Below are 250,536 nucleotides of genomic sequence, written 5' to 3' on the forward strand. Positions count from 1 at the left end.
CTGGTCCAAAACCAAGAGCGGGGGTGACCCTTCTGCTCACCTCTGTCTGGCCATGTTGGCTCCATCCTTCTGTCTCTCCTCACACCCCGGCCGTGGGGTCGTCCCACCAGGTAACACCCGCGGCCTTCCTCCGCTGAGAAGCAAGCGTTTCGGCTCCATGGGCCCGAGGAGGTCCAGAGACAGTCACATGAGATTCCCTGTCAGGGAGCAAGAGGGCCATGGTGGGGTCCCCCCAACCCCTCACCAGCCGCACCCCCACCAGCCCCCGGTCACCCCCAGGCCAGGCAGAGTGAGGCAGGCCCAGGGCCGCCAGGAGAGGGCAGACCTGTGTGGGCTCGGCCAGCTGGCCAGGCCTCCCCCAGCGGGCAGCCTCAGCGCAGGGTCTAACAGGTGACGATGGACGGCGCCATGACGGCAGCTGAAGAGAACGCAGTGACAGTGTTGGAGAAGCCGGGGTCCCCAGCGGCTCCTGACCTCCTGCCTCTCTCCTTCTGAGGCGGGGTGCCCGCCCGCCCCGCGCGGAGGTGAAGCTCGCTCCCCGGGAACCGAGCCCCCTCTTCCCCCTTCCTTTCTGGGACGGTGCTTTTCTCCGCGAACCCTCTGGCCACGAGGGGCGGGGAGGCAGGGCTTCTCTCAGAAACACGAAGGGCAGTGGCCTCCACCCTTCCCGGAAGGACTCCCCAGAGCACAGCATCCCCAACTGCCTCCTCCTCCGTCCCCCCAAAATTCTAAGCCTGTCTCCACAGGCCTTGGAAATGGCACAACGGCGGTAAGGAGCAAGCAGCCGGCCCCAGGTTCACTTGTAACCTTATAACAAGGTTTATCCACCACCCCCGAGTCCAGAAACTGACTCTGGCCATGACCTCCCCTCAGAGGGATGGTCAGGACGGCGGGAGGTGAGGACCAACACGTCTGAAGCACCTACTCCTTGCCGGGCACGCGGCCGGCACTTGAAGCACATTTTCTTCTGTCACTCCCACCCCCCCCACCAAAAAAAAAACACACCAATACCCCGAAGCAGATGCCGGTTTCAGATGAAGATGCTGAGACGTGTCCACAGGCACAGAGCTGGCGAGCGGCAGAGGCAGCCCGGGCCCCACTCTGTCCCGTCACGAGCACCTGCCTCCGGGCCAGTAACGGGCCTGCGGGTGTGACGGTGTCTCACCGAGCCCGGGGCGAGGCCGGGTCCAGCCCCCAGGGCTGTGGGCTGCCCCTCACCGTCCACAGGGATCCCAGCCCGCAGCTCCCTGGAGCCGGCTGGCGGGCCTGAAGGTGAGCGTGAAAACCGAGCTCGCCTCCCCGGGGCCTGGAGGGGCCGGGCGCCTGCTCCCACTGCAGCTGCCCGCCCCCCACGGGGCGGCTGGCCGTCCTCACCTGCTGGACCCTGCTGGCCGGGCCTGTCACCACCAGGAACCGGGCCCCGGGCGGGCGGCTGGCTGCGCTAGGTTAGGAACAACGTTGTACTGCGTGTATTTATTTGAGGTGACTCTAGTACTTGGCAAAGGGAAGTTTCACTGTGTGATTGTCTTCTTAATATAATTTGTTAAATAAACGTTTGTTTTAACCTTTTCCCGGCTCGCTGCTGTCTCTGAGGCATGGAGACCGGGGTCCCTCCAGCTCATTCCGGATGCTGGCCGGGCTGGCACCACCCTGGCCTTCCAGCCTTCTAGAAAGAGCTGGTGGGTTTCCTTGCCCCGTTTGGATGAGCTGGTGACAAACCAGAAGGATCCAGGAGGAGCAGCAGCCCTCAGGAATGCTCCTGGAGGGAGAAAAATGCCAGTTTCCATAAAAGCATGTGAAGTGCATGTGTATTAATGTGTCTCCAGCAAGGAATGCAGAGGGCGCTTTCATCTCCAGCTCGCCCCGAGCCTTGTCTGTGCCGGGGCGGGGCCGTCTGGCTGCTGGAGCAGGGGTCTTACAACCACACGGCTTCAGCACCACTGGTTTTGTCCTGTCCCCTCGCTCACCTGTTGGCAAGACGCTGCCCCAAATGCCCGGGAGGGGCTGCTAGCCCCAGACATGCACGGGCTCCTTGTGGGACACGACTGGTCAGGTTACACTGTCAGAGCTCTTTGCCTCCTTTATAAAGTGACCTTAGTGGTTCAGAATCTGCCTGCAATGCAGTTCGATCCCTGAGGTCAGGAAAGATCCCCTGGAGAAAGGAATGGCAACCCACTCCAGTGTTCTTGCCTGGGAAATCCCATAGAGGAGTCTAATGGGCTACAGTTCATGGGGTCACAAAGGGTCAGACACGACTGAGCAACTAACACATTTACTTGTGCATTTTGGGGCCAGACACCTGGGTCTGAGCCATCTCCACCTCCAGGCCTGTTAACACCAGGCCTGGGTGACCCTTAGCTGTCATCTCACTAGACCCATGAAAATCCCACAAAGGGTAACGGCCCCTCCAGCGCAGGCCCCCATGTCCAGCACCCCTCAGGTCTTTTTCCCACGGTGGGAAAGGGAGAATAGCCCAGAGAATTCCATGAGAAACCCATGAACTCCACTCGACATGGAGTTCGGAGTTGACTTCAGATTCCAGCGCTGCCCCTTCCTGAGCACGTAGCTCGTAGCACCTGTCTAAAGGGGCTGTGCCGCCCTAGGCGGCCTCCCCTGGGAGGACGGAATGAGGACACTCACGGGGCAGTTAGCGCGGAGACCGAGGGACCTGCCAGAGCGATCTTTGGGGCCTGGTTCTGTGTTGCCGCCCACCGGATGTGCCGGGTCCCTCCCAATGCTGCATCTCCCAGGAAGTTCCAAGTGGTGGCCTTTAACACCCAGGACACAGAACCTGTTTCCGGGCGGGGGCCTCCAGCATGGCTCAGGAGTGCCTTGGGAGAAGGCTCTGGGCAGCAAGAAACTGAAGTCCACACACAACCTGGACCAAGGCGGGCTTTGTGGCCAGACCCGGAGACACTCGGAGCCCAAAGCAGGATGCAGCCGAGCCTCAGAGGGGCCAGAGCCAGGCGGCATCTCTCTGCCCTGTGTCTTGACACCTGCTTGCTTCTCGTTCTCTCACACCCTGGCCCTCCCTCTCACCTGTTCTGTGCACCAGCATACTTGGCACATGCACGCTCCACGGCCCTCCACGTTTCCACATTCTCAGTTCAGCAGACCCAGAGACAAGAGTCCCACGACAGGCGTGATTGGCTGCCTGGGTCAGGTGACTCCTCCTGCTCCTGGCTGCTCTGGCCCTGGTGGGAAGGGGACTTTGTGACCCCAAAGTGCCTGGAACAGGTGTAGGTTTAGACCGTTGAGAAGCATCTGCGACAGAGGGGAGAAGACTGTGGGCAGAGGGGTGGGACGCCTCCCCAGGGTGATGGCGGAGCTCTCCACTGCTGTGACCAGGGGGTGGAGCACCATTCATCCATCCACACGTCTGCCCAGCTGTCCAAGCCATGTTATATATCCACATGCAGGCCCCAAGCTGGGCACTGCGGGCCCAGTGACTGGCACCACGGAGCTCCTTGTCTTGTGGTCTAGCCCATCCCACTCCACCCACCCCCCCCCACTCACACTCACACACACACACACCCACCCCAGCCATGTCTCTCCTACACACACACACACACACACACACACACCCCAGCCGTGTCTCTCCTACACACACACACACACACCCCAGCCATGTCTCTCCTACACACACACACACACACACACACACACACACCCCAGCCATGTCTCTCCTACACACACACACACACACACACACACACACACACACACACACACACACACACACACACACACACACACACACACACACACACCCATGTCTCTCCTACTCCCCGCACTAACTGGCTTGTCGCTAAAACCCAGCTCCCTGAGCCCGACCTCACCTCTCTCCCCCGCTGCTGCCCACTCCTGGCAGCTGGGAGCCGGTGGGTCTTTATGCTTAGGTCTGTCATGGCCAGTCTGCTTGATCTCCAGCCGCATGGCCCCAGCAACAGTCTCCACATGGACATTTCACCTCGACCAAAGCACATCCCGAGCCGAGTGTGCCCCCTTCCCCCAGGCCCCACACTGCCCACCTTCTGCTCACGTCCCCATCTCTGGAGAAGCCCTACCATCTCTCACCAGAGCCACCCACGCCCCCACCTGGAGCCGCCTGTGATCACCCCATTTCCAGCTGGGCAGTTCTCGCATCTAAACCTGCTTTCAAACTCAGCCCCTATATTCCTTGCTGCTCCTTAAGTTCTGGCCTCAACACCTTTGGCCTGGATGACAGCATTGGCCCCTAACCATTCCCCCTGCCCCCGCCTCCCCTGTCTTGCCATCTCTTCCATCGTCCTCACAGCCAGGGCCCAATAGTGCTCCTCCACTCCCCATGCGTCACCCCCCCACACCCCGAGAATGAAATCCGAGTCCCCAGGTCTCCGTAGCCCACTGTTCTAGGTCTGCCCCCACCTCCCACCCCAGCCTCACCAGCCACTAATCCCCCTGCTGAATTACTCCTGCTTCCTCAAACCTTCCTGGTGGCTCAGAGGTAAAGCCTCTGCCTGCAGTGCGGGAGCCCAGGGTTTGATCCCTGGGTCAGGAAGATTCCCTGGAGAAGGAAATGGCAACCCACTCCAGTACTCTTGCCTGGAAAATTCCGCGGCTACAATCCATGGGGTCGCAAAGAGTCAGACACGACTAAGCAACTTCACTTTCGCTTTCCCAAACCTAAGCTCTCCTTCCTTGCCTTTGCATATGCTATTCCCTCTGCCCAGAATGCTTTTTCCGCAATTTCCCCTGCCTGGTAAACTCTGTTCATCCTTCAAGACTTGCTCATATATCTCCTCTCTGATGTCCTTACTTGACCCCCTTCAAAGCACTGAACACCTTTCATTTAAAAGCCACTGATCTATTGGTGGTATTGGAGCCATTTGATCCTCTTATTGGGTTATCTGCTCCTGGAGAAAAGGGTATATGATCTCATTTATTACACTTCCTTCCCAGGTACACATATACTCAGAGCACCTAGTACAAGCCCAGAGGAATAGCAGGCATGAGCAAATGCTCTTTGAATGAGTTTCCTGAAGTGGGTGCAGAGACAGGTGGACTGAACTCAATTGCTGAGGAGCCCAAGAAGAATGGGCCCCAGTGACACTTGCTGGGAGGCTTGTGACCACCCCAGGGACCATGATGAACAGCACTGGGCTTCCACAGACAAGTCTATGCTGGCTTCAAAGACACCAGAGACAAGGGTGAGAGCTGGGCCCTCATCTGGCTCATTGCTGAAGCTACAGCGCCTAACACGATCAATGATGGTGGTGGGGTTGGGGCAGGAAGGTGGACTGCCATGGGCTGCTGTTTCTCTCCCTTGAGCCCAACTCGGGGCGGGTGTCAGAGAAAGAGACAGGAAGACTGGTGGATCACAGGACCCAGCACTAAAACTAGGAGGGGCTTGGTGAACACCAGGCCAGAGGGAAAGACAGCCAGTGCTACAGATGCGAGATGGTGCGGGGAGGCAGTTTTCTGGCTTTGCTCATTCATCTGTCTCCCACCCTCCCACATTGCCCTGGCTGGGTCATTGCCATCCTTTCACTATCCCTTCACTATTTCATCCTTTTGCCATCAAAACAACAGCTGGGCTATTACACCTCTCTTCTCCCCACACCTTGGGCCAGGTAAATGCAAGTAGAGACACAGATCTCAGGAAAGGTGGTTCGGGGGCATAGGTCTTAGACACTGAAGATCTGAATCCCCTGATGGGGGAGGACACACGGGCAGAAGTTGGCACAGGCTGGAACCCCAAAATACATCAATCCCTCTATAAGCCTCTTATCCTTCTCTGGAGGGAGCTCAAGGGTTTGCAAACTTGATTGCTCATTAGAATCAACTGAAGAGTTTTTAAACCTTCTTGTGCCCAGATCATAGTTGCAGGATACAAAAATCAACATACAAAAATCAGTTGTGTTTCAGCACACTAATAATGAATTATCAAAAAGGGAAATTAAGAAAACAATTCAGCCTATAATTGCATCAAAGACAATAAAACATCTAGGAATAAATTTTAACCAAGGAGGTGAAAGGACTGTATTTTGAAAACTGCAAGACACTGGAGAAAGAAATCGAAGACACAAATAAATGGAAGGATACCCCATGCTCATGAATTAGAAGAATTAATATTCCTAAAATGCCCATATTCTCTAAAGCAATCTACAGATTCAATACAATCCCTATCAAAATTCCAAGGGCATTTTCACAGAGAGAGAATATCCTAAAATTTGTATGGAACCACAAAAGGTATCAAATAGCCAAAGCATCCTTTAGAAAAAAAAGAGCAAAGCTGGAGGCATCATGCTCCCTGATGTCAAACTATTGATATATTTCAAAGCTTTATTAACCAAAACAGTATGGAATTGGCACAAAAACAGACACATAGATCCATGGAACAGACAGCCCATTAATAAACCCACACACTTATGGTCAATTAATCTACAACAAAGGAGATAAGAATATACAATGGAGAAAAGACAGTCTCTTCAGTAAGTGGTGCTGAGAAAACTGGACAGCTACATGTAAAAGAATGAAATTAGAGTATTTCCTCATATCATATACAAAAGTAAACGCAAATGAGATCTAACAGTAAGACCTGAAACCATAAAACTCCTAAAAGAGAACCTAGGCAGAACATTCTTTGACATAAATCATAGCAATATCTTTTTGGGATCGAAGGTCAAAAAAAAAGCAAAAATAAACAAATGGGACCTAATTAAACTTAAAAGCTTTTGCACAGCAAATAAAACCATCAACAAAATGAAAAGGCAACCTGCAAAATGGGGGGAAATATTTGCAAATGATATGACCGACAAGGGATTAATATCCAACATACATGAACTGTTCTTATAACTTAATAGCAAAAAACAAACAACCCAATCAAAAAATGGGCAGAAGACCTGAAAATTTTTCCAAAGAAGACATTCTCATGGCCAACAGACATGTGAAAAGATGCTCAACATCATAATCATGAGGGAAATGCAAATCAAAACCACGAGCTGTCACCTCACACCTGTCAAAACGGCTGTCATCAAAAAGTCTACAAATAACAAATGTTGCTGAGGATGTGGAGAAATCCATAAACTAGTGCAGCCACTATGGAAAACAGTATAAAGTTTCCTTTGAAAACTAAAAAATAGAGCTGCCATATGATCCAGCTATCCCACTGCTGGGTATTTACCTGAAGAAAATGAAAAACCTAATTCAAAAAGATAATTTCATCCCAATGTTTATAGCAGCATTATTTATATTAGCCATGATATGGAAGCAACCTAAGTGCCCAACAACTGATAAATGGATAAAGAAGATGTAGTATATGTGTGTGTGTATATACATATATAATGGAATATTACTCTGCCATTAAAAAGAATGAAAGTCTGCCATTTGCTACAATATGGATGAACCTAAAGAGTATCATGCTTAGTGAAATAAATCAGATAAGAAATACAGATACTCTATGTTATCATTTGTATGTGTAATCTAAAAAAATAAAGCAAAGAAATGAATATAACAAAACAGAAACAGACTTATAGAGAACAAACTAGTGGTTACCACTGTGGAGAAGGAAATGAAGAGGGGTGAGATGAGGTTATGGGATTAAGAGACACAAACTACTTTGGATAAAATAAATAAGCAACAAGGATATACAGTACAGGGACATTCTGCCATTATATTGTAATAACTTTAATTGAGAATAATCTATAAAAACACTGAATCACTGTTATACACCTGAAACTAATGTAATATTGTAAATCCACTATACTTCAATTTAAAAAAAAAAAAACAAGATAAAAAGGGCAGCCATTATCATCATCATTTTACAGATGAAGAAACCAAGTCTTTAAACAGGTTAAAGTGATTGCCTAAGGACATAAACTGTTAAATGGTGGATTTAAAATGGGAACACAGAGGGCTTCCCTGGTGGTCCAATGGTTAAGAATCTGCCTTGAAATGCAAGGGACACCAGTTCAATCCCTGGTCCAGGAAGATCCCATATGCCACAGAGCCACTAAGCCCATGCGCCCAACTACTGCGCCCACACACTGCAACTGCTGCAGCCTGTGTGTCTACAGCCTGTGTGTCCGCAGCAACAGAAGTCACCGGATGAGAAGCCCACGCACAATAGGGAGTGGCCCCCACTCGCCTCTAGTAAAAGCCCGTATGCACAGTGAGGACCCACCAGTCAAACAGTCAATTCATTCATTTTAACAGAGCTAATTTTTTGAATACGTTCTCTGATTTGTAAGCACTTTGCAGTGTGTTATTGATAGGTAAATAACCACCACCACCACCACTACAATGAACCTAATGCATATTATAGAGAACGGTAATTGCCAGAGATGGGGGTGGGGGCGGGGGCTGGGCAAAATGGGTGAAGGGGGTCAAGAGATACAAACTTCCAGTTATAAGTTCTAGGGATGTAAATGACAGCATGGTAGCTGCAGTTATTAATATTGTATTGCACATCTGAAAGGTGTTGAAAGAGTAGATCATAGAAGTTCTCATTATGAGAAAAAAAAGTTTAACTCTGTGTGATGACAGATGACTTCCCAGGTGGCACAGTGGTGAAGAATCTGCCTGCAAAGCAGGAGGCACAGGAGATGCGGGCTCAATCCCAGACTTGGGAAGATCCCCTGGAGGAGGAAATGGCAACCCATTCCAGTACTCTTGCCTGAAAAATTGCAGGGACAGAGGAGCCTGATGGGCTACAGTCCATGGGGCAACAAAGAGTTAGATATGACTGAGCATCCATGCACCATAGGATATATAATAACAGATGTTAAACAGACTTCTTATGGTCATTTTGCAATATACACAAATATTGAATTGTTATATTGTACACCTGAAATTAATATATGTCAATTACTGAAATCAGATTGATTATATTCTTTGCAGCTAAAGATGGAGAAGCTCTATACAGTCTGCAAAAACAAGACTGGGAACTGACTGCAGCTCAGATTGTGAACTCCTTATTACAAAATTCAGGCTTAAGTTGAAGAAAGTAGGGAAAACCACCAGGCCATTCAGGTATGACCTAAATCAAATCCCTTATTATTGTACAGTGGAAGTGACAAACAGATTCAAGGGATTAGATCTGATAGAGTGCCTGAAGGACTATGGATGGAGGTTCGTGATATTGTACAAGAGGTGGTGATCAAAACCATCCCCAAGAAAAAGAAATGCAAAAAGGAAAAATGGCTGTCTGAGGAGTCCTTACAAATAGATGAGAAAAGAAGAGAAGTGAAAGCCAAAGGAGAAAAGGAAAGATATACCCATCTGAATGTGGAGTTCCCAAGAATAGCAAAGAGAGATAAGAAAGCCTTCCTAAGTGAACAATGCAAAGAAATAGAGGAAAATAATAGAAAGGAAATAGAGATCTCTTTAAGAAATTAGAGATACCAATTGAACACTTCATGCAAAGATGGGCAGAATATAGGACAGAACCAGTATGGACCTAACAGAAGCAGAAGATATTAAGAAGAGGTGGCAAGAATACACAGAAGAACTATACAAAAAACATCTTAATAACCCGGATAACCACAATGGTATGATCACTCACCTAGAACCAGACATCTTTGAGTGTGAAGTCAAGTGGGCCTTAGGAAGCATCACTTAAACAAAGCTAGTGGGGGTGATGGAATTCCAGCTGAGCTATTTCAAATACTAAAAGATGATGCACTCAACATGCCAGCAAATTTGGAAAACTCAGCAGTGGCCACAGGACTGGAAAAGGTCAGTTTTCATTCCAATCCCAAAGAAAAGCAATGCCAAAGAATGTTGAAACTACCACAAAATTGCCCTTATTTCACATGCTAGCAAGGTAATACTCAAAATCCTTCAACCTAGGCTTCAATAGTATGTGAACCAAGAACTTCCAGATGTACATGCTGGATGTAGAAAAGTCAGAGGAACCAGAGATCAAATTGCCAACATCCTTTCTATCATAGAACAAGCAAGAGAATTCCAGAAAAACATCTATTTCTGCTTCATTGACTATGCTAAAGCCTTTGACTATGTGGATCACAACCAACTGTGGAAAATTCAAGAGATGGGAGAGTAGACCACCTTACCTGCCTCCTGCGAAACCTGTATGCAGGTCAAGAAGCAACAGTTAGAACTGGACATGAAACAACGGACTGGTTCAAAATTAGGAAAGGTGTATATCAAGGCTGTATATTGTCACCCTGCTTATTTAACATATGCAGAGTACATCATGCAAAATGCCAGACTAGATGAAGCACAAGCTGGAATCAAGATTGCAGGGAGAAATATGAAAAACCTTGGGTATGCAGGTGGCACCACCCTTGATGAAGGTGAAAGAGGAAAGTGAAAAAGCTGCCTTAAAACTCAATATTCAAAAAACTAAGATCATGGCATCCAGTCCCATTACTTCATGGCAGATAGATGGAGAAACAATGAAAACAGTGACAGGTTTTATTTTCCTGGGCTCCAAAATCACTGCAGACAGTGACTGCAGCCATGAAATTAAAAGACACTTGCTCCTTGGAAGAAAACCTATGACAAACTTAGACAGAATTTTAAAAAGCAGATACATTACTTTGCCGACAAAGGTCCATATAGACAAAGCTATGGTTTTTCCAGTAGTTGTGTATAGATGTGAGAGTTGGGCCATAAAGAAGGCTGAACACTGAAGAATGGATGCTTTTGAACTGTGGTGTTGGAGAAGACTCTTGAGAGTCCCTTGGACTGCAACAAGATCAAACCAGTCCATCCTAAAGGAAATCAACCCTGAATAGTCATTGGAAGGACTGATGCTGAAACTTCAATACTTTGGCCACCTGATGCGAAGAGCTGACTAATTCGAAAAGACCCTGATGCTGGGAAAGATTGAAGGCGGGAGGAGAAGGGGATGACAGAGGATGAGATGGTTGGATGGCATCACCGACTCAATAGACATGAGTTTGAGCAAGCTCTGGGAGCTAGTCATGCAGCTGGCGTGCTCCATGGGGTCGCAAAGAGTTGGACACGACTGAGTGACTGAACAACAATGGCCACCTCAGTAAAAAAAAAATATTAATATTTAATTTTTGAAGTTATTAATATAGTCCAATTATCAACCTTTTCCTTTCTGCACCTTAAGAATCTTTGCCCATCCTCTCCAGTCCTCTAAAAATGACTTTTGTCTCCCACTAGTCCCGTCCCTTGGAGAGGAGTCCTGGAAGATGGTAGAAGAAAGGTTTTGAAGGAGACAAGGTGGGTGCTGAGCTCTGAAGGGGATGCACTGGGATGAAAGATGTTCCAAGTAAGGGGCAAACAAATGGGGGGGTTGCATTTGGTCACGCAGCCCCCACACATGTTTACGGAGGACCACCGCAATCCGCTTTGTGTGTGACACCACAGTCCATGGGCTCAGACTCCCCCTGCCTTCGTAGGTTGTGCCTATGCGGAAACCAGGCTGCAGAAGGACGGGTCAACCAGAGGGAGCTCGGGGTGTCCAACCAGAGTCCTCCCAGAGCCCGTGCCGAGCCTGAGGGCGGCCGGGATTCCACGCACCAGGTGTCCTGTCCTGTCTGGGGATGACTCCTGAGGTCTGATGGACCCAGCTCAGCACCCAGCTCCGGCACCTGTCCTGAATGCAAGCCTGGGGCTCTGAGAAAACAGCCAGCAACTACCAGGGCTTTCTCGGGGAGGACCTGAAGGGAGACCCTTAAGATGCTTGGTACACGGTGTGGCCTAGTGCTGGCTACCACCCACAGAGGGCATTGGGCCCTAGGGAGGCCAAGGAAGGCCCATTTGGGGTAGGCAGGAAGGGGGAGAGGTGCTCTTAGGAGACCCAGCCCACCCCAGACCTATTCACCCAGTGTGGGGGCCCCTGGCCTGGGTGCCCCATCAGTGTTCCCTGGCTGGATTTTGCCAGAAAATTTCCAAGAGCTCCGTGTTTGGAATTTGCTTCCGGCACCACCTCACCCATCAGCGCTTCCTGCTCAGGTAGAGGGCCGCTGTGAGCCCCCCAGTACCCCATCCCACAGAGCGGTGGGAACAGCCTTTGGTTGCTTCCAGGGAGCAGGCCCTTCGCAGGGAGACACTCCCCCACTTTGAATCCCATTTCCCAGTCGGGGGAACCTGGAAGGTCTCTTGCCCCTTTCTCCTGCCTGTTTTCCCCTCTGTAAAAACAGGGCTCATTGCATCCTAGACCTCCCTTTCCGGGTCCCTGCAAAGCACGAGGCCCCTCTCCGCCCGCAGCCCCAGTCCGGCCACGCGGGGGCACTCTGCCGCGCCCGGCCCGGCGCCGGCCCTCGCTGGGCTCTGCGGGGGACCCGGCTCTGCGTGCTGGCGGCTCACCCACCGTTCGGAAAAGAAAGCAGAGCTCCGAGAACCCCTCAGACAGTTCGGAAAACGAAATCCATCGCCTCCGCACTGCCGGCATTTGTTTGGATGGAGGCCAGCCCGCCGCGCGAGCCCCTCCGCGTCGCTCGGAGGTCCCACCCCAGCCTCTCCCCGCCGGTTTGCGGAGGGCGGCCCACGTGGGCTCTGGACCGCCGCGAGCGGGTAACCAGCCCCGCTCGCCAAGCTCGGAATCCGGATCAGCTGGAGGGACCCAAAGCCTCAGGCTCCGCCCTCCCCCAGTGGCTTGGACCACATTCTAGAGACTAAACTCCGAGCCTCGACTTCCACACACACAAATTGGGAGAGACAACAGCCCCTACTGTGAAAGTTGCTTAGAAAGTTATAGGAGATGGGTCGCTGTCGTCCAGGCCTTAGACAAACCACCTGCGTCTTTCTGAGCCTCAGTTTCCCCAGCTGCAAAATGGGGAGAATAAAAGTCTTTACCTCCCAGGGTCATTGAACAGGCCAGATTGCAGCAGCCACTCAGCACCCCCTGAGCTTTCGGGCAATGGAGCCATGGGGTGGTTAGGAAAGTTCTGCAGAGGCACTGAGTTCACAGCTCATGCCAGAGCCCCAGAACCCCACGGGGTTGTCTATGAGGAACCAGGTCCCCCAGTTTGGGAGCTGCTGGCTTACAGCATGGCTGATGATCCCTCACTTCCCTGGCTCAGATGGGGGGCTCACTGTGCAGCCCACACAGGCGTGTGGGCAGGGGGCTGGGAGGCAGGGCCTCCCACTCCTCCTGGTTGGTCTTCAGGGCCCTCTCTGGCTGAGTCACCAGGCAAAAACACGCGGCTTTGACACCATCCAGAAAATGAAAATGTCTCCGGCATCTAATCCTTCCCTTTCTTTTGGCAACTTAAATCTCCCTGAAACATAACCGAGATACCAGACGCAGTGTGAGCGTTCATGATGGAGCCGGCCTCCTCCAGTAAAGCCGGCCTCGGGGACCTAGTGCAGCAGAGCAACGCCTCCGGTCAGGCTCAACCTCACCAGGTAGGTGATGACCCCTGACCTCCCCAAGTCCACATCACAACGTGCCTCCACACTGGCCCTGACCTGACGGGCACCCTCAAGCCCTGACTTCCTTCCCAGTCAAGGGCTGCTACCCACCCCCATCCACCCACCCCCCAAATATTTGGAATGGTCTTTGACTGAAATGAGATTAATCCTCAGTTCCCTGACAGTGTCTTTGGGCATGTGTTTTTATAACCTCCCTTTCAAATGAGAACCATTTGTCGTGGGGAAGCTGGGGAGGCCCAGCCCTAACTGCTGGGCCAGACATCATCGGCACCTGATTGAATGTCAAGGACAGTGCGAGGGGGCAGGGCCGAGGTGACGGCAGGCTATATGCAGCGATGACCTGTCCTTTGCTGGTCCCCTGCCCAAGCCAGTGTCATAGGTCTGAGGATCCTGGCTCCAACCCAGTCTCTCCTACCCGCCAGCCAAATACCCTTGAGCTGGTGAGCCTTTAGCCTTTGCCTCTAGGAGCCTTACTCTCCTCATCTGTAAAATGGGAGAGTTGGGCTTCCTAGGTGGCACGAGTGGTAAAGAATCTGCCTGCCAAAGCAGGAGACGCAAGAGATGAAAGAGCTGCAGGTTCGATCCCTGAGTTGGGAAGATCCCCTGGAGGAGGGCATGGCAACTCACTCCAGTATTCTTTCCTGGAGAATCCCATGGACAGAGGAGCCTGGCGGGCTACAGTCCAGGGAGTCACAAAGACACAACTAAAGTAACTTAGCACGCACGCACGCTGGGCCCAGCCTAGTGCCTGATAGACAATAGATCTTCAATGTCCAAAGAGGCTTTTGGTGGGGAGGCAAAGTAGCCCACCCTGGGGTCTTCCGGGGGATTTCAAATGTCTGTCCTACGTGTGACTCAAGTGTATTCCCTTTCCAGGCTCACCCTAAGTGAGGGGGACATCCTTGCATAGAACTTGAGTGGCTAGCACTTGAATACGGAGAGGGTCGAGTTTATAGGTGCCACCACGCAGTCTCTTTAATTAACTCTGGGCCCTCTGCCGGTGGCCTCCCCGCTCAGCACAATCTCCCCCCTACCCCCACCGCCACCCCAGGTCCTGTTTGAAGTTGGCAAACCCCCACCCGCTTCCTGCCGCCCCAGCTTGCTGAACCAACTACAGACCCTTGGGGCTCAGCTGGGAGGAATTTATTGGTGGAGAATTTCAATCATGGGTTCTTGGCTCAAACTTGTTGCTTCCCCCACCCCCAAAGTCTCCCCAGCAGTGTGATACTCATGGAACTGAGCCTTAAAGGAGGGACTTCTGACGATCTCAGAATTCCACCTGGGCGGGTCGGAGAGTTCACAGCCCCTCGTCACTTGGAGGAAGGGAACGCAGAGGAGCAAGGATGCAGGCAGGTTCCTGAGACAATGCTGAGGTACCGGAATTTGCTCACCTTCCAGAGCTGCTTAGAAACACCATTCCCACCTTCACTAGCATCCCCTCCCCAGCACTGCGGCAGGTGTCTGGATCTCTGAGGTGTGAGCTTCCCCCCTCCTCTAAGTTGGTCTCGGGGCTGGGCGAAAATGGGGGAATCCGAGTGGACAGCCCTGAACGGCAGACCTGGACACCAAAGCCACGGAGATGTGCCATTTTTCTGAAGCCGTGTGCCTTCGCCACCCCAGAGGCCTTCCCTGGGCGGTTTCCAGACCAAGGAGCCCACGCCCTTCCCCGGGAGCCGAGCCAAGGAGGTCCTGGGACTGAGGGCCCCATGTGCCGCTCATTTTCCAACCCCTCTGGGCAGGGCTGCCTCTGCTCCATGCCTCGGAGAGATCTTTGCAATGATGGATAAGCCGTGGCCCCGACGGCCCTGGGGAGAAAAAAAAACATCTTTTGCAGTTTCGTGTAAAGCCTCCCACTTCTCGCTTAATAAGTGCTGAAAGCGGCACAAACAGAGGGACCCCGGGCTTGCCATGACTAACAAGATGACCACATCAGGCAGAGCCGAGCTGGGGGAGAGGACCGCGCCGGCCGGCCGCCCGGCTTCCCGGAGCGAGGTGTCCGATTCCCGATTCCCTCCCAGGACGCTCCGCCAACAGTGCTTTGAAGCCGTGCCTAGGAGCCGGGAGCTGGGAGGTACTGAGCGGAGGGGGATCGGGCTGGTCCTCCCTCCCGCCTCCCGCAGGATGGGCACAGATCGCCCGAGATAAAGGAACCGCAGCCTCCTCCAACTTCTGCTGAGTCGCTCTTTTCAAAAGCCTTTTCAGATGGTTTCACTTCTCCGCGCACGCTTTGTTGAAAGATGTAAAAATTTCAAACCACCACAGAGTAAACATTTCAAAACTCGCTCTTTGCAAAAATCAGTCACATTTTCCAAAAAAAAAAAAAAAATCCCTTGAATTCCATCTCTCCACGCACCACCACTCCCCCCGCTGGCCCCCCCATCCCTTCTTCTGCGCTCTTTGGATTCGAGTGTTTTTCATTAATTTAGAAGCAGTCCAGGTAAAGCTGGTGTTTGCGAGCTGGTGTTTTACGGGCGGGAAGTAGCTTTGTTATTTAGGAGATGTTTTAGATAAGTCAATGTCTTGTCAAAATCAAGCAGGTTTTCTTTATTAGGGTGAAATCGTAATGAACTCATCTGCTTCTAATATTTATAAAGAGAAGAGAGGCCATTAATTCTACTGCTTGTGAATAAAACCATCTGTGATTTCTTTCCATTTGATGGGTTTTGGTTTTAATATACATTTTTCACAAATAAGCGCAGAGATTTTTTGGTGAAAATGTCACATTCAGGATCTCATAAAGAAAGAATGCAAAGAGAGGAAAACGAAATGTTTTGTTAGCTAAGTAATTTCTCACCTTGCAGAGTGGGGAACATTTGAGCCAACTTTAGCACATTTGGGTGATGGAATCGCCCGTTCAACGCTAATGCAATCCATGACATGTTACAAGGCGAACCGCGTCCGTTTTGAAGTTTGTTTTCCTTCGGGAATTACACAGTTCGTTTAACCTAATCTGTCCTGACACTTGAATTATAATATTATGAGCTTCTTCAGGGAAGTAAAACAGTAGTTGCCTGCTTAAAAGCAGAGCAGAAGTTAATAAAGTGGGCAAAATGTCAAGGAAAGGACCTAATCGAATCACAGGGCCGTTCTCTAGAGAAAATACAGTCAAGTTGTATTTTTTTTCCAGTCGAAATCTTGGACGCCTAATGACACATTTCTGTCCAGGAAGAAATTTGAACTCTAAAACCAAACTTGATTAAACCCCAAACTGCAAGACCTTGCCCACTGGGGACCGCTCGGGGACTTTGACTTCTGGGTGTCAGAGCTTAATTAAAATATTCATCCAGCTGCTCTCCCCTTGCCAAGAGGACCCAGAGGAATTAAACCAATAAGCCTAATTCTATTAGTTCACCTGCCTGTGTACACAGAGATGCGGAAGACCATTTACAGGTTCAGAAAAAAAGAAAGAGCACCAGACCCACCCTGCACGCTCAGCATCAGTGAAATGGTCCCCTAGACAGAGTCCCACGTGATATTCAGGAGTCTCAGTTCCCGGCTCCAAACACACATGACAAGTTAAAAATTCTCTTTTAAGAAAATGAAAATGCCAAGTAAGACACTGATTTGTCACTGATTTGTGTGTGTGTTATAATTTATGTATCATCTATAATAACATCTAACATTTACTGAATTCCCTGTGCCGCTGGACTGACCCTGTCCCTTTCACATCTCAAGGAAATCTTCAGTTCCCCATTGTGAAGTAAATACTGTTATTCCCCCCATTCGACAGATGAGGAAACTGAGGCTCCTCAGAGAGACAAGTAGCTTGAAGCCCAGAATTCCCAGACCACAGTCTGAGCACTTAACCTCGAATATAATGATGGCTTCCCTGACATTTTGATCTTTATCTCAAATTTTAATGATTTTGTATCCACCCTACACACACACTGCAAATTTCGGAAAGTAGGGAAGCTGTAAAGAGGAAAGTCAACCCCGCTGTTACCCTTCCTCAGTCCCACTCCCAAAGCAGTCACTTTGGACCATTTCTAGTGTTTCCTTCCAGAGTCGAGGCTTATTCCAACAGTTATACATATATTTCCCTTAAAAAAAAAAAATACATGGAGCATACCAGGTACACAATTCTGCTGCTTGCTTTTTTCCATTTTCTAATACATCTTGGAGGATCCTCCATCTTATCCCTTTCAAGACTGCATGTTATAGCACTGAGAACTATATTCAGTATCTTGTGATAGCCTATAGTGGACAAGAATCTGAAAAGAATATACACACACACACACGTGTATAACGGAATTACTTTGCTACACCTGAAACTAACACAACATTATAAATTAACTACACGTCAATAAAAAATAAAATTTTATTAAAAAAAAAAAAGACCACACACCATTCTATTCAGTAGAGGTGGCAGGTGGACCCGTATGAGATTATCAATATTCAACCATTTTTGACCAGCAGAAATGGCAGCTTAACGTGGTTCTGCCTAATTTTTTTTTTTTTTACCCAATCTCCAATAATGGATGTGTAGGTGGTTTCCCCAACTTGGCACCTACAAACAGTGCTGGGTTGAATATCCCTTCATACACTGACAGGTACCATCTACAGGGCAGACTCCTAGAAGTGCCACTACCTGGGAAGAGGGGAAGTCAGGTCCCACCCCTTGGCCCAAAATGAAGCAGTCACCCTGGCCAAATTCAGAAGCCCCTGTTATCACTACGTTTGTAATCCCCACAGCCTAACTAGAGATGATCATCCCCCACCTCCCCCCCCACACACACAACCTCACAGCTCCAGCCTCAGGATCCCCCAGATCACTGTGAAAATAAATGTTTTCCACCAAACACGGACTCCCTCCCTGCTGGCTGCATTTGTCAGCCAGGGAATGAGACATTTCCCCGTGATCAATACAAATGGAATAGAGATCCAGCCTGGGCAGCCGCAAGATGTGGTTTTTTAATAAGGAGACCTCCGGAGGATATTGCATTCCTATGACAACAGCCGGCAGACCTTGATTTTTAGTGTCAGAACCTGTTTAACGCGAAGGTCTGTGGCTGGGGCCTGGCCGAGCACTGGGTGGGTTGTCTGAGGCTGGAATCAGGCTGGTCCTCCAAGGCTGCGGTGGAGACCAGCCGCCACCCCTGCGGGCCACCTGTTCACAAAGGCGGCTGCGTCTACCAGCTGGGCGGCCGTGGAGGTGGCGTGGCTGTCTGGCCAGAGGTGATCTACAGCCACGGACTGGGTTATTTACGGCTCGCCTGTGGTCCCCGACACCTGGGCGTCTTTTGGATGACGGCAGTTTGCCTTAAACAGGACTGGTACCTGAGCAGAGGTGGCAGCAAACGTGAGCAACTCGATTGACCGTCTTTTTCTTTTTATAAATTCACTGGTAACAGAGCAAGTCAAAGAGACACCCTGAGTTGGTTGCTATTTGAAAAGACTTGAGAAGGAACAGCTACGAACTGTCCAGGACAAAGTAGGATGTTCTAAAAACACAATCCTTGCCCAAATAATCTAGATGCCTCTGAGGTTTCTCTCTCGATTCTCCAGCCTCTTTTAGAATTATCTACTAATACAGACCAGGGCTGAGGATGACAGCACACACAGAACAGCTGGTGCTTAAGGGAGATGGGATTGGCAGTGCTTTATTCCAAGGATTTGATATTTTAAGTTATTGTTGTTGTTATGTGTGTGCAATAAATCATGTTTTAAAGTATCTGTTAATAGAGTGTTTTATTCTCTAAAAATAATAATTTTTTTTTCTTTCAAGTGGATGGGTTGTTTCTTGAAGCTGAAACTCTCAGGTTTTATGAAGAGATGTGACAATCAGTAAGAATGTGTCAATAAATTTTTCCACTGGGAAAAAATTTCCACCCGATTTTATCACCTAGAAAAAGTCTTGTCCTTTTTAAAAATTAGAAGAAGAAGAAACAGAGCCTTAGCTAGTATGGCTTAAAATACTTGGTTTGAATTTACGTAAATGTATTTAGTCCTTTGGCTTTTTTAACCACTGAATTCTCATTTAGGAATTTTAAATACCGTGATGGGTGCTCTTGAGTTTCAAACAGCAACTCTCAAAGCGGCATCTGCCAAAGCTCTTCAAAACCAGGGCACGGTGGTCCCCCAAGGAGGGTCTTAGAGGATGATTACAACATTCCTTTGTGTGACACAAATAACAGCCCGCTCGTGGACACTCTCGGATCCTCTGCTGAAAGTAACCGGCGGGGCCGTGGCTTAAAACTAATCTTGTCCGCGGCTCCTGGCAAGAGGTCAGGAGGCGAGTCTTTCAGAAGATGATCTCCGGCAAGATCTGAAGGGCTCCGGGAATATAACAAGTTGTAAAAGGGAGGGGGAATGGGGGGAGAGAGAGAGAGAAAGGAAAAGAATGAAAGCAAAATGAGATTTTTACAATTAAGTATACTTTTTTTTTTTTTCCATTTAGTTAATTTCCAGCCGCTCACGTTTATTGCACATTAATTATGCATACAGCTTTTGTGCGACTTAAAAACGTGAAGACTGTGATCCTTATCCTTTTATGGAGGATCCGGCTGCCACGCTGGAGGCCCCACCAGAGAAGCTTCAGGTCAGACGGGGCAGGAGTTGCCGACAGCCAGCGGCCCGAACTAGCCGGTACCCTCCAATCCCCCGCCTGGCTTTCACAAAAGTGATTCCTACGGTTGGGGGGAGTGGTGACCGAGGGCCCCAGAGGGTCTGAATCAAGGGAAAGGATCCCAAGCAAGCCCCTCTTGGCTTGGCTTAACCAGTATTTATGTTCAAAGCCACTGGCCAGGCCTGGGGCTAAAACAGAATGTCACAAACAAGAAGTGTTGGGGTCTATTTCCTTCCTCCAAGTACCCATCCCACACGCCAAAAGAAGCCGAGGAGGCAGCAGGCATAACCTGGTGGGAGACTGTCCCCCAGTCCCACCCGACCCCAACCTCCACACTCCCACCAGCAGCCTCAGGAAGGTACTGGCAGATGGCCCTCGGCCAGAATGCTGTGTGACAGCAGACAGCCACAGCCTCCCTGCACCCTCCCATCAGGAGCTGTGCATGGAGCCCTCTGGATCTGGCAGGCCACAAACAGGAGACCACCAGAGCCCAGGCAGAGACGGGGATTCATCACTTGGTACATCCACTTGTGGGGAGGGGCCCAGGAGCCCCTTCACCAGCTGGTCAGACCTAGGCCAGGAGCATAGATCCAAGGCCCCTACTCGAGGAGAGAGAGACCCTTGGGGACTGAAAGTTGCCACGTTGGGCCAGGACCCCCAGGCTCTTCTCAGAGTAGGGCTCCCCACATCCTCAGAAGCTGCACTTCCCCCCGTAGCCTGAGGTCAGCTGTCAGGTTACCCCAAGGAGCCAGTGGGGCAGGGCCATCCCCCTACTTTCTGCACAGGTTCTAAGCAGACAGCCTGGGGTCCCCAGCACAGGCCCACCCTGATTGCTGGGCAGCTTGGGTAACAGGGCTTCCCTCCTTCTGATCCCAGATTCCTCATCTGAAAGTGGGGATCAGACGAGACAGAGTCACCTGAGGGTCAGGTGGAATGGCCTCCAGAGCACCCACCCCCAGGAGAGCACCCAGGAAATGGGGCGCTCAGAGCAGCCCCAGGGTGAGCGTGGAGCCCCCATTTCACAGATGAGGAAGCTGAGGCTTTCGGGGAAGGAAGGCACCACCTGCCCACTGCAGTCTTCAGCCCAGCTGCGTGACAAGCTCCAGGAGTCCTCCTCCGGGGTCCCCCCGCCCTCCGCTCATGAGGGGCTGGAACCCCCACCCCTTCTCCACCCACTGCATCGGAGGGGAGATGAGAGAAAACACACACTCAGTCCCTCGCTCCCTCCCTCGGACAGCTCTTGTGCCGGGTTTGCCAAGGGGTGTCACAGCCCGCGTGGGCTCTTGTCCCCGTTCCCTGCAAGTACAACCACACACCAGCTCCCCCCCCCGCCCCCCAGTGCTGGCCTGGGGAACAAAAGCAGCAGAAGCTGCCCAGCCAGAGGCCCACAAGCCTGGCCGGGCAGCGAGCGGCTCCCACCGCAGCCAGACCTCAGGAGGTCAAGGCCGGGTTCCAGGACAGGCGCCCGCAGGCCACACTGGCCCCCGACCCGCGCTTGGGAGGGGGGCTTTGGGCCTGGGCGGCCTCCTCCTCCTCTGTTGTTTTAATAACAACTGCTCTCTCCTGGGATAAACTGGCAGCGATCCTTCCTGCCCTTCTCTCCCAGTATCGCCACCCCGTTCGGCAGGGACTCTGTGACAAACTTTAAAATAAAATTGTCATCATAAAGAAGTCAACCGCGCGTACTAATAAACAACACACTTAACATTTATTACTCTGCCTTCTGACAAACTAAAATGTGAAAACATGCCAAAATTCGGGTTTCATAAAACAATTTTTCATCAAGTTCTTTCCTCTGACAAAATGCCTCTGTTTCATTCCTGGCTGGCGGGACTCACTTTAAACGCAGCAGCACTTCCAGAAACGGGTCTCGGGTCTGACGCTCCCGAAGCCATCCCTGGCTTTCTGAGACTGTATCTGATTGACCACGTTCTGGGCTTCGCTAGCGAGCACCAACGGGGGACAGGGGGCACCATGCTTCTGACGCCGGTCACAGCACCACAATCCCACCATTTTATTGTGGTAAAATACACAACATAATATTTACCTAGCCATAATCCTAACCATTTTTAAATGTGCCATTCAGTGGCATTAAGTACCTCCACACGTCGTACAACCATGACCCCATCCATCTCCAAAACCCCTTCACCTTGCAAAACAGAAATTCTGTCCCTATTAAACAGCTCCCCACTTCCCTCTGCGACCCCCTTTCTACTTAATGAATCTGACTGCCCCACGTACCTCACATAAATGACACAGTACAGTTATCATCCCTTTGTGACTGGCTTATCGCACTGAGCTAATGACCTCCAGGTTCCTTCAGGTGTGTCAGGATTTCCTTCCTCTTGAAGGCTGAGTACTATTCCATCAGCTGCCACCCAAACTCTCTTAACCTCACTCAGTACAGGAATAAGATGCTCCCCCGCGGCTGGGGAGGGCAAGGGGCCTCACAGTGTCTGAGGAGGCATCACATGGCAGTATAATCCTAGCTCAGTTTCGATGGCCCCGAGGGAGTTGGAGATCTGGGGGTACCCCAGTCAGCCCAGGTCTTCAAGATTCAAACGGCTCCAGTCTGCCTACCAGGCAAACCCTGACTTTCCCCCAGCGCCCCCCTCCTCTGAGCAAGGACAGAACGGGGAGAACAGAGCCCTCCCTGTACTCAGAGGCATAAGGGGGTGCTGCAAGGATGGGCTCTAGCCAGGAAGGAAGTCAATCAACAGACACCTCCAAAGTACTCACAGCGTACCCCCACTCTGCTCTCATAGAATCACGGGCTTTGTTACCAGAATGCCACCCCTTCCTCCTCCAGCTGCCCCCGATGGAGATTGACACCAAGGGGAGCTTTTAAAATAACAACACTCTGCTCGGCCTTTTGTTTTTTTTCTGAGGTACCAGACCTTGTGTTTTAACTAATTACAAAATTCCTCCCTCTCAAATTACGGTTAATTTTCTTCACATGGTAATGCTGTTATGGTTACAGAGGAAAATGTCCTTATTCTTAGAAAAAGCACCCTGAAGTATTTAGGGATGGCACACAGAATTTAGTTTCAAACTTGTAACAAAAAATTACAGATATAGGTATGTGTATACATAGGTTTCCCTGGTGGCTCAGATGGTGAAGAATCTGCCTGCAATGTGGGAGACCTGGGTTCGATCCCCGGGTTGGGAAGACCCTCTGGAGCAGGGCATGGCAACCAACGCCAATATTTTTTCCTGGAGAATTCCATGGACAAAGGAACCTGGCAGGAGGGCCTGGCCTGGTGGCCATGGGGGTCACAGAGTCGGACATGACTGAACGACCAAGCATACACCACATACATAGAAAAAGTGAGTACAGTAAAATGCTCCTGTGTGTTGAATCTAGGAAGTGGGTATATCAGCATTCCTTAGACTGCTCTCAATTTTTCTATGTATTTATAATTTTTAAAAAGAGTCTATGTGTTTGAATACATTTGTAACAACAACAAAACAACCTAACCAGAAAATGAGCAAAGACCTAAACAGACATTTCTTTAAAGAAGACCTACAGATGACCAACAAGCACATGAACCATGCTCACCATTGCTAATTGTTAGAGGCATGTAAATCAAAACTACAAGGTACCACCTCACACTGGTCAGAATACTTTTCATTTGAAAATCTACAAATAACAAATGCTGGAGATGGTATGGAGAAAAGGGAACCCTAGTATGCTACGGGAGTATAAATGAATGCAGCTGCTATGGAACACCATATGAAGATTCCTCAAAAAAATAGAATTGCCATGTGACCCAGCACTCCCACTGCTAGGCATATATCCAGACAAAACTATAATTCAAAGAGATACATGCACCCCAGTGTTCACTGCAGCACTGTTTACAATAGCCGAGACACAGAAACAGCCTGAATGTCCATCAGCAGATGAACTGACAAAGATGTGGGGTGTGTGTATATTTGTGTGTATATATATACACATATACACACACACAATGGAATACTACTCAGCCAGAACAAAGAACGAAGTGCCATTTGTAGCAACGTGGATAGAAAACTACAGATTCTCATATTAAGTGAAGTCAGACAGAGAAAGCCAAACGCCATATGATATCATTTATATGTGGAATCTAAAATATGACATAAATGAACATATCTAGGAAACAGAAACAGACTCACAGACAGAGAACAACTTGTAGTTGCCAAGGGAGGAGGGGTGGAGGAGGGATGGATTGGGAGTCTGAGATTAACAGATGCAAACTATTATGTACGGGATGGAGAAACAACGAGGTCCTACTGTGGAGCAGAGGGAACCATATTCACGATCCTATGACAAACCATGTACGTGTATGCACAACGGAATCACTTTGCTGTACACCAGAAAATTAACACACTATTAATTAAATTATATTAAATTAAATCAACTATACTATCAATATAAATACAACTATTTTACACGGTAAATCAATACATTTTTAAGTTGGGGAGAAGCCCTTTGCTCTCATCTTGCCCTTCCCTTTATCGTCCATGCATCCTCTTACCACAAATGTGACCCAGGGGTCCAAGAGGGCGTGTCAGTGATGGAACATGGGAAGAACAGCCTGCCAGAGGCTCAAGCAGGAGTACGCCATTCTCTGGCTCCTAATAGAAGCATCACATGGCTCAGCCCAAAAACTGCAGGTCCAGGTGGGAGCAGGAGGCATCCGGACCACCACTACTCCGGTATCCTTAGGGACCCACTGGGACCCCAGGAGGGCTGTCACCCAACAGTGACAGCTCTGTCCCCAGCCCTGGCTCAGGAACCCTGGGGCATCCGTGATCTGCCGTAGATCGTGTGGCCCAGAACCCATTGCTAGTCAGAATCAGAACCACCTCTCCCCCCCCACCCCGATGAGGACAGGAACCACATCCATCTCCCTGGCCACTGTGCCCCCAGCACCAGCCCAGGGCCTGGCACAAAGCTGGGGCCTGGCAGGGTGAGTTAAGGCTTCCAACTGAGGTTCTCTCTTCACAAGTTAGACGAACCTTAAGGACCTTCCTCACAGACAGCTGACCACAGAGGTCAGGGGCTGGGCACACCTGCCCCGTCTTCCTGGCAGCAGCAGCTGAGGGCAAGCAGTCAGTCAGTGGGCTTGAGGAGCTCTCATGGGAGAACCTCAAGGGCAGGCGGCTGGGATCCACGCAGGGGGAAGGCAGCAGGCAACCAAGCCAGGGACAGTTCTGACCCTAAAGTCCAGGTGAACCTCTCCAGAGTCCCTTTGAAAGCAGGACCTCTCTCATGGGAAGGCCCTGGGAAGGGACAGTCTATCTGTCCACTCACCATCTGCCAGCCGGAAAAGGGGCTTCCCTCCCTGAAGAGGAGAAAACCCCTGGAGAGGGTGCTTTCCTTTAACCAGAGATCAAAGACAAGTTCCCCTGGGCTGGGGGTCCTGTATCTCTCCTCCCACTCCAGGGTTCCTGACTCTCGGCTCCCTACTTCCAGAGCCGTTGCCTGGGGCCACCTCTGGACGCCTGTGGGGCGGGGGGCAGGACCTCAGAGCTGGGGTCTTGCTAACTTTACGGCTGTGGTCTTACTGAAAGTCCAGGCACAGATAAGAAGTGAGGACAGGGCCAGGCACCTGGAAAACTGGTGCGTCGCAGGGGCCTGAGGACCAGCTCAGGCTCCCACCCTTCCAGGAAGGCCAGTGATTAAGAGCTGAGCAGTGGGGTGACAAGTCTGGTCCCATCCTGCCTCTGACTGGCAGGCCACCTAACTCGGAGCACACAGGATCATCCTTGTCAAACGCTTGGTTGGTCGCCGGAGGACTGAGTGCTCAGTAAGCAACCAGGGTTATCTTTGCCGGCACTGTCCTTACTGACCCGGGTTTACTCCCCATGCCAGCGTCCCCCATGGCTGCTGAGGTTGGCTAAGATGCATCTTAGGTGAGTTTTTTTCACTGGGGGCCAGTGGACCTGGTGTGATGGGTGCGTAGGTCTGAATATGGAGGCTAGGGCACAGCCCGTGGCCTGGGCCAGCACCCCCACTCCAGGGCCAGCCACCTCCCTGCCCTTCCCAGGAGGTGGGATGGCCTGTGTTCCCCGCGGCCAGAGGCCAGAGACTTTGGCCTCTTCTGCCATGAAAGAGTGAAACCACCGCAGGGTTCAAAAGGAAAAGAGGAAAACCTGGTAACTCGACCCAGACGGTCCATCCGCTTTATCAAAGCTGAGTCCAGGGAGCAGCATTCCCACCAGGAGAGGCTGCGGCCTCATTAGGGACGATGAAAAAGCTTGGCCGCAATGCACATCCCGGAGACAATTAGGCCTTGTCTCCCTCCCTTCAAAGGCAATCTGTGTGTGTGTGTACACGCGTGCACATCTTTTGCATTCTGTTTCTCTCCCCCTCCTTTCCGCCTACCCTCTCACCCCTCCCAGCACTAAGTGACTCGGAATGTCATTAAAGACCCATCCTCAGCCCGCTGGGTACCCACAGATGTTAAAGACCCAAAAAGAATTCCCCCCAAAGACCCTGCTTTCATGGAACTGGCCCCAAGACACTGCCCCCAGACACCCAGCTCAGCCAAAAGACGGGCGCGGTGCGATCATTTCCATGCGTTAGTCCTCCTGAACACCAGCTCTCCCATCCGAGACACAGAATGCAAACTATTCCCCTAGAGCAACTCCCGCTCCGGTTTCCGGATGCCTCTCTCCTAGCAGCAACAGTCTGAGCCCCGGAGACTCTTCTCCAAATCCTGGCGAGCACCTCCCCACCCCTTCCCCTGGAATGTTCCTTACCCACTGGCAGGAATCCGAAGCCGGGACACTAACACATTCCTTCGTGCACGGACACTGCCTTAGACCGAGAGGCATCCCGCTGTCAGGAGGCAAGGACTTGTTTTGGGATTGCCACCCTGAAACTGCCCGGTTCTGCCAAGGCCACCGCCCGCCGCCCAGGCCCTGGCACCGTGGAAGTTTCCTGTAACCGACAACGCCACTTGTGAGATGCCGATTCTGACATCAGGCAATTATTTGAGGGGATCAGTGTGTTGCTTTCAGTGAGAAGGCAAATTCTAGATACTTGTTTTTGTCATAACACTGGAGGAAGCGGGCGCAATATTTGCGAAATTAGAAACAGCCGTGGGTCTCGGGCCCTCGCTGATGGCACCCAGGTATTAATCCATTAAAGGAATCAAAAGAGCTTAAATAAAAGTCTGAAGCCCGCAATATACATGTCCATGAACAAGCAGTAAAACTTCCTGAAAAGGTGATTTCAAAGCCATATTGCCCACGCTTGGCAAATTGCATATTTAATTATTTTGTCATTCCCTCTCGCTCCTCTAATCTTTGGGGAAAATGCCTTCAGACATATGAAACCAGTTAGGATAATTAAGCTATGATGGAATTAGGTGTCGGCTGATTCCTCAGGAAGATGGCATACTCTAACCTGGTATGAGATGTGTGCAGGCCCCAAAAGGCAGTAACGTTGGTAATGCCTGCCTTTCTGTAGAAAGATCAAAGGTCTTTTGCCCCTTTCAAGATGTCTGTAGAATTTGTTTCCCAATTATCCCACATTTGCGCACTGGGACATCCTAGTTAACTCTTTGATAGCACCTCTAGAATTGGGCCATAATTGACATCAAGCCGCACCTCGAGGCTCCAGGCTTGGAGCCAAGATTCCCCTCTGAGGTCTATGATCCCAGAGGGAAGAGGAGGGATGGGAACTGGAAAGGGGGTGCTGGCTGAGGTTTGGGTCCCTTAGGTTTCAGCCAGCGTCTTTGCTCAGGAAAGCAGGACTCACCCCATCGTTCAGACTTAGCGGATGGGGCATAGGTGAACTCCCCTGGCTCTCATTTGGATGTGAATTGGGACTAGGATTTTGTCTGCAAAATTTTGCCATCTTAAAAGCAGAGAGTGACTGCGTTTAAATACTGTTCTCAAAAAGAAATTCACTGAATACATTATTTTCCCGTGTTGGAATATTTTTCCTGGTCCGGGAAGATGTTTTAAAAAAAAAGAAAGAAAGAAAAAGCCATCAAATATTTGGAAAAAGTGAGAAAAAATCCAAGATTTGATGTTTTAGTTACGGCATCTTGAAACTAAATGTGACTAGGATAGCACGACAAGGTAGAAAGTCAGATGTCAAAAAATGTTAACAAAAATCGAATATAAAAGATTCTTTTTCTCATGTGTGTTTTACTTGCTTTTCATCTGTTTCCTTTTTTTCATGTTCTGTTGATCTTTCTCGACTCTGCAAATATTTTTTCCTGATTGCCTCGTTCAGATAATGTCTTTAACATCTATGTGTTAGCTTAAGAAAGAGAGAGAATGGGAAACAAAAAGATCGAAGTCTGTTTATATGCAAAGGCAGCAGCCCTTTTGAAAATAATTTTTGGAAAAGGACCTCAACAATTTGAAAAATGAAACATCATTGATCCCAAGAACTGTATTCCAAGAGCTGCTCCGAGAACTTTTGCTGGTATTTTGTTTTTTTCTTTCATTTTATATCTGGAAGAAAAAAAAAATCCACCTGTGTTCCAGCAAGTTTTAAATCGAGGAGATGAGCTTCCAGAAACATCAGAAGGAGAAGTTCGCCTGGCACAGTCGGCTATTTTCCATATTCGTCAAGAGAAACCAGAGACCACAGAAACAGTCTGCCCGGCACCGCCATATCCTCCACTAACGACAAACTCAAGACCGCCCCATTTCCCAGTAAATAATTCCCCTTGAGAGGGAGCCCTCCCAGCCTCCTCCTGAAATAAATACCGGAAGAAAAATATCGCAAGAAAACACATTTTCTGTTCTTTGCAACAGTAAAAGAGTAATTATGGCTTCTGGCGTCTCCAAATTGTGAGAGCGGTGCCTACAGCCCAGGGTCCTGCTGCCAGAGAAGAGCCTAGAAGATTCTCCCCAGAAGCGAACAGCAGCCCCAACTGGGGAAGGGGGGCCCTGGGTAGAGTTTCCAGATTTTAACAAATAAAATACGGGATACAGGATTTAATTGGAATTTCGGGTAAATAAGGAATAGTTTTTTTTTCAGTATAAGTATGTCCCAAGTATTGCACTGGACATACTTATACTAGAAAATTATCCCTTGTTATCTGAAATTCCAGTGGTGTCCAACTCTGTGGCCCCATAGACTGTAGCCCTCCTGGCTCCTCTGTCCATGAAATTCTCCAGGTAAAAATACTGGAGTGGGTTGCCATTCCCTCCTCCAGGGGATCTTCCCAATCTAGGGACTGAACCCAAGTCTCCTACAACGCAGGCGGATTCTTTACCGACTGAGCCACCAAAGAAGCCCAGTACTTAATTGGAATTTCAGGTAAACAAGGAATAGCTTTTTTTCAGTATAAGGGTGTTCCAAATATTGCACTGGACAAAGTTACTCTAGAAAATTATCCCTTGTTGTCTGAAATTCCAGTCAGATGGAGAGTCCTATATTTGATCCCACAATCCCAGCCCAGCGTTCTAGAAGGGGTCGAGGAAGCTGAGCAGGGACATCCTAGTTTTCTGCCCAGCAGCAGACCAAAGCCATCAAGAAAACAGTGCTTCAGGTTGGGCTAGAACAACGCTTGGCCACCATCGTGTGGCCGTGACCCCAGAGACCTGTCCATCCTCTCGCTGCACCCAGGGTTCCATATCATGGGTTGGGGGCTGGGGTGAGGTTTGCAGGAAGGAAGGAGGCTGACCGCCTCAGCTCAGCCCTGAGCCCAGCTTTCCAGGGTCTCTCCTGTCCCCAGCGTCAGTGGCCCTGGTCCGAGGGAGGAAGCGCCAGGCTGGGTCACCCTATGAGCAGACAGAGCCTGTGCTTAGGGCACCAGCTGAACACCAGACACCTAGAGGTTTCAGCTGAATTGTTTTAACACACCAAAGTGTTCATTGTGGGGAGAACTGGGACATCGTAGGCCTTCCTAACTCTTACTGAACAGTTTTGTACTTTGACAGTTTATTTTCATGAGCTACAGTTTGGGATGTGGGGGGCGCATCATGATGTTTGGGGAGGGGGTGCTTTGGCCACTAAAGGTTTCGCCTTCTGGGACCGGCTGTCCCCAGCCTGAGTGGGCTGAGACATGAGATGCCCCAGAACCCTGACTGTTCAGCGAGCTTGGAGGGGTGGCTTCAGGGGCCCCCATTTAAAGCTTGAGAGCCTAGACGCTGGGCCTGCTGGAACAGTGGCACGTCAGACCCACAGGCAGGGCTGGGAGAGGGTGGTGGGTTCGTTCAAACCTGTCCTGCAGAGGAGAATCCTTGGGGCTAACTTCCCGAGTTCTCTCTGGTCCCCACAAGCTGTCTGGAGCTGCTGTCCCGTTTCTTACAGCTCCTCAGAGCCTGACCACTCCCCTCAGCCAGTTCTTCCTCCTATCCCCCCTAATTCTCTCCTGCTGTAGAAGCCCTATCTGGTTCGGCTGGGCCTCCAGGGAGACAGAGAACAGCTGGTCAGCATCTGGTGCTCGCCATTAGCCGGGGCCCCTGCCCCCTGGGCCTTCCGCTCCCCGGGCGGAATAATCCCGCTTCCTCTAACCTTTCGGCTGGGTCCCGTGCTCCGAGCCTTTCATCATGTCCATCGTGGCCTCTGAAGCCGCTCCAGGCTCCCTGGCCCTCCTATAGCTTCTGCTGGGCCGGGCCAGGCGAACCGGCAGGGGTCGGGGCAGGGGGTGAACGAGCTGATCTCCTCCCGGCAGAGAGCGGCGGGGGCAGGGGCAGCCACGTCCAGAGAAAGGGGGCGGAGGTCAGGGCCCCACCAGGTCCCCCCACTGCCGGGTGAGTCTTGGCTTGTCTGGAAACTGGGGTGCCTGGGGGAGCCTGCGCTTCCCTTTAAGGTTTGGTGGGACGGTGCCTGCAGGTGATCTTGGTAGGGTCCTCTGCTACTAGTCCCAAACGCTCTGGCTCCATTGGGCGACTTTAGGTCAGTAAGCTCATTGCTGAAACCTGAGCTTCCTTACACACAAAGGGGTAGTTAAGGTCCCAGAGACAAACTCACCCCCGACTCACCTCCGCAGGCTTGGCCCTGACCCATAGTGAGAGCTCAGAACCTGCAGGGGTCGGGGCAGCACCCACGGGTGCTGTGCCCAGTGATGGGATCATCATCAATACCTTCCCAGACTAGAAAAGTGCACATCCCCAAGGCTCAGCTGGCCCAGGCCCAGCTCTGCATCCCCGGATCCCAGGACCGTGGGATGCTGCCTGGCCCCCGGCTGAAAAGGAGGGACCTGCGAGCACAGCTGAATTCAATGTTCCTCCTCAGGGCTTCCAGAAAGAGTGGGGCTATCTCCTCTTTCCAGAAGCTTCTGTGACCCCCAACATGGGGTCTCAGCTGAATCTCGCAGCCCCTCTCCCTGGCGTGGGTGGCTTCCCTGAGCCGGGGCCAGAGTGCCCCAAGCCGTATGGACAGACCTGGGGGCATGTCCATACCACATCACCATGGAAGCGACCCAGAAATGCCAGCGGTTAAGTGTCCAGAAGCAACGTCTCTGACTTGAAGACAAGTGCGTCACCCCGGCCTTTGGTCCTCCGAGGCACCTTATCCCAAAAGGGGCTGCAGATCTGTCAGACCCCCCCATCTGCTTGTCCCCTCCCCAGCCCTCTGTGACCCAGCCCCGCCCCCGCCCCCAGGAGTGTGGAATCCTCTGTGACTCTCCAGCTCACATCGAGGTTAAGAAAGAGCCACTGGCCGCATCGCCAGCTGCCTTAGCCAAAGGGCCTCATATCTGCCCATTAGCCAGCACACACCTCGCGATTAATTTGGTGATCACGACTTGGAAAGAACCCCGGAGACCAGAGACATATTTATTAAATGCAAACTTCTAATTATTTCTTGGAACGCTGATGAAAACTACTCCTTAAGTAATCTTTTTTTTTTTTTTGGCTGGTGACTGAGCTGCCATGTAGTTTTCTAGCAATTATTTTTAACATCCCGAAAATTGCCCTGAAGATATGCAAAACACATTTCCTACGAATCGCACTTGAGAGGCGAGCAGCACTTTTCTCTCCATTTCAGTTATTAAGAAAACGGGAAGTCAAATTTATTGATAATCACACTTCCACGGCAGATCCTAGTGGGGGCAAGTGCCCCCACAGCGAACAAGGAGAGAACACCAAGAAATCAACCAAAGAACGCGTCTTTGTGTCTGCCGTGACTGCCAAGGGACACGGGTTTCCGGAGCGGAATCCTCCCCAGGGTCAAGGGGCACCAGGCTCTGGGAGTGGCTCAGATGGAGTCCAGGGCCATGAGAACTTACCTGCCGGCGTCCGAGGGGCAGGGCGGTCTCGGGAGCTGGCGATGCCAGGGCTGGCCCAGGAGGTACGGTTGTATGGAGGCTCTCTGTGGACAGGTGCACGGGCCCATCTCTCTCCCAGGCTACCTGCGGTTTAGTGAAGGTTTATTAGAAGTCCACGCAATCTCATGAAGCACCTGCAGGCCATAAAACCTCACATGTGTGAGGCCTTGAGGAAATTAACGGCTCCTCCCTGGGGGTGCATATTTTGTGAAGATGTTTATTACAGATGAAGTGCTCCTGGGGTGGAACATTAACAAGTTGTAGAGTGATAAAAGGATTTTTATCCTTTTTCAGTGACAGAAGTAGGAAGAAGGCTTTAACGGAATCTATAAAAGACCCACTTCCTAATGAATTTTCTTAACTCTTTATTAATAGGGTCGGCTGAGTGGAGTCAGGGTCTTTGGACTGTTGGACCACTGGATGAGGGGGGTGGGGCCGAATGGGGACCGTGGGGCCTGGATACTGGACCGAGGATGCCCAAGAAGGATGCAGGTTGGAATTCCAGGCACGGAAGGCCAGCCGAGCCCAGGCGCATGGGGAAAGCTTTCTGCCCCAGGAAACTCATTTGGAGGCCCCTCCAGGTGATGGGGTGAATAGGGCCAAAAAGCAGGTTCCAAGCACCTCTTTTTAACCCCCTGTTCCCCACTCCGGCCTGCAGACCATTACCGAGATGAAAGCCCAGAGAATGCCTTTGGACCACGACTGCGGGATCTAATTGAATTATATGAACGCAGTTAAACGCCTGCTTCAGAGAGGCAGGGCTTGCTTTCAAGACTGGATGCTTCAGGAGTTAATGGGCTATTTGAACAATATAGGCCGAGAGCCGAACACAGGTGGGCTGTGTTAATAACTTTATTTAGACCTGCTTTTTTTTTTCCCCTTTGAGGCGCACAAGCCTTCCATTAATGCATTCATTAGAGTTTATGGCCGGGCTCTGGTTTTCTCCTAATGACACTGTCCAGACCCAGCTCCCCGGCTAATTGAGGCCAGCTGCCCGGCTGCCCAGCCCCGGCCTCAGGACCCAGTGTCACCAGGATTAGCCACTGGGGCTGGAGCTGGACTCGGCCTGAGCCAGGCTGGGGATGACAGCCATTCAGGAAGGGAAACCTGCTACTCTCCCCAGCCCGCAACCACTGTAGCTGCAGGGGAGGAGGGGTCAAGGGAACCTGTGTGTCTGGACACCCTCCAGCCCCACCCAGGCACAGCGAAGGAGCCCAGATGGGTGGGCTCCCATCCCCACATCGCCTCATCATGGCCTGTGCTGCCTCCACTCCCATCCACTCCTGGGCCTCCTCCCCACTGCAGTCACACTTGACGATCCCTGAGACCAACCTGATGCCGTCGGGCCCTCTGAGCAACCTGCTACAGCTCCCCACCGCCCTCTGAGGAAAGTTTAGAAGATGTGTCTGCATTCACAACCTTCTTGTTGCCTTCGGTCTCATCTCTCATCCCTCCTCCACTGTGTGGACCATCAGCCAGGAATGCCTCCCTCTATCCCCCATGGACCACCCTCCATCCTGAGTCCTCAATCCTGCTGGAGTCAATTTAAATGCAACCTCCTCCAGGAAGCCTTCCTTTTCTGCTTGGATCAGAATCCCATGAATATATATAGGTTTTGTCATTGCCCACCTCCCCCCACTATAGCATGAACATCCTGAGAGGATATATGTTCATTATTTTTACTAAAGTAACTATAACACACTAGTGGGTCCCACTTGTCAAGCGTTTGCTTTATGCCAGGTGCTTTACAAGCTTTAACTCATGAAATCTCCATAGCACCCTGGGAGATACATTTTATTGGCCCATTTTACAGATGAGGAAACTGAGGATCGAGGGCAGGAAGTTACTTGCTCAAGAATACTCAGTTCTCCCATTCACCAGCTGGGTGACCTCACTTCACCTCCCCAGTGACAGCAGCTATGTCATGAGATTATAGGAGCCGTGTACTGAAATTGGTTCAGACAAGTTCCCAAGAACTGCTTGTTAAATTTTCAAGAATTAACTTTGTGGGCTGGTCATTAAAAACAGCCTTTGTTAAAAATTAAATTAGGTAAACTTACAATTAAATATGTGATATTGAAATAAATACTCCAAATCTGTCAATTCCTATAAAATTACATTTTATTATCATCAATGCCCTGGAGGTTGTCTGGGTCTGTTGTATCTGTGGTGGAAATCCCACATAGGGATGTGTTATTGCCTATCTCTTCCAGTTCCACATCCCATGACATCATGTGTGTCACTTGAAATCAACCACGGTTGGAGTATTTACACCAGGGACATTGGCAAACTCGACAAATCAGGTTTGTATGCCTTTTCCCTGGAGAACTGTGGCAAGACCTGTATCAGCACACCACTGGGTTATAGAGAAGAGTCAATAAAGAAATCACTCTGAGCACAGTGCCTGCTACCTACTAAGTGCTCAATTAAAGTTTGTTTAGATGAAGATTGGGCATCGCAGGTGTCTCAGCAGTAAAGAGTCCTCCTGCAATGCAGGAGACGCAGGTTCAATCCCTGGGTTGGGCAGATCCCCTGGAAAGGAAATGGCAACCCACTCCTGTATTTTTGCCTGGGGAGTCCCACGGACAGAGGAGCCTGGCTACAGTCTGTGGGGTCACATGAGTGGGGCAGAACTTAGCAAATAAGCCACAACCTCAGTGAAGAGCATGAGTGGCGATGACAACAAGGATGTCATGCTCCCTGGGCTCCAAGCCCAAAACTATCCAGGGCAGGATGCTCTGCTGAGTTTTAGACCCCCTGGCCCCAACTTCCCAGATACCCCCACTAAGATGCCCCAGAGCCCCTTGGACTTGACACCCTCAGAACAGACTCTCCCCTCTGGGACTCCCCAGCTCAATCAATGAATGGCTTTTTACCCCTCAATGGCCAGACCAGCAGCCTGACCATCAGTCTTGGCTCCTCCCTGACTCCCTCCCCTACAACCAACCCTTCACCACTACCCCTTAGCTGCACTGGGGTGACTTGTCCACACTGGCTGCCAGTCTCACTCCTTCCAGGATGTGCCCCTCCCAACCAGCAACCTGACTATCCATAAGCATCAATCCAACCACTCATGACCCTTGCCTGGCTGACTGACTGACTCCAGGAAAAGATCCAAGCTCCTTGCCATCATCCAAGGCATCCCCTGCCCCCAGCCTGCTGCTGTAGTCTACTGGTTCTAAGTCTCATCTCCTGCCACCCTCCTCAAGTTTGCTCTGTTCCCAGCAATGCCAAACTGTTTGAAGTTATTGAACACATGCTTCTAGATGGTGTTCTAGTACTGGGACCACAAGAGTGAACAAGACAAAGTTCTCATTCTCTTGAAACTCCCATTCTAACTGGCAAAAAAAAAAAAAGGTTAAAAATCATATGTATATATCATATCACATATTATGATACATACATAAATATATATGTATACATATACATGTGTATATGCATGTGTATAAAATCAGGTGACTTTATAAGCTCGGAGGAAAATAAAGCCAGGTAAGGACAGAGAGTAACTGAGAGTTTGATACAGGGGTCAAGGACAGCCTCACCAGTTGGTGACATTTGCGCAAAGACTGGGGGAGAATGAAGGTGGGGGTCTCCAGGCAGAGGGAGCCAGCAGTGCAGAGGCCTGAGCTGGCACTGTTTGGGCTCTCCAAGAAACAGCTGTGGTTGGAACAGAGTGATCAGGTAAATTCAGAGAATCACTGAGGTCAGATCACATCAGGTCTTGCTTGTGTCAAGGACTTTAGGATTTATCCAAAAGTCAAAGTCAAAGTCACTCAGTCATGTCCCACTCTTTGCGACCCCATGGACTATACATAGTCCATGGAATTCTCCAGGCCAGAATACTGGAATGGGTAGCCTTTCCCTTCTCCAGGGGATCTTCCCAACCTAGGGATTGAACCCAGGTTCCCAACATTACAGGCAGATTCTTTACCAGCTGAGCCCCGAGGGAAGCCCTGGGATTTATCTGGAGTAAGCTAAAAAACCATCAGTGGATTTTCAGCCAAGGAGGGACATGACATGCTAGGAGGCAGGTACTACAGTCGTCCTGAGAAGAGATGACAGAGTTGTACTGGTTCTTCCCTTTGGGTCTTGGTTCCCTGTGTCCCCTTAGCATGGATAGCCTCTTCTCCTCATCATGGAAGACAAATTCCAGGGCCACTTTCTCTAGGAAGCCTCTTTGATCTCTCTTCCTGGGTTGGGTCAGGTGACCCTTGCTGGGGGTCCCACAATGCCACTCACGACCTCCTGACTGCAATTACATCACTGTGTATAAGATGTATTTACTCACCTGTTTCCCCAATAGCCAAACAGCACCTTGAGTACAGGGGCTGAGATTCTTGCCCCCAGGATCTGCATATGACCAGGCACAAAGGAGATGCTCAGCAAACATGAGTTGACATGAACTAAAAGATACAGTAATATTAACACAGTGAATGCCATTCAACAGGAACTCAAGGAATACCTGTCAAAGGGAAGTTTCTACAGGGTGCCAGAGATTCTGCACTGAAGAAAACAACCTACCCTCTTGAATCTCCTACTCTAGTGCCTGAGGAATTTTGAGAAGTTAGGTGTGGCCAGAGGGATTGATCCCTGGGTCGGGAAGATCCCTTGGAGAAGGAAATGGCAACCCACTCCAGTATTCTTGCCTGGAAAATCCCATGGACAGAGAAGCCTGTAGTCCAGAAGGCTGCAGTCCACAGGGTGTCAAGTAGCTACTGAGCGTAGCACAGCTAGAATAGAAGAGAGGGAGGGAGCCTGGTGACAGATGGTGCAGAGGTCAATCATACCGCAGCCTGAATGTTCAAGCTGAAGGATTTTTGCTTAACTTGTAGTCAGTGACAAGCTGTTGAAAGCATATGGCATAGTTAAATTTCAGCTTTAGGAAGATGACACTAAAATGGCACCAGGCCCAGACGGTGTTATGCACTCTCACAAAGAATGGATAATTCACCTGCAATTAATACTTTCCTGAGATTAGGAAAAGGTGAAAAGGCTTGTTTATAATAGGAAAGTATGGAAAGTTTCACTTATAATTCTATGAGGCAATCAAAAATTTAATGCCATCACCCAACAAAGACAGTTCTGTAAGCCCTACAGACCAATCTATCAAAGAGAATCTAGTAGAATATAAAAGCATAATACACTGTGATTAAATAGTAACTATTCCAGGAATGCAAGTCCAAGAATACATAGTTAACACCAAGAAAAACTATGTAAATAACCCAGTACATTCAGTGCCCATTTAAATATTTTGCAGACTTTGTACTTAGGTGTCAAGCACGAGCAGCAGACAGATGAACCAGCCCAGGTTGTTGACAGGGTGCCTGTGATGATGGCTAGGCTGCAACTTTATCCAGGAGTTCTCCTCCTCTTGTCTCAGTGACATGCTTACATGCTGTTTTCTTCGTGGCCACGTCCAGATGTTTAAAGTGGTGCTCAGCATCACTAAGCCACATCTGAGGTTATTGGTGATTCCCAGACCACACACTATAACCCATCCATTCCAAATCATCATGACATATCAGTGAGCTAAAAGGAAGTATAGATACTGGAAAAGAAAGTATCACCATTCTTCAAATGAAGATGCTGTTTGCCTATAAAACCCAAGACAATGAAATAAAAAATTATTAGCGCTAAAAAGAGAGTTTGGTAAAATAGCTAGTTTGTTGTTGCTGTTTACTCACCTAAGTTGTGTCTAACTCTTATGCGACCCCATGGATTTAGGCCACCAAGCTCCTCGGTCCATGGGATTTCCCAGGCAAGAATACTGGAGTGGGTTACCATTTCCTTCTCCAGATCTTCCTGACCCAGGGACTGAACCTGAGTCTCCTGCACAGGTTCTTTACCGCTGAGACACCAGGGAAACAAATAGTTAGATGATTAGAAAAAAATAACTTTTCTATACTTCAGTAGCAAGTAGTTAAAATATATAATGAGGAAAATCCCATTTATAAAAACCATTAAAAAGTACCAAATGCCTAGAACTAAGCACAACCAAAAATGTATTAGGACCTACACAAACAAAACTTAAGAACTTCCTTGAGAGACATAGAGGAACTTTTAACTAGCAGGGCAACAAGACATTTTATTGTATAGAAAGATGGAGTGCTGTAAAAATCTATAAAATACCTACCTTTTTCGAAGTAATCTGCATATGTAACACAAACAAAAAGTCAATGGGATTTTATTTTTCAAATTAAATGATTCTAAAGTTCATCTGGATATGCAAGCATATTAGAATCACCAAGAAAGTTTTGAAAAGAATGATTAATGAGGAGGGTTTGCTTGTAAGATTACAAAACATATTATAAAACTACAGTAATTAAATCAGGGAGATACCAGCAGAGGGAGAGACAAGCATGCCAGTGAGATAGATTCAAAGACAATAAGAATTAATTACAGCAAAAGACAATTCAAATCAATAAGGAAATAATGGAACTTTTAATAAATGATCAGAGACATTAGAAGAAACACTGAGAAAAAAATAAAGTTACATCCCTACCTTAAGTGAAAATAAATTTCAGATAGATTAATGATTTAAGTTTTTAGAAGGGAATTTATTTTTTTGATTACCAGAAGAAACTCTTGGTGAATATGTTTATAACCTTGAGGATAGGGAATATCTTTCTAATTTGAATTCCAAAGATAAAAAACAAAATTTACTCTTACTAAGTAAATTATAAAATAATTTGGTATAGCAAAGTATTCCAAATGAGCAAAATATAAAAGACACCTGTAAATTGGAGGGAGGAGGCTATTTGCTAGATATATGACAGAAAGAAGTGAGCATATTTACATATACATATGAGCTTCCTAGGAGGCTCAATGGTAAAAAGAATCTACCTGTCAAACAGGAGGCCCAGAAGACTTGGATTCCATCTCTGGGTCAGGAAGTTCCCCTAGAGGAGAAAATGGCAACCCATTCCAGTATTCTTGCCTGGGAAATCCCACGGACAGAGAAGTCTGGTGGGCTACAGTCCACAGGGTGACAAAGAGTCAGATATCACTGAGCAACTGAACACGCATGCATGCACATTTACCTATAAGAATCTCTCACAAATCTAGAAATACGTTAGAGACAATTCACAAAAGAATAAATGAAAGTGGTCCGTATATGTAAGAAAAGGTGCCCAACCTCACCAATACCCAGAAAAAGGCAAATTAATACAGCATCAAGATAGAACGTTTGGCTTATCAGATTGGTCAAGATTCAAATGAATGATAATGCGGGGTACTGGTGAGGCTGCAGGAAAAATCGATTGGTCAGCCTTCTAACAGAGGCAGCCTACACTGACAGCCTCTAAAATATACACAGGGGCTTCCCTGGACTTCCCAGGTGAAGCTAGTAGTAAAGAACACACCTGCCAATGCAGGAGACCTAAGAGATGCAGCTTTGATTCCTGGGTCGGGAAGATTCCCTGGAGGAGGGCATGGCAACCCACTCCAGTGCTCTTGCCTGGAGAATTCCATGGACAGAGGAGCCTGGTAGACCATGGTCCGTAGCATCACAAAGAGTTGGACACGACTGAAACGGCTTAGCATACAGACTTAGCATACAGCGCGCATACAGAGGCTTCTCTGGTGACTGGGTGGTAAAGAATGCACCTGTCAATGCAGGAAACATGGGCTCAATGCCTGGTCCAGAAACTAAGAGCCCACATGCCAAGGGCAACTAAGCAACTATGTCCACCTGCCTCAACTACCGAAGCCCGTGCACCCGAGAGCCCGTGCTCCAAAACGAGAGAAGCCACCTCAAGCAGAAGCCCGCGAACGGCAATGAAGCATAGCCCTCACTCATCACAACTAGAGAAAGCCCGAACACGAATAGCCCATGTGCTCCAATGAAGACCCAGTGCGGCCAAAAATACGTTAATATATATATATATATATATATATATATATATATATATATGTACATTATGTTTTATTTAATGTTTCTGCTTCTAGGACTCAGTCAGGAAGATAGACACGTTCCATACACAAGCATATTCAAGGAGGCACTGTTAGTAAATATGTGACAAAGTAGATACAGTGAAAAGTCTACAAGATGGATAAATTTTTGCACAACCATCTCTAGTAGCCTTAAAAAGAAGGAGGGAAACCTTGGTGTGCTGATGTGGAACCATCTCCAAGACTGTGGATAAATAAGTAAGCAAATGCCAAACTATTTATAGCATGTTTATTGTTATGGGGGAAAAAACACATATTTACATGTACATGCATAAAAATTCTAAAAACATGCCCTCCCAAAACTGTTAACAGTGGATGGTAGGGGGGAATATAGCTATTTGTACTTTTAATATTTTTATCTTGTGATTTTTTTATTCAAAAAAGTAAAACAAGAAAGTCATGGTAAATATGTGTGTGTGCTCTCACATGGGAGGGCTGTCAAAAATTAGCAGGTTACTAAATAGTATAAATAACAAGATACCATCTTTTGAAAGAAAGAAAGAAATACGTGTGTATGCATGTGTGTTTGTGCATGCGTTTTGTTTCTGGCTTAGTTATTGTTTCATCTCATTATTGTGTGTGTTTTATTCTGGACACAAAATTGGGGCTTAACAACATTTGTTGGATAGTCTAAATGTACATTGCTAGAAGATACATGTTGATATCTTACATGGTGCTGGTCCCTCAGTAATAAGGTTATGAATGATTTTTTATTTTCTTCTATTTGTCATTTTTCTTTAAAGTTTCTTTAATAAATAGATTTGGGTTTATTACTGTCATTACCTTTTTGATTAAAAAAATAAAAGCTAATCATTACCCTACAAAATGGGCTGGTCAGTGGTTGAGGTCTGGTGACCTTGTGGAAGACAGATGAGAAGGGCCGGACATCCTGGCCCAGTCTGCCCAGGGCACACACCTACTGAAGCCCCCCACCCCCCAGCATTCCCTTCCCCAGCATCCTGGTTTCCATCCCAAATAAGCATCAGTTGCACCCGGAAGCTTATTAAAAACAGTTATCGCTCAGTCTCAGCTTAGACCAGCCTGAGCTGGTGAGTGAGCCCACTCACCAAGGTGGCCGAGGGCACTCCAGTCTGGAGCCCCTAGAGCCCCATTGGTGCCAGGGCATGGAGCAGCCCACAGATCAGGGCTCGACCACAATGCCCTGGCTTCAAGGCTGCTCATGATCTGGCCTCAGTTTATAGCCCCAAAGTCATATGGCACTTGAAAACAGTGAAGTGAAAGTAAAGTCGCTCAGTCATGTCTGACTCTTTGCAACCCCATGGACTGTAGCCTACCAGGCTTCTCCTTCCATGGGATTTTCCAGGCAAAAGTACCAGAGTGGGTTGCCATTTCCTTCTCCAGAGGATCTTCCCGACCCAGGGATCGAACGTAGGTCTCCCACACTGCAGGCAGAGGCTTTACCCTCTGAGTCACCAGGGAAGCCCCATATGGCAACTGCTTCCCTTAAATCGCATTCCCCTCCACGCCCCACTAAAGCTCTCACTCTTCCTAGAACAGACCTGACCCCTTTTCCCCTTTGCCCTACTGCACATACAGCTCCCTTATCTGAAATGCCCCCTCTTTGCCTTCTGGCTCCTTCCTACCCATGGAAGCCAATTCTGGACACCCATTCAGAGACACCCCGCATTAACAAGTGGGGTCTGGATGCTCTTTGCTCACTCCTGCCCTGGAGAAGGCCTTGCCCAGCGAGGCCCAGGGGACGCAAGGGCAGGGAGGGGCTGGTATGGAACAGCTCTGGGCTCTGAGCCATGGGGATGAGAAAGGAATGATATTCGGAGCCTGGTGGGGAGTAGAGAGACAAACAGATGGGGGGGCCCTCCGGGGCTGGGTCAGGCCCGCTTGGAACCCCTGTGAGCTTCAGCTCCCTGTCCCTGTCCCTGAGGCGGGTCTTGCTGCCAGTCCTCTGGGCTTTGCCCACGGCACGGAGCATCACTGGGGACACCCAGCCAGGCCCTCCAGCTCCCCCTCAGGCATCCCCTCCCTGGCCTTTCTCACCACCCACTCTATCCCAACAAGCTCCCCTTCCCGAGGCAGTGGGGGCCTTCTCGGGGGAAGTCCCCTTAACACTTTAGGGCCCTAAACGGAAGCCTCCCCACCGTGGGGCCCACCTGGCCTGCAGTGACCAGGTGAGATCTGCCTCCAGCGCCTCCATCAGAGGCTCCTTTTCTCTCTCCACGCGCCCTCGGCCTTTAACCTCTCAGGTCTCTCCACACTGGAAAGAAAGTCTTGGGACTTCCCTGGCGGTCCAGTGGTTAAGACACCATGCTTCCACTGCAGGGGGCACAGGTTCAATACCCGGTTTGGGCACCAATGCCTTGCATGTCATGGCCAAAAAAAAAAAAAAAAAAGTCCTTTGAATCCCTCCCCCAGTAGCCACACCTTCACACTGCTCCATTGCACAGGCAAGCTTCTCAGAAGGATCCTGGGCATCCCAGCCACACCTTTGCCCCACCCCGCCACCAAAGCCCTGTTCTCCCAGCTTCCTGTTCCAGGTGCATCTCAACCCCATGTCAGTGCCTCCTTCCAGCCTTCCTCAGAGACTCGGCCTTCCCTGGGGTCCCCCCGCCCCCCAACTCCCTTCACGGGGAACGCCCATTTCATTCTTTGCTGAATCCTGGACGCCTGGAACAGTGCCTGGCACAGCTGATGAGGGAGTGAGTGAACGAGGGAGAGAGGCCAGAGCTCATTGTGGGGCAGGGGGGCCGAGAGGATCCAAATAGGACTGGGTGGGAAAGGCCACTGTGGCCAGCAGAGTGGGTATCATTGTGCCAACAGGGACCCTAGTGAGGCTGGAGAAGTTGGTGACTGAGGGTAAAGATCATGGAATCAAACAGTGCTGATTCCAACCCTGACTCTGCCTCCTGGGCCTCTGTTTTCTCATCTGTAAAGTGGGTCTAATACCTACCCGGAAGGTATTGGTGGGGATTAAGCAAACACAAGACACAACTTGCCTCTATCTAGGGCTTGCTGTAAGTGGCCTGGGTTTAGCTTCTTTTCACCACAAGCCTACAATTAGTCAAGACTATTGTCCCCATTTTTAAGAATATTTATTTATTTATTTGGGTGGGTCTCAGTTGCCATGCACCAGCTTTGTTGCCCCACGGCCTGTGGGATCTTATTTTTTCTGATCAGGGATTGAACCCATGTCCCCTGCATTGGAAGGTAGATTCTTAACCACTGAACCACCAGGGAAGTCCCCATTGTCCCCATCTTTCAGATGCGGAAGCCAAGGCTAGAGAGGTTAAGTGGTTTGCCCAGGGTGGCAGGGCTCAAAGGCAAGGGGCTTCAGATTTGAACCCAACAGTGTGACCCCAGAGCCAATATTCCAAGCAGAGCAAGGCAGCCAAGCACACTGTAGGTGCTCCAGCAGCAAGGGTGCCCACCCAGCTTGAGGCTTACTCGCTGGGGTTGCCCAGACATGGAGGCCCAAGGAGACAGTAAGGAAGCCCATGACACTGAAGACTTTCAGCTAAAAACTAAGGATGCACCAGGCTAGAGGAGAAACAACAGGGAATCATACACTTCAGGTTGGGAGTTGGAATGCGAGCCACAGGGAGCCAGAGCAGGTTCTTGAGTGAGGGGAGCCCCACAGCAGCAGTAGGCAGGATGGGTGGAAGGCACTGTGTCCCTGGAGCTGAAGTTTACATTCTAAGAAGACAAGGATTGAGCTTGGCTCGTTTGCCACTTGGCCCTCTGTGCCCTAGGCAAACTATGATGTAGAATAGTAGGCAAACTGTGGATGGATGGATGGATGGGTGGGTGAATGGATGAACGAGGTTGCTATATTAAGAGAGATTCTACCCTTTAACCCAACAAGTTCTATTCTGGGAATTGTCCTACAGACAAACCACCTGATGATGTATGTATAAGGTTCTTCCACACATCTTTGTTAAAAATAACAAAAGATGGGCCACAGTCAAAACATCTGTCACAGGGGACTGGTTAAATTAACCCAGGCACCCGCACAATGGAATGCTGAGCAGCTGGAAAAAGGAGAAGACCCTTCACATCAACATGGAAAGAGCTCCAGGACGTAGCATTAATAAGTGAAAGAGCAAGGTAGAGATCTTGGTGCACAGCGTTTTGTTTTGTTGGTACCTTGTAATCATACCTAAACATATATGCGCATAAAGAACCTCAAGAGGAGTACCCTGTGGGAGCGGACGTGGTGACTTCACTATTCTGTTTATAAATTACTGAGCTATGTGAGCTGTGATGTATTGTATATACATCACAGGATGTGTATACATCCGGGAACAAAGATTCTGTATGTCCTGTATGTCTCAAGGTGCAGCCAAAAGAAAAAAAGTAACAAACGTGTATATTTTGGTCACATTGAATGGCATGTAGGATCTCAGTTCCCTGACCAGGGATCGAACCTATGCCCCCTGCATTGGAAGAATGGAGTCTTAACCACTGAACCACCAGGGAAGTCCCATGTATTTTAAATAATAAAATTTAAAATATTTTGTTATGGATTCCAGGGAGAGGCAGGGTCTGGGAGAAGACTAGCTGAACTCTTGAGTCTGGCCTGGGGGAGCCGAAGCCGGGGCCATGCATCACTGGGTGCCCCATGGGTGCCCCTCGGGCCCCTACTGGGGTGGCAGGGACCACACCCCTTCCCCGGGCAGAGTGATGTGTGCACCTGATGTGTAGCTGAGGAAACTGAGGCACAGAGAAAGTGAATCATCTGCTTGCTTGGTTCCTAGCCTGGTAGGAAGTAAAACCGGTATAGGAGCCCCTGCTTCAAATGCAGGGTTGCCCGTCTGCTTCGTTCATTCATTCATCCATTCATTAGATACAGTAAGTTCCTTACATGCAAACAAGCTCCGTTCTGAGAGCATGTTTGTAAGTCCAACGATGTCAGCCTAGGTACCCAGCTAATACAATAGGCTTTATAGCACTGTACTGTAATAGGCTTAAAATACTTTTCATACAAATATTACATGAAAAAAAAAATAAAGAAAAAATTTTTAATCTTACAGTACTTTGAAAAGTACAAAAGAACAACAGCTGGCATACAGGGGCTGGCATCGTGTGAACAGGCAAGAGTTACTACCGACTGGAGCAGGGAGAGGAGGTGGGAGACGGTAGAACTGAAGGATCGTCAGCAATAGACGGAGGGCCAGCTGTAATGTCACTCTGTCCATGGATCCGGATCCTCCAGGCAAGAATACTGGAGTGGGTTGCGAGGCCCTCCTCCAGGGGATCTTCCCTGGGTCGCAACGAGTAGGACTGAAGCGACTGAAGCGACTTAGCATGCAGGCACTGTCGCTGATGACACAGGTTCTTGTTCCTTGTTGGAACCAGATGCATGGTTGCATCTTTGAAAGTTCGCAGCTTGAAGGTTCATATGTAGCGGACTTCCTATATTCCCTAAGTCACTGCTGTCTTGTCAGGCTCTGGACCGGGTGCCGGAGGATTCATATGTGATCAGAGGAGGCCAGGGAGGGACACGGTGGGCTGGGACATAAAGGACAAAACGGAATCCACAAACGGGAGGCTGGACAGAGAGACCCGCACAGGTGAAGGCAGGGAGGTGGGGCGGGAGGGGCTGCTGAGAGTGCAACATGTGGCCTCACCCCCGTTCCCCTCCAGATACAGCCTCCAGCAGAGCTGGAGATCTGCCCAGACTGGGGGCCAGGGGGCAGGGACGTGGCAGGAGAAAGGGAAGAGCTGGGGGGTGGGAGGCCGGAGCCGGGAGGGGGCAGCAGCTGCCGCCTCTGGCTGGGCGATGGGCAGGCTGATAGCAGCGGTGTCAGGCCAGCCGCGGGGCTCACTGCATCTTCCTCGAGAAGTTCCTTATCGGCAGGATGCGCCGTTGCCAGGGAGCCCGCTTCAGGCCCCGCTCTAGCCGTTGCCGGGAGGATTATCAGCAAGATTTGAGTCTTTTTAATTAAATCTGAGCTGAATGCAATTCTGCTCCCGCCTGCCCGGAGAAGCCCATTCAGTATCCTGTTGACTACTCTGATAGCTTTGTCTTGTGAGCCCGGCTATCAGGGTACCTATCTGGTCGCAAGGCGCTGGCGTCCCTGTCCCCAGCCTGACAACTGCTGGCACCTGTGGGGATGGCTTTTAAAGCTGAGAGGAGGGCTGGCCCAGGCCTGGTTTTCTGGCGTGGCTCTGGTCTCTGCGGAGGCTCCCAGGCCAGCACCCAGCAGGTTCATGCCCCAGGGGCCTGCACCTTCCACTCGGTGACAGGTGTTGTACCTGAGTGTGGATTTCTCAGTCTGCAACCATAAAAGGAAGGCTCTAGGATCATTCCCATTTTACAGATGAGAAAACAGAGCCCCAAGGGGAGTTACTTACCCAGGTCCACACAGCCAGGAAGTGGCAGAAGCAGGATTTGAACCTAGATCCTTCTGACTCTCAAGTCTTCACTCTTAATTGTTGCATCTAGGAGCTTGAGCGGCCAGCCTGGGCTTCCCCAGCCACCCAGCCTTCCTCCCGCCAAGCCCTCTTGGGCTCCACGCAGAAGCCCCCACCACCAGGACTCAGGACACCGACAGTGTTCACAGCCCACATTGGCTGAGTGGTCACTGAGTGCCCAGCACCCTTCCTCACTGTCTCATGCGCAGGGGGCAGAGGTGGCAGCTTCAGCTTCTACCCCACTTCTTGATGCAGAAACAGACCATCTGGGTGGAGTGAGTCACTTGCCCAACATCACAAAGCCAGGGAGGGTTCTGCCTGCTCTTTCGCATCTCTAGCTGGCATTCCCAGCTTCGCTCCTCCCTCAAGGAGGCAAGCATGTGCCTGGCACAGCCTGGGAGCTGCAGGCAAGTCAGGGTCGGGGCTCAGGGGCTCGGAGTTGGTTCATGCCGTGGCCAGAGGATAAAATTAACTCAATAAATAACATGGGCACACGGGGAGGGGAGTGTTCTTTTTAGAAAACCCAGCAGCTCCCGGCACCCACGCCTGTGTGCTGAGTTTATAGAGCTAAGTTTTAATTGCAGGCCCCACACCCTGGCTGTAGCCGCCTTGCAGAGGAGGATGTGTGTTCTTTTTAATTAAATCTGTCTGTTATCACGGCAGATTGTGATGAAAGGAGGTCCATTAGCGGTGCATCGGCTGCCGGGAAACCTCTCGCTGCACTGGACGCATGGCCCTGAGAAATCCCCGATGGGGCCAGATTCCTTGACCTTTCCCCCTGTCCACACTGTGCCACCAGGGAGAAGCTCTGGACAAGCCGGCTGACACACAGCCCTACTACCCTCCAGAAGGCGACTGCCATCCAGAGCTCTTGCCAACAAGCCTCAAGCCCCTCATGCCAGAAACTGGAAGGACCTGGGCTCTGGGGTCAGAGAAACCTGGGCCACTGCTTTGCTGCGTGACCGTAGGAGGGCAACTTCATCTCTTTGGCCTTGGGGGTGACAGGCAGTTCACATAAGCTGGCCCATCCTAGAGGGGAAGCTATGGGCTCTTAGCACAATGCTGGACTTCCCTTTGTCTCAGTGGTAAAGAATCCACCTGCCAACGCAGGGGACACAGGTTCAATCCCTGGTCCGGGAAGATTCCACATGCTATAGAGCAAGTAAGTTCACATGCCACAACTATGAAGCCCATGTGCTGCAGCCACTGAAACTCTTACACCCTAGAGCCCACGCTCCACAACAAGAAGCCCCCGAAATGAGAAGCCCACGCACTGCATTGAAGAGTAGCCCCCACTTGCCACAACTAGAGAAAAGCCCAAATGCAACAACAAAAACCCAGTACAGCCAAAAATAACAACTAATTAATTTTTAAAAAAGAGCAGAATCCTACTGACCACACACAGCACCTCAAGGAGTAGTTGTTGTTGTTTAGTCGCTCAGTCATGTCTGACTCTGCAACGCCACGGTCTGCAGCATGCCAGGCTTCCCTGTCCCTCACCATCTCCCAGAGTTTGCTCAAACTCATGTCCATTGAGTTAGTGATGCCATCCAACCCACCCATCCTTCATCATCCCCTTCTCGTGCTTTCAACCTTTACCAGCATCAGGGTGTTTTCTAATGAGTCAGCTCTTCGCATTGGGTGGCCAAAGTATTGAAGCTTCAGCTTCAGCATCAGTCCTTTCAATGAATATTTTATTTCCTTTAGGATTGACTGGTTTAATCTCCTTGCGGTCCAAGGGACTCTCAAAACTCTTCTCCAGCACCACAGTTCAAAAGCATCAATTCTTTGACACTCAGCTTTCTTTATGGTCCAACTCTCACATCCATTCATGACTACTGGAAAAACCATAGCTTTGACTAGATGGACCTTTGTGGGCAAAGTAATGTCTCTGCTTTTTAGGCTATCATTATTCCTCTTATACAGACTGGGAAACTGAGACTCAGAAACAACTTACCGTGGGTCACTACGACTGAGCTAGGATTTGGATGGATCACTGAGTTTCCCCACCTAGAAAATGAAGCCAGTGATCCTCAACTGGGAATGGGGGCTTTAGATAAGACAGTGAAGGGCATGAAGTCCCAGTGAATGATGGCTGTTTTTATTTGAACTTTGTGTTTTAAGTACCAGAGGGGCTATCAGCCTGATTATCCACATGAGGAAACTGAGGCTTTGGCCCCCATCACCCACTGTATACCCACCCCAAGATCACCACACACCTGGACATCCCAGCGGCCTCCTTATCAGGGTTCCTGCTCTGATTTCATGCCTTTCAAATCCTGTCCCCTCTGGGTACCCAGAGCAATCTCTCATTCTATCATTAGAATAATGTATATTTGATTTTTCTTACTTGAGTATAAAATAAAATCAGGATAAACATGTGTTCAAAAGAGTATAAAAAGAAAACTTAAACCACCTGTAATTCAATACTGTTATCTATTTGGGGTAGTTTCTTTCTGACATCTTCCTGTTTGCTCATTCATTCGCTGAGTAAGTATTTGGTAAGCTCCTACTCCGTGCCAAGCCCTGTGCACAGCGATGGAGAAACAGACCAACCTGGTCCCTGCCTTCAGTGAGTCCAACATAATGGGAGGAGGCCCATATTAAATAGGGAAACACATCTATGATACTGAACCTCAGGTGCAAAATGTGCTGTACCATAATATTAGAAGGATTATACTCCATGACCAAGTGGGATTTATTCCTGGAATGCAAGGATAGTTCAACATATGAACACTGATCTGTGTAATATATCACATTAATAGAAAGAAGGGGAAAAACACCCACGTGATTAAAAAAAAAAAAAAGCCATAATCATCTCAGCCAATGCAGAAAAAGCATTTGACAAAACTCAATACCCTTTGTGATTTTTTAAAGTAAATACACACAACAAACTGGGAACAGAAGGTAACCTCCTAAACATAATAAAAGCCATACATGAAAAACCTACAGAAACGTCATACTTAATGGTACAAGATTAAAAGACTTTTCCTCCAAGATCAGGAACAAGGCACAGAAGTCTGCTGTTCCACTTCTGTGCAACATAGTACTGAAAGTCCTAACCACAGAAATTAGGGAAAAAAGGGAAATTGAAGGCATCCCATTGGAAATAAAGGAGTAAAATTACATCTGCTCACAGACAACATAAGCTTATAGGTAGAAAACTCTAAAATTCCACAAAAATCATGGGTAGAACTAACAAATTCAACTAAGTAGGAGGATACAAAGTAAACACACAAAAATTAGTTGCAATTCTGTACACTAACAATGGACAACCTGAAAGGAAAATTAAGAAAACAATTCCATGTACAACAGCATCCAAAAAATAAATAAAATACTTAGAAAGTAACTTAACCAAGGAGGTGAAAGATTTGTACAATAAAAACTATAAAACATTTCTGAAAGGAAATTAAGACAAATAAATGAAAAGACACACTATGGTCATGGGTTGGAAGAATGAACATTTCTGAGATATTAATGCTACCCAAGATAATCTATATACTTACTGCAATCCCTACCAAAATTATTATCTCAATAATTTTTTGCAAAAGTAAAAATTAAAATTAAAAAAAGGCTCATCCCAAAATTTATACAGAATCTCAAGGGACCCCAAATAGCCAAAACAATTCTGACAAAGAGGAACAAAATTCAGGTCACACTTCCTAATTTCAAAACTTACTATTACACAAAGTTACATGAATAAAACCAGTGTGGTACTGGCATAAATACAGACATACAGACAAGTACAATACAATATAGAGTCCAGAAATAAATCTTAACATGTATAGTCAAACAATTTTTTATAAGAATGTCAAGACTAATCAATGGAGAAGAGACAATCTTTTCAACAAATGGTTCTGGAAAAATTAGATATCCACATGCAAAAGAATGAAGTTGGACCCTTACCTAACACCATGTACAAACATTAACTCAAAATAGATCCGTGACCTAAACGTACAGCCTAAAATTATAAAACTCTTAGAAGAAAACACAGGACAAAAGCTTCACAACATTGCCAGTGATATCTTGGATATGACACCAAAGGCAAAGACAACAAAAGGAAAAGAATAGACAAGTTGGACTCCAACAAAGTTATAATTTTTTTATGCATCAAAAGATACCATAAAGAGAGTAAAAATGCAACCCATTTAATGGAAAGAAATATTTGCAAATCAAATATCCAATAAAGGGTTAATATCCAGAACATATAGAAAACTCCTAAAATTTGACAATGACAAAATTCAACAAATAATCCAATTCAAAAGTGGGCAAAAGACTTAAGTAGATATAGGTAGATAAGACTTAAAGATAGATAAAACTTAATAGATAAGACTTAAAGAAGATATATAAATGGTCAATAAGCACATGAAAAGATGCTCAACATTATTGATCAACAGGGAAATGCAAATCAAAACTACAATGAGATATCATTTCATATCATTAAGATGACTATTATGAAAATAAATAATAGGTGTTGGTGAGTATGTGACAAAATCGGAACCCATATGCACTGTTGTTGGGTTCAGCCACAGTGGAAAATAGTATGGTAGTACCTCAAAAAATTAAAAGTAGAATTACCAAATGATTCAGTAATTCTACTTTTGGGTAAATACTCAAAGGAATTTAAAGCAAGGTGGCTATGGAGGGGAGACAAAGTCATAATCCTATTTAATACAAATTTTGAATTTTGTTCCACATGCCTTTCATCACTGAAAAATAGATAACATTCAAGAAATAAATAATATGCCTTTCAAATATTACAGTTTTTAAATTTCTCTTTGGGCTAGAGATTCCTTATCTATTTACCTGGGTTCAAATCCTCACCCCATCACTTCCTGACTGTGTGACCTTAGCAAGTGAGCTCATCTCTTGGCACCTGGGGCTCCTCATTCACACTATTCAGAGGACAGCAACCTTGTGAGACATGAGAACGACACGTATCAAGGCGCCCAGTGCATAATGGGTGCTCAGCTCTTCCCACCAGAGCTCAGCCTGGGTTCCCTTACTCCCCGCCTCACCTTACCACCCTAACAGTGGCTTTAGCCAGGGTCATCTCTTTCCCTGGGGTAGCCCTGACCAGCTCTGGCCCCAGGCACAGCTGGGAAGTCCCCTCCCCATGGGGCAGGGGGCTGGAAATGGTGGCCTCTGGGGCTCGAGGCCCGCAGCCCCTATCCATCTCCTGCCAGCCGGCTGGCACATCTGAGACCCATGTGTGTGCTCTCCCAGCCAGGGGTTTGGGTTCCTTGTTTTATGGCTTCCTAATCTGCACTTGGCAGAAAGGAAGTCGTGGGTCCACCCAGCCGTGTGGAGAGTGGCCGGAGGATCCACACAGGAAAGATTCATGGGCCATCAAATGGGTCTTGTGCCTCCCAGGTCGCCCCAGCCCTTCCCCTGGAGATAAATCACAGCCAGAGGAGGAAGATAAAAGGTACAGGATCGCAGGGTCCCGTCTTATGAGAAAAAACATGCAGGGGGGACTATTCCCTGGACTCCTGCAGAGCTGGGCTGGTGACATCCCAGGGGCTCCTGAGACCTGTCCCCCATAGGCCTTCCCCAGACCCAAAGGGTTGGGCTTCCTGGGCATTCAATTTGTGCAGTGACACAGAATCTCGTACTTAGAAGGGCCCTGTAATTGGCTTGCTGATCTGCTCTATCTTGAAATTCTTAATTTTTGAGCAAAGGGTTCCACATTTTCACGTTGCAGCGGGCCATGAAAATTATATAACTGGTTCTGCCTGTCCAGGAGCAGCTTTGGGCACCTGGTGCCGCACACCCTCTCTGGTGGGTGCTTACCCAGCACAACTTGCACACCTCCAACGATGGGGAACTCACTTCCTCCTGATGGGGCGGCCCACTAAGTCTGCTGAGAGGCAGCTAAAATTCAGAGGTCTTACATCACTGTTGTTGAGGAAAGGCTCCTAGTCTCCCGGTCCTGGAAACCCCTGGCTATGACCTGGGGCATGTTAATGAGCCTCAGTTTCTTTGTCTGAGAATGAAGTTAATAATAAGACTATAATTAGAAAAATGAGAATTCAATGAGAGCTTGCATAGGCAGCACCTGGCACAAACTGCTTTGCACACATACACACACACATACACACCCCCACACACCCACACCCACACACAGCCGGAGGCTCCCCTCTAAGGTCAAACAGTTTCACCTGGGCTCCACCCATTAGGTACCTTGTTCTCTGCTGCCATCTGCTGGCTTGAATAGGGCACTGCATCACAGGTGGCGCCGCTGGACTCCAAGCTTCATTTGATTAATAATTGGAAGATAATCGAATCCTTCTCTAGCTCTTCACTGAAGACCTGCCTTAAATTTTCTGATGAACATAAAAGACAAGGACCTTGTCCTCCTGGAACTGATATTCTTGTGGGAGAGATGGATAACAAGCAAGAAAAACAATCATTTGATTTCCACCGGTGAGAATTACAACAAAAAGGATAAACAAAAACAGAGGCCGGGGAATGGAGCGGGTGCGCTCTCGTGGAGCCCGGAGAACAAAGTCCATCTGGAGGCCGGGTCAGAAGGGCCGCAGGCTAAAAAACTGTCTGGGGGCTGTTTGTCTGGTCAGCCGGGCTTCCCATCCCCACTCCCCCCACTTCCGCTGTAACTTTGGGCAACTTCCGCCCTTGACCCAGGCCCTAGTTTACCGATCTGGAAAATGGGGAGAATCACAGGCGTGCCTCAAAATAGTGCTGTTGTGAGGAGTCGGTGAGATCCTGGAGGGGAAATACAGTTTGAACTGTATTATTTTGTTTCATTATAGTCTTATTGTTAGTTAATATTTGCTCAGCATTTTTCAGAGCCCCTTCATAAATCGTCCTTTGAATCCTTAGAAAAACCCTGCTCGGTAGATACTGTGATTACTCCCCATTTACAGATGAGAAAATCGCGGCCCAGGAGATAAAGCAGCTTGTTCAAAGACACAGAGTACAGTAGCAGCTGAGGGGCTCGGATAAGTGAAGGTTTGGGGACCAGCACGTATCAGCAGGAAGGCTGAGGGTCTTGCTCTTTTCAAGACTCACAGCTCCCTCCCACTCAAAGTCACCTCTGTCCATCCTTCCAGTTCTCACCTACCTGAGGAGAGATGGTAAGAGTAGAGGGAAGGGCTTCTCTCGTGACCACAGCCATGGCGGTGGCCAGCAGACCCTGGGCTCCTGATTCCACTCTCCAGGAAAACATTATCTAATGACCACAAGTCTCCCATGCCATGCAGACACAGGCGTTCCTGTAACCATGGAACTTAGTCGTTCACCCTAAGCAGGTCCTGTCTGCACCCTGTCTGACCCCAGATATGCTGCCTATTTCTCTCTGGCCTCCGTTTTCTCACCCTTATAGTAGGAAGAATAAGTAGGGTCCTTGGGAGGTTCATGAAATAACAGAGTGGAAGTGTTGTGTAAACTGTGAAGTGCAGTGCACACAGGGCCCCAGCCATCGCTGCTCTTCTCCAAGCCCCCATGTTCAGGACTTTTCATGCGTTTTTCTCTTTTCATTCTCACAGCAAGTCTATAAGTGACCAACTCATCATCCTGGTTTGCCTGGAATTTTCCAGGCTCGAGCACTGAATGACCTGCATCCCAAGAAGCACTCAGCTTTGAGCAAACCTGTAAGGTGGAGAACGTTGTCTCCATTTTCCAGGGGAGGAAACTGAAACTCAGAGTCCTGGGCCCTCGGGCTTCCCTATAGCTCAGCTGATAAAGAATCCGCCTGCAATGCAAAAGACCCCTCTTCAATCCCTGGGTCAGGAAGATCCCCTGGAGAAGGGATAGGTTACCCACTCCAGTATTCTTAGGCTTCCCTTGTGGCTCAGACGGTAAAGAATCTGCTTGCTATGTGGGATACCTGGGTTCGATCCCTGGGTTGGGAAGATCCCTTGGAGGAGGGCTTGGCACAACCCACTCCAGTATTCTGGCCTGGAGAATCCCCATGGACAGAGGAGCCTGGTGGGCTTCAGTCTATGGGGTCGCAAAGAGTCGGATGCGACTAAGCACAGCACAGCACCGCAGCCCGGGGTCCCACAACCAGAAAGGGGCCCGGGTCTGTGGGCTCCAGAGCTGTCCTCTGGCTGAGGTGTCTGGCTGGTCCTTGTGGACAGTGGGAGCCATGGAAGGTTCAGGGCAGTGGCAGGCACATGCTTGAGAGCTCACAGCCCACCCAGACAGTCCTGGGCCATGCAGCCATTGAGATGTCAACCAGCGATACACTTCAGAGGAGGACAATCTGAATGAACAGCAAAACACCCTGTTACCCTCCCTTCCATGTTTAGGTTTCGACTTTGAAGACACAAATGCCTCAAATAAGTTCAACATGGACTCCAGGCCCAAGAGACTCGGGCCCCAATTGCTTCCAAATGGGCCTGAAGATTCATCTCCCAGAACCCGTGGTCAAGCACACATGGTTTCAGACGCCTGAGGATCCCGGGCAGAATAGGAAGGGGCTGCGTACGTTCCTGGAAGGCCAGGCCTTGGAGTGGGAAAGCTTGGGCTCAGGGTTGACAGCCGGGCAAACCCCAAGTCTGAGTTCTGTTGTCAGTTGCCGTTTACTGAGTGATCACTGAGTAAGCCCGTACAAGTCTCTGAACTCTAGCTGTGTTATTATCCCCATTTTACAGATGGATAAGTAAAGGCTGAGAGGGACCATGCCTTGCCCCAGGTCACCCAGTGGGAAGTGCCGGAGCCAGATCACACCCAGGATTCGACCGCCCCCCCCAAGCCCCATAGTTGGCCTGCATGTCCCACCTCCTGTCTGCCCCGGGTATCTCTGCCCTCTGTGTCCTGGTTGGCTCACCTGGAAGCTGGGAGTAAAAGTCCATACCTCCTAGTGTGTTGAGAAGACTCAGAAAGATTTGGTTTGCAGGGCACTCGGAAAGGACTGAGATCATGGCAATGAAATAATTGACAGTTGTGGTTATCACTGATCTCCAATGAAGGGGCTCTTTGGGCTCAAATACACAATTTTCTCCTGTACTTTTGCTGCCTGTGTCCACAACACCCGGAAAGGGGGCTAATCCTTATGTAGAGCAATCCTGAGATGGGCACCTCCTCCTCCTCGGCCGCTTTAGGTACGAGAATGCAGACCAGAGCAAAGGACCTTCAGCTGCTAGGTGGTGGGGATGGGGTTTGAATTCAGGCAAACTGGGTCTACACTCCGAGTTTGCTTCCACAGGATGGAGGCTCCCAAAGGTAGCTGGGACCTCTGGACAGGGCCAGGGCTGGGGACGCCTGGCTTTGGTGGGGAGCAGGAAGCCAGAGAGCTCTGCCGGGGTCCCCAGGGCACCGTGGGCAGCCAGTTATGTTGGCCCACTGTTATGTCCCCTCGCTTCCGATCTGTCTCCTCTGTAAAGTAGGAGGCGAAGCCCCAGAAGAAATGAAATCAGGGTGTGGGGATGGAGAATGGGTGGGTGGGGATGGGGAAGGAACCACGGTAGATCGAGTTGCCAGGTCAACCTCGCTGAAGAGGTGCCGCTGGTACTGAGTCCTGGAGGTTGGAACAGGCTAGTCTTGTGAAGAGCTGGAGACAGCACAGCTGCTCGCCAAGCCAGCCTCAGTTTCCCCATCCATAAAGGACGAAGGGTGGAGCTGCTGCTGCCCTTGCAGAAACTAAAGTGTAGCAGAACCCCAGGCAGCTCTGACTCCTGGGGTCCAGGTAAAGCTCAGAGGAGGGACTTCCCTGGTGGTCCAGTGGCTAAGACTCTGAGCTCCCAATACAGGGGGCCCGAGTTTGATCCCTGATCAGGGAATTAGATCCTGAATGCCAACACAATGATCGAAGATCCCCAGTGCAGCCAAATAAATGTTAAAAAAAAAAAAAAAAAAAACAACCTCAGAGGAATGAGGGAACCCTGGGAGCTGGGGAACAGGGAGCTGGAAGGGTTGACCAGAAAGCCCGAGGGGCCCAATCCACAGTGCTGAAATCCCCCCCTGGAGGGGCAGAGATGGGCTGTCAGGACAGGACGGAGGCCCCCAGGCTGGGAAGGGGGAGGGACCACAGATGGGAAGCAGGTGGGGGGCAGCGGGTGGGAGGCAGGAGACAGATGAGGCCTGGACGGGGAGGAAGCGGAGAACAAGATGAAAGATAAGATTTCAAAGGCGCGTCAGACAGTGGCAGGGGCGGAATATAAGCAGCAGTGCCTGGACCGGGGAGGGCTGGGGTAGGGTGGGCGGGGGGGCTGAGGGACCCGAGGAGGGGAGCGGAGGACCAGGCTCCCCCGGAGCCGTGTCCACACCGCTGTGTCTCCCAGGACCGTCACCTGTGTCTCCACCACTAGCCGCTGCGTCCTGGACTGTCTATGTGACACACACACTGTTCAGGGGCGAGCTTGGTACCCACTGTTGCCAGCATCCCCGGCCACGGTCTGATCCCAGCCCCATCCCTGTCGGAATCCCTGTAGCCCCGGCCACGCCCTTGCCTGGGGACAGCACCCAAGCTCCAGGTGGGTCCCTGTGTGGTGGGAAGACAAATCCAGGCCCCAGACTCCCTGGGCAGCCCACAATGTGGGGACTCCTGCAGCCCCCACATTTCAGAATCAGATGGACCCCAAAGTGGGGGTCTGAAAGAGCACTGGAGAAACCCGTACAGAGCTGAGTCCCTGGAGCACCTAGAAGAACCTGGATGAGCTGAACGTATCTCCACACCCTGCCCCCCCTCCCGCCTCCTGTTTACACCTTGGCCAAGGTGGCCTGCAGGTGGCTCTGGGGACACAGAGGCATGGAGATCCTGCAGTAGCCCCTGACCTGCAGATATCAGCCCAAAGTGTCCCCCTGACCACTCTGCACCACAGGTGTTGGCACCTGGCAGCCAGGTTGACACCTAGCTCCACCTGGCCCTGCTGGGGGCCCTCGGCAAGTCATTCGGCTCTCAGGTATGAATGGGTCAATGGAGGAACTTGCATCCCATGGTCAGTGTTAGGAGCCAGGGAGGGCGTGGCACACAGTACAACCTTGTTGCCTTGGCATATGATGCCCTGCCATCTCCATGACTCTAATAGGAGTGATGGCGTCTGAAGGACCCAACTGGAGGGTAAGACCTGGGGGCATCCCAGAGGCATTGCCCAGGGGCAGGAGGCAGCTTCAGAAGCCAGGGCAGAAGGGAGAGCCAAGGAGGTTTCCTGATGGAGTGGATTGGGAGGCGATGAGAAAGCAAGAGGCAGGAGGGACTCCCCTGTGTAGAGACGGGGCTGGGTGGGTGGAGGCTGACCTTTCACTTCTTGCACTGAGGGCAGCAGGCAGGTGCAGCAGAGGATGGGGCTGCGTGGTGGGTGACGATCTCCAGTGGCTGCAAAATGCCACGGAGTGAGGACAGCTCGGGGGTCTCACCGCAGAGGGGCTGTCACCCCTTCGCTCCTGCACAGGTCGGGGAGAGCAGCCCTGTACCACAGGGGTTGGGATCTGATTGCCCAGAGGGGCAGAAGTGAAAGGTGCAAAGCCAAGGCTGGGCCAGGTGGGCAGTGCCAGCAGGTAGGCGTGGGGGTGGGGAGGAACCAAGGGATGGGCTCCAAGTGCTCCCTTAAAAGTCCTAGGACCCCTCAGGCCAATGTGGGTGGTCTGTCTGCAGCCTCTGACATCCGGGCACATGAAGCAACATTAGGAACCTGGAATCAGACAGGTCCAAGTTTGAATCCAGCCCCCCAACTTCCCAGTGGGCAACCCAGTTGGAGACATCTCTGGGTAAAAATGTCTAGTGATATTGAACTTGGAGGTTTACATCCTCCCCTTTCTGTACATTAGAAAGTAGAAAGTGAAGTCGCTCAGTCGTGTCCAACTCTCTGTGACCCCGTGGACTGTAGCCCACCAGGCTCCTCCATCCATGGGATTCTCCAGGCAAGAATACTGGAGTGGGTTGCCATTTCCTTCTCCAGGGGATCTTCCCGACACAGGGATCGAACCCAGGTCTCCCGCATTGCAGGCAGACACTTTAACCTCTGAGAGGAAACCCAAATTCACTTTTGTAAATAACTTTACCTTGGCTAATGTCTTTCAGGCACATATTCCTCATCAGTCATTCTGCTAAACACTTGCCATGAATAATCTGGTTTAATTTAATCTCTATCCTAATCTTAACCTTTGCCAGTTGACTCCTGGGCCAGTGATTGCCAAGGGGCAGTTGGCCACTCAGAGTCTTCTAGTTTGTGATAATAGAAACATCATCAGAATACACACAAAAAGTAAACTTCTAACCTCCAGAGCTACGCTGCCCAGCGCTAACCAATAGCCACATATAGCCACTGAGCACTTGACGTCCAGCCAGGAATAATGACCCAAGTGACCAGTATAAAATACACACCAGATTACAAATACATATATGAATGAAAGACATAAACTAGCTCATTAATTTTTATATTGACTGTGGGTTGAACATTTTGGATATATCAGATTAAATAATTTCTTTAATATTTGTTTACTTTTGGGTGCATCAGCTCTTCTCTGTGGCACGCAGGCTTTGTTGCTGTGAGTGGCTTCTCTCTCTCTAGTTGTGGTACCCAGGCTCCAGAGCGCGTGGGCTCAAAAATTGTGGTGCTCGGGCTCAGTTGCCCTATAGCATGCGGAATCTTATTTCCCCAGCCAGGGATCAAACCCATGTCTCCTGCATTGGAAGGTGGCTTCTTAACTACTGGACCACCAAGGAAATACGTAAAGAATATTTTGTTAAAATTAACTTCACCTATTTCTGTTTTAATACAACTCTTAGAAAAATTTGTTGCCTGTATTTTATTTATTTCTACTGGACAGCACTGCTCCAGAGCAACCGAACTAGCCACAATTATCATCAAATCACAAAAGTTCCAAGCTCTGGTTTACGTCTCTGGGTGTCTTTTCTGACTTCCCAGGGGGGGCCCTCCCCACTGGCTCTAACTGTGCAGGACCCAGAGTTGGTTCTGTGTAGGCATCAGAAACCAGCCAGGCTCTGAGGCTTGACCCAAGGTCTCCCCAAAGGTCAAAAAACAACCCATAAAAGCCACAACCACACATTCTTTCTGTAAGGTTCCCTCACAGGAGACCCAGAGGGTCAGGCTCAAGGCTGAGTCATTCTCATCCCAGGTCGCAGCCCCAATGTCACCTCCTTGGAGATGCTATCTGGACACCCTTGGGCACTTTGGATGCCCAGGGCCAGTGGAACAATGCCTCACTCAGGTTGGGCAAACCTCGGCTCACCTGCTGTGGGATTTCTCTCCACACTCTGCACAGTGGAAATCCACTCAGAGCCCACATATTTGCAACCCAAACATCCAGGGAGAGAGAATGCCTGGTGGGGTGAACCAGTAACCAGCAAATGGGGTAAACCTTTGAGCAATGAGGGACTGGTGTGGTGGACAGACCTTTCCCCTTCTTGCCACTGGTCCTATAGAACTGAGCAGACATTGTCCCCAGATGGCAGAGGTCAGCTTGATGACAGACCCTCACACTGGCTCTCCCTCCTCCCTGATCCACTCTGCAACCCTCACCCCTCCCTGGGATCGCACTCCCCGTAAAGTATTGAGTTGGCCAAAACCTTTGGGTTCTTCCCAAAGAGCTTAAAAACCCAAAAGAACTTTTTGGGCAACACAATACTTGTACTTATGACTTCATCTCAGTCCCAGCTTGCTGGGGAGCCCAGGCTAAGATGGAGGGCCCCCTGGCTGCCTGCTCCAAGCCCCTGTTTCTCCCAAATCACATCTTTTACGCTCCTGATGATCGTGTTCATTTCATTTGCTTGACTTGTGTTTTCCTCTCTGCCCAACTAGACTGAAGGCTCCATGGGGGTTCCATCCCCAACATCTGAAACTGGACCAAGGGCATACTTGGTGCTTGATTGAAAGGAATGGCCCTGACCAAGCCTGACTGTCCTCTTTGAGCTCGTTAGACTGGGAAGCCCAGACTCTGTGTGTATCCGATGGGTCAGGCATGTTGAGAACAGAACACCTAGTAAGCTGGTAGGTCTTCATCCTAGGGACAGATGATGCTGCTCCTCTGAGAAACAGGATCTTACCTTCTGGATCCACCCAGAGGGGACCTTGCCCTTGAAGGTGATGGCAGTCAACAAAGAAGCACATGTTGAAATCCACCAGTTAGACAGCGTTTGGAACAGTTCTGGGGACACATAATCCTCCCCTGGAGACTTGATGGCCTTGAGCTTCTAAGTCACCTAGGATATTAGGAAGTTTCTCCAAGGTCCAGAGAGCAGCCCGGGGAAGCTGATGACATGGACTTCCTTTGGCAAAATGGCAAAGGTCCTGTCTCATTCACCAGCCTCACAGGGAGCGGGGTGGGGAACAAGTGAGGAGCACCTGATATATGCACTGTCTTCATGTTCTTTATTCTTTCCACTTATGATACTGAACCTCATTGTCAGACCTAAGACACAAGTCCTGTTCCTCTCACACAGACCATGTCCACTCCAAGGAAGTGTGTCTAGAGCAGGGGTCCTCTACAAGGGCAGTGTTAGCCGCCCCACCCCCAGGGCATGTTTGGCCACGTCCAGAGGCATTTTGGGTGGTCAGAGCTGGAGGGAGGATGCGCTGGCAGCTAGTCGGTAGAAGCTAGGAAGCTTGATCCTCCAGAGCATGGACAGCCCCTCGCATGAAAAATTAATCAGTCCCAAATGTCAGTAGAGCTCAGTTGAGAAACCCTGAGTTGGAGGATGCAGGGTGTGTATGGAACATGCCCTGAGCCTCCTGCTGCATGGGACGGTGTGGCAACGGGACCCCAGCCGACTGGGTCTGAGGCCTGGATCCTCTCTGAGTGCCTGTGCATCCTTGGGCAAGTGAAGCTTCCCCTCTGAGCCTCAGCCACCTTGACTAGAAAATGGGGAAGACAACACCCATCGCTATAAGTTGCAGAAAGATTAAATGAGATAATATTTAGAAGGGGTCAACTCAGTTCTTTGTGAAAAGAGCTCGTGGAATGGGGGCTGTGCTGGGTTGAATAGTCCCCACCTCACCCCCATTCACGTCCAACCAGAATCTCAACCCGTGACTTTATTTGAAAATAAGGCTTCCCAAGTGTCACAGTAGTAAAGAACCCACCTGCCAATGCAGGAGACTCAAGAGACTCAGGTTTGATCCCTGAATCAGGAAGATTCCCCTGGAGAAGGAAATGGCAACCCCCTCCAGTATTCTGGCCTGGGAAATCCCAAGAACAGAGGAGCCTCTTGGGTTATAGTCCGTGGGCTCACAAACAGTTCCACATGACTGAGCAGCGACTGCAAAGGTCTTTGCAGATGTAATTAGTTAAACTACGATGAGGTCACGCTGAATTAGGGTGGGGCCAGAATCCAATGACTGATGTCCTTGTAAAAGAAAGGAGGACAGATTCAGACATGTGGGCACTAGGGAGACCCCTTCGGAGAGAGACCAGATGGAGACAGAGGTGGAGATTGGAGTGATGCAGCTATAAGCCACGGAGCACCAAGGGTCGTGGCTGCCCCTCACTCCAGGAGAGAGCCTGGAGCAGGTGTCGCTGGGGCTGTGGGAGGAACGAACCCCACTGGCACCTTGACTTCAGACCTCGGGCTTCCTGAAACTGTGAGAGAATAAATTTCGGCTACCTTAAGCCCCTAAGTGTGTGGCTCTATTTTACAGCAGCTCCAGAAGGTTCATCCGGGGCTGCAGCCATCCTGCGGCTGTGACCGACGTTACCTGGAGGGGCAGCTCCAGTGCACACAGATGTCTCACCCCCCTGAGGGCACGCACCTGTATGCAGCTGGAAGGCCCAGGCTGAGTCTGGAGTGGGAAGGTTTTCTCCACGGATGGGGAGAGTGTATCTCTAGACATCCAGTCATGTCTGGGAGTCACTGGTGGTCCTCAGTGTATACCATCGGTGTCACCTGTGTGCGCCAACCCAGGGTGGACATACAAGGTGGTGATGGCTGGCGCCTGGCGTGATGTGTGTATCAGCACAGCTCGCCACGTGTGTCCAAGGAAAGGCGGACAAATTTGGAGGATGCAGACAGAGCCCATGGCACACTCGTGTGCGCACACGGCGGGAATACCAGGTGCGGCCCACCCACTGCGTCCCCCACACACCAACCATCTTGAGGACACAGGACAGGTCTGAGGCACCCAGGCGCATGCGCAGCCAGCCGTGGCTACCCGTGGCATGGGAGGATGTCTGCCCGTGGAGATGGCTCCGAGGAACTCAGAGTAGCTATGGCACATGGAAAGCAGAGAAGGAGGAAAATCCATTTGGGGCCAAGAGCTCTGTCTGAACTTTGTCCTTTTCTCAAGCAAAAGAAAATATTATTTCACCCTCTAAAGAACCACACATAATAACAGGCGAAATGTCAAGACCAATGTTGATATAAACCCCCAAGGAAAACAAACATCTCTGTACCTTCTCCGCGGCCTCCCCACCTCACCCTGCTCAGCTAGTTTAAACAGATCTAGCGGTGGGCAGAGGGGAGGCGGGGGAGAGCCGGGCTGGCTAGGAGCTGCGAGGGAAACAGGGTCTCTCCAGGACCAGGAGCTGTCTGGGCGAGCCTGGCCTGAGGGGACACACAGACCAGACCAGCCATTAAGAAGTCATCCTGATTCCAAGTCCCGGTGTCCCTCGCTGGCTGTGTGATATTGGGCAAGTAGCCTGACCTCTCTGAACCTGAGGTTCCTCTTTGGCAAATGGAGAGGATGGCATGGGATCATGCAGTAGGGCACCAAGGATGGCATTTTATGGTCATTACCCTCTAGCAGGCCAAGTGTCTCCTGAAGTTGTCACCAGGGAGACCCCCAAGGTGGCATGAAAAACCATGTCCTGACCACCTAGTAGGTGCCAGCACCACTGAAGCAGCCCTACGGCAATCACTCACTGAATCCATGCAGTAATCCCCATGTGGAGATGACCATCAAGCTGCAAGAGGCAGAACAGGTTTGAAGAGGTGAAGGGACTTAACCAAAGTCACACAGCTGGGAAGAGGTGTTGAAATTTCAAGCCAGATCCGCTTGGCTCCAAGAACCCAGGCAGGGCTCAACCATGAAGCTGAAAGGCCCAGTTCTAGCCCCAGAATTTGTGGAACTCTCTGCACCCCAGAATGTATGTTGTGGGGTGTTGGATTTTACTGCCCAAGAGACCCTCCCCCGCTAAGTTTGGCTCTGGATTGAAACCTCAATTCATCAGCCTCCGCCTATTGGTCCTCCAAGCCCCACCCAGGTGATCTTCTAAACATTCAGTCTAGCTTTTCTTTTTATTTGCTTTTCTGAATTGGAAGCAATCTGACAAATATTCATTGAGCTCTTTCTCTATGCCAGACCCTGGACTGAGCACTAAGGACCCAGAGTTAAATTCTCCCTGAGCCCATCCCTTGAGAAACTCCCCATCGAGTAGGGGTGGGGTGGGGTGAGGGAGACAGACAGATGTAACAAGACTATTACAGTATATACTAAGTACTCACTTTCATGGTGACTGTATAACCCTTAATAGGACCGTAGAGAAGGGGCACCTGAGACATCTAGGAGGGTCAAAGGGAAGTGGCATCTGAGAGAAGACTTGAAAAGGAACAGTAGTTTGCCTGGAGAATCAGAGAGGAAGAGTTTTCAAGACAGAGAGAATAGCGCATGTAAAATTGTGGGTCCAGCAAAGCCTCAAGAGATGGGGATTGGCACGCAGTCCGTGTTGATACCGAGTGTGGAGACTGGCAAGAAAGGGTAGTAAGCTGATCCAAGATGCCCCAAAAAGAAAGCAGGGTGGGGAGGCTGTCAGGGGCCATGTCATGGGAAGTTTTATTGAGGTGGATTTTATTTCAAGAACAACAAGGAGCCATTGAAGGGACATAACCAGATCAAATTTTCATTGGAGAAAAATGACTCTGTGTACAGTGGGGAGAAGGCTTCCCTGGTGACTCAGTGGTAAAGAATCTACTGCCAATGCAGGACACGTAGGTTCGATCCCTAGGTCAGGAAGATCCCCTGAAGAAGGAAATGGCAACCCACTTTAGTGTGCTTGTCTGGGAAATCCCATGGACAGAGGAGCCTGGTGGGCTACAGTCCATGGGGTCTCAAACAGTCGGACACAACTCAGTGACTAAACAACAGCAGTGGGGAGACGAGTTCGGAGGAGCAGGGCTGGAGATGGGAGAGCAGTGAGGAGGCAAGAGAATACGGCAGCCTGAATGAGGGCAGTGGGCCGGGGATGTGAAGGAAGATGGGGAAAGAGGATGTACAGGAGATGGAAATGACAGGACCTGTTACCCAACCTGGAGCAGGAGTGGCTAGAGGAGAAGACGGAAGGATCTACAGGATGCTCCGATTTCACACCTGGGTGGAGGCTGATGGTGAGGCCCCCTGTTGAAATGGGCAGCCCCAGGGAAAGCCCACTAGGTGTTCTAGTGGGGATGTGCTGAGTCTGCAGGGCCAGCGGGATGTCCCAGCGAAGACAGCAGGGCACCAGGAGGCAGTTGGCTCTGTGGGTAGGAGCGAAGCTGGAACTGGGGGTTTGGACAGCATCTCAGTGATCCTGGGAGCTGAGGTCCCCCAGTGAGGGTGGGCCATGCTGGGAAAGCTGTGGGTGCACCAACATGCAGGAGAGGGAGCAAAGGGAGAGATGCCAAGAAGTAGCTGGAGAAGAGGCAGTGGTGAACCAGAGGAGAGAGAGGTTAAGGGTGTAAGACGAAGACGAAAACCTGGACAAGTGGACCGGATGACCAAGGGGTCAGAGGCAGTCTCACCCAGAGCCATTTCAGGGGAGACATGGGAGCAGAGTGCCGAGAGCTAAGGGGTGGATGGGGGTGAAGAGGCAGACATACAGGAGGCCATACACTGGTCTTGCAAAAGCTTGGCCGGAGATGGAAACTGAGACCAAAGGTGGTCTAGCTAGCAGGAGCCTCCAGGTCAAGGGAGGGTTTTTATTTCAAAACGGGCCAGTTGAAGAGCTGCTGGAGTTTGAGTCACTGCTGACGGGTTACTGGAGGCAAGGGGGTCCCTGCGGAGAAGACCAGGGTTGAGGTCTGGAGGCCTTGGTAGGGGAGGGGGGTCCTGACTTGAGACTGAGGGACAGAAGTGATAAGCTGGAGGGTCAACCTGGAGCAGGCAGAGAGAGAAGAGGCGTGACACCAGGCTGGGGGTGCTCATCAAGGGCAGGCCGAGGACTCCAGCAGGGCTGGAGAGTCCGGGGCTTCCGGACGCAGCCTGATCTGGGTTGGGCTTCCCAGTCCTGTCACCCACCAGCAATGCAACCCCACGGTACAACCCCCCCCAACACACACTGCTGCTCCCTCTTCCCTGAGACCCGGGTAGCAGCCCCACAGGAACACATGCACGAAAGGCATTCAGCCACGGGACCCGGCGAGCAGAGGACCTGGATAAATGTGAGCGAATAAGAATAATAAATAATGCGGAGCCATCGAGGGGTTTTGAAGCCGGGAAGTGACAAGGTCAAATCTGTATTTTAGAAAGACCCCGCTGGAGGAGGAGGTAGCCTTGGGGAGAAACTAAAAGGTCGTGCACTTCTCGAGGTATTTCTCTGAAGTCTGTGGGAAGTTTGTAGTGTCAGGTTAAGGATTTTATTGGTTCCATGTTTGGTTTTTGATTCGGCTGCTTCCTCGGATCCTCACACGTCAGATGCCGGTCTTACTGGCGGGGCTGCTGAGTTGGGTCTATCTGGGGCTCTGAGTTGTATTTCAGGGATGAAATGAAGGGGCAGGAAAAGTAAATACAGAAAAATAAATAACAGGGAGGGTGGGTTTGGGGGAGGGGGAGCTCGGTGGTCCCCCCCATTCAGAGGATGCCGTGGCAGGGTGAGGGGTGCCGGCCCAGCCGGGAAGAGGCTGGGAAGGTGACTCCTCGTGAAATTCCTGGTCGACATCCAGGGATGACCTGCCACCGGGATTCACACGGGTTAGCTGCCCTCACACCCCTCACAGCCTCGTCAGGAAAAGCTTCCATTTAGGAACAGCATGGACCCATCTTGTAGGAGACTCCTGGGCCCACGCTGAGCCCCGGGGGGTTAGAACTGGGTGAGACGTAGCAATAACAACAGCATTCACAGCGGCTGTTATTGCGTTCTCACTTGTCATCCGGCCGCACGGCTCTCTGATGAGACGGATGCTGTTATCTGTCCCATGACACGGAGGAGATGGGGGCTCGGGGAATGCTGTTTGCCAGAGGCCTGGGACTGGATTTGAGCCCCTTGGAGGAGACGCCCACCCTCTTTTCCATCCTGCTCCAGGGACCCCGGCCTGTGTGAAGCCCCAGGGAGGCTATTTTTTTCTCTGCCAGTCACTCAGGCACAAAGTAGAAAGAGCCCAGGGAAGCGGGTGGCCTCCCCTTCCAGCACCCTGCTAGCCTGCTGTGTGACCTTGGGCAAGTGCCTTCCCTCTCTGAACCTTGGCGGCCTCCTCCTCAGCCCAGGCTGACTTGGCGTCCTGTCTTGGTGGGGGGTGGGGGTGAAGGTCTCCCTGGATCCCGCCTGCCTTGGGCCCAGCACATAGTAGGCGCTCCACAGAGGCCCGAGCCCTCTTCCAGGGCTTCCCTGTCAGGGCCGATCATGTCCATGGAATCCACACTGTGAAAATAAACATGAACTCAAGTGGCCCCGGTCTCCGTGGCAGCCAAGGGGAAGCTCGGTCCCCAGCCTGGGTCTGTTCTGGGCAAGAACAAAAGTTTCCCTGTGAAGTTGCCCCCACCCCCGCTTCCCTTCTGGAGCCAGCTGGGATAGCAGGACGGGCGGGGGGAGGGGGCCCGGCCAAGAGCAGCCCGAGAGCCCAGCTGCCTGTCAAAACCCAGCCTCCCTCCCCCGCCCAAGCCCATCCCAGCACACCCCCCCGGGGGGGCTCAGGTAGGTGAAGGGTCCCCAAACTCAGGAGCCCTAGGGGCAGAAAGCTGGGTCTGGTGGAGGATTTGAGGAAGAGAAGGTTCCCAGGGGTGGTCCTGGGGACAGAATGTGTGACACTGTAGAGTCCAGGGATGCAGGTGGGAGAAGCTGCACCCCTGCAAGCCTGCCCAGTTACTCTTGCACCGAGCACCATCCGGTCCGTGCCTCTCACAGCCCTTTGCCCCCCACCCCAGCCTCCCAGCTCAGAGCCTCTCCAACCAGGGGAAATGGCCAGTCCTGGAGGACCCGGCCGAACCAGCACAGAACTTGGCATCAGGGAGAGATGGCACAGATTCTGGCTCCATCCTAACCTGCGGTGAGACCTTGGGTGGGGACGGTGCTCTCTGAACCCCCGTCTCTGCCTCTGCATCACAGAATGGACTGGGGCTGAGCGGCAGCCGCATCCAAATTCAGCGACACGCCTCTGCTCAGCAGCTGCTGTGCCCACCGGGGACCAGGCAGTGTCGTGGGGTGGATGTGGAGCTCACCCACTGGGGGTTCAGACGTGTGACATGCGACAGCCTGGGGGAACATGGGAGTGGGATGCCGGGAGGAGCAGAGGGCCCCAGAGAGAGGAAAAGAGCCAGACTCAACCCAGGGCTGGAGGAGCAGAGGGTGGCTTGGACAGGATATGGCTGCTGTGAGTCTCCGTGTGGCAATCCTAACACCCACGTGGACACAGCTCTCCTAACAATGGGATTGCTCCCCGAGGCGGGGGAAGAACTGTGTGGAAGGAAGCTTCACTTCACTCACTCTGCTCCTTCCTGGGCCCAGGCAGCGCTGCTGCAGGGCCCTCTAGCCAAACAAAAGCCGGAGGAACAACCTCCCCTTCCCTTCCCAGGTCATCAGGGCGCGAGAAGGCAGGGAGCAGCATGTCTGCGTGGTCAGGGGCCACGGGGGCGAACTTTGCTCAGCAGGGCTATGACATAGGTGAGGGAGGGCGGGGAGCTGTCAAATGACAACCAGGACTTGCATGCATTGTGTCTCAATAATGCTGTTGGAAAAAACATAATTGTGATTGCTCACAATTTTTTATAGTTTATAGAAAGACAGGTGATTTGGGGTTTTTTTTTTTAATATACATTTATTCGTTTATTTTTGACTGCACTGGGTCTTCGTTGCGCCGAGTGGGCTTTCTCCATCTGCTGTGTATGTCCTTCAGTTGTTGCAGAGCATGGGCTCAGTAGTCATGGCTCATGGTCTTAGTTGCCCCTCGGCATGTGGGATCTTCTGGGACCAGGGATCAAACCATGTCCCCCACATTGGCAGGTGGATTCTTAACCACTGGCCCACCAGGGAAGTCCTAACTTTTGTATTTTGATGTAGTATCTTGCAACCTTACTAAACTCACTTATTAGTTCTAGCAGCATTTTTTGTAGATGACACTGGATTTTTCTACATAGATGATCATGTCATCTGCAAGCAAATCAATGCTATGTTTTCTTTTCAAAATAAAATGACAACCAGGACTTACCTGTGGGTGCACGTTCCACACCCCTCGGGGTCTCCCTGAAATACCTCGAAGGATAGGGCCCTGCAAGGTGCAAGGTCTCCTGAGTGAAGAGACTGATGCTGAGAACTAGCAAGATCCTGGTTAGTGCCATCCTAGGCCGATGAAATCAGACTCTCCGAGATCACGTTCTCTGCCCTCTAGGGGTATCATGAGAAGTCATGACGTCAGAGCTGTAAAAGCGTCTGATGCAGGGAAGACTGGGAGCCCACAGAACTGGGATCCTTGCCATCTGGAAAAGAAAGTCACGTGTTTGATAACATTACTGTGGGCTCAGTGTTTGTATCCCCACCCAGATTCTATGTTAAAGCCCAATCCCCAACATGATGGTATTTGAAGTTGGAACTTTTCAGGGAGGTGATTAGATCATGAGGGCTCCACCCTTCCAAACGGGATTAGTGTCCACGAAAGAGAGACCCCAGAGAGTTCCTTCACCCCTGCCACCATGTGAGGACACCGGTTTGGCTATAAATCAGGAAGAGAATCCCATCCCCAGACACCAAATCCACTGATCTTGGACTGCTCAGCCTCCAGAACTATAAGAAATAAATTTCTGTTGTTTATAAGCCACCCAGACTCTGTTATAGCAGCCTGAAAACACTAAGCCATGTTTTAATCAAAAACTAAACATTCCAATAAAAATTACAAGGTAGGTTTTTAAATCTGCAAAACTTTTGATTGTGCGATCTTAGTCTTAGAAACTGATCATGAGAAAATTATGAAATGTAAAAAAATACAGGTTAACTAATTGACAGATGATGAAAAATGCTATCACAATGTCAATTTCTACAAAAATAACTTGGAGATAATCTGAATATTCAACAACAATATAGAATGCTATGCAGCTGTGCTGCTGAGATATACTTTTGTGATGTGTTTGATTTCTGAGTGCAATAGGTTACAATACAGTTTTAGAGAAAAATCTCATTTTGCTTTATGTATGTGCATGCTAAGTCACTTCAGTTGTGTCCAACTCTTTGTGACGCTATGAACCACAGCCTGCCAGGCTACTCTGTCCATGGGATTCTCCAGGCAAGAAAACTGGAGTGGGTAGTCATTCCCTTCTCCAGGGGATCTTCCCGACCCAGGGATCGAACCCGTGTCTCTTCCGTCTCCTTCATTGGCAGGCGGATTCTTTACCACTAGTGCCACCTGGGAAGACTTTATATATGTCTCTCAGTTTCAATTCAGTCACTCAGTCATATCTGACTCTTTGCAACCCCACATACTTTATATATGTATATACATATACATATATATATAGGAAATGTCCGGAAGAAAAATATTTAGCTGATTATTCCTAAGAGGTGAAATTAGGAATAATGGAATAATGTACACTTTTTTCTCTGACATTTTTTGCTTTTTCTGAATTTTCTTGCTTTTCTACAAAGTTATAATGACAACAATATAAACGACTACCATTTATTAAGCATGTACTTTGTTCCACACTGCACTGAGGGCTTTCTATATGTTTCCTTACTTAATCCTCAACAACAATTCTGCGAGACAGGTACTAATCTTTACTAGGAAGTGTTCTTTCAATTGAAAGTGACAAAATACCCAACTCAAAAGGGCTTCCCAGGTGGCTCAGTGGGTGAAGAGTCCACCTGCCCATGCAGGAGACCCAGGAGATGTGTGTTCAATCCCTGGGTTGGGAAGATCCCCTGGAGCAGGAAATGGCAACCGACTCCAGTATTCCTGCCTGCCTGGAAAATTCCAAGGACAGAGGAGCCTGGCAAGCTATAGTCCATAGTGTTGAAAAAAGTAGGACACAACTGAGTGATGGGGCACATATGCACACCCAACTCAAACTGGTTTAAGCCAAGAAAGAGGATCAATTCACTTGGAATTGTCAAGTGTCAATGGAAAAATCATGATTGACTTCAAGCAGGGACTCAAAAGTTGCCCACAACTGGTGTCTCTTGGCTCTGCTCCCCTGAAGCATACTCCCATTTGGGAGCAAGATGGCTTCGTAGCAGGGGCCAGTCACACCCTCACAACTGCAAGGCTTTATGCAAAAGAAGTGGTTGACCAAAACCCTAAGGAATACTCCATTGGAATGGCATGGATCCACATGACCACCCACCAACCCGTCTCTGTGGTCAGGTGATGGGTGCACTGGGTGGCTTAAGCCCAGGTCATGTGCCCCAGGGAGTGAAATCACAGTTCAGAGTAGAACAGAATTGGTTCTCTCAAAGCAAAAGCACAGAGTAGTAGATGGTGGATGGGAGGGGGAAAAGCTTTCCACTGCAATTATCATCTCCAACTTACTAAAGAAACTGCAGCTCAGAGATCGGAAATAGTTTGTTCAAAATGGTACAGATAGGGTAATCCCCTGGCGGCCCAGTGGTTAGGACTCTACTTTTCCACTACAGGAGGCACAGGTCTAGAAACTAAGATACCCCAAGCCCACAAGCCACCCACATGGCCAAAAAAAAAAAAAAAAAAATCTCAAAATGACACAGATAGTAAGTAAGGAGGCAGGGCTCATTGTCTAGTTCCAAAGACTGGAAACTTAGTTACTATGCGATATTGCCTTCCAGGATTACTTGTGTAGTTTTTTGATGAACTTAGAAACAAAAGAAAGTCATAATTCCCCCATCAGTGGGTTCAGGGTGCCTGGCTGCTTAAGGTCAGGGTGGTGTCAGAGTGCACCTGAGACACACGTGCCCAATGCTTCCTTCCAAGATGGTGATCATCCAGTTGCTTCGCATCCTTCCATCAAGATGAGCTGTCAAGGGCAACCCTGACACCAGAGAATGGCCAGTGCAGGTTGGAAAAAAAGAGAAGACCCTCCAAACACAAGTTATAATAATAATATCTGCTATTTATTGATGGCTTATCCTGGGCCAGGCATTGTGCTCTTGTGTCCTCCTGACCCCCGGTGGATGCGGGAGCAGGTGCTGCCCTGGGTTACAGATGAGGGAACGGAAGCACAGAGAGGAGAAGCTCTTTGCTGAGATCACACAGCCATCTCAGGAGGAGCCGGCTGAGAGTGAGTCTGACTCCAGAGCCAGCCCCTAACCACACACTTGGATGCCAGCATCACAGCTCCTCACCAGCCAGGAGAGAATTTTAGTGGTACCTACAGAGATCAGAACTGTAGAGAGTGAATGTGTTGATAACAACCCTGAGCCATGTAGGAGCCAAGCAAGGCTGATGCCTCCAGCTGATTTCTCGAGGCATTTCCCTGGGCCTTTGTGGGGGAAAGGTTGTGCAGTCAAGGCTGAGGCCCGGTACCCTGCTTAGACACCTGCTTAATAGTCTTCCCATTATGATATCCACCTTACTCTTGAGTTTATAATTATTTTATGTGGTAAAGCAAGTCATCACTGGTGAAAATAAATCGAACCTCTAAGTAGACACTTAAGTCTGAAAAGATGTTCAATTAAGGAAATGTTCATGGTACATTGTTAGTGATTTTTTAATGCAAACTACAGAGCTATTTACATATATAGAAAAGATCCAAATGCTGTTTCTTAAACAAAGATATCCATACATAAAAAAGACCAAAGGAATAAACAGAAAGACTAACTCCGGGGGCTAGTATTATGGATTATTTTTATATTCTCATTTGTGCTTTTCTATAGTTTCTAAATTTTCTATAATTTTCTAATAGTAATAAAGTATATTATATCCATAATTTAAAAGTTATTAAATTTTTAACAAAGGTTTCTGAGTAGAAGAGACATAAGACTTCCATAACAACCTCAAGCTTTGTTCTTTCAGCCTCCTTTGTTTATTTATTTATTCATTCAACAATCATCACTGGCTTCTGCTGTGTGGGGCTCTCGCTTTGAGTGGAGCAGACAGAGGCCCTTGAGGCGCTTCCTGTGCAGTGGGTGGAAAGACAGACAAACAAATGCTCAGACACGAATGATACCCTAGATGTGAGCCCTGTGAGGACAGGAATCTGCCTGGGTCATCTCTGCATCTCAGTACCTGGGATGGAGTCTGAAACAGAGTAAGGAGCTTTGTAAATTCTTACGAACAAATGGGTGAAGTCAGGGAGACAGGAGTTCAAATCCTAGTTCATTAAGTTCCAGTTTCCACTTCTGCAAAATTGGGGGATAACAACTACTTCCTGGGATTATTTGAAGGCTCCACTAACATGCAGGCATCTTTTTATACAAAACTGGAAATAACAGTGGGCCCTCAACAAAGAACAGAAATAATATATTTCTAGGTAGATGGATTCTGACAGTGTACAAAGTCTGCAAAAAGCCGACTCACTGGAAAAGACCCCAAGGCTGCGAAAGACTGAGGGCAGGAGGAGAAGAGGGCGACAAAGGATGAGATGGTCGGACGGCATCACCGATTCAAGGGCCCTGAACTTGGGCAAACTCCAGGAGACAGGGAGGCACAGGGAAGCCTAGCATGCTGCAGTTCATGGGGTAGTGAAGAGTCAGATACAACTTGGCGACTGAACACCAACAATAACAACACGAAGTCTTGGGTCAGCAAGTATCTGGAACTTGACTAGAAGAAATTGGGTTTAAAATTTGGAGAAGAGTGTGTAGACTATACTCTTATCTATCTAAGCAAAGAGGAGGCATTGTATTTTTAAATGAAAGGATAAACTAAAATCTTGAAGCAGCAAAAGTTACCAAACAGGAGAGGAACAGCATAGAGAAGCAGAGGCAGAAGGTAGACTACGTGTAACATTGCATGATTTGTGAACCTGACTTGGAAACCAGGCAAATATTTTACATAATCATGTGTTCAATGTTTGGAAAAGGAATTCCAAATAACAAAAGCAAAACAAAGAAACAAAAAGCTAACTTATGGCAAGTTGGTGATGAAGCCATGGACAGGAATTCTTCCAAATGACTAAAACACAGTACTTTGGACTGTCCATCCCTAATAAGATATTCCCTGAAGGCAAAGCAAAAATAAACTGCAAAAGACAAAAACACAGTAATTGCATTGTGGGTGGTACTGGTATTCTCATCTGAGAGTGTTATCTGGAAAGCTCATGTGTGCCCAGTTGTGTTTGACTGTTTGAGACCTCATGGACTGTAGCCCACCAGGCCTCTCTGTCCATGGAATTTTCCAGGCAAGAATACTGGAGTGGGCTGTCGTTTCCTACTCCAGGGGATCTTCCTGACCCAGGGATCGAACCTACACTCTCTTGTATCTCCTGCATTGGCAGGCAGACTCTTTACCACTAGTGCCACCAGGAAAGTCCATTATGTGAAATAGGACTCAGTAAACGAGTGCATCTTTCACTGGGAACTGGGAAGAAAGGACACACAGCATGGGAAAAAGGATATGTAGATGTAAAATGAATGAGGCTAAGTAAAAACACTGCCCCCTGACTTCGAATGAGAAGTGTCAATATGAATTCATATTTTGAAAATAAATGAATGGATTTTATTTATTTTTTTTAGCAATTTTAGGTTTACAGAAAAATTGAGCAGAAAGTACAAGACTTCCCATATACCGCTGCATCTCTCCCTCCTCTCAATGTCCCCCATTATTAACATCGGGCATGAGTGGGGTACACTTGCTACAGTTGATGCGCCAATATTGATACATAATTATGACCCAAGGTTCATAGCTGATATTAGGGTTCACTCTAGGTGCTGCACTTTTTTTTTTTTTTTAAGAACCATTTATTGTCTTTTAATCAGAAGTATTTCATTTGTTTATTTATGGCTGTGCTGAGTCTTTGTCGCCATGTGGCTTTTCTCTGGTTGTGGTCCAGGGGCTTCTCACTGCGGGGGCTTCTCTTGTCGCAGTGCATGGGCTCAGTAGTTGCAGCATATGGGTTTAGTTGCCCCAAGGCACATGGGATCTTCCTGGACCGGAGATCGAATACGTGTCTCCTGCATTGGCAGGTAGATTCTTAACCACTGGACCACCAGGGAAGTCCCTAGGTGCTGCACATTTTAAGGATTTTGACAAATGTATAATGACACATATCCATCATTGTAGAATCATTCAGAATAGTTTCAGTGCCCTAAAAATGCCCTGTGTTCTTCCCATTCTTCCTTCTCCCCCACCAGCTCCTGGCAACCACAGATCTAGTTGTCTCCACGGTTTTGCCTTTCCCAAAATATCATATAGTTGGAATCATATGGTGTGTAGCCTTTTCAGATTGACTACTGTCACCTAGCAATATGCATTTAAGGTTCCTTTATGTCTTTCCATGGCTTGATACCTTATTATTATTATTTTTTTTTTTTTTTGCGCTGAATAGCATTCCATTGTGTGGATGTTCTACAGTTTGTTTATCCATTCACCTTCTAAAGGACACCTTTGTTGCTTCCAAGTTTTGGCAGTTATGACTCACAGTGTATACTACCTTTAAAAAACAAATGTATTTTCTAGCTCTGTCTACTGAAAATGCCCAGAAACAATGACCAGTCCAATGGTGCTAAGTATTACTTAAACCTTAGCTGTAGTCTCTAAATGCCACTCCCCACTCAAAGAAACCAGGGTTCCTTGGAGAAATGGTTGATTTCTGGTCTGGGCAGAAAATGTCCAAGGCAAATCCGGGAAACTAGGGTATCTTGCTGTTCCAGAAAGCAAGAAAGTATCAGAGTCTACTAAGGTTAAAAGACTGCAGGAGCGAACCTAAAGAGCTTCACTCTGGCCGAGGGGGAATCATTTGAGTATCTTAAGAATAATCATTGCAGAGGATTAAAACACACCAAGTAACATTAAATTTCTATGTTCATAATGATTCTAAAAAAAAACTCCATTAAAAAATAACTTCAAGGATGTCAGGAAACCAACTTATTATTTGAGCACTGTTAAAGAGTCAAGTACTTTGTACTATCTGCATTATATGTATGAAGGATATTGTATTGTACCTTGGGGTAACTAAAGAGTTGAAGAAGAAAGTTTCTCTTTTATAAGGCTTCTAGCTAATAAATGAAGAAGGAAGACAGAATTAGAATATCATCCTTTGGCAATCGCTAATGAAAGAATGAACTTGGGCGGTGAACATCCATGAACTGCTAACTTCACAGAAACAGAGATCACAAGATATTATGGGCCACCTGATGAAAGGATGCAATACCTCCTGTGAGGTATTGTGGCCAAAAATCGAACCTGAATCTGATCAAGCCTTAGATCTAATTACAGGAAATACAGAGGACAGAGGAACATGTTAAAGGACCCCACAGGAATACAATTCAGATTGAAGGAAACTCTACAGGACAACCAGGTTCCTTCAACAAATAAACGACAAGGGCAGAGAGGGAGGGAAGGGGGATGGGGAGGGGACTATAGATTAAAAGGGACTTAAGAGACACCTATGGTCTTTTTCACTAGGTGCAAAAAAGCATTCGTGAGACAGTCAAGGAAATGTAAACAATGACTAGGTATGTGTGATGATAATAATTTCTCTAGCTGTGATAGTGGTATTATGGCTATAATCTCTTTTTTTAAAAAAGATTTTTTTATTTTTAGACATTTTATGTTGGAGTGTAGCTGATTAACAATGTTGTGATAGCTTCAGATGCACAGCAGAGTGCCCACCATACACATGTGTTGCACATGCAAAGATATACGTATCCATTCTCCCCCATACTCCTCTCCCATCCCAGGCTGCCACATAATACGGAGCAGAGTTTCCTGTGCTATACAGTAGGTCCTTGTTGGTTATCCATTTTTTTAAACTTTTTATTTTGTCTTGGGGTATAGCTGATTAGCAGGCTTCCCTGGGGGTTCAGTGGTAAAGAGCCCGTCTGCAATGCAGGAGATGCAGGAGACCCAGGTTCGATCCTTGGGTCGGGAAGATCCCCTGGAGGAAGGCATGGCAACCCACTCCAGTATTCTTGCCAGGAGAATCCCATGGAGAGAGGAGCCTGGTGGGCTACAGTCCATGGGGTCACAAAGAGTCAGGCATGACTGAGCATGCACACATAGCCAATTTGTACACTCATGGCTGATTCATGTCAATGGATGGCAAAAACCACTACAGCATTTTAAAGTAATTAGCCTCCAATTAAAATAAATAAAAATTAAATTAAAAAAACAATGTTGTGATGTTGTGATAGCTTCAGGTGAACAGTGAAGGGACTCAGCCATACACATACATGTAACCATTCTCCGCCAAACCCGCCTCCCATCCAGGCTGCCACATAACATGGAGCAGAGTTTCCTGTGCTAAACAGTAGGTCCATGTGCTATATGGTAGGTCCTTGTTGGTTATCCTTTTAAATATGGCAGTGTATACATGTCCATCCCAAACTCCCCATCTCTTCCCACCACCCTTCCCCCCATAACAATAAATTCATTCTCTGAGTCTGTGAGTCTGTTTCTGTTCTGAAAATAAGTTCATTTTTATCATTTCTTTTTCAGATTCTGCATATAAGGGATATCATAGGATATTTCTCTTTCTCTGTCTGACCTATTTCACTCAGTATGACTGTATCTAGGCCCATCCGTGTTGCTGTAAATGGTATTATTTCATTCTTTTTAATGGCCGAGTAATAGTCCATTATATGTAAGAACCACATCTTCCTTCTCCATTCCTCTGTCAAAGAAAATTTTTCTTATCTTTTAGAAGGATATAACCAAATTGCTATGGTTGAGATGTTAAAGGGTCTGGGAGTGTCTTCAAAATAGCCCACTGGGATAGAGGAACTGGGGTAGAAAATAGATAAAACAAGACTGGGCATGAGTTATAATTGTCGAAGCTGGGTGATAGGTATATTATTCTCTCGACTTTTATGTATGCTTGAAATTTTCCATAATAAAAAAACAAGCTTACCAAAAATAAAAATATTAGCTTCTTTTAACAAAACAAGAGGTAATCCAGAGTCTCCTGTGCCTCTGATGTTTTTTATGTTGTCACCTCTTTGTGTGAAACTGACCTGAGTGGTAACTTTCTTCCCTTTTATCTTCCAAGTGTCTGATGGTGAGTTGGTTCTAACCTGCCTGAGCAGAAGTGAGGAGGAACCTCCTGTGATGCCCCCTTCCCGTATCAGCCTGCACCCTGGGGGTGGACCACCAACCAGCAGGCAGAGGGAACCAAGCCAAGTGTGGGTCCCAGCCCTGCAGCCAACTCTGCATAAGTGAGATAGGAGGATTTTAACCACCACCAGCGCCTGAACAGGTTCCTCTCTGGGTCACCTACAGTGCTGGGCACTCACAGCCTGGCACAGGATGAATAAAAGCAGAATCATGTAGTGATTAAGAGCTCAGGTTCTGAAACATAGGTTCAAATCCCAGCCCTCCCAGCATGTGTCTTCACCTGCCTGAGCCTCAATTTCTCCATCTGTAGATGGGGAACAATATGAGCCTCTTCCTCGCAAGGCTGGTGTGTGGATTCCATGTAAGAATGTGTCTAAAGCAATGAATTCAGTGCTAGGCTGGAGTGACTCATGACAAATGGTGGTTATTCCTGCTGCCTATTATTGCCACTATTTTATATTAATTATTCTATAGCTAGAATATAAAGTAAGGCTCCCCCCACCAAATTATTCCTTATATTTGCCTCTTTCCAAAGCATGGTGTATTACGGGTCATTCTCTCAAGTATTTCATTTGACCAACAGTGTGTTGTTTGGAGAAGACACATTGGCCTGAAATCACCTCACTGGGTGCTCATTTTGGATGTTAATCGCAGTAAGCTGACAAATGGGTTAAAAGAGATAAAGTAATTTCGTGTAGCTTTAGAATTTCTCCCAGGAGTGTGGCCTGGCATACATAGGGGTTGGATACTGTTGCAAACAAGCCTTTTACAATTCACTTTAAGATGCAATATAGCAGCTCTGCAGATTATGAATTTGTACCTACAAGGAGAGTAAGTATAACCTAGAGCCATAATATGTGGCCAATCAGTATTTGTGCCTGGCATAATTACCACACCAAGCATGAATTTGTCTGTCAAGCAACTTAGAGAAGTAGAGAGAGGTGCTCTGGAAAGTGATGCTGGACATTTTCAAAGGTGGCTTTGTAATGACAAAGGTCACAGACTCAAAAATGCAGGTGTAGCACAGGCAACAAAAGCAAAAATAGATACATTGAACCTCAAAATTGAAAATTTCTGTGTATCAAAGGACTTGATCAACAGTGAAAATGCAATCCACTGGATGTGAGAAATATTTTGCAAATCATATATTTGATAAGGGGTTAATATCCAGATAATATTAGGAGGAGAAGGGGGAGACAGAGGATGAGGTGGTTGGATGGCATCACTGACTCAACGGACAGCAAGCTCAAGGATATAGTAGAGGACAGAGGAGCCTGGCATGCTGCAGTCCATGGGGTCACGAAGACTCGGACACAACCGAGCAACTGAACAACAACAACAATAACTCAGCAACCCCTACCAAACAAGAGGAAGAGACTTGATAGCCATTTCTCCAAAGCAGATATACAAATGACCAATGAGCACATGAAAAAATGCTTAGCATTGCTATTCATTGTTATCACTGTTCAGTCACACTATCCATTAGGGACATATAAATCAAAAGTACCATGATACCACCTCACACCCATTAGGATGCTACTATCAAAAACAGACAACATGGAGAAATCGGAACCCTGGTGCACTGCTGGTGGAAATGTAAAACGGTGAAGCCACTGTGAAAAACAGTATGGCAGTTCCTAAAAATAATAATAATAGAATCACCATATGATACAGCAATTCCAATTCTGGGTCTATACCCAAAAGAATTGAAAGCGGGAATTTGAAGAGATATTTGTATACTCATGTTCGTAGCCACATCATTCACCTTAGCAAAGACGTGGAAGGAACTCAAGACAGATGAGAAATGGATAAACAAAATGTGGCACATACATGTACAATGGAATATCATTCAGTCTTAGGAAGGGATTTCTGACACATGCTATAACACAGATGAACCTCAAGGGCATTATGTTAAGTGGAATAAGCCATTTGTAAGTGGACAAATACATATGATTCCACCTAATGAGACACCTGCTGCTGCTGCTGCTAAGTCACTTCAGTCGTGTCCGACCCTGTGCAACCCCATAGACGGTAGCCCACCAGGCTCCCCCATCCCTGGGATTCTCCAGGCAAGAAAACTGGAGTGGGTTGCCATTTCCTTCTCCAATGCATGAAAGTGAAAAGTGAAAGGGAAGTCGCTCAGTCGTGTCCGACTCTTAGCAGCCCCATGAACTGCAGCCTACCAGGCTCCTCCATCCATGGGATTTTCCAGGCAAGAGTACTGGAGTGGGGTGCCAATGAGATACCTAGAGGAGTCAAATTCATAAGAGACAGAACGTTGAATGCTGGTTGCCAAGGGAGTCAGAGAAGGAGAGAAGAAGAAATTGTTGTTTGATGGGGACAGAGTTTCAGTTCTGCAAGATGAAAAGATTTCTGGAAAAGGGTGATGGTGGCACAACCAACTGAATATACTTAAGGCCACTGTACACAAAAATAGTTAAGACAGTAAATTTTCACACAATTAAAAATAATAATAAAAAAGGAAGAAAGTCAAGTGAAGAGTCTCAAATTACACTATCTCACAAACTGTAAGAAAAAGCAATATTTATATTTATTATTGCTTCTTAACCCATTTACTAGGCTACTGCTATAAACATCCAAAATTATAATAAAAATTTTGATTATAATTTTACAGATAATACCAAACTCATAATATTAATATTTTAAGTAGCCATTTGAAAGTTTCATTGTCTTGAGCTCCTATACTTAAATTGGCCAAAAACATTGGAGGGTAATCTTCTCATTAGGCAAATGTGGAAGAAGTGGAAGCAGTGATGAATTTTATTTTCTTGGGCTCTAAAATCACTGCAGATGGTGACTGCAGCCATGAAATTAAAAGATGCTTGCTCCTTGGAAGAAAATCTATGACAAACATAGACAGCATATTAAAAAGCAGAGACATTACTTTGCCCAAAGTCCATATAGTCAAAGCTATGGTTTTTCCAGTAGTCATGTACAGATGTGAGAGTCGGACCTTTAAGAAGGCTGAGCACTGAAGAATTGATACTTTCGAATTGTGGTACTGGAGAAGACTCTTGAGAGCCCCTTGGACAGCAAGGAGATCCAACCAGTCAATCCTAAAGGAAATCAACCCTGAATATTCATTGGAAGGACTGATGCTGAAGCTGAAACTCCAATACTTTGGCCATCTGAGGCAAAGGGCTGACTCATTAGAAAAGACCTTGATGCTGGGAAAGATTGAGGGCAGGAGGAGAAGGGGACAACAGAGGATGATCACCGACTCAACGGACATAAATCTAAGCAAACTCAGGGAGATAGTGAAGGATAGGGAAGCCTGGCGTGCTGCAGTCCATGGGGTTGCAAAGTTCGGACATGAAGGAGCGACTGAACAACAACAAGGGTGCTCTCCATTCCTCTCACGTGTTCAGGGCACAATGGAACCACCTCCCATCACCGCCATCCCCTCAGCCTGGTTCTCCTTGAGCAGCCTGGACTGTTCTGGGCTCCCACATAGACTAGAACCTGGAGCTCAGGGCCCCAAGACTCCCACAAAGCCTTCTGTCTCCCCCATGGGGAGCTTCCTCAACACAGAGAACATTTATTGTCTAAAATGCTCTTGTTTGTGTTATGCTTCTTAATGTTCCTTTATTAAAAAGAAATGAGTTTCTGAAAGAAACGGTTGAAAACAGATTTTTTAAATTGCTCTTGTGCCCTAACACCCTGAAAATACAGTTTTCCTTTTGGGGGGGGTCCCCTCTGGGCTGTCACCCTCCAATTGCCCCCACAATGAGCTCCTTCCATGGGAATCTGGCCTCTGCTCAGCGCTGGCAGACAAAGGCCTGAGGCCCCAAGGCTGAAATCCTGATGGTCATCACCATGCTCTGGGTGCTTATGAAGGGGAACAGGCTCCTGGCTCCCTCTTATCGTCCCCTTGCACTGCATGAGACACCAGTGCACCCCTAGGAGTTGCCGCTGTGGTTGCCATCAAGAAGCCTTAGGTAGGGACGTTCCCCACCAGTTCAGTGGTTAGGACTCTGTGCTTCCACTTCAAGGGTGATGGATTCGATACCAGGTTGTGGAATGAAGAGCCTGCATGCTATATGGCCAGAGAACAAAAACAAAACCAATATCTAACCTATGTAACCAAAAGATCTCACTAAACAAACTCTACTTGGAAAAATAAAAATAAAAGAGTCCCCAGATATATCAACTATGTGTACTAAGTTGCTTCCGTCATGTCCGAGTCTTTGCGACCCCATGGACTGTAGCCCGTCAGGCTCCTCTGCCCATGGGATTCTCCAGGCAAGAATGCTAGAGTGGGTGGCAAAGCCCTCCTTCAGGTAATCTTCCCGATCCAGGGATCGAACCTGAGTCTCTTATGTCTCCTTCGGCGGCAGGCGGGTTCTTTACCACTAGCGCCACCTAGGAAGCCCATATCAACTATAGTGAAGTGAAAGTCGCTCAGCTGTGTCCGACTCTTTGCGACCCCATGGACTTAATCCATGGAATTCTCCAGGCCAGAATACTGTAGTGGGTAGCCTTTCCCTCCTCCAGGGGATCTTCCTGACCCAGGAATTGAACCAGGGTCTCCTGCATTACAAGTGGATTCTTTACCAACTGAGCTATGAGGGAAGCCCCATATCAACTATACCTCAATCTTAAAAATACTTTTTAATTTAAAAAAGAAAAAAAAAAGAATTCCTACAAACAGAGAACAGCCTATCCTTACCTCACCGTCTTCCATCCCCCATCCTCAGGCCTTTAAGCTCCTCCCCACCCCCAACTCTGCTGCCTCAGTTTCCCCAGACCATTCCACCCTCCCCTAGAATCTAGCAAGCCTGGGTCTCCATTTGCATTTTTTCCAACCTGGGTTGTGAGTCCAAGTTTTCTTCCCCTCCATCCTTAGGACTCCCCGGCAGAGGGAAGGGCAGTGAAAAGGGGCAAAATGGGGCAATTATTCAGTGCAATCATCCTCATCTTATGCCATGAGAAGTGATTGCTTGTCTTGAGTCCTCAGCTGGTCTATGTGGGAGACATGTATCTTCAACCACCGAGCAAGCACAATATGGCCCGTGTTATATTTCAAGAGCCTTTGGGCTTCCCTGATAGCTCAGTTGGGTAAGAATTCACCTGTATTGCAGGAGACCTGGGTTCAATCCCTGGGTTGGGAAGATCCCCTGGAGAAGGGATAGGCTACCTACTCCAGTATTCTTGGGCTTCCCTTGTGGCTCAGCTGGTAAAGAATCCTCCCGCAATGCGGGAGACCTGGGTTCGACCTCTGGGTTTGAAAGATCCCCTGGAGAAGGGAAAGACTACCTATACCAGTACTCTGGCCTAGAGAATTCCACAGACTGTATAGTCCATGGGTCCCAAAGAGTTGGACACGACTGAGAAACTTTCACTTTGCTTCCCAGGTGGCTCAGAGGTTAAAGCATCTGCCTGGAACGAAGGAGACCCCGGTTCGATCCCTGAGTTGGGAAGATCCCCTGGAGAAGGAAATGGCAACCAATTCCAGTACTCTTGCCTGGAGAATCCTATGGAGGGAGGAGCCTGGTAGGCTACAGTCCATGGGGTCGCAGAGTCAGACACGACTGAGCGACTTCACTTCACTTCACTTCACCTTACAGATCCCCTTCCACCCCCATCCATTGAGGAAGTCCTCCCCATCGCTCCTTCCTGAGACCGAGGGACTGTTGAAGAGTGGGGAAGACAGATAACCCATCGCCCCACGATGAAGAAATACACATTGCTGAAAACATATAAGAGGAAGACCTAAGCTAGTCCAAGAAGTGAAGGAAGGCTTCTGGGAGGTGGTGACGTTTACACTGAGTCCAAAAGGATGAATAGGAGTAAGCTAGGAAAATGGAATGGAGAAAGCCTGCCAGGCAAAGGGAACAGCCTGTTCAGAGCCTGCAGGCAGGAGAGAGTAGAGCTGTCTGAGAAGCTGAAATAAGGCCAACATGTTTGGTGAGTAATGCAGAGTGAGGGGAAGGAGGTAGGGCTGAGGCCAGGGGGTGGACACAGGCCAAGAAGCCTTAGAGCCCAGTGGGAGGATTCTAGACTTGGAGGCTTTTCCTGAGTTTGGAAAGCCTGACTTGCCAAGCTCTTCCGGGGAGAATAACTTCGCCGGGCAGATTATGTGGGCTGAAGTGGAGGTGGAGGCCAGGGTGCCAGGATGCAATTCTCCGGCTTTTCTGCACACTGGGAACAGTCTCAGGGCTGCCTGGACTCCACAAAGTTCAACAACACCCCAGCCTGCCACCCTTCTGGGGCAGCCTAGCACCCACAGGTGGCAGTGTAAGGGCAGTGGCTATTGCCCTGGTTCTACCACTCAGTAACCATGAGCAAGGCATTTCCCTGCCCTGGGCCTCACTTTCCTCATCTGTATAATGGGTATCAGTGCCAGCTACCTCACAGGCTTATTTTAGGATGTCATGAGATCACAGGGCCTTCCCAGGTGGCGCTAGTGGTAAAGAACCCGCCTGCCAATGCAGGAGACATAGGAGATGTGGGTTTGATCCCTGGGTCAGGAAGATCCCCTGAAGGAGGGCATGGCAACCCATTCCAGTATTCTTGCCTGGAGAATCCCATGGACAGGGGAGCCTGGTGAACTACGGTCCATAGGGTCGCAAAGAGTCAGACATGACTGAAGCGACTTAGCATGCACGCAGGCACACACAAGATCACAGATGCTAGAGACTTCACAAAAGCCTGGAATGGTCATCAATACAGGTTAGTTGTTATCATCATTACTATTATTGTTATTATTGGTGTTTGCAGCCCGTCCCAACTCTTAAAACACTGTTCCATCTGTTGGTTGCTGGATGGTTTCAGGGACAGACACCACCGCCAAGCCCCAGCACTGCAATGCTCTACTTTTTTTTGCATAAAAGTGCATTTTGCATTCAGAAGAGCCCCTCCTTCCACAGAGGGTCCAGCGGGGTTGCTCGGGGGACACATTCCAGAAAGAATAACTCTGTGTAACATGAAACCCTGAATCTGGAAACACAACCTCTATGGGAAATTAGAGGATAAGGTCTGCTCTGCGGACCGCCCAACCTCATTCCATACAAAAGGGATATTGAAACCCAAAGGCCTCGTCACTTGGCCTCCCGCCTATGGTCTCACTCCTCATCACAGCCAGAAAGATCTTCCTAAAAAACAAACTTGACTGTGGCACGATGTTGTTCAAACCCTCCCATGGCTCCCTGCTGCCCTTGGGTTCAAGTCCACACTCCTCGTCATGACCTAGGATGTCCTGTGGTCAGGCTCCTGTCCACACCAGCAGCCATGGCCTTCCTTTGACCCAGCCATTCAGGTGTCCAATGGATCGAGTTCTTTCCCACCTCAGGACCTTTGCATATCCAGTGACACTCTTGCTCACCACCACCCCACGCCACCCCCCCACCCCCCGCCCAACAGGGCCACCTCCAATTCTTCCAGACTCAAAAGCCCATAGGTCTTGTTGAACCTCCAAACAAGCCCATGGGTCTTGTTGAACCTCCAAATGAAAAGTAGTCAAACTATCCCCACTTCCTAGATGAAGAAACTGAGGTCCAATGAACTATCACATGGCTCCTGAAACTAAGCCTCAGATTAAGTCAGGCAAACTCCAGGAATCTTTGTGCACCCAAGGGGATGTACCTGGGTGCACCTCCATCATAACAGGAGAGTGGGGGGGTATCAGATAAGAGGGTTGAGCCAATGTGGTGCAGAGGCATACCACTCACACATTCGTAGTTCAAGGCAAGACATGTGACCTCGTTGAACCTCAGTTTTCTCGTCTATAAAGTGGGGCTAAATAGCAATATGTACGTCATAGGTACCTTGTGACCCTTCGGGAACAACACACAGGAAGTGCCTGGCGTGTGGTGGATACTCAGTGACTGGCACAATGCCGCCCTCCCTGGCTGCATCTGGGAGGCTGCGCCAGTCCAGACCAGCCCTTCCCAGACTAGACTTGCATCCCCCGAGGTTAGGCTGCTGGGGCCTGGGAACCATCCCTGCCCTGTTTTCTGTTTTGGGTTTTGTGTTTCCCAGCGTTTCCTTTGGAAAAAGTCCAGCTTCCTCCCTGCTGGAAGGAGGCAGAGGGGAATTGTTCACGCCTGGGCCTGGATGCCCAGGGGAGCCGTGTGGGGAGGCGACAAGAGCCTGAGGTTTGGGGTATGGCCAGTCTGGGTTTGAATCCAAGATCTGACACTTAGAATGCTGTGTGACCCCGGGCAAGTGACTTCACCTCTCTGAGGCGCTGATTTCCTCACCTGTTAAAAGGTCTCATGATTTCTATCTCAGAGGATACTGGATATGGATGGAGGGACTAGGCTAAGACTCTGGATCCACTTCCCCAGTGTATACACAGTACTTCCTTTGGGGGAAGGGGCTGAGGAGCAGGGGAGAAGCCACAGGTTTTATAGCAGGAGTCACCAATTCATACACTCCCTGACAAACGGAAGGCGGGTGGGTGTGTAGGGGTTAATTAGGGGTCGGGGGAGGGCACAATTCCACTCCAGATTATCAACACCCCACTGGAATAAGGATCCAAGATAAGCAGACCTCTGGATTTTCAGGAGAAAAATCCCTATTTTCATGCAAAACCTCAGATTAAAGTATGGTTAAGATGTACATACTCTACGACTCTGCACATATAAAATTCAAAACCAGACAAAACTCATGTATGGTGATAGAAACCAGATAGCAGTTTCCTTCAAGAAGGGGATGGGCAGTGCCTGGGAGCGGGGCTGCGGAGACATTCTGAGTAGCCAGAACATTTCCTCTCTTGATTAGGGTCTTGGGGGCATAAGTGTGTCCCGTTCGTAATTTTATGCATTGTGCATTTCTCTATATGTATTTGTTGTTGTTGTTTAGTCATAAGTCGTGTCTGACTCTTTTGAGACCCCATGGACTGTAGCCCACCAGGATCCTCTATCCATGGGATTTTCCAGGCAAGAATACTGGAGTGGGTTGTCACTTCCTTCTCCAGTGGATCTTCCTGACCCACGGATCAAACCCAAATCTCCTGCTTGGCTGGCGGATTCTTCACCACTGAGCCATATTATACTCCAGTAAAAAATGCTAAAATAATTTGAGAACAAATAAATCCAGACGACAGTGCTGGGAGGAGAGACAGCCAGCATGAACAACATGAGAGCACCTGCAGGCATCTCGGGCACCTGGCGGACACCTGAGACAGGGACACAGATGCTCCTAGCCCCTGACCCCCTGAACTGGCTCCCGGCCTTTAGGGAGCACCCCTGCTTCCCCGAGCCACACAGGAGGAATGCCCATTCTGCGTCACCCTGGTCACCTTGTCCGGAGAAGGCTGGGGAGCCACATGTCCATTCAACCTGCCCCTCCACCAGATTCTGCTGAGCTCAAATTCCAGAGAAGTAGGTCTACCCTGCCACTTAGATGATAATATGACACCCGCAAAACTCACCCTTATTTATTATTCATTTTTCTTCACCAAGAATACCCAGAGGACAGTAATCAAAAGGCAGGCAGAGTTCTGTTTCCAAAAAAAGCCTTCCTAGAATCTGTGCTTCACCCAGCCCGCCTCCTAGCCCAGGGCAACTCCATGCAGCAAACCCAAAGGCTGCAAACTCATTTGGCGGCATCCCCAGTTCCTATGAGCCCTCAGCAGAGGGGTGGTGGTCTGCAGGGGGACGGTCTTGGCTCCACCCCTCTGCCTGCACCGGATATCTCGGTTTTATTTTTATTTTCACTCTCGTTCTTTTCTGAGGGCCAACAGAAGACGCACACGCCTCCTATATAAAGCGGCACTAGCCAAAACAAATGCACATCAAATGCATTTATTTGCACAGACACTCATAAAAACTTTACTAGACACCAAATAATTACAGGAAGAGGCAAACCTCCAGCTCTGCCGATCCCCCGCTTTTGAAGTGGATTTAAGATAAAGATCAAATAGGCTGGGTGCTGGAACCCGCATCACACCCAGCCCCCCTTCCCCAGTCACGGACCCTCAGGGTGGAGACCAATGAACTTTCTTGCTTTTGTGAATTTGTGTCCAATTCATATAAAATGTCTTTCTGCGACTTATTCTTAAGTGTCCTAATGGGGGTTTTATGGCTCGAAATATGGTCCTGGGCCTTTTCTTTGTTCTGGCTCAGGTCCTCCGTCCGGGAAGCCCCTGGTTCTATAGGAGCTGCTGAAATACCCCAGCCCGTCCATTTGGCAAGAAATGCAAAGATTCTTGAGGAAAGTGCCTTTTAGGAAATAAATATAAATGGCACCTTGGGAGTCCCACACGGACAGCTTCAACGCATTGGGCTGAAGCCCCTAATTCTGTTGCCATCTGAAAAACCCCTCAGCCTGGGCTCCACAGCCAAAGTGAGGAGTGAAGGCTGAGACTGTGCTGGGCTGTCTGGGCACAGCCTGGGCGGGGGGGCGCGGGGTCTCCTGGGCCCGGCCCACAGCTGCCTGGACCTGAGTTTCACCTGCCCTAAAGGAAGATAGATTGTTGAGCTGAGGTCCGGTTCCCCTCAGGCCCAGGTTGGACGGGAAGGAGGCAGCTGCAGTCTCCCCTAAGTCCCGGGGACTCTCTTTCCTCCAGACATCTGAGTGGAGACTCATTATGTGCCAGGCACTGTGGTGAGCGCTTGTAGTCCGTTCTCCCAACGGCCCTGCGGGAATGCAGGCTATTACGCCCACTTTACAGATGAGGAAGTTGCAGTACAGAGTGAGGGCAGGGCCTTCTGGAGGTCCTGAACCAGATCTGGGGGACTCCCTGAGACCTGCTCTTCACCCCGCTTCTAACCCACTGCCTGGCCAGTGAGAGATCTCAGCCCTGGGCCACCTGGCCGGGGCATTGTCCCTCTCCAGCCCTGAGAGCTCAAAGCAGCCTTTCGATCTGCGATCCTGGGTCAGGACCTGACCCACCAAGGAGAAATCTCATGACTAATGACCCAGACCTTGTGCTGAAAAGTCATGAGTCTGTGGCCAGAGACCCCCACCAGCTGGTTGAGGGTGGGGGCTGGGCCGCATAGAGGGCTGAAGGACTCTGCTGGGGCTGGACGGTCCCCACGTTGCACACGGACACACACCAGCATACAGCCTCGGAGCCACACACACTGTGCCTCACCAGCAAGTTCTGACTCTAGAAAACCCCAGATGGGAGAGTGAGGCCGGCTCCCAGTCCTGAGTCAGAGGGACCCCCACACACACTTGGAACCCACCCCCTCCCCCAGTCATTCCTCTGGGTACCTCCACGGGACTCAGGGTTTCTGAGCTCTCCGCAGACGGGAAGACCACAGACCCTCTTCCCTGGGCTGTGGGAACATGACCGGATTACTTATCACACACATGCATCTCTCTGCTAGCTGAGAAGAGACCTGAGCCTTTGACCCCTGTGTCCCGGGGGTCAAGTACAGCTGGTGATCCAAGGAGTCAAGGGTGGTCACATCTGGCTCCGGAGGCCGGTACACTCGAGCCCTTCAGTGCCTGCCCGCTTCACTTCCTGAGGACCCAGGTCTTCAGAGCCCAGGCTAGGTCCTGGGATGAGCAGCCCCCAGCCCAGGTCTCGGCTGGGGGCCGCAGCTCTGGTCCAGGCTGGCTCCCCCCACCTCCCTGCCCCCACACATCTGAGGATCGCAGGGGCCAGTGGCGGGCAAGCAATGCAGGAGGGGTCTGGGTGCTCTGGCAGCCCTGACTCTCCCCCTGGCTGGCAGAGTGGAATCGCCGATCCGCACAGCTCTGAGCCCGTGCCTCCAAGCTGCGCGGCACCGGGCTGGGCCGCACCCTGTCCTCCCCCCCTGCCCAGGATTCTGGCTTCCAGCTGGGGCTGTAAACTGTGAGGGGACCCACGGCTGGCTCTGGTCAGAAGCATGGCTGGGGGGAACAGACAGGGCTCCACTGCCGGGAGGGTGGGGGTCCTAGGGCCCTGCTTGTGGGCCACTGGTAGCGCTGGCAGGGGCCGGGAGCAGTAAGCCCTAAGGAAAGGAGCATCCTTGCTCCTTTGGTAGAGAGAAGGGCTCCGTGGAAATGACGCGTCAGTAGAATTGGGGAGCTAAGACTCCCGCCCTACTGCTTCCGTCTCAGTTCTTACTTCTCCCCAGGCGATTCCACACAGTCGACTGAGTCTTCCCTTAGGTGGAGAAAACCCAAAGCTGTTTCTGACACCTTAGTCCGAGCCCAGGAGAATCCCTGATTGCCGAGGGGCCGGGGTCGCCCTGGGGAGGAATCGGCGTCTTCTGTCGGCTGCTCTGAGCAAGACAGCACTCGCCGGCTACCCGTAGTACCCAACTTCAGGCCGAGGCCCCATTTCTACCGTGCAGTCCGCCAAGGTTTCAGCATGGGAAGCCCGTCGGGAGAGCAGAAGCCATGACTGGGCTTGAAAGAGACCTGGGGCCTCTGCGCACAGTGCGAAGGAGCCGGGACGCCGCCGACTCAGCTGGGGGAGAGGGGGAGCAGAGACAAAAGGCAAGGACAGGACCCATGGGTTGATCCAGAGGGTGGGGGTGGGGTGGGGAATTAATGTGCAGCAAACCAGGAGAAGGAGGAGGAGGAGATGGGAAACCAGGTTCGTGGCCTGAGCAACCCTGCTCCCAGATCAGAGAGTGCAGCCTGCGGCCTGGGTCCAAGCCCAAATCTCAGCAGCTGCGGACAGCTCTGGGCACCCGCCTTGGCCCTGGTGGTGTGGGCTGTGATGCCGGCAGGAGCACCGGGTGACTTGCCAGGATTCTGTGCGCCCCGGGGGCCAGGTGAGCCATGCACCCAAAGGTGGGTCCCCGGCTCACCCTTCTGCTTGGAGACGTGGCCTTTGAGCCGCCCCGGGAATGCGGCCCTGGGCACAGTCCCGACTCAACTCTGAACGCCAGCCGGAGAGTCCCAGAAGCTCAGAGGTCTCCATCCTGACAAACGGGAGGTGAAAGGTGTGGAGAAGAGGTTTGGCACAAGGAAGGCGGGGAGTGGGAAACAGGGAGAAGGGGATGACCTGCTGTTCCCGAAATTTGGAGTCTGGGGTGGGTTTGCAGGACCTGTGATGGAAGAGGATTCCTAAGTGATGGAAGAGAATTTCCTAAGTGCACTCTGAAGGAGGAGAGGGTCTGGGCCTGGAACAAGGACCCTCTCGCCTACAGGCAGTCGCCCGACAGCGGGTGCAAAAACGCAGCGCTGCCAGCAGAGGGCAGAATGTGCCCGATCGGTCCGCCAGCCCTGAGCCCGGCTCTGCGCCCCGGGCTTTGCGCGCCCGAGCCTCGTCCGCCCGGCTTCACCCGCCGCTGCCTCTCCCCGGTCCCAGTCACCCGGCGAGGACGGTCCAGGCCCAGTCGCAGGCCCGGCTTCGGCAGCTCAAGGCCTGGGGTTTCCAGGTTGCCCAAGGACAGGGGACCAAGGGCTTATGGGAGAAACTCCACATCCACTTATCCGCTGTCCTGGATACAGACACACAAAGACGCCAAGAAATCAAGAAAAACACGGAGACACAAAGACATACACAACTCGGAGACTCACGAGCACACAGAATGGTTCGGAAACTCGGAGGTACACACAGACACGCAAAGGTGACACCAAGATAAAAGGATCCCATACACAATACGGAGGGTGAGAGGCGTTCAAAGACCTTGGGACCCGCAGGGGCACACACAAAGACCTACAAAAACGCTAACGATATGGAGACATGGAAGGCCCAGCAGACTCACATCCAAACACACACGGATGCGGGGGAATCAGACACGGATTCAGAGTCACATACTCGGAGCCCAGACAGTTGTAGGGACGCAGAGAAATCCTAGGTGCAGAGAGACACGGGTGCACAGGCATGGAAGAACCTCAGAGAAGGGAGCATCGAAACACAGACACACACACACGCGCGCGCGCAGATACCCACCGACAGACACGCAGGTACTGGGGTAGGGAGGGAGCTTTCTAATCCTCCACAAAGTCGGGCTCCTCCGCGGGGCCCCGCGGCACAGGGGGCCACTTCTTACCAAGCCTCCCGCAGGCTTCAAATCCGATCCGCCCTCTCGCCTCCAGCGGGGTCAGGGGACCCGCCTCCCTTGCCCTCCGCCCCCGCCCCGCTCCGCGCCGCTGCTCCGCTCCGGGAGGGGCCCGGGCTGCCCCCAGCGGCGCGCAGGGTCAACCTGTGCCTGCCCCCGGGCCGCTTCGGCCCCCCTGCTCCCGGGCGAGCCGTGCCTCCTTGGGGACCCCGGGAGCCGAAGACACAAGCCGGCCCGGGCGCGGTGCGCAGCAGCCGGACGCAGCGGCCTGCGTGCGGAGTGCGGGTGCCAGTCCCAATGTGGCCAGGCCGGACAAGCGCCCGAGTCGGCCGCTCATTCTCGCCGGCTTTTCCTTTCCCGGTGCCGAGGCCCACTCTGCCCAGATTGGCCAGGGCCCTGTCCCTGCCGGGCATGGCCTACTGACCCCGGGCAGGGTCCCTCAGCCACCCAAGGTAGCTTATATTCCAGCGATCAATCCGGTTTCCTTCGCGCGCTCCAACGCACGTCCTCCGCGACCCTGGGGCCACCACCCTCTACCCCTGCCCCTCATTGCCAATCCTGCGAGGCCAGGAATTGCCCCCACCCCTAGCCGCGATCACTTTCTCACTCCTAACCATCCTCTAAACTCTATGTCGCCTGCAGCCCGGCCTCACCTTTCTGGCCTGCCCCAGTGTTCCCATTCTTCATGCCGGGGGCCCTTCTCGGATCTTCGCTCACCCTTCCACCCACTCTCTGCCACGTCTGAAGCTTTCCCGTACCCCCACCCCAAATCTGGAGCCAAATTCCACTCCCCCCACCGGGTCAGGACTTTCACAAGTCCTGGACCAGCAGCCCTTCCCTCCTGCCTGCCGGTACCCGAGCTTGGATCCCGGCAGCCAGCCCTCTCCGCCGAGCAAACCGGCTCCGGGAAGGCGTCGGCACCCGGGGTGGCTGGGGGTTTGGGGTGGGGGGAGGCGGGGGGACGCCAACTCAGCCCGGTGCGACCTACCTCTGCCGACGCTCGGGGTCTCCCCCGGGCGGCCACTGCGGGTCGGCGCCGTCCCCTAGTGCAGCCGCTGCTCTCCCCGCCGTCCGTGAAGAGTCTGTCCTCGCTCAGGGCCACTCCTCTTAGCGCTGAAGCCTTACAAAATATTAATAATAAAGAAGGCAAGAAGAGGGGAGGGGGGGGGAAAAGAAAGAAAGGAAAGCTTTCATTCCCCAACTCCCAAATCAATTTTTCAAGGGGGTGGGGCAGAAGGATTTGTTTCGAAGGCGACCCAAACTTCAGCGAGGGACCCGCGGGGCGCTCGGCCTGGCCCGGGGCGCCAGGGTCCGCACTCGGGGGCCCAACGCGGCGCAGGGAGCTCAAGCCGGGGGGCCGCGGGGAACCCTCCCGCCGGGGGGCGGGAAGGGTTGGAGAGGGGGGGTGGGCAGCGACGGCACTATTTGACGTGGAGCCGCCGGCTCATCCCGGCGCAGGGATACGAGGCTCACCAATGAGTTCAAATGTCAGGAAGTTTGAGGAGCGGTGAGGCGGCTCCCGGCCGGAGTATCCCTCCGCCGCCGGCCCCGCAGCTCTAAACCGAGCGGCTCCTCGGGCGCACCATGGCACTGGGGTAGCGCGGGGAGCGCGCCTGGAAGCCCGCGGCCCGCTGCGCCCCGCCCGGGACCCCGCTGCGCCGCCCGCGCGCCCCCCCCTCAGCCCGCGGGGCCGCCCCTGCACCCCCACCCCCTCCCCCGCCCGCCGCCGCCGCCGCCGCCAGCACCACCAGCACCGCCGCCGCCGTCTCCTCCTCCCCGCGCGGCTCCGTCCGCCGCCGCCGCCGCCGCCCCTGCAGCCCGGCTCCGGGGCTGACAGGCAGGTGACAGACAGAGGAGCCGGCGCGCGTACCCACGAGTGCCCCGGGAGAGAGCGCGGCGCGGGCTGCAGCCGCCCCGGCCCTCCCGCACGACGCCGGGGCCCGGGGCCAGCGAGTGGCCGCTCCGCACTCGCCGGGGGCAGCCGGCGGCCCCAGCCGCAGCTCCAACCCCGCGGGGGCCGCGCCTCCCCGGCTCCCCGGCTCCCCGGCGGCGGCGGCTGCGGCGGGAGGCGAGCCGGCCGGCAAGCGGGCGGGCAAGCACCCTGGCCGGCGGGGCCCGCAGCGCGCCCCGCGTCCCATGGATATAGCAACAGGTCCCGAGTCGCTGGAGAGGTGCTTCCCCCGCGGGCAGACGGACTGCGCGAAGATGTTGGACGGCATCAAGATGGAGGAGCACGCCCTGCGCCCCGGGCCCGCCACTCTGGGGGTGCTGCTGGGTGAGTGCGGGGTCGGGACGCCCCGAGTGGTCTATTGGCAGGGGACAGGGGCCTCGGCCCCTGTAGATGGACACGGGGGGGTCCAGGCCAACGGATAAAGGCAATGGTGTTGCAGAACGTGGGGGTGTCGGGGACACAGAGAGAAGACTCCTGGAGTGATCACAAGAGGGACGAGAGGCACGCCTAGACAGGCATCCTGAGGGGACAGAGGTACGCAGGGACACCCCCTAGGAGGAGCGAGGACAAGGCACAGCTCCAGCCGCCACCTCCCATCCTCACCGGGCTGCAGTTCTAGAGCTGCTACTCGGGAGACGAGAGGTAGGAGGCGGTGGCAGGGGTGATGGAGAAGACAAGAAGTCACCTTGGCAAGCTTGGGAGTGGTGCCGGGTCACTTGGGGAGGGGCCGTGTCTAAGAGAGAAATGTTCCCCGGGTCACCCAGATTACAGATATGGGGGGAGATGTGGGAGAGAAGACAAGGAACGCCACCGTGGGGCGTGCGCCTAAGACCTCACCTCGCCTGTCTCGGTCCCGGCCGGCTGCCCCGCGCCGTGTTCGTTCCTCCTCTCTTGTATTACTACCGAGCGCTGGATCTCCGGAGAAGGAGCGCGCAGCGCCGAGCTGAGGCTCCAGGCCCGCGCGGCCTCTCGGCGCCGGAGTCCGCCGACCGGGATGAGCTCACTGAGGCTGCCCGGCCCCCGGCGCGGCGGCCGGGGAGGCGCAGGCGGCGGGCGGCGCTCCCGGGCTGCCCTCGCCTTTGGGGCCGGGGGCCGCGGGCACAGCGCGATCGGGACGCTGGGCCGGGCTGGTCGGCGCTGACGGCCCGGCTCTCGCCCTGTGCGCTGCAGGCTCCGACTGCCCGCATCCCGCCGTGTGCGAGGGCTGCCAGCGGCCCATCTCCGACCGCTTCCTGATGCGAGTCAACGAGTCGTCCTGGCACGAGGAATGTTTGCAGTGCGCGGCGTGTCAGCAAGCCCTCACCACCAGCTGCTACTTCCGGGATCGGAAACTGTACTGCAAACAAGACTACCAACAGTAAGCGCCTCGCGTCTTCCTCCTTCCCCGCCGCCGCCCGGCACTCGAGCCTGGCCGCCCTCTGCCCGGCCGGGGCCCGCGTACGCCCTACAGCCGGCCCCGCGCGCCGCTGGGCCCGTCAACTCCAGAGAGAACTCCGCGGGTTGCGCGTCTCCCTGCAGGGCAGAACCATCCCGGCCCGGCTAACCCCGGTGGGGTGGCCGGGACCCTCCGGCAGCCCCTAGATGCCATCTTTTTTGTTCGGGAAACCTGCGCTGGGCTGCTCCCGTTGGGGTGCGCGGGACAAGGCCCTGAGCGGAGTCGGGGATACGATGCTGCGGTCGCGGGACCAGGGCCTGGCTTCACGGAGGCCTGCACTGGGGACCGAGAATTGCTTTTTAAACGAAAGCAGTGCTTTAGGGAGCCGGGCCCTGGCGGTGTGCTTCCCCAGCCCCAAGGCAGGGTTTGTGTCGGTTGGGGATTGCTGAAGCAAGGGGGTGGAGTGCCAGGGTGCTGAAGCGCTGGAGCTGTGGGGCATGCCCCCTTTGTGCCAGGCTCCCTGCTGCCTTTTCAGTCCCTGATGGAGAGAAAAGGGTGTGCACCCTCCCCAGGCCGTTCCATGCGGGAATCCTGCACACATAATTATTGTTGGCTGGAGAGGCTGTCTAGGAAGAGGACCTTAAGAGGTGGCAAACCACAATCTGGGCTCCCCATGGGGTGAGGAGCTGACCAAGTCAGCCTTCCCCAGCAGGCCCTCTTTCTTGCAATGTGTGTATGTTGGGGAGGGCTGGCCTGCTCTGACCTCCTGCAGGCCAAGCCTCTCAGGGTTGGGGCCAGAGACTGGGCTGAGCCCTACCTGCTTGGCTTTTGTTTTTAGCTGAGACTATGGATTTGTTTGGCAGGGGGCGTGGGGTAGATAAGAGTAGATCCAGGTTTTTGTTTTGTTTCATTTCTTTTGATCCTCTGGGTTTTGTGCCTGGTGGTGTGATTAAGAGGGAGGCAGAGGGGAGCAGCAGCAGGAAGAGGGGCATGGGGATGCCCAGGGCAGCGACTAGTGGGTGCCCGTGAAAACTTTGCAGTGACGCCCAGAAAACCATTTCCAATAGGGCTATGGGTTGGGTAGGCTGCTCAGGTGGTGTGGCGCTCAGAAGGGGCTGTGTGTGCCCAAGTCTCTGAGAAAAGACACTGCGGCCAGTGCTTGGTATCGACAGCAAGGGCAGCCTACCTGCTCTGCTCAGGGACTGCCTTAAATCCACGCCTTGATGGGAAGGGGAGCAGCTTGACTGAGACCTGGAAATAGGTGGGACTGCAGGCCAGAGCCCTGGAGAGGGCATCAGGTTCTAGACCCCGGCTGAGCCCTCCGCTAGCGCCTACTCTGAGCTCCCCTGGTCCAGGGACCCAGCAGGAGCTGCTTTTTGTGCCTGGCTCTTCCTGCCAGCTGGGGGGCTCTGCAGGCAGGAACTGGGGCCCTGTCCTGAGCCGGCTCTTCTGTGGTCCCCAAAGACTGCCCCTCTCTCTGGAGCACCCCGGGTTAGGCACACTGCCATTCATGGGGCTTGTGCTGTGCTCCGGACTGATATGATTCTAGTTCCAGAAGAAGCTGAGGCCACCAGTCAGCTCAGCCACAGGCAGGCATAGAGCAGTATAAAGAAAAGGAGGAAAGTAGTGGGAGCTAGGTGCGGTCAGAGGCTTTGGGCTGGCCCCAGGGACTGGCCCCTCTGCGGGGCTCACCAGCCTCCAGCCCACATACATCCTGGGGTCTCTGCCCGCCCAAGCACGGCTCTGGCGGTGCCACTGCCCAGGGCAGCTCAGCCTGGACAACTCAACACGTGGGGGCCGGAGGCCCAGAAAACTGGAAATGGGCCTTCAAATCATTTGTGCAAGTTTTTGAAAAAAAAAAAAAAAATTTTTTTTCTTTTACGTTTTGTAAAGACTCTTTCCAGCCTCTTGTACCCATCTGCCCATCCTCTCCTCCCCACACCCCAGTCATTCATAGCAATTTTCTTTAAACCAGGAGAGGGTGCCCCCCTGGTTCTTCAGAGCAGGGAATTGTAAAGTCACACAATTTGAGCTGGATGATCCTTTAAAGCTGAAAGGCCAACTCCCTCATTTTACAAAACAATTAAGCGTTAGACAACTATTGCTTTGCTGAAAGTATATTTGTTTAAAATAGAAAAAAAGTACCTAAGAGCTTTCTTCCTCAGTGCAGTAGGGGTGTATTTGCGAGTGAATTTTGGGTCAGGGTGAATCTCCTGCGCAGAGTCTAGGTCCTGTGGGCAGCAGGCGGGCATTATTCATACCTCTCATGGTGTCCTCCTCCTTCCCTGCCCCCTCTTTCTTCCAATAATGCCAATTAGGTATCTATACTAGACTGGCCGGCGGAGGAGGGGGCAGAAGGAGGGGTTGTTATCAAGACACTTCTGGGGACAAATCCTCCGGTGGATCTTGCATCCGCTTTTCTCTGGGAGAGCAAGGGCAGAGAGGCAAGCAGGGGCTCACTGGGAAGAGATGTTCTTTGCACAATAAAAATGTATTTCACGATTTATTTTTTTCTTTGAGGATCGCAGATGCATATTTATTGCATCTGTGCGTAAATGCTTTTCAGACGAGAATGCAGGCAAGTGGACACAGAAACGTGCCTTCTTGATTTTGTAGTCTGTGCGTCAGCGGTATCGGGAAATTAACATACGCCCCCCTCCAAAAAAAGAACTTTTGAAAACTGTTTCTTCGCCTTGAGAGGAGCTGCAGGGCTCGATCCTTAGAAAGAGGTTCCTGTTTTTATTAAGCATCTCTTCCTCCTTCCGATTTATTTTAAAGGTCCGGGACACTCAGAGGCACAACGTTATTTTATGCACCACGGGGGTGATTAATTGACGTTCGGGCGCATTTAATAATGTTTGATAAAAATCCACCCGCACGTCCTCATCCTGCAAAGTGAAGAGCGGGCCACGGGCATTTGGGCATTTTCACGCATCACTCGAAGTCTTCTTTTTCTCACTTACGTGTTTTGGGGGGGTCTCCTTCAGGGGAGAAAAAAAGCATTGGATCGTTCAGCTGTGCCCCAGGCTTTGGCCCCTCGGCAGCGCGAGCTCCGTTTCGAGTAGAAAATAGGGTTAGAAACCGGGAAGACCCACAACCTCCAAACACAAACACCCCCTCCTTCCTCCACCCCAGAACACATTTAAAAAATGACATTACCCACCTCCTCATTTTGTTTTTTTCTTTTGCCGCTTAGCCAAATAGAATTATGTAACTCTCTTTTTCTGCCGTCTGTCGCTAGTCTGGAAAGGGTTTCTATCTTTCTATCCCGAGGAGATGGCGAATTCCGGGAGGAGGCTCCGGAAGGGGGGAGGGTGCTTGGCAGAATCCAAAAATCTGTCACAAAATGGAGCCTAATCGCTTGGAAGACAGCTCCCAGATCTGGCCACTCGAGCCTTGTCGGTGTGCGGCTAGCGGGAGCCTGCGTGAGCTGTGTGCCCACCTCGGCGTCCAGGGCTCGCGGCGCCCTTCGGCTGCCGGGCCTGCCTGGGCGGCCTTATCTCTCCGCCGTGGAGCCCGCGCGGGGCCCCTGGGCCTCGCCTGCCCAGGTAGGATGCCCCCACAGCGGCAAGAGTGGGGCAGGAAGGCTTTGCTTGAGTTTCACAAAAAAGCTGTCTGAGTCCTGGGGTGATTTTCTTTCTTCTTTTTTTTTTAATTTACCCCAGCTGACTGTGGCTCCAGTGGCCCAACCCCAGTCTTCCCCAGCGCATTCCTTTCCTGGGAAGTGTTTACACCGGGAAGGGCCTTCCTGGGAGATTCACCTCACCTCTGAGCACCGGGTGTGGCGCATGGGGAGAGCAAAGTCAGGCCCCAGCCTTTGCTGGCGGCTGCTTCTCCCTGCTTGGGAGGCCTCCTTTAGGAGGGTGCCAGTTACACCAGGAGCATCCCCTGCACCAGTGGGTACCCCAGTTGGCATGGCTCCCAGCAGACTAGTTTCAAGCTGTGACATCCCTGCCTACAGCCTAGGGTAGAGTAGTGGGCCTGTCCTGGAAACGGATTTCCTTAGAAGGAAGAGCCAGCGCTTTGCCTTATTTGAAAGACTTCTCGAGTGCTCTCCCTGGACATGGAAGGGCCGAGGGGCTCCCTCTGCCAGCCCAAATCTAGGGACCCTCTGGCCCCCGGGAGGGCACCTCCTCGATTAACCCCAGCAACTTGGCTGCAGGCGGAAGGGTAAGCAAGGGCCTTCCTGAGGCTGCAGTCTTCCACTGCTGAACGGATGCATTATTCACAGCTGACTCCTGGCTCACCCTGTATTCCCCAGGCTCTGGGCTGGTGTAGCCTAATTTGTTTGCTGGGCTTTTCCCGAGTGGGGAAAGCAGGCTATGAGAATCTCCTCTGGGGTATGTGATTGGTGACCTTCAGCTCCCTCCTGTGTGTGTCCTTTGGAGCCAGGCTTAGGACCTTAGAGTCCCGACACCTACCTGAGCCTCTTCTGTAAAATGGGGGACATACCCACCTGGGAAGGGAGAAGTATTTTTATGAGGATTGGAGATAACGTGCCCCAGAGGACCTGGCATCTTGCCTGGCACATTGTTAATACTCTGGAAATTATTATTGTTGCTTTATCACCATCAGCATGGCAAGGAATGCCTTGTCTCTGAGGCCATGCACCATACCACCCATGGATTCCATGCCAAAGAGAGGGCAGCTGGCATGCTAGGCTTGCCATAAGGAAAGATGAGGGACACCCCTGGGAAAACCATTCCCTTTGCCTGAGTGGGACACTGAGGCAGACCTGGGTTCACCTCCCAGCCTCAGCACTCAGCAGCTGTGTGATCTTAGCCAAGTGGCTGCCCATCTCTGAGCCAGAGGTTCTCCATCCACAGAACAACGGAGGCTGTGAGGATTACACCGGGTACCCCAGTGGGGGTGGGGAAGCTTCAGTAAATGTTCCATACTTCATGGGATCCAGTATCCTCTCCTGAGCCTCCATAGAGGCAGAAAAGCTTCTGATTACATGAGTGAAAACAAATGCCAACTGTGCATTGTCAAGAAGGGCAGGGGGGCAGCAGGGTGGGCCTGGCCTATTCCTTCTTGTGGGGGGAGGGGGTGGGCAGCGCGTGGAGGTTGGGCTAAATCAAAGATCTTTCCATTGGAATCTCCAGGGTCTACATATAACTTGGAAAAGCACACTCAATAATATAATTTAGTGTTTGGAGAGCTGTTCATGTTCATTTGCTCTTGTGATTCAAATGACAGAAAATAAAGCTCAACCGACTTCTCCCAGGCTGCAGGGGGGATTCCGAAGAGAGGGTATGTGCGGGAGAGATCTAGGGACTGTACATTTTTCAGGTGAGAAATACCAGCCCAGGCAGTCAGGAGGCTCTTCCAGCCCAGGGAGGTTTTTTGGTCCATAAAGAGCTGGCAGTGCTTCCCCAGGGAACTTCCTCTATCCTGCAGCTAATGAGGTTTTTAAAACAGAAAAGGGAAAACACACACACCACTCACTCACAACCACCCAGTCCTACTTTGGCATTAGTTAGGTGGAAGAATGGAGGATACTCCCAGTGACATGAGTTATAACTTCCAATTTGTTGGACACCACAATCAAGCCTCAGGTTTAGGGGAGGGAAGAAGGAGGGATGGTCCACTCATCCAAGGAGTTCCTGTGAACTGTCAGTCAGCGGAGGGTGCTGGAGGACCCAAGGCCCTTGGCTCTGTGGCTGACCCAGCCTTCTCCAACCTCCAGATTCTGTGCTGATGGCAGCAGAGAGCAAAACCAAAATTATATGTATTTATTGCCACTGCAGTCAGAAGTGGGGAGGTGGTGGTACGGAGGGGAGGGCAAGGCTGAAAACCATATTTGAAAAAGTTGATTCACGAAGGCAGAGGAAGCAAAGTGGCAGACGTTTGCCATTTCATCGGCCGGCTGGTGTTCTCCATTCATGTCATAAATGTCTCCTGTCATTTGAAGCCAAAAGCAACATGATTTGGTTCCCCGGTGGCCTATAGGGTTTTTCTCCATTTTCTTTTTTTTGCAGTAAATGTTTATTTGTTAATGATATACTTTAAACAGCCTAGCCTTGACCTCAAGTCTCCTGAAGCATCCATCTCCTCTCAGAAAAATCTTTCAAAGTTTGTGTAATTTTGGGGGGAAGGTGTAACTGACAGGGCAGTGAAGGGCCTGTGTTTGCTTTAACTACTGCGGTGTTGGGAGTGGAGGGGTATAAGGGGCCACTGTGCTCCGAATGGCAACTTTCTTGAGTTTCAGGCCTGGCTGACAGCACTTCCTCGCTGCCCTTTACCTTTGGGTCGCCTGATCAGTATAAATAAATTTCTGCGGAGGCCCTTGCTTTGTAATTCCCAGGGCAATATTGTATCCATTTCTGTTCAGCTTTTTGATTGGCAGCCGCTGGATCTGCCTGGTGGACCCTGGGGCCCTGAAAAGAGGTAGGGGGGGTCTCAGGGTCCAGGGGACGCGTGTGCGCACACTGGGGAGGAGGGGTGCTTTGTTTCAATCGGGAGCCAGGCCCAGCCCAGGACCAAGTGTGCCGGCTGAAGGCAGAGCACCTGGCTGGCCTGGCGCTTGGTGAACTGGGGGCGGTGGTGGAGGTGGGGTGGGGACCCGGTTCCTGGAATCGGGTTCCAGGAGAAACAAAGATGTTTGCTTCCTGGCCGGCCGTGCTGTCAGAGGCTTCCTCAGGAACTGTGAGGTGGGTACCAGCCAGGGAGGGTGCTGACGGCTGTCCAGAGCGACAGAGGTGCCCACTGGGGCCGGGGTATGGAGACCACTGAGCACCGCGCTAGGTGCAGGAAGATGAGTGAGCATGCTGGAACATCGAGCTGCCAGGGCGCCCCCCAACCCCAGATGCCTCTGCTGATGATGCCCAGCTCTGATGGTGAGAGGGGAGGCGCAACATCACCACCGGTCTGGATAAGCTGGGTGTGACCGCCCTTCTGCTCTCCCATCTCCGGCTTTCAAGGGGGACTCAGTAACTGTTGTCATGTGACTCCTGGATTGCCATAGTTACTGGGCTGCCGGGGTGTGGGCACCCGCCCAGGCCTGGAGTTGCCCAAGCCTGTGGAGACGGAAAGAAAACCAGGGTGCTCTGGGGCCACCTCCTCCAAAAGGCAGGCCCTCCAACTGAGACACAGTTTCTCAAAGGAAAGAGCAAGACCGCAGTTACAGATCAGGGCTCGAGAATGTCTCCGGCTCCCAGTAACACAGGCCAAGGGCATCGAGGAAAGCTGATGCCTCTTCCGGAGCTTCAGTTTTTCTTTCTCTGTAATAGGGGTGATCTTTCCAATCTCACTGGGTGGCTCAGAGGAAAAGTGAAACAAACCCAAAGATGCCAGCCTACCTTCGGCATCCAGTCAATGTATGTTTCCTGCCTGCCTGCCTGGGATGGAAGCCCCCGAGGGGCCCTGCCTGGCAGGGCTGCATTGTCTGCCCGAGTGGGAGGCCCAAGGAGAGCAGCCTCCTAAACCGACCTCCTAGAGCAGCCCTGCCCACCCTCTTACTTCTCACCCGGGTCTGGACTGGTGTTTGGGGGTTTTCCCCTTGCAGAAACCCAAAGCTGGCACAGGGCTGGCCATCAGAAGCTGGTCCTTGGAGGCAAGCAGTCAGCAGCCTGTGGATGGGCTCTCATTACTGTGGGTGAAGCACATAAGTTCCCAGTTTTTCCCAGCAGACCCTGGCAGTTGCCAGGGTAGGTGTTACTAACACCTAGTAAGGTAGGTTAGCCGTACTAACCCCAGAGCATCAGGCCACAGTAGTGCATCTGGAAGGAAAGCGACGGGTGTTTTTTGAATGTCTGGATGGACACTCACCTTTTTTGCTGCAGCTGTGTATTGGTGAGAAAACCCAGGCTGGGAGAGTTAATAACTTCGCCCAAGTCCGGAGTGACTCTAGCAGATTCTTCCCCAGATAGGGCTAACTCCCAAAGCGGTAGGGACCCTGCACCCCTTCACTCCTGACGTTCTGGAAGCTTTAGGTTCCCACCCTGAACCGTTGTGACTCTCCCTAGAGCACCCAGCGGGAGGTGGGGGAGCAGTGTCACCGCTGGAGGATTAGAAGGGGTGGAATTGGGTGGATCACTGCTCTCTTCCACCGGAATGCCCCAATAAGGCCAGTCCTGGCCAGAGAAGGAAAAAGGTTAGAATAACTGCCTTTCTCGGGGCGGCAGAGCTGCCTTCAGCGCCCCCCTTCGGCGCGCAGGCGGGGCGGCTCTCAGAGGTCTCCGTCCGCCTTCTCCTTCAGGCCCCCCTCTCGGAGAGTTCCTGCTCCTCGTTCTCCTTTACCCCCGAGTGGGGGCAGCGCGGTGCACGGGCTCCTCGGTTCCCCGGCTCCTCGGTTCCCGGGCTCCTTGGCCGAGCCACGGGGCGCCAGCGGCGGTTGATGAATTTCGGTGTCACCAGGGGTTTAGCCCGGATTTGGGAACCGCGCGCTCTAATACGCGCACACGGTCCTGCCCTTTCTAAAGCGCAGCCCTTTCACCCAGCCGCTGATTTATGAAGGAACCCGATCCTGGGACGGGCTGGGCTGGAGCCGGGAGCCCGGGGCCCGCGCGGCAGCCTTCGGGCTCTTTCTCCTAGCCGGGACCCTTGGCGGCTCCGGCCGTTCTCCTGGGCTGGACTCAAGGAGCCCTGCCGGGCGGGGCTTTCCGCGGCCCAGGACTTCCCTCCGAGCCACTGAAACCCCCTGGAAGGGAGCGAGGCGGGTGGAGAGAGTTCGCGTTTTCATTCGGAATTGAGCAAAGCCCTCGCCCCTCCCCAAGCCCTCCGATCGACCCCCTCGGGCAGCCCCTAAAGCAGCGAGATCGGGAGGTTTGTTTATCGAGGGAATAGAAAATTGAAAAAAAAAAAAAAAAGAAAGCGTCTAAGACCGTTTTTTCCCGCCGCAGAAACGTGCGAAGTCCCTCAGCTCCCGGAGGCAGCGAGGCGCCCCGTAGCCGAGTTCCCCGCGGGCCCACGCGGGGCCGACCCAGCGCTCTCCCTCCCGTGCCCCCGGCCGAAGCACGGCGGGAGAGCGTATTTTTTTTTTTTTTTTCAGATTTGGTTTTCAGGGGGGAAATGGGGTTGTATCAATCCACAAATATTTACTCTTAACAGACTTGTATCTGTGGAGATTTCGAACAAAGACAGTTTAGGGGGATTACAAAAACCCTAAACCCCGTTTTTCTCCCGGACTTGGTGCTTTAAATGCCAATTACAGGCGAGCCATATCCAACAGCAACGGGGGGGAGGCGAGCAGGGTCCGGGGAGGGAGTGGGGGGCGAGTCCAGCCATTAAATGTAACTTTTCATTATGAAAAGGATTTCGCCGGTTTTATCTTCTAATAAGATTATGTCACGAACACAAGTACCTAGGATGGTGCTGAGTGACAGGGCTCTGTCGTTTAATCAGAGGCTGCGCCGCTCAAACCGCGGGGCCCTTTGTCCGACGGAGTGAACGACGGAAACTTGCCGTCCTAATCCCCTTATTCATGTCAGGCAGAGAAAAGAAGCCGAGCACCTTACAACCGTGTCCCCTCCACCCCTTCCGAGGGCGGAGAGAGGAGGGGGGCTCCAGCCCTGTGCCCCCCACCCCACCCCCAGGCGCCTTTCGTTTCCCATTGCGCTTGGGTCTCCGGAGCCCGCCAGGCATTCCAGCAAAGGTGGGGGAAGGGGATGCTTTTCTGGAGCCTCAATTGTCAGCTTCTGCAAAATGGGGGCAAAGGCCCCAGGACCAGAGGATACACGTTGGTGGGATTTTTTTTTTTTTTTTTTTTTGCCTCCGTTGACAGAGGACACAGGCCCCGTCTGTCTTTTCCCAGGAGAAGTGGCATTGGGCAGTGCACGTCCACCATCCCCTGTAAAGCAGGATTGAGAAACCGGGAGAGGCCGGAGGGAGATAATCAGGCTGGGGCCCTCCGCGGGGAGGATTTCGTTGGATCCCTGGGACTGATGTCGCCAAGCTGATACCCCTGAGAGTCTCAGGGTTGACCGTTCGCAGCCTACTCGCTGGGCCCCTTTCTTCGAGGGCGAATTCCTTTGTTCAACCCCTGCGGAAACCTGCTTCTCCGCTGGGCCAGTGGCGCCTTTATCCTCGCCACTGCCGCCGCCAACCCTGTCCCACAGTATGCAGATCTTTTCAGCGGCGCTCGGGCCGCCCAGATCCAGCCAGGTCCACCGACTGACCGGGCCCTCGACGTCGCCACCCTGCCTGAGCCCTGGCCACCAGCTAGATCTCCAGCCCAACACTCGGGGCTCGGCTGCGGACTTGAGCCGCTGGCGTTCGCCCCGGGGCGCAGTGGGAAGCCGCGGGCTTCCGAGAAGTCGCGGCACACGGCTCCGGGTCGCTGCCCAGGCTGAAAAACACCAAAAGCAAAACCAACACCCAGCAAAGGAAACCCCCGCGCCCCCCAGGGCTCCTCCCAGCGCCCCTCCAGGAGACCAGGCCGGCGACCGCCCGCCTGGCTTCTAGGTTCTCAGACCCAAAGCCCCAGAGTCAGCGGAGCTGGGGGCGGGGGGGGGGGGGGGGGGAGGGTACTTCGAAGGAATTTGTCTCTCCTATACCCGGCTCCTTGGCCTCCTTTTAAAACTCTTAGGCTGTGCTCCGGGGCAGCCTCCCGGGGATCCCATTGCGCCCTGGGAGCGCTCTTGAGACGCCTGACTGCACGCAGTCTCCTCCCTCTCGAGCCCAGGCTCCGGGGCGTGGGGAGGATCGGGCTGAGAGCAGAGTGTCACCTCGTAAAAGCGACAGGCAAGGGCTGTTTTATGGGGAGGGAGAAGGGGCAGGAAGTGATGCTTCCATCTCTGGTCACTCTAGGACAGAGAGCCCCAAGGAGGGAGCCCCATCTGAGCAGGGGACAACCAGGCAGGGTCAGAAAAACAGCCGGGCCTGCGGCTGTGAAGAAGGGCATGGGGACCGGCCGGAACTCGGAAGGGGACCAGCGGATCTGGGAATTCGGAGCTCACCTCCCGCTCGCGCTCCGCCGGCGCCCCCTCTGCAGCGCCTGCTGAAGCCAGCAGCCCCGGCCCTTCCTCCCAGGCCGGGGGTGGGGGAGAGACTTTCTCCCTCGAAACACTTGATACCAACTTTGTTTTTTTGGCAAGAAAAATAAGCCTTGTTTGGAAAGGGGGGTTGGTGGTCGAGAGAGCGGGGGAAGGAGCGAGCCGCCGGCGGCAGAGCAAACTTTGCGGATTAGGTTTCAGCGCCTCCGCCCCACCCCCAGCCCCGCGGCGGTGATTTGTGCGCGGGGGTCTGTGACCCTGCGAGGCATCAAACGGCCCGCGGGAACCGGCCGAGTTCAGAGGGACAGTGGGCAGAGGGGCGGCCTAAGACAACGCAGATGGTTCATATCAGCCCAGCCGGGCCAGCCTTGGGCTCGCAGTGTCTGCCCGCTAGCCTGGACTCCTCCGGCTGGGGAGAGGCCTGGGGTGTTCCAGGGAGGCCAAGGCCCCAGCTGGTGATAGGGGGCCAGCAACGCAGCAGTGACCAGCGGGTCACAGCTGAAAGAAGGCGAGGCAGCCGGTGACAGGGTTTTTCCACCAGGCAGTCCTGACTGCATCCAGCTAAGGTGGGGCCTGACCTCCAGGGTAGCCTCCGAGAGCTGAGTGATGCCCAAAGGAGACCCTCCCAAAGCGGCCAGGAGGCCCGGACTTACCCTCCCCTGCCCTATGGCAGCTGGGCTCATCCAGGTCATAGTGCCCCTTCTCTGGGGACCGCGAGTGGCCTTTTTCCTCTCCAGGAGGTGCCCTGCTGTGATGGGTTCATTCATTCTACCACTAAGGTAGAAGGCCCTTCCTCTCTGCGGGTGGTAGAAGGCCCTTCCTCTCTGCGGACTTAGCCCTTCTGCCTGATCTGGGCAAACTCCTTCCTCCCTTCTAGCTCTTGGGGAAACCTAAGACAGAGGCTCGCTCTCAGGTTGGCCCATAAACTAGCTTTGGGGGCGGGGTCTTGGTTGGTTGGGGTGTGAGAGGTCCTTACCCACACCAGCCTTGGCTCTGAACCTGCTGCATCTGCACCCCAGAAGTGGAGTCCTGCCGTAGGCAGTGGCATTCCCAGGCTTCCCTGCCCTGGTCTTCAGGACCTGGCTTTCTCCTTGGCCTCCAAGGACCTCAGAGGACCAGGACCACACTTGCCACTGGGACCTTGGGCTGGTTTAGAGTATCCCAGCTGAGGGCCTCTTTAAGATCCTTGTAGAAATGGGAAAATTAGGCCCAGGTGTAGCCAGGTGTAGCCCAGCATCAGTGGCAGCAGAACAGAGTCAGGAACCTCATTCCGCTGCCCAGTTAGGGATCGATGTGCCAACTCCACAGTTCTTTCTAGAACCCTCTTCCAGGCTCTGGCTTTATCAGTGACCTTGTCTGTTCCCCTGGGCTGAGGCCACTGAGGCCGGGGGGGGTGCGGGGCGGTGACCTCAGGCAGACCACTGAGGAAAGGTCCTACAATTCCAGTTCTTAGAGGGGGTAACAGGCTTCTATGATGAAATGATTTTGCAAGCTTTCTGGATAGCATGGGGTTGTGTGGGTTTGGGAATTTTATCTTCTAAATAGGGACACCAAAGGACAAGAGCCAGGTGGCACAGTGCCACATCCCATTCTCTCTCTGTCCCCCAAGTGTCAGACTCCAAGACCCCCTGGGCTTGGCCCTTCCTCTCTACAGCAGGTCACAGGGAGGCCAGCCGCCTGGTCAGGGCCACAGAGGGCCACTGGGCTGCCAGGACCTCTCGGGGCTCTGTCTCCCAAGGTCCCTGCCTCGGGGGAGCAGCCGGCTGGGTCATCTGTGCACAGAAGACACATCTGTCTTCCACATGTTGGAGGCCGAGCAGAGGACATGTGGTTTGGGACGTGTTATCTTAATCATATTTATTAACCAATCCTGAAATGTAAAAATGTTTGATATTGTTACGATTGAGAAAAGATCACCAAATCTACATGGCAACAGATCAGGGGAACCCGCCAGCATCAGTCAGGTTTCTTTCAGCTGGGCACAGGACACGGCTTTGGAAGTTCTCTGAGTTGTTCTAGTGCGGAGGGATCTCTGTGCTGTGAAGTAACACTTCCCGCTTTCATTTTCCCAAGCAGAGATCTGAAGCAAAATTAATTACCCGCCTTGACTGATAGTTGTTCTGTTGGAGTATGGTTCTAATCCTTATTAACATTCTCTAAAGTCAGGCATGAAATATGACTTTTGCACCACACTCTTTGGCATATGTTTTTCTTTTCCAGGATATTTTTCAGGCTATCTCTGAACCTCGCTGCTGTTCATTATTTCTGCCATAGGTCTAATGTTGCCGGTCCCGCACTGAGCCCAGCCAAGGGGGTGGGGGGTGGGGATGACACATCTCCACTCACAACGCAAATTGCTTCTGATTATTGAGCTTTGAATGTTTTCCTCCATCATGTTTTTATTAAAAACTCCAGCATATTTACGCTCAATGGTGTCTTCAATTAGGGTTTTTTTTTTTTAAGCCGGGGGTTCCCCTTTCTATAGCAGTATGTAAAGAAAATAGCTGTTATGACCGCAAAATTACCGTCCAAACCTGGTTTTAGTAAATCTGGCCCTGCTTTGACAAGCCCAGCGGGCTTGGAGCTTTTTTCCCCTAAGTGTTCCAGCTCCTGGGGAAACAGACAGGGAGGAAGCCCACAGAAGCCTCTGTTCTGCAGGGTACTCGTTGCGCCTCTCAGGGGCTAACACTTCCCAAGTTTGGGAGCTGCAGAAGGGGGTCTGGCTGCAGGGGGCTTGCTGATGGACAGACCTAGGTCAGCAGCACACAACCTCAGCAGCAACAGTACTAATCACAGCCGATGCTTACTGAGGGGCCGGGGTTTGTCAGGTGCTGCTCTAAAGGGTGGGTGTCCCAGGTGGCTCAGTTGTAAAGAATCTGCCTGCAAATGCAGGAGATGTGAGTTCTATCCCTGGGTCATGAAGATCGCCTGGTGGAGGAAACGGCAGCCCACTCCAATATTCCTGCCTGGACAATCCCATGGACAGAGGAGCCTGGTGGGCTACAGTCCATGGGTCACGAAGAGTCAGACACTTGAGCGACTGAGCACGAATGCATGCTCCAAGGAGTGCTCTTATTATTTTCATTTTCAGATAAGGCAAGAGGCACCGAGGAGTTGAGTGACTTACCCAAGATCACACAGATAGTAAGTGGAATTGGGATTGGAGTCCAGGCATTCTGTCAGGAGAAAACTTTCAGCGATCCCATAGGAGGCAAATTCCAGCCCCTTGGGCTCTGTACCCTAGTGGTGGCCTGGCACCAAACTCAACATTATTTGTTGAATGAACACTTCGTAATTAAAGGCCAGTGTTCACTGTGTGCTGCCTGTGGTAAGGGTTTCATGGGGATTAGCTCATTGAATCTTTTCACCACCCTGGGGCAGGGATTGTCATCTCCCATTTTGCAACTTTGACCTGAGAGGTGCAGTGATTTTCCCATGCAGCTTCAGGTGGCAGCTATAAGAGCTACCATGTATTCTGGGCATCTGTTATGTCCAGGCTCAGGGCTAAGACCTCGGCACCCCACATCTTAGGAAGGGTTCTGAAAAGCTCAGTTGTTGACCCAGATTTCCAGGTGACAGAACTGGGATTCAGAGAGGTGAAGACACATTCCCAGAGTCACAGAGCCAGCACAGAGCTGCACCAGCATCTGTAGGTGCCAAGACTGGACCACTCCTCAGCCTTGAGGGGCTCGGGGTTGGGGGAGCACTGGGACCAGCCTTCATGGTGGGTCTCACTTGGGATGAGTAACTGTCCTGGCAGGAAGCAGGACATATTTTGGAACTGACGGGAGGAGCATGTCTGTGTCCAGCCTCGTGCCAAGTGGGCACGGCATCATCCCGTCCTAGCCTCCCCTTGCAGATGGGGAAAGCAGGGCACAGAGAAGTTAAGTGACTCGCCCTGGATCACACAGCTAGTGAGCGGCTAATGAGAGTCCCGCTCCAGTGTTCTGGCTTTGGGGCTGTGTTTCTCAGAGAGACATTCTGACTCATCACTTCTATCATTGACATCATGCGTGACCATCCCTGAGTGCCTTCTGAGTGCTTCGCAAACACACAGAGACAGCAGGGTAGTTCCCAGAGGGAGGGTGCTTTTCCCAGTGTCACCCTGCAAGATACAGCCGGCCAGGGTGTATCTACTCTGGGCCAGGGGCCAGGGGAGCAGGGGCCAGCCGCTCCCCGGTGGATGAGAGAGGTGGATGGGAGCCCTGCCAGCTCTCCCAGGGCTGCCTTGACTCCTGCCCTGCCTTCCGGGCTCCGGCTGCCAGTACGGCAGCTCCGGGCAGGCTGTCTGCCCTTTGAAGGGGGACAGCCTCCTGAGCCTGTCACTTTGAACTGCAGAGGGGCCTGCGGTGAGGGCCCGGCCCCCTCCCGCGTGCCCCCGCCCGCCCACCCCTCCAGGTCTGGTTCCAGTCGGCAGGCCTGGAGCCGGAGGGGCGGGCAGGGCGGCGGCCCCCCTGTGGGATGTCAGCCTGATAAGTGAGTAGCGGCAGACCCCTGGAGGAAGATGGAGCAGGCCGCCCACTGGTCCAACCATCCCACATTGTGAGAGTTCAAGCCGGTCACCGAGGTGGCATCCTCCACAGACAGGCCCTGGTGACTGCAGAGAAACATCTCCCCAAACATCAAAGATTTAAATTAAAATAACAGTAATGATCGTAATAATAATGATAACTTATAAAAGGAAACCTTTCGCCCTGGGGCACAGGGAGTATCATGGCGTCAGCCACGTGCTCTGTTTGGAGCCTGCTCAGCAGCAGGAAGTCAGGAGGGCTGGTAGGTAAGAGGCGGGTGCACTTGGGCAGCTTGTTACCAGGAACGCAGCTGGGGGCCTTTTAGTTGTTCAGCCAGGTCCTGGCTAAACTGGGCCGGGATGGGGCAGAACCATCCTACCCTCTGAGAGCTCCTGGATAAATTGGTATGGTGGGGGTGGGACAGAGTTCAGCAGAAATCATGCTAGCACAGTCCTTGTGCCTGGAAATGCTGGCCTCTTCTCTGATTTTGTGACCCCAGAACTGATTCCATGGGAGGCCGAGAACTTCTCCAGATTCTTAGGTAGATAGAAGAAAAGATGCCAGTGCTTTGGAGCTGCAGGGTTTGGAGTTCGATCTAGGCTCTGCTTCTTCCTGGCTTTGTGACCTTGGGTTAGGCGCTTTACCTGTCTGTGCCTTGGTTCCCCCAGGGCTTCCCAGGTGGCACTAGTGGCAAAGGACTTGTCTACGCATGCAGGAGACCTGGCTTCGATCCCTGGGTTGGGAAGATTCCCCTGGAAAAGGAAATGGCAACCCACTCCAGTATTCTTGCCTGGAGAATTCTATGGACAGAGGAGCCTAGAGGGCTATAGTCCACAAGGTTGCAAAGATTCGGACATGACTGAAGTGACTTAGCACACAGGCACGCATGCCTCAGCTCCCTCAAAGTCTGTTGAGACCCAAACACTTGCCTCAGGGTAATGATGAAATTCAAAGGCAAAAGTGGGTGAAAGGGTCAAGGCTATGTGTATGGCTCTTGCTGATACTGTTACTGATGCTCCCACAGTCCTTTGCATTGGGTCTGAATGGGCACCTGGCTCTGGGTATATGTATCAGGCAGGCTCTTTGCCAGACTTCTTTGTGTTTTTCTTGCCTCGGCTAGAACAGGGCATGGTGCATATAATAAAATAGGCGTCCAGTTAGTACTGAAAGAATGTATGAAGGGATAGCTTGTGGCTAGGCTGACTCACCTGGATTTCAGGCTCAGCCTCTTTCTAGGTGTGACCTTTGGCGAGTTCCTCAGCTCCCCTGAGCCTCTGTTCCCTTGTTGCTAAAACAGGGATAATCAAAAAGGCTAGCTTCTCGGGTTGTTGTGTTAAATGAGATGATGCACGCAGAGAACCATACTGGTAGATGTGAGCTCTTTTTGTTGCTGAGAAAGCACCGTGAGCAGGGGTCTGGTTAATCACTCAAAACAGAGTCTGTGTGCAGGATTATCTACGGCATTCCAGGTAGGGGCACTAGTAGCAGGAATAGTAGGGGTTAAAGTGATGGGCTGAGAAGAGTGGGCTGAGACAGTGAGTCTGGCTGGAGGGACTGCCTGGGGACTGCTGGGACATGGGGCTGCAGAGCGGGGTAGGGCCAGTAGCTATGCAACAGGGTGTGGATTTATCCTGTGGGCAGGAGGGAGCCATTGAAGGTTATTGGATGGGGGAGTGACAGGGCTGGAGAGGCACTTTATGGAGATGACATTGGCGGCGTATGCACAGGATTGGAGACTGGAGACAGGCAGGAGGAGGCGAGGGCAGTGGCGGGGACTAGAGACGGGACAGGTTCATGCCAACTTGAGGCAGCACTGAGGGCTGAGGGGAGGGGGTAGGGCAAAGGGAGAGTCATGGGGGCCTGGGTCTTGGAGCTGGGGTGACTGCAAACCCCAGGTTCTGAGTACTCTGGGCTGGACACAGCAAGGATGAGCCACTTGGCTGGGTGCTGTCCAGATCCAGCTTAATGGGCAGGTGGACTGTTCAGTCACACTGGGCCCTCCCCTTAGAAGGGCTCTTGTACTCAGTTTAATGCTCTGCCATCACCCTCTTGAAATTCTTAATGTGTTTTGAACAAGTGCCCTGTGTTTGCATTTTGTGCTGGGCCCTGCAAAATTATGTAGCTGATCCCAGTCCCTGAGTCTCAGGTTCTGGGCTCTTGGAATGGAGGCCTGGGAGAGCTCAAGCTGGAACCAGGCCTGCAGGAATTAAGGAGGCCTCCCTCTCTACCACAGAGCCAAGGCTTGTCCTAAGGCGGCTTCTTCCTCCCGGCTTGGCCTTCAGAGCCTTCCTAGGTCAGTTTAATGCTCTGCCATCACCCTACCTCTTTTCATCTCCTCTGAGCTCAGCTACCAGCTCACCTGCTGTTCCCCACACAGACCCTTGTCCGAGTCCAGGTCTTAGTCTGTCCTGGTGATTGCAGGCTCTGTCCCCTGGCTTCTCTCATTCTGTCTTCTCCAGGAAAAGTCCTCTGAAGGCCTGGCATAGGAGTCACCAATGCCACACAGTGTCCCTGGCCCTCCACCCCATCCTCCTCCCCACTGAGGCTTGGGTCAGTCTTGCAGTGCTTCAAAAACATGCAGATTCCTATTCTAACCCTCAGGGTGAAGCCTCTAAATCTGCTGTCCCAGCTGGTCCCCAGGGCTGCCTATACACACTGAGGTGTGAGAATCTCTGCCCCAGGTACCCCCAAGCCAAGCACAGGGCCTGGTAATGGCTAGATGCTCTGTGTACTGAGTGAATGAGCTGTGGTTGTCTTGTCCTCTTGTTGTGCACAGCTTCCCTGGAGCCTGCATGGAATGGCATTAGTGGGTGGCTCTAGATGGTGGTAGGATGGAGCAAGTGTGGGTCTGAGGAGGGTTGAGAGATCAGCTGACCCATCCTGGGGACTGTGGCTGGGCCAGGGTTCTTCCCCTCTCCCTGAAGCCTTCTGGGTGTCGCATATGCCCTCTAGGCGACAGGAGGTAGGCAGAGCCCTTCCCCTCCCCCTCCTCTTAGAGGGCCATCTGTTCCCAGTGTGGTTCCCTCTGCACATAATCACTTTGTTTCTTTATACTGCATAGGCACTGAGTTAAGGACTTGCACTATTTCATTAAACCCATAGAAGTGCATGAAGCAGGGTCTGTTATTATCCCATTTCAGAGATGTGGAAACTGAGGCACAGAAAGGGAAAGTCAGCTGTCCAAGGCCATACAGCTTAGCTCAGCCTTTCCACCATTTGGCCTCTGAGACGTCTGATCTCCCTGTGGCTCCTGTTCATGATGTCCCAGGAAAGCAAGTGTTCAGTGAGTATTTGGGAAAGGGAGGGAGAGTAGAAGGAAGCTCAGCCAAGCCTCCCCGCCCTTATCTAACTGGAAAGACTCCTGCTCCAGGCAGGGCTGGAACCCAAGGTGAGCTGAAGCATTGCAACCTGGTGTGTCTGGGGATGGAGAGCAGGAGGAACTCAGAGCTGACGGGCAGGACAGGCAGTGTGGGTGCATTCAGAAAGCTCTGTGGTAGAGGACCAAGACCCGGCAAGCCTCCTTTCCCAGTGGTGACAGGGCTCTGTCAAAGGGGCCTGGATGAATCTGTTCCAAAGATGGCATTCCATGGATAAAGAAGATGTGGTACCTATATATGGTGGAATATTACTCACCCATTAAAAAGGAATGAAATGCCATTTGCAGCAACATGGATGGACCTAGAGAGTGTCATACTGAGTGAAGTAAGTCAGACAGAGAAGGAGAAGTATCGTATGACATCCCTTTTATGTGGACTCTAAAAAGAAATGATACAAGTGAACTTACTTACAAAACAGAAAGAGTCTCACAGACTTAGAGAATGAATTTATGGGTTGCCAGGGGGACAGATGGTGGGAAGAGATAGGGAGTTCAGGATGGATATGTATACACAGCTATATTTAAAATGGATCAATAGAGGGGTGGCAGGAAGTAAAGCTTTCAAGTCTCTGCTTCCATGGAGTTTGAATTCTGATAGAAAATGCAAATAAATGTGTTAAAAGGAAAAACCAAGGAGCGTAAGGGGGACAGGAGTCCCCCGTAGTCCCCCAACAAGGACCTACTGTGTAGCACATGGAGTTCTGCTCAGTGTTATGTAACAGACTGGATGGGAGGGGAGTTTGGGGGAGAATGGATATATGTATACATATGGCTGAGTCCCTTTGCGTTCTACTTGAAATTATCACAACATTGTTAATCAGTTATACCCCAATACAAAAATCAAAAGTCTGAAAAAAACAAAAATGGCATCCCAGAATCTTGAGTGGAGCCTCCTTGATGCCAGGCCCGTGTAGGGTTGGGAAGGTCTGAGGAGCAAGACGGATGCAAGTCTTGCCCTTGGCGGGGGTTCATGATCCAGGAAGCAGACAGCATGAAGAAGATCCAGCCAGACAGGCCCTGAGGAACTAATTTGGGTGGGTTCCAGCCAAGAGAAGACAGGTGCCAGGAGCAGGCCTGACACCTAGTAGATGCTCAGGGACCTTTCCCATGACATTTCTGTTGTCCACCTACTGCAACAGCCGCCTTAATCAGTACCTGAGAGGGCCAGGCTCCAGGCCCTCACTAATGCCATGACTATGAGCTGCTGTCCTGGATGAGTCCTTTGATCTTTCTGAACCTCAGTTTCCTTACCTGTAAAATGGGTACAACTATTCCTCCTCTCCAGGTCATTGGAAAGATTAACCATAGGAGGACGTGAAGCTTTTAGCACAAAGCTCATCACTCAAAAATAGAGGGACTTCCCTGGTGGTCCAGTGGCTAAGACTTTGAGCTCCCCATGCAGGGCGCCCGGGTTCAGTTCCTGATCAGGGAACTAGATCCCACAAGCCACAACTAAGAGTTCACATGCTGCAACTAAAAAACCTGCATGCCACAGCAAAGACCCCAGGTGCCACAGCAAAGACCCCAGGTGCCACAGCTAAGACCCGGCACAGCCAAATAAATAAATATTAAAAAAAAAAAAAAAACAAGATATAAACGTTAAAAAAAAATAGAACAAAGAAATGTTTCTTTTACAACTTTTGTGGTGGTCATTGTTATTTTTGTTATCAATAAGAATTCTAATAAATCACAGGAAGGCCAGTCCACCCCCTCTGAACCCTCCAGGGACTGACTTACCTCCCTTTCTCTCCTCCCTCCCACCTTCTCAGGGCCAGCCCAGTCCCCCGTTTCTGTCTCCACCCCTACCCCTAGCCCCGCACAGGGAGCCGAAGTGACTCAGCTGGTCCCCACCTTGCTGCTGCTCCAGCCTCTCAGGGGACAGAGTGGGGGGTGGGGGAAGGTGGGGATGGTGGGCATAATTTAATCCTGTGGGTGGAGGGCTGTGACAAGGGGAGGGTCCTTAGGGAAGGGGCATCTGGAGGAAGGGGTGGGAAACGCTGCCTGGGGAGGTGGGAAGCTTTACTAAGCGGGGAACATTTGGACAGAACTGGGAGAGGCAGGTGGGGGTGCTTTCCAGGCTTGGGGAATGGTGAGAGCGAAGGTCTGGATGCGTGGAAGACTGTGGCCTGTTAGGAGAAGCAGTGTCCCCTCCTTCCGCTTCCCTTCCCGCTGTGTCCCTGGCTGCCCTTCCTTTAGATATCAGTGTGGTCTGGCAGATTCAATTCAAGGTCTAGCACCCACTACATGCCAGGCTCTGGCTGAGCTTGTCACATACACCTGTGAAGCCCTCTGACACGCCTGAGAGGTCAGTGTGATTATCATGGCCATTTTACAGATAAAGAGACTGAGGCCCAGATGTGGTGGGCAGCTTGCCCAAGGTCACACAGCTGCATCACAACCAGATATGACTGCAGCCCCTCCCTTACCCCTCCCACTCCCCTTTTAGTGAACTGCTTGTCATCCACTTGCTCATTGCCCACACCCTCATGTCACCTGGGGCTCACGCAGGAAGGGTATGGACCCTTGGGACTGGGGAGATTGGGAGCAGGTATGGCAGAAGTGGACACACAGGAAGTGTGTGTCCGAAAACCCACTTGCAGGCAGAAGAGATGCTAGAGTAAGGGTGCTTCAGGGTGAGGGGACTGCTTGGGCAGAGGCAGAGAGGCTGGCAAGCCCCGGCCATACCAATAATTCTGTTCACGTGGCTGATGACACCACCCAAGCGCCCTGACCTTGGAGGTTCAAAGGAGTGAGTGTGTTTCAGAGCCTGGTGCTCCCTATCTTGGTCTCATCCCTTTCTGCCATTTAAATCAAATTCCTTCGCCTAGGAATGGGACAATCTAAAACCCCAAGTCAGGATTTTCAGCAAATGAAGAAATGGTAGCTGCTATTTTTAAAGTAGTAATAATAACAGTAATAACAATAATGATAATAATAGTAATGAAAGTCTCAGAACATTACAGCTGAGGAAATTGGAGCTCAGAGAGGTTAAGTAGCTGCTCTGAGGTCACCCAGCTAAGGAAGTGGGTGGTTTGGACTCGGGTCTGAGGGCTGTACCTCTTGGTGCTGTGGGCTGCTGCTTCCCTAGGGAAGGGAGGGGAGGCGAGCCCAAGGCCTGATTTGAACCCAGGCAGTCTGAGCCAGTACCTGCCCTGTGGGCTGCCAGTCTCTCGGTGGTGGACCAGGGGAGGCATTTCACTCCTATGGCCCAGGAACAGGTGCAAGAGATGAGGAGTTTGGAAGACTGATGGAGGAAGCGTGGGACATTGTGGACCCTGGGGAAAGGGCTCCTCTACCAGACTAGGGGGCGCGGAGGAGGACTTCCTGGAGGAAGAGCTGTCCACACTGAGAGCTGAGGGATTATCAAGCTAAAGAGAGGAGGGGAGCAGCTTTGGGGCAGAGAGGTGTATCTGGAGGCGGGCCGTGGTAGGGGTGCAGGGAGAGATCAGATCAAATAGGGTTTTGAAGGCCATGCTGGAAGTCTGGCCTTTACTCTGGGGGCCACTGGAAGCCTTGGAAGGATTCAAGGCAGGGCAGTGTCCTGGTCATATTTGAGTGATGAAATTCACTCTGATGACCATGGATTGCAGGGGGAGCAGAGGGAGGGCAGAGAGGAAGTTGTACACATGCGGAGGGGGCCCTGCAAGGCATTGTTCAGGTGTGCACACCTGAATGCACATGGCTGTAAGCACAGGTGGGTGCCGGCATCTGTGTCCTTGTCACGGGACTCGAGCTCCATGAGGGCCTGGCTCTTGGTGGGGACTCAGTGAGTATGTCAGTAGGCACCGCACACATCGCCGTGTGTGTGCATGTACCTGGCATCCATCTGTGTGAGTCCAGCAGTGACGGTGGTGTGTCCCTGTGTGTTTCCAAGGGTGTTTGCGTGTGTGCACACATGGCAGGTTGTGAGGTGGCAGCTCTGTCCAACTTTGCTGTCCGGGAGAGGCCCCTCCCGCCTTGGGCCGGCCCAGCCTGCGTGGATACCACCCAGTCTCGACACCCTGGCCGGCGGCTATCAGCTCCGCCTCCACTGAGCTTTAGAGCGTTGTCATCTGAGGGGGTTATCGCTGCTGTAAATCGTCCCCGAACAGTTTAATCACCACCAAAGTACCTGCCTGGCTCCCTGCAGCTGAGCTGATGGCAGGCGGGTGGCGGGGGCAGCGCTCTGGAACAGACAGCATCTGGAGAGGCAAGCCCCGAGCCTCCTCGGGGACCCTGGCTGATTCTCCCACATCTGAATGCCAGTGCATATGGAGGGCGGGCAGCAGGGAGGGACAGTGCCTGTGTCGGTGTGTGTGTCAGTGTGTGTGCACATGTGTGTGCACGTGTGTGTCCCTGCACGGGCTGCTGTGTGCCTGGGCATGCCGCGCTGCAGGTGTGTGTGCACCTGACATCAATCCCCCGTGCCCGTGACCGAGTGTGCCTGCCTGTCACCATGTCAGTGAGCGCCGGTGTCAGGATGCACGCGCACATTTGTACCTGTCTGCCTGTGTCTATGTGTGTCAGCGTGGGAGGGTGTGCTGCTGCGAGTGTGTGTGGACACGAGTACTTCCATGACGGAAGGGTGTGTGCACATGTCACATGTGGGGAGGCCGTGTGTGGGTGTGAGTGTTGGCCCCTGTAGGCTGATACGGCAGGGCATGGGGAGGGTGGACACACGTGTCAGTGAGGGCACTGGTGTGTGTGCATGCCTGTGTGCACATGTGTCTGGACACAGGGAATGGGTGTGATGGGTAGAGAAGCAGATGGCCCCTCCTGGTCTGTGACGTCCATGGCCATGGCTCGGAGAGCCCAGCCCAGGTGTGGGCAAGAATTTCCTCTCACCTTCATCATGGTCAGGAGGGTGGAGGGCGGGGTGTGATGAAGGATGCGACTCTGGGGCCTCGCGCAGCGGGCAGGCAAGCGCCCTCCCGACTCCCTTCCCAGGTGGGAACAGTCAGCAGCTCCTCCCCTTCCTCCTCCCCTGCCCCTCCTCCTCTCATCTCCCTCCTCTCTTCTCAAGTACTGAGCCCAGGCTTAGCTCCAAGCCAAAAGGTGTGGATTTGGGGAGAGGTCAGACCCAGACCCTGGGAGGAGACAAACACTCCCTGCCCCTCTCCCATGGCCCTGACCGGGGGTCTGCTTTGGGCCTGTGGTCAAGGACTTTCACCAGGGTGCCCAGGCTGGCGCCGCAGGGCCTGGAAGGACACAGAGAAGGGGTCACACGGCCCCGTGCCCAGGCAGGGGGCAGGCGGGCCTCTGCAGGTGTTCCTGGCAGGTGGGGCACGGCAGGTGTGCACCAGCGCGTGTGTCCGCTTGGTGTGTCCTCACAGGTGTGTTCCAGCCCATGGTTCCCCAACAGGTGTGCCCTGCCCCCAGTTTCCCTGGGAGGAGCCAGAGGAGCTGGCTGCTGGGCCTGCAAGGGCGAGTGGCTGAGCCTCCAGGGCTCCCGGTGTCACCCCCTCCCTACCCACTCCGGCCGGGAGGCCAGGACCCTCCCGCCGCTGCTGCTGCTTCCCCCACCCCCGCCGGCGGCGGCCTGGCCACCCCAGGGAGCTGACCCCGACCCCACCCGGCCCCCCACATCCCAGCTCGGGGGCTCACAAAGGGAGAGGAGAGAAGAGAAAAATCGCAGAGATTTGTCTTGTCTGGGGCTGACAGCGGAGCGAGTGATTGCCAGGCCCGCTTGGCAGTTTTTAATCATTTTATCTCTGTTCTCGGCTCTCCGGGGAGACAGCCAGTGCTTAGCAGTCTGCTCAGAAAGACCTCGGGGCGCGTGGCGCAGCGGCGGCTCCGAGCTCCCATTATTAGCTGTGCTCTTCGGAGCGCGCTCCGATCTCTCCCGGGGGAGCCGGTGAAAAATTAACACGGGCCGGCGGCGCGGGCGCCCGATGTAACTGTAATTACTCCATTGATATTCCTCACACAATAGCGCTGTCATCAGTCATTTACATAAACTTTCTCTCCGCGAAGACGGGCGGAGGTGCCTAATCCTATTGGGTGCTTCCACTGCATGCATTATACATGGCAGGGGGGCCCCTAGGTGCGGAGGGGAGGGGAGAGAGAGGAGGGGAGGGTCGTCGGAGAGGAGAGGAAGGGACTGGGAGGGGCCGGGAGGAGAGGAGGGGAAGGGCGAGAGCCTTGGGAAAGAAGTGGAAGGCAGGGAACCAGCGGGAGAGCCGGGGGCCGGCTGGGCGGGGCGGGGGCCAGAGCCACAAGCCACACCCTGCAGGGGGCGGGGTCCCGGTGGGCTGGAGGCCAGTGGGGCTGGGGTCCCGCTTTGCTTTGCCTTATGAGGGTCCCACTGAATCCGGAGCGCGCCCGCCAGAGTCGGGAAGGCGAGGCTCCTCTGTTGTGTCGGGGGAGGGGGTGGGTGGGCAGGTGAACCCGATTCCCCCCCAGGGATCCCCAACAAAGCCTGTCCCCCGATTCGGGGACCATTCCCCACTTCCTTACCCACCCGAGGGCCAAGGTGGGTAAACCCCGGTGGGCATCTGGGCTCAAGCTGGAGGCTCTTCAGCTCCTAAGGAGTTAAAAACCTCCCTGGAAATTACCCCTGTAATGACCTAATTAAAGACTTCAGGGCCACCTACTCCAGGGTGAAAGCTAATAACACCCTCCCAACAATAATAATCCTGGTGGAGCCCCCTCCCCCACCCCGTTATTGCTGTAGCTTCAGCCCCCCTTCCCACCACCCCACCTGACCCCCTCCCACCCCGCCGTCCTGCCTGCCCAAGCTGGTAGTGTCTGGGGGCAGGCCAGGGGCTGAGCCCCCAGCTGAGCAGGGAAGGGTTCAGGATGGGACCAAAGGGAGAGGCCTGGGATAGTCAAATTTCCATTGCTGAATATTTAATGAAGCCCAGCGCGGTTTATTTGGTTGGCCTGTCGATTTTTATTCTTCTGTCAATAGCTTCTCATATGTGGGGCTGTAATGATCTTTAGCAGGGCCTCTCCAGGGACGGCTGCCACTAAATGCAATTATGGATTTTATACCTCAATGTGTTTGATATTTCCACTGATCTAATTTGCAGCCTGGTAGTTTATTGTTTGGCATTTTAATGGCGTTCAAATGCTATGGGAAATTTGATTTCTTTTTATAATTCCTCCTTAACGCAGTTAATGCGGGTGGCGGGTTGGCCCAGATTTTTACAGCCCAATGTATAGAAAGAAGAGAGAAAAAAAGAAGATCACACCCTGTATACACTTAAGGATGTGTCCATTGAAGGATGTGCTCCCTTTGAGCAGTAGGGCCCACCTGCCTACCTGCCTTGGGGTGGGGACCTCTGTTGGCTGGTGTAGGGAGCTGGGACTGAGATGCGGGGAAGCTGGTGTGATTCCTTGCTCCAACACGCAGTTCCTTGCTCCCTCTGTCCTGAGCCCCATGGTCTGCTGGCCTTGTCCCAAGACCTCTCCAAGTGGCTTTCAGGTCATTGCCCTGTTCAGTTCTGAGCAGCTGCAGAGTCAGAGAGGCCAGCCCTCCCACTGCCACCAGTTTTTGTGGCCCACATCTGAGGGCAGGGGATACACCCAGTCGTGGGCCTTTGAGACCAGGGGTGATTTCGTGACCTGCCTGTCATTGGTGTGACACGTCCTCATGGGGCCTCAGTCACAGGCACCAAGTGTGTCCACTTCCAAGTCCCGGGTCAGGGCGGACCCCACTTCTGCCCCCATGCACCTGTCCTTCCTGGCCTGCTCAGGAAGGCTAAGTGTGGGGGTGTGGCCAGGCTGGGCCCCGGCTGCTCCGTGTCCCAGACCTGGGTTTCTGGAGGCTGTGCTGGTTCTTTCCTAGGCTGGACTAGAACAGAGAGGAAGCCGAGGTCCACAGAGCCAGGTGGAGGACCCCCACCACCTTGGGGCAGCCTCCCTGAGCGGAGCCACTCTGTTTCCTGACAGTGAGTCCATAGGCCAGGCTCTGGCCATGAGGGACCTTCTGCCCTTGATTAGCAGGGTACGGCCGTGGAGGACACTGGGACGCTGTGCCCCCCAACCCATGGAGGACAGCTCAGGCCAGTCTACCAGCAATTGCTCTCGATTTCCTAAAACATCTTCTGGGGAAGAAGGGTCCAGAAAGGCTCAGGAATTTCTTCCAAGTGGTCTGCAAGGAAGTGAGCGAGGAAATGGTCCTCAGCAGGTGAACCGAGTTCCTCTGTCCTGGGCAGCCCTGCCCGGGGAGCAGTGAGGAAACTCAGCCTCAGGCCTTCCAGGAGGGTCTGTCTGGTATTTCTGTGGCCTGCAGACCCCATGTTCTGGTTTGGAAGGTGCCCTTTCCTGGCACAAGTACGCCTGGATTCCAGTTGCTGGGGATGCAGAGTGAATCTGGCTGCCTTTTACCGGACACCCACTGTGTGCTGAGCAGAGTGCTGAGCACTTGGCGTATGTCGGCTTGTCACAGCCCCAGGAAATGCAGGTACCATTTCACAGAGACAGAGACTGAGGCGCTAGGAGTTTCACAACACCTGCCTGAGGCCATAGTAATGGCAGGGCCAGAACAGGAACCCAAATGTGGGTAGCTTCAGAGGTGCTGCTCTTGACCATGTGTCTGATAGTACAGCGGTCCCCAATCATTTGGGCACCAGGGACCAATTTCATGGGAGACAATTTTTTCCATGGACCAGGAGTGGTGGGGGGAGATGTTTGGGGATGTTTCAAGATCATAACGGGCTTTCCTGGTGGCTCAGCAGTAAAGAATCCTCCTGCAAATGCAGAAAACACAGGAGATGCAGGTTCGATCCCTGGGTCAGAAAGATCCCCTGGAGAAGAGCACGGCGACCCACTCCAGTATTCTTGCCTGGAGAATCCCATGGACAGAGGAGCCTGGCGGGCTACAGTTCTTAGGCAAGGTCGCAAAGAGATATGACTGAAGTGACTAAGCACGCATGCATGCATAAGAGCATTACATTTATCGTGCACTTTTATTTCTAATTGAACACCACCACTGATCTGATAGAAGGTACCGGTCTGCACCCAGAGGTTGGGGACCCCTGTAATATGTTCTTCCCAGGGCCAGGCTGGGCATGCCTGCATGGGGAGAGATGTCATCCCCTAGCTGGGGTCCCCGTCTTCCTCCTGCTCATCCTCTTCAGCAGAGCTGACCCTAGTTTCTGTCCCTGGGCCAGGCTACCCCCATAACCCACAGGACTGCTGGCTCAGGCACAGTGAGTGGGTTCTGTCTTGGGGGGGAGTTTTGTACCTTCTGGAAAGGAATGGCTGTCCTTCCCTCCTCCTGGGGGATTCTAACCCCGCCACCTCTCCCAGGTTTCTGCTGTGTCCAGTCCATCTTCTGCACAGCTGCTGTTCACAATACCAGCCCTGTCAGCCTCTTGGCCTCTTAAATGTAAGCCATCACAGTAAGAGTTCACACTCATGAACCCCTACTCCGACCAGGTCCTGGGTGAGCACTTCTCACACATTCTCGCACAACTCCATGAGGCAGGGACCATGGTTATCCCCATTTTACAGATGAGGAAAACTGAGGATTAGAGAGGACACATTCCTGCTAGGGGACTAGTATAACTCAAAGCTTCCCCCTCCAACACCCCCCACAATTAGAACAATTAATCACATCACCCCATTGCTTTCTTGTGTGTCTCATGCCACCTAAAGCCATGGCAGTTTGTGTTCTTGTGGCACTAGTGCAGGACACCTAAGAGACGCAGGTTTGATCCCTGGGTCTGGACGATCCCCTGGAGGAGGACATGGCAACCCACTCCAGTATTCTTGCCTGGGAAGTCCCACGGAGGAGCCTGGTGGGGTCGCAAAGAGTTGGACACGACCGAAGTGCCTTAGCACGCGTATGCCTCCAGCCGGCCTAGAAGGCCCAATAGGCCTATGTGGGGTCTGTCCTGTTCATAGTCTGTCTATTGCTATAACAGGGCCTGGTACCCCCCAGATGCCAGAAAGCTTGTTGAACAAATGCATGAACAAGTGAAGGCCCAGAGCCCGTACTCCTGACCTCTCCTTACAGGCTTTTTAAGATCTCCTGGCACCTTCAGGAGAGATTCCAGTCTGGGTGCCAGGTGTCATGGTTTCCCTACCCCTCAGGTCCCACTGCCAGCCCCTCAGCCCCAGTCCAGATGCCCAGTTTTCACCTCCAAGCCTCACTTTCCCCAGACACCCACCTCTCCATTGTGCCTCTGTGTCCGGGGCCACACTGTCCTCTCCATCAAATAGCTTCCCCCCCACCTCGCCAGGCAGACATCACTCATCCTCATTCTGCACCACCCAGCTCCGGGGTCAGCCCCCCTGCCTGACGGTCTCTGCAGTGCCCTGCAAGGCTGCCCTGCCTACACTGGGCACCCCTGCTGCCCCAGCCCTCATCACATGGCTCTGCCACGGTCCCCTGCTGCCCTGGCATTGCTTGCAGGGAGAGTCTCCCATGACCGCACAGCCATGGGGGAGGGTCTGTTGAATCAATGAATAAAACAGGGAAACAAGGAGAAGGAGCACTTCTTCTGTGGGTCATCTCAGGTAACTGCCCTGCCCATGCTGGAGGCTGACAACATATTGGCCCCCTGCTTGCCCGATGGAAGGGAAAATGGATTGAAACTCTGTTGGCCTCAAGTGTGGACAGGACATTATCAGTCAGTGATGGATAAGCAGCTGCGCTTTGGCCTCACCCTGTCCTTAGAGCTGAGTGTTAAGTGGGTTCCCCCCTTCCCAGCCCCAATCAGTAGTGAAATCAGACCTGAGTAATCTGATGTTCCACTTAGGAAAGAAAACAGGATTCCCCAGGCGGGGAGGAGGCTGAGGCCTGGTACCCAGTGGAGGATAGCCTGCTAGCATCAGTGTTGGCCATCAGGGGCCTGATAAGATCTTCACAGCTTGTTATCCTGGGTCAGGCTGCCTGTGTGCTTGGCTGGGGGGAGCTCTCCAGGTAGCTGGATCTGTTCTCTGTACATAACCCACCTGAGGAGGGCTGCAGGGGCTGTGTGTACATGTGGAGACAGCTGCAAGAGAAACTGGGTCCCAAGGGCTCTGTCTGCCCCCAGAAGCCCCACTTTTGATCCTTGAGCCTTCAACTGCATCTCATAACAGAGCCCGGGAGAAGGGGTGAATGCCCGCAGTGTGGTTCGGTGGGGTCAGTGTGAGCCTAGCTCAGTCACTCTCCAGTGCCCTGCTCTTGAGAAAATCACACACCCTTTCTGAACCTCAGTTGCTACTTTGTAACTGGGGAGTACAATTCCTACTCCTGGGTTGTGGACCAGACTTAGTGACATCTTGTTTAACCCTGCCACAGCTAAACAAATCAAAATGTAGGTGACCAAGCCACTCACTGGCCAAATCAGGCCACTTGCAGAGTGAAAGGGGATGTTGTTAATAATTATGCTGGAACCACAGGTATACACCAGGACCCTCCCAGGCATCCTAGGATATATGGTCACCCATCAGTAAAATGGGCTTCCCTGGTAGCTCAGCTGGTAAAGAATCTGCCTGCAATACAGGAGACTCTGGTTTGATTCCTGGGTCGAGAAGATCTGCTGGAGAAGGGATAGACTACCCACTCCAGTATCCTTGCGCTTCCCTCGTGGCTCAGATGGTAAAGAATCCGCCTGCAATGCAGGAGACCCAGGTTTGATCCCTGGGTTGGGAATCTCCCCCGGAGGAGGGCATGGCAACCCACTCCAGTATCCTTGCCTGGAGAATCCCCATGGACAGAGGAGCCTGGCGGGCTACAGACCATGGGATCATGAAGAGTCGGACACAACTGAGCGACTAGACACAGCACAGCACAGCACAGCATCAGTAAAGCTCTTTTCAGGGATCAGGGCCACGGTATCTCAAACTGTGCCATTAGGCCCCCATATCGTTCCCTAGTGCTTATTGGCAAAGGGCTCCTGGGATTAGCTAAAAACAATACTGTGTAACATTGATGGAGCACTTACTGCATGTCTGTCACCATGTTTTCTCGTGAGATTGTCGCAATAACCTGATGAGATCAGTACCACTTTTATGCCCACTTTACAGATGAGGAAACTGAGGCTCAGAGGGGTCAAGTGACTTACCAAGGTCTCACGGCCAAGAAGGAGCAGAACCAGGGCCCGCAAGGAGGTCTGGTTGACTCCCAAGGTGAAAATGTAACCACTGGACTGCACTGCCCATGTTCCCACGAGGTCTGCCCGAGCAGCCGAGAGGAGCGGAGGTTGGGCTGATAAAGGGCCATCTGGAGGCCAGGTGGGAGCCATCTCGCCCTGCCAGGTAACTGGGCTGCCAGCTCTTGGGCCTGCACGGGCCTCCCTAGGCCCTCGGTGTCCTGCCAGCAGGGCATCTGCAGAGCTGGTTTCCCGGCTGGAGGGTCTCCCTTGTCAGCTCAGCAGCTGTCAGGATTAAAGAATGAGATGGGGAGAGAAATCTATAAACTGCGGTTTTGAAAAACCTGTTTGTTGGGCGAGCTATTGATTGACTGGAAGGAAGCCTCCTCCCAAGTCACCATTTAAACTTAATGGGTGACAGAGGATGGTGGGTCAGCTGGGTCAGGTGCAGAGAGTGGGGAGGGAGATGGTAATTTCCCCCTACCCCTAGGGTTGGGTAACTTGCTTGGGTTCCTTGGGGTGAGGATGCCTCTGCAGCCTTAGTGCAGCTGTCTTTGGGGATCAGTTGTTCCCTACACAGGAGGCTCCCTGTTTCCATCGCCTACATCATGGGACAGCACTTGACCTGGGCAGGGTAGGGCCCTCGCTGAGACAGGGCAGGAGAGAGAGTGGCTTTGCCCTCCAGCTGAACTGAGTGAGAATCCTACCCTGCCCCTCCCCGAGTCTCAGCTTCCTTTTCTGTAAAATGGGACCATGACCCGCCATGCAGGTGACTCAGATGCATGCTTGGCTGGGCTCAATGTGGAGGGCGGTTCCTGGCGCATCTTCCTGAGTCAGGTGGATCCCGGGTGGGGAGTTTCACTTGGGATTCTCTGGAGCAAAAGAGGCCCTTTCAGCAGTTGAGTTCCTCGGAATCCCTGCCAAGAGCTGACAAGGACGGGGACCCAGAGGCTTCTCCTGCTCCCCCCAGCCCACCTGCTGTCAGTCACCCCCCAAAGAGGCACTCTGCCCCCCTCTCCCACCTGCCACCGGTGGCAGCAAGCATCCGCCCTCGTTGCATTCTTCCAACCCGCTCCATATTTGTGTTCATGTGGTTGGGTCGCTCCCCACCCCGCTGGAGGTCCTGCTGAAGAGCCTTCCTCAGACCAGGGAGCCCACCCGTCAAACAGACCTCCCCCCCCCCCACAACAACCAGTGGGCACCTTTATCCAGAACTTGGCACCTAACCCCAGGCAGACCCCTCCCTGGCACCGCCTCTGGGCCCCGTTGGCCTTGTGGAGGAACACAGGGAGGACCTTGGACCTGGGTGCTGTCCTCAGGGAGTCCTTGTCTGACTGGGGAGAGAGATGGACACTGGTGACACCAAATGCAGGGTAATCCCTGCTGTGCTTGAGGGATGTCCTGAGGCCCTGCAGGGAGCAAAACCCCTTCCAACCCAGCCTGCCCACACAGGTATGTGGAGACTGAATTTCAACCCACCCACCGCTCTGAGGAGCATCTTGTTCAGTGAACAACCTACACTAGTGTACAGAGCAGCCTGGGTGATCCATGGAGGCAAATTCCATGGGCAAGGCAATTACATAGACTCTTTGAGTCAAAGATGGTGCTCCCAAGGCTGAAAGGTGGAAGAGTTGTGCTTCCCAGGGCCCTTGAACCCACAGAGGGGAAGGCAGGGGGTGATGTTGGTGGAGAATGGCTCCAAGGGGACCTGGAGGGGAAGTGGGCTTGTCCTTGGAATCCTCAGATTCCATGGTGAAGCGTTGGATTTGACTCTAGGGTCCAGAGGGGGTTTGAGCAGGGAGCAGTAGTGCCCCAGCTGCTTCAAGGAGGGTGTGCTGATGAGGGAGGAGAGTTAGGAAAACACTAGCGCTGGGATGGGAGTCCCACGAGGGCAAGGTTTGCCCTGGCTTGTTCTGCACATAATACTGTCCCTGGCCAATAGGCACTTGCTAAGTATTTTCTGAGAGAATTTTTGACCCAGAAGAGAGCGTTAGAATCTTGGCTCAGTTCGTGTCATTTGAGGCCAAAGATTCCTGGCTTCTTGGGAGTGCTACCAGGGCAAACCATGGGGCTGAATTCTCGTCTCCTCTTGAATAGAAGACACCCTCAGTTTGCTCCCCTGTGATATGAGGTGAGCCCCCAGAGTCGAATGTGGGTGTCAAGAGGAATGTCTGAGTGCCTAGAAAAGCAGAAAGGTATACTGACCCCTCTTATCTCATTTATCCATCCTCCCAGCCACTCACCCACTGTCCATTTAACCGTCTACCCATCTGCCCATCCATCCACTTGTTCATCCATCCATCAAATCAGCCAACCGTCTACCTATCCATCTACCCATCTGTCCATCCTTCCATCCATCCATCCATGTACCCACTCACCTATCCATCCATGTATTCTTTACTGAGAGTCCACTCTATACCAGATTCCATGTTAGACAAATAAAGACATGGGAGTGAAATCTGCATGCATAGCCTGCCCGCATGGACTCATAGTCCAGGGAGGACACAGACGAGTTGTCAGGTGACTTGGTGCAGCAATCTCCAGTCCCGTGAGGCCAGGGCCAGTATGGACATCTGGTAAGACAAGGCTCTTGGCTGCTGGGTTCCATTTCTGGGAGGTGAGCAGAGTCCAGCTCTTAGAGCCAGTGTCCCCAGAATCAAATCTTGGTCCAGTCCACGCATAATTCTTGAGCTCCTCCCCTGTGCCAGATCTTGCCCTAGTGCCAGGACACTGCAGGCATGGTCCCTGCCCGTGGGGGGGACATGCTCACACCTTGTGCAGGCTCTGCAACTGCTGAACTGAACAAAGTCACAGTCTACAGGGGGACACAGACAGACAGACAGCCCTGATGGCTCCAAATCAAGGTTTGGGGTCTGCTAAGAGGACGAGCACGTCTTTCTTTGCTGGATCAGAGAGGGTCTAGGTAAGAGGAAACAAATGAACATACTCTTTTGAACAAATATCCTCTTATCCTTTTAGCTTTATCATCATCATCATCATCGAAGCAGTATTATCATCATCAAAGTGATACATGCTAGGAAAAAGTCAAATATAGAATGTCTAAACAAAGAAGTGAAAGCTCTCTCCCCACCCTCTGCCCGCTCCCCCTGGAGATCAACTCCTTTAGAGGTGGGACCAATTCCTCCGGACACTGCTCCACAGTTCCATTCAGTTCTGCATGCAGGACTGGGACAGGGTGGAATCATGCTGCGCATACTCTTTGGCAACTTGCATTTGTCACTTACTGGGCAGTTCCTTTCCTACCGGTACCCCCTGTCACTGCGCGCTGGCCCAGGGTCCCTTTGCGTGCATGCATGCTTAGTCACTCCGCATGTCTGACTCTTGCGACCCCATGGACTGTAGCCCACCAGGCTCCTCTGTCCATGGGATTTTTCAGGCAAGAATACTGGAGTGGGTTGCCATTTTCTCCTCTGGGGTTGGGGATCTTCCTGATTCAGGGATCAAACCTACGTCTCCTGTGTCTCCTGCATTCCAGATAGATTCTTTGCCCACTGAGCCATTGGGAAAGCTCCCAGAGTCCCTTTAACCAGCCCCTAATGATTAACAAGCGGTTTGCATCTGGTTTTCACTATTACAAACACTGCCATGGTGAACATCCCTGCACAACAGCTTTGCACAGTTGCATGAGTGAATTTGGCCGTGAGTTGGGAGAGTAGGGGACCACCAGGTGGACCGGAGGGGAAAGGCAAACACCCATAGATGTGGAGAGGCTTCTACCTGGTCCGAGGACCGGTCAGTGGCTCAGGGGGTTGCCTAGTAGGGGAGGATCCCTGACCTGACTGATCCACTCAGGAAACTGCACTGGGAGGAGGCTCAGAGCTTGGGGCACCTGCTTGGGACTCTCCAGCCTCTGCCCCTGCATAGGGATGCCAGGCTTTCAGGGAAGTCCAGAGATCTCATACGTCAGGCCTAGCCTCACAAGCCCATGCTCTGTCCTTCAGAGTGGCCAGTCCAGGCAGTCTTGGGAACAGACTGGCTGAGTTCCTGGGGACACAGACTTCTCTCCCCAGAGAGCCAGTAGCTATCTCCCCCTCTCCATCCTGCTGTCCCCAGGGAGCTGTCATCCCCATCCTCCCCTGCCTGCTCTCCTGACCCTGACACCTCCTTGGGTGATGGGAAAGGCAGCTTTCCAGCGCGTGGCCCTGACGCGATGCCGTATGCATTTCTATTTTTTCAGCATGTTGTGAAATTCATAACACCCGGTAATGACTTCCTCACTGTACTGGGTAAAGAGAAGGAAAGGGAAAGGAAAAAAAAAGGGGGCCCTTGAAGAAAAATGAACCGTGGCAGGCATGGACTCCATTTGTAACAATATGGAAATTGATTGTTGAGTCAGAGGAATATTTTGTAGTTTGCTTAGCTGTGCTCAGCACTAATAGCCGGGAACATTAGTGAACCCAGGGAATGAGTTATGGGCACATTAAGGAGGCCTCAAGGCTCCCATGCCTCCCTCGAAGGCAGGTCCCAGCCCGCCTCGGTTCTGCCCACCGCCGTGGGCACTAGCTCCTTTCTGCCCTGGGAGGACTGGACAGGTCTGCGACTCTCTGTTGAGGAGCAACACAGGTGCCATCTGGGTGGGGTGGTGGGGGGCTGGGCTTGGGTTCAGATCTGAACGCCTCGCGCCTGTTTGCTGTGCTTCCTTGGGCCGGTGACTTGACCTCTGTCAGTCTTAAGTTTCTTCTCATCTGTAAAATGGTGTTCATCATCCCTCGCTTAGGGAGTGTGAATGAATGTGAAGCCGGGAGCTCAGGGACGGGCAGGGTGGTGGCTCGGCCAGCCAGGGGCTCAGAGGCGGAAGGGGATGACTGTCCAGCTAAAGATGATGCTAGACTGGGTGGAGAGATGCTGAGCGGCCAGCGGAGGCCCTGGAGGGAGCCAGCAGGTTGCCCAGGACCATGAGGAGGCTGAAACCACAGGGATGGGGAGTAATCGGCTGGAGGGGGGCCGTGACTTCCAGGCCCCTCTGCACATCAGCAACTTCCCAACCCAGAGCTCCCCCGCAAGACAGAGTGTCAGACTTCTTGACTTCCTCACAGGAGGGTCTGCAGGGCCCTGAGACACCACTGATTTTGAAGTCGTGGTCCCTGCCCCGACCCATCGACCCCTCTTTCCTGCCTCGGCGAGAGGCACTCCATGATGCCTCCTTCTCCCTCACCTCCTACATCCTGGCCGTCTGACCTCCTGACACTCAGACCTCTGCCTTTCTCTCTGTCCCCTTGGCCATCCCTGGCCGAGGCCTGCCTTCTTTTTTCCCACCCCAGACAGCTGCCTCAGCCCCCTGCCTGCCAGCTGCTCCCTCCGCCCCGAAGCACGCTTTTTAAAATGTCATCTGACTTTATCACTCCCTCGCTTGAAACCCTTCCATGCTCTCCAAGACCCTTCCAGGGACTCGAGACCTTCGGGGAATCCCCTAGAGGCATTCACCTGCTATACCTCCCTGCGTCCCCCCAGCTCCCCTCCTGTGTATACTCTGGCACCAGGGTTCTCAAACCAGAGCAGGTGTCAGAACCACCCCTCCACCTCCCACCACCCCTCCCAGGACTTGTTAAAATAACCGCAAACCATAGTTTGTACAAACTACCAACAAGCTAGTGTGTTAAAACACTTCCCCAGGGGTTCTGATCCAATACATCGGGGGTGGGACCTGAGAATTTTGCATTTCTAATAAGGTTCCAGGCCTCCAGGCTGCGGTCACTGTTCTGGAAACTTCACCCTGAGAACCACTGTTCTAGGCACATTTTTTTTTTTCAATTGTTCTCAAACATCAGGTTCATTCTCGACTCCAAAGCTCTGCACCTGCCGTGTCTGCCAATAAGAGTGTTTTTTCTTTCTCTTCTCAGCCTGGTGAGCCCCAGTCCATCCTCTCTCCATGTCCCCAGACAGAGGTCCACCAGGAGCCCCTCTTTCACAGTGGCCTTTATCCGTGTTGGTCCACACAGCGGGAGCTCTTGTCTGACCGCTTTTGAGTCTCCAGGAGGGCCAGGCCTCAGATAATGGGCTTTCTGCCCTGCTCAAGCATCAGAGCAGCTTGTACTAGCAGGTCAAGCACAGAACCTGGCTTCCAGGGGGACAGGCTGTGTGTTGGGGGACGCAGACCCTGGTCAGCCTTCCTGGAACCCAGAGGGAACAGAGGCCTCTGGGAAGACAAGGCCAGAACCGCAACTCGGATGGTCAGCTGAAAGGCAGGCGGGGCTCCAGGGGGACAGCCCAGTGTTTTGTTTTAATCACGAGCAAGATGCTGACGTGGGCCTCCCCGGGGGACAGTGAGGGGGAGACCAGCCCCGCCAGCCGTGGAGGCGCTTCTGCAAACAGTGAGGAAAACCCAAGTCAGCATCGGCGGGGGAGAGAGGGCCAGCGGTCCTGAAAAGAGAACATTCTTTATGCCAGGAAGGCAGCGGGAAAGCCCCTACACGGCCCTGTGGCGCAGCCTCCTGGCTGGCTGCTCGGTTGCCCAGCGCTCAGGCCTGGCCTGGCACGCCCGGGGGGTCCCCAGGACAGTGTGGTTGCCGGCCTCTTGGGGGGGCCCCGTGGGGAGCCACCATGCAGTTGGAAGTTGTGGCTGCAGCAAAACTTCCAGCGCATCCTTTTCCATGGGTGCCCTGGGCGGCCCTCTGCAGGGCGGGGAAACTGCTCGCCATACCTATTTTAAACACCAGTGTGATGGTTTATGGCCCATCGAGGGATAATTACGGAGTGCAGAACCCGGCTTTTATGGCCCCTCCTCCCCGGGGCGCACTTAGAGAACAGTATGTGTCATGTAGCCAATTTAGATAATGATTCTGATAAAGATAAACGGAATTGTTTATTATAAGTAATTGGGTCTGCTAAGGCCCAGATGAGGCGGGGGTGGGGAAGATGCACTCGGATGTGGGGACATGGGGACAGGGGCCCGGATGGGGCTCCAAGGTGGAGACAGGCCTGCTCCCCTCTCCATGTATCTGTGCGTGTCTCTCTGTCTCCCCCTCTCCACTCTCCTTTCTCCCTCTCCTCCCGGGGCCTGAATGGATGGATCCTCCTCCATCTGTATCCTGGGCAGAGGCTGCTCCTGGGCAGAAATAAATCATGGGGTTTTCTGTTGAGTCAGCTGAGCGGGGGAGGCACCTGGAAGGAGGGCTGGGAGGATCAGGAGAGGCTTCGGACCCGCCCTGGGCTCCAGGGCAGCCCCGGCCTGTTGGCCACAGACCCCATGCAGGTCCCTGGACCCCCGAGGGCTACTGTCCTGCCGGCAGCTGGCAGGTGTGAGGAGGGGGCGCAGGGAACTGGGAGCAACCCAGAGCTGAGCGGCAGAGCTGTCTCAAGGGGGACAGTGGCCCCCTGGTGGGGGTCTTTGTGAAAGATAAACAAAACGAAGGCCCTTCCAGCCCAGCCCCGCCCCGCAACACACACACACCTGAGACCTCTAATTATGCTGCAGCCCCAGGCAGGCCGTGGGAACACTGCCCCCTTAACCTGCTCGCCTGACCCCTCTCCCCCCGGCCCCTCCTGGGTCTCAGCGCCTGGCTGTGCGGGGCGGGGTGGGGGGGGGTGCAGTGGGGGACGGGATCCTGAAGACCTCGCTCCTGAAAGATGAAGGCTCAGAGATTAGAGCCTCAGAGAACAGGACCGAGTTACCCAGGTCTCGGAGATGAGGACCCACAAAGCCAGGCCCTGAGCTGAGGGTTTAACAAGGCCAGGTGCACACCCACAAGTCCCGCAGACCAGCCCCCTCGGGGTGGGGCAGGGACCTACAAGCCAGAGTCTCAGATGGATGCCACAATGTAGTTTGAACGGGAAACTGCACAAGCCAAGGCGTGAGCTTAGGGGACCCCACAAAATAGGGGAATCCTATAAACCAGGGCCCTTGAGACAAAAAATAAAAAAAACAAAGCCACAAGCCAGGGTGCCTGAAGCTTGGGGGTCCCTGAGAGCCAGGACCCTTGAGGCAGGGTCCTCACCACAGAGGCCCCCCCAGTGGCCCATCAGACCCAGGTGTAAGGGGCCCCAGCTAGGCTGCCCAAGGCTGCAGCTCCCCCGGATTGAAACCCAAACCGGAGGAGCGGCCTGTCACCTGCCTGTGATCCTCGCATGATTGAGAGGGGGGGCAGGGGCTGCAGGCCCGCAGGCAGCTCCTCTGCGGGGAGCAGTGGCGCAGCAGGAGTCTGAGGAAAGAGCAGGGGGTTTTCTCTTTCTTCCCCATACGCTTATCTGATCACAGCCCAGGGGAGGGCTCCGGTTCAAAGGCAGTGTCCTTATCAGCTGGGATTTGTTTGGGGCGTGATACTGCACCTGGCAGGGAAGCCGTCCTGCAGGTGAGGTGGGGAGGGGGCTGGGGGGGAGGAAGCCTGGGCGGGTCTGGGCTCCAGGGTTGCGCGGGTCCGCACTGCTCCTCCGTGTGTGTGCACGCATCTCTCCGCACCTCCGCTGTCTCTGTGTGCACAGGTCGGCGTGCCCTGTGTGTCTCCGTGTCTCTGTGTGTGCGCGCGCACGGCTGTGCGTGGTTCTGTGCACGTCTCCCGCCCGTGTGTGACTTTGTGCACGCGGGTGGGCACGGTGCGGACCTGCTCTGCAAAGACCACAGAAGGAAGCGGCTCCGGTCTGTGCCTGGGACCCGGCTTCCCTGGTGATGCTGTCGCCCATCTGCACCCTCCCGTGGGACTCAGGGGGTGGGTAGGTAGGTGGCGTCCCAGCTCACATGGGTACAGCAAGGACAGGGGGAGCGAGGAGGCACACGATGCTGAGGTGTGGCCCTGGACACATTTATGGAGAAGAAAGAACCCCAGGGAGAGGCCAAATCAGGTGCGAGAGACTGTCCAGCCCCGGGCCAGGGAAGACTGAAGAGCGAAACCAGCTGCAGGGCCAGGTTGCCTGAAGGCTGGGGCAGAGCAGGGGGCCCAAGGGTGTCGTGGGGCCTGGGTCCTTTTGTGCTGGAAGTTGACTTAGCTTGAGACCCATCCCGCATCCCAAGCCCCTGATCCCCTGGTTTTGGTTTTATTTTTTTTAAGTAGATGATTTTAAATTAATTTTTTATTTTGAGATAATCGTAGAATCACAGGCAGTTGTAAGAAATAACATAGAGCGATCCCTTGTACCCTTTACTCAGTTCCTCCCAATGGTGACGTTGTGCACCACTGAAGTACAGCCTTGGAGATGGACAGCGGTACCATTCCCATTTCCCCGGTGTTACCTGCACTCGACTGAGCTTGCGGCAGTCTGATCACTAGCACGGATTCCGAATCCACCACCTCAGATGAAGCACAGACCGATTCTATCACAAGGATGCCTCCCACCCTCCTTCTGTAGCCACGTCAGTCTCCCTCCTACCCCCACCCCCTAACCCCCCTGGGTTCATTGTTTTCTCTTAAAAAAAATGGCCCCTCTGTCCACCAGGCTCCCGCACTGAAAAGTCAGCGTATTGTCTTGGTACCCCTCATCTCCACTCCTCATCCTGTGCATCCAGTCATCAAGGCCTGGACATTCACCTGACCCCAGTCGTTTCTAGAACTCTCCCTCCCGGGTAGCTCCAACGGTAAAGAATCTGCGTGCAATGCAGGAGACCTGGGTCTGTTCCCTGGGTCAGGAAGATCCCCTGGAGGAGGGCATGGCAACCCACTCCAGTATTCTTGCCTGGAGAATCCCATGGGCAGAGGAGCCCTGTGGGTAACAGTCCATGGGGTCTCAAGGAGTCGGACACAACTGAGTGATTGACACACACACCGCTTCTCTCCAACCTCCCATCACTCTCCCATCGCTGCCCCATCTCTCTGTGGTAGCTGGGCTCTCCTGCTCCGGGCTGGGCCCTACCTGCCCACCGACCCACAGTGGCAGCTGTAACTAGGCCCTCCTTCTCCACCACAGCGCCAGCTCCATCACCACGTTTCCCAGAGGTCCCACAGCCGCACTGTTAGCATCAGAACATGAAACAGTCTGGCTCTGCCCTGCTGCCCTGCCCTCCCGGCTCCCACTCTCTTGCACTCTGTGTTCATTCTGAGCTACTCGCCGGGCCCCCGAAATGCCACCCTCCCAAGCCCTCCCCTCTGCTGGGACCCCACGCCCACTGCTGCCTCCTTCTCTTGGGCAACCGCGCCCCTCCTGCAGGTTTCGGCTGGAGGGCCGCATCCAGGGGGCCTTCCCCGGCACTCCGCCTGGGTTTGCTGTCCCTTGGCTGGGGGACGTTGGCTCCCGTCCTACGTATTGTCACAATCTGTTTACTCACTGGTCTTCCCCAGAGACGGCAAATAACTTGAAGGCAGACCTGGTGTCTGGTTTGGTGCTGAGAGCCTGGTGTCTATATGGCTAGGGGCAGGCCCCCAAATCGAGCTCGTGTGAATGATCAGTGGATGGGTGGGTGGGTGGTCGTAGGTGCCCAGGTGGGGACAGACAGCCGGGGGTGGTAGCCAGTGGAAGGGAGAAAGTTGCTCTTGCCAGACTGTAGCCACATGTCCCAGAAGCGGGCCTTCCCCTGTGACCACTTTCACCTGGGATCTGAGGGCCAAGGCCTGAGCAGCTGTCTCTGGAGAAGGAAATAAAGATTAATAAATTATTGAGTGCCTTCTGGATGCCGAGCAGGGAGCATGCCCCAGGAAATGAAGCAGGCCAGTGGAAGAGTAGGGGTAGTTGTGACCCACAGCCCTGGGGCTGTTTTTGCCTGCTGGGTGACCATGGACAAGTCCCTTCACCCTGTGAAATGGTGGGTCACAATACCTTCTGTGCAGGGCCCCGGAGGGGCCAGGGGAGCAGTGGGCACGAATGAGCTAAAGCTGTGCTTTCATTGTGGGATAGTTAACTTTTTGGAGGCTCCCAAAGATGCCCTGGCCTGGAGTCAGAACCTGGAGGGTGTCCCCAGCTCGGCCCTGAGGACCCGTGCCAGACCTGCCCTCCAGCACTCATATGTGGCCCCCATTGATAGGAAGGTCTAAGTGCCCTCACTGCCCCGGACACCCAGCTGGTTCTCTTGAAGGGGACGAGCAAGATGGAGTGCTGGTGGGTGGGGCTGAGGGGCTGCCGAGGGCGCCAGTCGTTGTGGGTCACCTCCCCAGTGCGAGGGAATTCCGTCCCAGGAGAGAAGACAGGCAGATGGAAGGGGGGCTCCAGGGATGACTGACGTCCCAGACAGGAATCCTGGCTTTGCCTCCGACCAGCTGAGAAGCTCTGCGCAGCAGAAGCAGCTTGGAAGGAGGGGTTTTGCTATGTGTGGTTTTTTAAAAATTATTTGTTTTTTGGGGAAAGATTGAAGACAGAAGGAGAAGGGGACAGCCGATGATGAGATGGTTGGATGGCATCACCGACTCAATGGACGTGAGTTTGAGCAAACTCTGAGAGAGAGTGACGGACAGGGCAGCCTGGCGTGCTGCAGTCCATGGGGTCGCAAAGAGTCGGACACGACGTAGAGACTGAACAACAACAGAAACATTGATTTATTTTTGGCTGTGCTGAGTCTTCGTGGCTGCACAGGTCTCTCCTCTCGCTGTGAGCGGGGGTTGCTCTCCAGTGGCGGTGCGCGGACCCCCCACTGTGGTGGCTTCTCTTGTTGGGGGGCACGGGCTCTAGGTGAGGGTGCTGCAGTAGTTGCCACGCCCCGGCTCAGGAGCTGTGATTCCCAGGCTCCTGAACTGGGGCTCAGCAGCCGTGGCGCACGGGCTTAGCTGCCCCGGCAGCATGTGGGGTCTTCCCGGACCAGGGGTCAAATCTGTGTCTCCTGCATTCACAGGCAGACCCTTTACCGCTGAGCCACCAGGAAAGCCTGGGTTTTGCTGTTTTGTTCACTGTTCCCTCATTCCCAGAACAGAAGCTGCTCAGAAGCTATTTGTTGAATGACTGAATCAACCTTGGGCAAATCACGTCACTTCTCTAAGCCTCAGTGGGAAATGGTTTTGCTGCTGTTTTGTCTGACATATAATTCACATGACATAAAATCCACCATTTCAAAGCGCGCAATCCACGGGTTTTAGCAGAGTCACAAGATCAGATGCTGCCATTCCAGTCATTGAATGTGATACCGAGGGGTGAGTGATCCACAGAGTGACTGGCTTGGCTGCTCAGGGAGAGGGCTGTGCCTCTTTGTTTATGACGCTTACCTGCTACTTCCTCAAAGGCGTCCAGCTTCTTAAAAGCAGTGGCTCGGCTCCCTGGAGAATGCAGGGGAAGTCAGTTAAGCACCCAAGCCTATACTTTCCCTAGAAGAGGATTCCATTGAGCTCTGAGCATCCTGGCAGCTGAGATAGAAGGGGAAACAGGATGGAGTAGAGAATCCCTGAGGTCTGACCACAAGAGGCTGATAAATTCATTGGGAGAGATTTTTTTTTTTTCTTCCTGTTAACAAACTCGGTTTTTGCAGGTATCTTGTAGGAGGAATGAAAAATGGGCAGGTGTCAAGCCCTCAGCCCTTGCCTGGTGCCTGCCCATCAGAGGCTCCTTTGATGAAGTGAAATACTGACCAAGACCTCCAGAGGAGGCTGTCTACCACCCCCATCACATAGTGTCAAACAGACAAGGACGAATGGCAAGGAAGCTGCTTGGAGAAGGCCTTTCTGAGGGTCATATGCCAGGGAAGGAAGGGATATGACCCAACAGGAGGGTAGAGGCCTCCATGCCCTCGGCTGGTCAGGTCACCAGGCTGTTTCTTAGCCTGGGCAGTGCTGCTCTGTGCTGTGGGGGATGGTCCCGGAAGTTCAGCAGCATCCTAGCCTCTACCCACGAGATGCCGGTATCACCACTCCCCAGCCATGACAATCCAAGACGCCTCCAGACATAGCTGAAGTCCCCTGGGGAGGAAGAATCACCCCTGACTGGGCCACTGAGACAGAGGGACGCCAGACCTTCTGACCTTCCCATTTGTTGTGGCCGCATTTGGAGATGTGGTATGCTGGTACCCAAAACTACCCTCCATCCTTGATCCAACTCTTGCCCATCACCTGATGGAAGAAGGAGTCACACTCTTGTGAAGTGGCATTGGTCACTTCCCAGCCACTCACCTGGCCCCACTGCCGCCTTTTAATCAGCTTGTATGCGTTTTGGAGGGACTACTTTATTACACTTTGTCCTGAGCTTTAAAAAAAAAAAAAAAAATGTAAAACAAGGGCTTCCCTGACGGCTCAGTGGTAAAGAATCCACCTGCCAGTGCAGGAGACATGGGTTCGATCCCTGATCCAGGAAGATCCCACATGCCGCAGAGCAACTGAGCCCTCGCCCCACAACTACTGAGTCCATGCTCTAGAGCACGTGCTCTGCAACAAGAGAAGCCGCCGCAATGAGAAGCCCACGCACCGCAACTAGAGAGTAGCCCCTGCTCACCACAACTGGAAAAAGCCTGCACAGCAATGAAGACTTAGTACAGCCAAAAGATAGATAAATAAACACAAAGTAAAACAAGTGGGAAATGGTCGAAATAAAAGCACTACCACTAGTTGGAAGAAACCTTCTCGCAAAGGTAGGCATGACCAGTTTGACTAAGTGGACCAAAAACTGTCTGATTGTGGGAAGTCCCTGGTGGTCTAGTGGTTAGCACTTGGTGCATTCACTGCCTGGGGCTGAGGTTCATTCCCAGGTCGGTGATCCCTCAAGCCAAAAAAGAGACTGTCTGATTGTGAAGGATAATAGCGATGTTCAAGAACACAGGCGCGGTTGGGTAGAGCCGAAGAAACACTGGAGGGCATTTTTAAAGACTAGGCAGGTATTTGATGACACACAAAAGGCCCAGAAGAGGCAAAGTGTGCTTGGAAACCTGACCATACTTTCCGTTCTCTGCAAACAGAACTCTGCTCACCTCTGCTGCCCAGCTGGGACTGGTTACCAGGGGCTGCCTGCCTGCAGTGGGCAGGGCTGGGGACATGGGAGAGGGAGTGAGCCGTGGGCTTTGGATCCCAGAAACCTCTCAAGGCAGAGCAGCAGGGTGTCCCCCTTGTGGAGCCCTTCTCACTTCACAGGGGCGCAGACACCCTGCAGCTCTGGAGCCAGAACTCTGGAAGTGGGAGGATCTTAATGCATCCATCCATTCAGCAAGACATCAGTGAGGACACGCTGTGTGCCAGCCTCCGTGTTAGGCCGTGGAACACCCAGAGATGTCAGACAGCCCAGGGAGCCCCGAGGCTGTTTTGTGAGTGCTGTGAGAGCTCCCATGGCTGCTTATGAACTGCTAGCACAGGTGGTTTTCACTGCACGGGGGTGAGTAGGAGACTGACATGTATCTCACACTTTTCCACCGGGTTCAGGGCCAGAAGAAGGGGTGCCACTTTCATCTAGTGTCAAGGTCCAGCGTGGGCCAGCAGTCCAGAGGAGGGATGGACAAGGGGCCTTGGAGCTTCGCTTGGGGGAAGGAACGGTGGGACAGGAGAAGTCTTCTCGGAAGAGGGGACTACGGGACCTGATGTGGACATGATAGCCTCCTTGCAGAGTCCTAGATGTGGAGGGCACAGAGGGAAAGCTCCCGTGAGTGCAAAGGTCAGGGAGGCCTGAATAAGGAGACTGTCTCTAGGGAGAGGGTGGAGGGGTTAGAGGAGTTGGGGGAGGGGTGAGCAGTGAGGCCAACCGGGGCAGGAGGTGCTGAGCCTGCAAAGCGCACCGCCTGCCAGGTTTGGAGTCCAGGGAGAGTGGGGAAGGGTCTACAGCCAGGGCAGGACTTATCAGCTCGAGATCCTTTGGGCCGGGGCATGGGGGGAGTGGGGCGGGGAGGGGAGGTGGGGATCTGGAAGCAAGCCAGCCTCTAGTTTGGCCTGCCCCCCTCCCACAGGCAGCCAGGCCTCCAGGGGCCTGGGGGCACCCTGCCTGTTGACCCTCTGCCCTCCCTGCCGCCCACCAGCACCCTCCCCCTGGTCCAAGTTCCCACCTCCTGATTAGATTTGGGAAGGACTAATTAGATATAATTCATTATCCCCAGAAATGAGATCAGAAATCAGGAGCTTTCCTCAGAAGAAGGTGGCCTCGCCCCTCATCCATCATGCCTCTAAGTAACCAATTTAAAGCCAGGCGGACGCACGCGGCAGCGTTATTACCTTGTCATAAATAGTTAGGGGAAGGCCCCCCGAACCAGGCAGCTTTATAAATGGTTTTTATCACATTAGTTTGCAGTTATTTGTCATCCACTTTGCTTAAGATAAATGCCGAACAAATAATCAAATTATCAAGCCAAAACCTTGGAAAGTCATTTGCATTAATTGCAGCAGGAAAGGCCAGGCGTCCCAATCCAGGGAGCCCCCCTGCCCCTCTCCAGCCTAGTTTGGAGAATGGGGAGTGAGCGCTTCCTGGCGGGGGTGGGAAAGTCTCTACTGGGGGCTGGAGACACCTAGAGATGTGTCACCATGGGCTGGGCCAGCCCAACCTGGGGCTGGCAGGAGCCTTTCAGGGGGCCGGGGGGGCTGTGCTTCCTGGGGCTGGAGCCAGGGTGTTAGAGAGGGTCTGCTGGGGCCTCCTCTCCCCTATACACACAGAACTCACCCAGATATACACATATATACACACAGATGAGTGCAAACACATGCTGTCTCACACACACACACACACACACACACACACACACACACACACACACACACACACACACACACACACACACACACACACACACACACACACACACACACACGCTCCTCCCTTTCTGTTGCTGGGAGCTGGTTGGTGCCTTTTGTCTGGTCCCAGAAGGGCCTTGTCACAGGCCTGAATGGACCCCCTGCCCCTGCAGAGCATGACAGCTTCAGGCGACTCATGCCCCAGGCCTGTCTGGTTCCTGTCCTGGCCACCAGTGCTGGGCAGGTGGTGAGGAGGGACCCGGGTCCGGACGGGACATATCCAGGGGCGCCCACTGACCCCCTCCCAGCTGGGCCCGGAAGGCTCCCTCCAGCAGCAGCCCCTCAGTGACGAATGGTAATTTCACGCCACCCCCCCTACCCAGGCCCTCCTGTGCCCCAGCTGGGCCAGCGACCAGTCAGGCCTGCGGGCACCTGCCCCTCCTCCCCGCCAAAGCAGTGCGGGCCCTGGCCCAGCCAGCCTCCTCCACGTTCAGGTCAGCGCAGGGGCCTGCTCAGTCATCTGGCTGCAGACACTGGCCTGACTTCAGAGATGGTCCAGTGTGTGGGTGTCTACACTGGCCTCAGAGGTCGTCTTACGTGGAGTGGTCTACACTGGCTTCAAAGGCTGTCCTCTCTGTGAATGCCTCCACTAACCTTAGAGGTTGTCTTGGTGTGGCCAAGGCAATATGAGCTTTCTCTGGTCAGTGTAGACCTTCTTGGAGCTGCCCAAGAAGGAATTTCTGAGGCCAGTGTAATAATAAAGCAATTAGCGTAGACTCTGGAGCCAGGTATCCTGGGTCAAACCCCAGCTTGACCACTGTGAGACTTTGGGCAAGTTACTTAACCTCTCAGTGGCTCAGTTATCTCATCTATAGGAGCAGTGTTAGCCACTCAGTCGTGTCTGACTCTTTGTGACCCCATGGGCTGTAGCCCTCCAGGCTCCTCTGTCCATGGGATTCTCCAGGCAAGAATACTGGAGTGGGTTGCCATTCCCTTCTCCAGAGGATCTTCCTGACCCAGGGATTGAACCTGAGTCTCCTGCATTGCAGGCGGATTCTTTACTGTCTGAGCCATCAGGGAAGTCCTTGATTTCTTATCTATACTTAAGTCTCTAATCAAGGTGGTAGCAAGACCCGCCTCCACAGGGCCCTTTGAGGGTTAACTGAGTTCGTGTTTGTAAAGCGCTTGTACCAAAGTCTAGAACACAGTCAGCACCATAGCAGGGCTTGAAATCCTAGAGGTCACAGTGATCTCCTGGCTCTGTGAGCATTCAGGTGATCTATCTACCTGTGCCTTCCTTCCTTCATCTAACGCTCATCTTGTCTGAGCATCTCACGTGGGCCGGGGCTGCAGCTGTAACCAAGCCAACCAGCTGTGGTCCATGCCCGCTGTGGTTCTCGGGTTGGGATGGGGACACAAGCAATGAAACCGGCAGTGTTGGGGCCTTTGGTGGGTGTCATCACGGGGGACACACAGGTGCTGTGGAGTCAGAGCAGGAGAGCCGAACCAGTCAAGGGACCCCACCAATGTCCCTGAAAAACCAAGATCTAAGATCTAGCCTGGGAAGGAAATAGCCGAGGGAACCAAGAGTCAAAAAACTTCTCCATGCAGGACAATCTCTGAGGCCAGTGTAGACACCCTGACCCAAAGCGGGTTCTGCAACCAATGTGGACACCCCACCCAGAGTGAGCTCTGAGGCCAGTGTGGACACCCCCAAGCAGGGTGACCTTTGGGGGTGTGGACACCCCAAGTTGAGCTCCCTTTGCAGTTCCGTTGGCTTCTCGCCAGGAGCTCGTCAGTTGGTCGTCTCCCGGGCAGCGGCTCCGGCGGGTGGGCAGAGGGCTGGCGGGTGGGAGGCACTGAAGCTGAGCCGCAGCACATGGTTGCTGTCTGTTTATTGGGCAGCAGAGCAGGTTTAATGGGCCAGCCCGCAGGCCATGGAGAGGCAGCCCTGGGACGCCCATCCCTCCGCCCCGCCTGCCCCAACTCAGCTGGGCCGCCGGGGCCTGGGGCTCTGTTGGGGTCCCTGCCCCCCCCACCCCGCCCGCCAGCCTGCGGTGGGGCTGTGGCCCAGCCCTGAGCAAGCACCTGGAAATGCCAGGCCCCGGTGAGAGGGGCTGGCCCATCCTTCCCAGTATCCTAGGAGGGGTCCCTGCAAGGTGTGGCCGTCCCAGCCGGGAGGAGGACACCTGGCCAGCCGCGACCTTTGCCCTCCCCCGGGCAGGCCTGCATCGCGGCCCGGCCCGGTGGCCCCGCAGCCCCCAGCCACCTCAATCACTCATCTCCCCACCCTCTGAACAGCTGGTGCTTCCAGGGAAATTACCTAATGAATCAACAATGTGGGGATTGTGGAGGCAGAAGGGCTGGAAACAGGCCTCTCCCCGCACCAGGCCCACTGGGCGCGGAGGGAGGGTACCTGCAGGCTCCCTGCACCCCTCCCCCACCTGCAGGCGCCTCCCCCCAGCACCTTGTGGGTTAAAGAAGTCCGGAGTCAAACAGACCTGGGTACCACTGCCAGTCTATCCCTTGCCTACTGTATGGCCTTATGAGGGTCACTTTACCTAAGTTTGTGTTTTGGTGAATGGCGTTCATATAGTATCTTGTGTTGGGAGACTGTGATGATTGAGAGAGATGGCTTAGCGGGGGCCTGGCATGAGTGACGGCTCAGGGCGTGGGAGCCTAATAATACTAATAATAATAATTACTCTACCTGGGTTGGGAAGATCCCCTGGAAGAGGAAATGGCAACCCACTCCAGTATCCTTGCCCACGGACAGAGGAGCCTGGAGGGCTACAGTCCATGGGGGTCACAAAGACATGACTGAGCTGCAAAACAGCAACATACCTGCCCAGGAAATGTGCATTTATTTATAGTTACCAGCGACCACGCCAGAGAATTCCCTTCAGCCTCACTTTCCCCAGCTGTGAAGTGGGGCCAAGAGCCTCTTGGCTTGAGCATCGTGGCAGGGACTGAAATGTCCCAGCCTGCACATGGCGTCTGGCCTGGTTCCTGTCCCTGGAGACCTCCTGGCTCCCAGCCTGGGAGCACGGCGCTGGGAATTCTGCAGAACCAGTTCCCTGGTCTCGCTGCCGTGCGACTCCCACGCCCTGCCTTCAGGGGGAAGGATGCCTGCTCCCAGGGTGGGCACCACGGGGGCTTGGGGAGGTACTGCGGAAGTGTGTGGGGCTGGGGCTGGGCCGGGAGCCGGTGGGCGGCCTGTTAGAGCAGGCCCTGCGCCGGGCACAGAGGGCCCATTGTTGCTGGGCCTGGCCAGGCCAGGCCCTCAAGAGTTTCGAGAAGTGTCTAGACGGGGGCAGCCCCAGGCCCTGGCCTGGCCTCCCTCTGGGTGGGGCTGTGTCATAGGGGACGAGCAGTGAGGCTGGCATCCTCAGCTCAGAGACACGGATGGAGGAGGCTGGGGTGCGGGCAGGGCTGCCACATGGGAAAAACAAACAGGCACAGTTCACACACTGCTGGCAAGGAGGACGGTGCTTGCTGTGGTGACCCGCTTGGGACCTGAAGAAGGGTTCTGGACCTGTAAGTCAGAAAACCCTGGGTTCCAATCCTGGCTTTGTGGCTGTGTGACCTGGGGCCAGTCTCTGAGACGCAGTGACCTCAAGGGAACAACCTAAGGTTTAACAACTCTGAAGTCAGAGAGACCTGTCACTTTGCCTTTGGCAAGGGACCTTTGTGAGCCTCAGTTTCCTCATCTGTAAAGTGGGAATAATTTTTTCCTCATTTCTAGAATGGGATGAAACACATGAGGTGTTGAGAAGGGTGCCTGGCAGATAATGTAAATGGTAACAACTGAGGTGCTGTTATCCTCATCACCCCGATTTGTTTTGGATGAAAGCAGACCTGCAGATCACTTGCCAGGCAGTGCCTGGCACAGAGCCAGGCCTCACCGTTGAGAGAGCCTTCTCTGAGACCACATGCCAGGGCCCTGATCCTCGCCTTGGCCTCAGTCGTCCTGCCTATGAAATGGGCTCATCCCTGACCAGGCCACCCACATCGCAGGGGCAGCGGGCCAGGCCGTCTGTGGGGAATTCCCCTCCCAGCCTCTCTGCCTCCCAGCGTGGGCCTATTTTTAGCCTGGTGAGTAGAAGTTGCTGCTCTTATCTATCCTGGTATTTTTGGCACGTCCTGGCCAACGGGGCTCCTCCACCCACCTGTGCCAGCAGCACCCACAGAACTGGGTCTGAATCCTGTGCCAGGGTCTTGCCTCCCACCCAGCCCAGGAGACACCAGGTGGAAGAGACACCTGTCCAGCCACCTCTCATTGGCCTCCAGCGGCCTCCAGGCCACCCACAGCTGGCCCCAGGTCTGAGGCTGTGGGGGTCTTACAGCACCCGCCGGCTCCCCTCCCCCCAACGCTCTGTGTGGTTTCCACGGCAATGAACACAAATCCCCTAGCCCTTCACAGAGGAGCCTTGTTTGTTTTGCCCGCATAACTCTGGAGACCATGTCACAGCCCCAGCCCCCCCCCCCAAGTCCCCCACTCAGCCCAGCACGCTCCCCGACCCGATCAGACGGACCAGCTCAGAGTGAGGGGTAGCACATTCTTCCTCCTGTGGATCGGGGAGCCGAGCTGCATCACTTCTAGTCCCTTCCCCACTTGGAGGCTCACTTCCCTGTCTGTAGAATGAGGATGTGTCACGAGATAGAACATGTGACATGGCCTATGGTGTTAGTTGCTCAGTCGTGTCCAACTCTTTGTGACCCCATGGACTGTATCCTGCCAGACTCCTCTGTCCATGGGATTGTCCAGGCAAGACTAGTAGAATGGGTTGCCATTCCCTTCTCCAGGGGATCTATACTAGGTGCTTAATAAATGCACAAGTTGTGCAGAATCATTCCGGTCCTTGACCACAGTAATTTGCCTTTCTGAGCCTCAATTTCTCTACCTGTGCAATGGGGATAAAGGTCTCTATCTTATTAGAGGGGATGAAGCATAAAATAAAATGTTGCCTCTTCAGTGCTGAGCATGGTGCTTGTCACTGAGCAAGGGCCCACTCTGTGAGGATGCTTCCTTGCAGCCGGTGTTGCTCCTATGCCATTATTATTATTATCTTCCCCAGGTTGGGGGCAGGGGGTATTCCCACCAGGCCCTTTGGCCTCTCTGGCTTCCTCCAGCTCAGGGGCTGCCTGAGCCCAGCCCACCTACCCACCTACTCACATCCACCACCCCCTCCCCACCCCCCTCCCCCGCCCCTGTCGCCCCTCCCCCATAACCTGATGGGGGAGGGGCAGCACAGCCTGGCACAGCCCATTGTTCAGTGTCCCCTCAACCTGGGGGGGGGGTGTCGGCGGGGGCGGGGCTGCCAGCTGTGTGCTGACATTCCGCAGCCCTGCTAACCGCTGCTCCTGACTCTGGTGGCTAAATTGAGTCTCGGTTTCCTTAAAATGACTATTTATTGCTTTAATGCAGTATTGAGTATTTACTGAGTGTTGGCAAAAAAAAGGCTCACCCAGCTCCGGGCGGTGCGGCAGCCGGCAGTGGGGCTGCTCCAGGAGGGCTGTCTGGAGAAGGAAGGCGGCCCCTCTTTTCCAGAGAAACAAAGGCCCCTTCGGTGTACCCCCCACCCCCATGCTGGGCTGCAGGGGCGGGGTCACCAAGTCTCTGGTCCCCATCACCCCCTCCCCAGGTGGTGTGTGTTCAGCAGGAGTGGGCCTGCCTGACACCCCCCACCACCCATCACCAGCGTGGAGAATCGCTGGCCTTTGAACAGATCAGGCACCAGCTGCCCCCGCCCCGCCCCTGGGCAGCCCGCCTCCTCTCGGGGCCAGCTTATGCCAGCCTGGGGCATCTCAGCTGTGTCCCCTGCACAGAGACCCCCACATGCCCAATGAGGGGGGCGTGGGCCCTCCCTGAGGGCAGCACCATTGTCTCCAGGGTTAATGCAAGTGTTGACCAAAACCCAAAGGGAGCCATGCATTGAGAGGCTGCAGTGTGCTGGTGAAAAAGAGATGGGAGGAGAGGCAGCGTTTGCATCGGAGCTCACTAACCCTCCTGACAACCTGTGAGGTAGCTACTAGAGTTGTCCTATTTTACAGATGGGAAGACTGAGGTTTGCAAGACCAGATCTGAACCCCAGTTGGGCTGCTTGGCTCCCCACCTCCCAGGGGCCCAGGGTGTTATGACAGCCCACAGGAGGATGCCAGGGGCATGGGTGGGCTCCCTAGAGGAAGTGCCCATTGAATAGTCCTGAAGGACAGAAAGCATTCAACTGACAGTCTGGAGGGGTCCCGCCAGGCCAAGAAGAGGGATGTGGGGAGCACAGGCGGTGAGTGAGGCCGACTGGCAGGGATTTCAGAGCAGGGAGTAGCTGTGAGAGTGAAGCCGATCAAGCGAGCGGGGCCAGATCAGGGAGAGCTTGCCTTTGTGCGGCTGGAGCCTCAGATCCACTTCTAGAAAGAAAGGAGAGGGAGAGAGAGGGCAGAAGACTGAGGGCAAAGAAAGAAAAGACAAAAGGATGATTGGAAGTGGGAAAGAGAAGTTGTTGAAGTGGCCGCGACCATGAGGACCTTAGCTCAGGTGTCTGGCCTTTTCTCTGAGCTGGCACCACTCTGGGTGCTTCACGTATTCAAAACATGGGCAGGGACTTTCCTGGTGGTGCAGTGGCTAGGACTCCGCAGGCAGTGGGCCTGGGTTTGATCTCTGGTTGGCGAACTAGATCCCACATGCTGCAACAAAAAATCTAGCATGCTGCAGCTAAGACCCAATGCAGCCAAATAAATAAATAAATATTTAAAAAAAAAAAAAAAAAAAGACGGAGAGCTTGGGCTGGCTGAGGAGGATGTCAGTGGCATGCTCAGACTGCGGACTTCTGAGGATCATAACACCCTTTGACTTTCATTCCCAAAGAGCCAAGAGGAGGCAGAGAGGGCCAGGAGGCCAGTGTAAGGCCCGGCAGGGTGGGTATATGGGGACATATATGGGTATATGGGGAGCCCTGGGAACACAGTAGTCACCTCCAGGAGAGCTGGTCAGATGAAATGAGCTTTGGGGGAAAGACAAATGGAGTTGGGGAATTTTTTTTTTTTCTTATTTATATTATAAAAGGCTTTCTTGCTTGATCAGTAAATCCCAACCAAGCACAGGTAAGCCAAGCAAAGTGGGACGGTCCTCACCCCTTCCCCCACCCCTTTCTCAGAGGAGGTCAGTGACTGATGGGGAACATTCCAGACCTTTCCTCCATGTGCACGAGCATGTCCTATGCACATGTGGTTGGCTTTCATTTTTACGGGATCCATATTTTCTCCACCATGCTCCACACTTTGCCAGCACCACTTGGCAACATGCTGAGGACATCTGCCCGTGTCAGTGTGTGTGGATTTACCTCTGTCTTTGTGACCACGACTTAACAGTCCAGGGAATGGGTGAGCTTTGATTTATTAACCCATTTCCCCCACTGACAGCCCCTTGGGCTGCAGCCAGTGCTTTGCTGTCACACAGACAATACATCAGCAAACATCCTGGTACATAGATCTTCGTGCACATGTGCCACATGACGGGAACTGGGGTGTAAACACATTGGGCGGTGCTGCCCTGGGGGCACCAACTCCGAGCAGCCCGGAGCAGGTGGGTGAAGGGATCTGGAGCCCAGGGGAGGAGGAGGGGGGCCTGAAGGAGGGGTCAGTGCTACAGAACTGGAGGTGGTGGCTTGAGGGCATTTGGCATCAGTGACAATCGAAGTCAGAAAGGGACGGAGCCCTGGGGGTCCTGGCATTAGAAAGCAGGTGGAAAACCAGAAGCCTGCAGATGTGGGAGCGGGTGGGAGGGCGCTGGGGACCAACACCATGCGCCTTCATAGTTCCCAGGAAAAAGGGATGGCTAAGCGTAAAAGGCTGAGGGGGCTGTCAAGCTCCTTGCATAGTCCTGGCACATAGAAGCTGCTCATGAAACACTGGCTGGTTAAAGGAATGAATGAGTGCTGAATGAGTGAGGCCCTTAAGTCTAGAAGGTGTTGTGTGTTTTTATCTGAGTGGTAGTTTGGCACAAGTGGAGAAAGCTGAAACCAGGCTATGTGGGGAAAGACACAGTGGGTGTGGACAGTCTCCTTGGAGCCTGGTTGGCTAGGGGTGGGGAGAGGTGGGTAGGTTGAGGAGGTGGCAGAGGGATAGGGCTGAGTGTCCTGGCAGGTTAGGACGGGGAGGGAGAGGAAGAGAAGCCGAGGAAGTGTGGGGCTCAGGGACAGGGCTCTTCTTGGGGCCAGGGACCCACAGGAACCTCAGTATTAGGGTGCTTGGGTCTTGGACTGGGTGTGGTAGTCCCTTCCTGAGCACTGAGCTCTCAGCACTCACACGCTGCTTGTATCTTCACCAGAACCCTGCAAAGGCAGATTACAACCTCCCATTTTACAGAGAAGGAAACTGAGTCTCTGGAGGTAAAGTCATGAGTCCAGGGTCACAAAGCTAAGATGAATCCACAACCCACGGGCTCCAAAGAAGCCCCCACCTCTGTGCCCCCAACTCTCACCCAGTCTCTGGCCCTCCGGGGGTGATGCTTAGCAGGGAGTGATACCCCAGTGGGGAGCCAGGAGCTCTCAGGGAGCCAGTTCCCTATACCCACATTGCATTTTTCTTCCTTTCTTAAACCATTATGGATGCTTTGTTGAGTAAAACACCTAGATGTAGTTGGTCTTGTTTGCCATTGAGAAATGGAGTCAGAGATGGTGACAGGCCTGGAGTCTGGTCCAGCCAAGGGGCCCTCTGGACACCTCGAGCACTGGGCAGCCCTGGCCCCGCAGGCCGAGGGCACGGGTGGGGAGGAAGAGTGCAGCCCGCACAGCAGAGGAGGTGGGCAGGCACTCCAGGGAGCAGACGGGCAGGAGTGAAGGGTGGAGAGTGACCGCGTGTGCAAGGAGCAGTAGGAAAGCACAGCAGGGTTCCTGTGAGGACCGGGACCTCCTGTGCCTGCGATGGGGCTGGGCCAAGGGGTGACGGATGGAGGGCAGGGAGGCCTAACCAGTGCTGGACCGAGAGGGCAGAAATGGGTATGAGGGCAGAAATTGCAAGGGTATGAGGATGGGGAAGGTTGGAACCCTGGGCAGAGAGGAGGCAGTCAGCAAGCTGAGGCCCTGGACCCACCACCAGCCTGGCCTGCGGGCCAGCCATGCTGTCGGGCACCCCGTCCCACCCAGCATTACCCCTGTAGCCACTTTCAGGAGAGCCAAGGCTTCCTAGACATTTTCTCCTAAAAAAGAGCTTCACTTGGGCCTACAGTGTGTGTTTATGTGTGTGTATAAAAGTGTATTCCAGTATGTCTGGGTGTGTCGCTGGGTGCCTGTGTGGGCTGGTGTGTCTTTGTTTTCATGTGTCTGTGTCCTTGTTTGTCCAGCATCTCTTGTATTCCTGTGTGTTAGTGTATGCCTGAGGTTTTGTGTCCTGTGTGTGTGTCTGTGCACACTCTGTGTCTTCAGATGCCTGTGTATGCCTTTGTGCGTTCACACAGGGTTCCCTGTGCAAGTAGATGGCATTTCAGTCACCTTAGGTGTGACTGTGTCCACATGTATGTATCTGTAGGTATGTATATGGGTTATGAGTGTGTCTCTGTGTGTGTCTATGTACTTGTGAAGTCTTGTGGCGCTGGAGCTGGGGCTCAGCTATATGTAGGGTAGGGCAGAAAGGGAGCCCAGAGTCCCTTGGAAACTGGGTAGCCCACTTCTCTGCCCCCAGGATGACAGCCTCCAACCTCCCCAGGGCCTTCTAGACGTTGGCAGAGGTGAGGGAGGCCGGTGAGGGGGAGGAAGCCAGCAGAGGAGGCTGAGGGCCGGGCTCCTGGGCGCGAGACTGCTGACAGCTGCAAGCAGGACCCACCCGACTGACAGGGACCCCAGCCTGCTGGCTCTTCCAGGTACTGGCCACTGGAAGGTCTCCCAGATCTGAATTCCCAAGAGTACCTCTGGCCTGTGCCTCAACCTCCTGGAACGGAGGCCAGCAGAACTGGCCCTCGATCTGGTGACAGCCCGCTCAGGGCAGACTCCTGGAACAGCCCCGACCGCCTCCCACAGCTAGACACGCCTACATGATGTCTCCCCTCTGTGGGAATGTACATGTATCCGCGTCTGTACTCAAGAATGGAACGTGTGAACATGCTCCGAGACCAGCCTGTAGGTGTAGTGGTGTGCAGGCCTAAAGGAAGGCACATGTTAGTGTGCATATAAATTTGTGCAGACAGTATGTGTGTGCACCGGGGCACAGACACTCATGTGTGTGTGAAGTCGTGTGTGAAGGGCAGAGTGGGGCGGATACAGATGTTCAGGTGCTGTGAGTGGCTGTGTGTGCACGTGTACGGATATGTGCCCACGTAGTGCCAACATACACATCCATGTTGTCAGGCTTAGGGAGATGGATATGGGGGGAGGGGCACCGTAGACTATTGGTACATGCAACCCAGGCATGCGCACAAGCGTGTATACAGGAAGGGGTGTACATGTGTGGAGTCCTGTGTTCCATGGTGGCAGCTGAGCTCACAGGAGACTTGTATGGACTTAGACCTCTTCTCCCTGACCAAGCTCACTGCTGCCACAGTGGTTGTCTGGTGGGGAGTGCAGGACAGACAGACATGTAACCAGGGGGGCATCCCAGTGGCAGAGTTGGGGATGAGGGACACCTCCCCAACAGTCCCAGAGCCGGACATCCCGGGCCCACGTCCACACCCAGCTCACCCTCGAATTGGCAGGATTCAGCCCCATCCTGGTAAACCCAGCTCTGCTCCACCACCGCCGCCAAGCCATGAGCTGGGGGAGGGGACCACACGCGGAAATCAACCATAAATTTCTCGAGATGCTTTAATTTTTTAAAAGCCCCACGTAGATGCTTTGCATTGCGAAAACCCACAAATATCAGCTAAATGAGGTGCGCCAGCGGAAGGCCTGGCCAGGCCCGCTGCCCTCCCCTCCCAGCAGCTGGGCCGGGGCTCAGCTGGGGCCCCTGGCCGGGCCAGTGGGGCCGAGGGGCCCATCTTTGTTCCGAGCAGGGCTCAGACTGCAGAGTGGCTGGGTAAATAGTCGCCGCAGTAATCGCAGGCTGATTCCAACTAATTAAATCCTGCGCCAAGAGCCCACTCCAGTCAGTATCCCGAGAGGCCACGAAAACACAGACACCCCAGACGGGGCTTTGCTCCAGGTCGGGTCTGCTCCTCTAATCCCGTATCTTTTGAAAGATAGGCGCGTCCCGGGATGAAGGGTCAGCGGGCCTGCCCTGCGCCGAGCGGTGGAATTTTTCAATAACCAGCAGCTGGGTCACCAGGCACACAAAGGCAGTGTAATATCCTGTGGGCTTACGCGAGGAGAGAGCTCAGGCCGCTCAGCGCCAGCTCCCTCCGGGCCCGGGGCAGCGGCCCCCCACAGCCGAAGCCCCCAGCGGGCCAGGCCTCCACTGCCCTCCCACCAGAAGGGCCGGGAGAGCCTCGGTTGCAGCCTTTGCTGCCCCCTCCTTCCAAACCCGGGCTTCCAAGAAAATTCATCTTCCTTATTAAAAACCAGCCTTGATGCTCTCAGGCCCCAGCTCTGGGCCGCAAGGGGACCTGCCCGGGGCAGGGCTGTGGGGACCAGGCCCCTTCCAAGGGGGCAGCGGACGCTCCTGGTCTTGGGGGGTGCCACGCTGAGCAGGGTAAAGGTCTCCAGCTCTGAGGCCAGAAGGGTGGCGGTTCAAATCCCATGGGGGCCTGTCGGCCTGAGGGGGGCCTGGCTCATCCATGCGCCGGCTGGTGACCTTGAGCGAGCTGTCCCCTGGTCCCCTCTGTGAGTGGGTGGCCAGGGCCCAGTGGATCTCTGTTCCCTCCCCCAGCCTCAGTCTCTTCCACCATATAATGGGGATCAGGGCCCTTCCTTCCCAGACTCTGGGGAGGAGCAGGGTTTGTGCCCCCGAGGGGCTCCCACACTGTAGAGGGCTGTCCTCTGCAGGAACACATGTGAGAATCATTAGAAGCTGCAGAGACCCAGTTGATTTTATTTTATTTTATTTTTTTCCTTAGAGAAACAATAGTTGCCCCCTCTCCCGAGTCTGGAATGCTTTACGCCCAGGTCTGGGACCCCTCATTTAAATTGGCTGCGAAGGGACAGGCGCTGTGAGCCCCGGGAGGAGGTTGTTAGAGATGGAAGCCGGGGCCCAGGAATTTACAATCCGTTACTTGAGAGGTGTCCTGCCTTCCCCCCTCACCCCATCCAGGCCTTCACAGGCCCGGCATGTGCCGTAAAGATGTCACATTGGGTGGGGGTGCCGAGGAGGGATCCGGGGCCTGGCCTCCAGGGGTGGGGTGGCGGTACACAGCCTAGGACAGAGTCCCCGCAGCACCGTGTTTGGCAAGATGAGCCCGGACAAGAGCTTCCTGTCTGAGCTCTCAGTCAAGCAGGACACAGAACATGCGGGGTAAGCGGGAGTGTGTGTTTATCACGCGCCCCTCCACCCCAGTAATGCCAGCTGTGTGTCAAGTGATGACCTGATGGGATGAGATCCACAGACCCCTCTCCCTGGGGCACCTTGCAATAGGGACTTGTCAGAGTTGAGCACATCTTACTGCCCGCCTGTGCCAGGCACAGTGCCAGGAGCTCTGCTCACGTCCCAAGCCCGCGGCTCTTCTTGTCCTTTGCCAAGTCACACACAGACCTTCTCTCTTATTTGCGGCTCTGCAACTTTGTAGCTGTGAGGCTTGCCACAAGGCACATGGCCTCTCTGGGCCTCAGTCTTCTCATCTGTGAAATGGGTCGTCATCTCCCCCGCCTTACAGGATTGAGGGGAAGTGAGAGAGAATGCGTGGATGTGGCCCAGGGTCAGGCATGCACACAGGTGCTCTGCACACAGCGCTCTTGGTGCCGAGGCAGGGGGAGAGCCTGACCCTGCGGGGCCCCCTCCCAAGAGGACGGGCATTTGAGGGGACCTGAGGGAGTGAGTGAGGCCACCAGAAGAGTAAGAGGAGGGCATGGCATGCCGGTGGCCAGCACCACCCCCCGCCCTGGGCACCTGCCACACCCGAGTCCCCTAAACAACTCAGCGCCCCCCGGCCCCCCCGTCGGGAGGGTTCACTCAAGAGCCACACGGAGCCTGATGATGAATCAGAAGTGGTGACAGGTGTGAGGGGAGAGGGAGGACCCAGGGGTCGCTGAGGTGGAGGGGCAGGCTGGCTGGGGGTGGCCTCGGGGAGCTGGAGACTCCCGTCTGGAGGCCAGTTAAGAGAGGTTAGCTTCTCTTGAGGCCTCTGAGGAATCAGGGTTGGGACCCTGGGCTGGGGCTGCCCAGGAGCTGTGAGGAGCAGGGCAGAGGGCAGGGCTGGTGTGGGGCCCAGATGCCTGGAGAGCCCACCCTATGGAGCCCACCCCGGGCAGACGTGTCCCCAGGTAGGCGATCTGAGGAGGTGATTCCCCAGACACACCAGCTTCTCCAAGTCTCCGGATCCTGAGAAACACTCTGGGCGAGAAAGTAGGCATTGGGGAGCATCGCCAGGAGCCTCCCGGGCAGAGAGTGGGCGCCCGGGACGGAGTTCTGTGGGGCCCCGGGCGTCTGTGGAGCCTTGGGCTACCATTTCAGCCACCGACTCCTGGAGCCCCTCCACCCAGATCAAGGACATCCTTTTCTCCTGGTCGGTTGCATTTAGGAATCTTCTCCAGGGTGGCGGGAGGGCAGGGGTGGAGGGCCATCTCTGTGTGTGTGTGTGTGTGTGTGTGTGTGTGTGTGTGTGACTGTACTGGGGGAGGGAAGCAGAGTAAACAGCCACTGCCCTGTCCTCTCTGCGACTGTGGCCAGGTACACAGGCCTGTTTGGACAGCTGCCTTGTCTGTCCGTCTATTTGGGAGATGCTGGCTGATAGATGGGGGTGGGCCGGCTGTTAACCCCTCGCTGCCTGCAGTGCTCACTGCCTCCTTCCATGGGGTTTAAGCGTGGCAGAGGGTGATTCTGGCTGCCCTGACCTCAGCTCCTCTGGGAGCATGTCTTCTGAGTCATGGAAAAGGTTAGCGGGCTCCAGGCCATGGAGTCTACCCACCAACTCCCACCAGGAAGCCAAGGGCAGAGGAAAAGGGTGTCCCCGCCCCCCCACAGTGGTGACCAGGGGCAGAAACTATCCAGAACCCTCTGCCTCACGCCCACACCCCTGCTCTAGGGGCCAGCTGCCGGGCGTTCTCAGGGCTGCTCTGCTTCTACAAACACAGCCTCAGCCTGGTGCAGAGCAAGTGGGGTTCGGGGCCACCAGCAGCAGCATGCCTGTCTAAAGTGAGAGCAGGCAGAGATGGGATGTGAGGCTGGCCGTGGGGGTCCTCAAAGCCTGCCATGGAGGGAGATCCCAGTCCCCATGATGAATCAGACATGCCGGCTTTTCATACTGCGAGACGAGGGTGCCTTCAGACCTGCCGTCTCTATGCTGTCGCCTGTCCACCACTACGTGTCCCCAACCCCATCTCTTGCACCCAGGAGGCATCTGGCAGGATCGGGGCAAGGAGGCCACCCCTGGCCCCTCCCACCCAGCCCAGAGCCCAGTCCGTCTCCTGCCCTACATCACTCTCTCAGAATAACCCACTCCCTTCTCACACTCCTGCACCCCCTGGCCTGGGAGGCCCCCTGCGCCTCTCACTGGCGGGGAACCCACAGTGATCCTCTTAGCTGGTCTCCCTGCTCCTGCTCTGTGCTCCCCCGACCCTGGGTCCCTGCTCAGGGGCCAAAATGATCTTTTAAAAATGTAAATCGCTCCAGCCACTCCCCACTTAACACATTTCAATGGCTTCCTGTGGCTCTTGAGATTAAGACAAAAATCCTTTAAATGGCCCACAAGGCCATCAACGGGGCATGGGTTAAATAAATCAGGGTTTGCTCGTACAATAGAGTATCCAGCAGCTGTAAAAGGAGGTGCTCCAAGCCAAGACTTGGACGTTCTCTCCAGCGGGTGTGTGTGTGGGGGGGGGCGCAGATACCAGGGCTACAGTGTGTAGTAAAAAATATAAATTTGAGCCAAACCCCCAGCCAGTCCTCATTTTTTAAGAAAGTGGAGGGAGGGGAATGATGGACCCTCCAGGGGCTTGTGTATTCCTTGTGTGGGATGTCTTGGGAAGGGGGCTTGACTAGAAGACTGGGCTGGATTCTGGGGAGGGGACCTGCACCGCTAGGGACTAGGGTCAGAGCGGGGGAGACCGCAGTGAACACTCTTTTTAGATTTGAACGTGAAACCATGCAATGCGCTACCTATTCAAAAATACGTCCAACTATTTAAAAATACCCCCAATTTTAAAAGTCGATGGTCTCCAAGACCCTGCACACTGGCTCCTGCTACTCTGCAGCCTCCTACCCCCTTTCCACCTCCGCGACTTTTATTCTGGTTGATGCTGGCCTATCTTCAGGCCTTTGCATGCCCTGTTTCCTCTGCTGCCAGAACTGTCCATCACTCCCCGTCCTCACCTGGCTGAGTCTCCTTCCTCCCTGGCTCACACCTCTGTCTTCCAGAGAGGGGTCTTCTCTGACACGCCCCCAGCCTGGGCTGGCTCTTGGACCGTCTTGCCGTCTTCCTATTCACTTGCCTCCCTTCTCGGCTTGTAGGTCCGTGTGGGGCAGAACCCACTTCTGGCTTGTCCACAGCTGTCCGCAGCACCCAGCACTGTGTCTTGCACGCAGTAGGTACCACATCGGTATTTGGGGAATGGGTGAAATAGCAGGAGGAGAGGGTGTTCTGGGAATTCCAAGGAGGTAGGTGGGTGGGTGAGAGGGAAGTCTAAGACCGAGAAGATATATGTATAGGTATAGCCGATTTGGGCTTCCCTGCTGGCTCAGACAGTAAAGAATCTGCCTGCAATGCGGGACACGCAGGTTCGATCCCTGGATCAGGAAGATTCCCTGGAGAAGAGAATGGCCACCCACTCCAGCATTCTTGCCTGGAGAGTCCCATGGACAGAGGAGCCCTGGCAGTCCATGGGGTCGCAAAGAGTCGGAAACGACAGAGCAACTAACACAGCTAATTTCCTTCCTTGTGCAGCAGAAACTAACACAGCATTGTAAAGCAAGTATACTCCAACAAAAAAATAGAAGTGCCAAAGGGAGGGCTGTTGCCATGGAGTTGGTAGGTGCCCCACCTGGGCCTTAAAGCAGGAGGATTTCCACCGGACTGACAAGGGGCCTGTGCACCAAGCAGAGGGCATTCATTGCTGGGCGCAAAGCCCAGGCAGCCGAATTTCTCTCTCCAGCACCCGATTTGCCAGTCCCCAAGCTGAGCTGTGTGTGTTGGCCCAGATAACCTGCCCTCTCTGCGCCTCAGTGTACTAGCCGTTAGCTACATCCAGACGTGGGCGGGGGTCCGTCTGCAGTTCTAGGGGCGGAGCCCGCGGACCCCCAAGGGCAAGGCGTGCACACAGTCGGCGCTCGATAAATGCCGAGGGTACGGCTGAGGGCGCGGGGAAAGGGTTAAAGCCCGGTGCTTTTTAATTGTCAAATGACTGCGGGCGATTAGCGCTGGCAGCTTCCTCAATAATCGCTCTTCTCTGTACCTGCTGGGAGCTTAATTAAAAAACAAAGAGGCTCAATTTAAAGGCCATTACTATGCTAATGCGGCCGGGCGGGCGGTGATTAAGCGGCTGGGGCGGGCGGCGCGCGGCCAGGGCGGGGCGCGGGGCGATCAGTTACCCACTAAACGGGCGGCCGGGCGGCTGGGCCGGAGCGCGGTGCGCGGTGCGCGGCGGGGACCGGAGCCCTGACCGGCCCGCGGCGCCCAAGCGAGCGCGGAGCCCCGGGAGCGGAGGCGGTCTCCCGGAGCCTCTTCTTCCTCCCTAGCGAGGGGCCCGGGCTGAGCAGAGGGGATGAACGCCACCCACACCCCCGAGGGCCGCCTCCCACAGAAAAAATCCCCTCCGACCTGCCCCAGCTGCTCCCCCTCCCGGGTCTGCTCCTCCAGCCACTTCTCAGGCCGCTGAAGCCCTTCAGCCCCGGACCCGTTCTGCCCCCGCACTGTGGCCATGTCCCTGCAGAGTGAGCCGTGCCGCTGGCTGAGAGCAGGTCTCAGGCTCCCAAACGCTAGGACCCTTGCTCCCAGGAGGGCAGGGGTGATTACTAGCCAGGCTTGCCTGGCATGGGGCCCTGGCTCTACCCAACCAGCTGGGGCACCTAAGGAAGGGACTTCCACCTCCGAGGCGGGTCCGGAGGCACTGAGGAGGCCCCTATGCATGCGGCTCTGAGCACAGGGTGCCCTGGTTCCTGAAAGTGACAATGGGAACGGATGCCAGGGTGTGGTTCAGAAACTGGACAGCAGGAGCCCACGGGTGTGTGTGAGAGACAGAGAGGAGTAGGAGGGGATTTGGTCCAGGTCTCCTGAGACTGGGCAGTGAGGCTCTCCGTGATTGAACTAACAGTGTTCTCTCTGGCTGCATCAAGGAGTATAGGGTAGGGAAAAAGGGAGGCGATGGCTCTTCTTGCCCCTGGAGGCCTGTGCTGAGCAGTGGGCTACTGGGTACCAGCTTGACTAAGGGCTCTTTTGATAAACTCAGACTTATGTCAGGAGTGTATAGAGACAGCCACCAGAGGCTGGGAGTTTAAGTGGGAGAGGGAGGTGTCGGGGAGGGGTCGTGGTCTTTGAGAGAGAAAGAGAACACTTGGTCTGTGGGATCCCAGCTGAAGCTGGGATTCGCCCTCCCTGTAGGACACCACCAGGCTGTCTTGACCCATGGTTTTGACCCTGAGCGGGTTTTCATTGGCCGCCTGGTAAAATCTGTGGTCATAAACTTTGGAAATTTTGTTGTTAACATTAAAAACCACCCTACCTGAGCCTGGGGGGAAATTTAACTTGGTAAATTAAGCAGTACAAAATTCAACTGACAGCAGTGAAACAACCCGTGGTAAAAATATGTCACTGGCTACAAATTAACCGAAGAGTCAAATCCTGATAATCAGTAGGATATAATACAAGCACAAAGCTGACAACGAAGCAAACCATTATTGAAAATTTTTCATGGGAAATAATTTATCTCAATGAAAATAATTTTAGTAAAATAAAAATGGAAATGGAAAAAGTTGTAAATTATTTAACTGCACTAGAAAGAAAATTGTTCAAAAAATTAAATTGCCTTAATGGAATTTGTTCCGGAAAACACTTGCTCAAAGGAAGTTTATCAATGTTGTTATAACCCTAATTAAAATGCTGTGGTCTGTTTATAGAGAGTCCAAATCCTTGGGGTCTGAACGATGGGGCCAGACCGTCAGCGTGGCCAGCTGTGAGGCTCTCCAGTGGTACCCGGGATTTCTCCTTCCGAGGCCTCCTTTCCCCTGGAAAACCTTGTTCCCCATGACACCAGGAGCTCACTGAGAGGAAGTGAAATCCCCATGGATTTCTCATCCCCTAGCATGGTGCTTCATCGTAGTGGGTATTTGGTAAACGCTTACAGAATCAACTGGCCTCCCTTGTGGCTCAGCTGGTAAAGAATCCACCTGCAATGTGGGAGACCTGGGTTCGATCCCTGGGTTGGGAAGATCCCCTGGAGAAGGGAAAGGCTGCCCACTCCAGTATTCTGGCCTGAAGAATTCCATGGGCTGTATAGTACATGGGGTTGCAGAGAGTCAGACACGATTGAGCAACTTTCACTACAGAATCAACAAGCCTTACAGTAAAGCCTTAAAAGGCACTTTCTGCTTTCAAGAGGAGGAATCATGACACAGGATTTGGCACAAAGTGAATGCCTGAGTATATGTTGTATGGTTGGATGGATGGGAAATGGGCAGATAGCCCAGCAGGTGGATGGATGGGTGCATGTATGCATGGGTGCACGGATGTGTGTGGGTGGACAGAGGGATGGATGGTTGAGAGGGTGGATGGGTGGGGGATGGGTGGATAGATGGATAACTAGCTGAGAGGCTATGTGAGTGGTGGGTGGATGGCTAGGTGGAAAGACGAGTAGATGGAAACAAAAGAAACCTGACCTCTCTCTCTTCTTCAGCCCAACATTTAAGGCCTCTGGCTTGACCCTTCTCCTTTCTCACCTACGCTTCAACCTTTCTGACCCACTGTCTCCCTAACCCTGAAAATGGCCTCCGTTTTCTTCTTGCCTTTGCTTTTATTCAGCCGCTCCCTCTCAGAATGGCCTCTCTGCTCCTCTGCCGCTGCCTACAGAGAGCCCAGACTCTGGAATCAGGCACGGTCCTGTTGCCATCCCAGCCTGCACTTGCCCCGTTCAGCCTTTTGCACTCTTTGTAACCCCCTTCTCCAGGAAGACAGCCCCACCCCAGTCCTGCCCCCGACCCTGCTGACCTTATACCTCCTCAGGCCCTGTCCTGGATCATTCAGCCCTTCCCAGGCACACAGCCTTGGGCCCGGCTTGTTCTGGCCACATGGGACCCTGGAGAGAAATCCAAAAGGCTTCTCCATCCCGTGGGGTGGGGTTTCTCATCTTGCACCTGTATTGTGAGCCCCTCACCTCTGGACCTTCGGCTCCCCCAGGCCCAGCCCAGGTCACGGGCTCACAGCTCTGAGCTGATGGAGCAAGTGCAGTGGCAGGCAGGGAAGATGAGGCTGAGGCAAGAGAGGGCCTCACGCACAGGAAGGTTCAGGGAGGTCCAGGCATTAAGCAGAGAGCCCGTCATCCCAGCTTCGAACCCAGTTCTGCCAGTTTTGAGCGATGGTGGCACCCTCTCCAAGCACCACTTTCTTGTCTTGTGAAAAGAGTGGCAGAGCCTGTGCGTCAGGGGTCTTATGGGGGAGGAGTCTGTGTGCAAATGAGGCACAGGGCCTGGGATGTAGGAAAACACTTAATAAATCTTAGCAAGGAATAATAACAATAATAATGGCTGCTGGATTTGGCAGCCAGGAGCTGGTGACTCAGTGAGAATGGGGGAAAGCAACATGGGATCAGCTCAGAGGGTTTTGATGAGCAGGTGCAGAATAAGGCATCGGGCCTGGCTCGTAGTAGGTGCTCAGTGAATGTTAGGTGGATGACTAAATAAATGAGCCATCAAATGAATGGGATTTGCCAGTGAAGGGCAGACAAGAGAGGAAAGATCATCAATCCAAGGGCCTGGCCTGGAGGACACCGACCCCTGATGCACTAGGCGCTGGCTGGAGGGCAAGTGTGTGGGGGTGGGGATGGGGGGGGCATGGTCAGAAGGACAGGACGCTTCACCTTCCACCTGCCCTGCACCATTGACTGTCTCTCTCGGATGTCACCAAGACAGATCTGGTCCCCAGAAAAGCCCCAGTGTCCCCAAATGGAAAAAAAATCCTGGGGCTTGCCCCTAGTCCCCCAGGGGTCAGAGCCCCAGAGGTGAGAGACTAGTTATCAGGTGCTGAGTGTGTGTGTGTGTCTATCCTGGCAGCTCCACATGGCATCTCCAGCCCGGATCTCTGTCTGAACTCCAGAATCACACAGGCCTCTGCCCTCTGGACACGGCCACGTGGCCATCAGAAGGCAGCTCGGGGTAACAGGTCCAGAACCTCACTCCTGAGGCTGCCCTCCCCGACTCTGCCTCGGTCTCCATTTCATTTAGTGGCAACTCCATCCTTCTGGTTGCTCAGGCCTCCGGATCTCAGACTCACCCACACCTCTATCCTTTCTCTCACGTCCCCTCATGTCCCTGTCTCCCTTCAAAATGCACCCCAGCAAGGGTGACTTCTCAGCACTTTCCCTGGTCTCAGCCAACACCACCTTTTGCCTGGATTATTGTGATGAACTCCCAAAGCATCTCTGGGCCCCCACACAGCTGTCTGAGGAACCTGGTTAAAATGCAAATCAGATCACAACCCCTCTCTGCTCAAGACCCTCTCTCCAAAACACCAGATGACTTGCCCTTCCCCCGCCCCCCCCCCCGCCCCCCGCCCCGGGCCAATGCTTCTGCACCTCCTAGCCCTTGCCCTTTTGCTCACCTGTCCAGCCACATCATCTCCTTGCCTTCTTTCCAGCACCTCAGGTACACTCAGGCCTCAGGACCTTTGCACTTGCTATTCCCTCTGCTGGGAACTCTTTCCCCCAGATATGTTAGTAAGGCCTGAGAATGTTCTTGAGAACCCCCCTGCCCACCACCTTCACTTTTCTTTGCTTCATTGTGATTCATCATTGTCACTATTTGTTATACTCTGCTAGAGATGTATCGCCTGTCTGTCCCCTCACTCTTCAAATTGGAAGCTGGGGGCGGGGTGGGGGAGGGTGGATGGTTGGGGGAGACCGTCCCTTTGACTCACTGCACTACCCCAGCCTCCAGACAGTGCCTGGCATGTAGTAGGTGCCAAATAAATGTGTGTGGAGTCACCGAATGTGTGCAGGCCCGTTCGGGTTGGCCCCCGGATGGTACCCTGCGCTCCCAGCTGGACCTGTCCCTCCCTGCCCCTGGCCCCTGACCTCCAGCCCCGGGCTGCGGGCTCCCGACAGCGCCCTGGGCCGGGATCAAAGGGCCGTGGAGCCGGCGGCCCCGCACAGCTGGGTCTGTGCGCCCGCAGGAAGCGCCGGGGCAGCCCTCGCGGCAGGCCCGGCCCTGGCGCGGCGAGGCTGCGGAGAGGCCCGCGCTCCGCCGCCGCCGTCGCCACCGCGGGTCTCAGCTCCCGGCCCCGCCAAGCATTCCAGCCGCGTGATTGACGCGCGCACCGGGGCCCCCGCCTGCGGCTCCCGCCGCCGCCCGCCTGGCCCGCCGCCGCCGCCGCATCAAAGCAGATGTTTGCAGCTGGTTTGAGTTGGATCCCCATCAACAGGCCCCTTTTTGTCTCAAAATAAAAAACAGCTACGCCCGGAATGATAAGGACGTGGCAGGCACGTGGGGGAGATGTCAACAAGTCGGGGAGGGAGGCGGCCAGGCAACTCCTCCTGCCTGCTCCCACCCCATCAGCTCCTCCGAGGGCCAGGCAGCCTCCAGCATCCTCAGCCCAGCCCGAGAGTGTCCAGGGTCTTGTCCCTTCCGCTCCTGTGAACACCAGCTCACCCCAGACCGACGCCACAGTCCCAGGAGCCATTCTGACAGGAGTCACCTACTGAGCACTCAGCATCTGGGGTCCTGGCGCCTTGTGGCGGGTCCATCTGGGGTCCTACCCCAGCCTGTGGAGGTGTGGCACAGAGGGGTCAACACTGGGTCATGATCACCTGTGAGGCGGGGGCTGTGATCCCAGTTTTCAGACAGGAAAGGTGGCGAGCCCCAAGGTCAGGCAGAGCTAGGACTGAGACTCTTCAGACCGTTCCTTCTGCCTCTAGGACCAGGTACTTTTAACTGTCATATCACCTTTTCCAGGAAGCCCCCAGCTCTCCTCCAGATTGGGTAGCATGCCTTTCTATGTCCCGCCCCCTGCCTGCTGAGTGTACCCCATCAAAGCACATGTCGCATTCTGCCAGCTCCCACTGGTGGAGAGCGTCTTGCACAAGCCTGGCACAGTCAGCCTGCTTGGGTGTGTGCTGGGTGACTCCGTGAAGGGGGGACAGAGGGGCTTCATTTCCAAGTGCCCAGGCCTCCTGGTCCCTGTGGAGGGACTGCTTCCAGGGACTGTAGGACTTGGGCCTGAAGAGGCCCTTAAGGCAGTGGTCCCCGACCTTTTCGGCACCAGAACCGGTTTCATGGAAGACAATTTTTCTGCAGATCGAGGCAGGGGTTGGCGGGATGTGGGGGGAGGTTTCAGGATGATTCAAGTGCTTTACGTGTATTGTGCCCTTTATTTGTAGTATTGCTACATCAGCTCCACCTGAGATCATCAGGCATTAGATTAGATCCCGGAGGTTGGGGACCTCTGCTCTAAGGGAAACCAGGTTCAAATGCTGCCTGGTCCCCAGTGTGACCTGGGTGAGGGTCTCATAGAAGCACATACCTCAGGGAGAACTCAGACCCAACTATGTGATGGGGGCTTCAGACTGAAGTTGAAGGGCAGAAGAGAACGTTCCAGAGCTGCCTTGGGCACCACGTGAGATGTAGACTGGGGAGAGAGACAGGGCACACACCTCCTGAGATGCCTTCTGGGCTCAGCCCTTTCACATCACCAGGTGACAGAGGGATTAACACCCCCATTTTACGGAAGAGGAAACTGAGGCTCAAAGAAGGAACGTAAATGACTCAAAGCCACATAACTGGTGTTGGAGTCATGGAAAGCCACACTTCTGAGGACAAGGCTGAGGATTGGGGGGAGGGGACATTAAAAGGGCCCTTGAATGAGCAGGAGAAGGATGAGACACGGGACAGAGGGTCCAATTGGCCCACCTTGAGTCAGATGTCCAGGCTTGGCCCAATCACTTAAGGTCAGAGAAGTCATTTTATACCAATAGGGCTTTTCCTGCATACCATGGATGAAGGTGCCATGCAGGGGTAGGAGGTGTTACTGCAAGACTCCCAGCCTAACAGGAGGCATGTAGGGGACTTTGTTAATAAAAAATTGGGACACTGGACTCCAGGTGTGTGGTTGTGAAGGGGGCACATGAGGGCAAGTTTAACTTCTCTTGTTTCCTGGTAGTGTTCTCAGAGTCCCCCAAAAGCACAGAGTGTCCAATATTCTCTTGTCCTTCTCTTATTCCCTTGAAATGACTGCCCATTTCATTTTTCCCAGGGTTATTCATTCACTCGACAAATAGTCACTAACCACCAGCTCAATGCCAGAGCAAAGGGTAGAGGATTGAATTAGTTCCCTCTTTCTAAAACAGTGGGGAGTTCAGACACACAAATATCTGGATCTGGAGGCATCAGGGAAGGCTTCAGAGAGGAGGTGGTGCTTTGAGTTGTGTCTTGAAGTCTGAAGATGAGTTCAACAAGAAAAAAAGGGAAGGGTTTGAGAAAACAGGTAGTAGAGTCAGATGGAATTTTAGGTGCTAAGGAGGCCAGAAGGGACTTGTGTTCAGGGAACAACGAGAAGCGTGGCAGCTAGGGCAGAACACCGAAGGCCAGGTGTGGCAGGGTAGAGTGGGGCCTTGAATGCCATGATTAGATCTTTGGGCTTCTTCTAAAACTGTTGGGAGCTTTTGGACTGAGAACCCAGCTAGGGGCTACATAAACTGTAAAGTTCAGTGACGGGAGTCCGGGAATAGCAGTACAGTGAGGAGGCAGAGGACCTTCTCCTCAGCAAGGAGAGAGAACTGGTGCTGGAAAGCTTTGGATAGATGATGACAGTGATCATGATCTGCACTTATCAAGCCTTTCTCGTGTGCCCAGCTGTGACCCCACTGGACAGATGGGGTCACTGAGGCTCAGAGAGGAGAAGGGACTTGTGTGGGATTCCAGTGCGAGGAAATGACAGAAGCAGGATTCCAAGCCTAGTGCATGCTGTGTGGCCTCCAAGATCTGGGGTTGAAGACCCAGGAGGAGAGCCCAGAGGGACCCTGGGACATTAGGAAACCAGTTTTATCAGAGGTAAAAACAATCACCTGTGTTGCATGCATCTCTGCAGGTATCAATGGTTTGAAAGTGTTAGTCACTCAGTCGTGTCCGACTCTTTGTGACTCTAGGGACCATAGCTCGCCAGGCTCCTCTGTCCATGAGATTCTCTAGGCAAGAATATCGAAGTGGGTTGCCATTCCCTTCTTCAGGGGATCTTCCTGACCCAGGGATCAGACCCCAGTCTCCTGCATTGCAGGCAGATTCTTTGCCATCTGAGCCATCAGGAAAGTCCATCAAGGATTTAAGAGAAATTAATCAATCAGATTTGTAATCTGTATTCACATGCTCCCGAAAAAAAAAAATGTTTTTTTGAGTTTTGTTCATTAGCTTTATGACCTTAATACATTGAGCATTAAACAAATAAGCCTATGAAAACTCAAAGGATGTGGAGATGTGTTGTCCTAGCCTGAGACACTTTAAGGGAAGGACATCCTGAAAAGGGTGTCCTTACTCTTACAATTACAATTTCTTACTCTGCAATTACAGATGATCCTGGGGGAAGGGGATATGTTTGCTGCAGGGGGAGATATTCAATTTGGTTTAAGGGAAACCCAGCCAGCCACCTTGCCTGGAGAATCCCATGGACAGAGGAGCCTGGAGAGCTGCAGTCTGTATGGTAGCGCAGGGCAGACAGAACTGAAGGGACTTAGCATGCACACATACACACACCCAGCCACACCTACTAGGTGCTGGGCTTATGTCAAGTGGTAAAAACTTGGAGTGTTCAGAGCCTTGAGGGCAGACAGACGTGGGCATGGCAAAGGGCCAGGGTACTTGATGAACGGAAACGTTTGGATGCACAGAGCGAAGAGGGAGTGTATAGTGATGCTGCCACGGGACCTTGAGCCTGCCTTCTGCACCTTCCCGTGCTCATCTGTGAAACAGAGATGGAAACAGTGATTTCCTTCTAGGGTTCTGTAAGGACTTAATGGGGTGGTGCAGCTAGATGTTAATTGAGATCAATGATACTAATGAGACAGCCAGAGGATTGAGCCAGGAGTGCTCTGTCCAGCCTCCAGACAGAAGCTAGAAGGATGGATCCAGAATCCAGGATGGAGATGAGAGGGAGCATGGTTAGGATCTGTGTCAGGCAGCCTGCTCCCAGGGACTCCTAGGAGATCCTGGCGAGGGTAATTCAGGAAAGCACGTTGGACTCACACAGAACAGGAGAAAGGCAGACACCAGCTGTTATGGAATGCCTTTTAGTGCCAACAGAGGGCTGAGAACTTTACATGGGTTTGGCCCTCCCAGCAGCCCCATGGGTGGGTACCATCATTCCCATTTTCCAGATGAGGAAACTGCAGCTCAGAGAGGTTAAAATGTTTTGCCTAAAGTCACACAGGGAAAAGTTATGGAGACAGGAGGGAACACCAAGCTCCCTGTTCAGCACCCCCACCTCCCCACCCAGCTCCCCTCCCAGGGGGCCCTGTCTCCCCAGGACAGGTGGGTGGGGCTCCCACAGACCAGCTTGCCCTGCCTCACAGGCTAAACAGCACTCTATTGGCTGGTTCAGCAGTCATTCAGCAAACATACACTGCTCACCTTTAGTGGGTGCGGGGACTTGGGCTCACAGAGGTGGCCCTGGGGAAGGTGCACCTGGAAATACATGAAGTGTGTCTGCGACTAGAAAGGAGGAGGGGGCTTTGGGAGGAAGGGATGCCCAAGCTAAATCCTTCCAAATTAGCAGGTGTTTGCCAGCCAAAGGTTGGGAGTGGGGGGAATGGCCTTCTAGGTTGTGGGGAGAGCGTGTGGAAAGCATAGGTGGTTTACGTGGAAAATGGGGAAGAGGTTGTGTGGGTTGGCAGCAAGTGATGTGGCCCCGAGTCTTTCACGAGTCTTTGTTTAGCTTTGGAGCTTCTGGATTGGGGGAGGGGCCAGGGCAGGCAGATTGGCACCGAGAGGGCATGACTGCTAGAGGGGAAGTCACAGGTAACTCTACCGTGGCCAGAGCTTTGGAGCCGCCCCACAGCGCCCACCATCTGTGACCCCAGAGCCTGCTGTATCCAGGCTTTGCAGCGCCAGTGCGGGAAGCAGAAGCACCCATCTGGGGCCCCCAGCCCTGCTCCTACCGAGGAGGGACGTGAGTGAGATTCAGACTTGCCCAGGGTCCCAGAGCTGGGAGGGAGGAAGAGCAGATCCAGGGCTCCAAACCCACGGCCCTTGTTGCTTTTGGGGCCCCTCATGCCAGCCTCTGGGGCAGGAGGGGAAGGGAGGGGGGAGGCGCGGAGCTTTTCAGCCCTAGCCATTCTGCGTCTCCGGTCAATATTTGCAGCTTCCAGGCAGTGTTCACAGAGCGGCTTCCCCAGTCCCCCATCATTCCCTTTGTGCTCACAGCTTTAACCTGACAACTCTGCATTTTCACACTGAGAAACCAGCAGCATTGTTGAGTCCATTATACAGATAAGCGAGCTTAGAGGGAGGAAATTACTCACAAGCCAGCAAGCAGCAGAAACAGGCATTGAACCTGAGTCCATCTGATTCCATTGCCACCCGCCTCTGGTTGGGGCTGCTTCTCAATGGCTGGTTCCACGGATCCTGTGTGGTGGGAGGGATTCAGGGAGGGAGTATGGGCTCACAGAAAGGAGGGGCTCCCGCTGGCGCCCCAGCCCCTCCCACACATGCTGTTTGTAGCTCTCACCCTGGCATGGTAGACAAAGGCAGCCCCATAATTGGGAGCAAGTATTTCATGCATCCCCCCCGATGTTTTATTGGATGGGGAGATGCTTGGAGACCAAACGGATGGCCCATTCCGTTTATAAAGTGTGCACGGTTTGTTTTATTTCCCGAGTTTTTGCAATCTAGATAACAGATGATGCCCCGAGTGGCTGGCGCTGCCTCCGTAATGGCGGCACCGAGCCTTTGGAGAAGTATTAATAATAGATTGTGTTGATGAGTTTGGAGAAAGTAGCAATCGACCCCCTGCTGCCAAGGCATTAGCGCGGCTGTTCTGAACGAAGCCTGCGTGGTGGCAGCGTCTGCAAATGCAGGTCACCCCCCCACCGCTGCCGCCACCCCCTCCCCCAGACTCAGAGGGCTTCTTCTCTGGGAACCACCCAAGGCGTGCCAACCTGGCCTGGGGCCCCAGGTGGACCCAGAGATGCCCCCGCACTTATCCGCCTGTGGGCCACAGAGGCCAGGCTGCAGCCCTTGTTGGGCCCCTAGGTCAGGAGGTAGAGCATGGGGAGGGGAAGAGACAGGCAGTGACAGGGGCAAGGCAGAAGTGTTCCCCATGTCAGAGCAGCAGGTTCTGCGAACCTGGCTTCTTCCCTAGCCCCTTGGCAGAGCTGGAGGGCCAACCCAGTTCCTAGGGGCCTCTGCTTAGGGCGCCATGGACAGTTGGGTGGGTTGCACCCTGAACAAAGGTCTCTAGCCAGAGGGCCAAACTGGAGCTGACTTTGGCTCATATTCCCCTGGTGAAGCCATGTGCTGTGTGGGCCAAGGGGGTCCTGCCTGCCTGAGCCAAGCCTTCACTTATAGGCTTTGCAGACACTGAGGCCTCCTGGTGCATCAGGTGGACCTCTGTGGAACTGGGAGCTGACAGGGCCACGTGCCATCACTCTGATGCGGGACTCATTCATTGAATTACATGCTCAGTCCCATTGAGTCCTGACAACAGCCTTTGAGGAAAGTCCTGTTGACATCCCTGTTTCATAGCAGAGGGAACTGAGGTCGGAGGTGAGCACAGAGGAGGCCACCTCCCCCAGACTGGGGCATCAAAGAAGGCTTCCCAGAGGAGGTGGCGTTGGAGTTGGGCATTGCAGGATGAGTAGGAGCCTGCTGGGTAGACTAGAGGTGGCTGGCAGGGGTTGCTGGGGCGTCCGCAGTTTGAGTGCCCTGGCCGGTGCCAGGGCAGCAGGCAGAGGTGGGATTGGCCCTGCCCACTGTGTCCCACCCGCTCACCGTGGGTGGTGTGGATGGCAGCCCCGGGAAGGGAGGCAGGCCGAGAGCCTCGCATTTATGGCCGTTTCTGTTCCAGAACCGATTAGTAGAGAATTGCAGCTGTAATCTGTGCCTGTGATGGAGGGCCATAAAGAGGGATGGGATGCGCGCAGTGCTCCCAAGGTGGCGCCCGTAGACGTGGCCCGGGGACGCGGGGAATGAAAAATGGTTTTAATTCCCTCCCAGCAGCAATAATTTGATTCTTCATAAATTTTTCCATCAAAGTGTTGTTGAGGCTGAGTTCCCACAGAGCAGGGCACATGACAGGGATGGGGAGCCAGGAGGAGTGGTCAGTAGGTGCAGGCTGGGGCGGGGCCATGCTCAGACCTGCAATGCCAGAGTTGCAAAGACCCCCACCCCCACCCCTAGCATTGTCTCCCGAGATGAAAGATGGATCCTCTTTGTCACGGAGGGACCAGATCAGGACCTGGACACAGAGCCGGCTCCATCATTTACTACTCACGTGATCCTGAACACATGCCTGCCTCCCAGCACCTCAGTTTTCTTATCTCTAAAATGGGATTAATATTTCCAGCCTCGTAGGGTTGTTGCAAGGATGAAATGCATTTCTGTACACAGAGCGCTTAGAAGAGCGGCTGATACTGCACATATGTTCTGTGACTATCTGTTCATGGGGGAGATTCCTAGGCTGAAATGAGAAATAAGCAGGTGTGGCCGAGGCAAGGGCCAGAGGAAGAGCATGCCAGAGGGCCACAGTGATGGTGTCCTGGAGGGCTTCAGGCTGTTCCGTGGGGCTGCGGCTTCTGGGAGTACAGGGGTTAAGAGGGGAGGCGGGACTGTGAAGGGCCTGAGGGCCAAACTCAGGAATTTGGAGTTTCTCCTGAGGGTACAAGGGAGCCAGGGATGAGTCTGGGGCAGGGAGGCAGTGTGATCACATATGTGCTTTGGACAGACCCCTCTGGTTCTCATCCTGGAGGGTGAGTCGAAGGGTTGGAGAGGCTGTGAACCAGGGAGGACACTGGGGCAGCCCCTCAGGCAGGAGGGGAGGGAGCCAGGCTGGGTGATGGTTTGGGCAAGGCTGGGGATCACTTGGATGTGGCGGAGAGGCAGGGCCAGGGAGGAGACACACAGGTGCTGGACAAAGGGCAGATGGGACCTGTGGGCTGCCGGTCCTCCTGCTCAGGGCAGGGCCTACCCGGCTCTCAGGGAAGGTGAAGGCCAGCCCTGCACTCTGCCCTCTAGTGGCTGCTGTGTCTCCGAGCGGGCAGGCTCTTGAGCTGATAACTCTGGGCAGGATGCCCAGTGCCCATCTTGGGGTCGTCGGGCGCCCTGCCAGCCAAGGGGTAGGGCTCCCACTGTCTGGCTCTGTGCCCAGAGAGGGCCTCTCCCGCTTGGGCCAGGGGGGTCGGGGTGGCAGGAGGAAGAGGTGCTCTGTGGGCAGTGCCTCTGGGAGGGCCTCCCGAGCCCAGCCAACATGCCCCTCCTCTGTGCACCCACAGGCTCTTCGCGGCCAAGTGCAGCGGCTGCATGGAGAAGATCGCCCCCACCGAGTTCGTGATGCGGGCGCTAGAGTGCGTGTACCACCTGGGCTGCTTCTGCTGCTGCGTGTGTGAGCGGCAGCTACGCAAGGGTGATGAGTTTGTGCTCAAGGAGGGCCAGCTGCTGTGCAAGGGTGACTACGAGAAGGAGAAGGATCTGCTCAGCTCCGTGAGCCCCGACGAGTCCGACTCCGGTGAGCGGCGGCTGGTGGTGGGTGGGGGGCTTGGCAAGCACGCCGGGGAGGGTTGCCCCACAGGAGAAACCCGCTCCTGACCCTGGGACCCATACCCCAGACAGACACTGCAGTGCATACATGCGTGGAGGTGTTCACATGTGGGGTACACACAGACACGTGTGCACGGCCCCACAGACCCACAAACGCACCTGGACATGATCACGCACAGGTATAGATGCATGTGATCATACAGGCACACACACAAGCACATAAAACGTGTGTGTGGATACCCACGCCCAGGAATGTAAAAACACAGACACGTGTCCACATGCAGACATGTGCTTGCATGCCCAAGCATGCCAAAGCCCACACCCATATAAACACACATGTGTACACATGCCCTAGCACACTCGTGCAGTAAGCATCTGGCTACACATTTACCCATGTGCTCACATGTACTGTGGTTTGCACACACGTGAACGCATGCCCCCTGCTCTCTGGCCCAGCACCCCCCTTCTTTCCCTTGCTGTGACCCCACCTCACAGGGGTCTCTCCCAGCACTGAGTCTGCAGGCATCTGCTCTGCTGCATCCTGTCTCCATCACACCCCCCCAAGTCTTCAGCAGTGGGGGGACTGGGGTCCTTGGTGGTGGAGGGAAAGCCTCCATTTCCTGGGGTGAAGGCCCCTCTCCACCCTGCCTCAGCCCCCCAAAGACTGCCAGTCTGGAGCTCTCCTGAAAGGAAGGGCAGGGCCAACCAGGGACAAGTTAATAAGGAGGAAAAAGTCAGGAAGCAGGCTGGCACCTGGTCATTCCTGGGGGTGGCAAAGACAGACTGGAGCAGGGGGCGTGGGGAGGAGGTGCCCTGGTCTGCCAGGCCCTTGTGCGGAACCTGGAGCCCATGGTCAGAGGACCTGCCCGCACAAAGGAGCCATGTCCCTGCCAGAGCCCTTGGAGGGGGGCAAGAGCTGCCCATGCCTCTGTCCCTCTGCCCGCCCCTGGGCAGGGCACTGTGATGGCTAGGCTGCCTGGGCTCCTGAGGGAGAATGGGGGCCAGCCAGGTGGCACATTCCTGCCAGGCCTAGGAAGGGGTTCTCGGAGGGAGGCCCCCCTCCACAGGGACTCATGCTCAGAGGAAGATGGGCTGGGGGCAGCAGGAGACTTGGGGTGAGGGAGGCTCTGCTGTCTGCCTGGGGCCAGCATCTCTGAGACCCATGACTCGGGCATTCAGGTGGGTGTCACTGGGTGAAGACGCATGCTTCTGCATGCAGGTGTATGTGTGTGTCCAGACGTGTGCATGCCTGTATGTCCCTGCCTGCGAGCGTGCACTTGCGTGCACGTGTGCACGCCCGAGTGAGAACGTCCGGAGTGTGTGTGTCTTTGCTCATCAATCCTTAGTCCTTGGAAGCTTCTTGGAGCCTCCTCTCTGAGTCCCGAGGCCCAGCCGGTGCTGGTCTAGTACCGTGGGAACTGGTTTTCCCGAAGGCCGGCATACTGGGCTGGGGTCCCCCAGGGATCAGAGGCCACAGGCTGAGGCAGGGCCCAGGCAGGTCGGGTCAGGGGAAGCCCGGGGCCAGACTGAGCACAGCTGCCAGCATCCCTCATCAGGAGGGCCATGGGCCTGATGGCAGGTCGGCCGCCTGTGAGCGTCACCGTAGCTGTGCTCCCTTCCGTGTGCCAGCCACACGTGTGCACCTGCGTGTTTCTGCAGTGCCCGAACCTGTCTCCATGTGGGCCTGTCTCTCTGCCCTTCTGAATGCGTGTGCATCTGAGTGTGCAGCGTGTGTGCACGCCTGCTCACCAGGGTGCCTTCCTCTGCCTGTCTGGTCAGCAGGGCAGGTGTGGTGGCTTTGGTTCAGGTCTCCCCAGGGGGCTGAGATAAGGACCGAGGACCGTTTGCTGAGGCAGGGAACACGTCGGGCCGGGTAGGGCAGTGGGTGGGCAGGGATGAGAGATAAGACGAGGCGCGGCCTGTGGGCCAGGGGGAGGGGGTGGTCTTTACCCTGAGGGCCCGGGCGGGGCGGGTCCAGCCGGGCAGGGTGTTGGCAGGAGGTGACGGGACCCCAGCAGGTCGTGGGTTCCCGAGGAGACGGGCTGACTTGCTGCATCGTGTCCCCACAGTGAAGAGTGAGGATGAAGACGGGGACATGAAGCCGGCCAAGGGACAGGGCAGCCAGAGCAAGGGCAGCGGGGACGACGGGAAGGACCCGCGGAGGCCCAAGCGGCCCCGGACCATCCTCACGACACAGCAGCGAAGAGCCTTCAAGGCCTCCTTCGAGGTCTCCTCCAAGCCCTGCCGGAAGGTGAGGGGCGGCCGGGGTGGGGCGGGGGCTGACACCCCCACACCCGCTGCCTTTCCAGACTCCTGTGGTGACCTGGGGTCCCTGCACCTCCCCGCCCAACGCCCCTGACCTGCCAGCTCCTGGCGCCTGCCCACCCCCCGGGCCTGACCCGTCTCCCTCTCTCTGGGCAGGTCCGAGAGACGCTGGCGGCGGAGACGGGCCTCAGCGTGCGCGTGGTCCAGGTCTGGTTTCAGAACCAAAGAGCAAAGGTGAGGACCGGCCACCGGCCACCCTGCTGGGCAAGGGAGGGGGCACGCAGGCAGACGACTGGGGGCCTGATGAGGGTGGGGTGGGGCGGGAGTGCATGGGGGCCAAGGCGGGGCTGGCACGCACCGTGTCTCCTGCAGATGAAGAAGTTGGCACGGCGGCATCAGCAGCAGCAGGAGCAGCAGAACTCCCAGCGGCTGGGCCAAGGTGAGCCAAGGGCCCAGCGCGGGGCTCAGTCTGTCACGAGACTCCCAGGAAATTTCTCTCACCCCGGGGGTCAGATCTCAGGAAGCCAGTGCCTGGGAACCTGCTGAGGTCAGCGGACAGGCAGTGGGGACCGCGGGACGCAGGAGGAGGAGAAATGCGGGCGAGGCGGCCCGGAGCGGGGACAGAATTTCCATACTCACCCTCTCTCTGTGCCAGGCACGGTCCTCACCATTCAACAGCTTCCGTCTCACTTAACTCACAGATCCTGGAGAGGAGGGGCATTGTTACCGCCCATCTCTCAGATGAGCAGACTGAGGTTCAGGAGACTAAGGGACTCAGCTAGTAAGGGGCAAAGCTAGGCTTTGGCCCTGAGTGTAGGGCTCCTGCGTGCATGCTCAGTTGCTCAACCGCATGGACTGTAGCCCTCCAGACTCCTCTGTCCATGGGATTCTCCAGGCAAGAATACTGGAGTGGGTTGCCATGCCTTCCTCCAGGGCATCTTTCCAACCCAGGGATCGAACCTGAGTCTCTTATGTCTCCTGCATTGGCAGGCAGGTTCTTCACCACTGGACCACCAGGGAAGTTCCTTTTGGGCGCCTAAATCCGTTCTTTTAACATGACCACACACCCTCCTGCCCACGTAGAATTCAGCGGAAGCCTTCAGAGAAATCTCCAGAGAAAGTCTGCAGGGTGTTGAGGAGTCCAGGGTAGACTGAGCTTTGCCCAAATGCTGTTTCCACATCTTGGACTGGGGCTGGCCTCCCGGACCCCAGCGGGACCCCGGTGGAGCCTTCTAGGCCTTGGAGGGGGGCCCAGGTGTTCCCTGAGACTGCTGGACTGGGGTGGGGGCCGCTGCTGTCTGCTCTCACGGGAGACAAGTGCCCTGAGGCAGATGCCAAGGCACTGATGGGCAGCTCAAGACTCTGAGGCCAGACCAGTGTCCCAGGCTGGACCCAGGGCTTCAGGGCCGCGGGTGTCCTCAGAGCCCAGCTCTCCCTGTCTTCTCTCTGCCCCCTCTCCTGAGACAGCCCAGCCTTCGGGGGCTGCCGCCATGGCCGCGGGTGTCTCAGCCTGCTCCTACACTGTGTCTCGCTCTCCAGGGGTCCCAGCTGCCCCCTGGATGCAGCCTCCCCAAGAACATTCCAGGTCCCCTCGAGCTCATCACAGCCCGCACAGCACTTCATGCCCTTGCTCCCAGGCCACGTGCACACAACACCCCCTGCCGCTCCCCACCCATGCCCCACCCACCCACCCAGTACCCACACCAGAAACCCGGGAGTCGCCGCTGACCTGTCCTGTCACGCGAGCACTGCACCTGCTCAGTCACCCAGTTGGGTGGTGATTTCTTCTCCCAGGTCCCTCATGCACCTCTCAGACTTTCCTGCATCTACCTTAATAGGGACCCAAGCCCCTCGCCCCACCTGTCTCCTCTTGATGGGCCCTGCCTCTGTCCTCCACCCTCCCAGCCTTTCTCCACAGTCCCTGCACAGCCAAGACCCTCCACTGGCTTCCTACAGCCTCGGGGGACACCCTGCCCCCCCACTCAGCTCAGGTCCCCAGGGAACCATCTCTCTCCCCAGGCATGACCTTCTCTTGTCCTCATGTCCAGCCCCGTGAACTGGGCTCCCTGCTCCCACCGGGCAGTTTCTCCCTTCTCTGCCTTTGGTGCCATTCAGCCTGGCATCCTGCTCCTGGCTAGGCTGGTCAAACCCTCTGCTGGTTCTTGAAGTTACATGGAGGTGGAAGGCCCCTTCCTCCAGGAAGCCCTCCTTCCCTGAGCCTTGTTGGCCAAGGTGCAGGCTCCACCTTGATGCGGCAGGTGCAGGGCACTCAGTGCACCCACGTGTAATGAGTCATTACTGGCTGTTACCGGAATCTTCTGACTTTGGATAAACTAGTTCTGCTAGAGGCGCTGGAGTGTATGTGTGTCTGGGGAAGGTTGGTGGGGGCAGGTCAGATATCGAGGCTCAGTGACCCTGGACGGTCACGGGCAACCTCAGCAGGGGGAGGGGCTGGGAAGGAGGTGGTCAGAGGGACGGCAGTGGGCAGCCTGGACTGGGTAGTGGGGTGGGGGTGGTGTGGGATAGGAAGCCATGGGGGACTCCTGGGGTACATCTGTGAGGTGCCCTCTAGGCCAGGACAACCCGGGCGGTCAGTGAGGGCGTGGTCTCTCCCCAGAGGTCCTGTCCAGTCGCATGGAGGGCATGATGGCCTCCTACACGCCGCTGGCCCCGCCGCAGCAGCAGATCGTGGCCATGGAGCAGAGCCCCTACGGCAGCAGCGACCCCTTCCAGCAGGGCCTCACGCCGCCCCAAATGCCAGGTGACCACATGAACCCCTATGGTAAGCTGCCCCACCCCTCACGGCCCAGCACCGCCCCTGCCCCCACAGCCTGACCTGGCAGGCCCTTCCAACACAGCCCACTTGCCTCCTCCTGTCGGGAAGGGGGCACCCTGGAGACACCCACCCACAGCCCCGGAACAACCCCCGCCGGCCGGCAGTCATCCTGTCCCTTCCTCACCGCCAGCCACACGGCCTGTAGGGCCAGTGGGGCCCCCAGGAGTCCCCCGCCTGGACCCCCCGGTGCTGACGCCCACCCCCTCTGCCTACCCCCACCCCATCCCCAGGCAACGACTCCATCTTCCACGACATCGACAGCGATACCTCCTTAACCAGCCTCAGCGACTGCTTCCTCGGCTCCTCGGACGTGGGCTCCCTGCAGGCCCGTGTGGGGAACCCCATCGACAGGCTCTACTCCATGCAGAGTTCCTACTTCGCCTCCTGAGAGCCAGCCGGGCGGCATGGACGCTTGGGCAAGGGTCCTGGAGGGGGGGACCGCTGGCCGCAGACGCTGCCTCACCACCCCCAGCCCCACCGCCCGCACAGACTCTGCAGACAGCCATACGGTGCCCTCCCCTCGGCCAACCGGGCTTGGCTAACGTGCCCACCGGGCGCAGCCAGACAGGCAGATGGGCGCAACCTGGGCAGGGACTATGTCCTGCCCCCAGAGACCGTGTCACCCCCAGGGACCCAGAACTCTCGGACAGCCACTCGCCTCCCAGCTGCACCTTGGCCTCCATCGCCTCCCTCCCCCTCCCCATCTCTTTTATGGGAAGCTTAAATTCTCTCTATTTTTTTAAATGTTCCCTCTGTGTCCAGGCCACCTCCATGGCGCAGGCCTAGGTCAAGGCAGCCCCCCGCCCCGTGCATGCCCCAGATGATGGCGTGAGAAGCCCATGTATCCTGTGCCCTGCACTGTGCCCACCTCCCCCCACCTCTGGGGGCAGGCCCACCAGCCTAGGATCACCCCTTCTACCTGGAGCCTGGGGCAGGAGTGGGGATGGGCCTGGCAGGTGGGCCAAGCCCACCACGGCTCTCCCCTGGGGAAGGGGGAGTCACGGGAGCACTGGGGGCGGGAAGGTTGAGCCCAGGCCGACTCAAAGGGATGGAGACATACATGCAGATGCACACGCTTCAAGGCACACCCATGCGGATGTGCACACGGGTAACTAGACACGCTGAGAGACGGAGAGGCCTCTGTGGGTCAGCCCTCCCACGTCAGGAAGGGGAAGGAGGCCAGCGGGGGGTCAGGGAGCCCCTCTGACAGCAATAGGAGGGGTGGGAGGAAGGGCAGAGGAGGTGAGCTCAGAGCACATGGATGCAGATATATCTTCGCCTCCGCCCAGATGGGGACTGCCTGGGCGGTCAGAGGCCCAGGACCAGGCGGAATCAGGCCACCTGGCAGAGCCTCCAGGTGGGAAGGCGTCTCAGAAGCCACCCCCTTGGCACTCCATCTGATGCTAGGCTCTCACTCAAACTGCTCCTGCCTCTCCTTGCACACCTCCAGTGACAAGGCGCTCACTACTTCATCGGGCCCCAAGTTCAGCTGCCTTTTCGGCTGATCTCACCTCTGTCCCTTTTCAGCCTTTGTCCTCACTTCTCGAAGCCAGGCTTCCTTTTAAAAGCCCTTCCTTTTCCAGCTCTTCCTTTTAAAATTGTACCTCCCCAGCCCCCACCCCTACTCCCCACCCCCCAGCCTGGCTCAGCTTTCCCTCTAAACATGTAGAACAGACATAACCCAGTCTCCCCACTATCATCAGCCAGCCTGGCCCTCTGGGCTCTTCTTGTTCCACAAACTTCCACAGGGTCTCAGCCGACGTCCCGCGTTCTTCTGCAGCCTCAGCCGGCCCAGGTTCTGGGCCGTCCTTGGTCCTGGGTCTCCACTGGTCCCGTAGGCAGCCACTCTGTCCTTTTGAGGGTTGGTCCCCTTTCTCCTCTTGGGCCCATATAGTCAAGTCATGCTGGGGGCACTTGGAACAGGTCTGGGGTAGATGCTCCCTGCCCAGTAGACCTGGCCCTTCTCTCCCAGATTCTTTATGTTGAAAGGAACTTCAGGAATGGATCAACTAGTCTGCCCGTTATCCTGCAGCTGGAAAATGGGGCCAGGAGAGGGGCAGGGACAGGCCTTTCGGCTAGTCAGAAGGAGAGCTGGAGCAGAGAATAGGGACACCACACCATCTGCTCATGCTCTGTGCCTGGTGAATGGCCTCCGGGTTGGGGGACGTGACTCCTCTTTGGAGACTTGCCCCCCACTGGGTCCGCAGAAACCCCAAGTCCAGCCTGGGCTCTGCCTCTGCCATGACACTGCCCCCTGCCAGGAGCTGGTACAGGACACGTGCTGATGACCAGCGGGTTGTCAAAGCCAGAGGGCCCTCAGCTCCCTGTGCCAGAGACACCCCACCAGCTGGTTTAGGTTAACTCCTTCGCTCTACTGCAGCTTACTGCCCCCAGGCTCTGACGACCACTCTGCCCGACTCGGTGTCGGGACACAGATGAGCAAGATGTAGGGCCCCTTTTGAGGACTTCTCTCCTGGGAGGAGAGACATACACATTCTGTCCCAAGCTTTTCCAGACACTGTTGGGGACCCATTTCTCAGATGAGGAACCTGAGGCTCAGAGAAGGCTACCCAGCAGAAGCACACGGGACCAGTCAGGCTTGCTGGGGTTGGGGCGAGTTGAGATGACTGGGTTCTGTCCACTTCGTGTAGGAAAGCACAGCCTTGACCTGGGGCGGGGGAGGTGAGTGGCCTTGACCACCCCCACCCCTGCCGTGATGTGGGACCACCATCACGTGGTGCCTGGGTGGGAAGCCCAAGGGAAGGGGGATGTGACAGACTGTTCTCTGGAGGAAGAGGGAGAAAGTGATGGGTGGGGGGGTGTGTCAGAGGAAAGCGGAATTCTGCTTCCCTGTGGGGAAGCTGAGGCTCAAAGGGAGGAAGGAATCTGCCCCTGGTAACACGAGGAGTGTTACCACCTCCACCAGGGAGGCCGCACAGAGGGACACTGGTTCTAAGGGTCAGACCACGGGTCCAGCAGAGCCTATAGCGAAGGAGCCAGTGCTGGTGGGCTGGGCATCTCGGGAGGCTTCCTGGAGACAGTGACGTGGGGAGTCCACCATGTCCAGATGAGCAGGCCCTAGCAGTGAGGCTCGGGGAAAGGAGAATTGGCTGAGCTCTGCCAGGCCCCCATCCTGAGCTCTGGGCACCACCTGGGATGGGACTCTCACCTCCCGTCTGGGAGAACCTACAGCTCTGGGGCTCACTCTGCCCTTTGGGGAAGGGGGAGGTCCACACTCACAGATGCGTGCACACACACACACACACAGCCAGACACACACGAAGGCTCACAGACCCACATTCACAGACACGCCGCCTGGGGGCTGGGGAAGCAGGAGGGACCCTCGAACCTTTGGCCCTTGGACGGCGCCACTGCCAGTGGGCCTCTCTGCTGCGGCCGCCCCACCGGCGTCCCACAGGAGCCCAGCCCAGCCAAGTGTGGGGACCGGGCCGCCGGCCATTCCTGTTCTCCTTGTACAGACTCTCACTGTCCACCCGCCATCCCCAGACACATTTTATTTAATAACTTGTCATTGTTAAATTATTTATTAGCGTTTACCACATCACCACCCCCACCCTGCCCTCCACTCTCACCTTCTGCCTCTTCCCACGAAAGCAGAAAATGGAAACAACAGAAAAAGATGAGACATCAGTATATTTGTAAATAAACCAACCTGTACACGCCTGTGGTGCCTCTCCTTGGGGGGAGGGGCTGTGCGGGGCCTGAGCCAGTCCTGCCTGAGACATCAGCAGATTTCTCAGTGGGCGCCAGGGTCAGCAGGTCAGGCAGGGAGAGCCTGGGGTACCTGGTCTTGCCCAACACATTCCCTTGTTCCATCCTATAATCGTCACCTCCCCATCCTTGTCCTGTCCCAACCCTGACCCATCTCCATCCTTGAAACAAATGCCTCTCTCCCGTCTCAATCATCCCTTTCCCCAAGACACTCAACCAACCACTACAGGGGCCCCTTAAGTGCCAGCCACTAGGCTGAGAACTGGGGATTAGTCCCTGCCTCACGGAGGTAGACGATGTGACGTGAGCTCAGCCTTGTTACAGGGTACCCAACCTCATCTGGAAGGGCGTTGCATCTTGGAAGGCTTCCTGGAAGAAACTGCATATTAAGCTGAGATGGGAAGTTAGCTGGTGTAGGGGGACTGGGTGAGGAGGAGGAGGAGTGTCTGCAAGTTCTTCAAGCTTATGCAAACACCTCAGCTGCCGGCAGAATCTTGTGACTCTCCTAAACTGCAAGAATAGCTAAGTTTGGAGCCTGGAGAGAAGAAATGAGGCCAGAGGCAAAGCCAGACCATCCAGGGTCTTGCTGCTAAGTGGAGAATGGATCCAAGTAGGTCAGGTGGACTGGACAAAGATGGGAGTCAATGGGTTACCTAGGCGACAGATGATGACGGTTCTGACTAGGGTGGTAACGGGAGAAAGAACTAAGCAGATCCTGGAGATTCTGTGAGAGAGGGGAGTGAAGGCAACATCGAGGTTACTGGATCGCTGGAACAGGGGTCCCTGGGGCACTCTGATCTGGAGCACGGGGAGCTGAGGGTCTCTGGGGCATCCACGAGCTTCAAAGGGGCCAGACCTGAGCATCCGGGTGTTCAACAACCAGGTAGATGGTCACTGAGGCACAAGGTGGGTGAGATCGCTCAGGGGACTGCGACAGGGAGAATGAAGCTGAGGCCAAATCCTGAGGAATCACGAGGGCTGCACATGGCCCTGGGATCCAGGGGAGATGGTGGTTAGGGTGGGGTCGGGTGGGGTGTGGAGATGGCAGAGACTGAAGGAATTTGGTTCTCAAACTATATTCCTTGAGGACTCGAGGTTCCCTAGAGTACCTTGGGGAAGACCAGCGTGTGCGCATGCGCAAGCACGTGCCGATGCTGGCTCCGCGGGTCGGTTTCCCTGGGTAGGTTGTGCAGGAAGCCGGGTACCTGCAGACGATCAGTGTCTGGTGTGCAACTGGCTGTCTAGATCTACCTACAGGGTCAGGAGTCTCAGACCTGTGTCTGTGCAGAGGTGAAGACATTTGCGCATCCACTCCTGGGTATATCATTGTACATCTCTGCCTGGTTGTGCATCCAGGAGGCCCCGAGTCCGCAGACCTGAAGTCCTGATGTTTTCCTCCTTCCCCCACCATCTGGCTGCTCCTTCTCAGCCCCCTCCCCGTTCCCGCAGCCAGGAGCACCTGGAGCGTCTCTCTCTCTGCCCACGGGCACCAGCGCCCCCGGGGACGGCCGCACCCCCCCTTCTCCTGCAGCCTCGGGCGACCCGCAGCCCCATGGGCTTATGGGCTTGTTCATTGCCTCCTCCAAGGTCCTATTTTCAGAAGGGAAACCCAAGGCTCAGAAGGAGGAGATGACCAGCTAGCTCAGTACGACAAAGCAAACGAGGGGCAGCGGAAATGGCTCAAAACCAGGTTCGGCTGCAAACCCATGGCCTGGACACCACTCCGACTGCCTCCCCAGGCCCACACTCTTGCCCTGCAACCTGGTCCTCCAAGGTCAGGCCCAGGGACCCAGGAAACTCTTCCCTTCTGAATGGCCTCACTGAGGCTCAGAGAAATCGAGTCACTTGGTCTAGACTGCGACAGCATGGAGGCAGGACTAACTTGGGTCTTCCATCCAAGTCCCAGGCCTGGGCTTCTGTGAGAGGCGCCTCCCAGCCCCCCTCCCCCATCCCACCCCCCAGCAGTGAGCTGACAGCTCTCTTGCCGACAGCAATCGTTTAAAATCCTGTCACTAAAAAATGTTTGGGTGGGGGGTGGACAGGGGGCTGTGCTAATCCACCACCTGCCTGTCTTCTCCCCCCAGCCCAGAACGTGAAGTCAGGGGAGAAGGAGGAAATGTAGGCCTGGTCTGGAGACAAGAGAGGGTGTGAGACAAGGTCTCTCTCCTGGCCCCTCTTTCCAAAGGACCAATACTAGCCAAGTCTGTGCCACTGCCAGTCATAGACTTCAGCCCACCGACCCTCACAATCCAGAACAGCTCTTATCCCATTGTACAGATGAGAAAACTGAGGCTTGGAGAGCAGTAACTTGCTCCAGGGTGATTCTTCCCAGGAACCTGGGGTTGGAGACGGTCTAGAATCGAGGAGAGGGGTGGTCCCAGAAGAGGAATGTGATTCTGAACACACCTTACAAAGCTGGTCCTCAAGGGTGTGAGGCCCGTCCGGGTCCTGTCTCTGGAGCTCACCACTGCCACTTTCCCTGAGAAAACTTTGGGTGTGAGGCCTGGACTGGAGTGGGTGAGGTCTGGGCAACAGCTTGGTAGAATGCAAATCCACCAGGACAGGTGGGTGGTGAGACGCGTGGTCCAACGGGCATTAGGAGGATGGTCTGAAGGAGAGCGGCCGCAGCACCCCACCAGGATGAGAGGGGCACCCCCTGGGCTTGGGCAATGCAGTTGGCCTGCCTGCCCGTGGCTGACCTGTTAAAAGGTTGGACGGGCACTGAAGCAGAGAATTAGGTGACCGAGGGGCTCCACTCAAAGCTCTGGGTGCAGCCTTTGGGGGTGTTCGCCGTGCACCCCACACTGTGTTGAGCCTCACTCGTCTTGTTCCACGTTCTCCTCGAAGCCCCATGGGGCGGGAACAATCGCCGTGTCCACTTGACAGTGAAGTCTCTGCTCTCTGCAGTTCGTGTCACCCTGCCGGGCCAACGCTGCTCTCCTCAGATGCCCTCTTTGGCCTCTGAGTGTCCCAGATCCCATGCCAGGCAGACCTTGACCCTGGGCACTGATGGATGGACAGGGGGCTCTATGTATGGCTTTGACTGCAGGGCAGCCCCTGGGGCTTGGAGACAGCCCCCAGACTGCTCACCCCTTTTGGTCTTCACCCTTTGCACGGCAGACCCTCCCAGGACCCATGCCCGTCTGGGAAGAAGATAAGGAGGAGCTCGGAGAGAAGCACCAAGGCCTCAAAACTGGGGGAGGGGGGCTCATCAGCTGTGCCTGGGAAATCAGGGGGAGCCTCCTGGAGGAGGGAACAGCAGAACAAGTGCTCAGAGGTGGGAACCGCAGAGGGACCAGTGAGACGGGGCACACCCAGGGTCCTAAGGCCAGAGATGGCAGGAGGTGAGATGCCCTCTCTGGGCATGCCAGGGGCAGTCAGGCCCTTGGCAGTGGGAGGATGCCTGACACATCCCACGCTCTTGATTTAGCTGAGAATAAAGTGAGCAAACTTGAATAATGGAGAGGGTATATGGGGAGTACCTGTATCTGGCATGCATGCTCAGTCACTTCAGTCGTGTCTGACTCTTTTGCGATCCCATGGACTGTAGCCCGCCAGGCTCCTCTCTCCGTGGGATTTTCCAGGTAAGACTACTGGAGTGGGTTGCCATGCCCTCCTCCAGGGGATCTTCCTCACTCAGGTATCGAACCCATGTCTCCTGCATTGCAGGCAGATTCTTTTCCACTGAGCCACTGGAGTAGCCTATTTGTGGCCTAAAGAGGAATCATAAAAACGAAAAACCTCTGGACCCATTCCTTCGATAAAGAAGATATAACTTTCAATTCCTTGGAGACCATGATGTGCCCCACCATTGTTCCAGAAACCCCTATTGCTTCATTTGAAAAACTCTTATCCCAGTCGAAGCCAAATCAACCATGGAATGAAGCTCAGGAAGTTCCTAGCACAGATTCTATTAACAGCAAGAAAGGGCAGGAGTCCCTCATGCAGATCTCCTGTCCGCACAGCATATCCAGGCGCCTTTCTATGGGCAGCACCCTGCTTTCATTCCTTAAGTCCCTTGGGGGCACTTTGCTATTGAATACTAAATCCCCAAAACATACTGGAAGCTCAGTTGAATTTTTCTTCTGAACCTGCAGTCATCCATCAGGCCACGAGGTGGCGGCCGGGAGTCAGGCAGGTGAGAGCTGAAACATGGGTTAGGCTCCAGAGAAGATGCAGGCTTCAGATCGTGGCCAGAGAAGGCAGGAGGAAAGAAGCTCTCCTTCTGGGACGTCTCTGCATGCCAAGCCCCATTTGAGAGCTTTACATGGACGATACCACACATTCTTAAGCATTCCAATTTTATAGAACAAGAAAGTAGGCTCAGAGATGTTAAGGAACACTCCTGAGGCCAGCACAACTCGGAAATGGCAGAACTGGGATTTGAACCAGAGCTGGGGCAGTGACAAAGACAAAGGAGGAGGAAAATGAGGGGAAAGGGAGGGGGAAAGAGCAGCATCTTCTTGCTTCAGAGATTCCCAGCCTTGTTTGTCTGACTCCTCACACTCACCTGCGAGGCACCTACTGGCACTACCCCCATTTTATTGATAAGGAAACGGAGGCTCAGCGAGCTGTGCATCCTCAGTGCCCTGGCTCCTGGGGAGTCAGCCCTCCCTGAGCCCAGAGGGAGGAGCACAGGGGTGAGGGGAGGGCTGCCAAGCACCTCACCGCCCCGCTGGGCCCCTCCCCCTGCACCCCTCCTTCAGGACCCAGGAAAGCCTCGTTTACAGGCACTCGAAGGGGACCCCCTCACCAGGGCAAGATCCAGCTCCACCCTCAGTGTGCAATGACTCTTGTGAATGCTTCCAGAACATAGGATGCAAGTCACAGTTGGGAGCCCCGGATGTGAGGGTCAGTATTTCATTCTGATCATTTCAGTCCCTGCCGTCTACCAATGAGGGGCAACTGTTCTGGTGGGTGCCTGGGGCTCTGGTGTTTGAGGGGACCCCACCCTGTCCAGCTTCAGAGAATGGGAAGTGAGTGCAATGTTGTCAAGTTCCAGTCCCAGCTCTGCCACTTGCTGGCCATGTGACCTTGGGCAAGTCACTTAACCACCCTCCAGCCTTGGTTTCTTTGTGAACCGAGGGATGAACACAAACCATCGTGAGGGTCACATGAGCAAGTGAACCAGGCACAGTGTTCAGCCCACCCTAGAAGCTCAAACAGTGGGGCTGACTATTCATGGATACCCCTCCCTCTGCCTAGCCCAGAAGCTAACTCAGCCCAGAACACTCGGAACCAAGAGGGGCCTGAGGGCCTTGAAAAGTCAAAGTGTTTGTCGCTCAGTTGAGCCCAACTTTTTGTGACCCCATGGACTATGTAGTCCACCAGGCTCCTCTGTCCATGGAATTCTCCAGGCCAGAATACTGGAGTGGGTTGCCATTCCCTTCTCCAGGGGATCTTCCCAACCCAGAGACTGAACTTAGATCTCCCACATTGCAGGCAAATTCTTTACCATCTGAACCACCAGGGAAGCCCTTGAAAGAGGTGGATGTGGGGTAGTCTTTGGCACTGACAATGGCAAGGCTCCATCTACCCATTAAAGCTACAGTGTAAAGCTCTCGCATGGGGCCTGGCATGACAGGGAAGCTTCCAGGAGCTGGGCTTCCTGTGACACCAGCTTTCCTTTCCCCATGCTCTGAGACTGACAGACACCTGGGCCTCCCATGGCCTCCAGGGCCATGCCAGAGGAGGCATTGGGGCACAGTCAGTGGGAGCTTGTCCCTGCCAGTCAGCCAGGCCTGAGCCTCAAGGCACAAATTACAGGGATGTTGGTAGCTATGCCATCTGAGCTCTTGGCCACGAGTGCCTGCCTGGTCCCCTCTGGTCCCACACACACGGAAGGGAATCCTCTCCGGGTTACCCACAGCTGGAACCGGGAGGCTGTGCCGCAGGGCCAGGCAGTGGGGGTACTTCATAAGCAACAGCGTTCAACTGAAAAAGTGAATTACTGGTGCCGAGTTACTAATGAGCAAATAATCAAGTTATACCCGTCAGAAAAATGTCCACAAACAGAGTGACTGTGACATGAGCAGAAACCTGCTCTGCAAAGCAAAGTGAAGCTGCAACTCTGGAAGAAAGCAACTTAACTGCAACAGGTCTTTTTTGCTTATAAAAATACTCTGCCAACAATAAGTCATGATGCTAACAGTGATGATAACCAGAACAATAATGATAACCGCTGAGTCCTGAGTACTTATCACAGGCCAGTGCCTCTAGATATGATCTCATTGCATTTTCACTCAAAGTATTATCATCCCCATTCAACAGATGAACATGCTGAGACTCTGACAGGTGGAGCCTGTTCAACTTCACAGAGCTGGTGAGCGGCAGATCCTGAGAGCAACTCAGCAGTGTAAACAAGCAACTCTGCCTACAAGGAAGTCCAGGACAGACAGGAAAAGCTCAAAGATTATGCAACTCTGCCCGTCTGAGGGGGTGGGGCGGACTTCACCAGACCAGGCTCCAAGCCAAGGAGTGCCTTGGAATGGCCAGAGAGACAGAGGTGGAGGCTGTGTCCCAGGACAACAGGAGTGAGGACTCAACAGCAGGGCCGTGAGGTATGGCCCATCCTAAGCTGCCTCCCAGGTGCTGGCCAGCAGGTTGGCTGAGACAGGCCAGGACAAGAGAAGCAGGGAGAAAGGGAGAGTGCCAGCCAGAAAGCCACCGTCCCTCTCATGGCTGGCCGGTCTATCACAGGCAGGACCTCTGTCTCGTGCATCATTGCCTCGTGCTATCCAGAAGGGAACAGCAGAGCTCAGAGTGGTGCAGCCACTTCCTAAATTCACACGGCCAGTCTAGATTAGGGGCCTAGAAATTTGATGAACATCAGGCAGGTCAGGAGAAGAAGCAGGGAGAAGTAGGGGTCATCCATGGGGGAGGCCAATAGAGAAGCAGATACAGGAGCTGAGCTGGAGGCTGGACCAGGATCCCTGGGAGCCTGGCCATACTCACTGAACCCTTTCCTAATCCCTCGGAAAGGTGGGCACCTGTGGTGACTCCTCAGAGCCACCTGCTCAGGAGTGGGCCTGGCCGCCAGCACCATGGCAGAGCGAACTCTCCTCCCACTGAGCAGGAAGACCATTAAGACAAACTACGGAGGTTTTTCCCGTGCAGTTTTTACTTTATATTAGTTGGCTGCTGTGTTGCTTGATACAATAAAGTTTATGATTATCTTTCTCAGGAAATGTAGCTTTCTTCATTAGCTAAGTTTCCTCTTTGTTCTGTTTAATGCTTTTGGTCTTGAATTCTGCATTGATTATAATGTTGGTACCCCTACATTCTACACGTGTGTGTGTGTGTGTGTGTGTGTGTGTGTGTGTACTTTCAGTTCAGTCACTCAGTCGTGTCCGACTCTTTGTGACCACATGAACCGCAGCACGCTAGGCCTCACTGTCCATCACCAACTGCTGGAGTCTACTCAAACCCATGTCCATTGAGTCGGTGATGCCATCCAATCATCTCATCCTCTCTTGTCCCCCACTCCTCCTGCCTTCAATCTTTCCCAGCTTCAGGGTCTTCTCAAATGAGTCAGCGCTTCGCATCAGGCAGCCAAAGTATTGAAGTTTCAGCTTCAACATCAGTCCTTCCAATGAACACCCAGGACTGATCTCCTTTAGGATGGACTGGTTGGATCTCCTTGCCGTCCAGGGGACTCTCAAGAGTCTTCTCCAACACCATAGTTCAAAAGTATCAATTCTTTGGCGCTCAGCTTTCTTTATAGTCCAACTCTCACATCCATACATGACCACTGGAAAAACCATAGCCTTGACTAGACGGCCCTTTGTTGACAAAGTAACATCTCTGCTTTTTAATATGCTGTCTAGGTTGGTCATAACTTTCCTTCCAAGGAGTAAGAGTCTTTTAATTTCATGGCTGTAGTCACCACATGCAGTGATTTTTGAGCCCAAGAATATAAAGTCAGCCACTGTTTCCACTGTTTTCCCATCTATTTGCCATGAAGTGATGGGACTAGATGCCATGATCTTAGTTTTCTGAATGTTGAGCTTTAAGCCAACTTTTTCACTCTCCTCTTTCACTTTCATCAAGAGGCTCTTTAGTTCTTCACTTTCTGCCATAAGGGTGGTGTCATCTGCACATCTGAGGTTATGATATTTCTCCCAGCAGTCTTGATTCCAGCTTGTGCTTCCTCCAGCCCAGCCTTTCTCGTGATGTACTCTGTATATAAGTTACATAAGCAGGGTGACAATAGACAGCCTTGACGTACTCCTTTTCCTATTTGGAACCAGTCTGCCTGCTCCATGTCCAGTTCTAACCGTTGCTTCCTGACCTGCATACAGGTTTCTCAAGAGGCAGGTCAGATGGTCTGGTATTCCCATCTCCTTCAGAATTTTCCATAGTTTATTGTGATCCACCCAGTCAAAGGCTTTGGCATAGTCAATAAAGCAGAAATAGATGTTTTTCTGGAACTCTCTTGCTTTTTCAATGATCCAGCAGATGTTGGCAATTTGATCTCTGGTTCCTCTGCCTTTTCTAAAACCAGCTTGAACATCTGGAAGTTCACAGTTCATGTATTGCTGAAGCCTGGCTTGGAGAACTTTCAGTATTACTTTACTAGCATGTGAGGTGAGTGCAATCGTGCAGTAATTTGAGCATTCTTTGGCATTGCCTTTCTATGGGATTGCAATGAAAACTGACCTTTTCCAGTCCTGTGGCCACTGCTGAGTTTTCCAAATTTGCTGGCATATTGAGTGCAGCACTTTCACAGCATCACCTTTTCGGATTTGAAATAGCTCACCTGGAATTCTATCACCTCCACTAGCTTTGTTTGTAGTGATGTTTCCTAAGGTCCACTTGACTTCACATTCTAGGATGTCTGGCTCTAGGTGAGTGTGAGTGATCACACCATCATGATTATCTGGGTCGTGAGGATCTTTTTTGTACAGTTCTTCTGTGTATTCTTGCCACCTCTTCTTAATATCTTCTGCTTCTGTTAGGTCCATGATATTTTTGTCCTTTATTGAGCCCATCTTTGCATGAAATATTCCCTTGGTATCTCTAATTTTCTTGAAGAGATCTCTAGTCTTTCCCATTCTATTAATATCTTTGTCTCTGTCCAGCCCTTTATTTTACAATATTTGGTGGGGGTTTTTTTGTCATTGTTATTCCTTATTTTTTTAAAATATATAATTGGATTTCATTTTTCTTTTTGTTATATTTTATATACACACAAAACTTATAACTGATATAAGTTGTGAAGTGTAATAAGATAAATACCTATGAACCCAACTAGGGCATTACCAAACACAGGAACTGGGACATACCCAAAACCACTGAGCCTTCCTGTGTATTCCAGCCAACTTTCTCCATACCTCATCCCAAAGAAAACCACTATCTTGTATTTTGTGTTTATCATTGCCTTGCTTAAAAAAAAACTAATTCCTGATCCCATAAAATTGTTTTTTTTTTTCAGTTTTCTATGTTTTTGAGTTTTATACTAGTAGTATACTATGCACAGTCTTCTACTAGTTCCATTTTTTATACAATATTGCTGCCAACATTCATCCATATTACTGCATGTGGCCATTATTCATTGCTATACAATATTCCACTTATTAATTCTCCTATTGCAGATATTTGGGTTTTTCCAATCTTTCATTAAAATAAACAGAACTACAATGAGTGTCCGTCTACATGAGTCCTAATGCACACATACTAGAGTCTTTCAAGAGCATAACCTGGTGGGGAGTTGCTGGGCTGCCAGGATATGCATGGGGTCAGCTTTGTCAGACAGTGTTTTCCACAGTGATTTTACTATTTACACTTCCAACAGAAATTAAGAAGAGTTCTTATTGCTCCACATCCTTGACAGTACTTACCCATTTTGATCTGCCCCAAAGGATCTGCTATTAGCAAGGTTGAGCATCTTTTCATGTGTGCATTCTACATCTGTGTATTTTCTTTTGGGATATACCTGTTTATGTCTTTCGCTCAATTTTCTTTTGGGTTGTTTGTCTTTGGTGTATTTATTTCTAAGGTTGTTTGTAAAAACTCTATTCTAGATACAAATTCTTCGCTAGTTATATGTGCTACAAATAACTTCTTCTAGCTTATGGAATAGAAGCTCTTTGATTATGGAATAGATGGTCTTTAATATATCCATCTGAATGCAGAGTTCCAAAGAATATCAAGGAGAGATAAGAAAGCCTTTCAAGTGATCAATGCAAAGAAATAGAGGAAAACAATAGAATGGGAAAGACTAGAGGTCTCTTCAAGAAAATGAGAGATACCAAGGGAACATTTCGTGTAAAGATGGGCACAATAAAGGACAGAAACAGCAAGGAACTAACAGAAACAGAAGATATTAAGAAGAGGTGGCAAGAATACACAGAAGAACTATACAAAAAAGATCTTCATGACCCAGATAACCACAATGGTATGATCATTCACCTACAGCCAGATACCCTGTAGTGCGAAGTCAAATGGGCCTTAGGAAGTATCACTACGAACAAAGCTAGTGGAGGTGATGGAATTCCAGCTGAGCTATTTCAAAACCTAAAAGATGATGCTGTGAAAGTGCTGCACTGAATATGCCAGCAAATTTAGAAAACTCAGCAGTGGCCACAGGACAGAAAAAGGTCAGTTTTCATTGCAATCCCAAAGAAAGGTAATGCCAAAGAATGTTCAAACTACCACACAACTGCACTCATCTCATATTCTAGCAAAGTAATGCTCAAAATTCTCCAAGCTAGCCTTCAATAGTATGTGAACCAAGAACTTTCAGATGTTCAACCTGAACTAAATCCAGAAAAGGCAGAGGAACCAGAGATCAAATTGCCAACATCCACTGGATCATAGAAAAAGCAAGAGAATTCCAGAAAAACATCTACTTTTGCTTCATTGACTATGCTAAATCTTTTGACTATCTGGACCACAACAAGCTGTGGAAAATTCTTCAAGAGATGGGAATACCAGACCACCTTACCTGCCTCCTGACAAATCTGTATGCAGGTCAAGAAGAAAGCAGTTAGAACCAGACATGGAAAAATGGACTGGTTCCAAATTGGGAAAGTACATCAAGGCTATATCTTGTCAGCTTGTTTATTTAACTTATATGCAGAGTACATCATGCGAAATGCCAGACTGGATGAAGCACAAGCTGGAATCAAGACTGTCGGGAGAAATAGCAATAACCTCAGATATGCAGATTACACCACCCTTATGGCAGAAAACAAAGAGGAACTAAAGAGCCTCTTGATGAAAGTAAAAGAGGAGAGTGAAAAAGCTGGCTTAAAACTCAACATTCAAAAAACTAAGATCATGGCATCTGGTCCCATCACTTCATGGCATATAGATGGGGAAACAATGGAAACAGTGACAAGACTTTATTTTCTTGGGCTCCAAAATCACTGCAGATGGTGACTGCAGCCATGAAATTAAAAAATGCTTGATCTTTGGATGAAAAGCTATGACAAACCTAGACAACATATTAAAAAGCAGACATTACTTAACCAGCAAAGATCCATCTAGTCAAAGCTATGGTTTTTCCAGTAGTCATGTATGGATGTGAGAGATTGGACCATAAAGAAACCTGTGAAAGTCACTCAGTCGTGTCTGACTCTTCGCGACCCCATGAACTATACTGTCCATGGGATTCCCCAGGCCAGAATACTGAAGTAGGCAGCCTTTCCCTTCTCCAGGGGATCCTCTCAATCCAGGGATCGAAGCCAGGTCTCCCACATTGCAGGCAGATTCTTTACCAGCTGAGCCACAAGGGAAGCCCCAAAAGAAAGCTGAGTGCCAAAGATTTGATGCTTTTGAAATGTGGTGATGGAGAAGACTCTTAAGAATCCCTTGGATTGCAAGGAGATCAAACCAGTCAATCCTAAAGGAAATCCGTCCTGAATATTGATTGGAAGGACTGATGCTGAAGTTCCAATACTTTGACCACCTGATGAGAAGAACTGACTCACTGGAAAAGACCCTGGTGCTGGGGAAGATTGAAGGCAGAAGGAGAAGGGGACAACAGAGGATGAGATGGTAGGATGACATCACTGACTCGATGGACATGAGTTTGAGCAAGCTCCAGGAGCTGGTGATGGACAGACAAGCCTGGCATGCTGCAGTCCATGGGGTCACAAAGAATCAGACATGACTAAGTGACGGAACCGACTGAATGTAGCCTGATCCATCATATATTTATGGTTTATGCTTTTGTGTGCGTATGCACCTTATTTACAAAATCCTTCACTACCAGAGTCATAAAGGTATTCTCTTATATTTTTTATTAAATTTTAAAGTTCGGACTTTCACACATAAAATTTTAATCCATTAAGAATTCATTTGGAGGTGCAGGTTGAGATAAGGATCCAATTTTATATTTTTCCATAATCAAGAGTCCAGGCACCTTACATCAAATAGTTAATACTTTCCCAGTCATCTGAAAAGCCAGTTCTATCACATGTCAGGTTCTACACATGTGAACTTTTATTACTGTTGTATTGGTCTATGGGTCTAATCTTGTGCCAATACCACACAATCTTAACTCCTAACACTTGATATGTTTTGGTTGCATTTAGGCATGTTTAACCACTATTTCTTCTTCAGGAGTATACAGCTGGTCTTGGGGTTTTGGTCTTCCACTTAGATTTTACAGTCAGTTAGTAAAGTATTTTTAAAAATTCTACTGGGGAGAATCCTCGGGCAGTCCAGTGGTTAGGATTCTGCACTTCCACTGAAGCGGGCAGAGGTTTGAGCCCTGGTTGGGGACTAAGATCTCACATGACTCAAGGCACAGCTTAAAAAAATTGAAAAAAATATTTTCAAAAAATCTTATTAGTGTTTTGATTGGAATGACAAGCACTCTGTAGATCAATATGGGAGAACTGATAAAATACGGACGATGAGTCCTTCTCTCCTTAAACAGAATAACTGCTGCTGTTTAGTCGCTAAGTCATGATTCTACCATTCCATGGGCTGTAGCCTGCCAGACTCCTCTGTCCATGGGATTTCTCAGGCAAGAATACTGGAGTGGGTTGTCATTTCCTTCTCCAGGGGAATCTTCCTGACCCAGGGATAGAACCCACGTCTCTTGCATTGGCAGGTGAATTTACCACTGAGCCACCTGGGAAGTCCCGAACAAGATAAATCTCCCTGTTTATTGGTCTTCTTCTTTGATATCTTTCAGTAAAGTTATATCATTTTCTGCAACAGGTCTTGCACATCTTTGATTAGATTTGTTTTCAGATCCCTTACTTTCTGTTGCTATCCTAAATGTTGTCTTTTTCTGAATTGTTTTATAAACAAGTATAGAGATGAGCAGTTTCGTTTTGAATATTATCTTTATATTCTGCCACCTTGAAAACTCATTAATCCAAATAATCTCTTGGTATATCATTTTGGATTGTTTTAATGTAGATAATCATCTCACCTAGAAGTGATAGTTTTGTTTCTTTCTAATCATTCTTCTTTCCTTCCTTTTCTTCTCTTTCTTGCTCTTTTTAAATATTAAACACATTGGCTAGGACCTTCACTAAAATGTTGACTAGGAGGATATTAAGATCCTTAGCTTGTTTTCTTAAGTGTAATGGTTTTTATCTTTAATTAATAAGTATGATTTTGCTAAATTTTGCAAATTAAGAAAATTCCCTTATATTCCTAGGAAGGTAAGAATTTTAATCATGAAAGAATGTTGATTGTGATTAAATGATCTTTCTCCATAGATTTCCTTCTTTAACCTGTTAATATCACTGCACATATTTACAATTCTATATACATTAATATCATTATAGACTATATAATACATACTAGTAGGTAATAAGTATCTGTTATATATAACATTATAATATGGTAATAACAATAATACTGTATTAATATATAGTATATATTAATGTTAAACCACTCCTTACATTCATCATATAAACCCAGTTTGGTCGTGATTTTTTAAATATTTTGTTGGACTCAGTCTTCTACTCTTTCTTGATTTTTTGCATTTAGGTACACGAATAAGGTTGTCCTGGTTTGGGTGATAAAGTTATACTGGTTTCTCAAAATGAATTGATGAGTGTTCCCTCTTTTCTATTCTCTGCAAAAATTTGCATAAAATTGTAATTTCTGTTCTTCAAATGTTTGAAATCACCTGGGCTTAATGTTTTCTATGTGGGACTAGCAACCTATTCAATCATGTTTGGTGGTTATAGGACTGTTCAGGATTTTTTTTTCTTCTTAAGCTGGTTTTGATAAATCATGTGTTTCAAAGAATTTGTGCATTTTACCTATTTTTAAATTTATTAATACAAAGCTGTATAGTACATTCTTTTTTCAATCTCTGCTCTAGCTGTAGAAATATTTCCTTTCTCATCCTTAATATTATTGATTTATGCCTTTTAAAAAATTCTTTTTAAACTTTGCCAGATGTTTATCTACTTTATTAGTCTTTCAAAGAACTAATTTTGGCCTTGTTGATTCCTTCTACTACATCTTTATTTTTCTATTTTATTAACTTATGATGTTCTTTCCTCTACTTTCATTGAAGTCTTTTATTTATTTATTTTTTTGTATTTTTGTTAAGTTGGATGCTTAGCTAATTTCCAGATTTCTTTTTTTAAAATATAAGCATTTAAGGCTCTAAATTTCCCTCAAACTACCACTTACACTGCATTACAAAAGTTTTGCTATGCAATATTTTCATTCATAAGGACTTTAAACTTTTCCAGTGATTTTTTTTTCTAATTTAAAAACACATGGAAATATTTTTATGCATTGTTTTATCATTGACTTTTAATCTAGTTGCATTATAGGTTACAGAAACATGATCTGTATGATACCAGATTATTATAATGTATTGAGAATTGTATTATGTTCTAGAATGTAGTCACTTTTTACACATTTCCCATGTATGGATGAAACCCTTTGTATTCTCTAATTGTTGGGTTTAGGATTTTACCTACACTTATTTGTTCAAGTTTTTTTAATTATGTAGTTAAAATATTCTATATCTTAATTTTTTTCTTTACTTGACATATCAAGAACTATAAGAGATACATTGAAATCTTCCACAACAATCATGGATTTATCCATTTTTCTCTGTAGTTCTATTCATTTTTCCCTTGTATATTTTGATGTTATTTTATGAGTTGAATTGTTTTATCTTCCAAGTTCATTAAAATTTTAATCATTATTAGGAACTCTCTTTATCTATTATAGTAATATTTAACCTGATGACTATTTTTTGATACTAATGCAGCCACTCCAACTTTCCCTTGGTTGATACTTTTTCTCATGTATCATTTTGGATATCTTTATTTTCAGCCTTTTACTGTCCTTATGTTTTTAGGAGTGACTTTTGTAGACAACACACAGCTGGATTTTAAAAAATATTTAATATTTTAAAATATTTGAACAGTATGCCTCAGCATATTGCTTATTGTATTGCCGACTAACACTCATAGTGGCTTGTTTCCTTGTAGTATGGCCATCACTGTTAGCTCATTTTTAATTTAATCTGTGGGAATCCTGAGGGCCTAAATTGGAAGTACATTCCTACTGAAGGTATTTGCATTTATTTGGGGCTGCTATTAACATGAAACTGCTTTAGGCACCTTTAAGAGACCCTGGCACAATGCAGGCATCTCAAGTTAAGTTCTTTCACCTTGCCTCTGCCCTAAACTTAATTTGCCTACCACAGTGTTTATCTCAACATTTAACTTGACTTTCCTGTTTCCCTGTTAGTAACAACGTCATGCTTTAGTTTTAGCTCCCCATTGCCTTTTTTTTTTTTTTTTTTTTTTTTGGCAGACAATATTTGGTCTTTAGAGATTTCCCTTACTTTGTAACAAACCCGGCAATGCATTCATTAAAAACAATGGTCCATTTTGCTTTATTTTTGTAATTTATGCAGAATCTAGTTGCATTTTAGTGGGAGGGCCTTTCAGAGTACCAGTTCACCATCTTGCCAAAAGCAGAAATCCCAAGATGTTATTATTATCCCCATTTTACAGATGAGGGAACTGAGGTTTAGAAAATCAAATGTCTTGCTCAAGACTGCAGAACCAACCCAACCAGTGGCAGAGTCAAGACTAAGACCCATGCTGTCTCAGTCCAGAACCTGTACCTGAGTTTATCTAGGGGGTTGCTGGTCCCCTAGAAACATGTTTATAGGGTTGCAGCCTTGAAGTGCATGGGGCAGGCTCAGGCCAACACTCTGGGATAAACCCACAAACTTCTATTGAAGTGAAGTGATGTTAAGTCACTCAGTTGTGTCCAACTCTTCACAACCCCATGGACTGTAGCCTACCAGGCTCCTCCGTCCAGGCAAGAGTACTGGAATGGGTTGCCATTTCCTTCTCCAGTGGATCTTCCCGACCCAGGGATTAAACCCAGGTCTCCCACATTGTAGGCAGATGCTTTACTGTCTGAGCCACCATGGAAGTCCTTAACTTCTACCGAGGAAGGAACGATGAGGCCCGGTCTGGCCCAGAGTGTGTAGGCTCCAGCCATCTAGCACCAGCTGCCAGTTCAGCAGCAGCTCAGCCAGAGTTTGCATAGGGCACTCAGCCCGCAGCTCCCACCCTGGGATGGGAGCCAGCAGGAGTTTCCTGCACTCGGGTTTCCATGACAACCAGTCACCGAAAGGGATGAGATGCAAAAGCCACAGGCCCAGAGTGGAACATTTCTGAATCTTGAGTCTTCACTACAGGTAGGTCTTCTCCAGCCTTGGAGGCAGTGTGAGAGGGATTTAGAGGAAAGAGAATTTATGTGAAGGAATAATGTTCACGCAAGCCCACAATGCCACTGGCCAGCCCCTTTCTCCTCGCCCATACCCGTTATCATGGACTAAGGGTCCCAGGTCCAAAGAAGTTCAGAAACAGGCTGGGGGCAGCCTGGTGCTAGGTCCTGAACAATACTGGTTTCCCTTCTTCGTTCAACAGCAATCCCTTCTTGCCTCCTCCTGCCAGGTTCTCAGGCTCCTATGCGAAATGCGGGTCCTGGCCTCAGAGAGCAATCCGTCTAGTGCAAGACCCAGACAGATCCTAACAGCTAATTACAATCAGGGGACAAGAAAGCACAGAGGCCATGAGAGCACAGAAGAGGGATTCCATCCAGGAAGTCTTCCCAGAGCAGGGGTATTTGCGCTGGGCCTGGGGTGACAAAATTTTAGCCCAGTACAGAAGGGAGAGAAGGGCATTCCAGGCAGAAGGAACCACATGCAATAGGTTCAGAAGCACAAAGGAGCAAGGTCATTTTAGTAAAATGAGATGAGGGAAGCAGGAAAGGCAGCCTTGAACTGGATGCTGTGAACTTTGACTTTATCCTGAGAGCAGCAGGCAGCCCTTACAGGGTTTCCCAAGGATAGGACAGGGTCCTATTGTCATGACAGTATCGAGGATGGATAGGAACTTGTTGCAATAACACAAGAAGAGACCACAGTAAGAAGGATGATGACTGAGGTGGCAGGGATAAGAGAGAAGGGGACAGATTTGAGAGACGTGTAGGAGGACAAATCCAGAGGACTTGGTGAGAGATTGCTTGTGAGGAGTGTGGAAAACAGGAGAGTTAGCCAGGAGCAGGTGTGGGAGCAGGGGAGGGGCGGCCGTAACAGACCCTTGCCGGGTCGTGCGGAGGTGACCGATTTTCCCCATGCTGCTGGTTGAGCTCCCTGGAGTGTGCTAGGCAGGACATGTCCTCTCCAGGTCACTGCAGGAAAAGATTCGTTTCAGAGCCTTCTTCAGCAGGCTTCAACCACCAGGGGGCAGTTCCAGCTGCCCTTCTGCCCCCACCCTCCACCCCCTGCTCTGAACCCAACCAGCCCTGGTGTCCCAGAGGGCCCCCCCACCTGCCCCCCACAAGGGGCGATCTGGGCAGCTGGAATCTCTCCCTGCCAGGCCAGGCGAGCCAAATTTCTGTTCAGGGCTGTGTTTCCTTCTGGTTATGTGCTAGTCACAAAGTTGTGTCTGGGGCTGCTTGATTGCCTAGCCTGGGCCATATTAATAAGTAGACTGTAGAGAAACCAAGGTGATGATTAATCTTAGAAAGGGGCTCTGGAGTCAGACCTAACTGTGTTGAAACCATTCCTATACCCTACCTGGCCGGGTGTCTATGGGATTCTCGGATATTCCAAGCCTCCCTCGAGCTCCTCTCCTTTTCCCACTCACCTCCTTTCCTCCCTCAGGTACTCCAGGACAAGACCGCACTCCTGCGCGTCCCCGCCCCACACCCTGCACCTGAATCTGGTGAGGAGTCCTGTCAGGCTCCTGAGAGAAGGGTGGGAGCCCACCTACCTCCCCAGCCCCTCCTCTTATCCTCAGCCCCCAACCTGATCTCCAGCAGGTGCCAGGCCGTCAGGGACCAGAGCGTGCCTGCCTCATCTGCAGACTGTACCTGACCCAGATCCGGACTTAGGGGCACCAGGGAAGCTGGAGTGACATTTGGCAAGGCCGCTGGGGCCCCAAAATTGGTATCCATTTCTGCTCCTCTGGTTCTCTCTTCCAGTATCCCCCCTGCGCTCCCACACACCCCGACATTCGACATTTGCTAGGAGCCAGAGGAGGGAGGTGTGGGGGTGAAGGAGCCTGGAAAGGGGGCGGGGCCAGGCCCAAAGCTACAGGCAAACTCCACCCCTGGGCCCGGACAATCCGGACCCCCCACCTCCTCCGGGAAGGCCCCGGGGAACAGAGTCGGGGGCGGGGGGGCGGGGGTCGGTCTCAGGCTGGCCGCCCCGCAGAGTCCGGCGCCCTGGGCCTGACCCTCGCCCCGCCGAGTGGAGTCACCCCTTGGCCCGGGAGGCTCCCCGACTCTGCACCCGCTTCCTCCCCGGGGCGGGGACGGCGGCCACAAGCCAAGCGCCGTAAAATTTAAAGAGGTGAGAGAGACACTTCGCAGAAACCTCAGCAGTGCGGGGAAATGAAATAAGGCCTCCCTTCGGGGCGCCCGCCCCCGCCTGCGCCGCCCCAACCCGAGGTCACCCCGGAGGGTCCAGGTGCGGCCCCACGCTTAACACCCCCGCCCCCCTTCGCAGGGCTGGGGTGGAGACACGGTCCCCTCCTCCCTACCGCCCCCCATCGTGGGAGCGTGAGGCCAGGCACCCGCGATCCGGGGAGCCTGCAAGGGTTCCAGGCTAGGGCTGTCTGGTCACTGTCCCTCATCCCCGCCAAGGCCGAGGGAGCATCCCCTCCCCCACGTGGAAAAGCAAACCCAGAAAAGCCCCACTCCCCCAAATTGTCTTGATGTTGCCTTTCTCGGGTGTCCGATGGTGCTTCTGGTTCCCGCCAGCCCCTCCCTCCCCTCGCCACCCCCCAGCCCCCGTCCAGCCCCCATCTTTCCCCCCACCCCATGATGGATGGAGCCTTCAGGGAGCCAGTGCGGGCGGGCTCGGTTCAGGCGGAAATGAAGAGGATAAGATCTGCGAGCCGAGCCGCTGTGACACTGTGATATCCGCCTCGCTCGCTGCGCTCCGGGTGATGGATGGGCGGAGCACCCCCACCCCGGGGTCGGTACGCGGTGGAGCCGAGGGTCCCCGCCCCGCTGCGCCAGAACCCCGCCCCCCACGACGGAGCTCAAGCTAGTGCAAGAGCGCACACACGCACACACACACACACACTCTCCATGGCGCACCTCCCAGAAACACCGCACTGCGGCCACACACGCGGCAGACTAACTCCCCCTTCCCACACACTCAGCCCTCTACACATCTGGCCGTGCCCCAGGCACATATATGGGACTGTCCCCCTTCCCCTAACACACTCTCAGCAGACACTTCCCTGGCACACACACAAACAAGAATGCCCTTAGCACAAATCACACCTTGTCCATTCGCCCATCTGACTTCTCCTTGCCTGTGGACATACATCCCACATCCAAGCAGGCTGGACCTCCTTGCCCCCAACCCCGGGTGTTTCTAGAGTCCCATGGACCACTCAGGAGGAGGGTGTGACCACTGTGAAACTCAGCCCTCCGCGGGGGTTTAGAACAGGGAACAGGACAACAGTTGCTACTTGTACTCGTCGTCTGGTTTGGCCAATGAGTGGATCAGGCTTGGCATGGACAGCAGGCAGTACTAAGCCCTCGGTCTGAACAGGCCTCACCATCAGTGTTGCCATGGTTACCATCTTCCTAGGACCATCACACAGCAACATCGTGGTTACTATGGTTGCAAGCACCTGCATCTCCCCCTTCTCTGCTTTGCTACATTTACTTGCCATCGCCAGTACCATTGATTCATTCACTCATTCGTGTATTCACTCATCCCCTCATTCTGCTCATCATCTAGGGATACAGAGAAGAATAAATCAGTGCCCACCTTTGGGAGTGCACAGTGGAATGGGGAAGATGAGAGGAAAGCAACTAATGGGATTGTACATTCTGCAGAAACCTGAAGATCCATGAGGACTTGCTATATAGACGGTTTGGTAGAAAGAATACTCAGGGAATACCATGCAGGGAGGGCAACAATAAGGGCGTGAAGCCATTGATAGCATTATCACCACCACCAGGTGGTGCTCCCCCTTGTGCTTGGAGATGCGAATACTCATCCCAGCAGGCAGTAAAGAGGGAAGGCCAGTTGCTGCCACACTCTGAAGAAGCTTCAGAGACCCAAGATTCCCTGTGGCTCGAATCCTGACTTTGCCAACCCCTAGCTCAGGGACTCTGGATGAATCATTTCTGCACAGTGTCCGGCACTTAGCCAGTCATTGTTTTTTACTATTGTAATTTTAAACCATGCAAAGAGGCTTTAGAGAATCACCAACATTAACACTTTTGGCCTCTAAGGGAAGTTCAAGTCCCTCTCCTCACTAACCAACCTCCTAAGGCCAACCCCAGAGGAACCAACGTGAGTGGTTCAGGCCAAGGGTATTACTTACTGAAGGATGAAGCCAGGAAGTGGGGGCTTTCCTAGAAACCTGTCCACTTGTGCACAACCTTTCCTTTGTCCACAGGCTGACTCTCAAGAGGGAAGAAGTCCCTATTTTACCAAGTGGATCAAGGCCCACTCACCTAGACCAGGAGATTCAACGCGGTAGTTTGAATCCAAAATCTTAGGTGACTTTCTTTATCTAGGGTTTCCCATCAGAACAAACAGGACAGCTTTTTTGAAATGTGCATGCCTGAAAATGCTGACTCAGTAGGTCTTGGTTTGAGCCCTGAAAGAAGCTCATAGGGGGGTTATAATCCATACCCTGGTTAATTTCCCATATATCTTGGCTGCTTATGCCCCTGGAACCAACACTCAGTGGGTATCTTTGGTTCTGTCTGTGCAGCTCCCCTCTCTTCTCAAGGATACTACCTCCATCCCCAGCCCCCTACGAATACATGGCTTATGGCAAGAGCTGCCATGTTCTTCCATGACCCAACTGATTGATCCAGAAGTGGGCAGCTGACCCAGGATACACCAATTAGCCTCCTTCCCTGGGATTCTAAAAAATTATTTTATTAAATTTTAAAATATAAAATATTTCATACATATGAGAGAATAGAATAACATAATGACAACCTTCTGCTTATCATCCATATTTAGCAATCATGAAGATTTTGCTGTTGGACCTCCCTGGTGGTCCAGTGGTAAAGAATCTGCCTGCCAATCCAGGGGACTCGGGTTTGATACCTAGTCCGAGAAGATTCCACATGCCACGGGGCAACTAGGCTTGTGCGCCACAACAAGAGAAGCCACAGCAATGAGAAGCCCACACACTGCAACTAGAGAGTAGCCCCCACTTGCTGCAACTAGAGAAAATTCACATGCTGCAAGGAAGACCCAGCACAGCCAAAAATAATTAATTAATTAAAAAAAGATTTTGTCATCGTATTATTTCTGATTTTGCCCTCCTCTTGATCCATTTTCGTTACTTTCTTCACTGCTACTAACCTATAGGTAACTATTATTATAAATTGGTGTGTATCCTGCCTGTCATATTTTTATACTTTTTACTATAGAGGTATCCATTAAAATACAGTGTTATATATTTTTAATATTTAAATAAGTTGTCACATACCATTATGTACATATTTACATTCTCAACTTGTTTTCATTCAACATTATTTTCTGAGATTTGTTCATGTTGATACATGTAGCCCAGGTCCATTCATTTTACTTGAGGAAGAGTAACCCATTGTATGAAAACACCATAATTTATTTCCTCCACTAGTAGACATACAGTGGTACATATGTACAGTAGTGCATATATCTTATGCAACGAGCATTCTTATAAATATCTCTTTGTGTATAAGAGCAAAATGTCTCTGCTCAATACACCAGGGAGTGGCTTTGCTGGGTCCTGAGGTATGTAGATTGTCAATTTGTGTTTTCAAATTACTCTCCAAAGTTATTGCATTAATTTGCCCTCCCACCAGCAGTGTGCAAGTCTTTCCCCCACATCATTATTAATACATACTTGATACTACCAGACTTTTAAATGTTTGCCCATTTGATGGATGTGATAGAGTGTCTTATTGATCTTTTTGGTGTCTTTCCCCAATTATTAACGAAGTTGAGGATCTTTTTCTTTTTAATGGGGTATTCCATTTTCTCCTTTGTATATTAGCTGTCCATGTCCTTTGTCTACTTTTCTGTTGGTTATTTATTTTTATCTTATTGAGTTGAAGAAGTTATTTTATGTAATCTGAATGTTAATCCTTTATAGCTTTTTAATTTTGAAAATGTTTTCTCCCACTTTGTGGTTTTTAAATATTTTAAATTTAAGATGTCTTTGTATATGGTGGTTTTGGCACAGGAACAGGCAAAACAATGGAGCAAAAAGGACAAATTAATCCCTCTCTTCCTTCATGGTTGGTTCTTCTCTTTCTCTCCCAAGTTTAAGAAATCTTTCCTAAACAACACCATTAGATATTCTCTAAGACTTAACAGTTATTTAGTTTCCTTTTTTACATTTACCCTTCAGGTCACCTAGATTTTTACATATGGCCTTACATCAACCCTGAATATTCACTGGAACGACTGATGCTGAAGCTGAAGCTCCAATAGTTTGGCCACCTCATGTGAAAAGCCGACTCATTGGAAAAGACTCTGCTGCTGGGAAAGATTGAGGGCAGTAGGAGAAGAGGAAGACAGAGGATGAGATGGTTAGGTGGCATCACTGATCCAATAGACATGAATTTGAGAAAACTCTGGGAGACAGTGAAGGATAGGGAATCCTGGGGTGCTGCAGTTCATGGGGTTGCAAAGAGTTGGACAGGACTTAGCAACTGAACAACAATATATTTATTAATATTTATATATTATTTTCTATTGGCTTCCATATAGATGGCCAGTTAAGCACCCTATGCTACATGGTTCCCCATTTCCTCACTGGTTTGTGAAGTGAGCACTCTCATATACAGACTTCTTACACACTTGTAGGTCAGTTTCTGGATTCTGCTTTCTGTTCTATTGATCTATTCATTTATCCCTGTGCCACTACAGTTTTGATGATTATATCTGTATAAGAAATCTTGATATATGGCAGATGTGACAAAGACTGGTTCATCCTTTGCCACACCTCTTTTTTCTTGTTTCTTGTGACCACAGCTGGGTTCTATCTCACAGTTACCCTTTTACAAGGCCCTCTTGAAAGTAGGTGGGAGAATTCTGGCCAGTGATGTGAGTTGGAAACAATATATACTGTTTCTATTACTGCTTATAAAACCTCCCATGCATGATCCTTCATTTGCTCTTTCCCCTTCTGCCAACATATATAGTTTGATGCAAACATATATGATAACCTTGAAAAATGAAAGTCAAATGGAAGATGCCTGGTTTAAAAATTGCTGCTTGAAGGAATATCTGATTTGGATTTTAAACAAGCCAGAAATAAAGTTTTATCACATTTGAGCCTTAAGTATGTTGAGATTTGCTTCAGCAGCTACTGTCATCCTAATAAATTATCTCCTTGTTCCCTTGTTCTTCCTCCTCAAAATTGTCTTGACTATTTTTGGCCCTTAGCTTCATAGGAATTTTAAGATCAGTTTACCAAGTTCCTTTTAATACACTTGCTGTGTATTAAATTCCATTTAATTTCTTTTTTTTCTTTTTTCTTTAAATTGACGTATAGTTGATTTACCATGTTGTGTGGAATTCTATTTAATTTCTACATTAATTTGTAGAGGCTTCCTATCTTTAAAATACAGTTTTTCCATTCATAAGCATAATCTACATGTTTAAATATTATTTAGTAGATGTTACCAGATTTTATTCCCTTCTCCAAGGGATCTTCTCAACCCAGGGATCGAACCCAATTCTCCTGCACTGCAGGCAGATTCTTTACCATCCGAGCCACCAGGGAAGCCACAGATTTTATTATATCAATAAAGATATACAATTTATTTTATACATGCTAAGTCACTTCAGTCGTGTCCGACTCTGTGAGACCCCATAGACGGCAGCCCACCAGGCTCCCCTGTCCCTGGGATTCTCCAGGCAAGAACACTGGAGTGGGTTGCCATTTCCTTCTCCAAATTTATACATAGGTCTTATATATATTCTATTATTTTTAATCATAGTTATCTTGATTTTTGTTAACTTGTGAATAAAATCTTTATCCTTTTCACATTCTGTGTCCTAACTGGTTGCTACCACTGCATAGGAACCCCAGTGATTTTTGTATATTTGTCTTGTATCTGACAACCTTGCTAAATTATCTTATTCTGATAATGTATCTATTTTAAATGTACAATATATAAAAGATGGTTCCACTTGCCGTTTTTTATTCCCTCGGCCTGGAACTCCCTTATCACACTAGGTTCACTCTTTCACAACGTCAGGTTTTGTTCAAATAACTAACCAGTCAGGCCTTCCCTGATCCCGTCATAAAGTAGCACATACACAGCTCTCCTTCTCCCCCTTTTTTCTTTTTAGAACTGACATAAATTGGTTTGGTTTTGCCTGCATTCTCCACTAGAATGTAAGCTTTGTAAGAGCAGAAGCAGTTTTGCTTATTTCTGTATCTCGCAGTGGGCTCGATGGAGTTTTCTTACACAAGTGTCAGATTTATTCCCTTTTCCCCCATCCCTATTCCCCGTATTTCTTTCCTGATTTTTTAAGAGGTTTTATTTTTTTAGAGAAGTTTTAGGTTTACAACAAAACTGGGAGGACAGTACAGAGATTTCCCATATACTCCTTGCCCCTACACATTACCAACGTCAGTCACCAGAATGACATTTTTTAAACAGGGATGAGCCTACATTGACATGTCAAAATCACCCCAAGTCTAGAGTGTAGGTTTCATTTTTGGTGTGGGTTCTAGTCTTAGGGTTCATTTTTGGTGTTGTACAGTCTATGGATTTGGGCAAAAGTACAATGACCTATGTCCATAGTTATAATATCATGCAGAGCATTTTCACTGCCTTAAAAAATCTCTGCCCCTCTTTACCCCTGACAACCGCTGATCTTTTTATTGTCTCCATAGTTTTGCCTTTTTCCAGAATATCCTATAGAATCATACAGTATGTAGCCCTTAAGATTGGCTTCTTTCACCTAGCAAAATATGCATTTAAGGTTCCTCTGTATCTTTTTTTTTTTTTTCTGGCCATGCTGTGCAGCTTGCAGGATCTTAGTTCCTCCACCAGGGATTAAGCCTGGGCAGCAGCAGTAAAAGCACCATTAGACCACAAGGGAACTCCCCCTCTTTGTCTTTTTATAGTTTGATAGCTCATTTCTTTTTAGCACTTAATAATATTCCATTGTCTGAATGTACCACAATTTATCTGTTCACACACTGAAGGACATCTTGGTTGCTTCCAGGTCTCGGAAATCATGAATAAAGCTGCTATGAACATCCGTGTACAAGTTTTTGTGTGGACATAAGTTTTAAACTCCTTTGAGTAAATACCAAGGACTGCGACTGCTGGTTCATATGGCAAGAGTACATTTAGTTTTGTAAGAAACAATCAAACTTCCTTCCAAAGTAGCTGTACCATTTTACATGCCCACCAGCAATGAATAGAAGTTCCTGTTGCTCCACATCGTCACCAGCATTTGATGTTATCAGTGCTCTGGATTTGGACTCCTCTGCTGCTGCTGCTGCTGCTAAGTCACTTCAGTCGTGTCTGACTCTGCATGACCCCAGAGATGGCTCCCCCATCCCTGGGATTCTCCAGGCAAGAACACTGGAGTGGGTTGCCATTTCCTTCTCCAATGAATGAAGGTGAAATTTAGTGAAAGTGAAGTCTCTCAGTCATGTCTGACTCTTAGCGACCCCACTGACTGCAGCCTACCAGGCTCCTCTGTCCATGGGATTTTCCCGGCAAGAGTACTGGAGTGGGTTGCCATTGCCTTCTCCTTGGGCTCCTCTAGTGGTATCTAATTTTTTAAATCAGCATTTTTGCAGTGACATATGATGTAGAATATCTTTTCATATACTAAATTTCCATTTGCATATCTTCTTTGGAGAGGTGTCTATTAAGGTTTTTTCCCCATTTTTAAAATCAAACTGTTTTCTTATTTCTGAGTTTCAAGAGTTCTTTGAATAGTTTCGGGTATTTCTTTATCAGATGTGTATTTTGCAAATTTTTCTCCCAGTCTGTGGCCTGTATTCTAATTCTCTTGCTGTTGTCTTTGTAGAGCAAAAGTTTTCCATTTTAATGAAGCTTATCAATTATTTCCATCATGTTTTTGGTATTGTGTGTGTTTCTTTTCAGTACAAAATCAAAGGGATTGCTTCTAATATTTCACCACTTACAATCTTTGTAAATTTCTGGTATGTTCATTTTGTCAGGTTAAAAAAATTTTTATATTCATAGCTTTCTAAGAGTTTAAAGATTTTATTTTTATTTCTCTGTCTATTGAGGTTTAAAATGATCTTTTTAAAAAAAACTATTAACGTGGTGAATTGTACCAATAGTCCTACTAATATTAAGCCATTCTTGTTTTCCTGGGATAAATTCAAATTAGTCTTGGTGTACTTATAGTATTAAATTTAGGAGGTATTTTTCCATTTAAAAGGAAATTTGTATCTATTTTGCTAAATGAGATTGGCCTATCATTTTTCTTTCACACACTGTTTTTTTTCCAGTTCTGGTATCACAGTTATCCCAGCCATAAGAAAGGAGATTTAAGTGAGGATATGTTTATCTTTCTATTAGTGAAACAGTTTAAATAAGACAGGAGTTACCTATTCATTGGGCTTCCCTCATAGCTCAGTTGGTAAAGAACCTGCCTGCCATGCAGCAGACTTGGGTTCAATTCCTGGGTCAGGAAGATCCCCTGGAGAAGGAAAATGGCAACCCACTTCAGTGTTCTTGCCTGGAGAATCCCATGGACAGAGGAGCCTGGCAGGCTACAGTCCAGGGGGTCACAAGAGTCAAACACGACTGAGTGACTTTCACTACCTATTCATTGAAATTTTGTTAAAACTCCCCTGAAAAATACGTAAGTTCTGATATTTTCATTGTAGGTGAGATTCTTAGGTGGTTATAGGTCTATCTGAGTTTTCTACACTTTTCCTAAACTTAATATTGATCATTTTTTAGATTTCTAAATAATATCTCTCTATCATGTAAGTTTCTAAATGCATTGGCATGGAGGCATTGAAAGTATTACCTTGTGATCCTTTTCATCTCTATGGTGTATGTACTTAAGTCCCTTTAAAAAATTCCTTTTTTCTCTTCATTAACCTTGCCAGAGGTTGTTTATTTTATTAGTCTTTTCAAAGAGCTAACTTTTGATTTTGTTGATAATTTTTGTTGCTTCTTTTCTATCTTCTTGAGTTGAAAATGTGGTTCAATTATTTTTAATCATTTTGGTTTTTCTAATAAAGCTATTTTAAGGCTATAATTTTTAAAATTCCATCTTGGCAGCAACCCACAAGTTTTGACATGTAGAGTTTCAATTGTTCAGTTATAAATATCTGTATCTGACATGAGTTTGAGCAAGCTCTGGGAGTTGGTGATGGACAGGGAAGCCTGGAGTCCTGCAGTCCATGGGGTTGCAAAGAGTTGGACATGACTGAGTGACTGAACTGACTTAAATATCTATAACTGATGTTATACTCTCTTCTTTAATCCATTAGTTATATAGGGATGTTTTCCCACTGTGGTTAACCTTTTATTATTAAATTCTAATTTCATGAGGTCTTTTAGATAGTGCTTTGTTAATTTTTTGAGTCTTCTTTTATGTGATAGAACAATTGATATTTGTAAACATTCCATATATGCATGAAGAGAATGTGTATACTCCATTTGCTACACTGATAATTCTATATGAGTTCTTTATATTAAGTTTGTTAATTCTGTTATCTAGTCTTCTATACCTTCTTTATCCTTTCAAGTTTTCTCTCTCTCTATTTTTTAATTCCATCTGAACTTTCTAGTTTTCTCTCTCTTTTTAAAATTTCATTTGAATTTATTTTTAATTCTGTTATCTCATCTTCTATACTTTCTTTATCCTTTCTAGTTTTCTCTCTTTTTAAAATTCCATCTGAACTACTATTACTGAGGATTTGTCCAGTTTTGCTTAATGTGCTCTATATTACGTAAAGTTCAGTGTTACATTTTCCTGGGAAGTTGTTCTTTTCGTAATTAATTGTCTCTCATTTTTCTTAATATTGCTCTTTTCTCTAAAGTTTATCTTATTTAGTACTAACATTTCTATGCCAGCTCTCTTTTGGTTAATATTACTGTATATATGTCTTTCTATACATTTCAGTTCAGTCACTCAGTCATGTCCTACTCTTTGTGACCCCATGAACTGCAGTACACCAGGCCTCCTGTCCATCACCAACTCCCGGAGTCCACCCAAACCCATGTCCATTGTGTTGGTGATGCCATCCAAACATCTCATCCTCTGTCGTCCCCTTCTCCTCCTGCCCTCAATCTTTTCCAGCATCAGGGTCTTGTCAAATGAGTCAGCTCTCTGCATCAGGTGGCCAAAGTACATTAGGTGTATCTCTTATAAATAAGATATATTTGGCTAAATTTCTAATCCAATCTGAAAAGCTCCACCTTTTAATGGGTGAATTTAATTTATTTACATTTATTGTGATTATTATTTTGTTTGAAATTATTTATAACTCTATTTTGAGACTGTGTATCTCATCACTGTTTTTCTTTGCCCCTTCCTTCTTTCCAACCTTCCACTGAATTATTAATTTTCCCTTTTCCATTTTATTGGCTCACAACTTGCATATTCTGTTTATCTTATCTGAGTAGTTGCCCCTACATCTTAACATAAATAACTGATGTGACAAAATAAAAAATCTCTATCATTTTCCATAATTATATAAGAACTAAGATGTTTAATTTACATATCAGCTCATCATCTATTTTTTTATTGCCTAGTATTCAGTATTATTTTTAATACTCCCATTAGGTAGGTAGTTGTGTTTTACAGCTGATGCTTACAATATTTTATCAAATCTAAGATGTCATCAATTGTAAGAAACACTATTTTATGTATTTCTAAGAAAAAAGAGAGGTGACATCAGCAAAATTGACAATGTAAGGACCTCCATAAAAGTAATGAAAACACTAGCAAAAATTGTTAAAAACAACTTTTTCAGAACGCTGAAAATTAACAAAAGGTTTTTAGAAATCTGGAGAGCATTTATTATTATTTTTTAAAAACTAATAGCTGGATATCAGTAAGAACAGCAAACTTTACGGCATTTTAACTTTCACTTTCTCATCTCTCCTTCTCTGGCTCTGCAGTTTCCCTCTCACTGCAATTACAGTAAAACTCAGCAGCCTGGCAGCTATTGGGAGGGGTAGAATGGGTTGGGGTCCCTTCAATGTCCCATTCCCAATGTCAACTCAAATTACTAAAATTAGAAATTAAAGAGGAAAGAGTACTACTGACCTTATAGAAATAAGAAAAGATTATAAGCGAATACTATGAACAAATTGATCTAAATGAAATGAACAAATTCCTAAAAAGACACAGAATACTGAAATGGGCTTTTTAAAAAATGTTGAATATCTGAAGAGACCTTGTAACAAGAGACTGAATTAGTCATCAAAATCTTTTGGCAAAGAAAAACCTAGGGCCAGATGGCCTCATTGGTGAATTCTACCACATGTTTAAAGAAGAATGAACGCAAATCCTTCACAAACTCACCCAAAACATGAAAGATGAGGAAACACTTCCCACTCATTCTATTAAAACCAGTATTATCTTGAGTCCAAAACCAGACAGGAAAGTCTATTGACCAGTATCCCTTATGAATACACATGTAAAAATCCCTAACAAAATACTAGGAAATCTAATTTATCAACTTAAGGATTATGGGACTTTCTTGGTGGCACAGTGGATAAGAATCTGCCTGCCAATGCAGGGGATACAGGTTCAATTCCTGGTCCGGAAAGATTCCACATGCTGTGGAGCAACTAAAGCCCACGCGCCATAACTACAGAATCTGTGCACCCTAGAACCTGAGTACCCTGGAGCCCACCTGCCACAACTCCAGAACCCACGTGGCACAACTGCTGAAGCCCGTGTGCCTCCAGCCTGTGCTCTGCTGCACAAGAAGCCACCACAGTGAGAAGCCCGTGCATCGCAATAAAGAGGAGCCCTGGCTCGCCACGACTTGCAACAACAAAGACCCACCCAGTACAACCAAAAATAAATAAATAAATACTTTTTAAAAAAGGATTAGACACCATGACTAAGTCAGATTTATTGCAGGAATGCAAGGTTGGTTCAACATATGAAAATCAATCTAATATAGCACATTAATAGAATAAAAGCCAATGAGCATTTCAATGGTTATTGGACTATTTAGATAATGGTGAGAGAAGCCAACCCCAATTCTACTCTTTTATTCCAAGATCTTGAATCCTGTTTACAAATGATACCACCACACATTGGTGACAATGATTCAGTGCATATACCGCAACCTGAAAGATTCTGCCTTGAGTCTACAAGCATTACACTCATCTGGTGTCATAATTGAGTCTTCAAAAGGTCATTTCATTGTTTCATCAAGCCAGCTGCTACAGGGTAGTGGGGAACACGATAAGACCAGTGGATACCATAAGTCATAAGCCTGTTGCCACTTAATTTGCTGTAAAATGAGTTCTCTGGTCAGAAGCAATGCTGTGTAGTATACCACGAAGGTAATTAAGGCAGTAATGGTGAAAGAAGCACCATGAGAGGGAACACAAATCCACAACCTGAGTGTCTGCTCTAGTGAGGATAAACTGCCATCCCTTCCCTGCCGGAAGTGGTCCACAGTAACCAACCCATCACCACACATCTGGCTGGTTGACTGCGATGTCCCTAGGACTGAAATTGATGGGCAGCCTACCATAGTCTTATCTGACTTATATAAACCAAAAGCTCCAACACTATACTCCTTCCATCAGGATTCAACAACATTTGGTTCCATTCCTACGCTGATACAAGTTGAAGACATCTTGCAAATCTTTGGTATATAATGTTGGGCTTCCCTGTTGGCTCAGTGCTAGAATCTTCCTGCCAATGCAGGAGATGCAGGAGTTGCAGGTTCAATCCCTGGGTTGGGAAGATCAGCTGAAGTAGAAAATGGAGCCCCATTCCAGTATTCTTGCCTGGAAAATTCCACAGACAGAGGAGCTGGTGGGCTACAGTCCATGGGGTCACGAAGAGTCAGACTGATTGAGCACACACAAAGTCTCTTCATGGGTCACGATTTGTACCTGACCCCCTGAAGCTTACCACGTTTTGAGTCTGGTAAAAGATCTAGACACAATGAGGGTTGGGGGGGCAAGTCTTAAGGAAGATCACCTTTCTCCAGCAAAAATATCACCTCAAGAGAGGCCACTAGAGTTTCTCCAGGTACCAGGAAAGTAACCTCCTCGAAAGGGGAGGATGGGATGCTCCCACTGGAAAAGGGTAGGTAAGAGTTGGGAGGTCATGATTCTCATGTTCATCAGATTATGCACAGTCTCTCCATTCCAGTTTTTAGGGTCCCACACCATCTCAATCAAAGCACTCTAACTTTAATAAGAGACTTTCCAGGGTGTGAATTCAGTTGACATTATCCTTCAGCCATCCACGTGAATAGCATTGGGGTTTGGTTTTCAGAAATCTCAACCTGCAGCTCTAGGAGATAAAGAGTTTCTTTCAGGATAGACACAAATGCTTTCTGGATCTTGGCCCAGATCTTGATTTGGGAATTTTAAGTCCTAAGTGCATCACCCTTTTTCTCCAAATCTTCCCAACCACAGTCCTTATATTCTTATACCCACCCCCACAGTCTTAATACCCTTTATTGCCACTGAAATATTGCATGGGTAGCTATTTTGTTAGTTTTGGGTTCTATAGGCTTTGACTCCAGGGGTCTAAAGGTGATAATTTAATAACAGCTTCACCAGTATACACTATGGACCACCGATGTCCCCTTTACTCCTGAAAACAGTGTCTTTAATGCCTCTAAATCTACTCAGAGAACCAATGTTAGATTCCCATCCTTACAGTTCTGTTCCCCTGGAAGCATCGCCACTACTAATAACTGTATCAGTCAGGGCTCAGTCAGGGAGGCAAAGCCTACTGTGAGTGTTATAGGATATGAATTTATTGTAGGGATTAGGCCTGACACAATTGTGGACGGAGCCAGGGAAGTGCAAGTCCAGAGGGGGAATTAGAAGGTCAGAGACAAAGTCACTAAACAATATTCCTGAAGTTTTGACTTGGGTGGAATCTAGGAGGCCAAGCATATAGAGCCCCTGAAGTGGGACTGCAAAGGAGGGCTTGTAGGGAGGTCTATGGAATACTGTTGCCTCTGGGTACTACCTCCCCTATGAGCCCATTGCTAAGTATCTCATGTTGCTATTACTGCTCCTGGTGAACAGGAAGAAACACAGGTTGTAGAACAGAGGAGGAGGACAGATTGAGACCCAGTGGATACCTTAGCATCTGTCTATCACCATTTTTAACCACAAAGACCATCAGAGAATAATGGCAGTGACTGCACCTTCACTTCACTTCGCAGTTCTTTTGGTCAACTCCATCCTGGAAGAAGAGTCTAGGAGAGGTGTTCATAGCTTAACCAAGCAAACAATAGAATTTTCCAATATAGGGAATATAATGGCTCTACAGCTCATAAGTATGCAAGTTATTATTAAGACTGATTTTCTGTCAAATCTCCAATAGGCACGAAAAGAAAATCTAATTGGCTCAGCTTGGGTCATATATCCATACCTGGTCCAATGGCTATGCTCAAGGCCATAAGTCATGTAGTAAAACATGGGCTGGGTGCCCTCCCCTGAGGGTCAAGAGGCAATTCTCAGGGAAAGGGGTTAGTGCATCCCTAGGCACAAACTCCCTCAAATGGTACTGTGTAAAATTGAGAACACTGGAGATTTGTTCTCCAACAACAAATGGCAGGAACCAAAGAGAAAAATGAAAATGCCTGTCATCCACTCAAACGATCTTCACCATGTGCCAGACACTGTATTAGGTTTGGGAACTAGTGCAATATCAGCTCTCCTGGTGCTTACAGATAAGAAGGTGTTACATGGTTGAGGTCTGCCAACCCATGGAAGAAAGGATTGGAAAAGAAAGGGAAGCTGGTGATGCCCAAGGTAAAAGTAGTTTTTTTTTTATGGTAAAGTAGACTTTATTCAGGGAAATTACTACAATGGGGTGGTAGGGGGACAAAATTTGCCACACCACAATATGTCTTTGATATGTGGATTATTTCCAGCTGAAAACAATCAAGGCCCAAAAGACTCAGGAAGAAACCCCTAAATACCTAAAAGGATTGAGATAGAGGAGTTCTTCCTAGAACAGAGCTACCACCAGAGATCTCTGCATTCTGTCCTGTAGTGCTCTGCTCCCCCCAAATCTAGTATTATATTAACAGAGCATCTGGTTTTTCCAGTAGTTATGTATGGATTTGAAAGCTAGACCATAAAGAAGGCTGAGAACTGAAGAAAGACTCTTGACAGTCCCTTGGACTGCAAGGAGATCAAACCAGTCAATCCTAAAGGAAATCAACCCTGAGTATTCACTGCAAGGACTGATGCTGAAGCTCCAATATTCTGGCCACCTGGTGCAAAGAGCTGACTCATTAGGAAAAACCCTGATGCTGGGAAAGATTGAATGTAGAAGAAGGGGACGACAGAGGACTAGAAGGTTGGATGGCATCCCTGACTCAGCGAACATGACATGAGTTTGAGCAAACCCCAGGTAGGGGTCAGGCAAGCCTGGCGTGCTGCAGTCCATGGGTCGGACACAACTGAACAACATTACAGTAAATTCTATCTCACAATCAAAGAAGTACTTCTACCTGTGGAAAACACCCTGGATTACAAACAAAAGGATTGTCGGGGCGCTAGTCCCATAAGAACAGCAGGCCCAAATGGAGCCTGATGGTAACCCTCTTTCAAACCTCCTCCTCAATGTAGAGACCCGCAGCCCTAGGAGGGCGGGCTGGTGGGCAAGGGAAGGCCTGTCTAGCAGGTCAGGAGGGCACAGGCCTGAGGGCAGGTGCCCCTGCAATGACTGAGCAGTAGGGGTCGCGGGACTCAGCATTCAGGCTACACTGGAATGGTCCCCAGGTCCAGGCCTCGTAGGACCAGACTGGGCCACGACCAGGGACTTCTGGAGGCCACTCCACAATGCCAAGACACATCCCGCTTCCAAACAGTTGCCTGTTACCCTAGAGCCACAGGTCCCAGAATGCCTTGGCTTCGCCATCGCCGGCTGGGCCTATGAAGAGGCTGAGGAGAGTCACCTAGGAAGCTGCGGCCCCCAGAGGTCCTGGGTATCTTCCGGGCTCAGGGGACGGGCTTGGCGGGGTTGCGAGGTGGGGGGTGGGGGCAGGGGCAGGGGAGAGGAGGGTACAAAGGATCAGACTCCAACGACAGTCCTCGCTGGGCAGCAGGAGTGCCCTGCAGGTGCCAGGGCTGTCCAAAAAGACAGCCTGTTGGGCTCTGGTGACACTGGGACAAGCAGCTTTTCAACTCCACAGACCCAGCGATTGCTGGTAGCTTGCTGAGCCTCGCTCGGCACCACATACCCACCATCACGGGATCCCCTCAGAAAAGTTCTCCTAGATGTCAGCCACCATGCTAGGGGATGGTTCTGTGTTCTTTCAGGTGATGGTCATTCAGGCGTGGCCACAAGAGAGGACATGTGCACGGCTCAGGAAAACAGTATGTTGTATTTAGTGAGCGCCAAAGAATTGATGCTTTTGAACCATGGTGTTGGACTCTTGAGAGTCCCTTGGACTGCAAGGAGATCCAACCAGTCCTGAAGGAAATCAGTCCTGAATATTCATTGGAAGGATTAATGCTGCAGCTGAAACTCCAATACTTTGGCCACCTGACATGAAGAACTGACTCATTCGAAAAGACCCTGATACTGGGAAAGATTGAAGGCATGAGGAAAAGGGGATGACAGAGTATGAGATGGTTGGATGGCATCATTGACTCAATGGGCATGAGTTTGAGCAAGCTCCGGGAGTTGGTGATGGACAGGGAGGCCTGGCGTGCTGCAGTCCATGGGGTCGCAAAGAATCGGACATGACTGAGCGACTGAACTGAACTGAGAGATGAAGTAACTATAGGCCAAGATTATATCACATTAGAGGAGCGCCCAGGGAGCTCAGTACCAGTGAGGACTCCAGGCGAGTGCCTTTATTGCGGGTGTGATGGGGCGGGGGCGGGGGGGGGGGGGCGGGCGTACACGAGAAATAGCACAAGGGGATTTCATTGGTGCGTTTGAACGTTGCGTGCGTTTTCATTGGTGCATTCATTACGTGCATTCCATTGGCGGGTCTGAAGGTCGCGGTCAGGGAAGGACCGCAAGGAAGGAGAACTTGTGAGGCCGGCCAAGCTTATCATGCTGGCGTACCTGGTCGATTGTGGTCACCTGAGCCGGTGCTCACAGCGTGTTTGTGGGGGACGTTGAGGCAGCAGGAAAAAAAGGGAGGGAAACATGAAGTTTTCAAATTTACAAGACGGAGCTGGAGAGAGTCTGGGAGAATGGAAGAGGGCGATGTGGAGAGGACTGAACCAGTATACTGGTTTGAGCTCAGCGAACCATCCCTAAGGTCTTCTTTTTTCCCTCCCTCCCTCCTTTCCTTCCACTTTTCCATTTTTCTTTCCTTCTTTCCTCTCTGCTCCCCTTTCCAGGAGAGATGCGACACCCTGGGCAGTCTGTGGCTCAGTGGTTAGCCGTTTATATATTACTGGTCACATATTTTACACTCGGCAGCATGAAAAAAGGGCATAAAACTGCAATTAAATGTCTGAACTGTTGCTATTTTGGAAATTAAAACAGCCTACATTATCCTCAGTGCAACTCCGATTACTGACTCAGAGCTGAGGAGCAGTTATTCCCACCACTTTAACCGACTTCTTTCCCATAAAAATCCGTTGTTAATGGGTCCCCGGGGACCTCTGAAAATAACAAGATCTGTAATAAAGAAATTAATAACATGCAGAGCAGGCCACAGCTAAAAAGCTTTTTAGAATACATTAATGGTTCTGTTCTGAATGAGGAATACTTGCACCAAATACCTCCGCCTTTGATTTCTAGTTGGTACTTGGGGTGGGGGGGGGGGGGGAGCGGGGGGAGGTGTCCTAGCCGCGTGTGGGGGAGGATCGTTCCTCCTTGAAGACAGCAGAGTATCCTCAATCCCCAAAGTTTGCCTCTGCCTTTCTGCTTTCTTCTGTCTTCCCTCTGCTTGTCTCTCTGGTCCCATCCTATCACTTCTGTCAGTTTCTGTCTCCATCTGTTGGGCCCTTTCTCATTTTTACCTTCTCCTTCCTCCCCTTTCTTTCTTCCCCATGGTTCTCTCTCTCCTCCCTCCCTCCCGGCTCCCTCCTTCTCTTGTTCTCTCTCTCTTTTGCTCACTCTGTATCCTTTTATCTTCTCTCTCTGTTGCTGTTTCTGAGTGCTGGGCCTCTGTTTCTCATTGCCTTTCCCTTTCTTTTTTTTCCTCTCTGCATCTCATACTTTATTCCTTCCTCAATTTCTCCAATTAAATGCTCTTCTTTCTACCCTTCTATCTTCCTTCCTTCCTTCCTCTCTCAGTCCCCTTCCTTCCCCATCTCGGTCTCCCCCTCCTGCTTCTCTCCGGTCCCATTTCTACCTGGCTTTGTTGTCTTCTTCCTCCATTCCCCTAGACCTGTACCTCTCAAAACTCCACACATTCTCTGTATGAATCAGAAGCTCCTTGCCCTTTAGGTCATCTAACTCTGAGCTGGGGATTTCTTAAAGAGAATCCATTAGGAAACTAAGTGGCCATTAAGAAAAGGCAGCTGGAGACTTCCCTGGTAGCTCAGTGTCGAAGAATCTGCCTACCAATGCAGGAGACATGGGTTCCATCCCTGATCTGGGACAATCCCACATGCTGTGGAGCAACTAAGCCTGTGCTCTAGAGCCGGAGAGCCACAACTACTGAAGCCCACGTGCCCTAAAGTCCATGCTCCACAAAGAGAAGCCACCGCAATGAGAAGCCTGCACACTGCAATTAGACAGTAGCCCTGCTCAGCGCAACTAGAGAAAAGCCTGCGCAGCAACGAAGACCCAGCCCAGCCAAAAATAAATGAGTAGAATTATTTTTTTTTAATTTTTTAAAAAGGAAGAAAGAAAAGAAGAAAAGACAGCTGCCCAGAAAGGTCAAATTTCCCTAGAATTTTGTATTTGTGGGGCCAGGAAGGCTAAAGAGAGCACATATTTAGCCTCAAGAGGCCAGAGCAAGGGGAGTGTGTATTCTCCATATATTGTTCTCCAAGAGCTTTGGAATCAGACTATGTTCCAATCCCACATCCATATCCACTTCCTTGTTGGCTGTGGGACCTTTTAGGGGGGTAAATAACTTCTGCCCATTTTTGCAGTCTACCACAGCATGGCAAATGGAGAACAGAAGATGGCAGAAATCTTTTGCAAGTGACTTTGCATTTCTTCCGTCATGAGATTTCTATTTCCCATCCCTTGAATCTGGGTTGTCCTTGTGACTTGCTTGACCAGTGGAGCACAGTGGGGTAACAATATGACAGTTCTAAGCCTGGCCCTCACTCTGGGGATGCCTGCAGTTGGTCTGAGAACAAGCCAGGGCTGGCCAGCTGGGGGATGAGAGCCTCCATGGGCAGCCTAGAACTCTTCCACCTGAGCCGTACTAGGACAGCCCACCCCCAGCCAATAAGGCAGCTGATTGCAAATATATGAGTGGTTCCACCCCAGATCAGCCAGTCTGCCTCACAGCCCAGCCCAAACTGCTGATCCACAGAATCAGAATCAGAAGCCAAGTAACTTGATGTTTAGTTTTGGTTTCTATTTTATCGTCTTAACCCTTTTTAAGTGTATGGTTCAATAGTGCTAACTATAGGCACCTTCTTGTGTATCAGTCTCTAGAACTTTTTCATCTTGTAAAACTAAAACTTGCAAAATCCATCAACAATAACTCCCAATCCACCCTACCCCAACCCCTGGCAACTACCATTCTACTTTGTATGAATTTGACCTCTTGATGTGTCTCCTGTAAGTGAAAGTGGTATTTGTCTTTTTGTGTCTGGCTTATTTCACTTTGTGTTACGTCCTCAAGCATAATATGCTGTTTTGATGTTGTCTTAAGCTGCTAAATTTTGAAATGGTTTGTTACTCAGCAAAAGATAACTGATAAACATACCTTCTTCATTATTTATACACTCACCTTTTTTCTTCTGTTGTTGATCAAAAATATTTTTCTACAAGTTGTCATACATTCTATATCTGTTCTTTTAATGGTTTTTTAAACTGTTTTGTGCTTAAATTATTGACACCCATTTTTAAAAATTTATTTATTTTTAATTAAAGGATAATTTCTTTACAGTATTGTGTTGGTTTCTCCCAAATATCAACTTGAATCAGTCATAGGTGACATCCATTATTAAATGTGTTTTCATAAAATACCTAAAGTTAACAGTCTATATGACTGACCTAAAGGAAAGACAAAAAAATTTGGCATTTTCCTGATTTTCTTCTACACACACACGTGTACAGATGCGCACACTTTTAGATTTGAATTGTGTTTCCAGGTTGTTATTTAAAATAATGTTTTACTATAACTAGTTAATGGAAAAGGCAATGGCAACCCACTCCTACTCTTGCCTGGGAAATCCCATAGACGGAGGAGCCTGGTAGGCAACAGTCCATGGGGTCGCTAAGAGTCAGACACGACTGAGCAACTTCACTTTCACTTTTCACTTTCATGCACTGGAGAAGAAAATGGCAACCCACTCCAGTGTCCTTGCCTGGATAATCCCAGGGATGGGAGCCTGGTGGGCTGCTGTCCATGGGGTCGCACAGAGTCAGACACGACTGACGTGACTTAACAGCAGCAGCATAACTAGTTAAAAATTATCAAAATGGGTTATGTTGCCTCCCCTCTGCTTCACATAACCCAAAACTTCCTTCTGACTTCACTTTTCTCCTTGTTGGAATTCATCTAGGAGGGTCTGTGAGTAGCATCTTTTCTGCTTTCTTATGTACCTGTTATGTATTTATTTCATCCTGAAACTTGAATAATGGTATAGACTCCTACATTCAAAGTTACTTTTGATTGGTATATTAAAGCCATTCCTACACTTTTTTTTTTTTTCCTTGCATCCAGTGGAGCTGATGAGAAGTCTCATGTCCATTTGAGTCTCGTCTGTTTGTAGGTAATTTATCTTTTGGGGCAGGAGTGTCACTTTTACAATTTCTATAACTCTAGTAGGCAGATGTTTGTACTTTTGAATCTAGTCTCCATGTCACTTAACTTTTCATTCATACGTTCCGTCTCTTTTTCTCTCTGTACTGTTTTCTGAAAATTCATTTCTGAAAAAGGAAAATTTATAAATTTATGCTTCAGCAAACTTTAAAAAAAATTCAACAGTGATCTGGCTCTTATTTATAAGCTAGTTGATTCCTTTTCATAAACGCCTATTTTGGCTTCATAACTTCCTCTTATTGTAGAATGGAATTTTCTCCTTTATCTCTGATGATCCTGCTAATGCCCTTAATTCAGAGTCCTTTTCTGTTTGCTCAGTCATCTGCCTCCTAGGTGCCATTCCTTATCTGTGGAGCTGGCTGTCACTCTTCTGCAGTATCTGATGTTCTCAGGTGCTAGATGACTCTTGGTGGATGCTCACGTTTGAGGAGATCCTTCAGTTACATAATGTGACCGTAACTGGCTCCTTCTTCCTGTGTGACTTTCATATGTTTTCTTCCTTTAAGGATTCCTGCCTGTTTCTATTGCTCAGGACATTCTCTTCATTGCTTTCTAATACACTTCCATTTTAATTTATTTTATAAGTCTTTTTTGACAGTTTCCAGGGTCTGATGAAAGATGGTGAGATTTCAGTGCTTGCTTAGTCTCTGCCAGAAAAACACATTTTTTGGCACACTGCTAGTGAGCATTTAGCAAAAGTATGACCCACCCCACAACAAGGCTTGAGATGGGGAGCCCCCTTTGGGAGTCTCTGGTGTGGTCCCAGCTGCCCCTCCACTAGTCAGTCCCCAGAATCCAGGAAGGACCAGCCACACTCTGAATAAGGTCCTGCTGTCTCCCAAGAGACGACCCATGGGCGAGCAGGACAGCCCTCAGCAGAGCTCTTCGGTGCCTCCTCTGTATCCTCTCGTTTCTGTTGTGCTTTTTCCTCCTTTTCCCCCAGGCCCAGAAAATTCTCCCTGTAGTGGCTAAAACTGTGGGTTATAGTAATTTTGTGAAACTACTGGTTTTAACAAAAGGAGGATTTATTGGCAGAATCTTGGAGAAGAACATGGTGAACCACCAAGCAGAAAAGGGCAGGGTACAGTTGAACCTGAACAACTGGCACCAGCAAATGGAGCGCTGTGGGCTCCTCTCTCTAACTCATCCTTTCTTCTCTCTGCACGCCTGCTTCACCCTCGTCTCCCAGGACAAACCAGCTCCCCTGCCCCTCAGGCCATATGTCCACAGGACAGACCACCTTCACTAAGCGCTTCAGAGTTGACCATGTCACAGCTTCAGCTGTCCAGAGAGCCTCACTCTACTGTCTCTAGATCTGAGATCCTACATCCCAGAGGAGACCTTGCTGGTTTGCCTTAAGTGGACAGCTGTGGAGACGTGGAGATGCACAGCTCGGACTCCCCTTCAAGGAAGAACTTGCTGCTTCTGCAAGGAGGGTAGTTAGCTGTCAGCCTCCAGCTGCTAGTCTTTTCATGCCAAAGTCATGTTCTTCTTGGGGTGGCCCCAACCAATGACTGTGGCCCCACAAGGCTGTGGTAGAAAGGTTTCTCCTCCCTTTCCCCTTTACAACCTTACTCTCCAACAGACCATTTGCATTCCTAACTCTTTCTCTGTTCCTGCTTCTGTGAGGACCCACTGGCCCAGCCCTTGGCCATTGTCTGAGCTCAAAGGGTCAGACAAAAAATAGTTGCACAAAATAATTGTTCTCATGGAGAACACGTGCTTGGAGAGGAGGATTGTCCAGAGGAGAAGATGCCCAGGACTCTGCTTCTCCAGCAACCTCCAGCTCTGGATTTTTAATTATTTTTCTTCCAGTTTTATTGAGATATAACTAATGTACAGCACTGTATAAGTTTAAGGTGTATAGCATCATGATTTGACTTGCATACATCAGTAAATAATCACCACAATAAGTTTTGTGAACATCTATCATCTCATATACATACAAAATATAAGAAGAAAAAAAATTTTTCCAGGTGATGAGAACTCTTAGGATTTTGTTCTTTTAGCAACTTTTGTGTATAATGTACGGCAATGTTAGTTATACTTATCATAATGTACATTACATTCCTCATACTTATTTTTCTTATAACTGGAAGTTTGTACCTTTTGTTTATATAGTATTGTTTATATCCTTTGGCTATTGTAAATAATGCTGCTATGACCATGAGTGTACAGATAATCTCTTTGACTTGTTACTTTCAATTCATTTGGGTATATACCCAGAAGGAAAATTGTTAGATCATATAATTAGTTCTATTTTTAACTTTTTCAGGAGCTGCCAGACTGTTCTCCATAATGGCCACTCCATTTTACATTCCTACCAACTACGACCCTTTAGCACTATGAATGTATTTCCTGTCACTGAACTATGCACCTGCCAATGGTTTTGATGATAACTTTATTTGAATGTTTATTTTACCACAACTTCACATCCTCACCAACACATGCTATTTTCTGGTTTTATTGATAGTAGAGTATAAGGTGGCTGGCCTGAGTTTTATTGGGATGGGCACCCAACCATCCCCACTGACAAGTGGGGCTGTATCCTGGAGGCTCAGGACCTAGGCCCTCACTCACTCAGCTTCTAGGAGTGTTGCCTGTTGACAGCCCTTGGCCAATGGGACTGCCTCCTTCCCGTGGGATGGACCACAGCCAATGAGTGCCTGTGGCTGAGGCCAAAGACACGCCTCCTTGCCTAACCTGGAGGGCCTTCCCAGCTCCGGAGCTCCCACCGAGGTCTCTGCTATAACTAGATCACAGCTCAGCATCACCCTTTGACCAATCTGGCTTCTCTCCCTCCAGTTCTTGAGGCCAAAGGGACTCGATTAAGGACTGCATCAATCTGGTATGGAGCCAAGTTTGAGAACCACTGCATTAAGCGCTGGAGCCCTTTCAATCAGACTGTCAGGGCCCCGGCCAAGAGTGAGTCTGACCAGCAGCAGTCAGGCTGCCCAGGCTTACGTCTCTGGGCTTTGGGCTCTGTGTTGAGACCTGCCCCGCCTCAGTGGACACTCCTTCTACAAGTGGCCCCAGGACCTGGCCAGTTCAGGCTCTGGGAGGCACTGACTGACTTGTCTACACTTCCGTTCTCTGAGGACCTTCACCTCTGCCCGGACCACCAGAAGCTTCACGGGACACAGATCCCTCCCCGATACTGACCTCAGTCTTGGTACCTGCAGGTCAGTGCATACACACTCCATGCCCTGTTTATGCTCCTCCCTGGGAGGAATGTTCTTCCAGTTCTGGCAAACCCCTACCTGTCCTTGCTCCAGCTCGAGAGACTCCCCTTCAAGAAACCTTTCCGGGGACTTCCTTGGTGGTCCAGTGGTTAAGACTCTGCACTTCCACTGCAGGAGGCGTGGATTCGATCCCTAGTTGGAGAGCTAAGATCCCACATGGGAAAAAAAAAAACCTTTCCTGACTTTTCTCACCGCCACCCGACAGAATAGAAGGCCCTCCCCTTTTGTACTCCTCCACAGCCCCAATATTCATTGGAAAGACTGATGCCGAAGATGAAACTCCAATACTTTGGCCACCTAATGCGAAGAGCTGGCTCATTGGAAAAGACCCTGATGCTTGCAGAGAGTGAGGGCAGTAGGAGAAGGAGGTGGCAGGGGATGAGATGGTTACAGAACATCACCAACTCAATGCACATGAATCTGAGCAAACTCCGGGAGATGGTGGAGGACAGGGAAGCCTGGCATGCTGCAGTCCATGGGGTTGCAGAGAATCAGACATGATTTAGTAACTGAACAACAACAATAACAGCCCCTGAACCCCTCATGCTAGATGTGCCAGTCCCCCCAACCAGACCAGGCACCCCTTGAAAGCAGAGCTTATACCTGCTTCTCTTTGAGTCTGCTGAGCCCAACAAGCACCTGGCACAGAGCAGGCATCAGTGAGTGTCATACAGAAGAGATGGGCCTGGCTTGGCCTTGGAAACACCAAAATTTGTCTCATCTTGTTCCAGAAGTGTTGGTTCTATTGACAATGAACACTGCTCCCACACCCACTAATCCAAGGGGCCTAGTTCTGATCAACCATGACTGCCCACCAGCCAAGATGAAAGCAATCCAGGTAGCAGGGCTAGGGTGAGGAAAGGGAGAAGTGTAGGGCCCAAAACATAAGGAGGCTTAGATCCCAGGTGCCCACCCGCACCTGCGCCCTCTGAGAGGGAGGTCTCCTCACATTTTGCTCCCTGGGCACCTCGCCTGCCTCGCCCTAGTCCCAACCCTGCCTGGTGACAATGACAGCAGTAACAACGGCCACACCTGACAGATGTGAAGCAGTTACTATGTGCAGGGCACTGAGCTAGTCATTTTGCAGGCATTACTCATTAATCCACACAGCACCCCATGTGATGGGAAGCTCATGTCTCCATCTTATAAATGAGAATATCAAGGCCGGGTGACATCAATGAGAAGCTAGCACAGACATTTGCTCCCAGCCTGGCCTAGCACCTTGTAACCCTGCCCTGGAGAGGGGGCCCTTTTCTCCACACCTCCCACCCCGGGCCTTTGCACGTGCTGTGCTGTCCAGGGCCCTCCCGTGCCAAGGAAGCACTATTGGTGCCCCGTCTCCCTGAATCACAGCAGCCCTGGGTGCCACGGTTCTCCTCACCTTTTAAAATATATGTATTTATTTCTTTGATTTTTAGCTGTGTTGGGTCTTAGTTGCTGCAGGCCAGCTTCTTTCTAGTCTTGGCATGCAGGCTCCAGAGTACTCAGGGCTCAGTAGTTGCCCAGTGCTTGCACTTAGTTGCTCCTGGGCATGTGGAACCTTAGCTCCTCAGCCAGGGATCAAACCCACGTCTCCTGCATTGGAAGGCGGATTCTTAACCACTGGACCACCGAGAAAGTCCTGGTTCTCCTTACCTGACAGGCGAAGACACTGAGTCTCAGAAGCATGATGCCCCACCCCCTCCAGCCACCCTGGGTGTCCGTGCCAGAGCTGGGCAGGGCGCTCCCCTCCCGCCTCCTCCCTGGACTCCTCTGTGAGACCTTCCGCCAACACGCACCTCATCGGGTATTTATGGTTTTGCCCGTAAAAGGACAAGCCATCCCGATAAGATAGAAACATTTTATGGGGCAACAAAAATATAGATAAAATTTTATAGTGCAAATCAGGAGGAGGAAAGTATTAAGTTCCACAAACACCTTTAAATTTTAAACAGCCCCCTTTGCAGGGTCCCTGGAGCCAAACTTAAATAATGGATCAGAAAGGGGATAAATCTCCCTGGTCCCCTGTGTGACAGTGGAAAAGGCCTGATCGACAAACAGACAGGAAGGGGGCGCGGGCAGCCGCCCGGTGCAGGGCTGGGCCCTGGCGGGCCGCAGTGCGGGCAGAGAGCCTTGTCTTTATTGTACTTATAAAATATACATGGCCCTTTATTGAATTGCCTGCTGTCGAAATCTGCAAGAATGTTATTGCCTTTTACTGTCCTGGAGAGAAGCAGAGCAGCAACATCTGTGTAATTTCATAAGATGCAGGAGCCATAAATCTGATTGTGCCGGATATAAGATCGATCGTAAAAAATCACGCATTGAACAGAGATCAGGGGTGCCAGGAAGCAGTAGGAGCTGGCGTGCAGATTGGGGGGCGCCGCCCTGACCCCCACCATGTGCAGTCCCAGGGGAGTCTGGCCAGCAGGTGCTTTGGAGAGGCAAGACCCTCTGTGTGGGGTCAGAGTCTCCCTGGGGTCCCAGGGTCCGGCGGGGAGGAGACCCCACCCAGGGTTAAAATGCTCCAGGTACAGCTATGGCATGTTGAACCCATGGGGGGAAACAAGAGCTGGGAGGTGGGGGCGGGGCAGGATTCACTGTCCTTGATCCCTAAGAGGGGCACAAGGATGTAGACATACAGTCACTGCCGACAGCATGGACACAAAGGCACAGCTGAGACACACACTCCAACCCCTGTCCCAACTCCCCTTAACCACTACCCACAATGACCCAGTTGCCTGGTCCTTCCTTTCTATCACAGCTTGCTTTGTATCTTCATTTAAAAGCATGATTATTGTGAATATATACATTGAGATTTGAGATGGAGACAACGAATAAAACCCCTCTCTCTCCCGCCGAGCTTGGAGCCAACGAGAAATAAGGCACAAAGACAGACCCATCTGATATCAGTTACATTGCTCCTCACGTCGCTAAGTGACCCAGAGGGCTTCCTTGTGCCCCTTCTGAGCTGAATTGCCCCTTCTGCTTGCAGGCTGCCCCCTGCAGGGGCAGAGCCTTCTGGGGAAGCCTTCGCTACCCCTGTCATGGGCAACCAGCACTGCAGTCTCCCTGCAGGTCTGTGGAGTCAAGAGAGCCCAGCAGGGGCTGGGTGGCACCTCCTCAGTTCCTGCCCCAAAATGCGTGGGTCAAGTCTCACCTCTTTTGTGGGGGAATCAGCGAGGGGTGCAGAGAGAGGCCAGGGATACTCCTCGTGGAGATGTGAGTCCACAGAGCAATACAAGTACCTCCATTCCGGCCTCTCTTCTGAGATGAAATCCCAGGAACTCACAGGAAAATGTGAAAAGATGGGAAAGGTGTACATGGGGCTCTGGGCTCTCTGAATGCCTGGAAATTACTTTTGCCTGTGAATCACAGCTGCTTTTGCCCTACAATTGCATGAGGAGGGGAGAGGTTTTGAAGCGCAAGAAACTGACACAGATGGAGGAGTTGGTTGCTCCCAAATAGGCAGTCTTCCAACAGCACACTCTCAGCTATGCATTGTTGCGTAACAAATTTACCCAAAATTTAGGGGCTTGAAATAAGAACATTTGTTATCGCATAGCTTCATGTAGGTCTGGAATCCTCGGTCTTCCGATTCGGGGTCTCTCACAGGCTGCAGTCAAGATGTTGTTTGCAGATGCAGTCATCTCATGGCTCAACTGGTGAAGAATCTACTTCCAAGCTCACTCATGTGGTTGTCGGCAGAATTCTGTTTTTCATGGGCTGTTAGCCAGAGGCTGTCTCTAGTTCCTTGTCCCATGGGCCTCGCCAGCATGGCAGCTTGCTCTATCAAAGGGTACAAGCCGAGAAGACAATAGAGACCACCAACAAGATGAAAGTCACAGTCCTTGTAGTCCAGTCACAGGAGTGACATCTCATCACTCTGCCGTATTCTGTTCCTTAGAAGCAAGTCTCACACAAGGGGAGGGGTTACAAGGGCATGAAGACCATAAGGCAGGTATCACCAGGAGCCAGGTCAGAAGCTGCCAATCACAAACACTCTTTCCAGAAGCTCCTCTTCTCCAGACACAACTAAGACTCCTTAGAAGGACCCCTAAGGCTTGGGTTTCAAAACATACTGCAAAGACAAAGCAGGCATGATGAGAACAGAGGGTGAGAGCAGCCACCCTCTGCTGCTACGGGGCCAGAACTACAAGCAGGGCCAGAAACACGAGGCCCTAAATTCAAGAGTGGGACTTTTTACATGAAAGCCTGACATCTACCTATAGGGGTAGATGGTGTAGTGGGACTGTTCTTGGCTAAGCCATCAGCCATTGCCAATCCCATTTTCTCTTGCCACCTTTCACAATAAGCCAAAAAAAGCTGTTATTCTCTTCTCCAGCCTCCTTTGCATCTGGGATAACCTTTCAGAATTCTGACCAATGACGTAAATATTCTGGGTAGCATCTGGGTAAGAAGTAGCTCATGCCATCCACCTTCCCCTCCTCCCTGTCTGGGATACAGGCATGTTACCTGGAGTAGTGGCAGCCACCTTGTTGACTATTAGATGGTAACCTTAAGGCAAGAAAAGCCCACCTGCTAAGAATGTTGAATTAGGACTTCCCTGGTGGTCTAGTGGTTAAGAATCCACCTGCTGGGGACACCAGTCTGATTCCTGATCCAGGAAGATTCCACATCCTGCAGGGCAACTAAGCCCATGCGCCACAACTACTGAAGCCGTCGCACCCTAAAGCCCTTGCCCCACAAAAACAGAAGCCACTGCAAAGAGAAGCCTGCACACCACAACAAAGAGTAACCCCTTTTTGCTGAAACTAGAGAAAGCCCACCCACAACAGTGAAGACCCAGCGCAGACCAAAATAAATATTTTTTAAAAAACAATATTGAATGAGAAAGAACTTTGCAGGCATCACTGATCATTGAGCCAACCACTACAAGCAACCACCTTTCTCCAGACTTCTTTTTACAGGAGAAAATAAACTCCTATTTGTTGGAACCAGCATTCGCTGGGTTTTCTGTTACCTAGCCAGACAGATGCATCTTCTATCTGGCTGAAAATGGCAGCCAATAAAAAAAAAAAAAATGCAGCTTAGTAATAGATCTGTCCTTGTGTGATGAGATGCAGTGCACTCGTTTACAGATGCAGAAGGGCAGAGAGAGATTTAAAAAAATGTCTAAAGGAATGCCATCCAATTTGGCAGAAGTGTGAGGAAATGGTCACTCTAATGTACTGTTGGTGGAAGTATAAACTGGTTTAGGCTTATTAGTGGGTAATTTAGCTGTATCTATTATACTATAAAATGCATAAACTCTCTGACCTAGAAACCTCACTTCTATAAATCTATTCTACGGAAATAATCACATGCATGGGTAACGTGATAAGCATAAGAATGTTTGCTATAACATTGCTTCTAGTAGCAAAAAGTGGAAGCAATCTCTAGTCCCGTCAGCAAGCACTCAGCTAAATTATGGTCAAAGTCTGTGCCATCCAGTATGGTCACCTCCGGTCCTATGTGGTTACTCAGCACTTGAAATCGGACTAGTCCAAATTGAGATGTGATGTCAGTGTAATATACGTGCTGGGTTTCAAAGACTTAGTATTTTAAAATAATGTAAAATATCTCATTAATAATTACGTAGTGTTTTCATGTGGAATTGATATTATTTTGGACCTACTGGATTAAGTAAAATATATTATCAAAATTAATTCTACTTGCTTAATTTTCTTTTTTTCAGTGTGACTACCAGAAAAATTTAAATTACATGTGTGACTCATATTTCCACTAGATAGCTCTATTTTAAATATAGACGGAATACCATGCAGCCTTTAAAAGAATGAGATAGAGATATTCATTTGGGAAAATGCTCACAATGTATAGCTAAGTTAATAAAGAATGTGTACAACTAGAAAATTGGTGTGATCGTAGTTTCAGAAAAGAAAGCAAGTGAGTGCTATGTGTGTAAACAAAATTCCTGCAGGACATATTAACCACTAATGGTGGTTACCTTGGAGTGAGACTGGGGTCTGGCTTCTTATTTTTTAGACTTCTTTTACTTGATTTTGTCGCACCAAGCATGTATTTCTTCTGTAACTGAAATGATTTTCAATGAAAAAGAGAGAGGGGAAACAGCAGTAACGTAGCAGCTGCCACATTTTGGTCACAGAAGCTTGCACGTTGGAAACCAGATTTCTTTTTTTTTTTTTCTTTTTAAAAAATTTTTAAATTTTATCTTAACTTATTTATTTTAGTTGGAGGCTAATTACTTTATAATATTATGGTGGTTTTTGCCATACTTCAACATGAATCAGCCATGGGTGTACGTGTGTCCCCATCCTGAACCCCCTCCCACCCCCCTCCCCACCCCATCCCTCTGGGTTGTCCCAGTGCACCGGCTTTGAGTGCCTTGCTTCATGCATCAAACTTGCACTGGTTATCTATTTTACATATGGTAGTGTACATGTTTCAATGCTATTCTCTCAAATTATCCCTCCCTCACCTTCTGAACAATGCAGAGGGTTCGATCAGGGCAAAGAACTACAGAAAAGCCAAGTGGGAGGAGGGGGCGGCCCCAGGGGATGAGAACTCAAAGGATAAAGCCAGCAGGGGTGAGACACCACTGCATCGAACTGGTTGCACCTGGCCTATTTGTGAGGTATTTTGGACATCTTCCCTGACCTCTGAGTACCTGGGGCTGGAAGCCATCACCAACCCCTCTCAAGGGGGCACAAGATGTGAGTGTTCTGAGCACTGCTTTTTGGTAAAGCTGAATTCGATGTACCATGTCAGTGATCTCAATTAAGACCCATTTGTGAATAAGAGAACCCCACTTCCCAGCTCCTTAGGAGAATGGGGAGATGCTGATGTTGTGGAGTCTCTCCTATCTGGTGGTCTCCTGACTGCTTGGTTTATATCTGCTCCTGTTGCTTGTATAGCCATGGATCCTTGGTCAAATTTCTAAACCTCAGTTTTATCATCCATTATATGGGGAGATTAATAGTTCCTACTTCTTACTTTCACTTCAGAGGGTTAAGTTAGATTTCTGACCAGGGACCTAGATCCCACAAGTCTCAACCCCCATAAAAAAAAAAAAAAAAACTATGACCAATTATTTCCAATTATTCAATTCTCCTATGAAAAGACAAAGATTCTCAATTTGAGTTAAAAAGAAAAATCTAGCTCTATTCTTGGCTCAGTTATCTCATGGTGGTGACATGCCACCCCCAAACATAGTGGCTTAAAGCAACAATGACTTGTTCGAATTGTTACTGGATTAGCCCAAAAGTTCATTCAAATTTATCTCTATGATAGCTCTTGTGCTCTCTCCTCAGTTCAGTTCAGTTCAGTCGCTCAGTTGTGTGTGATTCTTTGTGACTCCATGGGCTGCAGCATGCTAGGCTTCCCTGTCCATCACCAACTCCCAGAGCTTGCTCAAACTCATGCCCATCGAGTTGGTGATGTCATCCAACCACCTCATCTTCTGTTGTCTCCTTCTCCTCCTGCCTTTAATCTTTCCCAGCATCAGGGTCTTTTCAAATGAGTCAATTCTTTGCATTAGGTGGCCAAAGTATTGGAGTTTCAGCTTCAATGTCAGTCCTTCCAATGAATATTCAGGACTGATTTCCTTTAGGATTGACTGGTTGGATCTCCTTGCAGTCCAAGGGACTCTCAAGAGTCTTCTCCAATGCCACAGTTCAAAAGCATCAATTCTTCAATGCTTAGCTTTCTTTATGGTCCAGTTCTCATATCCATATATGACTACTGGAAAAAACCATAGCTTTGACTAGACAGACATTTGTCAGCAAAATAATGCCTCTGCTTTTTCATATGCTGTCTAGGTTTGTCATAACTTTTCTTCCAAGGAGCAAGTGTCTTTTAATTTCATGGCTTCAGTCACCATCTGCAGTGATTTTGGAGCCCAAGAAAACAAAGTCTGTCACTGTTTCCATTGTTTCTCCACCTATTTGCCATGAACTCAGTCATGTCCAGCTCTTTGTAACACCATGGACTGTGGCCCACCATGCTCTTCTGTCCATGGGATTCTCCAGGCAAGAATACTGGAGTGGGTCACCATACCCTCCTCCAGGGGATCTTCCCAACCCAGGGATTGAATGAGAGTTTCCTGCTTCTTCTACATTGGTAGGTGGATTCTTTATAGCTGAGTCACCAGGAAAGCCCTCTGACATCCTGCTGCTGCTGCTGCTAAGTCCCTTCAGTAGTGTCCGACTCTGTGTGACCCCATAGACGGCAGCCCACGAGGCTCCCCCGTCCCTGGAATTCTCCAGGCAAGAGCACTGGAGTGGGTTGCCATTTCCATCTCCAATGAGTGAAAGTGAAATGTGAAAGCGAAGTCACTCAGTCATGTCCGACTCTTTGCGACCCCTGGACTGCAGCCTACCAGGCTCCTCTGTCCATGGGATTTTCCAGGCAAGAGTACTGGAGTGGGGTGCCATTGCCTTCTCCATCTGACATCCTAAACCAGCAAAAATATAGTAGAGTATGAACTGAAGATATCATGGGGCAAATGAAATGAACCACCACCAACCACACCAAAGATTGGTCTTCATTCAAAGATGGTGATGTTGTCTATATGGTGGGATTGGAAGGGAGGCTTCTATTATGAGTTCCTTCCAGAAAACCAAGCTATTAATTTCAACAAGTACCGCTCCCAATTAGACCAACTGAAAGAAGCATTTGATGAAAAGTATCCAGAATTAGTCAACAGAAAATGCACTATCTTCCATCAAGATAACACAAGACTGCACGTTTCTTTGACGACCAGGCAAACACTGTTATTAGCTTGGCTGGGGAGTTCTGATTCACCAAACATTGCACCTTCAGATTTTCATTTATTTTTATCTTTGCAAAATTCTCTTAATGGAAAAAAAAAATTGCAATTCCCTGGAAGACTGTAAAAGGCACCTAGAACAATTCTTTGCTCAAAAAAATAAAAATTTTAAGAAGATGGAATTATGAAGTAGCCTGAAAAATGGCAAAAGATAGTGTAACAAAAGGTGAATACATTGTTCAATAAAGTTCTTGGAGAAAATGAAAAATGTGTCTTTTATTTTTACTTAAACATCAAAGGAACTTTGGGGACTTTTCTCACAGTTCTGTGGGTCAGGAGTGGGAACAGGGCTTGGCTGGGGTCTTCTGCTCCAGGGGGGCATGGACTCGGGTCACTCATTCAGCTGTATTCTGCAGGTGACTGGGCTAGACTGGTCAGTCCAAGAAGACTTCGCTTACATGTGTGGTTGCTCAGTGCTTGTCTCTGTCTTCAAGTGTGCTTTGTCATTTAATATTATAGACTGAACTTCTTTCAATATGGTCTCTGGCTTCCCCAAAACACAGATGGAAGTTTTCTGACATCTTAAAGGATAGATTTGGAACCAACACGATGTTGTTTCCTCTGCTTTCTACTGGTAAAGGCAAGATACAAGTCGTCCATATTCAACAAGAGGAGAAACAGATCCCACCATCTGGTGGGTGGAGGGACATTTGCCTATAAGGAAGGAAAGAACTCATGGTGACCATCTTTGGCCATCTCTTTGGCCAATAGTGCTTTACAAGAAATCCATCAAAAGCTTTAAAATGATGAAAGATTTAAGATATATAAACATAGTTCAGGAAAATTCAAATAGAATGAAGAGAGGGTGGTAATGTTCTTATTTTTAAAGGCATAATTCAAGCGGGAAAAGCATTAAATGGAACTGAGGAACACTTTTCAACTGATGAAATGTACAAGCATCAAGAAAATGTAATAATGGCTATTTATGAACGCTCACATGGATCATTTTATTTAATCTCACAAAAATTCTGGAAGGTAAATGCTATTCTTTGCCTCATTTCACAGATGAGAAATCTTAGGCTTAGAAAAATTAAGTAAATCAGCCACATCCACATCTTATGTAAGAGAAAGAAATAAGATTCAAACCCAGGTAACCTAACACCAGAGTTTCTGCTCTTAATCACTGAGTGATGGATTGATTATAAATCTGAATCTAACATCTGGACAAATAATCTGAAAAGACTATGTAGAGCAAAACCTGAAATACGAGGCGATTTCACAAATCCGCAACCAGATTAGGAGGTTTTAAAACAACCGTCTCAGAATTTAACAGGTCAAATATTTTAAAGATCATACAGACAACCTAAGTAATAAAATTAACAAGATTGTCTTAATAAATCTAGATAGAATTTGAACAGGGAATACCTTTTTTTCCCAAATGCTCACACAGCATAAAGACAAATTGATTAAGTAATGAGTCACAAAGTAAACCTCAATAAATTCCAAACAGTAGAGACTACAATTCCTACAAATCAATAATAAAAAGACAAATGACCAAGTAGAAAAATGGGCAAGAGATAAGAAGGGACAATTTACAAATAAGGATATATAAATGGCCCGATAGAGATGCTCAAACCTCACTAGCAAACATGGAAGTTGAAATCAAAGCAACAAGATACTATTTTCTTTCACCCAACAGAATGGGGAAAAAAATTTTAAATCATTATCAGTTGTTGGTAAGATGACAGGGAAGGATTTTATATAGTGTTGGATAATTGTAAATGAATGTGTGCTCAGTCATTTAGTCATGTCCAACTCTCTGCAGTCCCATGGACTGTATTCCATCAGGCTCCTCTGCCCATGGAATTCTCCAGGCAAGAATACTGGAGTGGGGTGCCATTTCCTACTTCAGGGGATCTTCCCGAGTCAGGGATCGAACCCATGTCTCTTGGATCTCCTGCATTTGCAGGCAGATTCTTTACCACAAGAGCCACCTGGGAAGCCCATAAATGGATACAGCCATTGTAAAGAACAGTTTGAGGGATTTCCCTGGTGGTCCAGTGGGTAAGACTTTGCCTTCCAATGCAGGGGGTGAAGGTTCAATCCCTGGTCTGGGAGCTACGATCCCACATGTCTTGTGGCACAAAATCAAAAACAAAGCAGAAGCAATATTGTAACAAATTCAATAAAGACTTTAAAAATGGTCCACATTAAAAAAAAAAACTTTAAAAAAAGAACAATTTTTAAGTATCAATTAATATTCTAATGGACTATTTCACCTACCAACTCAATTTGCAAAATCTTCACTGGACTTCTGGTGCTGGTGAAGATCAATTAAGCCCATCAGTCTTCAGCTAAAAGATCTAGTGTATGTGTACTCACTCATGTCAGACTCTTTGCAACCTTTGGATGTAGCCCACCAGGCTCTTCTTATCCATGGGCTTTTTCAAGGAAGAATACTGGAGTAGGTTGCCATTTCGTCCTTCAGGGGCTCTTCCCAATGCAGGGATCAAACCTGCATCTCTTGTGTCTCCTGCACTGCAGGCAGATTCTTTACCCACTGAGCCATAGGGGAAGCCCAAACGGTTGGGACAAAAGACAGAAGTCAACAGCCCGAGGACTCTGAAAATAGCAAGCGGGTTGGCAAGGGGAACCAAAACTCATAGGAAGCCTCTTACAGAGTAGGTTTCCAGGGTCCTCATCCTCTTTTACACCCAGCTTTCAGAGTGTGGGGTATCTTTTTTCCTATTTCCTCTCTTCAACCTGTCCAAAGGGTGAAGCAGTCACAAACCTGCACCGTGGTGCAGACCTGGTGGCATTGCCGCCTGCAATCCCAAGAGAAGATCCACCTTTCTCGCCAGATGAACCGGAAAAGGGGGCTCTTATGGTTTAAGGAGTCTGGGGAAATTCCCATTATTTCTTCTCTCTCTTTTCTCTCTCTGCCTTGCCCTGAAGGTGGCCCAGGTCATATGCAGCAGTGTGACAGCACAGGTGACTAAAATGTTAAGAGAAAGTCCATTAATAGAAGACAGGTCTGGACAGATTAGTTAAAAGAAGACATTGTCAGATCGGATTGAACACACATACTCATACGAGGCACAACTACATGCCGTCGACAAGAGACTCACTTTAATTACATGGGTAGGTTGAAAGTAAAAGGAGAGAAAAAGTTATATCATCAGCAAACACTGATCAAAAGACAACCAGCGTAGTTATATTAATATCAGACAAAGTAGATTTCAGAACAAGAAATATTGCCAGAATAAAGAAGGATATTATATAATAACAAAAAGATTAATCCATCAAAAAGATATAAAAATCCTAAATGTGCAAGCACATAGCAGCAGAACTTCAAGATGCATGAAGTAAAAACTGATAGAACTAGGACGAGAAGAGGAGCGATTCACCGTTACTGTTGGTGAGGCGGCTCAGGCGGTAAAGAATCTGCCTGCGATACAGGAGACCTGGCTTTGATCCCTGGGTCAAGAAGATCCCCTGGAGAAGGGAATGGCAACCCAACTTCAGCATTCTTGTCTGGAGAATCCCATGGAGAGAGGAGTCTGGCGGGCTACAGTCCAGGGGGTCGCAAAGAGTCGGACACAGCTTAGTGACTAGCACTTTCACTTCCCGGTAAACCATAGAAAAAATAAAAAATTAGCAAGGATATAAAAGATTTATCACCATCACTCAGTGCTGCTTGACATTTACAGAACTCTGAGCAAAAAGAACAGAATACACATTCTTTTAATTGCACTTGGAACGTTCACAAAGATAAAACATTTGGGGTCATAAAATTAACCTTAACAAATTTTAAGCATCGAGACCCTATAATGTTCTCTGACCATAATATAAACTCAAAATAACAGAAGAAAAAAAAATCTTTCAAGTCCTCAAATATTTTGAAATTAAATAACACAGTTCTAAATAACCTGTGGCTGAAGGAGGAAATATCTTTAAAGGAAAATTTATTTAATATTTTGAATACTATTTTTACTGAATTTTAATAAAATGAAAATACAACATATAAATATTTGTGGGAGAATGGTGACTGCCAGAGGTTGAGGGGGAAGGGAAAGGAGGAGTTGGGGAAATGGGTATCAAGTTTCATTTCTCAGCTAAACACTAAAATGTTCTAGAAATCTGCAGTGCAACAAAGTGCCTATAGTTACCAATACTAAGCCAGCTTTTACACTCTCCTCTTTCACCTTCATCAAGAGGCTCTTTAGTTCCTCTTCACTTTCAGCCGTTAGCGTGGTATGATCTGCATATCTGAAGCTATTTATGTTTCTCCTAGCAATCTTGATTCCAGCTTGTGCTTCATCCAGCCTGGCATTTCGCATGATGTGCTCTGCATAGAAGTTAAATGTGCAGGGGGACAATATACGGCCTTGACATACTCCTTTCCCAATTTGGAACCAGTCTGTTGTTCATGTTTGGTTCTGTTGCTTCTTGACCTGCATACAGGTTTCTCAGGAGGCAGGTAAGGTGGTCTGGTATTTCCAACTCTTAAAGAATTTTCCACAATTTGTTGTGATCCACACAGTCAAAGGCTTTAACATAGTCAACGAAGCAGAAGTAGGTGTTTTTCTGGAATTCTCTTGCTTTTTCTATGATCCAACGGATGTTGGCAATTGGATCTCTGGTTCCTCTGCCTTTTCTAAATCCAGCTTGAACATCTGAAAGTTCTCAGTTCATGTACTGTTGAAGACTAGCTTGAAGCATTTTGAGCATTACTTTGCTTAGCATGTGAAATAAGTGTGATTGTGCAGTAGTTTCAACATTCTTTGGCTTGCCCTTCTTTGGGATTGGAATGAAAACTGACTTTTTCCGGTCCTGTGGCCACTGCTGTGTTTTCCAAATTTGCTGACATATTGAGGGCAGCACTTTAACAGTATCATCTTTTGGGATTTGAAATAGCTCAGCTGGACTTCCATCACCTTCACTAGCTTTGTTCATAGTGATGCTTCCTAAGGCCCACTTGACTTCACACTCCAGGATGTCTGGCTCTAGGTGAGTAATCACACCACCATGTTTATCTGGGTCACTAAGAACTAAAGAGCCTCTTGATGAAAGTGAAAGAGGAGAGTGAAAAAGCTGGCTTAAAACTCAACATTCAGAAAATTAAGATCACGGCATCTGGTCCCATCAGTTTGTGGCAAATAGATGGGGAAACAATGGAAACAGTGACAGACTTTATTTTCTTGGACTCCAAAATCACTGCAGATGGTGACTGCAACCATGAAATTAAAAGACATTTGCTCCTTGGAAGAAAAGCTATGACCAACCTAGACAGCATATTAAAAAGCAGAGACATTACTTTGCCAACAAAGGTCTATCTATAAGTCAGAAAGAGAAAAATAAATATTGTATACTAGTGCATATATATGGAATCTAGAAAAATGGTACTGAAGCATTTATTTTCAGGGCAGCAATGGAGAAACAGACATACAGAATAGACTTATGGACATGGGGAGAGGGGAGGAGAGGGTGAGAGGTATGTTGAGAGTAACATGGAAACTTACATTACCATATGTAAAATACATAGCCAATGGGAATTTGCTGTATGTCACAGGAAACTCAAACAGGGCCTCTGTATCAACCTAGAGGGGTGAGATAGGGAGGGAGGTGGCAGGGAGGTTCAAAAGGGAGGGGATATATGTATACCTATGGCTAATATATGTACACTATGGCTATATATATATGTATATACAGGTGTATATATATGTATATACAGGTGTATATATGTATATACAGGTATATATATGTACACAGGTATATAGGTGTACATATGTATATATGCATACCTATGGCTGATATATGTATGCTATGGCTGATACATCTTGATGTTTGACAGAAACCAACAAAATTCCGTAAAGCAAAGATCCTTCAATTAAAAAATAAATTTTAAAAAAGACCCATAACAATTTTGTATTTAATCAAATAAAGTATCTCTTTCAGTCATTAAAAAAAAAAGGTCCATCTAGTCAAGGCTATGGTTTTTCCAGTAGTCATGTATGGATGTGTGAGTTGGACTATAAAGAAAGTTGAGGCCAAAGAATTGATGCTTTTGAACTGTGGTGTTGGAGAAGATTCTTGAGAGTCCCTTGGACTGCAAGGAGATCAAATCAGTCCATTCTAAAGGAAATTAGTCCTGAATATTCATTGGAATGATTGATGTTAAAGCTGAAACTCCAATACTTTGGCCACCTGATGTGAAGAACTGACTCATTTGAAAAGACCCTGATGCTGGGAAAGATTGAAGGCGGGAGGAGAAGGAGATGACAGAGGATGAGATGGTTGGATGGCATCACCGACTCAATGGACATGAGTTTGAGCAAGCTCTGGGAGTTGGTAATGGACAGGGAAGCCTGGCATGCTGTAGTCCATGGGGTCGCCAAGAGTCGGACGCTGAGCGACTGAACTGAACTGAAGATCTTTTCTGTATAATTCTTCTGTGTATTCTTGTCACCTCTTCTTTAATCTATTCTGCTTCTGTTAGGTCCTTGCTGTTTCTGTCCTTATTGTGCCCATCTTTGCATGAAATGTTCCCTTGATATCTCCAGTTTTCTTGAAGAGATCTCCAGTCTTTCCCATTCTATTGTTTTCCTCTATTTCTTTGCATTGTTCACTTAAGAAGGCTTTCTTATCTCTCCTTGCTATTCTCTGGAACTCTGCAACCAGGTGGGTGTATCTTTCCCCTTCTCCTTTGCCTTTTACTCCTCTTCTTTTCTCAGCTATTTGTAAGGCCTCCTCAGACAACCATTTTGCCTTATTGCATTTCTTTTTCTTTGGGATGATTTTGGTCACTGCCTCCTGTACTATGTTATGAACCTCCATCTATAGTTCTTTAGGTACTCTATCAGATTTAATCCCTTGAATTTATTTACCTCCACTGTATAATCATATGGGAGGGATTAGCTGTGGGGAAAACTGGGTTTTGCTCTGATGGACAAAAACTAGCTCCGTAAATCTTTAATTCAATTGTCTGCTGATGGGTGGGGATGAGCTCAGTTCAGTTCAGTCACTCAGTCATATCCGACTCTTTGTGACCCCATGGACCACAGCATGCCAGGCTTCCCTGTCCATCACCAACTCCCAGTTTACCCAGACTCATGTCCATTGAGTCAGTGAGGCCATCCAACCATCTCATCCTCTGTCATCTCCTTCCCCACCTGCCTTCAGTCTTTCCCAGCATCAGGGTCTTTTCCAATGAGTCAGTTCTTTGCATCAGGTGGCCAAAGTATTGGAGTTTCAGCTTCAACATCAGTCCTTCCAATGAACACCCAGGACTGATCTCCTTTAGGATGGACTGGTTAGATCTCCTTGCAGTCCAAGGGACTCTCAAGAGTCTTCTCCAACACCACAGTTCAAAAGCATCAATTCTTCAGCACTCAGCTTTCTTTCTAGTCCAACTCTCACATCCATACATGGCTACCCAAAAAACAATAGCCTTGAATAGACAGACCTTTGTTGACAAAGTAACATCTCTGCTTTTTAATATGCTATCTAGATTGGTAATAACTTTCCTTCCAAGGAGTAAGTGTCTTTTAATTTCGTGGCTGTAGTCACCACCTGCAGTGATTTTGGAGCCCCAAAAAATAAAGTCAGCCACTGTTTTCCCATCTATTTCCCATGAAGTGATGGGACCAGATGCCATGATCTTAGTTTTCTGAATGTTGAGCTTTAAGCCAACTTTTTCACTGTCCTCTTTCACTTTCATCAAGAGGCTCTTTAGTTCTTCACTTTCTGCCATAAGTGTGGTGTCATTTGCATATCTGAGGTTATTGATATTTCTCCCAGCAGTCTTGATTCCAGCTTGTGCTTCCCCCAGCCCAGCGTTTCTCATGATGTATTCTGCATATAAGTTAAATAAGCAGGGTGACAATAGACAGCCTTGATGTACTCCTTTTCCTATTTGGAACCAGTCTGTTGTTCCATGTCCAGTTCTAATTGTTGCTTCCTGACCTGCATACCGATTTCTCAAGAGGCAGGTCACATGGTCTGGTATTCCCATCTCTTTCAGAATTTTCCACAGTTTATTGTGAGCCACACAGTCAAAGGCTTTGGCATAGTCAATAAAGCAGAAATAGATGTTTTTCTGGAACTCTCTTGCTTTTTCAATGATCCAGAGGATGTTGGCAATTTGATCTCTGGTTCCTCTACCTTTTCGGAAACCAGCTTAAACATCTGAAAGTTCACAGTTCATGTATTGCTGAAGCCTGGCTTGGAGAATTTTGCTAGCGTGTGAGATGAGTACAATTGTGCAGTAGTTTGAGCATTCTTTGGCATTGCCTTTCTTTGGGATTGGAAGGAAAACTGACCTTTTCCAGTCCCATGGTCACTGCTGAGTTTTCCAAATTTGCTGGCATATTGAGTGCAGCACTTTTACAACATCATCTTTTCGGGTTTGAAATAGCTCAACTGGAATTCCATCACCTCCACTAGCTTTGTTTGTAGTGATGCTTCCTAAGGTCTACTTGACTTCCCATTCCAGGATGTCTGGCTCTAGGTGAGTGATCACACCATCGTGATGATCTGGGTCATGAAGATCTTTTTTGTACAGTTCTTCTGTGTATTCTTGCCACCTCTTCTTAATATCTTCTGCTTCTGTTAGGTCTCTACCATTTCTGTCCTTTATTGAGCCCATTGTTGCATGAAATGTTCCCTTGGTATCTCTAATTTTCTTGAAGAGATCTCTAGTCTTTCCCATTCTGTTATTTTCCTCTATTTCTTTGCACTGATCACTGAGGAAGGCTTTCCTATCTCTCTTTGCTATCCTTTGGAACTCTGCATTCAGATGGGTATATCTTTCTTTTTCTCCTTTGCTTTTCACTTTTCTTTTCACGGCTATTTGTAAGGCGTCCTCAGACAGCCATTTTGCCTTTTTGTTTTTCTTTTTCTTGGGGATGGTCTTGCTCCCTGTCTCCTGTACAATGTCACGAACCTCCATCCATAGTTCATCAGGTACTCTGTCTATCAGATCTAGTCCCTTAAATCTATTTCTCACTTCCACTGAATAATTGTTAGGGATTTGATTTAGGTCATACCTGAATGTTCTAGTGGTTTTCCCCACTGTCTTCAATTTAAGTCTGAATTTGGCAATAAGTTCATAATCTGAGCCACAGTCAGCTCCCAGTCTTGTTTTTGCTGACTGTATAGAGCTTCTCCATCTTTGGCTGCAAAGAATATAATCAATCTGATTTCGGTGTTGGCCATCTGGTGATGTCCATGTGTAGAGTCTTCTCTTGTGTTGTTGGAAGAGGGTGTTGCTATGACCAGTGCGTTCTCTTGGCAAAACTCTATTTGCCTTTTCCCTGCTTCATTCTGTACTCCAAAGCCAAATTTGCCTTTTTACTCCAGGTGTTTCTTGACTTCCTACTTTTGCATTCCAGTCCCCTATAATGAAAAGGACACCTTTTTTGGATGTTAGTTCTAAAAGGTCTTGTAGGTCTTCATAGAACCGTTCAACTTCAGCTTCTTCAGCGTTACTGGTTCTGACAAAATGTGGTCCACTGGAGAAGGGAATAGCAAACCACTTTAGTATTCTTGCCTTGAGAACCCCATGAACAGTATGAAAAGACAAAAAGATAGGACACTGAAAGATGAACTCCCCGGGCCGGTAGGTGCCCAATATGCTACTGGAGATCAGTGGAGAAGTAACTCCAGAAAGAATGAAGGGACTGAGCCAAAGCAAAAACAACACCCAGTTGTGGATGTGACTGGTGATGGAAGCAAGGTCCGATGCTGTAAAGAGCAATATTGCATAGGAACCTGGAATGTTAGGTCCATGAATCAAGGCAAATTGGAAGTGGTCAAACAGGAGATGACAAGAGTGAACGTCGATATTCTAGGAATCAGCAAACTAAAATGGGCCGGAACAGGTGAATTTAACTCAGATGACCATTACATCTACTACTGTAGGCAGGAATCCCTTATAAGAAATGGAGTAGCTATCATAGTCAACAAGAGAGTCCAAAATGCAGTACTTGGATGCAATCTCAAAAACGACAGAATGATCTCTGTTCATTTCCAAGGCAAACCATTCAATATCATGGTAATCCAACAATGGCTAGATACTAGTATTAATTTTAAAGTGATTTTTAAGAAAACCCTTGATGATGCAATTGGCAGTTGGCTTGAGCTCTCCATTCAGTTCAAGTTCTCAAACAGGGGTCAAACTAAATGTCTTAATTTCTGAGTGAAAGGAGTGGAGAGAAAGACAGAGAGGCTAGGACAGTCAAGGAGCAGGGTGTCCCTGTGTCCCCCCTACTCTCCTGGCCCAGTCTCCCTAGATTGGTTTGACAAAATTAATACCAAACCTGGAGCATTCCTAGAATTTCTGCTCCTATACTAAAAGTCTCAGCCAACCACAGAGCTCAGAATGGTCCCCATGGATATTTATGGGGCTTCCCCCATGGCTCAGCGGTAAAGAATCCACCTGCGATATAGAAGATGCAGGAGATATGGTTCGATCCCTGGGTTGGGAAGATCCCCTCGAGGAGGACATGGAACCCACTCCAGTACTCTTGCCTGGAGAATCTCATGGACAGAGGAACCTGACAGGCTACAGTTTATGGGGTCACAAGGAGTCGGACACAACAGAAATGACACCTGCACATAGCAAGTAACCACCAGGAGGCAGCAAACTGCAGGTTAGTTCAGTCACTCAGTCGTGTCCGATTCTTTGCGACTCCATGGACTGCAGCACACCAGACCTCCCTGTCCACCACCAACTCCCAAAGCTTGCTCAAACTCATGTCCATCGAGTCGGTGATGCCATCCAATCATCTCATCCTCTGTCATCTCCTTCTCCTCCCGCCTTCAATCTTTCCCAGCATCAGGGTCTTTTCCAATGAGTCAGTTCTTTGCATCAGGTGGCCAAAGTATTGGAGCTTCAGCTTCAGCATCAGTCCTTCCAATGAATATTCAGGACTGATTTCCTTAAGGGGGGACTGGTTGGATCCCCTTGCAGTTCAAGGGTCTCTCAAGAGTCTTCTTCAACACCTCAATTTAAAAGCATCAATTCTTCAGCGCTCAACTTTCTTTATGGTCCAACTCTCACATCCATATATGACTACTGGAAAAACCATAGCTTTGACTAGGAAGACGTTTGTCATTAAAATAATGCCTCTGCTTTTTCATATGCTGTCTAGGTAGGTCATAGCTTTTCTTTTGCAGGTAATCAGGGTCATGTTGGACACTACAGCCCAGCCCTGAGAGCACCTGACCTGCTGGCTGCTCAGTTTAATCCTGTTTATTCCACAATCATGACGTCCAGCAGTTTACCCCATAGAATATCTTGAACCACATTTAATGCATTGTGGTGGAGTTTCACTAGACAAATTCACAAGCAGAAAATTATATGACCATCTTCATAGACATCTAAACATCGCATGATCAGATTCAATTTCCATTTCTATTTTTTTTTCCATTTCTATTTTTAAAGAAAACCCTTAGTAAACCAGAAATGGAAGAAAATAGTCTTACCAGGATAAAAATTATTTGTTCATTCACCCAACAACTGTTTTTCCAAAAATCACAGCAAATGTCATCCTGAAAGCTTAGAGAAACCTCAGAGAAGCAGCTCCAACATTACCTGTTAGATCCTTGTTCCAAGAGATGTTACACAGAAAGACATGAAAAAAAAAAAAAGAGTTGATGACCAATCAGTTGAATATAGGGCTTCCCCGGTGGCACAGCGGTAAAGAATCCACCTAAGAATGCAGAAGACGTGGGAGACACCAGTTCAATCCCTGGTTCGGGAAGATACCCTAGAGAAGGCAATGGCAGCCCGCACCAGTATTCTTGCCTGGGGAAATCCCATGGACAGAGGAGCCTGGTGGGCTACAGTCCATGGGGTCACGAAGAGTCAGACACAACTGAGCACAGACATACACACAGCTGAAGATATGTTACTTAATATAGAACAACCATAAGGCATGTTAGCAAAGAATTTTTTGATTATTGCTGAATTAAAGAAGTATGTTTGTCTTATTTAGACCAATATAGTCTAAAGTTATCTGGACCCCAGAGCCTTTTTTTCTCAATAAAAATATTAGCATCCTGCAGAAAAGTATTATTCAAATGTCAGTTTTGGAAGCTGCGTTTAGATTCTTCCTATTCAAGGTAGCAACATTTCAAGAGTGTCTCCCATTATCAATCAGCAAGGCAGAAACAATGTTTTCATTACCTGCAGATGATGTCTCTGACCACCCCGAGAAACCAAGAGAATAATCCCCAAAAAACAAGAACTAATCAGAGCAATGAATAAAGAGACGGCACCAGGTGATGAATACAAAGATCAATGCCTGTCCACTACACCAGCAATAACAAATTAGAAAGCATGGGGATGGGGAGTAGCAGGTACTACGCTGGTGGCTCAGTAGTAAAGAATTGACCTGCCAATGCAGGAGACATGGGTTCGATCCCTGGTCCAGGAAGGTCCCACATGCCTCAGAGCACCTAGGCTGGTTCACCACAGTACTGAGCCCACACGCTGGAACTACTGAAGCCCGTGCACCCCTGAGCCCACGGTCTGCAACAAGAAAAGCCACTGCAGTGAGAAGTCCTCACACTGCAACTAGAGAGTAGCCCCCACTCACTGCAGCTAGAGAAAAGCCCCAGAGGCAGTGAAGACCCAGCACAGCCAAAAATAAATTAAAAAAAAATTTTTTTAATGAAAACATGGGTGGGGTAGGAGTACATTTAGCAAAATATGTGCAAAGATATATGCTGAAGTTGGATGAAGGATATTTTAAAAAGACTTGAATCAATGGAGAAATGGATCCCGTTCTTGAACTGTATTGCAAAACTGTCCGTCTTCCCTCAGGTAATTTATAAATTTGAGGTGATGTCAATAAAATCCCCCCAGGAAAGTTTTATCTTGAGAAATTGACTCTATGGTTCATCTAAAAGAGTAATTGCACAGAATAGTCAAGAAACTTGGGAACTGAAAGACTAGCCATGGGGGTGGAGGCTTGCCTTACAAAGTTAGTTTCAATACCATAAAACTAAGTTAATGAAAATACTGATGGAAAAAGTCGGCAAATAGACCAACAGACCTGGGGGGAAAGGGTACAGAAATAAAATATCTGTGTATCTGTGGTGGTTTTGGTAAGGCTTTGGGAGTGCAAAATTAGATGATCTTGTCATTATTGTTTAGTTGTTAAGTTACATTCAACTCTTTGCGACCGCATGGACTGCAGCATGCCAGGCTTCCCTGTCCTTCACTATCTCCCAGAGCTTGCTCAGACTCATGTCCATTGAGTTGATGATGTCACCCAACCATTTCATCCCCTGTTGCCCTCTTCTCCTGCCCTTGCTATTGCCCAGCATCAGGGTCTTTTCCAATGAGTCATCTCTTCACATTAGGTGGCCAAAGTATTGGAGCTTCAGGTTCAGCATCAGTCCTTCCCATGAATATTGAGTTGATTTCCTTTAGGATTGACTGGTTTGATTTCCTTGCAGTCCAAGGGACTCTCAAGAGTCTTCTCCAGCACCACAATTCGAAAGCAGAATCTAAATAAAAGGTGAACAATCAGACCTCGGGCAGGGCAGGAGCCCGGGGTGTGTCAGGAGTGTCAGCAACAGAACACATGGTCCTCCTGGTAAAGCTGGTATTGTCCTGCCTCTGTGTCCGGTCCCTCCATCTCTTCATTTCAGTTCTGAAGCTGCTGATTTGGCTCTTCGCAGATCAGATGTTTGCCCCTGATCCCACTAGGAACAGCTGGGGTGAAGGAGCTTACACCTGGATGCAGAGGGAAGCGTTTTCTCTGAAACCCAAATATGCCCAAAAGATTCTCTACCTTGACATCACTCATGCTTGTCATAGGTACTTCCAACTCTACTCAAAAAAACTGGACGTGGTCTCTTCCCCTACTGACCTGGTCTTTCTCCAGGTGTCCTCTAGTTCAGGAAGATAATCTCATAATCCAAGCCAGGCAGATCAGAGCTCAGAGGTCCCCAGACCCCTTTGCCTTCTCCCATCCCACATGTCCAACTGACCACAAAAGTCCAGCTGATTTTATCTCCTAAATATTTCTACAGTAATCTATCTCTATTGTCTTCGCCATAGTTTAAAGAATTATCATCTGTCACCTGGATTTCAATATCCTCTTTGCAGGCACATTGTCACTTGCTAACATTCACCAACCACACTGCAATAGTCATTTGCAGGCACATTGCCACTCGCTAACATTCATCAACCACACTGCATTTAGCAAATGCAAAGCGAATCAAGTCACTCCCCTTCCAACATCTCCCAGGAGACCACTAGCCTCTGCAAAGTCTGGCCACTGCCCGCCCACCAGCCCATGACTAGCTACGTCTTTCCTTATCTCCCGGACTCCTGGCTCACTGACCTCCCTCCACCCCTGGAATACATCACATGCTGTGCTGCCCTGGTGTCTATGCACACATTGCACCATCTTCCCTGGGCTCCTCTGCCAGGGCCACTACATTACACAACCCAGGAATACAGTGATTTCTATGGTAGTGGCGCCCCCTAGGGTTGTGCAGTGGGAGCAGCTCTGACCACCCAGCTTTCTCCAGGTTAATGTTTACTCGTTCTTGCTCAACACAACTTCACCAGAGAAGTGCTCCCTGGCGGGACCGGGTCCGCTACTTTCTGCTTGTTTTCACTGCCGCCAATTCTGTGTAGCACTCACAATGCTCAACACGTCATTTATTGTACAATGTTTTTGCTAGTTGGGTATAACTGCTTTGCAATGTTGTGTTAGTTTTGGCTGTACAGCGGAGTGAATCAGCTATATGTGTACATATATCTTCTTCTCTTTTTTGAATTTCCTTCTCTCTTAGGTCACCTCAGAGCACTAAGTTACCTCCCTGTGCTATACAACAGGTTCTCATTAGTTACCTATTTTATAAATATTCGTGTATGTATATCTACCCCAATCTCCCAATTTATCCCATACCCCCTCTTCCCCCCGGGTGTCCATACTTCTGTTCTCTACACCCGTGTCTTTATATCTGCCTTGCAAACATGTTCCACGTTCATCTGTACCATTTTTTAGATTCCACATATATGCTTTAATTTATGATATTTGTTTTTCTCTTTCTGACTTACTTCACTCTATATGAAAGTCTCTAGGTCCGTCCACATCTCTACAAATGACCTAATTTCGTTTCTTTTTATGGCTAATATTCCACTGTATATACTGTATGAAGTTTTAAGGCAGTTTACTGAAATATAATTTGTATATAATAACATTTACCCTTTTCCAGGGTACAGACCTATGCGTTTTAATAAACATATACAGTTGTGAGACCACCACCTCAATCAGGGTATAGAACACATCTACCACTGCAGATGCCTTCAAATCGTGGTGCTGGAGAAGACTCTTGAGAGTCCCTTAGACTGCAAGGAGATCAAACCAGTCAATCCTGAAGGAAATAAACTCTGAATATCCATTGGAAGGATTGATGCTGAAGGTGAAACTCCAACACTTTGGCCACCTAAAGTGAAGAGCTGACTCACTGGAAAAGACTCTGACGCTGGGGAAGATTGAAGGCAGGAGGAGAAGGGGATGACAGAGGATGAGATGGTTGGATGGCATCACCAACTCAATGGATGTGAGTTTGAGCAAACTCCGGGAGATAAACTCAGGGAAGCCTGGCAAGCTGCAGTCCATGGGATCGCAAAGAGTCAAACATGACTTGGCAACTGAACAAGGAGCAACAACAACCACCCCAGAAAGGTCTCTCATGCCCCACCCCCAACCCAAGCCCCCAGAACCATGGAACTGTTTCTGTACCTATAGCTGTGCCCACCACAAAATGCCACACCAATGGAATCTATAGCAGAATGCCATACCCATGGAATCTATAGCATGCAGCCTTTTAAGTCTGGCTCCTTGCACTTAGTCTTGTATATGACTTTACGTGTGTCTTCACTGCCAGAATGGAAGACTCTGCACAGTGGGGGACCATGCCTGACTCAGTACCAACTCTGCCATCATAGCCCACCCCAGTGTTTCTCAACCTTTTGTTCATTATGGCTCCTCTAACGAGAAATTTTTAATTTAATTTCAATTCTCCCTGATTAGAGAGATTAAATACTAAAGAATAAGCTACAGCTGAGTAAGGCTGAGCTTCAGAGAACCACAAAACACTGAAATAACTTATTTTTTCACTCTGCAAGAGTGATTCTTCATCCCTGGGGGTGGAAGTCACCCCCACTGAGCATGCGTGGCCTGGCACATAGTAGGTGCCCAAACAAATGTCTGGATTCAGAAGAGAATGCATTCAGACATTGCCACGTGGTGGTACCTCCCAAGAGAGCCAGCTGATCTTATTGGAAGGCATTGCTGGGTTTCAAGCTGAGTTGAGAGAGTGACCACCTACCCAGATGTGGAAACACCTCACTTCCTCTCTTGAAAACCCCTCCAGTAACTGCAAGGCACCAAGCCAATGGCTTCAGAAGTGAGATCCTAGCATTCATATGTTGTTGTTGTTTAGTGGCTAAGTCGTGTCTCACTTTTTTTTGACCCTATGGACTAGAGCCTGCCAAGCTCCTCTGTCCGTGGGATTTTCCAGGCAAGAATACTGGAGTAGGTTTCCATTTCCTCCTCCAGGGGATCTTCCCGACCCAGAGATGGAATCTTTGTCTCCTGCTTTGGTGGACAAATTCTTTACCGCTGAGCCACCTGGAAAACCCAGAATCCAATGTACTCAGGACTTAATCAGGTTTGTCCTTTTGAAAGTCTACTCTGGCTCCAGACAGGGAGAGGAAATGGGGAAGAAGATGGAAGAGGGCAGAGCAGATAAGAGGCCGTTGTAGTTGTGGCAAGAAATGAAAGTGGTTTGACCCGGGCTAGTGGGCAGTGCAGATGGAGAATAACTGAGAAAGTAGAATCAGCAGAACTTGGTGATGAGTTAGTTGTAGAAAAAGGGAAGAAGGGTGGACATATTTCTAGCCTGGACATCGGGGGGAAAGGTTGGTGCCATCACGGAGACTGGACACCTCTTTGCAGGGGGTTGAAGGCAGCATGAAGTTTTAGGGACTCTCGAGGTTGAACTGGCTTTGGTTCATTCAAGTGCAATGTCTTCTTGGCTGTTGGATATACAGGTGAGACATTCGAGAGAACTCTCTGGGCTAGAAATAAAGATTTGGGGATGTTCAATGTAGATGGTAGCCCAGGCCATGAGTGGAAGACCTCATAAGAGAGCATGTAGCCAGACAAGAAAAGATGGTGGGGGTAGCTACCAGGAGAATAGCAACACTGAAGGGTGCCCAGCTGGAAGAAGAGGCATAACAGTGAAATTAACCATTAGCATTAATATTTAGGTAGTATCTAGTTGTTGTTGTTTTTTTTGTCACTGTTGCTGATCGTTTTGCTTTCTGCTAATATAAGCAGTTCTGTCAAGAATATCTGTGCAGAAAGTTTTTTCTGAGTATAGGACTATTTTCTCAGGATATATGCTTAGAAGAAGAATAACTAGATTAAAAGATCAGAATGTTTTGACTATTGATGTCTTCTGCCACATGGCCTTACAAAAGGTTATCAATATGTCTTCTTGTCACCAAAGCTTGAGTGCATGCTCTTATGGACTGGGTAGTCTTCAGTCTTGTTCTTTTTAATCTGTTTAATTTGATAGGGAAAAGGGAGGAAGGGAGAGAGCGGGTGGGCGAAGTGGGAGACGAGGCAGGTGATGGAGCCCACAAGATTTGTGACCAATGAGATGTGGAGAGGGCTTCCCCAGTGGCTCAGCGGTAAAGAATCCACCCTCAGTGCAGGAGCCATAGGAGATGTGGGTTCGATCCCTGGGTCGGGAATATCCCTTGGAGTAGGGCATGGCAACCAACTCCAGTATTCTTGCCTGTAGAATCCCATGGACAGAGGAGCCTGGCAGGCTACAGTCCATAGGGCCGCAAAGAGTCAGACACGACTGAAGTGACTTAGCACTGACACGAGAAATGTGGAGAGGGGAAGCCACGGAGAAGTCAGAGAAAGTCTTAGGTTGTCCCTGGGTGGATAGTGGGATGGACAACTAGTGGGAAAAACAGTCTGGCATAAAGGTGACAAGTTCAGTTTTGCCTTCTCTGAGTTTGAGGTACACATGAGGCATCCGGGAGGTCAGATGTTAGAGGATCAGTTGTGTTCGCAGAGCTGAAGCTCAGGAGAGAGGCTTGGGCTTCAGAGGGGAAGAGCTGAAATCGTAGTTCCTGATCCTGACCTGAAGGGAGTGCTGCAGTGTGGAGGGTGCATTTCGGGGAGCCCCCAGCATCCTGCATCCCACACTCTCAGCTCCCTAGTGCTTGCAGCTGCAGCTTTCAGCTGCAGTTCCAAGATGGAACTTGGATGGACAGTTCCATCCAAGCTCAGACTCCCCTGGCTGGCAGGGTCCTACCTCAAGCACACACCACTTGTCTTTTCTTCTGCACCATGGCTGTGTGTTCATCCTGTATTCAAGTGAGCCCTGGGAAGTGCAGGGAGTTAGTATCCCTTCAGACACCCTCCCCCAGTGGAGGCAGGAGTCCCACGGGTGGGTGCGCAGGAGGACTCTTACTTTAACAGGCTGAACAAGGATTATCTGCACAGTCCTGGAATCCTTGACCCTGAATCCTCTCCACACAGCCTGGATGTTTGCAAAACAGTCTCCTGGAGGCTGTGCAGTCTGGCTCCTCCAAATGGGAAGGGATGAAGGAGGGCAGGCAGGTTTCCCGTCCAAGATGATGCTCTGCCCCTCCTCTGCCATCAGTGCCCCTGCCTTCTTCCCTGCTCTGTACCATCTCCAGGGCTGGTGAACAGGACCGCCTGCAAACCCAGGAGGGCCCTGTATCATCCCCAGAACGTTCTCCCATCCCCATCTCAGAGTCTCACTTATCTTGCCTCAACTGCAACAGCACCACCTTCAGGTCATCCTGAAGTTTTCAAATCCCGTAAAGAGTCTGGATTACAGTCCAGGTTGGAAGGTGGGA

The 250,536-nt window shown here is 50.8% G+C and overlaps 2 protein-coding genes and 2 long non-coding RNA genes across 7 annotated transcripts in view; 2 read left to right on the forward strand and 2 right to left on the reverse strand.

The window, feature by feature from the left end:
* Positions 1 to 1,569, forward strand: part of MVB12B (multivesicular body subunit 12B) — a 195,798-nt gene extending 194,229 nt beyond the window's left edge. For both annotated transcript variants that reach the window (XM_043469577.1, XM_043469575.1), the window contains exon 10: positions 1 to 1,569. This exon is cut by the window's left edge and continues 1,722 nt beyond it. The gene's annotated coding sequence lies outside the window, so the exon portion shown is untranslated.
* A 12,914-nt stretch (positions 1,570 to 14,483) lies between these two features.
* On the reverse strand, positions 14,484 to 26,792 carry LOC122442169. Of its 2 annotated transcripts, none has more exons than XR_006269561.1 (2): positions 26,666 to 26,792; positions 14,484 to 15,161 (listed from the first exon to the last, which is right to left on the reverse strand). It is a non-coding gene; the product is annotated as an uncharacterized LOC122442169 (long non-coding RNA). The 2 variants fall into 2 exon arrangements; XR_006269562.1 differs by lacking the exon at positions 26,666 to 26,792 and adding an exon at positions 19,351 to 19,544.
* Positions 26,793 to 87,362: 60,570 nt separating this feature from the next.
* LOC122442171 lies at positions 87,363 to 94,654 on the reverse strand. The gene is made up of 3 exons (XR_006269563.1): positions 94,409 to 94,654; positions 92,609 to 92,740; positions 87,363 to 90,534 (listed from the first exon to the last, which is right to left on the reverse strand). It is a non-coding gene; the product is annotated as an uncharacterized LOC122442171 (long non-coding RNA).
* On the forward strand, positions 93,437 to 180,015 carry LMX1B (LIM homeobox transcription factor 1 beta). 2 transcript variants are annotated; one of them, XM_043469580.1, is made up of 8 exons: positions 93,437 to 93,895; positions 94,742 to 94,928; positions 170,966 to 171,198; positions 173,300 to 173,481; positions 173,652 to 173,729; positions 173,868 to 173,934; positions 176,113 to 176,277; positions 176,562 to 180,015. In XM_043469580.1, the coding sequence occupies exons 1-8, from the start codon at positions 93,757 to 93,759 to the stop codon at positions 176,717 to 176,719; spliced, it is 1,209 nt and encodes a 402-aa protein (XP_043325515.1). In that variant the 5' UTR covers positions 93,437 to 93,756; the 3' UTR covers positions 176,720 to 180,015. The 2 variants fall into 2 exon arrangements, with proteins under 2 accessions (XP_043325515.1, XP_043325516.1); XM_043469581.1 differs by having other exon boundaries at positions 176,113 to 176,256.
* The last annotated feature ends 70,521 nt before the right edge of the window (positions 180,016 to 250,536 follow it).

The sequence above is a fragment of the Cervus canadensis genome, chromosome 5 (assembly GCF_019320065.1).
Source record: "Cervus canadensis isolate Bull #8, Minnesota chromosome 5, ASM1932006v1, whole genome shotgun sequence".
Classification (NCBI taxonomy): Eukaryota; Metazoa; Chordata; class Mammalia; order Artiodactyla; family Cervidae; genus Cervus; species Cervus canadensis.

Bases quoted from the DNA above. Each gene is read 5' to 3' on its own strand.
- LMX1B (XM_043469580.1), top strand. From the start codon at position 93,757: ATGGATATAGCAACAGGTCCCGAGTCGCTGGAGAGGTGCTTCCCCCGC. The intron at 173,935-176,112 runs GTGAGCCAAGGG...GTCTCTCCCCAG, and splicing joins CTCCCAGCGGCTGGGCCAAG to AGGTCCTGTCCAGTCGCATG. The intron at 176,278-176,561 runs GTAAGCTGCCCC...CCCCATCCCCAG, and splicing joins TGACCACATGAACCCCTATG to GCAACGACTCCATCTTCCAC.